Consider the following 220,000-nt stretch of genomic DNA (forward strand, 5'->3'; position numbering starts at 1 on the left):
AAAAAGGTAAGAAAATACATACGGTATATACATAATCACAACACACATAAAAACAAGGGAGAACCCCTTTAAGCAGGAGTATTAAAAATGTTTAATCCAATTTTTCCAAAAATTTACCATTATGAATTCCTTCATTGCAATAAAAAGTTATAAAATAAATAATAAAAAAAGAGAAGAAAAAAAACGTGTGTGTATGTATGTGTCGTTGGAGCGGTTTAAAGGGGTACTCCACTGGAAAACATTTTCTTTTAAATCAACTGGAGCCAGAAAGTTAAACAGATTTGTAAATTGCTTCTATTAAAAAAAAATCTTAATCCTTAATCCAGTACTTATCAGCTGCTGTATAATACAGCAGAAGTTATCTTCTTTTTTCATTTCCTTTGTCTGGCCACAGTGCTCTCTGCTGACACTTCTGTCTATTTTAGGAACTGTCTGAAGCAGGATAGGTTTTCTATGGGAATTTGCTCCTACGCTGGACAGTTCCTAAAATGGACAGAGGTGTCAGCAGAGACTGTGGTCAGACAGAAAAGAAATTCAAAAAGAAAAGAACTTCCTGTGGCGCATACAGCAGCTGATAAGTACTGGAAGGATTAAGATTTTTTTACACCTTAGGACCAGAGCGTTTTTGCACATCTGACCACCGTCACTTTAAACATTAATAACTCTGGAATGCTTTTAGTTATCATTCTGATTCTGAGATTGTTTTTTCGTGACATATTCTACTTTAACATGGTGGTAAATTTTCGGTGTTACTTGCATTCTTTTTTGGTGAAAAATCCCAAAATTTCATGAAAATTTAGCATTTTTCTAACTTTGAAGCTCTCTGCTTGTAAGGAAAATGGATATTCCCAATAAATTTTATTTTTCTTCACAAATACAATATGTCCAACTTTATGTTGGCATCATAAAATGGACATATTTTTGCTTTCTGAAAAAATTGGAGGGCTTCAAAGTAGAGCAGCAATTTTCAAAAATATCATGAAAATTGCTAAATCTGAAGGGACAGATGTTACAGAACTACAACTCCCAGCATGCCTGGGCAGTCTAGGCATGCTGAGAGTTGTAGTTTGGCAACATCTGGAGGGCCACCGTTTGGGCACCACTGTAATAGTGGTCTCCAAACTGTGACCCTCCAGATTTTGCAAAACTACAACTCCCAGCATGCCCAGACAGCCTTTGGCTGTCTGGGCATGCTGGGAGTTGCAGTTTGGCCTTCCTAGTGGTTGCCACAGTAAAGATCGCTTTACTTTCACTTTCCCCCTCCCCCACAGTAGTTTCCCTACCTGACCCAGGATCCAGCAGTCTCCAGCAACGATCGGGGTCTCCAGGCATCTTCTCCTGCAGGTACCGACCTCCATCTTCTTCCCACGACCCCCCCCCCTTGGCATGCGGCAGAGACCGGAGAAACACCAGTACGTTCTGGAACTTACTTGGTCCTTAAAGCCCAGGGTGCGGGGACGTTCCAGAACGTCCTTTAACCTTAAGAGGTTAAAGGGGTACTCCGCCCCTAGACATCTTATCCCATATCTTAAAGATGTTTGATCGGAAGGCTCCTGCCGCTGGGGACCCCCGCGATCTCCCTGCTGCACTGTTCATTTAGAGCGTCAGGAGCAGCGCCGGAGGCTCGTGATGTCACAGTCACGCCCATTCAATGCAAGTCTGGCAGAGGGCGTGACATCAATCACGCCCCCTCCCATAGACTTGCATTGAGGGGCGTGGCCGTGACGTCACAAGCCTCCGCCCCCGCATCGCCAGTCATCCAGCGAAGTTTGCTCCGTGCACCGGATGTCTGGGGTGACGCAGCCGAGATCACGGGGTCCCTAGCAGCGGGATCCCCGCGATCAGACCTCTTATCCCCTATCCTTTGGCGAGGGGATAAGATGTCTAGGGGCGGATTACCCCTTTAAGAAGCAGCCATTGGTTCTGGTCCAGGGTTGGTTGTGCCAAATGCAGGTGGTATTGTTTCTTGGCTGCAAGTTGAGCTTCAAATGACATTTAAAAGGGTTTTTTTGGGATAACTTTGTACAGTACAGACAGGAAGCATAGAGATTTGCTGTTCTTCATGGAGACCACTCTATATTTATCACACTTACGAACCTTCTCTTATCTATTTGCAGGAACATCACTTACAACGCGCTATCTCGGCACAGCAAGTTTTTAGAGAAAAGAAAGAAAGCATGGTCATTCCCGTCCCTGAAGCCGAGAGCAATGTCATCTACTACAGTCGCCTGTACAAAGGAGAATATAAACAGCCCAAGCAGTTGATTCACATTCAGCGTAAGTTCCTCCGTTGGCGTGCCCGCGCCGCCCTCCCTGTCATCCTTCCAGTTCTCACACAGGCTGCATCTGTTGCTTCTGACTCCATCGGCCACCTGCCCGCTCGCACAGGAAGCCCCGTCTCAATGCCCTCTGTATAAGCATGGCGCTATTATTGACTCTTCACATTGAAAATAGACTTGTGTCCCCAGTTTCTGTGTCACATGACATCACTGTGAAAAGCAACGTCCAAACATCACTTGTAAGGCTGGGAGGAAATAAGCAAATGCTGCAAATAAACACGTCCCTTGAGAATACCATAGACCAGTGGTCTCCAAACTGCGGCCCTCCAGAGGTTGCAACTAGAGATGAGCGAACTTACAGTAAATTCGATTCGTCACGAACTTCTCGGCTCGGCAGTTGATGACTTATCCTGCATAAATTAGTTCAGCTTTCAGGTGCTCCGGTGGGCTGGAGACTCTTTCCTAGGACTGTATCCACCTTTTCCAGCCCACCGGAGCACCGGAAAGCTGAACTAATTTATGCAGGAAAAGTCATCAACTGCCGAGCCGAGAAGTTCGTGACTAATCGAATTTACTGTAAGTTCGCTCATCTCTAGTTGCAAAACTACAACTCCCAGCATGCCCGGACAGCCAACGGCTGTCCAGGCATGCTGGGAGTTGTAGTTTTGCAACCTATGGAGGGCCGCAGTTTGGTGACCGCTACCATATACTATATAACATAGGCAATTGTCATCTTAAAGGGGTATTCCAGGAAAAAAACGATATATAGAGAGAGAGAGAGAGAGAGAGAGATAGTTAAAAATATTTGTAAATTACTTCTATTAAAAAAATCTTAATCCTTCCTATAATTATCAGCTGCTGAAGTTGAGTTGTTCTTTCTGTCTGGCAACAGTGCTCTCTGCTGACATCTCTGCTTGTCTCGGGAACTGCACAGAGTAGAAGAGGTTTGCTATGAGGATTTACTTCTACTCTGGACAGTTCCCGAGACACGTGTCATCAGAGAGCACTTAGACAGAAAAGAACAACTCAACTTCAGCAGCTCAAAAGTACTGAAATTAAGATTTTTTTAATAGAAGTAATTTACTAATCTAAAAAAAAAAAAAAGGGGGGGGGGGGGGGGTAGGAGCTCAACGCAAATATAGTAGTAAGAAAGCCTAAACCGAGGGTACTGCGTTGCACCTACCCTTGTGCCAAAAGGATAATTTAGTAAAACAGAAAAAGATGCAATCCTACTAGGTATAGGGGAAAGAGGGAAAAATAGAAGGAATAAGAAGTGTCTGAAACATAAATAAATAAATAAATTTGTATTTATTGAATAATAGTCTCAATGATGTTCTAAAGTCTGGGCAGGGCCCTTGCCACAGACTGAACAAAATATATTAAAAGAATATTAAGACATATATTTTACATAAAATATGCACAGTTGCGGGAAATAGATTGTTAAAAAGTCTAGAGAATAAAATATATTCGGGCTAGTGGGTTAACAAGATCAAATAGCAGTTTTGGGAGCGCTGGAGGCTCCTAAGTAAATGCCCACTGTAACAGTTTGTGCGCGTATTAGCGCTGATGCAAGAAGAACAATAATCCTTTATCTCCGACAGCGCGGAGACCGGGTAAATGAGGAACAAAGTTAGAAGATCAGGAACTTAGTGCCTCTTAACCCCTTAAGGACCGGGGGTTTTTCCGTTTTTGCATTTTCGTTTTTTGCTCCTTGCCTTTAAAAAGTCATAACTCTTTCAATTTTGCACTTAAAAATCCATATTATGGCTTATTATTTGCGCCACGAATTCTACTTTGTAATGACTTCAGTCATTTTGCCCAAAAATCTACGGTGAAACGGGAAAAAAAATCATTGTGCGACAAAATTGAAAAAAAAACGCTGTTTTGTAACTTTTGGGGGCTTCCGTTTCTACGTAGTACATTTTTCGGTAAAAATTACACCTTATCATTATTCTGTAGGTCCATACGATTAAAATGATACCCTACTTATATAGGTTTGATTTTGTCGGACTTCTGGAAAAAATCATAACTACATGCAGGAAAATTAATATGTTTAAAATTGTCATCTTCTGACCCCTATAACTTTTTTATTTTTCCGTGTATGGGGCGGTATGAGGGCTCATTTTTTGCGCCGTGATCTGAAGTTTTTAACGGTACCATTTTTGCATTGATAGGACTTATTGATCGCTTTTTATTCATTTTTAAATGATATAAAAAGTGACCAAAAATGCACTATTTTGGACTTTGGAATTTTTTTGCGCGCACGCCATTGACCGAGCGGTTTAATTAATGATATATTTTTATAATTCGGACATTTCCGCACGCGGTGATACCATATGTTTTTTTTTTTTTTATTGGAAAAGGGGGGTGATTCAAACTTTTAATAGGGGAGGAGTTAAATGATCTTTATTCACTTTTTTTCACTTTTTTTTTGCAGTGTTATAGGTCCCATAGGGACCTATAACACTGCACACACTGATCTTCTATGTTGATCACTGGTTTCTCATAAGAAACCAGTGATCAACGATTCTGCCGCATGACTGCTCAGGCCTGGATCTCAGGCACTGAGCAGTCATTCGGCGATCGGACAGCGAGGAGGCAGGAAGGGGCCCTCCCGCTGTCCTGTCAGCTGTTTGGGATGCCGCGATTAGCCGCGGCTATCCCGAACAGCCCGACTGAGCTAGCCGGGAACTTTCACTTTCACTTTTAGCCGCGTGGCTCAGCTCTGAGCGCGCGGCTAAAGGGTTAATAGCGCGCGGCGCCGCGATCGGCGCTGCGCGCTATTAGAGGCGGGTCCCGGCTTCACTATGACGCAGGGCCCGCCGTGATATGACGCGGGGTTACTGTGTAACCCCGCGTTATATCAGAAGAGCAGGACCAAGGACGTACCGGTACGTCCTTGGTCCTTAAGGGGTTAACGGCTCCTGGCGGAGGACAATTGCCGGCATACGGCAGCGTTTGCAGATGTATTTGTGGTACGTCCCCTTTGACCCGACGGCACGGGAAGATATAAGAGAGACGCACGGAGTCCGGTGGTGGTGATGTCCTGGATGCCTCTCAGTCCCGGTAGCACGGGAGCAGATGAGAGAGGGGTCCGGTGTTGAAGATGAGTTTAACAGCGTGTGGCAGAGCTGTGAAGTGCCTCTCTGCGCCGACGGCACGGGGGTCAGATGTAGAGGTGAGGATAGCCCAAAAGGTGTCCTGATCAAAGTACAGATTATAGCAGTCTAAATCAGACGCGTTTCGGGGAGCTGGGTCCCCTTTTTCAATGGTAACAATGCAAAAGACTGCCCGGGGACTACGGACGGGGGATGTGGGGGCGACTTACAACCTTCATAGCCTTACCATCCCTGTGGGCAGAAACGTCCCCCTGAGATGGTAAGGATGAAGATTTTATACAACACGAAGCCAAGCGTTATTTACGGTAAAAGCTGATGCTTGATTTCCTTTAATACCCACAAGATTTGTATGTAACACTTGTGGATTTCGCAAAGATGTCTCCACATATTCGGCTGCATCAGAAAATAAAAGGTAATTCTGGAGAAAATTCTTTATAGGTTGTGCCCAGGCTTCTGTGAAACTGAAGAAACACACACTCATTTTATCAACCCCTGGAGGTCTGGATATGGAGTCACACTCAAAATCAAAGTGGAAAACCGCACTACAGGCTGATCCAACTTTATGTAATGTCCTTAAAACAAGTCACAATGAGGCTCAGTAGTGTGTGTGGCCTCCACGTGCCCATATGACCTCCCTACAACGCCTGGGCATGATCCTGATGGGCTCCTGGACAGTCTGTGGGGCAACATGGCGTTGGTGGATGGAGCGAGACATGATGTCCCAGATGTGCTCAATCGGATTCAGGTCTGGGGAACAGGCGGGCCAGTCCATAGCATCAATGCCTTCCTCCTGCAGGAACTGCTGACACACTCCAGCCACATGAGGTCTAGCATTGTCTTTCATTAGGAGGAACCCAGGGCCAACTGCACCAGTATATGGTCTCACAAGGGGTCTGAGGATCTCATCTCGGTACCTAATGGCAGTCAGGCTACCTCTGACAAGCACATGGAGGGCTGTGTGGCCCCCCCAAAGAAATGCCACCCCACACCATTACTGACCCACCGCCAAACCGGTCATGCTGGAGGATGTCGCAGGCAGAATGTGCTCAGTGTGAATCTGCTTTCATCTGTGAAGAGCACAGGGCGCCAGTTGCGAATTTGCCAATCTTGGTGTTCTCTGACAAATGGCAAACGTCCTGCACGGTGTTGGGCTGTAAGCACCACCCCCACCTGTGGATGTCGGGCCCTCATACCACCCTCATGGAGTCTGTTTCTGACCGTTTGAGTGGACACATGCACATTTGTGGCCTGCTGGAGGTTATTTTGCAGGGCTCTGGCAGTGCTCCTCCTGCTCCTCCTTGCACAAAGGCAGAGGCAGCGGTCCTGCTGCTGGGTTGTTGCCCTCCTACGGCCTCCTCCACGTCTCCTGATGTACTGGCCTGTCTCCTGGTAGCGCCTCCATGCTCTGGACACTACGCTGACAGACACAGCAAACCTTGCCACAGCTCGCATTGATGTGTCATCCTGGATGAGCTGCACTACCTGAGCCACTTATGTGGGTTGTACACTCCGTCTCATGCTACCACTAGAGTGAAAGCACCGCCAGCATTCAAAAGTGACCAAAACATCAGCCAAGAAGCATAGGAACTGAGAAGTGGTCTGTGGTCACCACCTGCAGAACCACTCCTTTTATAGTGGGGTATCTCGTTAATTTCCTATAATTTCCACCTGTTGTCTGTTCCTATTGCACAACAGCATGTGAAATTGATTGTCAATCAGTGTTGCTTCCTGAGTGGACAGTGTGATTTCACAGAAGTGTCATTGACTTGGAATTACATTGTGTTGTTTTAAGTGTTCCCTTTATTTTTTTGGAGACATTGACGATGGGACATTTTATTTTTTTTATTTTTATTTTTCACTCACCATCCTTTTGTTCCTTCATTCTACTTTGGGCAGACGAGATGGACCAGTCCGCTGGCACCTACTATGTTTCTATGTTACTACTACAAATAAAGCTCCCGACTAACACATACAAACATTGCCAATAAAATAAATCTGATTGATAAACTAAACAAGTTTAGGATAAGAAGAAAGAGGTGGCTTCATGTAACATTCCTATAAGTTATATATGTGAGTTATACTGTGGCTCTAGACATAACGTATATAATGTCTGATGGTGGGAATCAATGTGCTTGAATTACGTTGATCCGCAACATAATTTAAATAACTAATTATTCTATTTTTATAGTAAAGTCTATTCAGGGGGGATTAGACCCTTGGTTTTTGGTTTAGTGTTTTATTAATCCTTTCTAATTCCATTTTACCTTTCGTAGCATTTAATCTGGACAATGAGCAGCCGGATTACGATATGGACTCAGAAGATGAGACGTTGCTTAACCGGCTCAACAGGAAAATGGAGATCAAACCACTGCAGTTCGAAATTATGATTGACAGGCTGGAAAAGGCGAGCTCCAATCAGGTGAGTGCCAGAAGAAAGGTACATGCTTAAAGGGGTATTCACACGTACAGTATCCTGTCCAGATTTGATGTGCAGGATTTTCTGCTGCAGATTTCAATGTAAACTGAACACAGCTTCAAATCTGCACAGAATACTGTACGTGTGAATAGACCCTAAAGGGGATTCATGGGACTCTCAAATTGGTGGCCTGTACTTAGGACAGTGTTTTCCAACCAGGGTGCCTGCAGCTGTTGCAAAACTACAACTCCCAACATGCCCGGACAGCCAAAGGCTGTCCGGGCATGCTGGGAGTTGTAGTTTTGCAACAGCTGGAGGCACCCTTGTTGGAAAACACTGACTTAGGATATGCAATCAGAATATTGAGAGCTTAAAGGGGTACTCCGGTGGAAAACTTCTTTTTATTAATTTATTATTTTTTTTAAATCAACTGAAGGCAGAAAGTTAAACAGATTTGTAAATTACTTCTATAAAAAAAAAAAAAAAAACTTAATTCTTCCAGTACTTATTAGCTGCTGAATTCTACAGACGAAATTCTTTTCTTTTTGGAACACAGAGCTCTCTGCTGACATCATGACCACAGTGCTCTCTGCTGACATCTCTGTCCATTTTAGGAACTGTCCAGAGTAGAAGAAAATCCCCGTAGCAAACATATGCTGCTCTGGACAGTTCCTAAAATGGACAGAGATGTCAGCAGAGAGCACTGTGGTCATGATGTCAGCAGAGAGAACTGTGTTCCAAAAAGAAAATAATTTCCCCTGTAGTATTCAGCAGCTAATAAGTACTGGAAGGATTAAGATTTTTTAATATAAGTAATTTACAGATCTTTTTAACTTTCTGGTGCCAGTTGATAACAAAAAAAAAAAGCTTTCCACTGGAGTACCCCTTTAACCTGTTAAGGACCAAGGGCGTAAACTTACACCCCTAGTACCGCTCCCGTGATATAACGCGGGGTTACACGGTAACCCCGCATCATATCACGGCAGGCCCGGCGTCATAGTGAAGCCGGGAACTGCCGCTAATAGCGTGCGGCACTGATCGCGGTGCCGCGCCCTATTAACCCTTTGAAGGTAAAATGTAAAGTAGTATGTGCCGGTTAGGTCAGGGAGCTGTTCGGGATCGCCGCTGTATAATCGCGGCATCCCGAACAGCTATACTTCAGGAGGAGGTCTCTTGCCTTCCTTCCTGCAGTCCGATCACCGAATGAATGCTTCAAGCCGGAGATCCAGGCTTGAGCATTCAATCGCCGAAAACACTGATTGATGCATTCCTATGGAGATGAATCAATCAGTGGTAAACATCAGTACATGCAATGTTATAGCCCCCCCTGGGGGCTATAATATGGCATAAGAAAAGTGTAAAAAAATCATTAAGCCTTTCAATGATCCCTTCCCCTAATAAAAGTTTGAATCACCCGGCATTTCCAAGAATAAAAAAAACACAGTGTAAATAAAAATATGTGGTATCGCCGCTTGCGGAAATGTCCGAATTATAAAAATATAAATAGAGAAAACTGATGGGCACCACCTCAATAAAGATAGGGTGCAATAGGCTGCAACTGAATATGGACCCACAGGGGTGTGGAAATTTAAAAAAAAAACTACTTGTCCAAGGGACTAAAGCGGAACACAATCTACTTGTCCCTCAAGAAAATCCACTTGTCCTGGTTGATGAAATAATTTCAACCAAAATAGTCTGATCCCCTCCACTAGACCACCAGGGATGGATATAAGATCCTTTAGACACTGCTGACAGTGATGATCTAATGGGTTAATAGGTGATCTCCACATGCCAGGATATAAGCGGGGGGAGAGCTGTAGCTCCTCTTACACCCGAGACAAGCCCAGAAAAGTCTAGATATAACTTTTTGATCACCTTATGAAAAATTTCTGATATGAAGTGACCAAAAATGAGCAATTCTGGACAATTATTTACATTTACACCGTTCACCGTACGGTTTAATTAACATTATATATTAATAGTCTGGACATTTCCACATGCAGCGATACCACTTAGGTTTATTTTTGTACATTATTTTTATTTAAAGAAAATTGGAAACTTTTATTAGGAAAGGGGCTTATTCACATGTATACGCACCTTTTTAAAATATTTTAATCACTATTTTTCAGTCTCAATAGGGACTTATGTGTTACTGGGGGGGGGGGGGGGGGGTTCTGCTTCTCCAGTTTATATGGTGCATTTTGTGTCAAAAAATGCTGGAAGTTGCATTTAGTTACTAGATAACTACAACACCCAGCATGCCCTGTTACAGCCTATGGTTGTGTGGGTGTTGCAGCATGTTGCACTGTATAGTACAGTTAAGGTTATTGTGTAACATGCTGGGAGTTGTAGTTTTGGTTTGTGTCAGCTGCAGACCCATAGGATGTGTCAAGGAATACTGGGAATTACAGTTAGTAACTACAACTCCCAGCATGCCCTGATGCAGCCTATGGCTCTGCAGCTGACCCGAACCAAAACTACAACTCCCAGCATGTTACACTTTATAGTTCTACAGTTTAGGTTATGGTCCAACATGCTGGGAGTTGTAGTTTTGGTTTGGGTGTGTTTGTGTGCATCCGTGGGGCTCTTGGTCGTCAGGTGAGTATGAAGGGGGCAGGATTCTGGGGGTGCAATTTAGTGCGGGTGCCACTAAAAATAAATAAAATTAGATGGCACAACTGCCCTAATGCCCGACGTGACAGTCCGCTCCTATACAAAACATTCATGCATACACATATCATACATACACCAGCCACTGCCCCCATATAGATACACACACCCGCCACTGCCCCCCCCACATCATACATTACATACACACACACTCACACCATACATATGCACACATCATACATACACCCACCGCTGCCCCCCACATCATACATTACATACATACACACATACACTCACACCATACATATACACCATACATATACACATATCATACATACACCAGCCACTGCCCCCATATCATACATACACACACACCCGCCACTGCCCCCCCCACATCATACATTACATACACACATACACTCACACCATACATATACACCATACATATGCACACATCATACATACACCCGCCGCTGCCCACCCCACATCATACATCACATACACACACACATCACACTTAGACATTATACACACATCATACATTACATACACATCACACATAGACAGACATCATACACACATACACTCACACCATACATATCCACCAGTGTTTCCCAACCAGGGTGCCTCCAGCTGTTGCAAAACTACAACTCCCAGCATGCCCAGGGCATGCTGGGAGTTGTAGTTTTGCAACAGCTGGAGGCACCCTGGTTGGGAAACACTGATATACACCATACATATGCACACATCATACATGCACCTGCCGCTGCCCCCCCATCATACATTATACACACATCACACATACACTCACACCCTACATATACAACCACCCTTCCTGTCGCTGCCCGTATTCTCTGTCTCCTCACCTGAGCCGCCATGAGTGGACATCTGAGCTGTAGTCCCGGCCGGTGTGAGGTGAGATTTCCGTCCTCTCTCCCCTCCCCCCTGCTCTGTGTTTTCCCCGTGCAAACAAGCAACCTCCCCGTGGTGGATTAGGTCCTGTCTAGACAGATCAGGGGAGGGGGAGGGGGGAGCTGTGTGCGGGGGATGGAGCTGTGCACGGAGCTGTTTACATCTTTTCTCTCACCCTGCTGTGTCTTCTGAGCTCCGTCCATCCTCCGGGAGGGGAGATAAGGGGACTCTGCAGTCAGCTGGAGGCCGCCGCCCCCTCCATACACTCTGAGCGCTGGTGTGAGGTGTAGACTTCCATCGGCTCCTGCACCTCACACCGACATTAAAGAAAAATAAGGGGGACGTCGGTTTGTCCCTGCCCGATACAGGGCTAAATCTATAAACAATTCACCTGCCCGGCACCCAAAACTACTTGTCCCGGGCGTCGGGCTATAGGATATCCACATCCCTGGACCCAGAAGAAGAGAGAAAGCTAGCAGCCATATATAAATTGCACACCACAAATATTCAATATGTTCCAAAAAATATATATAAATCTTTATTTATCACAAAACAGACCGATGAGTACACATAATTAAAAACACATAATCCAAAAGCGGAGGAATATAATCCTACTACGCCCACCCTGCAGTGGGTACACATAACCCTAAGATGTAAGCCAGTCCCGGACCAATGAAACACAAACCAATCTATGCAGCAAATTCTAAAGATTGTACCAATAAATAGCACCTGGCAAGTATTAATATATTATATAAAACGCCTAGCAGCCTACCAATGTCAGTGTAATGAAAAATATATGTGAATCTCAGTGCATATAATAAGTCTGACCAATATAAAGTGCAATACTACGACCTGAGAAAAGTGCTGTTTGTCCATCAAGTCTGGCTGTCAGGCTCAGTGCTAAAGTGCTGCTACCGGGACTCCTCACATCCAAAGCAGGGAGAAGCTGACCCCACGCGCTCCGCCTCCAGCTACGGAGGCTTCCTCTTAATTAAACCGCTCGGACAATGGCGTGCGCGCAAAAAAATTCATAAGTCCTATCAATGCAAAAATGGTACCGTTAAAAACTTCAGATCACGGCGCAAAAAATGAGCCCTCATACCGCCCCATACACGGAAAAATAAAAAAGTTATAGGGGTCAGAAGATGACAATTTTAAACGTATTAATTTTCCTGCATGTAGTTATGATTTTTTCCAGAAGTGCGACAAAATCAAACCTATATAAGTAGGGTATCATTTTAATCGTATAGACCTACAGAATAAAGATAAGGTGTCATTTTTACCGAAAAATGTACTACATAGAAACGGAAGCCCCCAAAAGTTACAAAACAGAGTTTTTTTTCCAATTTTGTCGCGCAATGATTTTTTTTTTCCGTTTCACCGTAGATTTTTGGGCAAAATGACTGACATCATTACAAAGTAGAATTGGTGGCGCAAAAAATAAGCCCTCATATGGATTTTTAGGTGCAAAATTGAAAGAGTTATGATTTTTTAAAGGCAAGGAGCAAAAAACGAAAATTCAAAAACGGAAAAAACCCCGGTCCTTAAGGGGTTAAGTATTAAAATAAAATAAAACAAACAAATTGGGTATCCTTGTAACCATATGGACCTACAGAGTGAAGATAAGGTATCTTTTTCTTTTTTTTTCCACCGAAAAGTGCACTGCATAGAAACGGGAGTCCCCAAAATTTACAAAATGGTGTTTTTTTTTTTTTTTTGTTAGTTTTTTTTTCTCTCCACACAAATATATATTTTCTTTTTGTTTCGCCGCAGGTTATATTATAAAATAAGTGACGTCATTACAAAGTACAATTGGTGATGCAAAAAACAAGCCCTCATATGGGTATGTAGGTGCAAAATTGAAAGCGTTATGAGAAGGGAGGATGAAAAAACAAAAATGCAAAAACAAAAATTTGTACTTAAGGTGAAAATAGGCTGAGTCCCTAAGGGGTTAAATACCAAATGTAGGGAGAAGTAGAAGACAAGTGGTAGCGAGTTTAACTACATGTTTGCTGTCTCTTACATGAAGACATAAGTCGCTATATCATCTATAAACCTTAACCCCTTAGGGACTCAGCCCATTTTCACCTTAAGGACTCAAAACAATTTACATTTTTGCACTTTCATTTTTCCTCCTCACCTAAAAATCATAATCACGTTCACGAAAATGAAGTATTTCTCACAGAAAAGGATTGCAGTAACACATGTTTTGCTATACACATGTTTATTCCCTTTGTGTGTATTGGAACTAAACCAAAAAAGGGAGGAAAAAAAGCAAATTGGACATAATGTCACCAAACTCTAAAAATGGGCTGGACAAAATTATTGCCACCCTTTCAAAATTGTGGAAAAATAAGGTTTTCAAGCATGTGATGCTCCTTTAAACTCACCTGGGGCAAATAATAGATGTGGGCAATATAAAAATCACACCTGAACGCAGATAAAAAGGAGAGAAGTTCACTTAGTCTTTGCATTGTCTGTCTGTGCGTGCCACACTAAGCATGGACAACAGAAAGAGAAGAGAACTGTCTGAGGACTTGAGAACCAAAATTGTGGAAAAATATCAACAATCTCAAAGTTACAAGTCCATCTCCAGAGATCTAGATTTGCCTTTTTCCACAGTGCGCAACATTATCAAGAAGTTTGCAACCCATGGCACGGTAGATAATCTTCCCGGGCGTGGACGGAAGAGAAAAATTGATGAAAGGTGTCAACGAAGAATAGTCCGGATGGTGGATAAGCAGCCCCAAACAAGTTCCAAAGATATTAATGCTGTCCTGCAGGCTCAGGGAGCATCAGTGTCAGCGCTGACTATCTGTCAACATTTAAATGAAATGAAACGCTATGGCAGGAGACCCAGGAGGACCCCACTGCTGACACAGAGACATAAAAAAGTAATGAACTTGAGTAAGCCAAAATCCTTCTGGGAAAATGTCTTGTGGACAGATGAGACCAAGATAGAGCTTTTTGGTAAAGAACATCATTCTACTATTTACCGAAAATGGAATGAGGCCTACAAAGAAAAGAACACAGAACCTACAGTGAAATATGGTGGAGGTCAATGATGTTTTGGGGTTGTTTTGCTGCCTCTGGCACTGGGAGCCTTGAATGTGTACAAGGCATCATGAAATCTGAGGATTACCAACAGATTTTGGGTCACACTGTACAGCCCAGTGTCAGAAAGCTGGGTTTGTGTCTGAGATCTTGGGTCTTCCAGCAGGACAATGACCCCAAACATACGTCAAAAAGCCCCCAGAAATGGATGACAACAAAGCACTGGAGAGTTCTGAAGTGGCAGCAATGAGTCCAGATCTAAATCCCATTGATCACCTGTGGAGAGATCTTATAATTACTGTTGGGAAAAGGCGCCGTCCAATAAGAGACCGGGAGCAGTTTGTAAAGGAAGAGTGGTCCAACATTCCGGCTGAGAGGCGTAAGAAGCTTATTGATGGTTATAAGAAGCGTCTGATTTCAGTTATTTTTTCCAAAGGGTGTGCAACCAAATATTAAGTTAAGGGTGCCAATAATTTTGTCCAGCCCATTTTTGGAGTTTGGTGACATTATGTCCAATTTGCTTTTTTTCCTCCCTTTTTTGGTTTAGTTCCAATACAGACAAAGGGAATAAACATGTTTATAGCAAAACATGTGTTACTGCAATCCTTTTCTGTGAGAGATACTTCATTTTCTTGAAAAATTTAAGGGGTGCCAACATTTATGCCCATGACTGTATTTTATAACCTAATCTGCGGCAAAACTAAAAAAAATTGTGTGGTGAAATAAGGAAAAAACACTCCGTTTTGCAAATTTTTAGGGCTTCAGTTTCTACGCAGTGCACGTTTCGGTAAAAATGACAGCTTATCTTTATTCTGTAGGTCCTGGATACCCAATTTATGTAGATTGTATTTGTTTTACGAACGTAAAAAAAATTATAACTACTTTCACCAAAATTTGTATGTTTAAAATTGTGCGGGGCGGTCGCGGTGCAGCTCGGCGGGGGTGGTCGCGGTGCGGCGGTGGTGGGAGCGGTGGTGGTGATAGGACTCAGGACCCCCGGACAGGCAGGGGGAGAGTAGCGGGTGGCGGCCTATGGCACCGCAAAAGCCACTGCAGTTCATTGATTTAAAGCGCCCGCTTTAAATCAATGATCTGCAGCGGTGTCGCGGGGGATAAATAGCCGATAACTTATACCGGAATATCGGTATAAGTTATCGGCTATCGGCCCTAACCTCCACAGATTATCTGTATCGGCCCTAAAAAAACGATATCAGTCGATCCCTAATTTTTATTATGTTTACATATGTTTTTTTTATGGAATTTGGGAAAAGGGGGTGATTCAAACTTTTAATATAGAAGGGGTTAATGGGTGTTTTTTTAGTTACCGTATTTATCGGGGTATACTACTCACCGGTCTAGAACACGCACCCTCATTTTTCCAAGGAAATTTGGGTAAAGTGTTTTTTTTTTTTTTTTTTACCCAAAAATCCTTGTTAAAATGAGGGTGCGTGTATTCCTCCATAAACTGTTTCTGGCCCCGCAGAAGCCGCTGCAGTTCAATGATTTAAAGCGGGCACTTTAAGTAATTGAACTGCAGCGGCTTCTGCGGGGCCAGAGTCCCACCACTGCCAGATCCCCTTCCCGTCCCCGATTTTATAGTTCCCTGTAGTGGGGATCGCGCTCCTTCATGTCCGGCGGCATCATGAGCTGTTAATGTGCGCAGCGCCCTGACGAGTGACGTCGTGTTGAGGATGTCACTCATCATTGCACAGCGACAGTGCAGGACGCTGCCGGAGCATGAAGGAGAAAACCAGGGACGGGGAGAGAATCGGGCAGCAGCGGGACTCTGACCCCACCAAAAGCCGCTGCCGTTCAATGATTTAAAGCTCCTGCTTTAAATCATTGAAGTGCAGCAGCTTCTGCAGGCCCAGAAACAGTTTATCGGCGTATAACACAGACTTTAGGCTAAAAATTTGGGCCTAAAAAAAAAGTGTGTAATATGCCGATAAATACGGTAATATTTTATATATTTTTTTTTTTTTTACACTTTATTGGTTCCTTAGGGGACTTTAAGGAGGAATCATTAGATTCCTCATACAGATCAATGTCATTCCATAGGACCACATTGATCTGTGTGCTCTGCGCTCGATTGATAAAGCCTGGTCCTGCCAGGCTTTATCAATCTGAGCCGCATCAGCCACAGAAGCAAAGGTAAACCCTCCAGCTACCTCAGAATTGATTCGCACACACCACCCCCACCCTGCAATCGGGGGTGGTGTGTTCAAATCAATTCTGAGGTAGCTGGAGGGGGGGCGATCCACTCCACTGGACCACCAGGGACTGGTTAAAGGTCCCTTTAGGCACTGCTGTCAGCTTTGCCGCTGTCTGCTATCTAAAGGGTTAACACCGGCCCTCAGCTACAGGAATTTGCTGGGGGCCGGCCGGTATGGAGCCCGCGCCATACTCAGGACTAGCCGGCTCATCCTTAGACAGAAACCGGTTAAAATACTTTGTACACAGTAAATATTTTCTATTTTTCGTTGTTTATCCACTACAGCAATAACATAACATTGGCTGATGGGCGGTGTACTTGTACTAATGTCGCCTCTGCGGGTTCTGTTTTTTTCAGCTTGTTACTCTTCAGGAAGCAAAATTGCTGCTAAACGAGGACGATTACCTTATCAAATCTGTGTATGACTACTGGGTAAGAAAAAGGAAAAACTGCAGGGGGCCTTCCCTCATCCCCCAAATCAAGCAAGAGAAACGTGATGGGTCAACCAACAACGACCCATATGTTGCATTCCGGCGGAGAACTGAGAAGATGCAAACGCGAAAGGTGAGGCCCTGTGCCCAATAACTTGGTGCCGTTATTTCTGGATTCTCCTTATATGTGCCCACGTTTCCAGCGTAGGATTATGTCACTTTTTTAAAGGGGTATTCCAGGAAAAAACATTTTTTTTTATATCAGCTGACTCCAGAAAGTTAAACAGATTTGTAAATTACTTCTATTAAAAAATCTTAATCCTTTCAATAATTATCAGCTGCTGAAGTTGAGTTGTTTTCTATCTGGCAACAGTGCTCTCTGCTGACATCTCTGCTTGTCTCGGGAACTGTACAGAGTAGAAGCGGTTTGCTATGGGGATTTGCTTCTAAACTGGGCGGTTCCCGAGACACGTGTCATCAGAGAGCACTTAGACAGAAAAGAACAACTCAACTTCAGCAGCTCATAAGTACTGAAAGGATTAAAGGGGTATTCCAGACAAAAACTTTTTTTTATATATCAACTGGCTCCGGAAAGTTAAACAGATTTGTAAATTGCTTCTATTAAAAAAATCTTAATCCTTCCAATAGTTATTAGCTTCTGAAGTTGAGTTGCTGTTTTCTGTCTAACTGCTTTCTGATGACTCACGTCCCGGGAGCTGTGCAGCTCCTATGGGGATATTTTCCCATCATGCACAGCTCCCGGGACGTGACATCATCATTGAGCAGTTAGACAGAAAACTTCAGAAGCTAATAACTATTGGAAGAATTAAGATTTTTTAATAGAAGTAATTTACAAATCTGTTTAACTTTCTGGAGCCAGTTGATATCTAAAAAAAAAATAAAAATAAAAAAAATTTTTTTTCTGGATAACCCCTTTAATCCTTTCGATAATTATCAGCTGCTAAAGTTGAGTTGTTGTTTTCTGTCTGACAACAGTGCTCTCTGCTGACATCTCTGCTTGTCTCAGGAACTGCACAGAGCAGAAGAGGTTTGCTATGGGGATTTGCTTCTAAACTGGACAGTTCCCGAGACACGTGTGATCAGAGAGCACTTAGACAGAAAAGAACAACTCAACTTCGGCAGCTCATAAGTACCGAAAGGATTAAGATTTTTTTAATAGAAATCATTTACAAATCTGTTTAACTTTCTGGAGCCAGTTGATATCTAAAAAAAAAAAAAAGTTTCTTTTTTTTCCTGGATAACCCCTTTAACATAAATTATTTCTACAAATCTCTGCAGAATCGGAAGAACGATGAAGCCTCTTACGAGAAGATGTTGAAGCTCAGGCGGGAGTTTAGCCGAGCCATAACCATTCTGGAAATGATCAAAAGAAGAGAGAAGACGAAGCGGGAACTGTTGCATTTGACGTTGGAAGTGGTTGAGAAAAGGTAACATACATTTATTTTCTGGGCACTCAATCAAGGCAGATCAATGGTTGTCACTTCAGCCGCTGCTAATCTTCATCCGGATCAGGGTTTCCCAACCAGGGTGCCTCCAGCTGTTGCAAAACTACAACTCCCAGCATGCCCGGACAGCCGTTGGCTGTCCGGGCATGCTGGGAGTTGTAGTTTTGCAACAGCTGGAGGCACCCTGGTTGGGAAACTCTGATCTAGACCATTATTTCTTACCTGATCTTTACTCTTTTTCTATGACAGGTATAATTTGGGTGACTTTGGAGGTGAAATATTGAATGAAATTAAAATCCCGAAAGTTGAGAAGGAGGTTCATCCTATTCCAATGTCTCTTCACAATGGCAACCATCACAGGGTTCCTGAAAGCAAATCCAAGGTAGGGCACGAGCTAATGCTACTGCCCCCTGCTATAGCTTTCGGCATCCAATCACTCCTTAATCACACGCTTGTGTTTTTAAAGTTGCGTCACTATTTTGTGTAAACTAAGGAAAGAGGACGGGATGCATTTTTAGAGTAGAATTTAGGTGCAGAATATGCGCCAAAATCTGTATGAAAGGGCATCCGTTACAAAATGTTAATAGCTGGATAACCCCTTTTTAAACTATGATCTAGATCAGTGTTTCCCAACCAGGGTGCCTCCAGCTGTTGCAAAACTTCAACCCCCAGTATGTCCGGGCATGCTGGGAGTTGTAGTTTTGCAACAGCTGGAGGCACCCTGGTTGGGAAACACTGATCTAGACATTGTAGTAATGGTTCTGGTTGCTGTTAATCGTGCAAATTTTTTTTTTATTTCTAGACTATTCATCATCCTTCTGTGAAAGAGGATGTAGAAGTAGTCCGGCTAAAGAAGAAATACCCAAAGAAGCCGAAAGCGGAGCCCATCCTGACCCCTCAGCCACAACCAGCCTCAGAGCCATTGCCAGTTCTTAACAAGAGCGACATCAAGCAGTACGACTTCCACAGCTCCGACGATGACGAATTTCCACAGGTGAGTCCGGTTACATAAGATGCAGGCCAGAAAGAGGGAACAGCGCCTCTAATATCTGTTCTCTCTCCAGGTTCCCTCTCCAGCGTCTGAGCAAGAAGAAGAGAACGACCCCGATGGGCCCTTTGCCTTCAGGAGGAGAACTGGATGCCAGTATTATGCCGTAAGATATTTGCCTTCAATTTAGGGTGAAAAAAAAGCTTATTCTGAAATCTTTGGCATCACTTTGTGCAGAAGGATGACGTCCCGGTCATCATCAATGAGCTACTTTATTGTTTGCAAATGTCCTTCAGAGAATCTATACTTATTGCTGTGTGTGTGTGTGTGTGTGTGTGTATATATATATATATATATATATATATATATATATATATATATATATAAGGGATCGACCGATTATCGGTATGGCCGATATTATCGGCCGATAATCACGATTTTGGGCATTATCGGTATCGGCAATTATCTTGCCGATAAGCCGATAATGCCCCGCCCCCCGCACCGCCCCCGCCACCCCCTCGACCCGCCACACCGCACCTCCGACCCACCGCACCGCGTCGCACCCCCCACCGTGATGCTGGGCGGTATACCGGTATGGATTTTTGCCCATACCGCTATACCGGTCAGGCCCCTCCCCCACCCTCCGAGTGAATAAAAAAATTAAACTTACCCGTAATGGGGGTGGTCCAGGCCATCCTTCCTTCATGTAGTGTCCGGGGGCGTTCCGGGTGGAGGGTGGTCCGGTCCGGGCTGTCCTTCTTCTCGCACGGTCTTCTTCTCCACTCCGGGCAGGCTCCGGCCTAGTACGCTGCATAGACGCCGCTACGCCGTGACGTCAGGTGCGTCGCTGCGCACGGGCGTCACTGCGCAGCGACGTCTATGCAGCGTACTAGGCCGGAGCCTGCCCGGAGTGGAGAAGAGGCCCGCCGGAGAAGAAGGACAGCCCGGACCGGTTCACCCTCCACCCGGAACGCCCCCGGACACTACAGGAACGATGGATGGATGGCCCGGAGCACCCTGGCAGGTAGGGGAGAGAAGCAGGTGGTGGCGGCGGCGGCCTATGGCCCCGCAAAAGCCACTGCAGATCATTGATTTAAAGCGCCCGCTTTAAATCAATGATCTGCAGCGGTGTCGCAGGGGGTTAAATAGCCGATAACTTATACCGGAATATCGGTATAATTTATCGGCTATCGGCCCTAACCTCCACCGATTATCGGTATCGGCCCTAAAAAAACGATATCGGTCGATCCCTAATATATATATATATATATATATATATATATATATATATATATATATATATATATTAGTATTAATATTATTGGTATTTTCAGTAGTATTATTAGTAGAGATGAGCGAACTTACAGTAAATTCGATTCGTCACGAACTTCTTGGCTCGGCGGTTGCTGACTTTAGCCTGCATAAATTAGTTCAGCTTTCCGGTGCTCCGGTGGGCTGGAAAAGGTGGATACAGTCCTAGGAAAGAGTCTCCAGCCACCAAAGCACCTGAAAGCTGAACTAATTTATGCAGGCTAAAGTCAGCAACCGCCGAGCCGAGAAGTTTGTGACGAATCGAATTACTGCAAGTTCGCTCATCTCGATTATTTAATATTATTAGTATTATTATTAGTATTATTATTAATAGTATTATTATTAGTATTATTAGTATTGTTAATAGTATTATTAGTATTATTATTATTACAGTGGTCCCTCAACATACGATGGTAATTCGTTCCAAATGAACCATCGTTTTATTGAAACCATCGTATGTTGAGGGATCCGTGCAATGTAAAGTATAGGACAGTGGTCTACAACCTGCGGACCTCCAGATGTTACAAAACTACAACACCCAGCATGCCCGGACAGCCAACGGCTGTCCGGGCATGCTGGGAGTTGTAGTTTTGCAACATCTGGAGGTCCGCAGGTTGAAGACCACTGGTATTGGAAGTTATACTCGCGTGTCCCCGCCGCTCCGGACCGTCACCGCTGCCCTGGATGTCTCCTTCCATCACTGTCGCCGCGTCCCTGGGGTGTCCCCGAGGCTCTGGACGTCTCTGCTTCCCCGGGATCCTCGCTCTCCGTTGCCGCCATCACGTCGCTACGCACGCCGCTCCTATTGGATGACTGGACTGCATGCGCGCGACGTGATGACGACGGAGAGCGCCGGCGATGGAGGGGGATCGTAAAGAGGACGCTCCGGAGCCCCGAGGACAGGTAGGAGACCATCAGCGGAGCTATCCGGAGCAGTCAGCGCTGCCAGATAGCCGTTTATGCGATGGCCCCGACATACAAAAGCATCGTATGTTGATGCTGCCTGTTGTTGCTGCCATGTTGAAATTATCGTATGTCGGGGGGGGGGGGTCACTGTATATATATTAGTATTATTAATATTATTAGTATTAGTATTATTAGTATTAGTAGTAGTATTAGTATTATTTGTTAGTAGTATTAGTATTATTATTATTAGTAGTAGTATTATTAGTATTAATATTATTATTAGTAGTATTAGTATTATTATTAGTATTAGTATTAATATTAGTATTAGTATTATTATTAGTAGTATTATTAGTAGTAGTAGTATTGGTATTATTATTATTAGTAGTAGTAGTGTTATTAGTAGTATTGGTATTATTAATATTACTAGTATTAGTATTGTTATTATTAACAACAATATTATTTATAATTTTTATTTATTTATTGTTATAGCCACAGTTGGACCAAATGGACGATCCTTCAGACTTGTCGGGATTGGCTAGGCTTCGGTATAAGCATTGCTTAACAACTCTTACAGTCCCAAGACGGTGCGTAGGGTTTGCACGAAGACGACTTGGCCGAGGCGGAAGGTAAATAATTCATTATTGACATCTTTTTTACATTTATTTAAGTGTAGTTAAAGGGGTATTCTCTTGATAACAACTGAATGACACATCCATTAACATTTGCCCATCACTTCATATCTGGGACCCCCACTGATCCTGAGAGATACGGAGAAGCAGTGCTTAGGTACTTCTGTCCCTTCTTAGGTTTCTCAGCATAGCTGTATCTTGGAGCCCCGTTTAGGCAGGTGACCCAGGTTCTGCCTTGTAGTGAATGCAGTGATGAACCAGCCTTATGTCACCTTCGTTGTCAAAATCAGAGGAGTTTTTTTTTTTTTTTTTTTTTAGAGATCAGATCCCAAACAATGATTAAGACTGGTATATCCTTGCAATGGGGTGAGATAACGGATCAGCAGTGTGTTTTATGCCGCAGATCCGCCGGTGACCCGACCCATTTTGTGCCTCCAGCAGTTGCCACCCCCGTTCCCTGGCCTCGCTCCGCCCCTGGCCACCCAGGGGGCTTGTGAGTCAGTGAGTGCCCTCTGACATCACGGTGCAGTGTACTCAGACATAGCGGCTGCTCCACCATGTCTGAGTTGAGGCCATGTGCAGTGTATTCAGACATTGCAGCTGCTCCGCGATGTCAGAGTGCACTCGCCAACTCGCAGGCCCTCTATATAGGCGGATTGCCACTGCGAGCAGACCAGGGGCAGAGCGAGGCAGGGGAACAGGGGTGGCAACAGCTGGAGGCAGAAAATAGGTCAGGTCACCGGCGAATCTGCAGCATAAAATACACTGCGGATCCGTTACGTGTGACCCTACCCTAAATGGGTACTCCGCCCCTAGACATCTTATCCCCTATCCAAAGGATACAGGATAAGATGTCTGATTGCGGGGGTCCTGACACTGGGAAGTCCCACGATCTCTCCTGCAGCACCCCTATCATCTGGTGCACAGAGTGAGCTTCGCTCCGTGCCTGATGACTGGCAATGCTGGGGCCGGAGGATCATGATGTCACAGCCCCGCCTCCTCATGTCACGCCCCCTCACATAGACTTACATTAAGGGGGCAGAGCGTGACGTCACGAGGGGGTGGGGCTGTGACTTCACAATCCTCCGGCTTCTGCATCGCCAGTCACATCGCTCTGTGCACCAGATGATAGGGGTGCTGCAGGAGAGATCGCGGGGGTTCCCAGTGTCAGGACCCCCACGATCAGACATCTTATCCCCTATCCTTTGGTTAGGGGATAAGATGTCTAGGGGTGGAATACCCCTTTAAATACTTGAATATTAAAAGTCCAGCCTTTGTGGCTTTAAGTAAAGTATCTTATAACCTACTTTGGAAAGATGTAAAAATGTACTGAGTAAAGTTGTCTTGCTCCTTGCGTTTTAGGGTTATAATGGACCGGGCATCAACGCAGCATGACTCCACCCTAAAGCAGCTTGACCCCGAAATGTTGTCTACTTTTTCAAGCTCTTCCCAAGTTGCACATTCCCCTCCCGACATCTCATGGACCAATGCTTCCGATAACCATTGTGAAAACAGACTGTCCCTATCCGAAATCTTAAGCAATATTAAGTTGTGTCGACTGCAGTGTTTCCAGCCAAGGCGAATACATTTTCAAGACAGTGATAGCGAAGAATGTACCTCGAGGCTTGTAGGACATACCCTGAGCATTAAGCGAGCGTTACAGAACACCAGCAAAAACGGGCTGACAGGTACAATGGTCTTTTCTATTTACTGATGGATGATGCTGGTACCTGGTAATGCTGTAAGGGGTTCCTGTTGTCACTATTAAGACACATATAAGAGATGGTCAGGTTTAGTCTTTTTTAACTTTTTTGTCTTTTATTCCATTAGTGCAGTATGAATGCAAATGTCTTCATTGGTTGTAAAGGTTGTTATATGTTTCACTTGCACTCTAGCAGAATGGGCATTGACTGTTCAATGGGACTACTTTTTTTTTTTTTTTCCCCCTGAGGTTTATTTCTGCATGAAATAAACGCTGGGGGGAAAAAAAGTCCCATTAATGGGGTATTCCGGTGGAAATTATTATTTATTTATTTATGTATTTATTTATTTTATTTTTTTTAAGTCAGCTGGTGCCAGAAAGTTAAACAGAAATTAATTCTATAAAAAAAATCTTAATCCTTCCAGTACTTATTAGCGGCTGTATACTACGGAGGAAATTCTTTTCTTTTTGGATTTCCTTTCGGTCTGACCACAGTGCTCTCTGCTGACTCCCTCTGTCCATTTTAGGAACTGTCCAGAGCAACATATGTTTTCTATGGGGATTTTCTCCTGCTCTGGACAGTTCCTGACATGGACAGAGGTGTCAGCAGGGAGCACTGTGGTCGTGACAGAAAAGAAATCCAAAAAGAAAAGGAATTTCTTCTGTAGTATACGGCCGCTAATAAGTACTGGAAGGATTAAGATTTATTTTTAGTAGAAGTAATTTACAAATCTGTTTTTAACTTTCTGGTATCAGTTGATTTAAAAAATAATAATAATAATAATAATAAGTTTTCCACCGGAGTACCTCTTTAAACAATTGGGGGTTTGCTGCGGAATTCCACTCAAAGAATTTACATGTTCATTCTTTCAAAGGAATTGGGCAGTGTTTCCCAACCAGAGCAAGCATTAGTGCGGGGTTTGCCAACCAGGGCGCCTCCAGCTGTTGCAAAACTACAACTCCCAGAGCAAGCATTAGTGCAGGGTTTGCCAACCAGGGTGCCTCCTGCTGTTGCAAAACTACAGCTCCCAGCATGCCCGGACAGCCTTCGGCTGTCCAGGCATGCTGGGAGTTGTAGTTTTGCACCATCTGGAGGCACCCTGGTTGGGAAATACTGCAATAGGGATTCCGGAATTTCCAAGGGGGAAACTCCAAAGTGTGAACTGTGCAGTGGAATCTTATTGATATGAATGTTAGGCTGCTGGAAGTGGAATTTCTGTACTGTGAATGGGGCTCTAAGATGGATCAGGTGTTTGTGTGTGTGAGGGCTGGGTTCACATCACGTTTTCTCCCATACGGGAGCGCATACGGCAGGGGGAGCTAAAACCTCGCGCTCCCGTATTCCTTTCTGTGCGCTCCCGTATGTAATTCATTTCAATGAGCCGGTCGGAGTGAAATGTTCGGTTTTAGGTCCGGTTGTAAAAGCGCATACAGCGCAAAAATAAGCCGACCGAACGCTTCACACCGGCCGGCTCATTGAAATAAATTACATACGGGAGCGCAAGGTTTTAGCTCCCTCCTGCTGTATGCGCTCCCGTTAGTGCTGGGCGGTATACTGGTATGAACCGGATACCGTTTTTTTTTTTCCCCCCACTGTATGGATTTTTGCCCATACCGCTATACTGGTCGGGCCCCTCCCCCACCCTCCGAGTCAATAAAAAAAAAATTAACTTGCCCGCAATGGGGGTGGTCCGGGCCATCCAGCCTTCCTGTAGTGTCCGGCGGCATTCCGGGTGGAGGGTGAACCGGTCCGGGCTGTCCTTCTTCTCCGGGGGTCCTCTTCTCCACTCCGGGCAGGCTCCGGCCTAGTACGCTGCATAGACGCCGCTACACCGTGACGTCAGGTGCGTCGCTGCGCACGGACGTCACTGCGCAGCGGTGTCTATGCAGCGTTACTAGGCCGGAGCCTGCCCGGAGGGGAGAAGAGGACCCCCGGAGAAGAAGGACAGCCCGGACCGATTCACCCTCCACCCGGAATGCCGCCGGACATTACAGGAAGGATGGATGGCCCGGACCACCCTCCCCGGGCGGTCCCTGCAGCAACTGGGAACGTGAGTCAGGGTTCTGAGATGGACAGGGGTCTGTATAATATACTATACCTACAGGAGGCCCTCCAGCTATTGAGGCCATCCAGCTGTTGCAAATCTACAACTCCCAGCATGCCCGGACAGCCAACGGCTGTCCGGGCATGCTGGGAGTAGTAGTTTTGCAACAGCTTGAGGCACCCCTAGTGGGGAAACACTGACCTATACTATACACTACTATATAGTCCAACATGCTGGGAGTTGTAGTTTTACAACAGCTGTAGGGTTGTTTGTTACATCTATTTAAAAGGGTACTCCACTGCCCCAGTGTTCAGATCATTTAGTTCCAAAGGCCCATTTAGTTCCGCTTCGCCACCTCAATGTTAAAAAAAACAAAATACCGTGAAATACTGTGATACTTTAGAAAAATACCATGATACACATTTTTTGTCATATCGCCCAGCACTAGCTCCCGTATGGGAGAAAACGTGATGTGAACCAGCCCTCACCTGGATACCTGTTAGAGAACGCAGCATGCACATTCACTGATAACCCAGAGAAAGTCGTGACTTTGTCTTATACACAGGTTTCCTCTTCACATGGGGTAATATACTTTGTTTTGCAGTCACAGGGGGCATCACAGAGGAACAGTTCCAGACGCATCAGCAGCAGTTAGTACAGATGCAAAAACAGCAGCTGGCGCAGCTCCAACAGAAGCAGCAATCCCAGCTGTCTGCACAGCAGATAAACCTAAATGCACAGGTACCACATCTACTCGGTTTACTGGATATACACTGTGTGTGAGGGATACACCAGAAAGAAATGTCCCGCGCGGTATATGGAGTAAAATCAGGAACGCCTTGTGGGATCAAATGGATACAACGGATAAAGTAATCATGCCATGATTAAAGGGGTATTCCAGAAAAAAAAATATTATACATTTTTTTTATATCAACTGGATCCAGAAAGTTAAACAGATTTGTAAATTACTTCTATTAAAAAATCTTAAGCCTTCCAAAAATTATCAGCTGCTGAAGTTGAGTTGTTCTTTTCTGTCTGGCAACAGTGCTCTCTGCTGACATCTCTGCTTGTCTCGGGAACCGCACAGAGTAGAAGAGGTTTGCTATGGGGATTTGCTTCTACTCTGGACAGTTCCCGAGACAGGTGTCATCAGAGAGCACTTAGACAGAAAAGAACAACTCAAATTCATCAGCTCATAAGTACTGAAAGGATTAAGATTTTTTAATTGAAGTAATTTACAAATCTGTTGAACTTTCTGGAGAAAGTTGAGATAAATATATATATATATATATATATATTTCATCTAATAATTTTTTTCCCCTGTATAACCCCTTTTAAGGATCCAACCTGATCCGCAACACGGCATTTGCTCCTGATTGTATCCATTTGATCCGACAATAAAGAGTTCCTGATTTTACTCCATATACCGCGCTGGACATTTTTCTGGCGTATCCTTGCTACTTGGTCTGGGAGCGCTTCCGGTCAGTACGAGGGCAGGTGATTGGAGTCAGCAGTGGGGAGCTGTCAGCTATCTTCTTTACTGTATGTGAAGGGGTTAAAAGAAAAGGGATAACATGCTGGGTGTCAGCTCACACAATGCAGTTTGTTTGTCTTTGTTTTCATTATAGAATTTTCTACTTCCCTCATGTACGGCGTTTTAACACCTCTGCCTACAGCCAGGAATACTACTACTCCCATCATGGAATAGACTGATTTCCATGATGGGAGTAGTAATTCCCTGGCTGCGGGAGTCTGCCGGTGGCTAAGGAGGCTACATTAGTGTTTGTACTACTACCCCCATCATGGGGCAGACTCTGTTTCATGATGGGGGTTGTAGTACAAACACTAATGTAGCCTCCCCAGCTGTCTGCAGACTCCTGCAGCCGGGGAATTACTACTCTCATCGTGGAAACAAGTCTGTTCCATGATGGGAGTAGTAGTCCACCCTCAGCACTGCAGGAGTCGGCTGATGTCACCTCTTCTGAGCTCAGAAGTAATAACGGATATTATAAACCAGGTGCAAAGAGACGACATAAAGTCTCATCCGTCAGCCATAGACTTCAATGTAAAAAATAATGGCCGTTAATTTACCCGTTTCTTGTGACGGAAGAAAAATGTTTGCGTTCATGACGGGCTAGAACGGGTCATAACAGATAATAAAAAACCATAGCCTTGAATGGGATTGTGTAATGGACGTTTAACATCCGTTATTAAGGCTTTTCTAATGGATGTTTATAACGGATCTTTTAACGGATTAATTTTATAGTGTGAAAGGGGCCATAATGGATGATTATGTTGAATTATTATGGACGCCAAACCTTACACAACCATATCTTAGTGATACGTAGACCTCTTGTGTACCTAGATTCCCGCAGAAGGGGAGTAGAGCTTGAGGCCCCACAATTCGTGTTTCTTCATAGTCCCCCTTTTTTGGTTTGCCAATATTTCCCTATGAATAAGTGTGCTGACCAGTTTTAACCCTTTCAGGACTGAGCATTTTTCCGTTTTTGCAATTTCGTTTTTTTACCCCCTCCTTTTTACGTTTTAAAAAATCATAACCCTTTCCATTTTGAACCTACAGGCCCATATGGTGGCTTGTTTTTTTACAGTCTCTAAGGACGCTCCCTTCCTTGGCATCCTAGTCCATCTCCATGTTCTCAGTTCCAGGCCTCGGTTGCCTTTTTAGCCCAGGGTTTCGTCCGCGAGTCTTACGGCCGGCTGTGGTTCAGTGTCCGGACTGACCCCTTCCCCTGATGTTCTTCCCACCCTAGCGGACTGCTTTGGGACGTCCCATGGTCTGTGTGTCCCCCAATGAAGAGAGACAGAGAAAAGGAGATTTTTTTTTTGTATTCGCCGTTAAATCTCTTTCTCGTAGCCTTCATTGGGGGACACAGCACCCACCCATGTGTTTATTCTTGCCCGGATAGCCTTTTCCGGTCCTTGGGTATTTCTCGGCTCCCATTCATTTTTGTTTGGCACATCACAACAGATTCGTCCAGGTTTGTTGTTGGTCCTTACAAGGTATCATAAGGCATTGTTATTGGACGTAGCTGTGAGCAATGAATTATCCCAATCTACCGAAGACTGGGTTCACACTACGGTTTGTAATTACGGTTCCCGTATACGGCTGGGAGGAGGGGTGGGTGGGGCTTAATCGCGGTGCCCGCACTCAGCCGTATTTAATGTATGTCTATGAGCCGACCGGAGTGAACCGCAGCCTCCGGTTGGCTGCTTTTTCGACCGTATGTGGTTTCCCGACCGCAAGCAAGAACGTGGTCGACCAAAACGCCACGTACAGATGTTACTGTACTGAAATTCCTGAGACTCTGGGGACATTCATAGTGCTACTGGTAATGGTTCCATGGCCGAAGGGGGGATCATGTTACAAGTGAAATGTTAAAGGGGTACTCCGGTGGAAAACTTTTTTTTTTTTTTTTAATCAGCACGTGCCAGAAATATAAACAGATTTGTAAATTACTTCTATTAAAAAAAATCTTAATCCTTCCAGTACTTATTAGCTGTTGAATACTACAGAGGAAATTCTTTTCTTTTTGGAACACAGAGCTCTCTGCTGACATCAGAGCACAGTGCTCTCTGCTGACATCTCTGTCCATTTTAAGAAATGTCCAGAGTAGGAGAAAATCCCCATAGCAAACATATGCTGCTCTGGACAGTTCCTAAAATGGACAGAGATGTCAGCAGAGAGCACTGTCCACGTGATGTCAGCAGAGAGCTCTGTGTTCCAAAAAGAAAAGAATTTCCTCTGTAGTATTCAGCAGCTAATAAGTACTGGAAGGATTAAGATTTTTTAATAGAAGTAATTTTCAAGTCTATTTAACTTTCTGGCACCAGTTGATTAAAAAGAAAAAAAAAAAGTTTTCCACCCTTTAAGGATGAGTGTCCTGTTAAAGGGAATGTGTCACCAAATTGTGTAAAAAAATTTTTGTAGAGGTTTAATACATTTTTCACATTTTTTAAATATTTTTGCAAATATTTGTAATTTTTTTTATTTATGACAAAATATGAAAAATTAAAAAATAACTTGTCATACTTCCCACTCTTGACCAGCAGAGGGAGCTAACATGAGGGATTGGATGAATAGAAAGGAATTGCTGTAAAATGTGGCCTTGCTTTCCTGCAACTCCCTCTCACTCCCGTCTCCAAGACTTCACTCGTGCTGCACCGGTTCTCTGGAATGCTATCCCTCAATCCCTCAGACTCAACAACAACATCCATAGTTTCAAACGTGGCCTAAAAACACATCTCTTCAGACAGGCCTATAACAGTCTCTAATTGGCCTCAACGCATCCCCAACGCATCCCCAACGCATCCCCAACGCATCCCCAACGCATCCCCAACGCATCCCCCACATATCCCCAACAGTAATTTGTACTCACGTTTTGATACAGTTTAGTCAGGTTTTGATTAATCCGTTTTGTTTTTTCCCCTCAAAAACCTGATTCGGGAACTGTACTGGACGGCTCAAATAAAATAGGGTCTCATTAGCACCACCTACAGGTCATCAGGAGTACTGGGTTTAGAAAGAACAAGGATGAGTTCAATGAAGAATAGAGAATCCTCTTTCTCAACACTGATTTTTTTTAAAAATTAATTTATTTTTATTTTTTAGGGCACTAGAAATGCTGACTTTAAGTCCAAGACGCTGGACTCGGCTAGCGCCCAGTTCGCTGCATCTGCTGTGATCAATTCACCGACACCGGGACGCAGTGAAGTGAACAAGGATCAAAGTTCCGGCCACAACAACTTGAACGGCGTCGTACAACCTCCAGGAGGTTAGTGTGGGCCTGGTTGACTGCAAATAGTGGTCAGCCTTTCCATCTAGAAGCCATCACCTGCTGTTCAATTACATATTTATTGTGTTTTAATGTGTTTTCAAGCATATTGTTTGCCTATTGCAAAATAGAATTATTTTTTTAAATAGGGTTATTGCCATTTGTGCAGTTTTGAGCCTTTTTTATTATATTTTTTTCATTTTTTTTTTTTTTCATTTTTTTTTCTTTCCTGTTTTTTGAATCTGCGACTAAATGTAAACTGAGCCTCAATCCTTATAGGACTCTTCACATACATGCAAAGCACAATATTGTAGAAACAACTGGCACTACTCAAATAAAGTCCTCTCTGCAGAGACCGATATACACTTGTGGGTAGCTGTTAAATGCACAATTGGAGGGGCCGACCTACACATTCCAGTAATGATTCAATGCTTCTAGTAGAAACGAAAAGGTCGCACTCACCAGTCTTCTAAATGTGCTTTATTCCAATCAGAACGGGGGGGGGGGGGGGGGTACATGTTAGCAGGTGGAGTGAAGGATTGAGCGCATCATCTGGCTCATAGCAGTCTTTAGTACAGTGTTTCCCAAGCAGGGTGCCTCCAGCTGTTGCAAAACTACAACTCCCAGCATGCCCGGACAGCCGTTGGCTGTCCGAGCATGCTGGGAGTTGTAGTTTTGCAACAGCTGGAGGCACCCATGTGCTGCGTTTGCTCAGCAAATACATACTAAAGCAGTGTATCCTAACCAGGGTGCCTCCAGCTGTTGCAAAACTACAGCTCCCAGCATGTCCGGACAGCCAAAAACTGTCCGGGCATGCTGGGAGATGTAGTTTTGCAACAGCTGGAGGCACCCTGCTTGGGAAATACTGCTTTAGTATGTATTTGCTGAGCAAAGGCAGCACAATTCAGGTGGTGACATGGCAATCTTTGCTGGGGCAACCTGTATAGAGATGAGCGAACTTACAGTAAATTTGATTTGTCACGAACTTCTCGGCTCGGCAGTTGATGACTTTTCCTGCGTAAATTAGTTCAACTTTCAGGTGTTCCAGTGGGCTGGAAAAGGTGGATACATTCCTAGGAAAGAGTCTCCTAGGACTGTATCCACCTTTTACAACCCACGGGAGCACCTGAAAGCTGAACTAATTCATGCAGGATAAATCATCAACTGCCGAGCCGAGAAGTTCGTGACAAATCTAATTTACTGTAAGTTCGCTCATCTCTAAACCTGTACCAAAGTCACAATTTAGCCCTAGTTGAATGGGCACCCTCATTAAAACAAATTTTTGCTTTTGCACTCCTTATGGTAAATAAAAAATCTTTCTAATGTACTTTGTTTAAAAAAAAAAAATGACTTTTTCTATGTTTTTATTTGTGTTTAAAAAAAGCTGCCACTAGGTGTCTCCCTACTTGTCCAGAGCACATTGCCCCCCATCTCTTGCACAGACGTTAGACTCCTGCTGGCCTGGCAGAAGTCCAAAATCAGGAAATGCAGCCTGGAGTGCTGAGGTGGGGGGGTGGGGTGCAACCTTAGCCAATCATAGCTCATCTCACACTGAACCGCTCTGGGCTGTGTGTAGCAGAGTGAGGGAGGAAGTTCTCCCCTGTATGGCTTCAGATGATGTCACGCCTGCTGGGGAACGCCCCTTCCCAGTCTGTGAATCTGAGACTGAGCAGAAAATACAGAGCAATATCAAGGTAGAAAACTAACAATTAATAAAAATAAAGACCGGGGTGGTTTATCGTGATGGGGGCAGTGAACTGGGAGGATTATAACATTTAAAGGGGTTATCCAGGAAAAAAAACTTTTTTTTAAATATCAACTGGCTCCAGAAAGTTAAACAGATTTGTAAATTATTTCTATAAAAAAATCTTAATCCTTTCAGTACTTATGAGCTGCTGAAGTTGAGTTGTTCTTTTCTGTCTAAGTGCTCTCTGATGACACCTGTCTCGGGAACCGCCCAGTTTAGAAGCAAAGCCCCATAGCAAACCTCTTCTAAACTGGGCGGTTCCTGAGACACGTGTCATCAGAGAGGACTTAGACAGAAAAGAACAACTCAACTTCAGAAGCTCATAAGTACTGAAATGATGAGGATTTTTTTTATAGAAGTAATTTACAAATCTGTTTAACTTTCTGGAGCTAGTTGATATATATAAAAATTAAAAAAAAGTTTTTTCCTGGAGAACCCCTTTGACAAGATCATGGGAGGTATTCTTTGACTTTTTGGAGCTAACCAGATGCCATTCTTTTATTTTCAGCGGCTAACAAAACGTTGTACTCTGCAAACGTGGCTTTATCATCCAGCCCAGGGATCTCTACGGTTCAGCTCGTACGGACAGTTGGACACCCCACCACTAACCACTTAATCCCAACATTGTGCACAAGCAGCCCCCAGACCCTTCCTATGAGTAACTCCTGCCTAACCAACACCGTTCACCTCAACAACCTCAGTGTTGTGTCACCTGTCAATGTGCATATCAATACAAGGACTTCTGCACCATCTCCCACAGCCTTAAAACTCGCCACAGTCGCTGCCAGCATGGATCGAGTGCCAAAGGTTACTCCGAGCAGTGCCATCAGCAGCATAGCCAGGTGGGTGTCTTAACCCCTTAAGGACGCAGCCCATTTTGGCCTTAAGGATGCAGAAAATTTTATTTTTACGTTTTCATTTTTTCCTCCTCGCCTTCAAAAAATCATAACTCTTTTATATTTTCATCCACAGACTAGTATGAGGGCTTGTTTTTTGCGTGACCAGTTGTCTGTTCTAATGCCATCACTCACTTTACCATAAAATGCATGGCGCAACCAAAAAAATACTATTTGTGTGGGGAAATTAAAAAGAAAACCGCAATTTTGCTAATTTTGGAAGGTTTTGTTTTCATGCCGTATAATTTATGGTAAAAATGACATGTGTTCTTTATTCTTTGGGTCAATACGATTAAAATGCTACTCATGGTAACATACTTTTTTATTACTGTTGCGCTTAAAAAAAAAATCGCATACACTTTTTAACCAAATTAGTACGTTTAAGATCCCCCTATTTTGAAGACCTATAACTTTTTCATTTTTCCGTATAAGCGGCGGTATGAGGGCTCATTTTTTGCGCCGTGATCTGTACTTTTTATTGATACCATATTTGCTTATATAAAACTTTGCTGCTTTTTTATAACATTTTATTCCAAAAAAAATGTATAAAAAATTTATTAATTTTGAACTTTTTTTTTTACGTTCACGCCGTTCACCGTACGGTATCATTAACATTTTATTTTAATAGTTGAGATATTTACACATGCGGCGATACCAAATATGTATATAAAATATTTTTTTAACACTTTTTGGGGGTGAAATAGGGAAAATGGGGCAATTTACGTTTTTATTGGGGGAGGGGGTTTTCGCATTTTTTTTACTTTAATTTTTTTAATTTTTTTACTTTTATTTTTACACTTTAATAGTCCCTATATGGGACTATTTATAGCAATCACTCGATTGCTAATACTGTTCAGTGCTATGTATAGGACACAGCACTGATCAGCATTATCGGTCATCTTCTGCTCTGGTCTGCGGGAAGGCAAATCAGAGCAGAAGATCCATGGAAGGCAGCAGAGACAGGTGAGGGGACCTCCGGCTGCCGTGCTGGATGATCGGATCGCTGCCGGCGATCCCTGGCTGCGATCAACAGCCGGGACCTGCCGCGCATGATCCGGGCATCGCTCCGATGCCCGCGGTTATGCTTAGGACGTAAATGTACGTCCTGGTGCGTTAAGTATTACCTCACCAGGACTTACATTTACGTCCTTTGTCGTTAAAGGGGTACTCCACTGGAAACCTCTTTTTATTTATATTTTTTTTATTTATTTTTTTATAAATCAACTAGTGCCAGAAAGTTAAACAGATTTGTAAATGACTTCTATTAAAAAAAAATATTTATCCTTCCAGTACTTATCAGCTGCTGTTATGATCCACAGGAAGTTCTTTTCTTTTTTTATTTTATTTCCTTTTCTGTCTGACCACAGTGCTCTCTGCTGACAGCTCAGTACATTTTAGGAACTGTCTGAAACAGGAGAGATTTTCTATGGGGATTGGCTCCTACTCTGGACAGTTCCTAAAATGGACAGAGGTGTCAGCAGAGAGCACTGTGGTCAGACAGAAAAGATTATTAAAAAAGAAAATAACTTCCTGTGGATCATAACAACAGCTGATAAGTACTGGAAGGATTAAGATTTTTTAATAGAAGTAATTTACAAATCAGTTTAACTTTCTGGCACCAGTTGATTTATTTATTGTGGATTAGTTTTGGTTAATGAAAGTGAACCCGTAATTGAATTTTGTAGTTGTTCAATGGTTTATTTTCCTTTTTTCTTTTTCTTTTTTTTCTTTTGTATAAGAATTGGGTTTTCAACAATCTGTCAATGTATTTAATTATTAAAGTGGTACCACGCTGCTCAGCGTTTGGAACAAACTGTTCCGAACGCTGGAGCCAGAGCCGGGAGCTCGTGATGTCATAGCCCCACCCCCTCACGATGTCACGCCCCCTCCCATAGACTTGCATTGAGGGAGCAGGGCTATGAAGTCTCGAGCTTCCCGGCTCCAGTGTTTGGAACAGGTCAAACAAGTGTACGTTCACACTACGGAATTCTGTGAGCGGAATTACGCTCAGTGACCATTAACATTAGTGTGAATGGGTCTTCCTCGAGACCCGCTGACACTGAGGAATTTCAGCGGCGGACAATTCCGCCACTGAAATTGGTCCTCGCAAAGAAAGAACGTGTTAATTCTTTGTGTGGAAGTCCGTGAGCACTGCATAGCCCTCAATGGTGACTGCGCAGCCGCCAGATGGAATCTCCGCTTGCGGAATTCTGATAGTGGACCCTAAATCTGCAACTGCACTGTGCAAACTGCAGAATACTGCCCAAAACTGCATTGCCATATGGAATGTGCCCGAGATGTTACTGTAGTCGGCAGTGATGCATACAGTACTGTGTGCATTGCTGCTCACTGTAAACGTGCTGTGTCTGGTGCGTGAGCTCCCAGCCTTACAATCTCCTGTACACCTAGCAATGGTAACACATACAGTACTGTGTGCATCGTGGCTCACTACAGTACAGTCACCTGGCATGGTGCAAGAGTACCCGACCCAGCCAATGTAAAGCGTGTGGTGAAGCATACAGTACCGTGTATACAATGTCACACACATACCGTACGAAATGAGACATGGCTTATTACACTATGCTCGCAGGGCTTGGTGCCATATTGCCTGGCATAAGTAAAGTGAGCAGTGATGCATACTGTGCTGTGTACATTGCTGCTCAGTACAAGAGCAGGGAGTCTGTGGAGAAACAGGAGATTCTGTACACAACAAAATCTGTTCAATTTGGTTTGGATTCACTCCTGTAGACTATTCACTGCAGGAAAACCTCTATAGAAAATTACCGCCATGTTTGGCCATAACCTCAGAGAGTTTGTGTCCCTTAGGAGGATGAACGTAAATTGACATAAATCACATCTGAAATGTATGCAAACTCGCAGATGGCAAGGATTTCCATCCAAAACCATATAGAAGACCAAAGAGGCCTCTACTTCTTGAAACGGTCTTGCTTAAAGGGGTATTCCAGGAAAAAAAAAAAAATAATATATATATATATATATATATATAATTATTTTTTTCTTTATATAGTTCAACTCGCTCCAGAAAGTTAAACAGATTTGTAAATGACTTCTATTAAAAAAACAAAAAACTTAATCCTACCAGTACTTATCAGCTGCTGAAGTTGAGTTATTTTCTTTTCTGCCCACAGTGCTCTCTGCTGACACCTCTGTCCATGTCAGGAACTGTCCAGAGTAGGAGCAAATCCCCATAGAAAACCTATCCCCATTAAAAAAAAATCTTAATCCTTCCAATAATTATCAGCTGCTGAAGTTGAGTTGTTCTTTTCTGTCTGGCAACAGTGCTCTCTGCTGACATCTCTGCTTGTCTCGGGAACTGCACAGAGTAGAAGAGGTTTGCTATGGGGATTTGCTTCTACTCTGGACAGTTCCCGAGACAGGTGTCACCAGAGAGCACTTAGACAGAAAAGAACAACTCAACTTCAGCAGCTCATAAGTACTGAAAGGATTCATATTTTTTAATAGAAGTAATTTGCAAATCTATAACTTTCCGGAGCCAGTTGATCTATAAAAAAAAAAAAAAAAAATTTTTTCCTGGATAACCCAGTTCCTCCAGCTGTTGCACAACTACAACTTCCAGCGTTGGCTGTCCAGGCATGTTGGGAGTTGTAGTTTTGCAACAGTTTGAAGGCCACTGTGCTAAGCAATGAGAGGGAAGCTTTGATGTACCTTTCAGGGACAGTGTGGATGCTCTGGAGCAGGCAGACAAGCCTTTGGCTGCCCGGGCATGCTGGGAGTAGTAGTTTTGCAACAGCTGGAGGCACACTGGTTTGGGAAACACTGCCCTAGATCTTTAAAAACTGACAGATTTCTTTTTTCTTTTCCTTTGCAGAGAGAACCATGAACCCGAAAGGTTGGGCTTGAATGGAATCGCAGACACAACAGTAGCAATGGAGGTGACATAACTTCAGACCATGGACTCGACCTGATGGTTTTTCAGGCTTTTTTTTTTCCTTTTTTTTTTTTTTCCTTTCACCGAAAATGCAACCTGCAATGCTCTTTGGACCAGAGCGTGCATACCATGGACCTAAACGGACTTATAAGGTGTATGGGATGTTCTCCCAATATACTATTACGTGTACATTTTGTAAAATTGGAGAAAAAAAAATCACTACCTTGTAAAATAGTTTATTTGTATCATTCATATTATTTCTGTTACTTGAATAGTACATATTCATCATCATGCTTTTGCACTTGAATTTGCAACTGAATGGATATAAAAACAAAAAAAAACAAAAAACAAATCTTTAATGGGATCATGAGCATGAACCGGGGTCCTGCATCACTTGTTTTAACTATTTATTTTGCCATGTTTACATTTTGTATCTTGTACAAATAAATCCAACTTTGTGTCTAAAAAAGAAAAAAAAACCACAAAAAAAACTAAATTTAAAGTGCCCCCCATTTTGCTGGCTGGACCCATTCCCCAGCCCGGATGGTGCCCCCCTCCCCAAAAGAAAAGCCCAGTGGCAATAGGAGGCACCTTCACACGTTTCGGCTCCGATGACCAATTGGCTGCCTCCCCTATGGCTAAGCGATGGGTCCACTTTAAAGATTCATAGGTAGGAAATTTAAAATTCTTGCAATTTTTTATTTTTTTTTTCTAAAGGAAATTGTAAAGTTTTCACTTAGTTCATTTTGGTTCACAATTTGAACATTTTTTTTTTTTCTTTGTAATTGCGGCACTTCACTGTCAGACATGAAATTCAAGGCAAAATAGTATTTTCTATGAATTGCGCAGCGGAGGGATGGACCATACGGTGAAATACAATTCATGTAGAGACTCACTTTTTTCCCATATATTTTGAATGTATATTTCTATTTATAATTCCAGTTTATAAGAGCGATCTACAAAAAGTCTATGAAAGTAGAAAAGACCATGCGTTTGGCACCTGAGCTGGGCAGCCAATTTTTATTTAAATAAAATAAAAAAAATTTAATTTTTTTTAAAATCTGAAATTTGAATATATTATTCAGTTTTAAAGGGGTATTCCATAAAAAAAAAAAATTCATATCAACTGGCTACAGAAAGGTAAACAGATTTGTAAATTACTTCTATTAAAAAATGTTAATCCTACCAGTACTTATCAGCTACTGAAGTTGAGTTTTTTTTTTATTTTTTTCGTATTTATTTTATTTTTTTTTTCTGGTCTGACCACAGTGCTCTCTGCTGACACCTCTGTCTGTCTCAGGAACTGTCCAGAGCAGGATAGGTTTGCTATGGGGATTTGCTCCTACTCTGGACAGTTCCTGACATGGACATAGGTGTCAGCAGAGAGTACTGTGGTCAGACAGAAAATAACTAAACGTCAGCAGCTGATAAGTACTGGAAGGATTAAGATTTTTTTTGTTTTTTTAATCTGTTTACCTTTCTGGAGCCAGTTGATATGAAAAAAAATTTTTTTCACTGGAGTACCCCTTTAACACCTAGTCTAAAATATTTTTGACTATTGCATAAAAGGGGTACTCCGGTGAAAAACTTTTTTTTTTTTTTTTTTTTAAATCAACTCGTGCCAGAAAGTTAAACAGATTTTTAAATTACTTCTATTAAAAAATCTTAATCCTTCCACTACTTATCAGCTGCTGAATACTACAGCGGAAATTCTTTTCTTTTTGAAACACAGAGCTCTCTGCTGACATCACGAGCACAGTGCTCTCTGCTGACATCTCTGTCCATTTTAGGAACTGTCCAGAGCAGCATATGTTTGCTATAGGGATTTCCTTTTACTCTGGACAGTTCCTAAAATGGACAGAGATGTCAGCAGAGAGCTCTGTGTTTCAAACGGAAAATTATTTCCACTGTAGTATTCAGCAGCTAAGTAGTACAGGAAGGATTAAGATTTTTTAATAGAAGTAATTTACAAATCTGTTTAACTTTCTAGCACCAGTTGATTTAAAAAAATACAAAAAAAAGTTTTTCACCGGAGTACCCCTTTAAACCAGTGTACCCCAACCAGTGGTTGGAAAATTATAACTCCCATCATTCCCTGAGGGTAGTTATAGTTTTAAAACAGCTGGAGCCACAGGTTGAGGAAGACTGCATTACATAGAACCGCAATAAGGTTGCCTATTGTGCCATCCTGTGGGGGTTGGGGGACAGGGGGGGGGGGGTCATTGGGGGTTCATGGCAGCAGGTTCCCTGTATTAACAAGGCAAGTAACGGGTCTGAAATTGTCTGATTTAAATTTGCGCAAACTTACAGTAAATTGGCTCGTAGCGAACCACGCAGCTCGGCTGTTGATTACTTTAGTCTGCGTAAATTAGTTCAGCTTTCCAAGGGCTCTGGTTGCCTGGAAAAGTCCGGGATGACAGTCTTAGGTCTCCTAGGTCTGTATCCACCTTTTCCAGGCAATCAGAACCCTTGGAAAGCTGAACTAATTTACGCAGACTAAAGTAATCAACAGCCGAGCTGCGAGGTTCTCTACGAGCCAATTTACTGTAAATTCGCCCAACTCTGGTCTGATTCCTAACTGTTGGATTGTTGGACACTTTGCTAATGTTTAGTGATGATTATCGTTTGTTTTTTCTTTTTTTTTATACATTTTTTATTTTCCTTTTTTGTATTTTTATACCATTTTCCTGTAAATGAGACGTGTAGTGCTCCTCTATCAGAATGTTTGTTCATGCACTAGTTCAGACAGTTTTCCCTGTTACTTGTTCTTGATGAGTGAAAACTGCAGGGAAATAAAAACAAACATGAAAAAAAAAACATGAAGAAAAATCTTTTTATGCCACATACTTCCCGGGGGTCACAATAATAATAAAAAACAAAAATTAAAAAAAAATTACCGTTTGGTGTTCAAAGTTTTTTTTTTTTCTTTTTTTTTTTTTCTTCTTTGTAAATAAAGTATATTCGCTGTATAAAGAGAAGTTCTGAAACTTTTTCCTTAAAGATCTCTGCTTGCTGTCACTGTAGGGCAGTGTTTCCCAACCAGGGTGCCTCCAGCTGTTGCAAAACTACAACTCCCAGCATGCCCGCTCAGCCAAAGGCTTGTCTGCCTGCTCCAGAGCATCCACACTGTCCCTGAAAGGCACATCAAAGCTTCCCTCTCATTGCTTAGCACAGTGGCCTTCAAACGGTTGCAAAACTACAACTCCCAACATGCCCGGACAGCCGTTGGCTGTCCGGGCATGCTGGGAGTTGTAGTTTTGCAACAGCTGGAGCCACGCTGGTTGGGAAACACTGCTGTAGGGATACAATGCGCTGAGTGGAAAACTCCAGGGAAAACATTACATTTTTTTTTTATTTATTTTTTTTTTTAAGATCAACTGGCTCCAGAAAGTTAAACAGATTTGTAAATGACTTCTATTAAAAAAATCTTAATCCTTCCGGTACTTATCAGCTGCTGTATACTATATAGAAAATTCTTTTCTTATTGGATTTCTTTTCGGTCTGACCACAGTGCTCTCTGCTGACACCTCTGTCCATTTCAGTAACTGTCCAAAGCAGGGAAAAAAAAATCCCCATAGCAAACCTCTCCTGCTCTGGACAGTTCCTAAAATGGACAGAGGTGTCAGCAGAGAACACTGTGCTCATGATGTCACCAGAGAGCACTGTGGTCGTAACAGGAAAGAAATCCCCCTCCAAAAAAAACTTCCTCTGTAGTATACAGCAGCTGATAAGTACTGGAAGGATTAATAAATTTTAATAGAAGTAACTTACAAATCTGTTTAACTTTCTGGCACCAGTGGATTAAAAAAAAAAAAAAGAATAATTCCTATGGAGTACCCCTTTGATAAAATTTTCTGCCATACCCTTTTTGGATACAATTTTGAATCGAAAAATATTTAAATTACGATTTCAGGTAATCAGATTTTGTCCGATTTTACTGTCCGTTAATTGGATGGTAAAATCATGACGCGAACGAGGCCTAACAATTTTACTTTTTGGGCTACAATAATGTTGTTTTATAATACAGAGATTTGTGCAATAGTGGTAACATAGCGCCATTTTTGAACACTATTTTGCCAAAATCACACATGACTTGTGGCCTAAACAGGCAGAGTTATCAGCCAGCAGAGCAAAGTCGATCATTGGCTAATCATGACTAGTCAACCACACACCTATCTGTTTAAAGGGGTACTCCGCTGCTCAGCGTTTGGAACAAACAGCCGTCACGCCCCCTCCCGTAGACTTGCATTGAGGGGGCGGGGCGTGATGGCATGAGGGGGGCGAGGCCATGATGTCACGAGCTCCAGCGTTCGGAACAGTTTGTTCCAAACGCTGAGCAGCGGAGTACCCCTTTTAATATTGAACAAGCCGCCGATAAGTGATGGCGATCTAGTGTCCGTGCATACTGGAAGTTGTAGTTTATCAACAGCTGGAGGCCCAATGTTTGGTAAACAGTGGACTAAAACTAGAGCAGGTAGGCAGATGTAACAAAATAATCAGTGGCGCACGCTATGGCGTAGATTTGGCACATCTTGGCATGTTTAGACACTTTCCTTTTATGCCACCATTTGGTTGGCTTGCTTTAGAACTAACAGTTTGCGCCAAAGTTTTGGTGCATTTAAAGGGGTTTTCTAGGGATTTCTTCTTGCGGATAGGGTATTAATATCTTATTGGTGGGGGGTCTGACAGCTGGCGCCCCTGTTGCTCAGTTGTTGATGTATGTGGGCATACTGGTTTTCCGAAACCGCTAGTCAGTGGTAGTGCTGGGTATTGGTACCTACCGACCCGATATGGATGGTCTATCCTGAGGATACTCCAGAAAACCCCTTATAGCCACGTCCCTGCTCCCCTATCTCGTGAGGGGCAAAAAATGTCTAAACCCCATGTCCGTTCTTTTGGCGGAATCCATTCGGCAATGCGTTTCCAGTTATGATGATTGCGCGTTTCTGAGCGATCCTAGTGCTGGCATTCTCTGCCGGTGCTCTCTGCCCCGTTTTCCAGACGGACAGTCCACAAATTTTCCGTCATGTGAACGTGGCCTTAGGCTCGCCTATGGTTTCCATCCAACCTTCCTTGATAATCACGTCCAACAAATACAGCTGTAGCCATTTCTTTTCTAAGCCCTGTATCTTATTCATTGACAGCAAGCAGAGATCTATAAGGAGTTAAAGGGGTACTCCACTGGGAAACATTTTTTTATTATTTTTATTTTTAAACCAACTGGTGCCAGAAAATTTAATCAGATTTGTAAATTACATCTATTAAAAAATCTTAATCCTTCCAGTACTTATCAGCTGCTGTATGCTCCACAGGAAGTTCTTTCCTTTTTCAATTTCCTATCAGTCTGATCACAGTGCTCTCTGCAGACACCTCTGTCTATGTCAGAAACTGTCCAGTGTAGGAGCAAATCCCCATAGCAAACCTCTCCTGCTCTGGACAGTTCCTGACATGGACAGAGGTGTCAGCAGAGAGCACTGTGGTCAGACAGAAAAGAAATTCAAAAAGAAAAAAACTTCCTGTTGATCATAACAGCAGCTGATAAGTACTGGAAGGATTAAGATTTTTTTTCATAGAAGTAATTTACACATCTGTTTAACTTTCTGGCACAAGTTGTTCCCTTTTAACACACAGTATTAGAGATGAGCGAACTTACAGTGAATTCGATTCGTCACGAACTTCTCGGCTCGGCGGTTGCTGACTTTTCCTGTATAAATTAGTTCAGCTTTCCGGTGCTCCGGTGGGCTGGAAAAGGTGTATACAGTCCTAGGAAAGAGTCTCCTTGGACTGTATTCACCTTTTCCAGCCAACGGGAGCATCTGAAAGCTGAACTAATTTATGCAGGAAAAGTCATCAACTGCCGAGCCGAGAAGTTCGTGACGAATCGAATTTACTGTAAGTTCGCTCATCTTTACACAGTATGTTGCAGAATTTTCCTTGTATACAGGGATATAAAGGGGTTGTATGACTATATTGGTTACATAAAAGTCCATTTCTTTTCCAGAAGCAATGCTGCAGTACCGAGCATTGCCTGCGCAGAACAGTGGTGCTGTTTCTGTCAAATAAACCCTTTTACAGAAGATTAGACAAACTTTATTTACATAGAATAAATAATGTTTTCTCCAACCAGTCACCAAACCACAACTCCCATCATGTGGGAAGTTGTAGTTTTGCAACAGGTTAAATCATTATTTCCCAACCTGTTTTGCCTCCAGCTGTTGCAAAGCTACAACTCCCAGCATGCCCGGACAGCCGCTGGCTGTCCGGGCATGCTGGGAGTTGTAGCTTTGCAACAGCTGGAGGTGAACTGGTTGGGATACACTGGCTTAGAGACAACAGATGCATCTTTGACTATGCTCTTGCTTGTATGACCATTAGGGGGCACTGTTTCATTAAAGATATAAAGATCCAAAATAGCTATTCCAGGTATAAAGTAAGCCCCTGGGTCCTCTAATTCCTACACAGAATATATAGTAAAATTATTAGAGACTGAGATGGGGAGAAAAAAAAAAAAGTCCCAAAAGAAGGTCACACCGCTTGTATATTTTCACACTTAATGGCGGGTTAAGAACGATGAACATGAACTTCTTTTTCAGAACTATTTTAATAAAAACAAATCCTGTCTGAATAAAACAGCTGGGAAATGTGTTATTATCCGTGCCGGTCTCTACAGACACCCGACAATTCTCACGTCGGAAAGTATAATTTATGCAGTGACCTCCCTGACTCTACTATAGATATGTTGCGATATTAAGACGTCATTTTTACCATAAAAAAAATAAAATAAAAAATCTGTGGTCAAATAGGCACCAACAAACATATTAAGCAAGTGTAATATATCTTACCAGAGCTATATCTTACCAGAGATTTCATCACTTAGTAAGGTCTTTTTCCAAACCACTCCCTTCTAATAGAATTAACTTCCTTTAAAGGGTAACTCTCTCATTAAAATAAATTTTTGCTATTGCACTCCTTATGGTAAATAAATATTTCTAATATACTTTTGTTTAAAAGAAATAAAGTTTTCTATGTTTTATTTGTGCTTAAAAAAGCTCAAGAGCACATTTCCCCCCTTCTTTTACACAGACTTAGGTCCAAACACAGAAAGTGCAGCCTGGAGTGCTGAGGGGGGTGTTCAGCCTCATCCAATCATAGCGCCTCTCACACTTAACTGTCATATGCTGTTGGTTGGACCGCCCCCCCCCCCACCCTCCCTCAGCACTCCAGGCTGCACTTCCTGTGTTTGGGCTTCGGTCCTAAGTCTGTGTATGAGATGGGGGAAAATGTGCTCTTGAGCTTTTTTTAAGCACAAATAAAACATAGAAAACTTCATTTTTTTTAAACCAAAGTATTAGAGATGAGCGAACTTACAGTAAATTCGATTCGCCACGAACTTCTCGGCTCGGCAGTTGATGACTTTTCCTGCATAAATTAGTTCAGCTTTCAGGTGCTCCCGGGGTTGGAAAAGGTGGATACAGTCCTAGGAGACTCTTTCCTAGGACTATTTTCACCTTTTCCAGCCCACCGGAGCCCCGGAAAGCTGAACTAATTTATGCAGGAAAAGTCATCAACTGCCGAGCCGAGAAGTTCGTGACGAATCAAATTTACTGTAAGTTCGCTCATCTCTAACCACAATAGCAAATTTAGTTTTAATGAGAGCGACCATTTAAAGCAAGTGTATTGCCCAGATTTATTTATTGTACTAGTCTAAGCCAGATAGGAAAATCATGTGTTTTTTATTTTTTTTTTTGTTTTTTTATTGCTTTTTTATTTTAGTACATTGTTATGGAAAGGGGCGCAGCTATGTTGTCTTACTTGCCTTAACTTTCTGGCACCAGTTCATAAAAAAAAAAAAAACGTTTTCCACCGGAGTACTCCTTTAACAGCATTTAGAGATGCTTTACACCATTTCCTATAGACATAATATAGAGGAGGGAACCCTATTTACTTTCATGGGAGCTTTAATTACGCATGCTGTCTAACATGTGCTGAGGTCAGTATACAGGGACGGGGGAGAGAGGCTGAGCTCTGTTGTGAATGGCTTGAGCCTATCTTATCTATATACTGGTGTTACCCTTTTACTCTAATCCTGCCTGCAATATATTTATTTAATATGTAGAAATCATGGCCTATAAAGTAGACCACTAGGGGCCCCCAGAATATAATCCTGTCCGGCTACAGCATCATCTTTGTCCCAGCTGAAGCAGAGGCAGGGATAAAAATCTAGGAAGTGAGGGCGGGGACCAGTGAGGATAAGTATTCAAGTATCCAGTTGCAGCTGCCCATAAAAGTCTATGGAGAGGGGGGGGGAAGTTGCTGGAGTTAGCATGCCTGTTCTAAAAAAAAAAAAAAAAAAAAAAAAAAACTTGACATGTCAAAGGTTCTGAATGGCCATGGTCTTCACTTAAGCGCTTTACATCAAACTACATGCTGCTTCAGGATGACCCCATTATAAGTCTATGGGCCCGTCTAGTGAAGGAAGATGGAGATTTCTACTGCGCACTTCCTGCTTTTTTTTTTTTTTTATTAAATCATTGTAGGGTCTCAGCACTGAGACCCTGACTAATCAAAACTTTTAACATGTCAAAAGTTTTTTAAAATAACAGACACTTTAATAACAGAAGCAGAGAGACCCTATGACCCCTAGTACATTTTATACCTCAAATCAATGAGATTTAAAGGGGTAGTTCAGCTTTTTTTTTCTTTGCATCCCCCTATCAAAAGGATACATTCAAGAGTTTTAAATGGTAACTAGGCTTTCAACAAACAAAATCAATAGTACAAGCAAATAGAAATATCTTTTTAATATATCATATTGGACAAAAATGCTTATCAGGCTCCTTTTCTCCTCTTTTCTAAATACATCATGTGCTCTGAAATGTTTAAAGGTTACTAGACTTTAACCATGAAGACCCAGCTTTGTCTTTGTGCTTTATACACAAAACAGTAGGATTTTGTTTTTATTTATATATATATATATATATATATATATATATATATAGGCACTGTCAGATTCAAAAACTTTTGAAAGTGTGATTTCCTTTTCCTTATGAAAATTTTGGCTTATAAATAAGAACACTAGGGGTCCCCATACTATCCTGAACATAATCCAGCTAGGCTGCAGCATCATCTTTGTCCCAGCAGAAGAAAAAGCATGGACAAAGTCAAAGAAGTGAGGGCGGGACTAGCACTCCTCTACTCACTCCTGTCCTATCAGACTGTAGCATGAAAACAGAGAAGAGGGGGCAACAGAGAAGCCTACACTGATTGGATGAGATGACCCAGCACAGCAGGCTCAGGGAGGAAGATGAGTCATGCAGAGTGAGGACATGTCCCCTTCAGAGCACAGAATGACAAACCAGGTGAGCAACAGAAAAAAAGGTATTTGTGAGCGAAATATAGGTACTAGCAGTGGCGTCTCCAGCTACACTGTGCTGCCAGGATATGAAAGTGTGACACACTACACTGTGCTGCCAGGATATAACAGTGTGACACACTACACTGTGCTGCCAGGATATAACAGTGTGACACACTATACTCTGCTGCCAGGATATAACAGTGTGACACGCTACACTGTGCTGCCAGGATATAACAGTGCGACACACTACACTGTGCTGCCAGAATATAATAGTGTGAGACACTACACTGTGCTGCCAGGATATAACAGTGTGACACACTACACTACACTGCCAGGATATAAAAGTGTGACACACTACACTGTGCTGCCAGGATATAACAGTGTGACACACTACACTGTGCTGCCAGGATATAACAGTGCGACACGCTACACTGTGCTGCCAGGATATAACAGTGTGACACGCTACACTGTGCTGCCAGGATATAATAGTGTGACACACTACACTGTGCTGCCAGGATATAACAGTGTGACACACTACACTGTGCTGCCGGGATATAACAGTGTGACACACTACACTGTGCTGCCAGGATATAACAGTGTGACACGCTACACTGTGCTGCCAGGATATAACAGTGTGACACGCTACACTGTGCTGCCAGGATATAACAGTGTGACACGCTACACTGTGTTGCCAGGATATAATAATGCGACACACTACACTGTACTGCCAGGATATAACAGTGTGACACACTACACTGTGTTGCCAGGATATAATAATGCGACACACTACACTGTACTGCCAGGATATAACAGTGTGACACACTACACTGTGCTGCCAGGATATAACAGTGTGACACACTACACTGTGCTGCCAGGATATAATAGTGCGACACACTACACTGTGCTACCAGGATATAACAGTGCGACACGCTACACTGTGCTGCCAGGATATAACAGTGCGACACACTACACTGTGCTGCCAGGATATAACAGTGTGACACAGTACACTGTGCTGCCAGGATATAACAGTGTGACACACTACACTGTGCTGCCAGGATATAACAGTGTGACACACTACACTGTGCTGCCAGGATATAACAGTGTGACACACTACACTGTGCTGCCAGGATATAACAGTGCGACACGCTACACTGTGCTGCCAGGATATAATAGTGCGACACGCTACACTGTGCTGCCAGGATATAACAGTGCGACACACTACACTGTGCTGCCAGGATATAACAGTGCGACACACTACACTGTGCTGCCAGGATACAACAGGTCCACACACTACACTGTGCTGCCAGGATATAACAGTGTGACACGCTACACTGTGCTGCCAGGATATAACAGTGTGACACAGTACACTGTGCTGCTAGGATATAACAGTGTGACACACTACACTGTGCTGCCAGGATATAACAGTGTGACACACTACACTGTGCTGCCAGGATATAACAGTGTGACACACTACACTGTGCTGCCAGGATATAATAGTGTGACACACTACACTGTGCTGCAAGGATATAATAGTGCGACACACTACAATATGCTGCCAGGATATAACAGTGTGACTCACTACACTGTGCTGCCAGGATATAACAGTGCGACACACTACACTGTGCTGCCAGGATATAACAGTGCGACACACTACACTGTGCTGCCAGGATACAACAGGTCCACACACTGTGCCACCAGGATATAATTGTTCTACATACTGTGCCACCAGGATACAACAGGTCCACACACTGTGCCACCAGGATATAATAGTTCTACATACTCTGCCACCAGCATAAAATATTTCTACATACTGTGCCACCAGGATATAATATTTCTACATACTGTGCCACCAGCATTTAATATTTCTACATACTGTGCCACCAGCATTTAATATTTCTACATACTGTGCCACCAGGATATAATAGTTCTACATACTGTGCCACCAGCATATAATATTTCTACATACTGTGCCACCAGCATATAATATTTCTATATACTGTGCCACCTGGATATAATAGTTCTACATACTGTGCCACCAGGACACAACAGGTCCACACACTGTGTCACCAGGATAAAACAGTGCCACAGATTGAGCCACCAGGATGCAGTAGTGCAACACACTTTACCGCTTGTATGTAAAAGTGTCCTAGGGACTGAATGCTTTCAAAATATGACTGTCCCATGCAGCGCTCCCAATGTACTCCCTATTCTTCAGGGCGCACCATACACAGTAGTGTTTGGACCCTTATGTCCCCAGCCTTTATCCATCCTTATCAATTCCCAGCCTGGTAGGTGACTGCCTCAGGCCTGTCAGTGTGAAATGTGTTCCTGAGTCCAGAACACATTATATACAGTCATAGCAGTAAATGTTGGCACCCCTGAAATTTTTCTAGAAAAATAAGTATTTCTCACAGAAAAGGATTTCAGTTACACATGTTTTGCTATACACAGGTTTATTCCCTTTGTGTGTATTGGAACTAAACCAAAAAAGGGAGGAAAAAAAGCAAATTGGACATAATGTCACCAAACTCCAAAAATGGTCTGGACAAAGTTATTGGCACCCTTTCAAAATTGTGGAAAAATAAGATTGCATCAAGCATGTGATGTTCCTTTAAACTCACCTGGGGCAAGTAACAGGTATGGGCAATATAAAAATCACACCTGAAAGCAGATAAAAAGGAGAGAAGTTCACTTAGTCTTTGCAGTGTGTGTCTGTGTGTGCCACACTAAGCATGGACAACAGAAAGAGGAGAAGAGAACTGTCTGAGGACTTGAGAACCAAAATTGTGGAAAAATATCAACAATCTCAAAGTTACAAGTCCATCTCCAGAAATCTAGATTTGCCTTTGTCCACAGTGCGCAACATTATCAAGAAGTTTGCAACCCATGGTACTGTAGCTAATCTCCCTGGGTGTGAATGGAAGAGAAAAATTGATGAACGATAGTCCAGATGGTGGATAAGCCCCAAACAAGTCCTGCAGGCTCAGGGAGCATCAGTGTCAGCGCGAACTATACGTCAACATTTAAATGAAATGAAACACTATGGCAGGAGACCCAGGAGGACCCCACTGCTGACACAGAGACATAAAAAAAGCAAGACTACAATTTGCCAAAATGAACTTGAGTAAGCCAAAATCCTTCTGGGAAAACGTCTTGTGGACAGATGAGACCAAGATAGAGCTTTTTGGTAAAGCCCATCATTCTACTGTTTACCAAAAACAGAATGAGGCCTACAAAGAAAAGAACACAGAACCTACAGTGATATATGGTGGAGGTCAATGATGTTTTGGGGTTGTTTTGTTGCCTCTGGCACTGGGGGCATTGAATGTGTACAAGACATTATGAAATCTGAGGATTACCAACAGATTTTGGGTCACACCGTACAGCCCAGTGTCAGAAAGCTGGGTTTGTGTCCGAGATCTTGGGTCTTCCAGCAGGACAATGACCCCAAGCATACGTCAAAAAGCCCCCAGAAATGGATGGCAACAAAGTTCTGAAGTGGCAGCAATGAGTCCAGATCTAAATCCCATTGAACACCTGTGGAGAGATCTTAAAATTGCTGTTGGGAAAAGGCGCCTTCCAATAAGAGAGACCTGGAGCAGTTTGTAAAGGAAGAGTGGTCCAACATTCCGGCTGAGAGGTGTAAGAAGCTTATTGATGGTTATAGGAAGCGACCGATTTCAGTTATTTTTTCCAAAGGGTGTGCAACCAAATAGTAAGTTAAGGGTGACAATAATTTTGCCCAGCCAATTTTTGGAGTTTGGTGACATTGAGGGATATTTATCAATGTTTGCTTATGTATTCTTTTGTTTAGTAATTTTTTCCTTACTTTTTTTGTGTGACTTATTTATCAACTGCTTTCAGCCTGTTGATAATTTTCTTTCACGTAAGCAATTTTTCCTTTTTTACTTTGGTAGTAGCTTTTTCTGCTCCATGTTTGAGCTGGAGTAAATTTAGTCAATTTTTAACCCTGTTGCGACTTTTTTTTGCACAGTTGCGACTGTCGCAGTTCCTAAATACCTGACTACCCGTAGTCCATTTTAAAATTATTACTACGTAGTTAATTTTTGGAAAACTTGCTTTTCTCGCATTCCAGTCAAAATGTCGCACGAAAAATCGCGTAGTCGCAGTTGCGACAATTTTGCAACAATTATAGTAAAGAAAACCTGACTAAACCCGTTGATAAATGTCCATAATTATGTCCAATTTGCTTTTTTTTTCCTCCCCTTTTTGGTTTAGTTCCAATACACACAAAGGGAATAAACATGTGTATAGAAAAACAAGTGTTACTGCAATCCTTTTCTGTGAGAAATATTTCATTTTCTAGAAGAATTTCAGGGGTGACAACATTTAAGGTCATGACTGTGTACACTCAGTACATACATGTACACATCACATATTATATATACACTCATTATATACATGTACACATCACACATATATACACTCACTATATACATGTACACATCACACATTATATATACACTCAGTATATATATGTACACATCACACATTATATATACACTCACTATATACATGTACACATCACACTTTATGTATACACTCAGTATATACATGTACACATCACACATTATATATACACTCAGTATATATATGTACACATCACACATTATATATACACTCACTATATACATGTACACATCACACTTTATGTATACACTCATGACTAGGGTATCATCCACCTGCGCTGTGACCCTTCTTCTTACTTACTCCCCCCATAAAAGACACGGACCACATACTTTTGGTATAAAGGCCACAGCGGCCATTTTATTCAAAAACATCATAACTTAATCCTCAAATATTAATTAACCTTTAAATAACATTAAACATACTCATGTAACATTACCTGACCACACATATCCCTATACAAACAAACTAGTGCAAATATCCTTTAACTCGACTCTACCACCTAGCCAGAGAGAGGACTTGGAGGCATCCCAAATTTTCCTCGGGTCTCCTACTTTGCCCTGGGTCGTCCCTTCCCTTAACCCCAGGGCACCGCCTTCAGAGACCCCCGTCCCTTTGGGCCTCTCCCGCAGGGTTTCACCACACGAGGCTGGGTACCGCCCCCAGCCTCACCATCCCATTCAGTGCCAACTCTCTCCAATTGTCTCCAAGTCCCCCTCTAGCTCCTGCCGCTGCGACATCTCAAATATACCCCACCGATGAACACAACATCAGGGCGGGCGGGCGGGCAACTTTCTCCCTCAATGTCTCCTCGGCCAGTGGTCACCGTCCCCACTGCCCCCTTTATTTATAACTTACCCTAACTCTCCGCCCCTTGTCCCCCATCTGCCCTCCCTGAACTTTCCCTGACCCCGGACGCTCCAGAGCTGTCCCCTGTCATGGACCCCCTCCCCTCCCATACTGTCCGGTCCGGGGTTGTCTTGACTAGGGTATCATCCACCTGCGCTGTGACCCTTCTTATTACTTACTCCCCCCATAAAAGACACGGACCACATACTTTTGGTATAAAGGCCACAGCGGCCATTTTATTCAAAAACATCATAACTTAATCCTCAAATATTAATTAACCTTTAAATAACATTAAACATACTCATGTAACATTACCTGACCACACATATCCCTATACAAACAAACTAGTGCAAATATCCTTTAACTCGACTCTACCACCTAGCCAGAGAGAGGACTTGGAGGCATCCCAAATTTTCCTCGGGTCTCCTACTTTGCCCTGGGTCGTCCCTTCCCTTAACCCCAGGGCACCGCCTTCAGAGACCCCCGCCCCTTTGGGCCTCTCCCGCAGGGTTTCACCACACGAGGCTGGGTACCGCCCCCAGCCTCACCATCCCATTCAGTGCCAACTCTCTCCAATTGTCTCCAAGTCCCCCTCTAGCTCCTGCCACCAACGGCCTCTTGTGACTCCTTACAAGCGGCCGCTCCCCCACAACTGAACCGCCCTCTCCAACATGTCTCGTATTTCCCACGCCCAAAGATCCGTCCCAATGGGATTCAAATGGACCCCATCAGGCCCCAAGAACTCGGAAGAGGCAACCTCCAGTTCCCTGTGCCTGACCGCCAGGCCCCCGTTCCTAGCCACAAAACGACCGACCACTCTATTAACTTTCGCCCGCGCCCTATTCAGGCTAGCCACCGACCTTGCCCGCCTCCATTTAAGCCTGGCCACAATGTCCGACCATATGATAAAAATCCCCGGAAATGACGACCAGATTCTCAACAGGTCCAGCTTAATGTCCCTCATCAAGGACCTGGCCGTCCTGCCCCCCAAGTCGTTGCCCCCCACGTGAAGGACTAACACATCAGGGGCCCTATCCAGTTCAACATATTTCTGTAAAAACGGCAGAACTCCCCCCCACAACAACCCACCTTGCCCCAACCACCTCACCTGTGCCTTTTCCCTGGAAAAACCCAATTGCCGCCCATCCGGGCGCACCGCGGCCCTCGCCGCACCCCTCACCACATATGAGTGTCCCAGGATCCAGATTAGGCACGGCGCAGCACCTGAAAAACATAAACAACAAACAAAAACCCCTTACAGCAACAAACCCACCGAAATTACATCAAATGAGGACGCACATATAAACGAAATCTATCAGATTCCCACCGGCCTATCCGCCGTATAGCATCTGGTCCCAGCCCCCACCTTGCAGCCTCTGTAGCAGCCCCAATCCTGAATGAATGGGAACTAAAATCCCCACTACCCCTACCCAGTTTTTTCAATGCCAGCTGGAAAACTCGAATAAACTGAAACCTAGATAAAAATTCACCACCTTCGTGCATCAGCAATGGCCCCCCCATTGCCGGGCGAATAGCCACGTATGCCCTAAAACAAGACACCGGGCACATGCCCGACCCAGCCAACGGCGCCAATCTCACCACAAAACCCCGACCCAACTGATCTGTCTTGGAGCGCCGGACCACACATGTCAAATAACCCCCGTCATCAGTCACATCAGACACCAACAACCCTCCCACCGAGACCTTACTCGGCGCCACCAATTCTGACACCCGAAACGCTCCAAAAAACGCTAATGAAAAAGCAAGCCGAAACAGAACCAGCTCAAAATTCGAAAGACACACCCGGGACAAAACACCACCTAACTCCACTAACAAAGAAAAGGACACCGGCCTCCTGGAGTCCCTAACCTGCAAGCCCCTCCGAAACCCCCTGGCCGCCTTTCTAACCAAAAACGCCTTAGTAGCGTCCTGCATTCCCCGTACCTGAAACCAAAACGCCAAAGCCGACAGCCGCCGGCTAAGTCCGGACCCGGACACCCCGTCCTCATACAACCTCCCCACAAAAAACAAGACTGCCGCCTCCCAATCCCCCACAGACTGCAACACACCCATACCTGCCACCAATTCTTCCCACTCTTTCCAGCACTTACAATAGCCGGCCCAGGTGCTCGCACAGACCGACCGCCTGACAAGCCCAAAAGCCGCCGTTAAACCACTCTCCACAGCTCCTCCGGACATGCGATCCCTTCGACCTCCGCTTCCGGTGCCAACGCCCGAAATCGACCCCACTGGAAACGAGAAAGGGAGTCAGCAATTTCGTTCTGAACCCCAGGAACATGCAAGGCAACAAACTGCGCATCAAGACGCAACCCCCTCAACACCAGCTGCCGCAACAAACGCACAACCGGCGGCGAATTCGCCGTCTGCGCATTAATAGCTTGCACCACCCCCAGATTATCGCACCGAAAGCATACCTTCTTGTCCCGGAGCCTATCCCCCCAAATCTCAACCGCCACTAGAATAGGAAATAATTCCAATAGAGCCAAGTTCCGCACCAGCCCTGCCGACCTCCACTCATCCGGCCATGCACCAACGCACCATTCCCCCTGCCAATATACTCCAAACCCATGGCTCCCCGACGCATCGGTAAACAACTCCAGATCCCAATTAGACACTTGCCCCCCCATGATTACCGACCTACCATTATAGACCTCCAAAAACTCCGCCCACACCGCCAAGTCAGCTCGCAGATCCGCAGTCAGGCGAACATAATGCCGCGGCCTGGTCACCCCCGCGGTCGCAGCCGCCAACCTGCGGCAGAAGACACGCCCCATCGGCATAATGCGACAGGCAAAATTCAGCCTACCCAACAACGACTGCAAGTCCCTAAGTTGCAACTTCCGCATCCCCGCCGCCGACTCCACCGCCTCCTTTAATTCACTCAGTTTATCTTCAGGCAGCCGGCATTCCATGGCCACCGTGTCTATTACCAAGCCCAAAAACTTCAATTGAGTGGACGGCCCCTCCGTCTTGTCGGGCGCCAAGGGCACCCCAAAGCCGGCCGCCACCCTCTCCATAGTCTGCAATAACACCGAACACAACGCCGAACCACCCGGACCCACGAATAAAAAATCGTCGAGGTAATGTAGCACCGAATCAACTTGAGACTCGGCCCGCACTACCCATTCCAGGAACCTGCTAAAACACTCAAACAGTGCGCACGACACCGAGCACCCCATAGGTAAACATTTATCCACAAAATACTCCCCCTCCCAACAACAACCCAAAACTATCCGGGTGCACCGGCAAAAGGCGAAACGCCGCCTCAATGTCTGTCTTAGCCAAGAGAGCCCCCCTCCCATATTTCCGGACCCAAGCCAGCGCCGCATCAAAAGAGGTATGCGTCACTGCGCACACCTCCGGATCAATCCCGTCATTCACCGAACCCCCCACCGGATGTGAAAGGTGGTGAATAAGCCGGAATCTATTCGGTTCCTTCTTCGGAACGAGCCCCAAAGGGGACACCCGCAATTCCGGCAAAGGAATCTCCGGAAATGGGCCCGCCATGCGGCCCAACGCCACCTCCTTCAACAACTTCTCCCTAACCACCTCCGGGTGCCGCAGAGCCGACACCAAATTCCTAACCACCCCTTGCGGTTTAACATTGGCACACGGTATACGAAATCCTAACTCAAACCCCTCCCTCAACAGTCGCGCATCCCCCCTATTTGGGTACCTGTCTAAAAACGGCCCCATCCTTGCCACCCTCACTGGTGTTTCCCCCCTTGTGCTCAATCTCCGATCCCCCTCTCTTCCCCTTTTTAAAACATCTGGACAAACTGTGAGCACCTCCGCAACCGGAGCATTCATGCTTAAAACGGCATCCCTCCCCGAATCGGCATTGCCCCTCATTAAACTGCCAGCAGCACCCTTTACTCGTCCCCGCCAGCCGACCGGACCCAGATCCGGTCGCACCGGCCCCGTCCCGAAAGGACTGGCCCACACCCTTCGGTGCCGCCATCAACCTCATCCAAAGCCCAATGTCTTTATGATCCCAGCGTAAAGAAGGCCTAACCGCCTTCCGCTGCCGGAACTGTTCATCATACCGCAACCAAGCGGTACCCCCATAAACCCTGTACGCCTCCCCCACTGAATCCATGTAACAAAAAAGGCCTGAACAATTCCCAGGCGCTTTCTCCCCAACGACACTGGCTAGGATGGCGAAGGCCTGCAACCAATTGGAAAACGTCCTGGATATCAACCGATACCGCCGACGCTCCTCCTCTTCCTTCTTAGACTCATCCGGCTTCACCCTGTCTAAATTAAATTTTTCCAGAGGCAAGAGAGAAAATATCTCCACATACTCATCCTTCCATATTTTCTCCCTGACCTCCACCTTCAAATGAGCCCCCAGCGGCCCTTCAAAACAGACATAAACCTCCCCCCTAGCCGCATCCGCCAATCTCACCTCATCCCCAGCCTTAGCCGCCGGCGCCGCGGGCGCCCCCACTATCGCACCCCTCCCTATCTCGACCTCAGTACCAACTGCAGCCGTCACCACTGCAGACCCCCCACTCCCCCCAGCTGCCTTGTCTGCCGCCACCAACCCCTGCGGACCCAGTCCTGCCTCCCACACAGCAACCGGAGACCCCCTGCTAGACGCGGCCCTGTCCTGCAAAAGGCTTCTAACATCACGCAGCAAAGACTGTAGCCCCTCCCACAAACCCCCCCCTCCCCCCACATTGGACAATGAAGCAGACTCACCAAGCCTCTCTGGCCCCAGGTGACCAGCGGCTGTAGCTCCCGAATCTCCACCATCACCCGATGCAGCAGCTCCCGTAGATCCAGACGGCACGCGGTGGGCAGACCCCGCTGTTGCAGCTCCACGAACATCCGCTCCATCAGCAGAAACACTGCCTCCAGCTGGTGCAGGCGGCTCCACCACACTCCCAGCCACAGACAGCCTGCGTCTTCCTCCTGCCCCGACTCCTCTTGTCTCCACTCTCCTGACAACAGAGGCAAGTCTCTCTCTTGTAGCACTCAAGGCAGGGGAGTCCCGGCCCCTCCCCTCCCCATCACTGCTCAGTTCAGCTGAGCTCACTTCAGACGTGCCCAGGGCCAGACCATTCCCCGACCTCCCCCGTGTAGTATCTTGGCCTCTCCCGTCGTCATGGTGCCCAGACCTCCGGCCCCCATAGTTCCTGGGGGCCTCAGCGATACCGGAAGCCTCTTCCTGGCTCCCTCCAACAGCCACCCGCGTGGTTCGTGCGCCCCTCCGGGCCACTGGAGAAACACTGCGCCTCCTCCCCGACCTCCGGGCCCCCCTCGCTCTCGGAACATCAGAGCGAGGAACAGCCGTATCCTCCAGGTTCGCGTTGCGGCCTCCTCTCCCAGCAGCCGCGACAGCGCCGCTCGTCTCCGCCACCCGCTGCACGCCCGGTGGATTCCTACCCGCCCCCCTGCCCTCAGGAGTGGGATCGGATGGTGCAGGGGTAGCGGGAGGGTCCCGCAAGGGGCTCGCATGGCGGCGGCGGGTGCGTGGAATTATCTCCGGGCTCAGACGAGAAGGGGGCCTGGATCGGCGGGCACTGGACCTGGGGGCCCCGGATCCCTCTGCAGCGCTCCCGGCCTGAAGACCCTGCAGCTGTGGCACCAGCCAGTCAGCGCCCCTCGCCACTACCTCGTCCCGGACCCTCCGCATCAGATCTTCCAGCGCAGCATCCATGGTAAGCCCAACTTTCTCCCTCGATGTCTCCTCGGCCAGTGGTCACCGTCCCCACTGCCCCCTTTATTTATAACTTACCCTAACTCTCCGCCCCTTGTCCCCCATCTGCCCTCCCTGAACTTTCCCTGACCCCGGACGCTCCAGAGCTGTCCCCTGTCATGGACCCCCTCCCCTCCCATACTGTCCGGTCCGGGGTTGTCTGTATATACATGTACACATCACACATTACATTACAAGCACCAATACACTTACATTCTCACCACATTGAAGTCAGAATCAGGTCTACGTACTCCCGGGAGGAGGTGAAGGGGACATTTTAAGGAAGCACAGCTAGGATCTCCTCTTAAAGTGTACCTGTCATCAACAAAAACTTTTTATATAATGTAGATAATACATTTATATGCATATTTGTAATATACATTGGTTAAAAAAAGGAGATTTTTTAACACTTACCTTAAAATCTCTTTCTCGAAGGATCCATTGGGGGACACAGACTGTGGGTGTATGCTGCTGTCTCTAGGAGATGTGACACTATGGCAACAAAAACAGTTGGCTCCTCCCAGCAGGATATACCCGCCTTCAGGCTCTGAGCCAATCAGTTTAAGTTCCAGAGCAATAGGAGGAGGCTAACAGGTCAAGAAAAACCCAAAACTGTCCGAGAACCAGAAGAAAAAACATAACTGAACACACCCTCGGACAGAGAACCATGGAAAATCCCACTAGGGTGGGAGCTGTGTCCCCCAATGGATCTTTCGAGAAAGAGATTTTAAGGTAAGTGTTAAAAAATCTCCTTTTCTCTGTCGGCTCCATTGGGGGACACAGACCGTGGGACGTACCAAAGCCGTCCCTTGGGTGGGCAGATAAGCAGTCACTGCCGCCTGCAACACTTTACGGCCCAGACTAGCATCAGCCGATGCGAAGGTATGAACTCGCTAGAACCTCAAGAAAGTGACGACCAGGTAGCCGCCTTGCAAATCTGCGAGGCCGAGGCTCTATTCTGGAGAGCCCAGGATGCCCCAACAGAACGGGTAGAATGAGCCACAACCCTGAAAGGAGGAATCTTCCCCTTCCCCTTCCCCTTGGCTGACCGAATCCACCGAGAGATAGTGGCCTTGGAATCAGGTTGTCCCTTGCGACGACCTTCCGTAAGGACGAAAAAGGAATCACACTGACGAAACGAAGAAGTGATGAAGAGATAAGACCGAACAGCCCGAACTACATCCAGCTTGTGTAGTAAGCGCTCCTTAGGATGAGAATGAGCAGGACAAAAAGATGGGAGGACAATGTCCTCATTGAGATGAAAGGCCGAAACCACCTTAGGCAAAAAGGAGGGATCTGGTCGGAAAACAACCTTGTCTTGGTGGATCACCAGAAACGGAGAACGGCAGGAGAGAGCTGTCAATTCAGACACCCTCCGGATGGAGATGATAGCAACATGAAACGCCACTTTTCAAGAAAGGAGGCGGAGAGACACCTCTCTAAGGGGTTCAAAGGGTGCACCCTGGAGGGCACTCAGAACCTAATTCAAGTTCCAAGGGGGAGAGGGTGACCGATAAGGAGGAACAGCGTGCGTCCGGACATGAGAATTAGAAGCCATGGGCCGCTGGAAAAGAACAGTAAGGGCCGAAACCTGACCTTTAAGGGAACTGAGAGACAACCCTAGTTCCAACCCCGACTGCAAAAAGGAGAGAAGACGGGGAACCGAGAAGGTTACCGGGGAGAAGTCTTCAGCTTCACACCAACGAAAATAAGACCGCCAAGTACGGTGGTAAATTCTTGCAGAGGAGGGCTTACGAGCCTTTGTTAGGATTCGGCAGGCTGGAGGTGGATCCTCTGTGTCAGAGAGGGATTGGCGTGGACCGTGTCAATGGACCAGTTCTAAGTTGCTACTGGTTTTCACCAGAGCCCGCCGCAAAGCAGGATGGACTTGTAGCGGCGGTAGCAACCAGGTCGTATCCACTGGCAACGGCTCAACCTCTCTGACTGCTGAGATAGGCGCGGTACAAAGGAGTAGACAAGAACAGAGTCGGACGTAGCAGAAGGTAAGGGCAGGCAGCAAGGATCGTAGTCAGGGGCAACGGCAGGAGGTCTGGAACACAGGCTAGGAACTCACAAGGAAACGCTTTCACTAGGCACTAAGGCAACAAGATCCGGTCAGGAAGTGCAGGGGAAGTGAGGTTATATGGACAGGGGGCAGGCGGAAGCTAATCAGACTGATTGGGCCAGGCACCAATCATTGGTGCACTGGCCCTTTAAATCTTAAAGAGCTGGCGCGGGCGTGCCCTAGGGAGCGGGGCCGCGCACGCCGGGACCGCACAAACGAGGAACGAGTCTGGTAAGCGAGCCGGGATGCGAATCGCGAGCGGATCGTATCACGGCTAGGGACATTATCGCAGCGCTCCCGGTCAGCGGGTCTGACCGGGGCGCTGCGAACAGGAGAACGCTGTGAGCGCTCCGGGGAGGAGCGGGAACCCGGAGCGCTCGGCGTAACAGCCTTGAGCATGGTGTGAATGACTTGGGAAGAGAACCCGCGGGCCCTCAAAACCGTGGTCTCAACCGCCACGCCCTCAAATGCAGCGACTGTAAATTGGGGTGGCAAAGAGGACCCTGAGAGAGCAGGTCCGGACGGAGCGGAAGGCGCAGTGGAGTGTCGTCCAGGAGCCTGACTACGTCGGCGTACCACGACCTTCGGGGCCAATCTGGAGCTACCAGAATGGCGGGGATGTCCTCTGCCTTGAGCTTCCTCAGCACCCTGGGAAGGAGCGGAAGAGGAGGGAACAGATAGGGTAGGGCAAACCCCGCCCAAGGAATCACTAGGGCGTCCAAGGCCAGAGCCTGAGGGTCCCGGGACTTGGATACAACAGGAAGGATCTTCCGATTGTGCCGGGACGCAAAGAGGTCCACGTCCGGAATGCCCCAGAGGTCGCAGAGTTGTGTGAAGACCTCTGGATGTAAAGACCACTCGCCGTGGTCGGGTGAGGACCGACTGAGGAAGTCCGCTTCCCAGTTGAGCACCCCCGGAATGTGAATCGCCGAAATGGCCGGAACCTTGCTCTCCGTCCAGGTGAGAATCTTGGTCACCTCGGCCATGGCTGTCGAGCTGCGAGTGCCGCCCTGTCGATTTATGTACGTCACGGCCGTGGCGTTGTCCAACTGAACGCGGACAGGACGGTACTGAAGACGGGACTCCCAATGAAGACAAAGAAGAATCGCCCGTAATTCTAATATGTTTATCGGAAGAAGGGTCTCCTGGGGAGACCAGAGTCCCTGAACCGTCCAATCCCTGAACACGCCGACCCAGCCCGACAGGCTGGCATCCGTTGTAACAACCTGCCAGTGAAGGGGAAGAAACGACCGCTCTTGGAGAAGAAGGGGGGAGCGGAGCCACCAGAGCAGAGACTGACTGACCCTGCGAGGGGACAATCGAGGGACAGAGGAGACCTGTTCCATCGGGAAAGAATCACCAGTTGAAGGGGGCGGTAATGAAACTGGGCAAAGGGTATGGCCTCCATAGTTGCTACCATCCGACCCAGGACTTCCATACATGTGTGCATGGAGACTGATACCCAGAACCGAAGGGAGCGGACCCCCGAGCGGAGCGCCAGACGTTTCTCCGGCGGAAGACAAATCAGGGCAGAGGCCATGTCGAATTGAAGTCCCAGGAAGGTTAGAGACTGGGTAGGGCGGAGGACTGACTTGTCCCGGTTGACCATCCACCCGAAGCGAGTCAGAGTGTGGAGAGTGACGTCCAGATTCTCCAGAGTCTGGGCTCTGGTTGGAGCCTTGGTGAGAAGGTCGTCCAGATAGGGTATCACCGAGATTCCCCTCGACCGTAACAGGCCCATCACTGGCGCAAGGATCTTTGTAAAGACCCGAGGAGCCGTGGCTAGACCGAAGGGGAGAGCTACAAATTGAAAGTGCCCCTCCGGAACCGCAAAGCGGAGGTACCGATGATGGCCTGGGAATATTGGCACATGGAGGTAGGCATCCTTGATGTCCACTGATGAAAGAAACTCCCCTTGTTCCAGGGACTCCACCACCGAACGGAGAGATTCCATTCGGAAGTGGTGGATGAGAAGGTGATGGTTGAGACGCTTGAGGTCCAAAATTGGACGCAAAGAACCGTCCTTCTTGGGAACCACAAAAAGATTTGAATAGAAACCCCGAAACCGTTCCCCTGGAGGAACAGGAACAATAATCCCCTGAAGAAGTAGAGACTGGAGAGCCGCTCGAAATTGCTTCGCCAGAGGAGGAGACCGGGGGGCCCGGGAGCGAAAAAAGCGATCCCTCGGAAGGGAGGCAAATTCGATCCGGTAACCGTTGGACACCACATCCCTGACCCTAGAGTCCTGAATGTGAGAGGTACAAATGTCTCAAAAAAACAAGAGACGACCTCCCACCCGAGAAGAAACCGCGGGTGGGGGCCTCACTTCATGCAGAAGTGGGCTTGCGGTTGCCTGATTTGGGCTCAAAGCGGCCAGACCGGTTGGAGTCCGACTTCCAAGATGGGCGTGGCTGGAACGAGGGAGCCATGCTGTCTCGCGAGGGCGCCTGCCTGGACCCGTTGCTGGAGCCAGAGGTCCGAAAGGACCGAAAGGAAAACGGCTTCCTTTGGGAAGTAGGGCGAGCCTTATTTTGAGGTAACAAGGAACTCTTACCTCCCGTTGCCTCCGAGATAATTTCATCAAGGCATTTGCCAAAAAGATGGCCGCCCGTAAAGGGAAGCTCAGTGAGAGACCTTTTGGAAGCGGCATCCGCATTCTAAGCTTTAAGCCACAGCTAGGTTACAACGGACTGCCTGCATGGAAGCTGTGCACAGGAAGTCCCCAGCTTTAGAGCATTGGAGAGGCAGAGCAGATAGATCCTCCGGGAGGGATCCCGCTAAGATATCCTGATGGAGCTTTTAGCACCACTCCGCCAGGCCCTTGGACACCCATGTCGAGGTGAAGATGGGAAGAAGAGAAGAGCCAGCTGCTTCAGTGGCAAACTTCGCTAAGGATTCTACCTTCTTATCCGTGGGATCCTTGAAGGCAGCGGCATCTGCCAGAGGCAGAGTAGTCGCCTTAGAGATCCTGGAAATTGGTGGATCCACTAAGGGAGGGGAAACCACCTTAGTGACAAGGTCCTTGTCAAATGGATAACGTTCTTGATTTGTCTTCATTCCCGGAAACCTCTTGTCTGCATGTTTCCATGCGGTTTCCAGAATGTCGTCAAAGTCAGTGTGAGAGCTGAACCTTTGAAGTGCCGGCTTAGCACGATGAAAGAATACTCCTGGATTGACATCCAAAGATCCTGGGTCCTCTAAGTGAAAGGTGTCTCTTAGGGCTGTCACCAAAGAGTTCACCGTTGCAATTGAGTCCGGGCGGTCCTCTGCGTGAGATGCCGGCTCGGAAGCCTCGTCCACCAGTTCACCAGGGGAATGAGAATGAGTAGAGGCAGTCCTGGAGGGGGGCGACCCTGACCGAGTACGCGGCTCTGGCGTGGCAGAGCGGCGACTCCGAGAACGTCCTCTGGAGGAACGACGTTTGTGCCCAGATGACCGGGGGGGGGGGTCATCTGGGCACGCTCACGTCTATCTGAAGACTCAATGGAAGAGTCAGACGAGGCACCCCTAGGACGCTTGTGAGAGCGTGAAGTATGTGGAGACAAGGAATGGGCCCTTCCAGAGGTCCTGCGCAGGGAAGACCCCTTCAAGGCGGACACCACTTCCCGGGAGGCCTCAGCCACCGAACGGGAGATTTTGGTCAAGTCAACCATATACTGGGACAGGGAAGAAACCCAGACTGGTGGAGCGGCTGAACCCACCGGGACCGAAGGGGCATCAGGGGGTCTGGGGAGCAGTGGAGCAGGCAGGGCAAGTGGGCTCAGCAGAGCCAGACATCTTGGTATTACAGTACTTACAGAGATAGTAAGTCACGGAAGTTCCAGGTTTCTGTTTAGAGGAAGGAACAGCTCTGGATACGGACATAATGTAGAAAGAAAAAAGGAGATAGGAACTTTCTCACCCTAGCTTGTGTCCCCTGTCAGCTGCAGTGAGGAGACTCGCTCTGAGCAGCTAGAAAGAGAGTGAACAGGCCAGCCAATAGGAAGAGAGGGGCGTGCCTGAAGCAAGGCACTCACTAACTGACCCCTACCTACTGAAAATCGCGCCCACGGCGCTGATTGGAGGCTGCTTCGCGCCTCTGAGAGCTCCTAGCCCTGTGGGCGGAGCTATAGACGGCCTTAAAGAACTGTCATGGCGCCCGCTTCTTGTCCCGAGTGCACCTGACGGCCGTTTATGTGGCTGGGGGAAGAGAGCGGGCTGACAAAGCGCCGGCAGAGACTGCCGGTGAAAGAGAAAGTAAGCCGGCGCTAAAGCGCCCAGCTCACGGCAGCGCCGCGGCTGTCAGTCGCATATAAGGCGTTGCCGACAAAACGAAAGTAAACCGGTGCTGAGAGCGTCCGGCCCGATACAGCGCCGCGGCTGACAGCCGCATATAAGGCGCTGACATGGTAGCACAAGCACACACGCACACACACACAAATAAGTGTAGTGCCCCATAAAAAATGCCCCCTCAGGTGCCACTGCTCCCCCAGAATAAAGTACAGCCCTTGCATAGGCTAGCCCATAAAGTGTAGGTGGGCCAAAACAGGGGGTCTCCAGAGGTTGCGAGTTCGTACCTATGGAGAAAAAAGGGGGAAAAGTACTTACCTCAGTCAGAAGTACTTACCTAAAGGAGTCTTCAGTGAAGTCTTCAGTCAGCTTTAGTTACCTGCATCACGCCTGGCTGCTATGCGCGAGCAGGTAAATAGGGGGACCCGGACCCATGAGGTACCACCCAAGCGCTGACCGTTGGTGAGGGGGGGGGGGGGTTAACAGCGCATATACGCAATGTCTTTGCCCCCTCACTCGCAATGGGGAAACGGGGAACCGCAGTCCCTGAGTCCCCACCTGAAAACAGAAAAGAAAAGGAATAAAAAACAATCCAGATCATGTCCACCTCCTTCAGACACTAAGCTTAAACTGATTGGCTCAGAGCCTGAAGGCGGGTATATCCTGCTGGGAGGAGCCAACTGTTTTTGTTGCCATAGTGTCACATCTAGAGACAGCAGCATACACCCCACGGTCTGTGTCCCCCAATGGAGCCGATAGAGAAATTGTATGTTTATGGGTGAAAAAGTACTGTCCCTCCAGCTATTGCATGCGTGTCTCTATGAGGAATCCAAATACAGGAAGTGAGGACAGGACAAGCAGGGCTCTGTGCAGGCTCCTGACTTGTCAATCATCCTCATGTGTGAGCCAGTAGCATGTCACAGAGCCTCACTGCACAGAGCCCTGCTTATCCTCAGTGTACAGAGCCCTGCCTGTCCTCAGTATGTGTACAGAGCCCTACTTGCCCTCAGTGTACAGAGCCCTGCTTGTCCTCAGTGTACAGAGCCCTGCTTGTCCTCAGTGTACAGAGCCCTGCTTGTCCTCAGTGTACAGAGCACTGCTTGTCCTCAGTGTACATAGCCCTGCTTATCCTCAGTGTACAGAGCCTTGCTTGTCCTCAGTGTGCAGAGAGCCCTGCTTGTCCTCAGTGTACAGAGCCCTGCTTGTCCTCAGTGTACAGAGCACTGCTTGTCCTCAGTGTACATAGCCCTGCTTATCCTCAGTGTACAGAGCCCTGCTTGTCCTCAGTGTGCAGAGAGCCCTGCTTGTCCTCAGTGTACAGAGCCCTGCTTATCCTCAGTGTACAGAGCCTTGCTTGTCCTCAGTGTACAGATCGCTGCTTGCCCTCAGTGTACAGAGCCCTGCTTGTCCTCAGTGTACAGAGCCCTGCTTATCCTCGGTGTACAGAGCCCTGCTTGTCCTCGGTGTACAGAGCCATGCTTGTCCTCAGTGTACAGAGCCCTGTTTGTCCTCAGTGTACAGAGCCCTGTTTGTCCTCAGTGTACAGAGCCCTGCTTGTCCTCAGTGTACAGAGCCCTGCTTGTCCTCACTGTACAGAGCCCCGCCTGTCCTCAGTGTACAGAGCCCCGCTTGTCCTCGGTGTACAGAGCCCCGCTTGTCCTCGGTGTACAGAGCCCCGCTTGTCCTCGGTGTACAGAGCCCCGCTTGTCCTCGGTGTACAGAGCCCTGCTTGTCCTCAGTGTACAGAGCCCTGCTTGTCCTCAGTGTACAGAGCTCTGCTTGTCCTCAGTGTACAGAGCCCTGCTTGTCCTCAGTGTACAGAGCCCTGCTTGTCCTCAGTGTACAGAGCCCTGCTTGTCCTCAGTGTACAGAGCCCTGCTTGTCCTCAGTGTACAGAGCCCTGCTTGTCCTCAGTGTACAGAACCCTGCTTGTCCTCAGTGTACAGAGCTCTGCTTCTCCTCACTGCACAGAGCCCTGCTTGTCCTCACTACACAGAGCCCCACTTCTCCCCCCCCTCACTTCCTGTTTTTGGACTCCTCATAGAGACACGCATGCAATAGCTGCTGGGACAAAAATATACATATTTCTTTAACCAATGTATATTACAAATATACATGTAATTGTATTATCTACATTATATAAAAAGTTTTTGTTGATGACAAATACACTTTAAGGCCCCCTCTGGCCCCTCCTTAGTGATGCCATTGGGTGCTAGACACATAAAAATGATAAGTACATGATCAGGATTAGGTGCTGAATAATTTTTGTGTAGAATTTGACAGGTATGCTTTAAGGCTATTTCCAAAATCGTCTTTTTTTTTTTTTTTTTTTTTTAAATGCGTTTTAGAGGAAATTGTTGCAAATGTGGATGTAACTTTTTAAAATATTTATCATAGAACTCAGTCTTCAGTAATCCACCCTTTCATGAAGAGATGAGAAAGCCTCTGCACCAGTGTTTCTCAATCAGGGTGGCTCCAGGTGTTGCAAAACTACAACTCCCAGCATGCCCGGACAGCCTTTGGCTGTCCGGGCATGCTGAGCGTTGTAGTTTTGCAACAGCTGGAGACACCCCGGTTGGGAAACACTAATCTAAAGAATTGCTCTGTATTGCCTTAGTGTGATAAAGTATACTGGCTGTGACCAAATGTAGTAGGAGGAAGGACTGTGCCAGTTCCTTGCATCCTAACCCGTGGCAGGGGCACTTCTCTATTCAGCATCAGCTCCATCTATAGTAACTGAGAAGAGTCCTGCTCAATTATATCATAAAAAAGTTAATTGTTGTAATGAAAGTACAAAGATCTGGATTTTGTAACCGCCCGTGCATGTAAAATACCTGGAAGGCTATGTTCACACGGCGGAATTTCTGTGTGAAATTACGCCAGAAATCTCAGCTTGGAAATTCAGCAAAATTTACTATGAATTCAGCAAAATCATTAAAGGGTTACTCCTCTGGAAAACATCTCATCCCCAACCAAAGGATAGGGGATAAGATATCTAATTGCAGGGGTCCCGGCATGCGGCACCCCAGTCATCCGGGACACGGAGCAAACTCCGCTCCACGTGCCGGATGACTGGTGACTACAGCCGTCACGACCCCTCCATTCATGTCTATGGGAGGAGGCGTGACAGCTACGTACACACCCTCCCATAGACATGAATGGAGGGTGTGTGATGTGACGTCACGGACACGAAAACTCCAAGCTTCCGTGTTCCGGACAACACCGCTCCCGGCTGATCGCGGGGGTCCCCCATCCCAATGATCAGCCATCTTATCCCCTGTCCTTAGGGGATAAGATGTTTTTTGGCAGAGTACCCCTTTAAACATGTGTTTACATTTTCCAGAACTCTGGGCAGAATCCCATTGAAGTCAATGGGGCTCTGGTTTTCGTTAGAGTTTTGTAATTTGATCTCGCAGAAATTCTGGCAAAATTCTGCCAAAATTCCCCAGCAAGCTTTGCAGAGCAGAATCACAGAATTTTCGTGGTGTAAACATAGCCTAAAGCTGCACCCGTGCACTGGAACCAGAGAGGAGCCAAAAGTGCGTCTACCAGTAGGGGGAGACAACATCACAAGTGAACCATGAAGGGAGCCAGGAGCTGAGTTGCCCATAGCAACCAATCAGATCGCTTCTTTCATTTTTGAAAAGGCCTCTGCAAAATGAAAGAAGTGATTTAATTGGTTGCTATGGGCAACTCAGCAGCTTTTCCTTTGGACAGGTTTTGATAAATCTCCCCTATATGCTAATATATATATATATATATATATATGTATTTATACACAAACACACACACTAGCCACTATTAGGTACACCTGTTCAGTTTCTTGCTAACACAAATAACTGATCAGCCAATCATATGGCGGCAACTCAATACATTTAGGCATGTTGACGCGGTCAAGACAGCTTGTTGAAGCTCAAACAGAGCATCAGAATGGGGGGAGAAAGGAGATTTAAGGGACTGCTAATGTGGCATTGTTTATTGGTGCCAGAAGGGAATTTGCTGATCTACTGGGTTTTTAATGCACAACCAGAGAATAACGGAGAATGCCTTATTGATGTCCAAGGAGAATAGGCAGACTGGTTTGAGATGACAGGAAGGCAGCAGTAACACAAATAACCACTGGTTACACCCAAGGTCTGCAGAATGCCATCTCTGAACACACTACACATTGTCCAACCTTGAAGCAGATGGGCTACAGCAGCAGGAGACCACACTGGGTTATACTACTGTACTGCTAAGTACAGGAAACTGAGGCTACAATTCACACAGGCACCAAAACTGGATAATGGAAGATGGAAGAACGTTGTCTGGTCTGATGAGTCTCCATTCCAGCTGTGATATTCAGATGACAGGGTCAGAATTTGGTGTAAATAACATGAAAGCATGGATCCCTCCTGCCTTGTATCAGGTTCAGGCTAGTGGGGAATGGTGGGGGGGACATTTTCTTGGCACACTTTGGCCCCCTTAGTACCAATTGATCCTGGTATAAACACCACAGCTTACCTGAGTATTGTTACTGACCATGTCCGTCCCTTGATGACCACATCACCCCCTAGATCAGTGTTTCCCAAACCAGCGTGCCTGCAGCTGTTGCAAAACTGCAGCTCCCAGCATGCCCAGACAGCCATATGCTGGGAGCTGTAGTTTTGCAACAGCTGGAGGCACGCTGGTTTGGGAAACACAGCTTTAACCCATTACATGGTCAAGTCTTCTGGGGTGACAATAAATAAATAAATAAATAAGCAAATAGTTAAAATAAAAGTTTAAAAAAATTAATCATTCCAGCAGTACATTTTCATTTTTTTCCCAAATAAAAAGAAAAAAGAAGAACACATCCCAAAAAATCCCCAAAATAGTTTTTTTTGGTCAAAGTCTATTCCACAATTAAAACCAGGTCAAAATATCCTATATATATATATATATATATATATATATATATATATATATATATATATGAAAAATTTGAGAAACAAATAAAAAAATAAAAGTGGTAAGGCTCATAGAGGATGAGGAGAAATAACATTTACAGTGGGGCAAATAAGTATTTAGTCAGCCACCAATTGTGCAAGTTCTCCCACTTAAAAAGATGAGAGGCTGTAATTGTCATCATAGGTTATAACCTCAACTATGAGAGACATAAGGAGAAAAAAAATCCATAAAATCACATTGTCTGATTTTTAAAGAATTTATTTGCAAATTATGGTGGAAAATAAGTATTTGGTCAATAACAAAAGTTAATCTCAATACTTTGTTTTATACCCTAAGTTGGCAATGACAGAGGTCAAACGTTTTCTGTAAGTCTTCACAAGGTTTTCACACACTGTTGCTGGTATTTTGGCCCATTCCTCCATGCAGATCTCCTCTAGAGCAGTGATGTTTTGGGGCTGTTGCTGGGCAACACGGACTTTCAATTCCCTCCAAAGGTTTTCTATGGGGTTCAGATCTGGAGACTGGCTAGGCCACTCCAGGACCTTGAAATGCTTCTTACACAGCCACTCCTTTGTTGCCCGGGTGGTGTGCTTGGGATCATTGTCATTCTGAAAGATCCAGCCACGTTTCACCTTCAATGCCCATGCTGATGGAAGGAGGTTTTAACTCAAAATCTCACGATACATGGCCCCATTCATTCTTTCCTTTACACGGATCAGTGGTCCTGGTCCCTTAGCAGAAAAACAGCCCCAATGCATGATGTTTCCACCCCCATGCTTCACAGTAGGTATGGTGTTCTTTGGATGCAACTCAGCATTCTTTCTCCTCCAAAAACGAGGAGTTGAGTTTTTACCAAAAAGTTCTACTTTGGTTTCATCTGACCATATGACATTCTCTCAATACTCTTCTGGATCATCCAAATGCTTTCTAGTAAACTTCAGACAGGCCCAGACATGTACTGGCTTAAGCAGGGGGACACGTCTGGCACTGCACGATTTGAGTCCCTGGCGGCATAGTGTGTTACTGATGGTAGCCTTTGTTACTTTGGTCCCAGCTCTCTGCAGGTCATTCACTAGGTCCCCCCAGTGTGGTTCTGGAATTTTTGCTCACCGTTCTTGTGATCTTTTGACACCACGGGGTGAGATCCTGCGTGGAGCCCCAGATCGAGGGAGATTATCAGTGGTCTTGTAGGTTTTCTATTTTCTAATAATTGCTCCCACAGTTGATTTCTTCACACCAAGCTACTTGCCTATTGCAGATTCAGTCTTCCCAGCCTGGTGCAGGTCTACAATTTTGTTTCTGGTGTCCTTCTCCAGCTCTTTGGTCTTGGCCATAGTGGAGTTTGGAGTGTGACTGTTTGAGGTTGTGGACAGGTGTCTTTTATACTGATAACAAGTTTACACAGGGGCCATTAATACAGGTAACGAGTGGAGGACAGAGGAGACTCTTAAAGAAGAAGTTACAGGTCTGTGAGAGACAGAAATCTTGCTTGTTTGTAGGTGACCAAATACTTATGTTCCACCATAATTTGCAAATAAATTCTTTAACCTGATAACGACCATGGACGTTTATGCTCGTCCAATGGCCGTTACCGTGGTATGACGCAGGCTCCCGACTCGAGCCCGCGACATAACGGCCGGCCCCCAGCTAATTCTTGTAGCTGGGGGCCGGCGTTAATGGCCGACATGCGGCGATCGCCGCGGCCAGCTATTAACCCTTTAGATTGCCGCTGTCAAAGTTGACAGCGGCGTCTAAAGGTGCCTGTATCCCGTCCCTGGTGGTCCAGTGGGGGGCGATCCACTACTGAGGTAGCCTGTGGGCTTACCTCTCCTGCTGAGGCGGCTCTGGGGCTCTGAATGATGCAGCCTGGCAGGACCAGGCTTTATCAATCGAGCGCAGAGCACACTGATCATTGTGGTTTTATGAAACCACAATGATCTGTATGAGGAATCTAATGATTCCTCCTAAAAGTCCCCTAAGGAGACTAAAAGTGTAAAAAAAAAAAGTTTAAAAAAAGTTTAAAATACACACATTAACCCCTTCCTTTTTAAAAGTTAAAATCACCCCCCCCCTTTCCCAAATTCCATATTAAAAATATGTAACCATAATAAAAATACAAATATGTGGTATCGCCGCGTGCGTAAATGTCCAAACTATAAAAATATATCATTAATTAAACCGCACGTTCAATGGCGTACATGCAAAAAAATTCAAAAGTCCAAAATAGCGTATTTTTGGTCACTTTTCATACCATAAAAGAAGGAATAAAAAGCGATCAAGAAGTCCGATCAAAATAAAAATGGTACCGATTAAAACTTCAGATCACGGCGCAAAAAATTGGCCCCCAAACAGCCCTGTACGCGGAAAAATAAAAAAGTTATAGGGGTCAGAATAGGACATGTATACATTTTCGTGCATGTAGATATGATTTTTTCCAGAAGAACGACGAAATTAAACCTATATAAGTAGGGGATCATTTGAATCATTTAATCATTTTAAAAATGTACAGCTTAGAAACAGAAGCGCCCAAAATTTACAAAATTGTGTTTTTTCTTCAATTTTGGCGCATAATGATTTTTTTTCCCGTTTCGCCGTAAATGTTTGTGTAAAATGACTGATATCATTACAAAGTAGAATTGGTGGCGCAAAAAATAAGCCATAATATGGATTTTTAGGTGCAAAATTGAAAGGGTTATGATTTTTAAAAGGTAAGGAGAAAAAAACGAAAGTCTAAAAACAGAAAAATGCTTGGTCCTTAACCTCTTAAGGACCCATGACGTATGCATACGTCATGAGTCCCGGTCCTGCGATATAACGCGGGGTCACACGGTGACCCCGCATCATATCGCGGCGGGCCCGGCGTCATAGTGAAGCCGGGACCCGCCTCTAATAGCGCGCGGCACTGATCGCTGTGCCGCGCGCTATTAACCCTTTAGCCGCGCGCTCAAAGCTGAGCCGCGCGGCTAAAAACGAAAGTAAAAGTGCCCGGCTAGCTCAGGGAGCTGTTCGGGATCGCCGCGGTATAATCGCGGCATCCCGAACAGCTGTAGCACAGGAGGAAGGTCTCTTACCTTCTCCTGCGCTGTCCGATCGCCGAATGAATGCTTCAAGCCTGAGATCCAGGCTTGAGCAATCAATCGCCGAAAACACTGATTGATCCATTCCTATGGAGATGGATCAATCAGTGTAAAAGATCAGTACATGCAATGTTATAGCCCCCCCTATAGGAGCTATAATATGGCATAAGAAAAGTGTAAAAAAATCATTAACCCTTTCAATTATCCCTTTCCCTAATAAAAGTTTGAATCACCCGGCATTTCCAAAAATAAAAAAAACATTATGTAAATAATAATAAAAATAAACATATGTGGTATCGCCGCGTGCGGAAATGTCCGATTTATAAAAATATACCGCTTTTTAAACCGCTCGTTCAATGGCGTACGCGCAAAAAAATTCCAAAGTCCAAAATAGCGCATTTTTGATCACTTTTTATACCACAAAAAAGTGAATAAAAAGTGATCAAAAAGTCTGATCAGAACAAAAATGGTACCGCTAAAAACTTCAGATGACGGCGCAAAAAATGAGTCCTCAAACCGCCCTGAACACAAAAAAATAAAAAAGTTATAGGGGTCAAAAGATGACCATTTTAAACGTATAAATTTTCCTGCATGTATTCATGATTTTTTTCGGAAGTGATACAAATTCAAACCTATACAAGTAGGGTATCATTTTAACCGTATGGACCTACAGAATAAAGATAAGGTATCATTTTTGATAAAAAATGTACTGCGTAAAAATAGAAGCCCCCAAAACTTACAAAATAGTGTTTTTTCATCAATTTTGTCGCACATTGATTTTTTTTCCCGTTTCACCGTAGATTTTTGGGTAAAATGACTAATGTCATTACAAAGTAGAATTAGTGACGCAAAAATTAAGCCATTATATATAATTTTAGGTGAAAATTTTTAAGAGTTATGATTTTTTAAAGTTAAGGAGGAAAAATTGAAAATGAAAAAACGGAAAAAGCCCGGGTCCTTAAGGGGTTAAGGGGTTAAAAAAATCAGACAATGTGATTTTATGGATTTTTTCTCCTTATGTCTCTCATAGTTGAGGTTATAACCTATGATGATGATTACAGCCTCTCTCGTCTTATTAAGTGGGAGAACTTGTACAATTGGTGGCTGACTAAATACTTTTTTGCCCCACTGTAGGGGTTAGACCCCAAGGCTCTGTTCACACACGGCGTTTTTACCCTTATTTGCCGAAGTCGCTGTAGAAATAGCGCACTGTTACTGCGATTTCCATTGTGCTATTTTCACCAGCTTTCTGACATTTACAGCGGTACCTAAACGCCATATGTGAACACAGCCCCATAATATCAGGCGCTTTATTGCGATTAGTTTTGTGATCTGAGTCTCTCCAGCTGCAGTCAGACTACAACTCTCAGCATGTCCTGGCAGCTAGGATGGGAGTTGTAGTCTCCATCCTATGAGTGATGTGGTCCCCCCTCACAGACTACAGTTCCCATGATGCGGTTGGTGGTGACGCGGTGTGGGCGGGGCCAGTGATGCGGTTGGTGCTGATGCGGGATGGCTGAGGTGGCGGCCGCACACCGGCTCGGGCTCTGATCACACACGGCGGATCCTGGGGCGGCGGCTGAGCTGGGGGCGATAGCGGGACAGACGCTGCGGTGTGTACAGGGACATATTGATGCGGTAACTGACTCTCCGGGAAGATGGCAGATCCCGCGGAGTGCAGCATCAAGGTGATGTGCCGCTTCCGGCCTCTGAACAGCGCGGAGACCCATCGGGGAGACAAGTTCATCCCGGTCTTCAAGGGGGACGACACCATCGTGGTCGGGGTGAGTGTCACCGGAGGGGGCGCCTGCCGGGGGGATATAGAGGGGAGGGGTATAGTGTATATATGGGAGGGGGTCACCTGTATATAGAGGGATGGATATAGTGTATATATGGGAGGGGGTCACCTGTATATATGGGAGGGATATAGTGTATATATGGGAGGGGTACAGTGTATATATGGGAGGGGGGTCACCTGTATATAGAGGGATGGATATAGTGTATATATGGGAGGGGGTCACCTGTATATATGGGGGGGATATAGTGTATATATGAGAGGGGTTCACCTGTATATATGGGAGGGATATAGTGTATATATGGGAGGGGGTCACCTGTATATATGGGAGGGATATAGTGTATATATGGGAGGGGTACAGTGTATATATGGGAGGGGGGTCACCTGTATATAGAGGGATGGATATAGTGTATATATGGGAGGGGGTCACCTGTATATATGGGGGGAATATAGTGTATATATGAGAGGGGGTCACCTGTATATATGGGAGGGATATAGTGTATATATGGGAAGGGGTCACCTGTATATAGAGGGGAGGGGTACAGTGTATATATGGGAAGGGGTCACCTGTATATATGGGAGGGATATAGTGTATATATGGGAGGGGGTCACCTATATATAGAGGGATGGATATGGTGTATATATGGGAGGGGGTCACCTGTATATAGAGGGGAGGGGTATAGTGTATATATGGGAGGGGGTCACCTGTATATAGAGGAATGGATATAGTGTATATATGGGAGGGGGTCACCTGTATATAGAGGAATGGATATAGTGTATATATGGGAGGGGGTCACCTGTATATAGAGGGATGGATATAGTGTATATATGGGAGGGGGTCACCTGTATATAGAGGGAGGTGTATGGTGTATATATGGGAGGGGGTCACCTGTATATATGGGAGGGATATAGTGTATATATGGGAGGGGTACAGTGTATATATGGGAGGGGGTCACCTGTATATAGAGGGAGGTGTATAGTGTATATATATGGGAGAGGATCACATGTATATAGAGGGAGGGGTATAGTGTATATATGGGAGGGGGTCACCTGTATATAGAGGGAGGTGTATAGTGTATATATGAGAGGGGGTCACCTGTATATAGAGGGAGGTGTATAGTGTATATATGGGAGGGGGTCACCTGTATATAGAGGGGAGGGGTATAGTGTATATATGGGAGGGGGTCATCTGTATATAGAGGGATGGATATAGTGTATATATGGGAGGGGGTCACCTGTATATAGAGGGATGGATATAGTGTATATATGGGATATAATGGGATGGATATAATGTATATATGGGATATAATGGGATGGGTATAATGTATATATGGGATATAATGGGATGGGTATAGTGTATATATGGGATATAATGTATATGGGATATAATGGGATGGGTATAGTGTATATATGGGATATAATGGGATGGATATAGTGTATATATGGGATATAATGGGATGGGTATAGTGTATATATGGGATATAATGTATATGGGATATAATGGGATGGGTATAGTGTATATATGGGATATAATGGGATGGATATAGTGTATATATGGGATATAATGGGATGGGTATAGTGTATATATGGGATATAATGGGATGGGTATAATGTATATATGGGATATAATGGGATGGATATAGTGTATATATGGGATATAATGTATATATGGGATATAATGGGATGGTATAGTGTATATATGGGATATAATGGGATGGATATAGTGTATATATGGGATATAATGTATATATGGGATATAATGGGATGGTATAGTGTATATATGGGATATAATGGGATGGGTATAATGTATATATGGGATATAATGGGATGGTATAGTGTATATATGGGATATAATGGGATGGGTATAGTGTATATATGGGATATAATGTATATATGGGATATAATGGGATGGGTATAGTGTATATATGGGATATAGTGTATATATGGGATATAATGGGATGGGTATAGTGTATATATGGGATATAATGGGATGGATATAGTGTATATATGGGATATAATGTATATATGGGATATAATGGGATGGTATAGTGTATATATGGGATATAATGGGATGGGTATAATGTATATATGGGATATAATGGGATGTATAGTGTATATATGGGATATAATGGGATGGGTATAGTGTATATATGGGATATAATGTATATATGGGATATAATGGGATGGTATAGTGTATATATGGGATATAATGGGATGGGTATAATGTATATATGGGATATAATGGGATGGTATAGTGTATATATGGGATATAATGGGATGGGTATAGTGTATATATGGGATATAATGGGATGGTATAGTGTATATATGGGATATAATGGGATGGTATAGTGTATATATGGGATATAATGGGATGGTTATAGTGTATATATGGGATATAATGGGATGGATATAGTGTATATATGGGATATAATGGGATGGATATAATGTATATATGGGATATAATGGGATGGATATAGTGTATATATGGGATATAATGGGATGGATATAGTGTATATATGGGATATAATGGGATGGATATAGTGTATATATGGGATATAATGAGATGGATATAGTGTATATATGGGATATAATGTATATATGGGATATAATGTATATATGGGATATAATGGGATGGTATAGTGTATATATGGGATATAATGGGATGGTATAGTGTATATATGGGATATAATGGGATGGATATAGTGTATACATGGGATATAATGGGATGGTTATAGTGTATATATGGGATATAATGGGATGGATATAGTGTATATATGGGATATAATGGGATGGATATAATGTATATATGGGATATAATGGGATGGATATAGTGTATATATGGGATATAATGGGATGGATATAATGTATATATGGGATATAATGGGATGGATATAGTGTATATATGGGATATAATGGGATGGGTATAGTGTATATATGGGATATAATGGGATGGATATAGTGTATATATGGGATATAATGGGATGGGTATAATGTATATATGAGATATAATGGGATGGGTATAATGTATATATGAGATATAATGGGATGGGTATAATGTATATATGGGATATAATGGGATGGGTATAGTGTATATATGGGATATAATGGGATGGATATAGTGTATATATGGGATATAATGGGATGGATATAGTGTATATATGGGATATAATGGGATGGATATAGTGTATATATGGGATATAATGGGATGGATATAGTGTATATATGGGATATAATGTATATATGGGATATAATGGGATGGGTATAGTGTATATATGGGATATAATGTATATATGGGATATAATGGGATGGATAAAGTGTATATATGGGATATAATGGGATGGATATAGTGTATATATGGGATATAATGGGATGGATATAGTGTATATATGGGATATAATGGGATGGGTATAATGTATATATGGGATATAATGGGATGGGTATAGTGTATATATGGGATATAATGGGATGGATATAATGTATATATGGGATATAATGGGATGGATATAGTGTATATATGGGATATAATGGGATGGGTATAATGTATATATGGGATATAATGGGATGGGTATAATGTATATATGGGATATAATGGGATGGGTATAATGTATATATGGGATATAATGGGATGGGTATAATGTATATATGGGATATAATGGGATGGATATAGTGTATATATGGGATATAATGGGATGGATATAGTGTATCTATGGGATATAATGGGATGGGTATAATGTATATATGGGATATAATGGGATGGATATAGTGTATATATGGGATATAATGGGATGGGTATAGTGTATATATGGGATATAATGGGATGGGTATAGTGCATATATGGGATATAATGGGATGGGTATAATGTATATATGGGATATAATGGGATGGATATAGTGTATATATGGGATATAATGGGATGGATATAGTGTATATATGGGATATAATGGGATGGATATAGTGTATATATGGGATATAATGGGATGGGTATAATGTATATATGGGATATAATGGGATGGGTATAATGTATATATGGGATATAATGGGATGGATATAGTGTATATATGGGATATAATGGGATGGATATAGTGTATATATGGGATATAATGGGATGGTATAGTGTATATATGGGATATAATGGGATGGATATAGTGTATATATGGGATATAATGGGATGGGTATAATGTATATATGGGATATAATGGGATGGGTATAATGTATATATGGGATATAATGGGATGGATATAGTGTACATATGGGATATAATGGGATGGTATAGTGTATATATGGGATATAATGGGATGGTATAGTGTATATATGGGATATAATGGGATGGATACAGTGTATATATGGGATATAATGGGATGGATATAGTGTATATATGGGATATAATGGGATGGATATAGTGTATATATGGGATATAATGGGATGGATATAGTGTATATATGGGATATAATGAGATGGATATAGTGTATATATGGGATATAATGTATATATGGGATATAATGTATATATGGGATATAATGGGATGGATATAGTGTATATATGGGATATAATGTATATATAGGATATAATGGGATGGATATAATGTATATATGGGATATAATGGGATGGGTATAATGTATATATGGGATATAATGGGATGGAAATAATGTATATATGGGATATAGTGGGATGGGTATAGTGTATATATGGGATATAATGGGATGGATATAATGTATATATGGGATATAATGGGACGGATATAGTGTATATATGGGATATAATGAGATGGATATAGTGTATATATGGGATATAATGTATATATGGGATATAATGGGATGGATATAGTGTATATATGGGATATAGTGTATATGGGATATAATGTATATATATAGGATATAATGGGATGGATATAATGTATATATGGGATATTATGGGATGGGTATAGTGTATATATGGGATATAATGAGATGGATATAGTGTATATATGGGATATAATGTATATATGGGATATAATGGGATGGATATAGTGTATATATGGGATATAATGAGATGGATATAGTGTATATATGGGATATAATGTATATATAGGATATAATGGGATGGATATAGTGTATATATGGGATATAGTGTATATGGGATATAATGTATATATGGGATATAATGGGATGGATATAGTGTATATATGGGATATAATGGGATGGATAAAATGTATATATGGGATATAATGGGATGGATATAGTGTATATATGGGATATAATGGGATGGATAAAATGTATATATGGGATATAATGGGATGGATATAGTGTATATATGGGATATAGTGTATATGGGATATAATGTATATATAGGATATAATGGGATGGATATAATGTATATATGGGATATAATGTATATATGGGATATAATGTATATATGGGTATAGTATATATATATATATATATATATATATATATATATATATATATGGGATATAATGGGATGGATATAATGTATATATGGGATATAATGGGATGGATATAATGTATATATGGGATATAATGGGTACATTGTATAGATTCTTTGTGGCCTTGTACAGTGTAGGGTAGAGACGCAGTCATCAGGCACATAGCATTAATAGTATTATTAGTATTATTAGTATTACTGTGTCATTTTATTGTTTACTAAGCGTTGGACAGTGTGTACACAGGTAGTAATAATATGAGGGATGACCTCTATATAACAGCATCTATGTGTTATCTATCAGGACTGTAGCGGTGGAGGATGCCCCCACTATATGGAGAGCGGAGGGTGTTATATACCTGTCTCCTTTTGTTTACATAACATTCTGTTCTAATGTAAATATTGTATCCTGCAGCTACATCTCTATAGAGGGAGAAGGATAATATAACACAGTGGTTCCCAACCAGGGTGCCTCCAGCTGCGGCAAAACTACAACTCCCAGCATGCCCGGACAGCCGAAGGCTGTCCGGGCATGCTGGGAGTTGTAGTTTTTCAGCAGCTGGAGGCACCCTGGTTGGGAAACCCTGCTCTAACCCCCTCAGACTCATCATCTCTCCCTGTTATATAAGCTTTAGTGGTCTCTGGCTCCTATATATTAGGGTCTGCACAGATTGTATATACCTCGTGCCGGAATATACATGAAGCCCAGGGCGCGTTGTTGTTAGGTCAGGGCTGGGGTGCAGGTTATATTGGAGGAGGGGGCTGTTTTTTTTCCTTCTTTCTTGTATTGATTATACAGGGGGTGGGGTGGATTCTCTGGCTTCTTCAGCCAATCACTGATGGGGGGGGGATAAGCTGTTGGTGGGGGAGGGGGCTACAGGGGTGACTGTGGACATCACTGGGGGGGGGGGATGCAGGGCCTGACCTGCTGACTGGTGCCCATAATTCCTTACAATGAAACAGCTGAATAAATAAAATCCTGCAGCCTTATAAACCCAGGGGCCACACGCACATTGTGGTTGCAGTGCCGGGGCCACGTGCGTGGTCTGTGTTGTGACCTTTGCTGGAAATAACATGGTGCTTCCCTTCATCTGCCCCGTCCCCATCATCCTCGGCTTGTCCTTCAGGGACCACACGGTCAGCCATTGTGTGCAGAGCTGCTCCTCATCCTCGCATTATTCCCTGGCAGCTGGGGACGTTCTGGCTGTTTCTGCTGCATCCTCATGATGAATTCATTGAGTTATGCACATGCTCAGTGCGGCTCCTGCAGAGGACCAGCTGATAGACACCTCGCTGTCGCTTCCTGATTTCGTTATATAAAGATCAGCATTTGCATCATTTGTATACATTGTGTTTGTGTTTATATATATATATATATATATATATATATATATATATAGCTATGGTGCAGTAATGAAATAGTGAGATACCTTGGGTGGGATGGTCAAAGCTATTTGGCCGCCAAATTGCAAGCTAAGTATCTCACTATTTCATTACTTCACCATAGATGAACAGCTTCTCATGTTTTATCTATATACTCATGTTTTATCTATATACTCATGTTTTATCTATATCTTTGTGCTAGCAGTGTGCTGCTGTATTCTCCTGTTGCTGTATATTTAGCCCAGCAGCCTGCACCTGTAAGCCAGGTCCATATAATAGTTTGGAATCAATAGTGCTGGCCAACTTATTCTTTGTTTATATATATATATATATATATATATATATATATATATATATACACACATACACTGCCATATGGAGTCCACAAAAAAAAAAATCTAAAAAAAATATATATTTTTATTATATTTATTATCACAATTAAAACATACAAAAAAAATTAAAACTAACTAATAAAAAAAAATACTCACAGAAACACACTAAGGGTGCGTTCACACGGCCGTCTGTCCCCGTTTTTTTTTTAATCCCCATTTCGGTTCCGTTCTTGCAGGCTGTAATCGGATAAACAACGCTTTAAAAAAAATCCCATTCATGTCAATGGGATTTTTTTTTCCAATCCTTTTACATCCGTTTGCACCTGTCTGCGCTCATTTCCATTTAAATTTTTTTTTTTTACGGGAGAAAAGACGGCAGATGCAGTATTTTTTTCTCCCGTCAAAAAATAAATAAATTTAAAAAAAACAAGAAAAAATGGATACAGTCAATTTAACATTGAAGTCTATGGAAAACAGATGAGCCTTTAATGTCATCCGTTTGCATCCGTTTTTTCAATCTGTCTTTTGATCCAGTTTTACTTCTGAGCATGCTTAGAACAAAGAAAAAACATATTTTTTGGGGGGGTTTATTAACTGAACAATAACGGATCCAAACGGATAGAAATGGATAACATCCATTTGCATCTGTTATTGTCCGTTTTTTTTTTTTTTTTTAAAGTCCGTTTTTTTTTTTTTTTTTGACGGGAGAAGAACGGGACGGGTCTAGATGGCCGTGTCAATGCAGCCTTAGATCCAACAGGACAGGAGAGAGATCTGTGTTGTTGTTGTATTTAGTTCACTGAGGATTGTCTAGACTGGATACAATTGTATCAATTGCTCAGCTACAAGAAGTATTAGTAAACAATTTTACCTCTGGATATAAACAATCATTGTTCCCATTCACTGAAAGCAAGCAGAAATCTACAAATGGGTAGCAGCGTCTTGATCAATGGAAGGACGGTCTGCGACGGCCTCTACCAATTGTGTGTATTTTCTTTTTAAACATTGTTTTCTGAAATTCGTTATCTAATCTAATGTTTTGCAAACTGTTTAACTCCAGCTGTTTCAAAAATACAAATCCCAGCATGTCAGCTTGCTAGGACTTGTTATTTGCAACATCTGGAGGTCCACAGTTTGGAGACCACTGATCTAATCCCTGTTGCCATGTAGACTTTCTTGTAAAAAAAAATCTCAGAGATTCGATCTGCACATGGCTCATATGGACCTTTTTTTAGGGTATGTAAAAGACCTAGACCTCCTATGGATTACTTTTATGGGATCACAATGCTGGCCATACATGTTACATCGGACTGAGATATTACAAGACTTAGGTGGCTGCGGTGGTCCTGGCTTGAGGGACTTTACTAGGCTGCGGTGGTCCTGGCTGGAGGGATGTCACTAAGCTGCGGTGGTCTTTGCTGGAGGGATGTCACTAGGCTGCGGTGGTCCTGGCTGGAGGGATGTCACTAGGCAGTGAAGGTCCTGGCTGGAGGGATGTCACTAGGCAGTGATGGTCCTGGCTGGAGGGATGTCACTAAGCTGCGGTGGTCCTTGCTGGAGGGATGTCACTAGGCTATGGTGGTCCTGGCTGGAGGGATGTCACTAGGCTGCGGTGGTCCTGGCTGGAGGGATGTCACTAGGCTGTGATGGTCCTGGCTGGAGGGATGTCACTAGGCTGTGGTGGTCCTGGCTGGAGGGATGTCACTAGGCTTTGGTGGTCCTGGCTGGAGGGATGTCACTAGGCTATGGTGGTCCTGGCTGGAGGGATGTCACTAGGCTGCGGTGGTCCTGGCTGGAGGGATGTCACTAGGCTGTGGTGGTCCTGGCTGGAGGGATGTCACTAGGCTGTGGTGGTCCTGGCTGGAGGGATGTCACTAGGCTTTGGTGGTCCTGGCTGGAGGGATGTCACTAGGCTTTGGTGGTCCTGGCTGGAGGGATGTCACTAGGCTGGGATGGTCCTGGCTGGAGGGATGTCACTAGGCTGTGATGGTCCTGGCTGGAGGGATGTCACTAGGCTGTGGTGGTCCTTGCTGGAGGGATGTCACTAGGCTGTGATGGTCCTGGCTGGAGGGATGTCACTAGGCTGTGATGGTCTTGGCTGGAGGGATGTCACTAGGCTTTGGTGGTCCTGGCTAGAGGGATGTCACTAGGCTTTGGTGGTCCTGGCTGGAGGGATGTCACTAGGCTATGGTGGTCCTGGCTAGAGGGATGTCACTAGGCTGTGGTGGTCCTGGCTGGAGGGATGTCACTAGGCTGTGGTGGTCCAGGTGGGAGGGATTTCACTAGGCTTTGGTGGTCCTGGCTGGAGGGATGTCACTAGGCTTTGGTGGTCCTGGCTGGAGGGATGTCACTAGGCTGGGATGGTCCTGGCTGGCGGGATGTCACTAGGCAGTGATGGTCCTGGCTGGAGGGATGTCACTAGGCAGTGATGGTCCTGGCTGGAGGGATGTCACTAGGCTGTGATGGTCCTGGCTGGAGGGATGTCACTAGGCTGTGGTGGTCCTGGCTGGAGGGATGTCACTAGGCTGTGATGGTCCTGGCTGGAGGAATGTCACTAGGCTGTGATGGTCCTGGCTGGCGGGATGTCACTAGGCAGTGATGGTCCTGGCTGGAGGAATGTCACTAGGCTGTGATGGTTCTGGCTGGCGGAATGTCACTAGGCTGGGATGGTCCTGGCTGGCAGGATGTCACTAGGCAGTGATGGTCCTGGCTGGAGGGATGTCACTAGGCTGTGATGGTCCTGGCTGGAGGAATGTCACTAGGCTGTGGTGGTCCAGGCGGGAGGGATGTCACTAGGCTTTGGTGGTCCTGGCTGGAGGGATGTCACTAGGCTGTGATGGTCCTGGCTGGAGGGATGTCACTAGGCTTTGGTGGTCCTGGCTGGAGGGATGTCACTAGGCTGGGATGGTCCTGGCTGGCGGGATGTCACTAGGCAGTGATGGTCCTTGCTGGAGGGATGTCACTAGGCTGTGATGGTCCTGGCTGGAGGGATGTCACTAGGCTATGGTGGTCCTGGCTGGAGGGATGTCACTAGGCTATGGTGGTCCTGGCTGGAGGGATGTCACTAGGCTATGGTGGTCCTGGCTGGAGGGATGTCACTAGGCAGTGATGGTCCTGGCTGGAGGGATGTCACAAGGCTGTGATGGTCCTGGCTGGAGGGATGTCACTAGGCTGGGATGGTCCTGGCTGGTGGGATGTCACTAGGCAGTGATGGTCCTGGCTGGAGGGATGTCACTAGGCTTTGGTGGTCCTGGCTGGAGGGATGTCACTAGGCTGGGATGGTCCTGGCTGGAGGGATGTCACTAGGCTTTGGTGGTCCTGGCTGGAGGGATGTCACTAGGCTGTGATGGTCCTGGCTGGAGGAATGTCACTAGGCTGTGATGGTCCTGGCTGGAGGAATGTCACTAGGCTGTGATGGTCCTGGCTGGCGGGATGTCACTAGGCTGTGATGGTCCTGGCTGGCGGGATGTCACTAGGCAGTGATGGTCCTTGCTGGAGGGATGTCACTAGGCAGTGATGGTCCTGGCTGGGGGGATGTCACTAGGCAGTGATGGTCCTGCTGGAGGGATGTGTTGACTTCATGTGTGAATACAGTTGTATTCCGTCAATAGAGCTGAGAACCATAATGTCAGCCCCCTCTTCTCTCCGGTGACAGAACGCCGGCCGAGGTCACGGCCCCAGGGAGAGCAGATGTGAGGAATATGATTTCTGTCTCCCGGCTTTTCTCTACCAGCAGCTTATACAGGATGTAATTACTGTAATAACCTATACAGGGCAGCGCCTATAATCCTGTACTAACTGAGCCTAATGGCGACCGGAATATCACATAGTGTAGATTTTGGAACAGTCGTACAAAAAAAAAAAAGTATAACATTTGTTTTCACCAGTGGTCTCCAAACTGTGGACCTCCAGCTGTTGCAAAACTACAACACCCAGCATGCCCGGACAGCCAACGGCTGTCCGGGCATGCTGGGTGTTGTAGTTTTGCAACAGCTGGAGGTGCGCAGTTTAGAGACCACTGGTCTACATTAGTACCAAAGGAAGTATACAATTGTATCCATTATACATTCATGTATACATACATATCAGATGTGCAGCCCAAACACTGTGTGAACAGAACCCAAGAGGTGTCTTATTGCTGTATCTGCAAATGTTACAAAAACAAAGACAAAAACCACAATATAAGAATCCCAGATAAATTGACATCACAGGCGAGGATGATCAATACATTTCTGCCTTTAGACAGCTGCAGCTGTGTTGTGTGAGCATCACTTTTTTATTTATTTATTTATTTTATTTTTAAACTTTAACCTTTAAAGGGTACCTTTCATCAAAAAAACTTTTGATATATTATAGATTAATGTATGCAGAATAACTTTCCAATAGCATGTTATTAAAAAATATGCTTCTTTCTATTTAATTTTCCACTTTGAAAAAGTGACCACTAGGGGTCTCCCTACCAGTCCTTTTTTTTAATAGATTTCAGACTCATGCAGGAGTCCTAAATCTCAGACTGCATCCGGAACACAGACAAGCGCAACATTGCTCCCTGGCAGTGAGCAGTGGTGAGTTTGTGTGTGTTCCGAATACAGTCTGAGATTTAGGACTCCTGCATGAGTCTGAAATCTATAAAAAAAAAAAGGACTGGTAGGGAGACCCCTAGTGGTCACTTTTTCAAAGTGGAAAATTAAATAGAAAGAAGCATATTTTTTAATAACATGCTATTGGAAAGTTATTTTGCATACATTAATCTATAATATATCAAAAGTTTTTTGGGTGAAAGGTACCCTTTAAAAAAATATGCTGCAAAAAATTTTGAAAAAAAAAGCTGAAAATTCAGCCAATTCTAGCTAAGTGTATGGGGCTCTATATTTGTCAGAACATTTGGAATTTTAGTGCCCAATTCTTTTGTTCTCTCAAGAGACAAGCTGCCGTCATAGGTGTCTGGTTGCGCATTTCTCTCTCGAACCGAGCGTGCCAAGTAAGTCTTCGGCTGACATCCTTTGAAAGTATATGGGCACCTTATGTTCTTATAATTGTATCTTTACCAGAAGAACAAGGAGGAGGTATACATAATGTATACAAATTTTTGGCGCAAATTATAAATCTGTCAGTCCACAGAAAGCTACACCCCGACCCGCTAAACCCCACCCACTTTTCATGTCCTTTTTAAAGAAGCACTCTGGTGTTTTTTTTTTTTTTTTAGCCTATATTAGTACAGCTTAGGGCTATTATTGGAGAATAATATAGAGCTTCTTGTGTATGCAATGTGTTTACTTGTTTTACCTGATGTGGCAGGCATGAATTTGCAGCCATTCTGATTGTAATTCCATCACTGAGATGCATTCCAAATGATCCCTAAATTTCCTATGAATCTTCTCTGCTGAAGGTGTGGAGTTTGATCATTATATAGTGCAGCACAGGCTATTATTAAAGGGGTACTCCACTGAATCAAATAAAAAAAAAACTCAACAATTGTTTAGTCTTGAGAAGAGACGTTTAAGGGGGGATATGATAAACGTATATAAGTATATAAATGGCCCATACAAAAAATATGGAGAAAAACTGTTCCAGGTTAAACCCCCCCCAAAGGACGAGGGGGCACTCCCTCCGTCTGGAGAAGAAAAAGTTTAGTCTAAAGGGGCGACACGCCTTCTTTACCATAAGGACTGTGAATTTATGGAACAGTCTACCTCAGGAACTGGTCACAGCAGGAACAATTAATAGCTTTAAAACAGGATTAGATACATTCCTGGAGCAAAATAACATTAATGCTTATGCAGAATTATAAAACTACATCCCTTCCTCTTATCCCCTTACACCCTTCCCTTCAATCCCCTGGTTGGACTTGATGGACGTATGTCTTTTTTTAACCATACTAACTATGTAACTGGTGCCAGAAAGTTATACAGATTTGTAAATAACTTCTATAAAAAAATCTAGATCCTTCCAGTACTTATCAGCTGCTGTATACCACAGAGGAAGTTCTTTTCTTTTTTATTTCCTTTCTGTCTGACCACAGTGCTCTCTGCTGACACCTCTGTCCATTTTAGAAACTGTCCAGAGTAGGAGCACATCCCCATAGAAAACCTCTCCTGCTTTGGACAGTTCCTGACATGGACAGAGGTGTCAGCAGAGAGCACTGTGGTCAGACAGAAAGGGAATTCAAAAAGAAAAGAACTTCCTGTGGATTATACAGTAGCTGATAAGTACTGGAAGGATTAAGATTTTTTAATAGAAGTAATTTACAAATCTGTTTAACTTTCTGGCACCAGTTGATTTATTTAAAAATAAAATAAAAAAAATGTTTTCCACCGGAGTACCCCTTTAAAGAATCATGTGCGCTACATTTTTGTGTATGCCTTATGCTTACCTGTTTTAGCTGATGTGGCAGGCATGGGTTTTCAACCATACTGATTGCGTTTGTATCACTGAAATTATTTCCGAATTCTGCCTGCATTTCTCAGAAATCCTCTGGCTGAGGGTGTGGAGTTTGATCATTGCACCTGGTCATCTAATCAGGCTGCTGGTGCTGGTGTTCACCTATGTAAACTGATAAGACTCATAAGTGGGTTGAGGTCAGTTCACATTATGTGCAGTTTTAAAGTGCATTTTTGTAGGGAAATATCATGAGGTGAAAGAGATTTGATGTATAATCATGATTAAGATGGCAGCAGTATACAGATAGAGCTGGAAGGAGACGGGCCTGGGAGCTAGCAGGAGTGATCTGATAGGTGATAAGGTCATCTTGTAGTTCTCATGATTTTCTGTGGATCAGACTGGTGATCACATGACCCAGTTAAAGTAATGAAACACACTGACTGCTATAGTATGTAGTACGGTCTGATACATTTTTGTAAAGCCGCAGTGTTTGGTGGGGGTTGGGGGGTCTCGGCTGCGGAGTGCTGTGACCAGCACCCAGTAAAATGTATTTGGATGCTGGTATCGGTTTCTTGGAATGAGCACTTTGCTGACCTCAGCTATTCTCGCTGCATGCTTTTGTTACTGTGTGTGCTGGGGTTAGAAAGATTAGAGGTGCACAATAGGAATGTACTGGTGCCCGGCCGGCCCTTTTTTTGTTTCCTTTTTTATGCTTAATGTATTTTTTTTTCTCTTTTTATTTTAGCAAGGGAAGCCTTATGTCTTCGATAAAGTGTTGAGTCCCAACACAAGCCAGGAGCAAGTGTATAACGCCTGCGCCAAACAGATTGTCAAAGGTAAGAGCGCTACTATATTACAAGCAACGCCCTAAAGCTCAACTTCCCAGACCTGTGAGTACAGTGTGTGGAAGGGGGATAACGCAATTGCCCTAGCACAGTGGTCTTCAAACTGTGTACCTTCAGATGTTGCAAAACTACAACTCCCAGCATGGCCGGACAGCCAATGGCTGTCCGAGAATGCTCGGATTTGTAGTTTTGCAACAGCTGGAGCATCGATCTACAGATCAAGGACGCCAGGGCAACCTGGCGCATAGGTGTTCGTCAGCCCAAGCAACTTTGGCGACATGGTTAAATTCCCCGCCGGGAGCCCTGAATGGTCGCCACCGAGTAGCCATTCAGGGTTCCCGGCGGGGTTTTGAAACTACTAATTTTACCCCCGTGCATATTTATAATAATTCATTGGCCCCAGTGTGTTTATAATAATTAATTGGCCCAACTGTCACCCTCCCTCCTGCTGCACCTCCCGTTCCTGCTTTTATCCTTCCTCTTGCTGCACCTCCTGTCACTACTTTCAGTCTCCCTCCTGCTGCACCTCTTGTCACTGCTGTCACCCTCCCTCCTGCTGCACCTCCCATTCCTACTGTCACCCTCCCTCCTGCTGCACCTCCCGTTCCTGCTGTCATCCTTCCTCTTGCTGCACCTCCTGTCACTACTTTCAGCCTCCCTCCTGCTGCACCTCTTGTCACTGCTGTCATCTTCCCTTATTCATGATCCGTATTAAATTATCACATTCATGATCCCACATGGTAAATGGCGTAAATGCAAAAAAAAAAATCAAACCTCCGAAATTGCTGGTTTCGTCAATACTGCGCAAACGGGGTACGGATAAAAATTACAGCTCACAGCACAAAAACGAAAAAAAAAAATTGCGCTGGTAATTTAAAAAAATAAATAAAATCTTGGCTTCTAACTTTATTTGCCGGCTCAAAGCAAATTTGTCAATCCATGAGCTAGAGGCCTACACGGCCTAATAGGCTAGACAGAAAGTGATTTGCTGTAATTAAGGGGCTTTTCTACATAAAGGAGGTTGCCTAGCAACCCTGGTGTTACCCGTTTCTCTTTCTATTGTGATGAATACTATGAGCGGCGGTAGTCGGGGGGGGGGGGGGGGGGGTGCGTTCACACATACAGGATCCTGCGCAGATTTGATGCGCAGATTTGTAACTGCAGATTAGAAGCTGCGCTCAGTCATTTACTTTACATTGAAATCTGCAGCAGAAAATCCTGCACATCAAATCTGCGTACGTGTGAACGTGCCCTTATACGGGATAATTCTGCAGCAGTAAACCACATAAATACATAATTGTTTGTGGCCAGACGGTTTTATTAGGAAAGTGCTTCCAATGTTGCTGGGCCTGCTGAGAGTGGTAGCTTTGCAACAGCTGGAGGTACACTGTTTGGAAAACACTGCATTACATGGTCAGGCGGCGGTCCTGCTGAAATCACACAAATGATCATACGCACAAATTTTTAGTATAGGAGAGAGGGTTGGCGCATGGAGGAGTCCAGGAGCCGGTGAAGCTGTGACTACCTCACTCCTTTTTTTTGGCAATCTGTCAGGGGCATTAGGGGGCCCCCAAAGCACCGCTATAGTGTTATATAAGATATGTAATTTCCATTATTGTGTATAAAATAATGTTATAGTGTGTGTTGTATGTGAATTACCATTAGAGTCATGGGGGGGGGGGGGGGTGCCACTATCCTGAAAGGGGTTATCCAGGAATAAAAATATTTTTTTCCCCAAAAAATAGCACCACCCCTATCCTCAGGTTGAGTGTGGTATTACAACCTGGCTCCATTCACTTCAATGGAACTGAGCTGCAATACCCCATACAGCCTGAGGACAGGGGTGGGGCTGTTTCTGGAAGAAATCATATATATAAATTCAAAAAACTTTTGACATATTGCCCAGTTTGGCCAATTTTGGCGGTTAAATACCACAAACCTTCATTTGCTGACATAATCCTATTCCTTACTATTTGAAAAATAACTTTTGACATTTCGCCCCCTGAGATCACTAGTTATAAGCTGGGGAAGTTCTTGGCATCGCGCTGGACCTTTTTGCTGCCTAGACTGCTGCACCTCCTCTCGCCCTCCCTCCTGCTGCTCCTCCTGTCACTACTGCCTGTTTATTTCTATAACCATGGCCTGTTGCCATCTAAGGCCCTGTTCATACTACAGAATTTCCTCGTGGAAATTCCGGTCAGATTTCACTGACAACAGCCTCCTCCATACAGGAAGCATCGTCTCATTTAATACAGCAACGCGTCAAGACTTCTCCAGTGGATTCCGCTGCAAAGGGGTACTCCGCCCCTAGACATCTTATCCCCTATTCAAAGAATAGGGGATAATATGTCTGATCGCGGGGGTCCCCAGCGATCTCCCTGCCTTACCCAGCGTTCATTTAGAGCATCGGGTGCAGCGCCGGAGGCTCGTGACGTCACGGTCACGCCCCACTCGTGACGTCACAGCCGCGCCCCCTCAATGCAAGTCTATGGGAGGGGGCGTGACGGCCTCCGTTTCACATGGCCAGTCATCCAGCACGGAGCAAAGTTCGCTCTGTGCACCCGCTGTCTGGGGTGCCGCAGCCGAGATCACGGAGTCCCCAGCGGTGGGACCCCTGCAATCAGACATCTTATCCCTTATCCTTTGAATTGGGGATAAGATGTCTAGGGATGGAGTACCCCTTTAACATGTTCAGTTACCCCCATCAGGAGGTTGCGCTCCAAAACTTCCGTAGTATGAACTTTGCAGCAGAATCCCATAGGGATCAATGGTGGAGTGCTGCAGGCAGGAATCCGTGCAGAACAGCATAGTGTGAACAGGCTCTAAGACTCTTTTCACGCGTACGCTATCGCTAGTCTTTTAACACAAGCTAATGGATCTGTCATTCGATTAAGCAAGGCCCATTGACTTATAATTTAAGAGAGAAGAATGGAGATTTATGTCCAGACTGTCCGTGCTGTCACACATGACAGATTTTTTGGGAACCCCGACTGAATGGCCTCATGTAGGTGTGTAGTCGGAGGCCATGTTCACATGACGGAATTTCTGAGCTCAATCCTGGGGAAAAATTCCGCTTGGAAATTCTATTGCAGCAGAGTCCCATTGTTTTTAATGGGATTCTGCTGCACCGTGCGCTCTGCACAATTTCCACATCTGGCGCACAAATTATTTTGGTGGAACCAGCGCAGAAATGCATTGCATGTTTTTCCGCTTTGTGCTATTTGCAAAATTTCTGTCCGTGTTTCCCTGACTAAGGCTGGGTTCACACCACGTTTTTGCAATACAGTTCCCGTGTCAGGTTTTTTGGATAAAAAAAACCTATTCCTCAAAACCGGATTAAACTGTATCAAAACGTGTGTACAAATATCAATCTGTATGTGGTTTGAAAAATGATGTCCGGTTGCATCCATTTTTTAAGAAAAAAAAAAAAAGTATACGTTTTTAACTTTCCACTCCATTATGAATAAAGTTTCACTTGTTTGTACCAGCTTCTGGGGCACTCCATCTGTCTCCTAAGGGGACCCCCTGCTCTCAACCTGGGCCGGTAGCACCACCGGGGCCGACCCCAGCCCTCCAGTCCTGGGACTTGGCATCTGACTCTGATTTACCCTGCTCGGGCCTGTCTGTGCATTCCTCTGCTCTCCCTGATTTGAGCCAGCTCCTTTCCCAAATTCCTACTAAGGAGGACTTCCGCTCTCTTATTGCTGAGGTTAAGGAAGCCTGCCGAGCGGAGATCTCCTCTATGCGACAGGACCTCCAGCATGTCTCTGACCGAGTGGATGGATTGGAAGATGCTCATGATCACACCAGAGAGTATATTACCCAGCTCCACTCTACCATTGCTTCTCAGAAGGACTTCCTTGGGGATCTCCATGCCCATGTTGAGGATCTGGACAATAGAGGGAGGCGTAACAACATTAGGGTGCGAGGGCTGCCGGAAGCTGCAAGTGAGGAGGACCTTTTTGCCACCTTGGAAACCATTTTTAACCTGATACTTGGCGAACCCCCCTCCCATAGGATCAAACTGGACAGAGCTCACAGGGCGCTTCGTCCTAAATCTGCCTCGGGCGCTCCACGAGATGTTATTTGCTGTGTACATGATTTCCAAGTTAAAGAAGCTATAATGGCTAAGGCTAGGTCCCTGAGACATTTTGACTTCAATGGGGCTCCTCTTCAACTTTTTCAGGACTTGTCCTGGTTAACCCTCAGGAAGCGACGACTGCTCCAACCCCTCCTGGAGGTCCTACGCTCTCATCAGGTGCCGTATAGGTGGAATTTTCCATTTGGGCTCCATGCCCGCAGAGATGGACGCTCCGCTGTTTTACGCTCCTTTTCTGACCTTCAAGCCTTCTGCTCCACCTTGGAATTGCCTGTGCCTCAGTTGGAAGATTGGGACCTGATGTCTCCCCCTCCACCTTTGCCTCCTGTGTGGCAACCAGTCCGAGCTCGCCGGTCTGGTTCTCAGCGGAAGTCTTCACCACCCGCCCTGGGGGCCCCGGCTCGGGCTCCCCCCTGAGTTTCTGACTGGGACGTTGTATTTTTTCCTCAATACTTCTTGCTTGGGGGTTCCTGCTGGACTCTGTCAGTCCCCTGATTGACGGAGATTATCCCCTCCGAGCGGTTGCATTTGTTCTAGAATTATATTATCCCCATCATTATAGTACAGTTGCATTTTTTGGTCACCTGTGGTTCTTATTCATATGTGTTTTTTCTGCGATGGCCTCAGGGTTGGGCACCTACCTTTTTGGTGGTGGTTCTCCAGTTGGCTCCTTCCATTTCCCCTCCTGAGGCCATAGTTATGGATCGCTCATGCTTTGGTTCATGGTCCACATTGATGGTCCTGGCCTCCGCATTGGCTTCCTGGTCAATGGTTTATTTTACTATTATCTGTTGTACTTTATTTGTTTGTTTGTTTCTCTGGTATCTGTTTGGTCTTTCGTCGTTTTGTTTGTCTTTGTGTTTTCTCTTGATTTGGTGTTGTTTTCTGTTGGTCTTCTGTTGTCTTGTTTGTCCCTTTCCCCTTTTTTTCTCCCGCCTTAGATTCCCTTCTCCTGTCCGTACAGTTGCTGGTCCCTGCTCTTTTCCAGTCCCCATTGAGGTTTTGGTGCTGCCCGGTGTATCCTACCAGGTTGTCCTTGTGAGTATGCTTCTTTATGGCTGTTTCTTTCTCTTCACTCACCCGCCATGGTCAGGTGTGTCTCCCTGAATGTTAAGGGGCTTAATTCCCCCACTAAGCGACGCCTACTTCAAAGGGAGTTGGTTGGTTTACATGCTGATATAGTTTTCCTTCAGGAGACGCACTTCGACCATTCTGGGTCTTTCCAATTTCTTCAACACCTATTCCCCCAGTCTTACTCAGCTACCACAAGTAGGAAAACAGCGGGGGTGGCTATTCTGGTCTCTAGGTCCTGCTCGCTTCAAGTTTCTTCCTCTCTCTCTGACCCTATGGGACGATACGTAATCTTGGAGGGTACGCTGGGAGGGGTCCCCCTTTTGCTCTGTAATGTCTATGCGCCTAACACTTCGCAAATCCCTTTCCTGCGTAGGGTTTTTGCTAAACTCCAGAGGTATCCCCCATCTGCATGGTTAGTGGGCGGTGACTTCAACCTCATTTTTTCCCCATCCTTGGACCGCCATTCTGTTACTAGTGCTCCCCCTGCGCCTGCACAGCTGCGCCTGGCTTCGCTTTTTCGACGTCTCATACGTAACTCCTCGCTCTACGATTTGTGGCGGATTGGCCATCCGACGGAGCGCTCTTTTAGTTTTTACTCACATCCCCACAAATTGCATACTCGTATCGATTATTTTTTTGGGAATCTCCCTATGGTGCGCATGCTCTCTGATACTTCTCTAGACCCTATCTCCTGGTCTGACCACTGTCCAGTTCTTCTCTCTTTTTCTTCTACCCCTTCCTCTCTGAGATCCTGTCATTGGAGGATGAACGACTCTCTTCTTAAGACCTTACCTTCCCGTGAATCGATTCAGCAGTGTATTTCCGACTACTTTATCACTAATGATGGCTCTGTATCCTCTCAGGCTATCCTTTGGGAAGCTCACAAATCGGTGATCCGGGGCCATTGCATTGCTCTGGGCGCCGGTCTCAAGCGGAGCGCTCTGAATCGATCTCGGGAACTTCGTATGGAAATTGCTCGACTGGAGGCTCTCTTGTTGTGTTCTCCTTCTGTTTCGACCCTGAGGAGCTTGATGGCGGCTCGGGCACGCTTAAGCGACCTGGCTCTCCATAAAGTTGAGAGGCAATTGCTTTATGCTAGGCAGCGTTTCTATGAGAAGGGTAACAAGGCCCACACTATGCTGGCGAGACGGTTGCGTGACCGGGCTGCTGCTCAATCCCCCTCAGCTTTGAAGGACCCTGCTGGGGTGCTTCATTACCACCCTGCTGATATCTCTCGTCTGTTTGTTGACTATTACACTAATCTTTACTCACTTCCTTCCCAGTTGCCATCCGACCAGGGGGAGAGAGTGGCGGCCCTAGATGCCTATCTTTCTCAATGTGGTTTGCCCTCTCTTTCAGGGACAGACCGGGATGCTCTTAATGCTCCTATTACTGGAGAGGAGATCTCTGAGGTCCTTAAATCTCTCCCCTCTGGTCGCTCCCCTGGGCCGGATGGCTTCCCTTACCTGTACTATAAAACATTTTCATCTTTGTTAGTGCCTAAACTTGTCCCCCTTTTCAATTCCTTTCTAGACGGAGAAACGATCCCGCAGTCTTTCTTGCACTCCCTTATCACCCTCATACCCAAGCCTGGTAAGGATCCTCACGATTGTTCGAGTTACCGGCCCATTGCCCTCCTTAACTCTGACCTTAAGCTTTTTTCCAAGGTTTTGGCAGTTAGACTATGCTCCTTCCTCCCGGCCCTTGTTCATAAGGACCAGGTTGGATTTATCCCTTGTCGCCAGGGTGGAGACAACACTAGGAGGGTAGTGGACCTGATTGATTTGATCAATCGGAGATCTGAGCAGGCATTAATTCTTAGTCTTGATGCTGAGAAAGCTTTTGATAGGCTTGGGTGGCCGTTCCTTTTTGCTACCTTACAGAAATTTGGGATTTCGGGGAAGTTTTTGACTGCACTGCGGGGTCTCTACTCCTCCCCTACAGCTTCACTTAAACTTCCTCACTCGCCATCTCCTACTTTTTCTTTGTTTAATGGGACTCGTCAGGGTTGCCCGTTATCCCCGCTGATCTTTGCACTCTGTATTGAGCCTTTGGCTGCCATGATCAGGGGCGATCCGGACATAACTGGTATTTCCTTGCATGATAGGGAGTTCAAGGTTTGTTTATTTGCTGATGATGTCCTTCTTACGCTTTCTCGACCTCTACTGTCTCTTCCTTCTCTCTATAGGGTCCTGCATGACTATGGGGTGGTTTCTGGCTACAAGGTAAATCTTTCTAAGTCAGAGGCTCTTCCTCTTAACCTTCCCCCTCATCTTTCTACTCTTTTACGCTCTAACTTTTCTTTTCGGTGGTCTCCTTCTGCTATTAAATACCTTGGGGTCTGGATCTCCTCCCACTATTCCTCACTATACTCTACCAACTATCTCCCCCTATTCAGGGATCTCCGTGCCCTTATGGAAAAATGGCGCTCGCAATATATTTCTTTTTTTGGCCGCATTGCTGCGGTGAAAATGACTGTCCTTCCGAAACTCCTCTACTTTTTTGAAACCCTGCCAGTTCGGGTCCCGCTGTCGGCCCTGCGCTCCCTACAGGTGGCTATTTTTCGGTTCATTTGGGACGGTAAAAGGCATCGGCTACCGATGTCCGTGATGTTGGCTGGGCGGGCGTTTGGGGGTCTGGCGGTCCCGGATGTAGTGAAGTATTACTGGGCTGCCCATTTGCGCCATCTCGCGGCGTGGTCCACCTATCATGCCTACAGCCGCTGGATGGAAATAGAGAAGCTGTGGTTAGCGCCTATCCACCCTAACGCTCTCCTCTGGACTCTTCCTGCCTCTGCTCCTACTCTCTCCCCTCTCCTGGGTCCTATGGCATTTTCCAAATATGTGTGGAATTACTGTTCAGTCAAATTTAAATTACTGTCTCCCTCTTCCCCTCTTCAATCTTTCCTTTATCATCCTAGTTTTCCCCCTGGCCGGACCTCTCTTATGGTAAGGGAATGGGGGTCTAGAGGCCTTTTTTGCTGGGCGGATGTAGTTGATCCTTTGATGCGTACCCTCTTGCCCTTCTCTCAGTTACAGTCTCGTTGGGATCTCCCCTCGTCTGAGCGTTTTCATTATTCACAGCTACGACATTTTATGTCCTCCATGCTGGGTGCGCTAGTGGTATCTTCCCCTACGGGGTTTGAACGGCTGTGTCGTGGTGGACCTCAGGCGAGGGGGCTTCTCTCCGATATTTATTCCTTGCTAATCCAACCTCAGGAGGGAGTCCTGGTATCTCATCGCTATATGTCTCGCTGGGAGGAGGCACTTAATACTACTATCACTCTCCCTCAATGGAAGATAATATGGGAGCGGGCCTCTAGGGCATCTATATGTACGGCTTATAAGGAGACTCAATACAAATTACTTATGGGTTGGTACCATACTCCAGAGTTATTGAATAGGCTGAATCCCGATATCCCCCCCCAGTGCTGGCGTTGTGGGGTGGGTTTGGGCTCTCTGTTTCATGTTTTCTGGTCCTGCCCTCTTATCACGGGGTACTGGGAGTTAGTGAGTCGTTTGGTATCAGATGTTCTTGGAGTCTCGGTCCCTCCTGACCCTCAGGTCTACCTCTTGCACCTTTCACACTCTGCTCTGCCCAAGAAACTGTTTAAACTGGCTATGCATATGTTCTTGGCAGCTAAGACACTTGTTGCTAAATGCTGGAAGAGGACTCTTCCTCCCTCTGAATCGGACCTACTCTCCCGAATACGTGATATACGCTCTTTAGAATACCTCACTGCCTCTTTGAATAATACTATCCCTGCCTTCCTTTCAGTTTGGGAACCATGGGACCGTTTCTCTGACAGGCAACCTCCCTGAGGCGGCACTGACATCCTCCTTTCCCCCCCCCCCTCTTTCCCCTCCCTCCTTGTTCCCCCTCCCGCCCCTTTCTGTTTGTTTGTTTGTTGTTGTTTGTTCGAGGTTCTGTTGTCCTTGTCTCCTTTTTGTCTTTGTTTCTGTCTTCTCTCTTTGTCTTCGTGTTGTAGAGTCTTAGTTCTCTCTTTGAGTATTTGGCTATAAACCTATGTTCATTCACTACAGTCTTTATGGGTTATCTGGGATTGGGGCTAGTTGTATTGGACTTCAACTGTTTCTGAATGCTCTGGTCTCTATCTTAGCTTGTCATTTGCCCTGATGTGATCGCTCTGGGCATTGCCCCAGATTATGCTTTGAATGTGTTTTACTAACTTTCTATTTTTTATGTGAAAATCTTTAATAAAAATTACAGTTGAAAAAAAAAAAAAGTTTCACTTGTTTGATTGAAATTCCAAGAAAAAAACTGCAAAGTAAAAAACCGTATGGTGAAAACCGGATGGAACCGTACGCACATACGGTTCTGAACAGTTCCCATTGACTCCCTTGTTAAAAAAAAACGTATACATTTCAATACGGTTTTTCACCCGGACCAAAAACCGTGGTAGGCTATGGTTTTGGGTACGGGGGAAAAAAAACTGACAAAACCGTACAGGATGCAAAATGGACACAACCGGACACATCGTTTAGCTTACAGTTTTCAGTGGAGAGACAATGCGTACGGTTTTCAATATGGTTCCGTACGGTTTTCAAATAGAAAACGTATACGGGAACTGTATACGGGAACGTGGTGTGAACCCAGGAATGTTCAGTAAGCTCTATTATCAGGCTGTGAGGACATGCTAGGACAGTGTTTCGCAACCAGGGTGCCTCCAGCTGTTGCAAAACTACAACTCCCAGCATGCCCAGACAGCCTTCGGCTGTCTGGGCATGCTGGGATTTGTAGTTTTGCAGCAGCTGGAGGCACCCTGGTTAGGAAACACTGTGCTAGGAGTTGCAGCAGCTGTTGAGCTACAGGTTGGGGAATGCTGGGTTAAAGCGATCAGACGGTCGCCATTATCCCTGTACACGACCGGAGGTTATTGAGATGAATGACTGGAGTTTATTACCTTATAACGGAAATAATTTTCCCAGTTCATGTCCTTGCAGGATAATCCGACCGTGTCCGCGCAACATTTTATAAGGACAAACAGCAAAAGGAAGCCAGTGGTAACGATGAAAACTTTATTGGGATCCCAGTAAAACCGCATGAAAAGCGGAAAACAGCCTACAAACAATTCACAATAAGCGGGGACGCGTTTCGGGTAACACCCTTCGTCTAAGCACGCTTTGCTTGTATAATAGTCAGGTATTAGAGATGAAGAGAGAGTCCAGCGTGGCAATTCAAGCAATGCTCGGTACTTTATTCAGCAATCAGCCAACATGGAAGACAGATGACGCATTTCGGCCACAGTGCGTAGCCTTAGTCGTACAATTAACAGACATAGGTGGATGTTATTTATAGAGGAAGGGGATGGAATCACCACGGGGCTTGGCCCAGGTGTTTAACCCCCTCCCTCCCTAACAAACCAAGATAACAATAAAAACGCAACACCCTGCAATGTGAACATGAATATAAACACCTTAAGTATAAAATATAAAAAATATATATATCAAACAACATAGTTTTGTATGTTATCTTCAATACTTGAGAAGTCGATCTGGATGTTGGGTTTAACATTCCCTCTGTTTTCTTCTCTGTCTTTTCCGATATCGCACATGAGCATATGAAGAAAAAGATTAATATAATTTTTTATTTTTTCCTCATGCTGAATTATATCCAGAAAATATTCCAAACGTCCATATCCAGGAGAATCTGGGAATAATATGCCCATGTGCGCTACATATAAGAGAGAAGAACGAAAACCGGGAAAGAAAAAGAGAAATATAAATATAATTATTTGAATGAATATACAAAAAGATATATAAAAATATATACATTCTATCAGTGGAAAATAGATGGAATAAAATAGATGGATAGGAGCACACAAACAAACGGGACTGTTATAGGAAAAAGAAATGTGTGAACATGTATAAATAATACACGTCGACATCGACTTCTCAAGTATTGAAGATAACATACAAAACTATGTTGTTTGATTTATATTTTTTTTAATATTTTATACTTAAGGTGTTTATATTCATGTTCACATTGCAGGGTGTTATTCCCTTGCGTTTTTATTGTTATCTTGGTTTGTTAGGGAGGGAGGGGGTTAAACACCTGGGCCAAGCCCCGTGGTGATTCCATCCCCTTCCTCTATAAATAACATCCACCTATGTCTGTTAATTGTACGACTAAGGCTACGCACTGTGGCCGAAACGCGTCACCTGTCTTCCATGTTGGCTGATTGCTGAATAAAGTACCGAGCATTGCTTGAATTGCCACGCTGGACTCTCTCTTCATTTCTACTACTATTGTTGGACTGGGATCCGGTCCGGTCCTGTCCGTGTCGTGGCGAGGGCACAAGGGTGAGCTGTGTCAACTCTGCTCTAATAGTCAGGTATGTATATATATATATGGGAGTTTGGAAAGGAATGGGTGGAGTCAGGACACAGTCCAAGAATTTTAGCCCCCTCCATTCCGTATCGAAACTTACCCTTACAAATGCAACACATTTTAAACCCGACTACCATAGTAAAAAAATGTTAATGACAACATCATATTACATAAAATAGAGCAAAAGCCTAAAATAAATTTATAGAAAAAATCATGGAAAAATCTTGGAAAAACCGTGTGCGGTTTTCCTAGATTTTTTCTAATGATTTTTTCTAACCAGGGTGCCTCCAGCTGTTGCAAAACTACAATGATTTTTTCCAACCAGGGTGCCTCCAGCTGTTGCAAAACTACAACTCCCAGCATGCCCAGACAGCCTTCGGCTGTCTGGGCATGCTGGGAGTTGTAGTTTTGCAACAGCTGGAGGCACCCTGGTTGGGAAACACTGTCCTGATAATAGAGCTTACTGAACATTCCTGGGTTCACACCACGTTTTTGCAATACAGTTCCCGTATACGTTTTCCATTTGAAAACCGTACGTAACCGTATTGAAAACCGTATGCATTGTCTTTCCACTGAAAACCGTATGCCAAACAATGCGTCCGGTTGTGTCCATTTTGCATCCTGTACGGTTTTGTCAGTTTTTTCCCCCGTACCCAAAACCATACCCTATCACCGTTTTTGGTCCGGGTGAAAAACCGTATTGAACCATATACGTTTTTTTAAAACAAGGGAGTCAATGGGAACTGTACAGAACCGTGCGTACGGTTCCATCCGGTTTTCACCATACGGTTTTTGACTTTGCAGTTTTTTTCTTGGAATTTCAATCAAACAAGTGAAACTTTATTCATAATGGAGTTAAAAGTTAAAAACGTATATTTTTTTTTCTTAAAAAACGGATGCAACCGGACATCATTTTTCAAACCGTATACGGATTAAAATTTGTACACACGTTTTAATACAGTTTAGTCAAGTTTTGAGGAATCCGTTTTTTTAATCCAAAACCTGATACGGGAACTGTATTGCAAAAACGTAGTGTGAACCGAAATGCAACACATTTTAAACACGACTACCATAATAAAAAAAATGTTAATGAGAACATTTAAGCACTCATAGTACGTAAAATAGAGCAAAAGCCTAAAATAAATTTATAGAAAAAAATCATGGAAAAATCTTGGAAAAAACGATTTTTCCATGATTTTTTTCTAATGATTTTTTCTAATGATTTTTATCTATAAATTTATTTTAGGCTTTTGCTCTATTTTATGTACTATGAGTGTTTAAATGTTCTCATTAAAAAATTTTTTATTATGGTAGTCGGGTTTAAAATGTGTTGCAATTCTTGGACTGTGTCGTGACTCCACCCATTCCTTTCTAAACTTCCATATATATATATACCTGACTACAGTGATCCCTCAACTTACAATGGCCTCAACATACAATAGTTTCAACATACAATGGTCTTTTCTGGACCATTGTAACTTGAAACCAGACTCAACATACAATGTACGGACAGTCCAGATCTGTGAAATGTGTCATTACCCGAAAGAACTGACCAATCAGAATGGACATTTTACTGGTAAAACCCCTGTATTACTGAAGTGCATGCACTGACTGGTGTCTGGTAGCGCCCCCTACAGTACAGGGAGGTATTACATGTTCTGTACTCTTTACCTGTACCAGGGTTAGCTGCTCATTTGGACACAGGTGAGGGCGGCTCCATGTTACTTTTTTAGGACATTGTGTATTCTGTACAATCCCCTGAAGAAGCTCCTGTCCTCTACATAGACCAGCATTTCCCAACCAGGGTGCCTCCAGCTGTTGCAAAACTACAACTCCCAGCATGCCTGGACAGCCTTTGGCTGTCCGGGCATGCTGGGAGTTGTAGTTTTGCAACAGCTGGAGACTCCCTGGGTGGGAAACACTGACAGACAGTGATTACAGCTCCCAGCAGATCTTTCTTACTTTTATATGTAAGGATTTGCTTTATCTCTATTAGTTATCTACTTATTTTTTCTTTAATCCTCACTTTTTCCTATTTTTGGATGACATTTTGGGGCTTCAGAACCAATTACCAGGTTTCCATAGAGTTATGGTCTCAACATACAATGGTCTCAACATACAATGGTCGTCCTGGAACCAATTAATATTGTAACTTGAGGGACCACTGTATTATACAAGCAAAGTGTGCTTAGACGAAGGGTGTTACCCGAAATGCGTCCCCGCTTATTGTGAGTTGTCTGTAGGCTGTTTTCCGCTTTTCATGCGGTTTTACTGGGATCCCAATAAAGTTTTCATTGTTACCACTGGTTACCTTTTGCTGTTTGTTGCTGTTGCCCTGGAGTCAATAGCCGTGTTGGGGATCCAGAGAGCTGACCATCCTTGCATTTTATAAGGACGTTTGTCTATATAGGGGAGGGGGAGGGGGGATCTTTGTGTGATCCTAGTTTTCGCTTTCGCTTTTTCTCAGGGGTCGTCTCCTAAATCTGCTGTATAATGCGTTTCTTGGCCAAGTGCTTGCTGGCTAAATGTTAATAATTTACGTGCACGGCCGCACTTCTTACCGCTGACAGATCTGCCGGTGGTTTCCCATCTCCATCATCTCATCCTGTATAAATTTGGCGCTTTTTAAACCGTTTCTTGCGAGATAATAGCTGGTAATCACAGGTGTAAACTGCTATTAGGGGGAAAAAAATTTATGCGCATTTTATGTTAACTGATGCGGCCATTATGGAACGCTATCCGTGTTTATACTTGAGGGAGCGACGACTTTGGATGCGAGACCTCCATGTTAAATGCTGCGTGTGGGGGTGGGGCGCTTCTAGGCTGGTGGATCTGTTAGAAGATTCTCCAGCGAGCGTTGCACTTGGCTGTAAATCAATGATGCAGAAATGTCGTTCTTTGTTCCTTCTTGACATTTTCAGGAGGCGCTGATACCCAAGATGGTGACTGCGGCTTAGAATATACAGAGAGGGTATAGATTTTGGCAGCAGTCATACAATAGCGTGGATTTCATGACGGCGGCCATAAGATTGTCACCTTTTTCTCTGAAATGAGGAATACAACTATTTTTTAGAAGTCGCATTATACAATCCAAACCATGTGGTGTATTTTTCTACAAAGCAAAATTGGCGCTCGCTGCCCAAAGCAATGCCTACTCATGTATTCAGGTCTCATCTCAATGTTTCCCCCACCAGGGTGCCTTCAGCTGTTGAAAAACTACAACTCCCAGCATGTTTTTTGTGTATTATTAGGCTAAGTTTCTACTTGTTTTTTTTTTTGTGGCAAGAAACGAAAGGAAAAAAAAAAAACTGAAAAAACGCCACAGCATTTTCAAGTGTTTGGCGTTTTTTGCCGGATGGTTGCAGCCAATCACAGCTCTCAGTGGGAAATATGAATGAGTGATGTTCTATTCACATCACTGCCGGAGTATAGTGCAGAGATGTGAGCGCTGTATACAGCCGCTCCGCATCTCTGCAATAGAAAGGACGATCGCATCGGGTATCAGGAGTGACACCCACTGTGATCTTTTCTTAACTGCAGGGACTACTACTCCCAACATGGAGCACACTCTGCTGTAGTACCTGAATTAATAGACAGATCGCAGCGAGTGTAACTTCTGACACCTGTTGTGATCTGTCTATTAATGCAGGTACTACAGCAGAGTGTGCACCATGTTGGGAGTAGTAGTACCTGCAGTTAAGGAAAGATCACAGCGGATGTCACTCCTTGGCGTCCTCTATAATGTATAGATGCGGCCGGACGCTTTTCTATGGTCCCCTGCACTGCCGTATATATGTACACCTATTCATATTTCCCACAGAGAGTTGTGATTGGCTGGAACCATCTGGCCAATCACAACTCTCTACGGGAAATATGAATAGGTGTACATATATACGGCAGTGCAGGGGACCATAGAAGAGCGTCCGGCTGCATCTATTCATTATACAGGAGGATCGCAACGGACCCGGGGCGATCTGTCAATTAGTACAGGTATTGCTACTCCCATCATGGAACAGTGTGTTCCATGCTGGGAGTAGTAGTACTACGGAAAAAAAATTAAAAATAAAGAAAAAAAAGGGAAAAACATACACACTTACATTTTTATTATTGTCAGCTACATTTTTAGTGCCCCACCCCAAACATAAATTGATCCCTGTTTAAAAATTAATAAAAATTTTGTTATAAAAAAGATACATTTCGTTAGATACAATTTTTTCCTTCACTACTGTATTTTTTTTCTTCTTTTTTTAATGGTACCCTACGAAATTTTATTAAAAAAGGTATCGCCATCACTTTTTTGGATCGCTAAAGTCCCAAAAACGCCAAAGTTAAAACCCACTTGTCGTTTTTCTTGGCGTTTTTTCACTCCCATAGACTTCTATGGGAGAAAAACGCCATGATTTCCGGGGAAAAAAACGCCATTGGCTCAACATGCTGCGACTTTGCAGAACCACCAAGGTAAAAGAGTGAAAAAACACCAAAAGGATAAAAAAAACGGCAAGTGGAAAACATTTTTTGCGATTTCTCATTGATTTACAGCTAACATCTGGCCGCAGCGTTTTTTGGCCCAAAATAGCGTTTTTTGGCCAAAAAACAAGTAGAAACTTAGCCTTATGGGGACTGCCACCTTGCCTGAGCAGTTTTAACAGCATTTACTGATATGCTTTATGGCAGGACCCATGGGCCATAGACAGCGATATACACAACCGGTCCCATTCAGATGAATAGGGAATTTTCTGTGAGGTCATTCTACATGGAGGGGGAGGCTGATCTCTGCTGTGAATGGCGGTGGATCCAGTGTTATATATATATATATATATATATATATATATATATATATATATATATACTGATGTCAGCTTTTACTGTACTCCGGGGTCAAGCCCTGGGAAGAAAAGTGAGGTAACTCACCCAAGCTGTCCACTAAAGGGCTGGTCCCGCTAATGAGAACGGTGTTCCTGTTGTGGAAAAAGTGCAGGAACTCAGTTCCCACGCGTTCCTGTAGGATTTGAATCCTGACTGTACTCCTGTCTATGTTGATAAGGAGACTACTGGGAAATGATCTGTACAGAACAGGAAGCCTTAGCTTAATTTTAGACCTGGACAGAATGGAAACTGAAAAACTCTATTCTTAATAAGGGTTAACATAAAAACCTGATTTAAACAATAGGTCATTTTCTGATTACTCATTCCCTTTAGGAGCCATAATTCCTTTCTTTTATTTACAGAGCCATATGGGTTGGTTATAGTTTTTCCACCATTCCCTTCATGGTTAAACTGACTTACCAAGCGTTACAAAATTTGTTTAGTTTTAATACAGTAAAAACTTAAGTCTGTCTTTTCATGCACGTTATTGTATTATTTTTTTGGGTAGATTTTTTTTCCTTTGGCTCACTTTTTCTTTCATGACCAAAAATCATAATTTCTGGCAATAAGTGTCTTATTGTTTGTGGTTTTACCACATTGGATAAATAACATTCTATTTTAATTGTTAGGACGTTTCCACACACAGTGATACCAGCTGAATATATATTTTTTATATATATTTTTTATATATACACAGTTCGCAGGAGAGCAGCACAACCACTATAGTTGTCCAAGTGCAGACTGTTGAAGCCTGGGTTAGAGGCCCTCCAGTATGCAAAATAAAAACAAATTATATATATATATGTATATATACACACATAACCAAAAAATCAGCAGCACTCTGTTCCTTCAGATGAATCAGTGCGTAACTTTATTCATCTTGTGTTACAAGCAGCTACATTTTGGCCATCTCACACAGCGGCTTGATAATGAGATGGCCGAAACGTAGCTGCGTGTAACACAAGATGAATAAAGTTACGCACTGATTCATCTGAAGGAACGGAGTGCTGCAGATTTTTTGGTTATGTGTATGTATGTATATATATATATATATATATATATATATATATATAATTTGTTTTTATTTTTTAAAACTTTACCTCCCACTTTACACAATTCATTCTGAAGCCTCTCTGTAGCAGGTTGTGATGGTGGAGGTTAAATGCCTGGAACTGTTGGTAGCATGCGGCACTCCTAACCACGCTTCATACTCTGGGGGCATAGATTGGCTGATATACAGAAGATACCACCAAGGGATTACACATTATGGTAGTGTTGGTGTCTATGATGAGACTTTTCACAGACCTGTACGGAGATTTCTGAGGACAGCTATAGCTCATATACTCTATGTATATCCTTTATATCTGCAGTGAATAGAATGAACGGGTTTTTATACTAATGTTTTTACCTTTTTTTTTCCTTTTCAGATGTTTTGGATGGTTATAATGGAACCATTTTTGCCTATGGTCAGACATCATCTGGAAAAACACACACAATGGAGGTAATGTATGACCTGAGATCTGTGATATTGCTCGCCATGTTAAAGGAGAACTACGGGATTGAAAATGTTATCCCCTATCCTAAGTATAGATAAGTTTCAGATCGCAGGGGGTCCGACTGCTGGGGCCCCCCACGATCTCCCGTACGGGGCTGCGGCTCTCTGCATAGAGAGAGCGTGTCGACCACCGCACGAGGCGGCAGCTGACACGCGCCCTCCATTTACTGCTATGGGAGAGCCGAAGCGCTGCCTTCGGCAATTTCCGGCTCTCCCATAGCAGTGTATGGAGGGGGCGTGTTGGCTGCTGCTTCGTGCGGTGGTCAATACGCCCTCTCTAACCAGAGAGCCGGGGCCCCGTACGGGAGATCGCGGGGGGCCCCAGCAGTCGGACCCCCGCGATCTGAAACGTATCCCCTATCCTTAGGATAGGGGATATATTTTTCAATCCCGTAGTTCTCCTTTAAGATGTGTTATCCTGCTTGGGATAAAATGATATTTGGATGAGATTAAATTAGAGTTAGAAATTAAGCTATATAAAGTGTAGATAAAGCGGTGGGGCTCCTCTGATTCACATAGATATTGCAAAACAAAAAATTCCCAGCATTCCCGAACAGCCGTTGGTGGTCCACAGTTTGGAGATCACTGTCTAATGGGGTGGGACTTGCTGTGGATTCTGCAGGGGAGACCCCATCCTAAATCATACAGATTTGCTTCAATAGATTTTCCTTAACATAACATTACAGTACATTACTTGCACATTTCATTGAGAGTTTTTTGTCCTTGATTAACCCCTTAACGACAATGGACGTAAATGTAAGTCATGGTGACGTGGTACTTAGCGCACCATGACGTACATTTACGCGCCGACATGATCGCGAGCACCGGAGCAGTCAGCAGCCAGGGACCCGCCGGTAATGGCGGGCATCCCTGATCGCGCGGATGTCCGCCATTAACCCCTCCGATGCCATGATCAATACAGATCACGGCATCTGCAGCTGTGCGGTACTTTGCACGGATGATCTGATCGCCCGCAGCGCTGCCGCGGGGATCCGATCATCCAGCATGGCGGCCGGAGGTCCCCTCACCTGGCTCCGGCCATCTCCCGGGGTCTTCTGCTCTGGTCTCACATCGAGCAGACCAGAGCAGAAGATGACCTATAATACTGAGCAGTGCTATGTCCTATACATAGCACTGCACAGTATTATCAATCAACTGATTGCAATGAATAGTCCCCGATGGGGACATAAAAAGTGTAAAAAAAAAAAAAAGTTTAAAAATGTAAAATAAAAAAAGTAAAAAAATGTGAAAAATCCCCTCCCCCAATAAAAAAGTTAAACGTCAGTTTTTCCCATTTTACCCCCAAAAAAGCGTAAAAAAAATTATTAATACACATATTTGGTATCGCCGCGTGCGTAAAAGTCTGAACTATTAAAATATATCATTTTCCCGTACGGTGAACGGCGTAAACGTGAAAAAAATTTAAAAGTCCAAAATTGCTGCTTTTTTGTCACATTTTATTCCAAAAAAATGTATAAAAAATTAATAAAAAGTAAAACCTAAGCAAAAGTGGTACTGATAAAAACTACAGATCATGGCGCAAAAAATGAGCCCTCATATCGCCCCATATACGGAAAAATTAGAAAGTTATAGGTGGTCAAAATAGGGCAATTTCAAACATACTAATTTTGTTAAAATGGTTTGAGATTTTTTTTAAGCGGTACAATTATAGAAAAGCATATAACATGGGTATCATTTTAATCGTATTGACCCACAGAATAACGAAAACATGTCACTTTTACCGGAAAGTGTACAGCGTGAAAACAAAACCTTCCAAAATTTGCAAAATTTCAGTTTTCTTTTCAATTTTCCCACATAAATAATATTTGTTTGGTTGCTCTGTACATTTTATGGTAAAATAAGTGCTGTAATTACAAAGTAAAATTGGTGATGCAAAAAACAAGCCCTCATATGGGTCTGTGGATGGAAATATAAGAGAGTTATGATTTTTAGAAGGCGAGGAGGAAAAAACGAAAATGCTAAAATAAAATTGGTCTGGTCCTTAAGGGGTTAAGCCAATGGGGAAAATCCACAACAAATCTTTCATCCACAGAACCGACGCGCCATGGAGTTAAAAATGTGAAAATCTACTTTAGGGCAGAAAATTTCCCCAGCATGTAAATGTGATTTGTAAAATATCCAATTACCTCCTACTGTATTCTGCTGCAGCATCCACCAATCTGCAGCATTTTCATTCTGTGTGAATTCATGCTTACTGTATAAAGGTGTTAAACCTGTAGGGCAATCCACTATCCAATAAATTAGTTTCTTTAGTAATTCCATTGTATTCTTCTTAACATTTATTTTACATTTAGGCACAAAATATAATGTAAAATCCTGCTCGTCCAAGAGCTAACTATATAATATTCTTTCCTATCTATATGGGTGGCTTACTACCAGCCACCCAAAAAAAAGTGATTGGGCTTTCACATTGTTTAAAGTCCAGTAACAATCTGTCTTCAGTACCTATGCTGATTTGGGCCACACACTGAAAACGTGGACTGACCAGAAGGGGAATGAATGGCCCATAATGGTAGGGTCTGTAGGGATTTCCCACTATCCTGGAATTCATATACCGTATTTTTCGCCATATAAGACACTCCGGTATATAATACGCACCCAATTTTAAAGGAGGAAAATCTAGAAAAAAAAGATTCTGAACCAAATACAATGTAAAGTATAGGACAGTAATCTTCAACCTGCGGATCTCCAGATGTTGCAAAACTACAACTCCCAGCATGCCCGGACAGCCGTTGGCTGTCCGGGCATGCTGGGAGTTGTAGTTTTGCAACATCTGGAGGTCTGCAGGTTGAAGACCACTGGTATAGGAGGTAATACTCACGTGTCCCCACCGCTCTGGACCCGCCACCTCTGCCCTGGATGTCGTCCTCCATAGCTGTCGCCGCGTCCCCGGGGTGTCCCCGTCGCTCCGGAACGTCTCTGCTGCCCGGGATCCTCGCTCTCCGTCGCCGCCATCACGTCGCTACGCACGCCGCTCCTATTGGATGACGGGACGGCGTGCGCGACGACGTGATGACGACGATGGAGAGCGCCAGCCATGCAGGGGATCCCGGCATGGAGCAGTAATTTGCCGATCGGACACCGAGGAGGCAGGTAAGGTCCCTCCCGATGTTCTGTAAGCTGTTCTGGATGCCGCGATTTTACTGCGGCGGTCCCAAACAGCCCGACTGAGCAGCCGGGTTAGTTTCACTTTCCCTTCAGACGTGGCGGTCAGCTTTGATCGCCGCCTCTGAAGGGTTAATACAGGGCATCACCGCGATCGGTGATGTCCTGTACTAGCCGCGGGTCCCGGACGTTGATGGCCGCAGGGACCGCCGCGATAGGACAGGGATTTAATGTGCATTTGCCATATAAGACGCACCTACTTTTCCCCCCCAGTTTTGGGGAAGAAAAAGTGCGTCTTATACGGCGAAAAATACGATATATACATATATATATATATATATATATATATATATATATAAAATCAGAGTTTGGATGAGTGTTATTCTAAGCAAAATGCCCAAGTGCACTAAACACAAATTATGTGAAAATTCCCCAAGGTTATGATCATATTTTATTCCTTATGTACTAAAACCAAAGCATAAGGACACTGTGAGCGCCCCCTAGAGACATGGCCTGTACCCTCCAGGATACACTTATCTTAGCTCGAGAACCTAGGAACATGACTGAAGTCACGGGGCATGTAGGCTTTACCCATATGACTGTTCCTGCTAATGTCCCATTTATTTTCTCCTCAGGGGAAGCTACATGACCATCAGCTCATGGGAATCATCCCAAGGATCGCACGGGACATATTTGATCACATCTATTCAATGGACGAAAACCTAGAATTTCATATAAAGGTAACTGAGTTAATATTCGCTCTCTGGTTTGTGGTGCCCACGTATAGTACGTACAGCTATTAGGTATAAGAGATTGTATTCTAAGTTACGCTTTGCATGGTCTATTAAATAATATGTTCTTTGGGGGCAGTGTCCCCCATCCTTTGGTTCTACAGCTGTGACTACAAATCCTATCATGGCTGTCCCGCATGGTGGGAGTTGTAGTTTTGCAACAGCTGGAGAGCCACAGGTTAGGGAACATCACCTTTTATTTTATTTAAATTTTTTTTACAATCCCAAGAACAAATAAACAAATTGGGAACTGTGTAATGCTTCATTTATCCTGTGGTGGCGCTGCAGGTTAACTGAGCATATTGCTGCAAATTAGAGCTGATACCTAATTTTTTATTTACTAACTTTTAACAAAAAAGGATTTGCAAAAATAATTCCTGTTTATAAATAAAGATTTATAAACAACTTTGTTACATATAGAAGTTTTGTATTAAAAGTTTTACCCAAAAGCCAACATGTTGGTTTTCCTGACTGTGCAGGTTTGTGGCCTTTGTTGATGGGGCTCAGTCAGTTCTGCAGATGCTTCGACATTGCTGCCGCAAACATAGTGTAAACATTATTCTCCTCTGCTTTGCTGATCCTGAGGGTTTTTCTTAAAGGGGTTATTCAGGAATAAAAAAACAGGCTTAATTTCTTTTTAAAGACTACTCCCTGTCTGTCTCCACTTTGGGTGTGGTATTACAACTTGGTACCATTCACTTCAATGGAACTGAGATGCAGAACCACACCCAACCAGGAGACAGACAGGGAGCCATCTTTGAAAGGAATAATCTCTGTTTTTTTTTTATTCCTGGATAACCCCTTTAAAGGGGTACTCCACTGGAAAACATTTTTTTTTTTTTTTAATCAACTGGTGCCAGAAAGTTACAAAGATTTGTAAATGAAAGGGGTATTCCAGGCAAAAACTTTTTTTTATATATCAACTGGCTCCGGAAAGTTAAACAGATTTGTAAATTACTTCTATTAAAAAATCTTAATCCTTCCAATAGTTATTAGCTTCTGAAATTTTCTGTCTAACTGCTCAATGATGATGTAAGGTCACGGGAGCTGTGCATGATGGGAGAATATCCCCATAGGAGCTGCACAGCTCCCGGTACGTGAGTCATCAGAGAGCAGTTAGACAGAAAACAACAACTCAACTTCAGAAGCTAATAACTATTGGAAGGATTAAGATTTTTTTAATAGAAGTAATTTAAAAATCTGTTTAACTTTCCGGAGCCAGTTGATATATAAAAAAAAGTTTTTGCCTGGAATACCCCTTTAAGAAAAATTGGGTATTGTGCAGCTCACAGAAAAAATTAGTTGAGGCTATATGGAGGAGTACTTACAACTAAAAAGTACAAATAATCAATAACTGTAAAAGAAGAGGGAGGTACCATTAGCCTCTAGACTAATACCATAAAATGGTACATGATGAATGCATTTATAAAATAGAATAGAACTGTGCTTCACTTAAATGATGAGAGAAAAATGTATTAAAAAATATTTTTTGCAAGATTAAATATCATTATTATGATATTTAATCTTGCAGATTTGTAAATTACTTCTATTAAAAAATCTTAATCCTTCCAGCACATATCAGCTGCTGTATGCTACAGAGGAAGTTCTTTTCTTTTTGAATTTCTTTTGTGTCTGAACACAGTGCTCTCTGCTGACACCTCTGTCCATGTCAGGAACTGTCCAGAGTAGGAGCAAATCCCCATAGCAAACCTCTCCTGCTCTGGACAGTTCCTGACATGGACAGAGGTGTCAGCAGAGAGCACTGTGGTCAGACAGAAAAGAAATTCAAAAGGAAAAGAACTTCCTCTGTAGAATACAGCAGCTGATAAGTACTGGAAGGGTTAAGATTTTTAAATAGAAGTCATTTACTAATCTGTTTAACTTTCTAGCACCAGTTGATTTAAAAAAAATATATAAAAAAATGTTTTCCAGTGGAGTACCCTTTTAAGATCAGTAATGTTAGAGGAGATATAGCCTTTGTATTATAAGGATCTATTCACACAGCGGAATTCCACCTCAAATAAAAGCCAAACAAGGAAAAATTGTCCAGCGCCTGGTGTGCACTTAAAAGCTTGCTTTGTTGCTTGAATGGAGTCACAATTACAGGTAAAGGAACGTCTGACGCGTTTCGCACTCGCAGGTGCTTAATCGTGAGTTTACGATTAAGCACCTGCAAGTGCGAAACGCGTCAGATGTTCCTTTACCTGTAATTGTGACTCCAGTCAAGCAATAAAGCAAGCTTTTAAGTGCACACCAGGCGCTAGACAATTTTTCCTTGTTGGATTATTGCTGTGAAGCCGGGGTGGGACCGGCAGGTCCGATTGCGCAGTTGGACCTTATTAGTCGTTGGTTTGAAGCGTGCAGCTCTCCTTGTTCAAATAAAAGCCCAGTACACTTTGATGGGATTCCGCACTCCCGTTGACACTTCGGAATTTCCGCGAGCGGAAATTCCGAAGTGTCAACGGGATTGCGGAATCCCATAGAAGTGTATTGGGCTTTTATTTGAGGCGAAATTCCACTGGCAGAAATTCTGCCGTGTGAATAGACCCCAAAGTCTGCACAGATATACATAAAGCAAAGAGACATATGTATCATTGCTATATCCTTGTAACTGCTGGTCCTGACATATACTTACTTTTCTATCACAGGTCTCTTACTTTGAAATCTATTTAGACAAAATCCGGGACTTGCTGGACGGTAAGAAGCTGTGGTGCTATGGACTGTGCAGTGATGGTTGTTCCCATAGGGATCAGAGCTGAGGAGGGAATAGGAATTCCAGAAATTTCAGAAAGTGCTGATAAGAAATGATAACAAAATAGAAATTTCAGATTTTTTTCATATTTTATTTCTGTTTGTGTGCAATCTCTCACAGTGTCTAAAACAAACTTGGCTGTGCACGAAGATAAAAATCGCGTCCCCTATGTGAAGGTATGTACTGTGTACTGTCTGTGTCACTTGCTACAAGTCAATTAGAAAAACTAGAGGAGAAATATCTCTTCCACATTTGTTAGGGCTCCAGGGGCTCAGATCGTATTGACCATTGACCCTATTGCTCATTTACACCCATTTTTATATTTTAAAGGATCACCCTGGAGAAAAGAAAATGTTTTCAAATCAACAAGTTATACATATTTTTAAATTGCTTCTATTTTAAAATCTTAATCCTTCCAGTTCTCATCAGCTGCTGTATGCTCCAGAGGAAGTTGTGTAATTCTTTCCAGTCTGAGCACAGTGCTCTCTGCTGACACCTCTGTCCATGTCAGGAACTGTCCAGAGCAGGATAGGTTTGCTATGGGGATTTGCTCCTGCTCTGAACAGTTCCTGACATGGACAGAGGTGTCAGCAGAGAGCACTGTGGTCAGACTGGAAAGAACTACACAACTTCCTCTGGAGCATACAGCAGCTAATAAGTACTGGAAGGATTAAGATTTTAATATAGAAGTAATTTACGAATCTGTTTGACTTTTTGGCACCAATTGATTTGAATTTTTTTTTTCCTTTCCTTTTTCCTCCGGCACTAAGACATCTTATCCCCTATCCAAAGGATAGGGGATAAGACACCTGATCGCGGGGGTCCCGTGGGGGTCCCCGGCTGTCACGCCCCCTCCCATAGGCTTGCATTGAGGGGGCGGAGCGTGATGTCACACGGGGGCGGAGCCGTGATGTCACAATGCTCTGTCCCCGTGATCGTCAGTAACACGCTCCGGGGACTGATTCTAACGGGGTGCTTTGTGAAAGATCACGGGGGGCCCCAGCGGCAGGACCCCCTGTGATCAGGCATCTAATCCCCTATCCTTTGGATAGGGGATAAGATGTCTTAGCGTAGGAGTACCCCTTTAACAATACTTTGCACAAAAACATACAATGTGTCAGCAGATAAAAACATTTGGCCTATCTAGTCTGCCCAATATTCTGAATTCTATCAAGAGTCCCTGACCCTATGAAGGATATCCTTATGCTGATCCCATGCATGCTTTACATTCTTTACTGTATTTGCAGCGACCACTTCTGCAGGAAGGCTGTTCCATGCATCCACTACTCTCTCAGTAAAGTAATACTTCCTCATATTAAACTTTGGGTGTCAACAGGCGAGACTTTCTCTTAGATCTTCTTTCTATAATGGATATAATGTCATTTACCTATTTTTCTACCAATACAGTCAATTTATTAGAAAAACCACTATGGTGCGGTGAATATTGCATCTATATTTTCTTTTCCTACATTTTCATGTGTAGGGCTGTACAGAGAGGTTTGTGTCCAGTCCAGAGGAAGTAATGGATGTCATAGATGAAGGGAAGGCAAACAGACATGTTGCGGTCACAAGTAAGTTACTGACGATTCATCATTTCCGTATGAAACCTCAGTTAGACTAGATTAAAGGGGATTGTGTCAAATTATCAAATAAATCTGCTTTCCAAAAACAGCCATTCTTTCCCATGCACTAGTATTGCATTGAATGTACAATGTGAGCTGCATTACCACACACAGCCTATGGAAAAGTGTGGCACTGTTTCATACAAACCCTTTGATTGTAGAATGTGATTGTGGAACTAATTACTTTATAGCCAATTTTCCAAACATACAAGAGCATACATAGCATAGAGGCAGGCCATGTGGCTGCTATGGGGACCCCTGGAGGAGAGGGGGCCGTTCCCATTCCTTTCTGTATTGGTAAGAAACTGTGCAGAACTCCTCTCTCCAGGGCAGAGTTTCCCAACCTGGGTGCCTTCAGCTGTTTCAAAGCTACAACTCACAGCATGCCAAAGGTTGTCTGGGCATGATTGGAGTTGTTGTTTTGCAACAGCTGGAGGCACATTGTCACCATATTTATGGAGGGGATATTGACCAATGGATCATGGAAAGCAAAGGGAAATAAACATCAGACCCTCCTGTCCAGGGGGGCAAAATCAGATGCCATAATAGGAGACTATAAAAGAAGACCTTTGCTATGCAGTCCCCCCTTCCTATGTATGCCACTGAATATGTGCAGGTATATATACGTGGTGTCGTCAGGGTGTGATGTGAGGTGTAAGAGCAGATGTTGCCCAGGGGTAGATGGTATAAACCCTTTCGTGTTCGTGACGCCAGGGCGTGATTTAACCTTAATCACCCAAAGGTAGCACCGCTAGTCCTAGGTTAGGCAGGGGCAAATAATAGTCCATGGCCAGGTTAAGGTTAACAATGGCATTTACTGAGGTAGACAAATGGTACAGTCTATACAGTTCGGCCAGGATCCCAGAGAGGGGACCGGTAACACGGGGGACCTCACAGCTTGCTGGGACTTGCAGTGATTTGACAGACTATAGGTGCAGGTCACGCTGACTACAATTGACAACTGAAGATGATGACAGATGATAAAGATCACTTGACTTACTGACTTGTTGCTGTAATTTAGGTTGAGGCCTCCAGATGTGCTGGACACTGACCCTGAGATGTCTGGACTAGAGTGCGGTGTAAGAGCGAGATTGTAGTACCTCCCCCTCTTATAAAGGGGGCTGAGCAAGGAGCACATAGGCCAACTGCAGGTCACCTAGTGCTCTCTGGGTAACAAACATATGACTTAAACATGTGACAAACATTATCATGTGACTAAAAATCATGTGACCAACATCAAAGGTCCTTTGCACTCAATATACAACCTATTCACATTATGGGGAAACACTGCAGGAGAGCACTGAGGACGTACAGGGACTCAACCTGACAGGACTGTAGGAGCATAATCCGGTACTGTGACATCACACACACACATATATATATATATACATACAGTGACCCTACCGCGGCCCCGACATACGATCATTTCAACATATGATCACTCTCAGAGGCCATTGCATGTTGAAGGCAGCATCACCATACGATGCTTTTGTATGTCGGGGCCATCGCATAAACGGCTATCCGGCAGCGCAGACTGCTTCACCGGATAGCCATTTACGGTGCCCCGTGTGGTCCGCTGACGATCATCACTTACCTGTCCTCGGGGCTCCGTAGAGTACTCTCCGGGATCCCCTGCATCGCCGGCGCTCTCCTTCGTCGTCATCACATCGTCGCACACGCCGTCCCGTCATCCAATAAGAGCGGCGTGCGCAGCGACGTGATGGCGGCGACGGAGAGTGATGTTCCCAGGCAGCAGAGACCTTCCCGGAGCATCGGGGACACCTCCAGGACGCGGCAACAGCGATGGAGGGCGACATCCAGGGCAGCGGTGACGGTCTGGAGCGGCGGGGACACGTGAGTATAACCTCCAATACCAGTGGTCTTCAACCTGCAGACCTCCAGATGTTGCAAAACTACCACTCCCAGCATGCCCGGACAGGCTGGGAGTTGTAGTTTTAAAACATCTGGAGGTCCGCAGGTTGGAGAAAACTGTCCTATACTTTACATTGCACGGATCCCTCAACATACGATGGTTTCAACAAACGATGGTTCATTTGGAACAGATTACCATCGTATGTTGAGGGACCACTGTATATAGATATAAATATAAAACACAATACTTGCAGACTGTACCTGGACGTTCCAAGTGATGGTGCTGTGTGTAAGAGCACTCAGGCAATAGAAATGACAAATACTCTATCAACCATAAAGGATAACACTCAATTAAAAAACAACGTCTAATTTGACATTTCCTCCTCCTTTGCAGATATGAATGAGCACAGTTCCAGAAGTCACAGTATTTTCCTGATTAATATAAAGCAAGAAAACATTGAGACCGAGAAGAAGCTTTGCGGGAAACTCTACCTGGTTGATCTAGCGGGAAGTGAAAAGGTGAGGATCGGTCTATGGAGGACGGCATGTCAATAATCTACCTACACTGTTAGAACTATCCTCCTCTATATGGATGGAAGCATCTAGATGGTTCTTCCAGGCGGTTCACTTGAGCTGTTACTGCCATGTCATCCTTTAGGTCAGCAAAACCGGAGCTGAGGGAGCAGTTTTGGATGAAGCTAAAAACATCAATAAATCTTTATCTGCACTTGGCAACGTCATCTCCGCTTTGGCTGAGGGAACGGTGAGTACCAAGTTTGGACTTGGCATTTTTAAGGGGACCACAGTATCACTGAATGACCAGGCGTGCTTGATTTACCGGATATTGTCCCAGAAAGTTGGGTGACAATATGGCAGCTAGTACAGTTTACACTGTGTTGTGTAGGTGTCATGAAAGGGTAACCTGTGTATTTTATAATGTTACTTTAGTCAGGGTTGTGTCGCCATCATCTAGGTGACTGAAAAAGCTGTGTGATGCTTGCCAATACTAGCTTTATCCTTCTTTCCCAAAATCAAAAAGTATTTATTAAGAGGGGGCAAACTTTATTGATGACCTATCCTCAGGATAGGCCACTAAATCTGGTCCCCCACCAGAGGTTCGATTCCCACATACGCATGTGAATGGAGTTAGAATCAGACAGCGCCATACATTGTGTAGTGGCTGTGTGGGGGTACTGCAGCTCAGCTCCAATTGAAGTAAATGGCAATACAGAGCTGGCTCTGTTCAGTGTGTGTGAAGATGTCGCGGCTCTGGCACAGTTTAATAGTAATGCCAGCTGTTGGAACCCTATTGATCTGAAATTAAGGAGTTATCCTGATGATAGGTCAACAATAGGTTTTGCCTGGAAAATCCCTTTAACAACTTGCCCAAGGGAAGACTTGAGATTGTATATTACTTTTCTTTATTAAGTAAATTAGGAGGGGAATGCTCTTTAAGGGTACGTTAAAAAAATATTCAGCAGATCCTGTGAGTGTGAACGTACCCTAAAGGGATATTTTAGGATATGCCATGTCTTTATGGCTGGTGGGAGTGTGACCTCCTCTTTGGCCTCCATTGATCCTGAGAAGGAAAGGAGACACAGCATCTCCCTCTAAGTTTTGCTTTTAGAAGGTACTCCAGCCCCCTCTAGGGATAGGTGCATGATTGTGGGTGATCCAAATGTTGGAATCTCAAAAATGAGGTTCCCAGTCTCCCATTGGATGACCCCATTCCCCTGGCATCGGTTGCACCAAGATAGCAGTAACTACAGCACTGATGGGACCCTACTAAATAAGGGGTCTGACTTGAGCCCTATTGTCCCCAGGGCAAATTTTGGCCTGTTCCTATACATTCACACCAGCCCCCCCCATCAGCATGTCCCCCATACATCCACACCAGCCCCCCCATCAGCATGTCCTCCATACATCCACACCAGCCCCCCCATCAGCATGTCCCCCATACATCCACACCAGCCCCCCCCCATCAGCATGTCCCCCATACATCCACACCAGCCTCCCCCATCAGCATGTCCCCCATACAGCCACACCAGCCCCCCCAAACAGCATGTCCTCCATACATCCACACAAGCCTCCCCCATCAGCATGTCCCCCATACATCCACACCAGCCCCCCCATCAGCATGTCCCCCATACAGCCACACCAGCCCCCCCATCAGCATGTCATCCATACATCCACACCAGCCCCCCCATCAGCATGTTCCCCATACATCCACACCAGCCCCCCCATCAGCATGTCCCCCATACAGCCACACCAGCCCCCCCAACACGTTGTCCTCCATACATCCACACCAGCCTCCCCCATCAGCATGTCCCCCATACATCCACACCAGCCCCCCCATCAGCATGTCCTCCATACATCCACACCATCCCCCCCATCAGCATGTCCCCCATACATCCACACCAGCTCCCCCAACAGCATGTCCTCCATACATCCACACCAGCCCCCCCCATCAGCATGTCCCCCATACATCCACACCAGCCCCCCCATCAGCATGTCCCCCATACATCCACACCAGCCCCCCCAACAGCATGTCCCCCATACATCCACACCAGCCCCCCCATCAGCATGTCCCCCATACATCCACACCAGCCCCCCATCAGCATGTCCTCCATACATCCACACCAGCCCCCCCATCAGCATGTCCTCCATACATCCACACCAGCCCCCCCATCAGCATGTCCTCCATACATCCACACCAGCCCCCTCATCAGCATGTCCCCCATACATCCACACCAGCCCCCCCATCAGCATGTCCCCCATACATCCACACCAGCTCCCCCAACAGCATGTCCTCCATACATCCACACCAGCCCCCCCATCAGCATGTCATCCATACATCCACACCAGCCCCCCCATCAGCATGTCCTCCATACATCCACACCAGCCCCCTCATCAGCATGTCCTCCATACATCCACACCAGCCCCCCCATCAGCATGTTCCCCATACATCCACACCAGCCCCCTCATCAGCATGTCCTCCATACATCCACACCAGCCCCCCCATCAGCATGTCCTCCATACAGCCACACCAGCCCCCCCATCAGCATGTCCTCCATACATCCACACCAGCCCCCTCATCAGCATGTTCTCCATACATCCACACCAGCCCCCCCATCAGCATGTCCTCCATACATCCACACCAGCCCCCCCATCAGCATGTCCCCCATACATCCACTCCAGCCCCCATCAGCATGTCCTCCATACATCCACACCAGCCCCCCCCCATCAGCATGTCCTCCATACATCCACACCAGCCCCCCCAACAGCATGTCCTCCATACATCCACACCAGCCCCCCCATCAGCATGTCCTCCATACATCCACACCAGCCCCCCCCATCAGCATGTCCCCCATACATCCACACCAGCCCCCCCATCAGCATGTCCCCCATACATCCACACCAGCCCCCCCAACAGCATGTCCTCCATACATCCACACCAGCCCCCCCATCAGCATGTCCCCCATACATCCACACCAGCCCCCCATCAGCATGTCCTCCATACATCCACACCAGCCCCCCCATCAGCATGTCCTCCATACATCCACACCAGCCCCCCCATCAGCATGTCATCCATACATCCACACCAGCCCCCCCATCAGCATGTCCTCCATACATCCACACCAGCCCCCTCATCAGCATGTCCTCCATACATCCACACCAGCCCCCCCATCAGCATGTCCTCCATACATCCACACCAGCCCCCCCATCAGCATGTCCTCCATACATCCACACCAGCCCCCTCATCAGCATGTCCCCCATACATCCACACCAGCCCCCCCATCAGCATGTCCCCCATACAGCCACACCAGCCCCCCCATCAGCATGTCCTTCATACATCCACACCAGCCCCCCCATCAGCATGTCCTCCATACATCCACACCAGCCCCCCCATCAGCATGTCCTCCATACATCCACACCAGCCCCCCCATCAGCATGTCCTCCATACATCCACACCAGCCCCCTCATCAGCATGTCCTCCATACATCCACGCCAGCCCCCCCCCATCAGCATGTCCTCCATACAGCCACACCAGCCCCCCAACAGCATGTCCCCCATACATCCACTCCAGCCCCCATCAGCATGTCCTCCATACATCCACACCAGCCCCCCCATCAGCATGTCCTCCATACATCCACACCAGCCCCCTCATCAGCATGTCCTCCATACATCCACACCAGCCCCCCCATCAGCATGTCCTCCATACATCCACACCAGCCCCCCCATCAGCATGTCCTCCATACATCCACACCAGCCCCCCCATCAGCATGTCCTTCATACATCCACACCAGCCCCCCCATCAGCATGTCCTCCATACATCCACACCAGCCCCCTCATCAGCATGTCCTCCATACATCCACGCCAGCCCCCTCATCAGCATGTCCTCCATACAGCCACACCAGCCCCCCAACAGCATGTCCCCCATACATCCACTTCAGCCCCCATCAGCATGTCCTCCATACATCCACACCAGCCCCCCCCCCATCAGCATGTCCTCCATACATCCACACCAGCCCCCCCAACAGCATGTCCTCCATACATCCACACCAGCCCCCCAACAGCATGTCCCCCATACATCCACTCCAGCCCCCATTAGCATGTCCTCCATACATCCACACCAGCCCCCCCATCAGCATGTCCTCCATACATCCACGCCAGCCCCCCCAACAGCATGTCCTCCATACATCCACACCAGCCCCCCAACAGCATGTCCCCCATACATCCACTCCAGCCCCCATCAGCATGTCCTCCATACATCCACACCAGCCCCCCCAACAGCATGTCCCCCATACATCCACTCCAGCCCCCATCAGCATGTCCCCCATACATCCACTCCAGCCCCCATCAGCATGTCCCCCATACATCCACTCCAGCCCCCATCAGCATGTCCCCCATACATCCACTCCAGCCCCCATCAGCATGCCTCCCCATACACTTAATCAGTATCCCAGTGTTTCCCAACCAGGGCTCCTCCAGCTATTTCAAAACTACAACTCCCAGCATGCCCGGAAAGCCAAGGCATGCTGAAAGTTGTAGTTTTGCAATAGCTGGAGGCACCCTGGTTGGGAAACACTGCTCTATCCTGTGTATAGTGGCTAAGTGTTATACCCTTTAATATTCGTTTAAGAAATAATACTATTATATTTTTATCATAGATAGCTTAATATTGCTCAGACTGCTCTCGTTTGCTTCCTAGAAAAGCCATGTTCCATACAGAGACAGTAAGATGACCAGGATACTGCAGGACTCCCTTGGTGGGAACTGCCGGACAACCATCATAATCTGCTGCTCCCCATCCAACTTCAATGAGGCTGAAACTAAATCCACGCTCATGTTCGGCCAGCGGTAAATCCATTTCTGTGCGGCTCCCGCGCCCCTGCACGGCTCCTGTTCGCACCATTAATGAGAGTTTCTCTTGTACCAGGGCCAAGACTATTAAGAACACTGTGTCTGTCAATCTGGAGCTGACTGCCGAGGAGTGGAAGAAGAAGTATGAAAAGGAGAAAGATAAAAACAAGTCACTTAAGAATATCATTCAGCATCTTGAGATGGAATTGAACCGGTGGCGAGGCGGTAAGGAAATTGCTTCGAAAATGGATGATGGATTAAGTACATCAAGTGTTAGGAATATATTACAGAAAATGACAGTATGATATTGTTGTGCGCTCATAAATCCCTGTGTTTTAGAGCAATTGGAGGGGAATCTTTTCCCATACGCATATGCTCGGTCTGGCGGTGTGCTTTTACCTTCCTATACACATTAGATAGTTTTTCAGTGGTTTGCGCCAATTTTAATAGGATCCCTTAACAATCTTATGTGAATGGAGACAGAACAACTACCCCCAACAATCTAGTATTTAGTCCCAGACAGATCCTGTATTCTTCTGGGAGATAAGCTGCATTTTAGGTGCATTTTCCCATTCCCTTTTTGATAGTACAAGCCAGGGCTGTGGAGTCGGTAGATAAATGTTCCAACTCCAACTCCGCAGTTTTTTGTACTTCCGACTCCTCTGTATTAATATGCGAATGTATTTATAAACACTTACAGTTGAATCCAAGAAGCTGTTCCACCAAGTTCTTCTAAGCTCTTGTAGCAGAGAGAAGTAGTTGGGCAGAAGCTGCTGCCTTCTGCTTTTTGTGTGCTGATCTGCTGCTGAAGATAGGGCAGTGGGAGGATCCAGGAAGGGGCATTTATTATAAAACATGATTTCCCTAGTAGAATCCCATAGTCATGTTTAAAGTTTACCAAACGCCTAAACCAGAAAAAGCCATCACTGATAAATGGTAGCACACCCAGTATGATTAGTTCAAAATGTTTATTAATACAAAATACATAAGAAACATGCAATTGCACACAAGAAAAGGGTTTAAAAACAATAAAATCTCTGGCTAACTAAAGCCAGTACACAACTTAGGGGAGGGGCCATGAACCCCCTCTCCTAACCAGACACCCGCCCTCAATAATACAATAGGCGACCTGTGTTTCAGGTCTGCGGATCACATGCAGAGAACAGTAATGCAGAAAGCAATAATATGTATATGCAATACAATACACAATAATCATGTAGCCAACCATGCAATGACTAACTGCGAATATGAGCTATACTAAATTACCACACAGACCAGACATCAAGGGCCAAATGGAAATGATGGAGTAAGGGAGGACTGGGTCAGCAGATCCCCACGCGTTCCGTTGTCACACAAGGACAACTTCCCCCCGCCCCCCTACACACATACAGAGAATAATCTCATCTACCGGTTGGATAGCAGTTTGTATACAGTTAATGGCAAAACGGGAGACGCATAATGATAAGCCCTCTCCAGAAAACTCAGAGAAGTTGTACCTTTGTATATAGACTTTTTTTTTTTTTAAGTGAACCTCCAAGAAATATGACTTTTTAGAAAAGGGACTGAATAGTTGCATTCGGCCCTGACATTTATTTCTATAGAAATGATGCCAGTAGCTAATAGATGCTAACACAGTGACGTTGGCAGCCATGGCAACGGGTGGAATTCCGCTCGTAATTAAAACATGCACTTGGGCGCAGCACCTCTTGGTGCCATGCAGCTGACAGAAAGGATGGCTGATAATTACCATAATGTAATGGGGCGATGTATGCATGCGGCAACATGGTGGTATAAATGGGAAGCCTATTGACATTTCGGGCCCTTTAAATAACCACAAATATCTTTTAACCGCCTTACGTTCAAGCGTTAGGATTCTAGCCGTGTCTCAGGGGTTTCGCTGACTGTATAGCAGTGGATGTGTTTTTTTCTTTCTAATTAGAGCCATCACGTTGTCATGGCGATGCCGGCTGGCGATTGCCGAGGAATATTACTCACAAATGTGCTTACAGGTTCAGAGGAGACGCGGTCACGTTTTCACTCGTTGGATGACAAAGCAGAGTGAATCTTCATGAATTCAGCCATCTGCGGGGGGCAAACAGCGTGTGATCCTTGGACTGTCCTATAGGCCTTCAATCAAATAGGTTAAATAGGTTATTAGCCAAAAAAAAATAAAAATACAATCCATGACAAATTTAATCTCACTACTTTGTTATATACCCTTTGTTGGCAATGACAGAGGTCAAACGTTTTTTGTAAGTCTTCACAATGTTTTCACACACTGTTACTGGTATTTTGGCCCATTCCTCCATGCAGATCTCCTCTAGAGCAGTGATGTGTTGGGGCTGTTGCTGGGCAACATAAACTTTCAACTCCCTCCAAAGGTTTTCTATGGGGTTGAGATCTGGAGACTGGCTAGGCCGCTCCAGGACCTTGAAATGCTTCTTATGAAGCCACTCATTTGTTGCCCGGGCAGTGTTTTTGGGATCATTGTCATGCTGAAAGACCCAGACACGTTTCATCTTCAATGCCCTTGCTGATGGAAGAGGTTTTCACTCAAAATCTCACATGGCCCCATTCATTCTTTCCCTTACAGGGATCAGTCGTCCTGGTCCCTTAGCAGAAAAACAGCCCCAAAGCATGATGTTTCCACCCCCATGCTTCACAGTAGGTATGGTGTTCTTTGGATGCAACTCAGCATTTTTTCTCCTCCAAACACGACAAGTTGAGTTTTTACCAAAAAGTTCTATTTCGGTTTCATCTGACCATATGACATTCTCCCAATACTCTTCTGGATCATCCAAATGCTCTCTAGCAAACTTCAGACCTGCCCAGACATGTACTGGCTTAAGCAGGGGGACACGTCTGGCACTGCATGATTTGAATCCCTGGTGGTGTAGTGTGTTACTGATGGTAGCCTTTGTTACTTTGGTCCCAGCTCTCTGCAGGTCATTCACTAGTTTCCCCTGGCGTAGTTCTGGGATTTTTGCTCACTGTTCTTGTGATCATTTTGACACCACAGGGTGAGATCTTGCGTGGAGCCCCAGATCGAGGGAGATTATCAGTGGTCTTGTATGTCTTCCATTTTCTAATAATTGCTCCCACAGTTGATTTCTTCACACCAAGTTGCTTGCCTATTGCAGATTCAGTCTTCCCAGCCTGGTGCAGGTCTACAATTTTGTTTCTGGTGTCCTGTCGACACCTCTTTGGTCTTGGCCATAGTGGAGTTTGGAGTGTGACTGTTTGAGGTTGTGAACAGGTGTCTTTTATACTGATAATAAGTTCAAACAGGAGCCATTAATACAGGTAATGAGTGGAGGACAGAGGAGACTCTTAAAGAAGAAGTTACAGGTCTGTGAGAGCCAGAAATCTTACTTGTTTGTAGGTGACCAAATACGCTGCTCAAAAAAAATAAAGGGAACACTAAGATAACACATCTTAGATCTGAATGAATGAACTAATTGTATGAAATACTTTCGTCTTTACATAGTTGAATGCGCTGACAACAAAATCTCACAAAAATTATCAATGGAAATCAAATGTATCAACCCCTGGAGGTCTGGATATGGAGTCACACTCAAAATCAATGTAGAAAACCACACTACAGGTTGATCCAACTTTATGTAATGTCCTTAAAACAAGTCAAAATGAGACTCAGTAGTGTGTGTGGCCTCCACGTGCCCGTATAACCTCCCTACAACACCTGGGCATGCTCCTGATGAGGTGGAGGATGGTCTCCTGAGGGCTGTCCTCCCAGACCTGGACTAAAGCATCTGCCAACTCCTGGACAGTCTGTGGATGGAGTGGGATATGATGTCCCAGATGTGCTCAATCGGATACAGGTCTGGGGAACGGGAGGGCCAGTCCATAGCATCAATGCCTTCCTCTTGCAGGAACTTCTGACACACTCCAGCCACATGAGGTCTAGCATTGTCTTGCATTAGGAGGAACCCAGGGCCAACCGCACCAGCATATGGTCTCACAAGGGGTCTGAGGATCTCATCTCGGTACCTAATGGCAGTCAGGTTACCTCTGGTAGAGATGAGCGAACTTACAGTAAATTAGATTCGTCACGAACTTCTCGGCTCAGCAGTTGATGACTTATCCTGCGTAAATGAGTTCAGCTTTCAGGTGCTCCGATGGGCTGGAAAAGGTGGATACATTCCTAGGAAAGAGTCTCCTAGCACTGTATCCACCTTATCCAGCCCATCGGAGCACCTGAAAGCTGAACTAATTCATGCAGGAAAAGTCATCAACTGCCGAGCCAAGAAGTTCGTGACAAATCGAATTTACTGTAAGTTTGCTCATCTCTAACCTCTGGCAAGCACACGGAGGGCTGTGCTGCCCCACACACCATTACTGAACCACCGCCAAACCGGTCATGCTGGAGGATGTTGCAGGCAGCAGAACGTTCTCCACGGCATCTCCAGACTCTGTCACGTCTGTCACATGTGCTCAGTGTGAACCTGCTTTCATCTGTGAAGAGCACAGGGCACCAGTGGTGAATTTGCCAATCTTGGTGTTCTCTAACAAATGCCAAACATCCTGCACAGTGTTGGGCTGTAAGCACAACCCCCACCTGTGGACGTCAGGCCCTCATAGCACCCTCATGGAGTCTGTTTCTGACCGTTTGAGTGGACACATGCACATTTGTGGCCTGCTGGAGGTCATTTTGCAGAGCTCTGGCAGTGCTCCGCCTGCTCCTTCTTGCACAAAGGCAGAGGTAGCGGTCCTGCTGCTGGGTTGTTGCCCTCTTAAGGCCTCCTCCACGTCTCCTGATGTACTGGCCTGTCTCCTGGTAGCGCCTCCATGCTCTGGACACTACGCTGACAGACACAGCAAACCTTCTTGCCACAGCTCGCATTGATGTGCCATCCTGGATGAGCTGCACTACCTGAGCCACTTGTGTGGGTTGTAGACTCCATCTCATGCTACCACTAGAGTGAAAGCACTGCCAGCATTCAAAAGTGACCAAAACATCAGCCAGGAAGCATAGGAACCGAGAAGGGGTCTGTGGTCACCACCTGCAGAACCACTCCTTTTATGGGGGTGTCTTGCTAATAGCCTATAATTTCCACCTGTTGTCTGTTCCATGTGAAATTGATTGTCAATCAGTGTTGCTTCCTGAGTGGACAGTGGGATTTCACAGAAGTGTCATTGACTTGAAGTTACATTGTGTTGTTTAAGTGTTCCCTTAATTTTTTTGAGCAGTGTACTTATTTTCCACCATAATTTGCAAATAAATTCTTTAAAAATCAGACAATGTGATTTTATGGATTATTTTTTTCTCATTCTGTCTCTCATAGTTGAGGTATAACCTATGATGATGATTCCAGCCTCTCATCTTTATAAATGGGAGAACTTGCACAATTGGTGGCTGACTAAATACTTTTTTGCCCCACTGTAACTAAAATAAGTATAGATATCAGTATTGATCACAGTGTCTAAAGGGTTAATGGTGGACATCAGTGTGATCGCTGTTGTCCACCATTAGGGGTGGGTCCCCGGCTGCTGATAGCCACTTATGGTGGGCAACCGACCCGCAGTCTATGAATCAAGCACAGCTCCAACATTAGCTTCATAAACCCGCCGCAATGTATATGTATGACGCTGTGCGCTAATTACCAGGGCAGAGTGACTAACATGTACGTTGCATGTCCTCTAAGGGTTAAATCGGAGTGCAGTTTCAGTGTCAGGTAGGACAACCCTGGCCTCCTGCAATTTTTATTGAAACAACCATGATGACAGATGTGTTGTTACAACCCTAAGAAAAAAATTGTAGTCTAAGTTGGAGCTTAAATTTTTTTAATATTTAACAAAAATATTTATATTTTAAAAATTGAGTAAATAGCACTTTTTTTTCTTTGAAAAAAAAAAGAAACGCAACAAAAAAAAATATTTTTTAGTGATTTTTCACAAGAGTTAGTGTGAAATTTTTTAAAATAGCGGTAAAATCGATAAACTACTACTACTACTAAATAGTGTCTGTTTTCTAATCCAGCTGAACGGTCAGAGAGGCCCACCCTGACCTGCTTCCAGCATAGAGCCCTGTACATCGGTCGTACGGGTGAGGACGGGGAGGAGACATGCTGTTGTGTCTAGGCCCGCCTCTCTGACTCTTCGGGTGGATTAGAAAACAGCCACTATAGAAGTATACAAACTGCAGCCACAGTAAGTAAAGATACCGTCTGTTCCATCTCCCTATACCCTTACCTTTGAGGTGTGCAGCGCTGTCTAATATGGAGGGAACAGATGCACTTAAAGGGGTACTCCGGTGGAAAATAAAATTTCAAATCAACTGGTTCCAGAAAGTCATGCAGATTTGTAAATGACTTCTATAAAAAAAATCTTAATCCTTCCAGGACTTAGCTGCTGTATGCTCCACAGGAAGTTGAGTAGTTCTTTCTAGTCTGAGCACAGTGCTCTCTGCTGACACCTCTGTTCATGTGAGGAACTGTGCAGAGCAGGAGAGGTTCGCTGTGTGGATTTGCTTCTACTCTGGAGAGTTCCTGACACGGACTGAGGTGTCAGCAGAGAGCACTGTGGTCAGACTGAAAAGAACAACTCAACTTCCTCTGGAGCATACAGCAGCTGATAAGTACTGGAAGGATTAAGATTTTTTTTTTTTATAGAAGTAATTTACAAATCTGTTCAACTTTCTGGAACCAGTTGATTTGAAAAAGTACCCCTTTAAAAGGGGTACTCCTCTGCTCAGCGTTTGGAACAAAACACACAGCGCTGGGAGCTCGGGATGTCATAGCACCAACCCCTAATGATGTCACGTCCCTCCCCCTCAATGCAAGTCTATGGGAGGGGGCGTGACGGCTGTCACGCCCCCTCCCATAGACTTGCATTGAGGGGGAGGGACGTGACATCATTAGGGGGGCGTGGCTATAAAGTCACGAGCTCCCAGCGCCGGCTCCAGCTTTCGGAACAGTTTGTTCCAAACGCTAAGCAGCGGAGTACCCCTTTAAGCGGCATAGTTGGAGCTCTGTAACCCAAAAAAATTATACGGAGTTCTGGCGCCTATAAAAATATATTGAAGGAGATACATGTGTCTGTGCACAGTTTTACCCTTAGGGTACGTTCACACGCGCGGGTTTTCTGCTGCGTATTTGAAAGTGGGCGGGCTCTTCTCGGCTGTCCGCAGCAGATTTTCCGCGGCGGAATTTACGCTGCAGAAAATCTGCCACAGTCCCTACTGACTTCAGTGGGGCTTGCGTCGGATTTTCCGCAGTGTACATTCCGCCGCGGAAAATCTGCTGCAGTCAGCCGAGAAGAGCCCGCCCACTTTCAAATACGCAGCGGAAAACCGGATGAAAAATCAGTGCGTGTGAACGTACCCTTAGGATGTTGGCAGCCATGTTTGGTTTCCCTTTTAGCCTTTCTGTTCACAGAGTGAAGGATAACCCACGTCTCATTGTATTTGTCATAGGGGAAGCCGTGCCAGTCGATGAACAGATGAGTTCAAAAGATCAGAAGAGCCTGGAGCCCTGTGACAACACACCCGTCATTGACAACCTGTCCCCGGCCGCCGCCTGCATCTCATCTGAGGAACAGAAGAAATACGACAATGATATCGCCTCCCTATACCGCCAGCTGGATGACAAGGTTGGAACCAAGTAGCGATACAGTTACCTGCTGCTTATTTGAAAGGGGGCGGGCTCTTCTCTGCTATCCGCAGCAGATTTTCTGCTGGGAAATTTCCGCTGCAGAAAATCCACCGCAGACCCTGTTGAGCCCGCCCCCTTTCAAATACGCAGCGGGAAACCCGCAAATCCCTTTGCTGTCAATGAGATTCCACCGCACAGTGCACATAGCGGAATTTCCACGGCAGAGTTTCTGTCACTAAAAATTTCAGAGGCCGAAAGTATGATCTCGGTCATTCTTTCAGCGGAATCTGCCTGGAATACATTGCCGTCAATGGCAGTGTTTCCCAACCAGGGTGCCTCCAGCTGTTGCAAAACTACAACTCCCAGCATGCTGGGAGTTGTAGTTTTGCAACAGCTGGAGGCACCCTGCTTGGGAAACACAGATTATAGATTCCTTACTATTGCAGTAAATATTCTAAGCATTCCTCCAATGTTACACTACATTGACCCTACAGCGGCATGCTGGGAGTTCGGAACAGTTTGTTCCAAACCCAAACCCCCTGTTGACCGTTTCTTTTTACCCTTTTTTTTTTCACTTTGGTTTTCGTGGACATGCACCAAATTTATCATTTGGTGCAAGTTGTTAGTAATTTTGGCTCAAATGTTGAAATCAGCCGTTCACAGCGCCTTTTACACAGAACTTACCGCCACAGAGGACGCGTATTTTACCCTGTAGAGCGGCCATTTCGGAGTCCCTCCTGCAGTATATCAGCAAGCGACATGAGTTATTTTCTTTTGCGGGGTTTATAGCCACCATGTGAAATGGATTTTATTTTCAACTTGGGTAGTTTTTTTTTTTTTTTGGTTGCTTTAGTGCAGTGGTCTTCAACCTGCGGACCTCCAGCTGTTGCAAAACTACAATTCCCAGCATGCCCGGACAGCCAACATCTGGAGGTCCGCAGGTTGGAGACCACTGCTTTAGTGCTTACCTTTCCTTAACCTGCGTGGCCATGTCCAATGCTGGCTTAAAGGGGTACTCCGGTGAAAACCTTTTTTCTTTTAAATCAACTGGTGGCAGAAAGTTAAACATATTTGTAAATTACTTCTATTAAAAAATCTTAATCCTTCCAGTACTTATTAGCTGCTGAATGCTACAGAGGAAATTCCTTTCTTTTTGGAACACTGATGACATCACGAGCACAGTGCTCTCTGCTGACATCTCTGTCCATTTTAGCAACCATGCATAACAGATATATGCAAAGGGCAGCATGGTGGCTCAGTGGTTAGCACTGCTGCCTTGCAGTGCTGGGGTCTTGGGTTCAAATCCCACTAAGGACAACAAAAAATAAAGCATTATTATAATAACGTCAGCAGAGAGAACTGTGCTCGTGATGTCATCAGAGAGCATTCCAAAAAGAAAATTTCCTCTGTACTATTCAGCAGCTAATAAGTACAGGAAGGATTAAGATTGTTTAATAGAAGTAATTTACAAATATGTTTAACTTTCTGCCACCAGTTGATTTAAAAGAAATTTTTTTTTCACCGGAGTACCCCTTTAACGCAGGGTGTAACGGATGGTGAAGGTTCCTCAGAGACAACTATGTCGCAGGATAGTATTGAGCAGCCCTGGAGGCGTCGCTGCTTTCACAAAAAAAATTTTTTAAATGTATTTTGACGCCTTTACATTTTTCTGACATTGGTAAGTGTGTTTTCCGTGTGCAAAATTTCTTGGCGGGGATTTGCACCCAAAAAAACAGGATTTGTGCCAAAATTGCGCCAAAGATCGAGATCTTTGGCGCAAATGATGAATTACTGACTAAAGTTGAAATCACACACAGGACCGTGTGATTTTCAGAAAGTTGTAAAAATGACAGTGGAGAAGATGCACCAAACTTTGGCGCAAAAAAACACTGCGCCAAAGTATTGCGCCAAAATTACGTTAAAAAAGACACATAAATCCTTTGATAAATACCCCCCATTGTGTTTATATGTGTAGTGTTCGCAGTATCACTGCTGGAGATGCTGCGCACTATCTTGGCTCCATGTATTCTCCCCTTTCTTATAATCGGTGATAATAAAGCTCAGCTGCCTCATAATTATATGTTTTTACTGCTTGTTAATTGTTACCATTTGCAGATCCCGTTAGTGAACACAGACACTGTCTCCAGCCTCTCATCACTTGTAAGACTAATTGAGAAAAGTGTTAATTAAAAGGCTGGAGCTAGAACCGATCATCTGTGTTATACTGAAGGCGGGATACCTTCTTATATTCATGCGGAAATCCTCCTGTAGAAGTGCGAGCCATAAAACTTCAGCCATAGAAGTCTTTGCAGTCTTACTGTACCGCTATTTCAGTCTTTTTCTGTTATATTAATCCCGCGCACGAGGGAATATAGCGGAAAAATACCGCTCAGAAATTTAGTTGCAGCAGAGTCCCATTGTTTTCAATAGGATTCTGCTGCACCATGCACACACAGTGGAAACATCTGCCACGGAAATCCTGATTCCGGTCCTTGCAATAAGAATTGACTGAATCCGCTCGGAAATGCATTGCCATCTATGAATGCCATCTAATTTCATGCACACCACGTTTTTGCAATACAGTTCCCGTATCAGGTTTTTGATAAAAAAACGGATTCCTCAAAACCGGACTAAACTGTATCGAAACGTGTGTACAAATTTTAACCCGTATATGGTTAAAGGGGTATTCCAGGCAAAAACTTTTTTTTATGTATCGACTGGCTCCGAAAAGTTAAACAGATTTGTAAATTACTTCTATTAAAAAATCTTAATCCTTCCAATAGTTATTAGCTTCTGAAATTTCTGTCTAACTGCTAAATGATGATGTCACGTCACGGGAGCTGTGCATGATGGGAAAATATCCCCATAGGAGCTGGACAGCTCCCGGGACGTGAGTCATCAGAAAGCAGTTAGACAGAAAACAGCAACTCAACTTCAGAAGCTAATAACTATTGGAAGGATTAAGATTTTTTAATAGAAGTAATTTACAAATCTGTTTAACTTTCCGGAGCCAGTTGATATATAAAAAAGTTTTTGCCTGGAATACCCCTTTAAAGACCAGGGCCGGACTGGGGATAAAAACCAGCCCCACTTGTCAACCGGCACAGCCACAATGTAAATGACAGAAGCCTAGTAAATCAAAAACCAAACTTTTAATCCCTTAGGAATGGACCCATTTTTTACTTAAAGGGGTACTCCGGTGGAAAAAGGATTTTTTTTTTTTTTCAAATCAACTTCCTCCATTTTGTAAATTACTTCTATTAAAAAATCTTAATCCTTCCAGTACTTACCAGGTCTTTCCAGTCTGACCACAGTGCTCTCTGCTGACACCTCTGTCCATGTCAGGAACTGTCCGGAGCAGGAAAAGTTTGCTATGGGAACTACACAACTTCCTCTGTAGCATACAGCAGCTGATAAGTACTGGAAGGATTAAGATTTTTAAATATATATATATATATATATATATATATATATATATATATATTATTTTTTTTTTTTTCAAATATATATACATTTTCCACCAGAGTACCCCTTTAATGACCAGACTCTTTTTATTTTTTTTTTATAATTTGACATGTGTCTCCTAAAATGGTAATAACTTTAGAACACTTTTTCTGAGCAGAGCTTTTTCTGAGATTGTTTTTTTCGTGACATATTGTACTTTATATAAGTGGTGCAGCATTTTTTGTGAAAAACTCCAAAATATTGTGAAAAACTGGATAATTTCTAGCGGTTATTTAATTTTTTTTTTATGGTGTTCACTGTGCAGTAAAAGTGATGTTATATTTATTCTGTGGGTCGGTACGATTATGGCGATATCCATTTCATATTGCTTTTTCCTTTTCAGAGCAAAATTATATTTTTCTCTCTTTTGTGTTATCATTTTCCGACAGCCGTAACTTTTTTACTTTCCGTCCGACGCCATTGAGTGAGGGCTTATTTTTTGCAAGAAAAGCTGTACTTTTTATTGGTATAATTTTTGCGATGCATGCTACCTTTTGATCTTTTTTATTCCGTTATTTGCACCAAAAGTGGGTAATATTTTGCGCTTTTTTTTTTTTTTTTTTTTTACGGCGTTCACTGTGAGTGATAATTACGGTATGCATTATAGCTTTATAAGTCATGTCATTATGGACATGGCAATACCTAGTATGTATATGATGTGTTTTTTTTTTTTATGATAATACAGGGCTTTTATTGGGAAAGGGACATTTATTTTATTTTTCTTACACTTCATTCTTTTAGTAAAGAACCTTTTATTATTTTATTTTTCACTTTTTACAGGTTATACTATGTTGCAATACATTTGTACTGCAGCACAGTATGACCTGAGGAGCTGCAGACACTACAGCCTGTGAGATCCAGCCCCTGGCTGGATCTCACAGGGTTTTGTAGCTGGGTTCGTGCTGCCATAGCAACTAATGGCGACCCACGATCGTATTGCGGCGCCGCCGCTGGTGAACAGGAGGAGCACCCTCCCCCAGTCAACGCCATAGATGCCGTGATCAGGATTGATCACGGCATTTATGGGGTTAATGCTGCTGGGACCGGGGCAGCCCCTGAAGCTGCGGGACCCCGGATGTGATTGACAGTCGAGTCCCACTACTGATCTCCTAAACTGCGCGTGGCAGTGCAGGAGATCAGCAGGACGTATGCATACATCCCAGCGCGCAAACATGTCGGGTGCTGGGACATATGCATACGTCCTGTAGCTGGAAGGGGTTAGGCACTGCAGCCTGTGAGAGAAGCCTGGCATTTCATATACCCATATACACACACATTAAACATACACATATACATCTAGCTTACACACACCTATCATTTATTACATACATAAACAAACATCATACATACACACATTATACATACAATCATCAAACATATACACAAATCATACATTAACAACTGGCCTCTTGACCTACATCCACCCGTGCCACTGCAGCACGGCCCGTGCAGCCCGGGGGGGGAATTGGAGGGTGAAATTGTTATGGGCCCCAGTCACCCGGCCAGCCCCATACTCACTAACTGCTGTACCCCCATGCCGCTCTGTGAGTAAGGGCTGCACGGCGCAGCACACAGTGCCCCAGAAGCCGCACTGCTTGTCATCTGAGGGAGGGGCCTCTGGCCGGCACCAAGAGGTGTGTAAGCGAGCCAGGTCAGCACAATGGATCAAGGCCAGAGGCAGAGCAGCTTTAGCCTCGGCCTCTGGCTCCTACACAGGCCCAATATTCCTTACACAGCCCTGCCATCTGGCCCATGGGGGGAGCGGCATACCGGGAATTTTCCCAGTATCCCGGTAGGCCAGTCCGGCCCTGTTAAAAACCGTATACAGTTTGAAAAATGATGTCTGGTTGCATGCTTTTTTTACATATAAGTTTTTATTTTTTCACTCCATTATGAATAAAGTTTCATTTGTTTGATTGAAATTCCAAGAAAAAAAACTGCAATGTCAAAAAACGTATGGTGAAAAACAGATGGAACCGTACGCACATACAGTTCTCTACGGCTCCCATTGACTCCCATGTTAAAAAAAAAAAAAAACATATACGGTTTAAAATGTTTTTTTTCACCCGGACCAAAAACCGTGGTAGACTACGGTTTTGGGTACAGGAAGAAAAAACGGACAAAACCACACAAAACAGACACAACCGGATGCATCTTTTGTCATATGGTTTTCAATGGAGAGTCAATGCGTACGGTTTTCAATACGGTTCCGTACGGTTTTCACATTGAACACGTATACGGAAACTGTATTGCAAAAACATGGTGTGAATGCAGCCTAACAGTCCGGTTCATAAACAGCAGACTTCTAAGGCTATGTTCAGATGAGGGAAGCAGAGCAAGGCATTCCGTGCGGAATCCGCCTAAAGATAAGAAATGTCTATTCTTTCCGCGGACACCGTAACTTGAATTTCTGCGCCAGAGGTTTCCGGCACGGAAATTCTGCTATCTGAACAGCGCAGCAAAATCCCATTGAAATCAATGGGACTCTGCTGCTGCGGAATCTCCGCTCTGAATTCCAATGCAGAATTGCGCACGGAAAATCAATACATTGGCGTACCGGCAAAACAGTGTGCCAATGTGTACCGTAGCTTCCCCAGGCCGGGTTCACTGATTTAAAGGGGTTCTCTGCTGCCCTGCCTTCCGGAGCTCCGCTCACAGCGTCCGGAAGTTTATTACTCCGAACGCTGTGTGCGGGCTTCCGTGTTCGAGGCCGCCCCCTTGTGACATCACTCCCGCCCCCTCAATGAAAGTCTATGGGAAGGGGGCGTGACAGACGTCACAAGGGGGCGGCCTCGAACACGGAAGCCCTCACACAGCGTTTGGAGTAATAAACTTCCGGACGCTGCGAGCGGAGCTCCGGAAGGCAGGGCAGCGGAGAACCCCTTTAAATAGATCAAATAAAGACTGTGGGGGAGATTTGTCAAAACCTGCAGAGAGAAAAAGTTGCCCATAGCAACCAATCAGCTCGCTTCTTTCATTTTGCAGAGGCCTTGTTAAAAATGAAAGAAGCGAGCTGATTGGTTGCTATGGGCAACTGTTTAACTTTTCCTCTGGACAGGTTTGGATAAATCTCCCCCTATAAGTGACTACGTTCAGTCGATTGGCAAGCATATATAGTTTTTTTGCAATACTACAAAGCGCAGGAGTCCTGCAAAAAATGCTATATATCAGTGGTCTCCAACCTGCGGACCTCCAGATGTTGCGAAACTACAACTCCCAGCATGCCCGGGTATGCTGGGAGTTGTAGTTTTGCAACATCTGGAGGTCTGCAGGTTGGAGACCACTGCTGTATATGCTTAGAAATTGCCCTAACATAGTAGTATTCTAATACCAAAACAGTACTCCAAACAATGCTTCAGTGATACCAGGTATGATGTATTATAACTCTGCTAATGCTGTATATATATATATATATATATATGTATATATATATATATAAATATATATATATATATGTCTCTGAATATCTCCCCTTTATTTATTCATAGGATGATGAGATCAATCATCAGAGTCAGCTTACCGAGAAGCTAAAGGAGCAAATGCTCGAACAAGATGAGGTAAATGTCCCTTTATGAAGACAACCCCTGCCTCTATATCAGTGTTTTTCTACCAGGGTGCCTCCAGCTGTTGAAAAACTACAATTCCCAGAATGCCCGGACAGCCTTTGGCATCTATAGCAGTGTTTTTCAACCAGGTTGCCTCCAGCTGTTGCAAAACTACAACTACCAGCGTGCCCAGACAGCCTTCGGCATCTAGAGCAGTGTTTTTCAACCAGGGGGCCTCCAGCTGTTGCAAAACTACAACTCCCAGTTTGCCCGGACAGCCATCAGCATCTAGAGCAGTGCTTTTCAACCAGGGTGCCTCCAGCTGTTGCAAAACTACAACTCCCAGTGTGCCCGGACAGCCTTCGGCATCTAGAGCAGTGTTTTTCAACCAGGGTACCTCCAGCTGTTGTAAAACTACAACTTCCAGTGTGCCTGGACAGCCTTCGGCATCTATAGCAGTGTTTTTCAACCAGGGGGCCTCCAGCTGTTGCAAAACTACAATTCCCAATTTGCCCGGACAGCCTTCGGCATCTAGAGCAGTGCTTTTCAACCAGGGTGCCTCCAGCTGTTGCAAAACTACAACTCCCAGCATTCGGCTGTCCGGGCATTGTAGTTTTGCAACAGCTGGAGGCACCCTGGTTGAAAAACACTGCTCTATATTATATAGATGCATATGGACATGATGGCATCATAAATTCTGGCTTTGCAGGGGATTTGGACCTTTGTATTTGAAAAAATGTGCTTTTACCTGCATCGGAAAAAAGGGGTTTCTTGATGGAGCAACCTTGTTCATGTCACTGCTACAGTGTAGAGCTTTAAAGGGGTACTCCGGTAGAAAACTTTTTTTATTTTTTAATGTACTTGTGCCAGAAAGTTAAACAGATTTGTAAATTACTTCTATTAAAAAATCTTTATCCTTCCAGTACTTATTAGCAGCTGTATGCTACAGAGGAAATTCTTTTCTTTTTGAATTTCTTTTTTGTCTTGTCCACAGTGCTCTCTGCTGACACCTCTGTCCGTGTCAGGAACTGTCCAGAGCAGCATAGGTTTGCTATGAGGATTTTCTCCTGCTCTTTAAAGTTCCTGATACAGGCATCAGGTGTCAGCAGAGAGCACTGTGGAAAAGACAAAAAAAAAATTCAAAAAGAAAATAAATTTCCTCTGTAGCACACAGCTGCTAAAAAGTACTGGAAGGGTAAAGATTTTTTAATAGAAGTAATTTACAAATCTGTTTAACTTTCTGGCACCAGTTGATTTAAAAAAAATGTTTTCCACCGGAGTACCCCTTTAATATGTTTCTCTCTTAACCCCCTTTATCTTCACTGTCATATATTACATTCCCTAATAATCTCCCCAAGGGCCCTGTTCACACCCGTGCTGTATTTTTACATAAGACCATAAGTAAAAGTAGAGTAAAACTTAAAGGGTTATTCCGACATAAAGGTAAAACACATCAAAATACTGCAAAAGCATGAAGCATTGCATTACCTGTGTGCTCCAGTTCTGAGAACACCAAAAATCTTAATCCAGTATGTTTCTGGTTGAGCAGTTGCTCAGCACTACAAGTCCCAGAATGCATTGCTGTCCCTCAGCTCTTCATCACAGTCCACCCACCCTACCTACTCCCCTCCAGCAGCAATTCTGCCAGTTCCCAACCAAGAGCTGCTACAGAACATTTTGTTTGGGGAGGTTGCAGCACCTGCTGAAATCATTCCCTGTCTGCTCCTTTGCCGGCGGCATTGTTGAGCACAAGGCAGCATGCTGTAATCACACCTCTAAATGCCCCAATAAATACATATATATATATATATATATATAAATAAATATAAAATATATCATTTATATGGTGATGTAGGTTGGAGGGGGCTGATCAGAAGCGAATACATCACTCAGGGGGTGGAGCTAGAGCTCAGACACAAGATCCAGCCACACCTACTGAAAGAGCAGAATACAATTCATCTGAGAGGGAGGAGCCAGAGGCTGTTAAGAGAACAAGACGCTTACAGTAAGAGGACTACACAACTTCCTGTCAGGGCTGAATTATGCATAAAGACGCTGAATCCAGTACAATTTGTGATAGCACTATATTAGTGGGTAATAGTCTTTTTTTTAAACAATTTTCTTGTACCGGAATACCCCTTTAATATGTTAAAGGGGTATTCCAGTAAAAAACTTTTTTTTATATCAACTGGCTCCAGAAAGTTAAACAGATTTGTAAATTACTTCTATAATTTTTTTTAATCCTTCCAGTACTTATCAGCTGCTGAAGTTGAGTTATTTCTGTCTGACAACATGGCTCTCTGCTGACACCTCTGTCTGTCTCAGGAACTGTCCAAAGCAGGAGAGGTTTGCTATGGGGATTTGCTCTTACTCTGGACAGTTCCTGAGACAGAGAGTGGTGTCAGCAGAGAGCACTGTTGTCAGACACAAAAGAAAAACTCAACTTCAGCAGCTGATAAGTACTGGAAGGATTAAGATTTTTTAATAGAAGTAATTTGCTAATCTTGGTACACTTGATAGAAGAACGAAAAAGTCGGCACTCACCAGTATTCCAATTCAGCAATATTTATTGCACATATTCACAGCCTAGTACAAATGCACGGGAGGACAGCAGATGGTACCGGGGGGGGGGGTATCACAGAGAGGCCGGTGATCCCCCCCCCCCCCGGTACCATCTGCTGTCCTCCCGTGCATTTGTACTAGGCTGTGAATATGTGCAATAAATATTGCTGAATTGGAATACTGGTGAGTGCCAACTTTTTCATTCTTCTATCAAGTGTACCAAGGTTATTTTCTTACATGTGTCCGAGCACCATCATATCCATCACCGCTATAGCGACAGTGCCGAACATCTTGAATATAATTTGCAAATCTGTTTAACTTTCTGGAGCCAGTTGATATAAAAAAATGTTTTTCACTGGAATACCCCTTTAAATCTATGCTCGGGTACAGAGTGTTACAAAAGCTTTCCATTCCCTGGCTGATACATAACCATCTGCAACACTTATAATAGATCTATTTTGCAATAACATCCATGAGTGATATTAAAGGGGTACTCCACTGGAAAATATATATATTTTTTTAAATCAGCTGGTGCCAGAAAGTTTAATTTACAGATTTACAGATTTGTAAATTACTTCTATTAAAACATCTTAATGCTTCCAGTACTTATTAGCTACTGTATTATCCACAGGAAATTCTTTTCTTTTTGAATTTCTTTTCAGTCTCACCACAGTGCTCTCTGCTGACACCTCTGTCCATGTCAGGAACTGTCCATGGCAGGATATGTTTTCTATGGGGATTTGCTCCTACTCTGGACAGTTCCTAAAATGGACAGAGGTGTCAGCAGAGAGCACTGTGGTCAGACAGAAAATAAATTAAAAAAGAAAAGAACTTCCTGTGGATCATACAGCAGATGATAAGTACTGAAAGGATTAAAGGGGTACTCCGGTGAAAAACTTTTTTTTATTATTTTTTTTTAAATCAACTGGTGCCAGAAAGTTAAACAGATTTGTAAATTACTTCTATTAAAAAATCTTAATCCTTCCTGTACTTATTAGCTGCTGAATACTACAGCAGAAATTCTTTTCTTTTTGAAACACAGAGCTCTCTGCTGACATCATGAGCACAGTGCTCTCTGCTGACATCTCTGTCCATAATAAAAGGAAATCCCCATAGCAAACATATGCTGCTCTGGACAGTTCCTAAAATGGACAGAGATGTCAGCAGAGAGCACTGTGCTCATGATGTCAGCAGAGAGCTCTGTGTTTCAAAAAGAAAAGAATTTCCTCTGTAGTATTCAGCAGCTAATAAGTACAGGAAGGATTAAGATTTTTTAATAGAAGTAATTTGCAAATCTGTTTAACTTTCTGGCACCAGTTGATTAAAAAAATTATAATGTTCCCAGTAGAGTACCCCTTTAACCCCACAATTTTTCCTGGATAAAAAAGACAGTGGGTGTTGTGTTTTCTTTTAGTTTCTACCCATATGTCTGATACTATTTTATTTTTTCTCGCTTTGGCAGCTTCTGGCATCGACCCGTAGAGATTATGAGAAAATCCAAGAGGAGCTGACCCGGCTTCAGATTGAGAATGACGCTGCCAAGGATGAAGTCAAGGAAGTTCTCCAGGCCCTTGAGGAGCTGGCTGTAAACTATGACCAGAAGTCTCAGGAGGTGGAGGACAAGACCAAAGCCTATGAGCAGCTGACGGATGAACTGGCACAGAAAACGGTACAGGCCCCATCCGGTCGTGACTTCATGCTGTTTTTGTCTTTGTATTGCAGAGGATTTTTGGGTCATCTGATATATTAGTATTTTCTTTTATTTTAGGTTTCTTGCTCATCATCATGTCAATAAGGGATATATATTTACACGCAGTAAATAGTTGCATTAAAGGGGTACTCCGGCATTCTGAAAATTTTATTCGGAGCCAGAGGCCGTGATCGTGACATCACGGCCACGCCCCATTGTGATGTCACACCACGCCCCCTCCATTCATATCTATGGGAGGGGGCGTGTCGACCGACACGCCCCCTCCCATAGATATGAATGGAGGGGGTGTGGCGTGATGTCATGACCACTGCCGCAGGAACCCGGCATTTGTTTAGAACACTGGGCCCTGCGGGAGATTGCGGGGGCCCCAGGAGTGAGACCCTCGCGATCAGACATCTTATCCCCTATACTATGGATAGGGGATAAGATGCCTAGCAACGGAGTACCCCTATAAAGGGGTACTCCGGTGGAAAACTTTTTTTATTCTTAAATCAACTGGTGGCAGAAAGTTAAACAGATTTGTAAATTACTTCTATTAAAAAATCTTAATCCTTCCAGAACGTATTAGCTAATGAATACTACAGAGGAAATTATTTTCTTTTTGGAACACGGTGCTCTCTGCTGACATCACGAGCACAGTGCTCTCTGCTGACATCTCTGTCCATTTTAGGAACTGTCCAGAGCAGCATATGTTTGCTATGGGGATTTTAAGCTACTCTGGACAGTTCTTAAAATGGACAGAGATGTCAGCAGAGAGCACTGTGCTCATGATGTCAGCAGAGAGCTCTGTGTTCCAAAAAGAAAATAATTTCCTCTGTAGTATTCAGCAGCTAATAAGTACTGGAAGGATTAAGATTTTTTAATAGAAGTAATTTGCAAATTTGTTTAACTTTCTCGCACCAGTTGATTTAAAAAAATAAAAAATAAAAAGTTTTCCACCGGAGTACCCCTTTAATCTCTGCGTTTGAAAATCACTTCCATTCATCTGAGTGGGGTTGTTCTGATAGCAAGCGTGGATTTCTGAAGTACCATGCTGATGAATGGGAGAAATAGAAATAAGTCACAAAAATATCTACATCAAACCTGCCGCGTGCGAATATAACTTAATTAAAAATGGACAATACAAGATGAGGAGGGGAGGATCTGCTTTGTTTTTCCCAAACTGCACCATTAGTATTGATGACATTTATTTGCTGTTGCAGCATAATGCTTTTTGTATACCTGGGGTTGAGCTGCGCTGTTTTGAATTCACAAGGGGTCTTACTATCTTGAACATTTATCTGGGACTCTCACCTATTAGGAGAATGGGGGAGGGGGGGGTGTCTCCTGATCCCACCCCCTTAATTGGCTGACAGTGGTCGTTCTCTTTTTAGAACACCCGTAGACTTCAATGCAGAGAGCTGCGCATTTTCATGTATAACTTTTATACATTAAATAGAGGAATACAAATGTTATTGCTGTTTTTTTTTTTTTTTTCGGGTTCTCTGACTTCGATGACCATGTTTGAATGTTGTCAGACCCCCCCCCCCCCCCCTCGTTATCTGTGTTCAGTGATTGGTTCCACAAAGATGTAGTTGGGGAGAAATAGTAAATGCCATCACACAAATAATTTAGGGGGCTCTGACTACATTAAAGAGGTACTCCGGTGGAAAACATTTTATTTTTTTTTTTAATTAACTGGTGCCAGAAAGTTAAACAGATTTGTAAATTACTTCTATTAAAAAAAATCTTAATCCTTCCAGTACTTATTAGCTGCTGAATACTACAGAGGAAATTATTTTCTTTTTGGAACTCAGTGCTCTCTGCTGACATCACGACCACAGTGCTCTCTGCTGACATGTCCATTTTAGGAACTGTCCAGAGCAGCATATGTTTTCTATTAGGATTTTTTCCTACTCTGGACAGAGATGGATTGTCCAGAGTAGTAGCAAATCCCCATAGCAAACCTCTCCTGCTCTGGACAGTTCCTGACATGGACAGAGGTGTCAGCAGAAAGCACTGTGGTCATGATATCAGCAGAGAGCACTGTGATCAGACAGAAAGGAAATTCAAGAAAATAATTTCCTCTGTAGTATACAGCAGCTGCTAAGTACTGAAAGGGTTAAAAAAAATAAACTAGAAGTAATTTACAAATCTGTATAACTTTCTGGCACCATTTGATAAAAAAAAAAAAAAAAATAAATAAAGTTTTCCACTGGAGGACCCCTTTAACTTTTTTCAAAAATATTTTCTTAGACATCTCTGTATGATCTAAAGTTGTCTCACGGTTGAAGCGACAATGTGAAAATAGTTATTCAGAACTTGCAATGAAGTGGCATTTAGATTTCGGGAGTAATTTATCTGCTACAAATTGTGTATTTGTCATGTTTTTATTTTGCACAATTAAAGGAAAACACGTATACCTTTAAGGTTGCTTAAAAACAAATGCTGCTGTATGCCGTTCATTTCCCATTGACTTACATTATAAAAAAAAAAAGCAAAAAAAAAATAAGCATAGTTGACTACGTTTTTGTATACAGCATTACAGGTACTGTAACAGAAGCGGTGAAACTAGGACCAAAACGCAGTGTGAACGCACCCTTATTCATCTTTGTGAAAACAAACAAAACAAAGAGCTGCTCCCCTGTGTGAATACCTCCAAACAAGTCAAATTATGCAGTAGTAATAGTAACTACTCGCAAAGTGTAGTAGTGCATCTGCAGGCACAACACACATGAAGGCAAAATAGAATGAGTCCTTTCCCGGCTGCTGCTCCTCCCAAAGCGTAGACAAGAGCCAACAGTTAACCACTTCACCTCCCGACCATGGGAATAATGGGTGCTGCCGGGCTCCAATGGAATATTGATATAAAATGATTTAGATAAAATAAATTAGTACAACGTGTTTCTGAGCTGCACCGCCTTCTTCCTCAGGCTCCTGAGGAAGGAGCCGGTGTGGCACAGAAACACGTTGTGAGTGTTAATTTTATCTAATCCATTTTTTAATCTTATTTCATTGGAGCCTGGCAGCGCCCATTATTCCCATGGTTGGGAGGTGAGGTGGTTGATCGCTGGAACTTATTCTGCTATATATATATATATATATATATATATATATATATATATATAAATGCTATTCAGTTTTCCTGCTTTGGCATCTTGTTATTAGAGCCTTGTCCCGGAGCGGAGCGATGAGATGTTCAGCAATGAAGCTTTTTATGAGGAGGTTTTGTTCAGTAGCTTCTGCTCATCTGTTGGATGTATTTCTCACATCGTTTCGATGCCCCTGACCCTGGGTCTACATTTAATTGGACGCGGCTCGAGCTTCGTTCTCGCTGCGCAGTGTATGATGTTACCAGAGCAACCGGGCGAGCCGCTCTTGTTTTAGTTGTCTGTGAAGATGACATGAGCGTCTTTATCCGAGAGTCTTGGTGGCCGCGTATTTGATGTCTTGAATTGCTTATTGCAGTAAGACAGAGGCCCAAGTGTTTTCTATAACCGTGTTTCCAAACAGTGTGCCTCCAGCTATTGCAAGACTACAACTCCCAGCATGCCTGGACAGCCAACGGCTGTCCAGGCATGCTGGGAGTTGTAGTTTTGCAATAGCTGGAGGCACACCGTGTGGAAAACACTGACAATGTCAAAAGGGGTACTCCTATAGACAATGTTAAAGGGGTACTCCTATAGACAATGTTAAAGGGGTACTCCTGTAGAAAACTTTTTTTTTTTTTTTTAAATCAATTCTGGTGCCAGAAAGTTAAACCGATTTCTAAATTACTTCTATTAAAAAAATCTTTATCCTTCCAGTACTTATTAGCAGCTGTATGCTACAGAGGAAATTATTTTCTTTTTGAATTTCTTTTTTTGTCTTGTCCACAGTGCTCTCTGCTGACATCTCTGTCAGTGTCAAGAACTGTCCAGAGCAGCACAGGTTTGATATGGGGATTTTCTCCTTCTCTGGACAGTTCCTGATACGGGCATCAGGTGTCAGCAGAGAGCACTGTGGACAAGACAAAAAAGAAATTCAAAAAGCAAAGAATTTCCTCTGTTGAATACAGCTGCTAAAAAGTACTGGAAGGATTAAGATTTTTTAATAGAAGTCATTTACAAATCTGTTTAACTTTCTGGCACCAGTTGATTAAAAAAAAAAAAAAATTGTTTTCACGGAGTACCCCTTTAATACCAAGTGGAAAGAAATAAGATGCACCACAATTGTTAAACTATAATGAATTTGACAGGAAAAATGTTTATTTATTTATTTATTTTTTCAAAAAATATATACACACACATTTTTCCATTCTTCTTTTTCTCCTCGGCTTCAAAAGGCCTTACTGGGATACTCCGGCGGAAAATTTTGTTTTTCAAATCAACTGGTGCCAAAAAAGTTAAACAGATTTGTAAATTACTTCTATTAAAAAAATCTTAATCCTTCCAGTACTTAGCAGCTGCTATATACTACAGAGGAAATTCTTTTATTTTTGAATTTCTTTCCAGTCTGACCACAGTGCTCTCTGCTGACACCTCTGTCCATATCAGGAACTGTCCAGCGCAGGATGGGTTTGCTATGGGGATTTGCTCCTGCTCTGGACAGTTCCTGACATGGACAGAGTTGGCAGCAGAGAGCACTGGGGTCAGACAGAAAAGAAATACACAACTTCCTGTGGAGCATACAGCAGCTGATAAGTACTGGAAGGTTAAGATTTTTTAATAGAAGTAATTTACAAATCTGTACAACTTTCTGGCACCAGTTGATTTATATATATAAAAAAAAAATTCTCCAGAGTACCCCTTTAACTCTTTAATCAAATGTGTTGTTCTTCTCTGTTTACAGACCAGTCTGATCACAACACAACGTGAACTTCATCAGCTGCAAGAACTCAGCAGCCACCAGAAGAAGAGGGCGACCGAGATCCTAAATCTGCTGCTGAAGGACTTGGGCGAGATCGGGGGAATTATTGGCACGAATGATGTCAAAACGGTAACGTTTGCTTTAAAAACATAATTTTCCTCTAGATTAATCTTTCGTACAGCAGGACTTCAGTAATTCATCCTCATAGACATAAAAGGGAATTCCAGAATTAGAATGTATAGCAGCTCTGCCCTATTCACTTCAGTGGAGCTGAGCTGCAGTACCGGCCAGAACCTAGGTATGGCGCCATTTGTAAAAGACTCACTATTAGTTGTACCTTATCTATTATATTTAACCCTTTGTTTGTAGCTGGCCGACGTGAATGGTGTCATCGAAGAGGAGTTCACTATGGCTCGTCTGTACATTAGCAAAATGAAGTCGGAGGTCAAGTCTCTGGTAAACCGCAGCAAACAACTAGAGACGGCGCAGATCGAGGCAAACCGCAAAATAAACGCCACCGAAAAGGAACTTGCAGCATGTCAGCTCCTCAGCTCCCAGGTAGGTAGCTCCATAGAGATTCTAGATCAGTGCCCATCAACTGGTAGCTCTCCGAGGGATAAAAAACCGCAACGTCAAGCATGCCCTAATAGCCTGGGGCAGCCAGGGCATGCTGGGAGTTGTAGTTGTACAACCTCTATACCTGTGTTTCCCAGCCACGGTGCCTCCAGCTGTTGCAAAATGACAACTCCCAGCATGCCCTGACAGCCAACGGCTGTCCGGGCATGCTGGAAGTTGTCGTTTTGCAACAGCTGGAGGCACCCTGGTTGGGAAACACTGCACTATACTGTCATATGGCGGCCATTTTTAATTTTTTTTTTAAACTGATTAGAGATACTGAAACTTTTTTCTTTTCTGATTTCTTTGTACATTGTGTTAGCGGCCATCTTGAGTGAGCTGTGTTTAACAGCATATAGTGATGTGTTTTACAGCAAACTAATATGAGTTCAGTAGAAGGTTTTTTTCAGCGCATATAACTTGCTTTTTGCATAGCCGGTAACATGAAGTGCGTTTTTGATCTCCCTGCCAAATATTTTAAAGCATTATTTATTTTGGAGTTATATATATATATATATTTTTTTATTTTATTTTATTTTATTTATTTATTTTTTTTTCTATATGGCTTGGCATAAATCCCGATTAGCTTTTCATATTCCTTAACAGGAGCTAAACTGATACCAGGGAACACTACCTGAATAAGGTGGTGTAATGAGCTGCTTTGCATATTCCTCTACCCAGAATCCCAGAGGAGTGCAAAATGGCCTTATGAAGCTCCGTCATACCAGGAGTGGTAATCTCTCCCGGAGATAAATACTCATCCCCTTTAGCTGCTCTCAGGCCTCTTACCTCAGCCAAGCCAGATCACCCTGCTCTGTACTGACGAGTGGCAAAAAACACGAAACAGCTGTCTGCAGATGGGTAGAAACTTTCCTTTTGGGGAGTAGTCTGGCTTGGCATAAATCCCGATCAGCTTTTTATATTCTTTAACAGGAGCTAAACTGATACAGGGAACATTACCTGAATAAGGTGGTGTAATGAGCTGCTTTGCATATTCCCATATATATATATATATATATATATATATATATATAATATATAATATATATATATATATATATATATATTTCTTTTTTTTCTTTCTGCCAGCATGAAGCAAAAATCAAATCCCTGACCGATTACATGCAAAACATGGAGCAGAGGCGTCGACAGCTTGAGGAGACCCAGGATTCTCTTACAGAGGAGCTGGCCAAACTCCATGCACAAGGTAATCCATTGTCTCAGATTGTCTCTCATCAACTCAGCAAATTATTTTATTAGATGTTTTTTATTATGCCTGACCTCTATACTTTACATGCACTTTTCCCCTGGTGAGCACTTTATGATATTGCCAGCTCTTACACGAGGAGAACTACATATGTTAGCATTATTTTCTTCATTGCTAGAGAGGACATTTTATGGCACCAGTTGGGAATTAGTTGTTAGTGTTATTTTCACCTTGAAAAAATTGTGGGAAGAAATTGCACATGAATGGTGCTGTTTGGAGATCCGCAGGGATACAGCAGGCACCACGACCTCTTCATTGGTTTAGGATCTTAAGAGATTAGGCCCTGAAAGATCACACATTGAGCGCCTATGCTATGAAGAAATATTACCTTAACCTCTTCTCTCCCTGTGCTGTATGCAGCCTTGTCTGTTTGTATCATTATAGGCCACCAATATGGATTCTGTTTCTGTATTTTTATTCCCTCAGTCTATCCCCTGAAGATCCCAGCACCATCTGGGTAAAACACGTTGGGACTGTGATGTTTTTCTCTGATTTATTTTAACTGGTACTATCCTTAGGTCCCGATTTGTGTAACTGGGTGGTTTGTTTGTTAATTTATTTATTCATTCATTCATTCATTCAATTTATTTATTTATTTACTTATTAATTAATTAATAATTTATTTATTTTATTTATTTCTTTATTCTTATTCATTCATTCACTCATTTTTTATTTATTTTATTTATTTATGAGACCTGAGCATTAAACAATACTTTTATTGTTGTGAGTACTTTGGACTCAGCATATGTGGATACTCGTCACAGGACCTTAGATGCACTTGAACCTGTCCTTAAAGGGGTACTCCGGTGGAAAACCTTTTTTTTTTTTTTTTTATTTAAATCAACTGGTGCCAGTTATACAGATTTGTAACTGACTTCTATTAAAAAATCTTTACCCTTCCATTACTTTTTAGCAGCTGTATGCTACAGAGGAAATTCTTTTCTTTTTGAATTTTTTTGTCTTGTCCACAGTGCTCTCTACTGACACCTCTGTCCGTGTCAGGAACTGACCGGAGCAGGATAGGTTTGCTATGGGGATTTTCTCCTGCTCTGGACAGTTCCTGATACGGACATCAGGTGTCAGAAGAGAGCACTGTGGACAAGACAAAATAGAAATTAAAAAATAAAAGAATTTCCTCTGTAGCATATGTGGTGAGCTTGGGGGGGTGTAGGGTGAACAGGGGTAATGCAGAGTAGTGTTGCAGGGTGTAGCATTAACCCTTGAATGTTGTGATCCCCGGGGTCCCCAGCAGCGGGACCCCGGCGATGTGACATCTTATCCCCTATCCTTTGGATAGGGGATAAGATGTCTAGGGGCGGAGTACCCCTTTAAGTGGATTCAGCGCCCTTATATACAGAAAGGGTAGGATCAAAGCTTATTGGTCCCCAAACCTGTCCGTCCTAAACCAAGGCATTATGGTTACATCACATGACCCATCACATGACCTAAAGGTCCTTGAACCTTAGCATAACACAATTATTAATGATTACATGACCTAAGGTCCTGTACATGTATTTACACTATAGCAAAATATATTAAATATATACATTTCTTAATAGAACTATGAGGCGACTAGGGGTTAACCCACCAGGAAAGCCCTGACTGTGGGGACTTACGACAAAGGTACGGGACGAAGTCCAGTACCGGGACACCACACATACAGCTGCTAAAAAGTACTGGAAGAGTAAAGATTTTTTTAATAAAAGCCATTTACAAATCTGTTTAACTTTCTGGCACCAGTTGATTTAAAAAAAAAAATTTTCCCCACCGGAGTACCCCTTTAAATTTGTGGAATGTTATTTATTCACTCTCAGTTATATAATTACATTTTTTATAAATATATTTTTAGTTCATTTTAAAAGTTATGTTTTAGCTTTGGTGCTACAGTGAATTCTTTACAGTAATAATACATCGCCTTGCAGCAGTGTTGTAGAGGATTGTGTAAGTGATCAAGAGATCCAGGTCAAGTCACCCAGTAGGACAAAAAAAACTTGAGGCCTCAATGTATTATGTGCAGATTGAAAATACAGTATCCATCGAAATATAAAAAACTTAAAACATCTTAATACTATAACAAACTATTACAACATTCAAAAATATACCAAAAATCGTGTGAAGAGAAGTACAAATGAGTAAAATCTAATATCTGATTTATCTTCTATAGAAAAAATGCATGAAGTCACCTTCCAGGATAAGGAGAAAGAGCACTTGACACGTCTCCAGGACGCCGAGGAAATGAAGGTAGGTCGGGACATATATTACCGTATTTTTCGTCCTATAGGACGCACCGGCATATAAGACGCACCCTATTTTAAAGGTGCAAAATCTAGAATAAAAAGATTCTGCACCCAACGGTGGTCTTCAACCTGCGGACCTCCAGATGTTGCAAAATTACAACTCCCAGCATGCCCGGACAGCCGTTGGCTGTCCGGGCATGCTGGGAGTTGTAGTTTTGCAACATCTGGAGGTCCACAGGTTGAAGACCACTGGATAGGAGGTAGTACTCACGTGTCCCCGCCGCTTCGGACCCGTCACCGCTGCCCTGGATGTCGCTCCATCGCTGTCGCCGCGTCCCTGTGGTGTCCCCGACGCTCCGGACGTCTTCTTCCCCGGGATCCACACTCTCTGTCGCTGTCCTCACGTCGCTACGCACGCCGCTCCTAATGGATGACGGGACGGCGTGCACGACGACGTGATGACGTCGAAGGAGAGCGCCGGCCATGCAGGGGATCCCGGCACGGAGCAGACACCGAGGAGGCAGGTAAGGTCCCTCCCGGGGTCCTGTAAGCTGTTCGGGACGCCTCCTGACGAAGTGGGTTAGCCCACGAAACGACGTCCGTTGAGGGTGCCCGATGTCCCTACATGGCTGCTGGTAATATGCCTGGCGCAGATAATGAAAACTATTGGACATTGGTCCTTACTTGTTTTCTCGTTGTACCACTAATTGCTTTAAAGGGGTACTCCGCTGCCCTGTGTCGGAAGCTCCGCTCCCCAGCGTCCGGAAGTTTATTGTTCCGAACACTGTGTGCGGGCTTCCGTGTTCAGGGCTGCCCCCTTCGTGACGTCACGCCCGCCCCCTTCGTGACGTGACGCCCGCCCCCTCAGCGAAAGTCTATGGGAAGGGGACGCGATGGACGTCACGAAGGTGGCGGGCGTGACGTCACGAGGGGCAGCCCTGAACACAGAAGCCCGCACACAGCGTCCGGAACAATAAACTTCCGGACGCTGGGGAGCAGAGCTTCCGACACAGGGCAGCAGAGTACCCCTTTAAAGGAGATATCCAGTCCTGAAAAACTTATCCCCTATCCTAAGGATAGGGGATAAGTTTCAGATGGCGAGGGGTCCGACCGCTGGGACCCCCACAATCTCCCGTATGGGGCCCTGGCAGCCCGCGGGAAGGGGTGTGTTGACCACCGCACAAAGCGGCGGCTGACACGCTCCCTCAATACAACTCTATGGCAGAGCCGGAGATTGCCGAAGGCAATCTCCGGCTCTGCCATAGAGTTGTATTTAGGGGGCGTGTCAGCCGCCGCTTTGTGCGGTGGTCAACACACCCCTTCCCGCGGGCTGCCAGGGCCCCATACGGGAGATTGCGGGGGTCCCAGCGGTCGGACCTCCAGCGATCTGAAACTTATCCTCTATCCTTAGGATAGGGGATAAGTTTTTCAGGACTGGACTACTCCTTTAATGGGGGTTTATGAGTTTGTTTATCTGGCACATTAATCTTAGTGGCTGGGGGACATCTGCGCAGTACTTGGGGTGCATGTTTTTATGGGATTGGGGATTCATTTCTGTGTTGTCATTTTAGATTTTTTATAATATTTTGTGTATATAATTTTTGGTGTATAATAAAGGAACTTTAGATTGAACTAATCGTGTCTATACATTTTTATGGTGACAAGTTGTAGGTACATATATTGAATTGGTTTTTGTGACCAGTTGATGATATATATTCCCAGGAAGAGTATAGGTTACATAAATTGTTATGACGTATCCTTTATTTTCCCTGAATAAGGCCGGGTTCACATGGCAGAATTTCTGCGCTGAATTTTGCATGAATTTATAGCCAATTCACTTCAATGAAATTGCTACAGCAGAAATTCTTCAGCAGAAATTCTGCTGTGTGAATGGGACAGTGGAATCCCATTAAAGGGGTACTCCAGTGGAAAAAGTTAATATTTTTTTATTTATTTTTAAAATCAACTGGTGCCAGAAAGTTAAACAGATTTGTAAAGTACTTCTATTAAAAAATCTTAATGCTTCTAGTACTTATTAGCTGCTGAATACTACAGAGGAAATTATTTTATTTTTGGAACACAGAGCTCTTTTAGGAACTGTCCAGAGCAGCATGTTTTTCCTATGGGGATTTTCTCCTACTCTGGACAGTTCTTAAATCAACTGAGATGTCAGCAGAGAGCACTGTGGTCGTGATTCAGCAGAGAGCTCTGTTTTCAAAAAATAAAAGAATTTTCTCTGTAGTATTCAGTATTTTTAATAGAAGTTATTTACAAATCTGTTTAACTTTCTGGCACCAGATGATTTAAAGGGGTATTCCAGGAAAAAAACTTTTTTTTCATATATCAACTGGCTGCAGAAAGTTAAACAGATTTGTAAATTACTTCTATAAAAAAATCTTAATCCTTTCAGTACTTATGAGCTTCTGAAGTTAAGGTTGTTCTTTTCTGTCTAACTCCTCTCTGATGACACCTGTCTCGGGAAACGCCCAGTTTAGAAGCAAATCCCCATAGCAAACCTCTTCTAAACTGGGCGTTTCCCGAGACAGGTGTCATCAGAGAGGATTTAGACAGAAAAGAACAACCTTAACTTCAGAAGCTCATAAGTACTGAAAGGATTAAGATTTTTTAATAGAAGTAATTTACAAATCTGTTTAACTTTCTGGAGCCAGTTGATATATATAAAAAAGTTTTTTCCTGGATAACCCCTTTAATAAAACAAAAAGTTTGCCACCAGAGTACCCGTTTAAAGTGTACTGGCTATAAATTTGTGCAGAATTTTCATGCAGAAATTCTGCAGTGTGAACTCGGCATAAGAGGTGGAGAAGGTGTCTGGCAACCAATCCTTCATCATACCCACCTATCACTAGGGAAATACTATGGACACGAAGGCTATGTGCACACAGTACTTTGGTCAGTATTTTTACCAAAACACAGGTCAATTTCCCATTATAGTTTTGCTCCTGGTTTTGGTAGAAATACTGATCAGATACTGTGTGTGCACATAGTCTTGTAGGTGGCATTATGGGTTATGTAGGTATCCATAGATGTGAAGTGATGTCATAGCACAATAAAAAAAATAATAATAATTTGGAATAATGCACCCTGCCTCTTTTGTGACCTCTACAATAGGACGGTGATAACCTTTATAATATTCTTGTCACCAGAAAACACTGGAGCAACAGATGGAAGGACACAGAGAAGCGCACCAGAAACAGCTGTCACGTCTACGGGATGAGATAGAAGAGAAGCAGAAAATGATCGATGACCTCAAAGAGTAAGTATAAAATCAGTTGACGGTGAATTGGAAGACGCTGCCCCCCTTTGCATCCAAATTTGTTACATTTTTTTTTGTCCAGTGCTTTTGAATTACAACCCTTTGTAGTCTGATCCTGCAGTCATGTTTTTTTCTACCTGTCCCCTGTTTCTTCTTAAAGGGGTTATCCAGGAAAAAACTTTTTTTTATATCTCAACTAGCTCCAGAAAGTTAAACAGATGTGTAAATTACTTCTATTAAAAAAATCTTAATCCTTTCAGTACTTATGAGCTTCTGAAGTTAAGGTTGTTCTTTTCTGTCTAAGTGCTCTCTGATGACACGTGTCTCGGGAACCGCCCAGTTTAGAAGCAAATCCCCATAGCAAACCTCTTTTACTCTGTGCAGTTCCTGAGACGAGCAGAGATGTCAGCAGAGAGCACTGTTGCCAGACAGAAAACAACAACTCAACTTCAGCAGCTGATAATTATTGAAAGGATTAAGATTTTTTAATAGAAGTAATTTACAATTCTGTTTAACTTTCTGGAGCCAGTTGATTCGTGGGTGCAGACCTCAAGTTAAATGTAGAAGTGCAAATAGTGAACGTAAGAGAAAATGAATGAAGTCGCACTCTCCCTAATACATCTTCAGCATCTCAGAGATTTTAAAGGGGTACTCCGGTGGAAAACTTATTTTTTTTTAAATCAACTGGTGCCAGAAAGTTAAACAGATTAATAAAAGACTTTGATTAAAAAATCTTAATCCTTCCAGTACTTATTAGCTGCTGAATACTACCGAGGAAATTATTTTCTTTTTGGAACACAGTCCTCTCTGCTGACATCATGACCACAGTGCTCTCTGCTGACATCTCTGTCCATTTTAGGAACTGTCCAGAGAGCACTGGGGTCATAATGTCAGCAGAGGGCTCTGTGTTCCAAAAAGAAAAGAATTTCCTCTGTAGTATATAGCCGCTAATAAGTACTGGAAGGATCAAGATTTTTTAAATAAAAGTAATTTACAAATCGGTTTAACTTTCTGGCACCAGTTGATTTAAAAAACAAATCCACCGGAGTACCCCTTTAAAAAATCTGCCACTAAGTGTCTCCCTACTTGTCCAGAGCACATTCCCCCCCCCCCCCCCCATCTCTTGCACATACCTTGGACTCCTGCCGGCCTGGCAGAAGTCCAGAATCAGGAAATGGAGTCTGGAGTGCTGAGGGTGTGTGTGCAGCCTTAACCAATCATAGCTCATCTCACACTGAACTGCTCTGGGCTGTGTGTAGCAGAGTGAGGGAGGAAGTTTTCCCCTGTATGGCTTCAGATGATGTCACAGCCTGCTGGGGAACGCCCCTTCCCAGTCTGTGAATCTGAGCAGAAAATCTGAGCAGAAAATACAGAGAAAAATCAAGTTAGAAAAATAACAAATAATAAAAATAACAAACCTCCTCCTCATGTCATCTCCTTACTATTGGGTTTTCACACTGTAAAAATCCTCCTCCTCATGTAATCTCCTTACTACTGGGGTGACACACTGTAACAAACCTCCTCCACATGTAATCTCCTTACTACTGGGGTGACACACTGTAACAAACCTCCTCCTCATGTAATCTCCTTACTACTGTGGTGACACACTGTAACAAACCTCCTCCTCACTTAATTACCTTACTACTGGGGTGACACACTGTAACAAACCTCCTCCTCATGTAATCTCCTTACTACTGGGTTGACACACTGTAACAAACCTCATCCTCATGTAATCTCCTTACTACTGGGGTGACACACTGTAACAAACCTCCTCCTCACTTAATTACCTTACTACTGGGGTGACACACTGTAACAAACCCCCTCCTCATGTAATCTCCTTACTACTGGCGTGACACACTGTAACAAACCCCCTCCTCATGTAATCACCTTACTACTGGGGTGACACACTGTAACAAACCCCCTCCTCGTGTAATCTCCTTACTACTGGGGTGACACACTGTAACAAACCTCCTCCTCATGTAATCTTATACTGGGGTGACACATTGTAACAAACCTCCTCATGTAATCACCTTACTACTGGGGTGACACACTATAACAAACCTCCTCCTCATGTAATCTCCTTACTACTGGGGTGACACACTGTAACAAACCTCCTCCTCATGTAATCTCCTTACTACTGGGGTGACACACTGTAACAAACCTCCTCCTCATGTAATCCCCTTACTACTGGGGTGACACACTGTAACAAACCTCCTCCTCATGTAATCTTATACTGGGGTGACACATTGTAACAAACCTCCTCCCCATGTATTCACCTTACTACTGTGGTGACACACTGTAACAAACCTCCTCCTCATGTAATCTTATACTGGGGTGACACATTGTAACAAACCTCCTCCTCATGTAATCTCCTTACTACTGGGGTGACACACTGTAACAAACCTCCTCCTCATGTAATCTCCTTACTACTGGGATGACACACTGTAACAAACCTCCTCCTCATGTAATCTCCTTACTACTGTGGTGACACACTGTAACAAACCCCCTCCCTATGTAATCAGCTTACTACTGGGGTGACACACTGTAACAAACCCCCCCTCATGTAATCTCCTTACTACTGGGGTGACACACTGTAACAAACCTCTTCCTCATTTAATCTCCTTACTAGGGTGACTTGGTGGTGCTGGCTAGGCGGGTACTTCGGGTGAGCGAGGGCTTCAGATTCTAGCTTGCAGAGCAGTGCCCCCATCAAGAAGGCGCTCTAGGTGGCTGCCTATTTTGCCTATAGGCAGAACCGGTCCTGCATATGCATCTATCTTATAGTACAGTGTTTTCCAAACAGTGTGTCTCCATCCATAGCAAAACTACAACTTCTGTCTGGGCATGCTGGGAGTTGTAGTTTTGCAACAGGTGAAAAACACTGCTATTATAGTAACTAAGTAGCTGTCTAACCTTAATGAATACATTGTTGTGCAGGACTTTTTAAAATTTAATTATTAGTCTTCAGTCTCCTTATTCAATTTATTTTTATTTTTTTTGCATCACTTTTAAAGCCTCAACCAGAAGCTGCAGCTCCAGAAAGACAAACTGACCTCTGACTACGAGAAGCTGAAGGCTGATGACGAACAGAGAGAGATGGCACTGGAGAAAATTCTGTAAGCCCCTTCTGAGCATTGGATCAACACATATAGACTGATCTCTGTATGGTAGTGTTCCCCTTCTGGTGGGTCACCAGCTGTTGCAAAACTACAACTCCCAGCGTACTCTAATAGCCAAAGGCTGTCATGGCATGATGGGAATTGTGGTTTTGCAAAAGCTAAACAAATCTCCAATATAGACATTAAAAGTCCAATATAGACATTTCTGGTGCCAGAAAGTTATACAGATTTGTAAATTACTTCTATTAAAAAATCTTAATCCTTCCAGTACTTATCAGCTGCTGTATACTACAGAGTAAGTTCTTTACTTTTTTAATTTCTTTTCTGTCCGACCACAGTGCTCTCTGCTGACACCTCTGTCTATTTCAGGAACTGTCCAGAGCAGGAGGAGCAAATCCCCATAGTAAACCTCTCCTGCTCTGGACAGTTCCTAAAATGGACAGAGTTGTCAACAGAGAGCACTGTGGCCAGACAGAAAATAAATTAAAAAAGAAAAGAACTTCCTGTGGATCATACAGCAGCTGATAAGTACTGGAAGGAATAAGATTTTTGAATAGAAGTAATTGACAAATCTGTTTAACTTTTTTTGCACCAGTTGATAAAAAAAAAACATGTTTGCCAGGGGAATACCCCTTTAATCCCTTAACGACCATGGACGTAAATGTACGTCCTGGTTTGGCAGTACTTCCTGCACCAGGACGTACATTTACTTCCTGTGTTTGACCGCGAGCATCGGAACTGATCAGTGCTATATCCTATGCATAGCCCTGAACAGTATTAGCAATCAAATGATTGCTATAGATATAGATATAATGTTAATGATCCCGTACGGTGAATGGCATAGACGTAAAAAATAAAAAAGTCCAAAAATGCTGCTTTTTTTGTCACATTTTATTTAAAAAAATTTATAAAAAATGATCTAAAAGTTTTATATGTGCAAATGTGGTATTGATAAAAAGTACAGATGACGGCGCAAAAAATGAGCCCTCATACCGCCCTATATACGGAAAAATAGATTTAGATTACTGTAAGCGGTATAAAAGTATCTAGCCATGGGTATCATTTTAATCGTATTGACCCACATAATAAAGAGCACATGTCATTTTAACCGTAAATTGTACAGTGTGAAAACAAAACCCTCCAAAATGTGCAAAATTGTAGTCTTCATTTAAATTTCCTCCCTAAAAAAAATTTTTGGGGGGGTTCGCCGTACATTTTATGGTAAAATGATAGGTTTCATTACAAAGTACAATTGGTCACGTAAAAAACAAGCCCTTATATGGGTCTGTACATGGAAATATAAAGGAGTTATGGATTTTAGAAGGCGAGGCGGAAAAATCGAAAACGCAAAAATAAAATTGGCCTGGTCCTTAAGGTGAAAATGGGTCCTTAAAGGGGTACTCCGCCCCTGGCATGGGGATAAGATGTCAGATCGCCGCAGTCCCGCTGCTGGGGAGCCTCGGGATCCCCTCTGCGGCACCACGCTATCATTACAGCACAGAGCGAGTTCGCTCTGTGCGTAATGACGGGCGATACAGGGGACGGAGCAGCGTGACGTGACATCACAGCCCCTCGTGACATCACAGCCCGTCCCCTTAATGCAAGTCTATGGCAGGGGGCATGACGACCGCCACGCCCCCTCCCATAGACTTGTATTGAAAGGGGCGGGCCGTGACGTCACGAGGGGCGTCACGCTGCTCCGGCCCCTGTATTGCTCGTCATTACGCACAGAGCGAACTCGCTCTGTGCTGTAATGATAGCGGGGTGCCACAGCGGCGATCCTGGGGCTCCCCAGCAGCGGGACCGCGGTGATCTGACATCTTATCCCCTATCCTTTGGATAGGGGATAAGATGTCTAGCAAAACTACTTAGGTAAACTATTAGGTACTCTAAATGAAAAAAAAGTTTTCAAATCAACTGGTGCCGGAAAGTTATACAGATTGGTAAATTACTTCTATATAAAAATCTTAAAGGAGAACTCCAGCTAAAGGTAACTTATCCCCTATACACAGGATAGGGAATAAGTAGCTGATTGTGGGGAGTCCGACCGCTGGGACCCCTACGATCTCCAGAATGGGACCCCGACTCTCTCAGTGAGGAGCATGCACGGCACACGCCCTATTAATTTCTAGGGGAGCGCTGATGATGTAGTGTGGGATGGGAGTGCTGTACTCAGGTCTCTTCTGTGCTCCCATAGAAATTAATGGAGCATGTGACGTCTGCAGCACACTCTCCTTAAAGGGGCACTCAGGTAGAAAACATTTTTTTTTTTAAATCAACTGGTGCGAGAAAGTTAAACTGATTTGTAAATTACTTCTATTAAAACATCTTTACCCTTCCAGTACTTTTTAGCAGCTGTATGCTACAGAGGAAATTCTTTTCTTTTTTAATTTCTTTTTTGTCTTGTCCACAGTGCTCTCTGCTGACACCTGATGCCCTTATCAGGAACTGTCCAGAGCAGGAGAAAATCCCCATTGCAAACCTATGCTGCTCTGGACAGTTCCTGACACGGACAGAGGTGTCAGCAGAGAGCACTGTGGACAAGACAAAAAAGAAATTCAAAAATAGTAGAATTTCCTCTGTAGCATACAGCTGCTAAAAAGTACTGAAAGGAGTAAGATTTTTAAATAGAAGTCATTTAAATCTGTTTAACTTTCTGGCACCAGTTCATTAAAAAAAAAAAAAGTTTTCCACCGGAGTACCCCTTTAAAGCCTTCCAGTACTTATCAGCTTCTGTATACTCCAGAGGAAGTGGTGTATTTTTTTCCAGTCTGACCACAGTGCTCTCTGCTGACACCTCTGTCCGTGTCAGGAACTGTCCAGAGCAGGAGAGCTTTGCTCTGGAATGTTCGTGACACGGACAGAGATGGCAGCAGAGAGCACTGTGATCAGTCTGGAAAGATCTACACAACTTCCTGCAGCTGATAAGTACTGGAAGGATTAAAAATTTTATATAGAAGTAATTTTCAAACCTGCATAACTTTCTTGGACACTTTCCCTCCGGTGTACCCCTTTAAGGTTAAATCCTTAAATTCAGGCTGACTATAGTGACCACTAGGGCTGACTACATACTGCCTGACAGTCTGGCCTTCTCCATATTTCCAAACCGAAAGAGATTTTCAAGGCAGATATCGGCAAGTACCAAAGCTGTCTCTAAATTGCTGGCACAAGTTTTCTTAGCGCTTCCTATTTTTGTGGGTTACTGCAGACGGTGTCATTACTGAGTTCAGTATATAAATAGTACATGGAATTAATGTTTGTGTCTTATATTCACAGGCTGCTTAATGAGAAGAGGGAACAATCACGGGAGGATCTCAAAGGCCTTGAGGAGACTGTGGTATGGAATCTACAAGAGATATGAAGTCATTATCATCTAGCTTTATCAAGGTTACAACCTCTGCACAGTATAGGTGTCTGATCAGTGGGGGTCCAAATGCTAAAACCGACATTAATCACTTGTACAGGGTCTCCATTGCCCCTGTTTGAATGTAACGGTGGGTGAGTATGCACATTGCCGCTCCATTTAATTCCAAGGGGAAAAAGACTGTTTTCAAATCAACTGGTGCTAGAAAGTTGTACAGATTAGTAAATAACTTCTATATAAAAATCTTAATCCTTCCAGTACTTATCAGCTGCTGTATGCTCCAGAGGAAGTTGTGTAGCTCTTTCCAGTCTGACCACAGAGCTCACTTCTACCCCCTCTGTCTGTGTCAGTAACTGTTCAAAGGCCCATAGCGAATCTCTCCTGCTCTGGACAGTTCCTGACACGTGCAGAGGTGTCAGCAGAGAGAGCACGGTGGTCAGACTGGAAAGAACTACACAACTTCTTCTGGAGCATACAGCAGCTGCTAAGTACTGAAAGGATTAAAGGAGTACTCCGCTGTAAACATTTTATGTCCAAAAGATAGGGGATAAGATGTTTGATCGCTTGGGTCCTGCCGCTGGGGACCCATGCGATCTCCGCTGCAGCACCCCTGTCATTTGGTGCACGGAGCAAACTCCGCTTCGTGCCCGATGACTGGCGATGCGGACCGTCACTCCCCCTCCATTCACGTCTGTGGGAGGAGGCGTGACGGCTATGTACTAGATGTCACGCCCCCACCTATAGACATGAATGGAGGGGCGTGGAGTGACGTCACAAACCCAGAAGCTGCAAGCGTTTGTGTTCCGGTCACCACCTTTGGATAGGGGATGAGATGTTTACAGCGAAGTACCCCTTTAAGACTTTTAAATAGAAGTAATTTACAAATCTGTATAACTTTCTGCCACCAGTTGATTTGAAACATTTTTCCTCCGGAGTACCCCTTGAAAGCCTAGAGGATTGCCAAACAAACATAGTACAGCGCTTGGCTATTTTTCCTGTTCTCATAGAGTTGGATTGGTAGAAGTCTGAGCACTCTGCTGCTGCTCCATTCAAACAGAGAGAACTCCGGACCTCCTCTTATGAATCAGGAAATTGTAAAGAGAAAAAAAAGGACAGGAGAGGACAGTGCCTCGCGTAATTCCATAGGATTAGCCCAAAATATAATCCCCAGTGTTAGTTGCACTCACCTGGGGGTATATCTTGCTTTAGGTGTATCACCTGTAACCTGCTGTGGTGCTGCCTTTTGGAGATCGTGATAAAAGTCCAGACAAATTCAGTAAGATCTCATCTATTAGTACAAAAAAATTAGGTGACAGACATACAAAACGCGTTTCAGGGGTAAGTTCCCCATTTCTCAATTGCAGAGATATTGGCCCTGATTTACTAATAGTGTTGTGTAGGTTTCTTTGTGGGTTTTAATTCCCTACAATTTATTTTCCACTTTCCCTACATTTTGATCTTTTTACACCTGCTCTGATCTGTCGGGTTTTCCTCAGCTCTAATCCACATTTTATGTGGAAACCTTAGTAAATATGTTGGGTTTTTGTGAAAATGTTGGGAACACGCTCCTTTTCGGAGACCACGCCCCCTTTTCTCGCCAGCCACGCCCATTTTTCGGGTTTTCTTGGCAAAATGGGGAGTTAGTCCGGGTTTTTTCAATTCTGGCGCAAAATCTGGCGCAGACAGAACTTCTGGGGCAATGCAACAATACATGTCGGGTTTGCAATAGTAAATGAGGGCCATTGTCTCTGAATTGTCTCACAATATCTCTGCAATTGAGAAAGGGGGAACTTACCCCCGAAACGCATCTTGCATGTCTGTCACCTGATTTTTATTGTACTAATAAATGAGATTCTACTGAATTTGTCTGGACTTTTATCACGATCTCCGAAAGGCAGCGCCACAGCAGATTACATTTTTCCTGCACCCTCTACTCTTGTGAATGTTTTCCACACATTGGGGGGAGATATTCAAAAACTACTGTCATTTCTATTCCAGAGATATTAATTAATTAACACTTTTTTTTTCTCCTAACATCTTCAAAGGGCTTAGAAAATATGTGAGAGTTCATTTTCATTGCACTTTAGTTTTTTCGCATCAATATAGCTTAGTTTGGTGCCAAAATTTTCACTTTTGGTGCCAAAATTGCAAATTTTGCTGCCAAATTTTACATCCTGGAAAATTCTGGGGGAAGCATCTCTTGTAATATTCCATGATTACTAGTGCCCAGACAAGGGATAACTGTATAAATAAAACATTTCTAGGGCTTAAATGGGTACTCTCATTATAATATATGTTATCATGTTTTATGTTTTTTTTTACATTTGTAAACCTGGCCACTAGGTGTCACCTATATGGCTCAGGATTACTTTCCCCCCCCTGACGTTGATTACGTTCGGACCAACGCTGGCCGGGCAGCGTGGCACAGCGTGGTCTGAAATGCGCGTTCACATGAATGAGGAGAGGGAGATGCAGGGGGGTGGGAATATTTAAATTTCACGCGCCACACAAACGCTATGCTCGCTCTCTGCCTGTTTCCTATACAGAAAGAGAGCGAGCATGGGCGCGGAATTTAAATATCCCCACCCCCCTGCATCTCCCTCTCCTCATTCATTGCAGCGCGCAAGCTGCAGAAGAGAGAAAGGAGACAGGCGGAAGAGAGCCTCGGCCAGGCTTCAGATGACGTCGCGCCTGCCGGGGTGCCCACTTCCTGCCCTCACCAGAGGGCTCATTTCTGAGCTCCTGCAGCAGTTCAACATAAGGTATTTTTATGGGGATTTGGGTAAAAATAAAGACAGGGATAGATGTAGTTAGTGTCAGGGACAGATGGGGAGGGGGAATAGGGAAATTTAATTTAGTGATACTTTTTAAAGGAAATCTGTCACCAGTGTCACCTACACTAAACTGTCGGTACCGATAGTGCAGGTGACACTGATGACAACAGTACTTACCTTGTTCTATTCCGGTAATCTTCTCCGTTAGCTCCAGCTCCGTGCTTTGTGCATGGGGGGAGCTTAGTGATGTCACCGCTGCTGTTCCCAGGACCCGGGACCCAGCAGAGAGCAGCAGCGGTCATGTCACTAAGCTCCACCCATGCCCCAAGCCACTGCTGCTCCCTGCTGAGTCCCGCTGCTAGAGAACAGCAGCGGTGACATCACTAAGCTCCGCCCATGCCCAAAGCCGGAGCTGGAGCTAACGGAGAAGATTACCGGAGATCCCCTGCACGAAACGGGACAAGGGGAGTAACGTTGTCATCAGTGTCACCTGCACTGTCTGTACCGACAGGTTAGTGCAGGTGACACTGGTAACAGATTTCCTTTAAATGTGAGTTCAGGTGAAGGGACCATGAAAAAAAATATATATTTTTTTTATAACATTTTCCAATAATAATTATTTGTTTTTCAATAATTGATCATTGATTAAATAACACCTTTTCCCCAAAAAACTAAAGAAAAAAACAAAAAAACATTTCTGTGATTTCTACCCTAGGAAAAAGGTGTGACATTTTTTTTATGTAAAATGGACTCTCACCCGCTTGAAAATATCATGTAAAACATGGAATTTACATAGCCACGCCCATATGAAATTTACATAAACACGACCACATGAAATTTACATAGCCACGCCCACATGGACTTTACATAGCTACGCGCCCACTGTTGTGACTAGTGTAAACCTTGGACAGTTCTCATGTAAAACACTGATGTGAACTTTTTTGTGCCAAAATTTTGCCACGAAACGTGAAATTTTTGATGTGAAGAGTTTTGAATATGACCCCCAGTGTGTGTGTCTCCAGCTGTTGCTAAACTACAACTCCCAGCATACCCGTACAGCCTTCGGCTGTCCGTGTATGCTGGGAGTTGTAGTTTACCAACAGCTGGAGGCACACAGTTTGAAAAACACAGTGATAGATAAAGGGGGGGAGATTTATCAAAATGTGTCCAGAGGAAAATTTGCCCAGTTGCCCGTAGTAACCAATCAGATTGCTTCTTTCATTTTTAACAAGGCCTCTGCAAAATGAAAGAAGCCATCTGATTGGTTGCTATGGGCAACTGGGCAAATTTTCCTTTGCATATGTTTTGATAAATCTCCCCCATAATGTATATTTCTAGTATCTAATGATTCTATAATGTCTTAATGTCTTTTCTGAGTAGGCCCGGGAACTACAGACTTTACACAACCTGCGCAGACTCTTTGTACAGGATCTCACCACCAGAGTTAAGAAGGTTTGTGTTTTCCTTGATACTCTCCAGGCAACACAATATTTTAGTAGAAAATGTCCACAAAAACTAAAATGTGGCCTCTACAATTTGTGCCTAAATGAGGCACTGTCGCTTTAAAAAAACTTTTGACATGTTGTAGAGATGCGTCCAAAGTTTAGATCGGTCGAGGTCTGAGTGTTCAGATCCTGACCGGTTCCTAGAACGAAGAAGAAGAGGGCACTAAGCGAGACAAATTTATAATGTAAGTCTATGGTATTGTCTCGGTCAGCCGCACTTCTCTCCTTGCTCGTTCTAGCAATTGGTCGGGGTCTAAACACTCAGACCCTGACCAATCAAAACTTTTTTTATATTTAAAGTGACAGGTACATCTTAAAAGGGTACTCCGCTGCTCAGCATTTGGAACAAACTGTTCTGAATGTTGGAGCCGGGAGCTTGTGACGTAATAGCCCCACCCCCTCATGACGTCACACCCCGCCCTCTCAATGCAAGTCTATGAGAGGGGGAGTGACAGCCGTCACACCCCCTCCCATAGACTTGCATTGAGGGGGTGGGGTGTGACACCACGAGCTCCTGGCGCCGGCTCCAGCATTCAGGACAGTTTGTTCCAAACGTTGAGCAGCGGAGTACCCCTTTAAAGCTTAGACCTAAAATTGGGTAAAATTGGGTGTATTTGATATGTGACGCCCCAGATGCGCTGCCGGGATACACAGAGTTAAGGTAGAGCGAGCTCCCTGCTGCTGATGCTGCCGTAGCTCTCTGAGTCTGCTCATATCTGCGGATTTCCCGTTGGAAGTCACAAGAGGACACACAGAGCTACTGCAGCAGCAGCAGGGGGTTCTGTGTGCCTTAAAGGGGTACTCACGTGGAAAACTTTTTTTTTTTTTGATCAACTGGTGTCAGAAAGTTTAACAGATTTGTAAATTACTTCTATAAAAAAAACAACTTAATCCTTCCAGTACTTCTTAGGGGCTGTATACTACAGAGGAAATGCTTTACTTTTTAGATTTCTCTGATGTCATGACCACAGTGCTCTCTGCTGACCTCTGCTGTCCGTTTTAGGAACTGTCCAGAGCAGGAGAAATCCCCATAGCAAACATATGCTGCTCTGGACAGTTCCTAAAATGGACACCAGAGGTCAGCAGAGAGCACTGTGGTCATGACTTTAAAGAAATTTAAAAAAAATAAAGCATTTTCTCTGTAGTATATAGCCCCTAAAAAGTACTTGAAGGATTAAGATTTTTTTTTAATAGAAGTAATATACAAATCTGTTTAACTTTCTGGCACCAGTTGATTTAAAAAAAAAAGTTTTCCACGGGAGTACCGCCTTAACTCTGTGTATACCGGCAACGCATCTGCAGCGTCAAATACGCTGTGGATGTGCTCTCGTGTGCACGTACCCAATGATAAATTCTCCCCCAAGGACTTTGCTGCACCGCCAATAGCAGTGTTTCTTAACCAGGGTGCCTTCAGCTGTTGCAAAACTACATTTTCCAGCCTTTGGCTGTCTGGGCATGCTGGGAGTTGTAGTTTTGGAGGCACTCTGGTTGGGAAACATTGGCCTATAGTATAAGGTTTAATATTGCAAAACTGAAGCAGGAGCTGTCTTACATGACCAATGCTATGAGTGTTTGTTTTCTTGTCCTTTATTATGGTGGATTAAGATCTTTCTGTGTTTGCAGAGCGTGGAGTTGGACAGCGATGACGCCGGGGGAAGCGCGGCACAGAAACAGAAGATCTCCTTCTTGGAGAACAATCTGGAGCAGCTGACAAAGGTTCACAAGCAGGTGAGACCTGAACCCCGCTGACTGACAAGCTATCAGATGCACTGATCCGTAGCTGATCACAACTAGATGTATATCTGCAATATGTCCACTAGGTGTCAGTGGTGGACAGGTCAATCTGGCTGCAGATGCCTTAACCCAGTGTTTCCCAACCAGTTTGCCTCAAGCTGATGAAAAACTACAACTCTTAGCATGCTGGGAGTTGTAGTTTTGCCACACCTGGAGGCACACTGGTTGGGAAACACTACCTTAACCTAAAGTCTGTTTTACATGCTGGTCTTAATACATTTTTGATCTATCTTACTACGGTTAATGTTGCTTTATTTGCTCTCTCGTGCTTAGCACAGTCATTTCCTGGCTCATTTTAACTATCATTCGGAGTCTAAACACTCAGACCCCGATGGATCAAAACTTAAAAAAAAAAATTTGCGGGCAGCGGAGGGTCGCCACGACACAGCCATGTCCCTTGTGATGTCAGACCACTCCCCCTCCACCACGACCACACCACTCCCCCTCAATGCAAGTCCCTCCTATAGACTTGCATTAAGGGGGCGTGGCTGTGATGTCACGACCCCAGCCGCCCGCACCCGGCTTTCAAAATGAACACCGGGTGCTGCATAAAGATCACGGGGGTCCCAGTGGCGGGACCCCCACGATCAGACATCTTATCCCCTATCCTTTGGACAGGGGATAAGATGTCTAGAAGCGGAGTACCCCTTTAAAGGTGTAGAAAAATTGTCCACATACACTACCCTTGATAAACTCCCTTGCATCTTAGGCTGTCTGTGCGCATTTGGACTGAAATCAGCTATGGCTGTGTTTACATGGCGGAATTTCCACTGGAATATTCTGCTCGGAAATTCCGCTGAAGCAGAGTCCCATTTATTTGAATAGGATTCTGTTGCACTGTGCACACGGCGGAATTTCAGCCATTGGCAGAAAGAATAGACATGTCTGTTCTTTCTGCGGATTCTGCTCGAAAGCGCATTGCCGTCTACGAGACTGCGCATTTACATTCGGTCCTAGCTCCTGCCAGAACATTCGAATGTGTGGAATGTCCACCCATGTTTTCCGGGCGGACATTGCACACAATTTCAGCCGTGTGAACATGACCTATGTCTCCCTAACTGAATTGATTTCAGATATATAAACAAGCACATTTGGGTCATAAAAAGTATAAGCTTAGAATACAGCTAGTATATGTATAGGATATGAGGAGACGTCTGTAGGTCATAAATGGCCGACGCAGTGCATGTAACTGCTGGCATGGGGAACTAGAGCTGATTCTCATGGGTTTTCTCGCAGCTTGTCCGTGATAATGCAGATCTGCGCTGTGAGCTCCCTAAATTGGAGAAGCGTCTTCGGGCTACAGCTGAGAGGGTGAAGGCTTTGGAAGGGGCTCTCAAGGAAGCCAAAGAGAACGCCATGAGGGACCGCAAGCGGTATCAGCAGGAGGTCGACCGCATCAAGGAAGCTGTGAGGGCAAAGAACATGGCGCGGAGGGTGCACACTGCCCAGATTGGTGAGTATACTTGCTACAAACTGGTTGTAAGACATTTAAAGAAAAGAGTTAGAAATAGCGCCAATTTGGTTTCATGGTTGTGTCTGATATGGCAGCTGATCTCCATGTACTTAAAAAGGTCTGACTTGCAATACCAGTCACAGCCTGTGAGTAAAGTGGCCATATCAGCAGCTTCTTCTGCCCACCCATTATCCTATACTTCACTGTACGTGTCAGCCTACAACCCGCTATAGCAGTGTTTCCTAACAAATGGGCCTCCAGCTGTTGGAAAACTACAACTCCCAGCATGCCCGGAGAGCCTTCGGCTGTCCGGGCATGCTGAGAGTTGTAGTTTTCCAACAGCTGGAGGCCTACTTGTTGGGAAACACTCCACTGTAGTACTATAGCAATCGCATGCTTCTTTCTCATGTCATAGGGAGAATGTAATAATAAAGCAACTTATTACTATAATGTTACTATCCAGAGATTGGATATCGGCTCTGCTCTCTCTTGTAAGCTGTAACATCATGTCACAGGCTTTGAAAGCAGTATACTCCGTCACTCCTCCACTTCTATCAGTTCAGGACTAGACCAGTAATGTAAAGCAGGGGAGATGGTATTACTGCCTATTAGATTGATGACTAATTAGATAAGGCAGCAGTGAGCCTGAGCTTCCTGTTGCCTTATCTAATGAGTCATAAATCTACTTAGCAGTAATACCCCACCCCCTCCCCTTTACATCCCTGGTCTCATCTCATGTTGACAGGTAGACTGTAGACAAGTAGACTATTTTTAGAGCAGTGTTTCTCAAGTGTGGTCCTCAAGTCCCCCTCCTTAGTCTTTCACAGGTGATATAATTATGATCAGTGCATCCGGCATCACCACAGTTATATCACCTGTGAAAGACTAAGGAAATCCAAAAAACATGACCTGTTGGGGGTACTTGAGGACCGCGCTTGACAAACATTGTTTTAGAGCCTGTGACATGACGTCACAGCTTACAAGGTAGAAAAAGCAGAGCTCATATGGAGAGATCTATGCACTATGACTAATACCATTAAATTAGTAAGTTGCTTTTGCTATTGTGTTTTTTGACACAAAACAAAGGTTGTTTCTTTCGCCGGACAGCCCCTTTAAGGCCATGTGACTGCAGCAGCCAGCTGCTGTTTTTGCACTTCGCAAGTATTGGCAATTTCTTTTATACCAGCCTATGGCAATTTTCTGGGTTGTTACGTAAGAAAATGATCTTTTTAATAGTTATATCAGTGTCTTCTGTTTTAATCTAGCAAAACCAATTCGCCCCGGACATTACCCAGCATCCTCTCCTACAGCTGTACACGTTATCCGAGGAGGTGGATCTGTGCATTCATCTTATTACCACCACTCCAAATAATGAACAAGTAAGTGTATGTTGTCACTGAACTTTAGGCACATTTGTTAGACTCCGCTATGTAGGAATATTGTACTTTCTATTTCTCATCCTGTTATTACAGACCAGAGCAGCATTCACAATTCAGCAGCTTCTGAGCTGGAATCTCGCAGCTTTCACTGCATTCTGTTGTGTATGATGACCTGAAGAATGATGAGGAGAAAACCTTAGCTTAATTAATATTCCAGACATTGCCACTAGGAGGCAGAGTTGCTTGAGTAATTTTTATGTGTTAAAGGGGTACTCCGCTGCTCAACGTTTGGAACAAACTTTTCCGAACGCTGGAGCCGGCGCCGGGAGCTTGTGACGTCATAGCTGCGCTGCCTCATGATGTCACGCCCCGCCCCTCAATGCAAGTCTATGGGAGGGGGCGTGACGGCCGTCACGCCCCCTCCCATAGACTTGCATTGAGGGGGCGGGGCGTGACATCATGAGAGGGCGGGGCCATGACGTCACTAGCTCCTGGCTCCAGCGTTCGGAACAGTTTGTTTCAAACACTGAGCAGCGGAGTACCCCTTTAAATGTCTCTAGATCGGTGCTGCTGCTCATCTGTAAATCAGGTTTTTCCCCGTTTATGATTTGCAAATTTGCTCTTCATAAGGACTAAAACCTCATTTTACCAGCCAGACCATAGTCACTGTCAGCTGTCGATGGCTGTTTTGGGGGGTTTGCACCTCCCTCTTCATGGAGCAATGCCTTAAATTAAAGAAGCACTTGTTTATTTTTGGCCATATCGTGCTCACTCACTTTCCTCAAGTCCTACAGCACCATCTGTTTTATACCAGCACAGCTGCATCCATGTGTTTCATGTGATCCCCAGCCTGACCCACAGAAAATCACAGTGTTTAAAGGGGTACTCCACTGGCCAGCATTTGGAACATTTAGTTCCGAACGCAGTGTGCTTGCTGCGGGGCGTCGGCCACGCCCCCTCGTGACAGCATGCCACGCCCCCTCAATGTAAGTCTATGGGAGGGTGGGGTGTGACGTCATGTGGGGGCGTGGCTGACTAAATGTCTTCCGAACGCTGGCCAGTGGAGTACCCCTTTAATGTGTCAGAGGAAGTGGTCAGTCCTGGGTCAGCTGACTTCCTGTGAACTACAGGATGACATCATCACCTATCAGAAGCTTCTGCTAGCTCCCAGACTCCTCTTCTCCTCTTGCTATTTATGGGGTTGTTTATCCTATTATTGCCCAGTTCTGGGGATAGTGGTAAAAAAAAAAAAAAAAAAAAACTAAGACACTTCCCTATGTAATCATGACCTTGTCTTGTCCAGCGCTGCTGCTCTGGTCTTCCCTGTCAGCTTTGTTTATATGGCTATAGTGATGCACCCACCCATATACCCATGTCACCTACTAGAATGCCCCCCCCCAAAAGGAAAACAAAAATTATATATATATATATGTATATATATATATATATATGTTTTTTTTTTTTTTTCATTCTCTTTCGCCATAGCGGATGCACACGTCTGTGTTTGCGGTGTGCGCTATAGACCTTGTCTATCACATGCAGATTCTGCATTGGTATATGGGGGGATCTGTATTATGCCTCAGTGGGTTGATGTATTTGGATTAGTCATTGCACATCCTGGACTAGGAAATTGAGCGGCTCGGTGGAATTTCTGATAGTTTCCCTGGTTAATATTTAGTTGTAATAGCCAGAGACACAGACTCTTTGTCTACAGGGAATGTTAGGACTGGGACCAGGGAAACTTTTATATTGTTACTATAAGCAGATCGTATAGATCAGCCGTCTCCAACCTGCGGACTTCCAGATGTTGCAAAACTACAACTCCCAGCATGCCTGGACAGCCAACGGCTGTCCAGGCATGCTGGGAGTTGTAGTTTTGCAACATCTGGAAGTCCGCAGGTTGGAGACCACTGGTATAGATGATATAAATGAACAGTGGGGGGATGCAGAGACCCCAAAACTTCTGATTCAAAGGGGTACTCCGGTGGAGAAAATCAACTGGTACCAGAAAGTTAAACAGATTTGTAAATTACTTCTATTAAAAAATCTTAATCCTTCTAGTACTTATTAGCTGCTGAATACTACAGAGAAAATTATTTTCTTTTTTGAACACAGAGCTCTTTGCTGACATCATGACCACAGTGCTCTCTGCTGACATCTCTGTCCATTTTATGAACTCTCCAGAGCAGCATATGTTTTCTATGGGGATTTTCTTCTACTCTGGACAGTTCCTAAAATGGACAGAGATGTCAGCAGAGAGCACTGTGCTCGTGATGTCAGCAGAGAGCTCTGTGTTCCAAAAAGAAAAGAATTTCCCCTGTATACAGCAGCTGATAAGTACTAGAAGGATTAAGATTTTGTAATAGAAATAATTTACAAATCTGTTTAAAGGGGTACTCCGGTGAAAAACCTATTATTTTTTTTAAATCAACTGGTGCCAGAAAGTTAAACAGATTTGTAAATTACTTCTATTAAAAAATCTTAATCCATCCTGTACTTATTAGCTGCTGAATGCTAGAGTGGAAATTCTTTTCCGTTTGAAACACAGAGCTCTCTGCTGACATCATGAGCACAGTGCTCTCTGCTGACATCTCTGTCCATTTTATGAACTGTCCAGAACAGCATATGTTTGCTATGGGGATTTACTTTTACCCTGGACAGTTCCTAAAATGGACAGTGATGTCAGCAGAGAGCTGAAGATTTTTTAACAGAAGTAATTTACAAATCTGTTTAACTTTCTGGCACCAGTTGATTTAAAAAAAAAAAAAAAAGGTTTCCACCAGAGTACCCCTTTAAGACAGTGTGTAAGTGTGTAAGGCAAACTGTGGTCATCTATATGTTGCAAAACTACAACTCCTATGCTGGGAGTTGTAGTTTTGCTTCATCTGGAGGACCACAGTTTGAAGACCACTGCCTTAAATCATATAGACAGAAGTTTTGGGGTCTCTCCATCCCCCCACTGTTCATTTACATCATCTGAATATCTCCTAAATATTCATGAAGGGATCCCAATTTTTGAAGCTCGTATTGATAAGGGGTACTCCTTAGGGAAAAAAAAAATTCAAATTAGCTGGTGCCAGAAAATTATATAGATTTGTAAATTACATCTATATAAAAATCTTAATCCTTCCAGTACTTATCAGCTGCTGTATGCTCCAGAGGAAGTTGTGTAGTTCTTTTCTTTCTGACCACAGGGCTCTCTGCTGACACCTCTGTCCATGTCAGGAACTGTCCAGAGCAGGAGAGGTTTGCTATGGGGATTTGCTCCTGCTCTGGACAGTTCCTGACATGAACAGAGGTGTCAGCGTAGAGCAATTTGGTCAGACTGGAAAGAACTACACAACTTCCTCTGGAGCATACAGCAGCTGATAAGTACTGGAAGGCTTAATATTTTTATATAGAAGTCATTTACAATTCTGTAATACTTTCGGGCACCAGTTGATTTGAAAACACTTTTTTCCCTCCGGAGTACCCCTTTAAGCATTTTAAAAAAAAAATGTTTTGTTAATTTGTTATGTAACACTGCTGCTAAGAAGAGTTCGACAAGTCCATCATGTCCATCTGATGCCGCGTCAGATGGGGGTGGTGGTGGGGCAGGGGGTGACACAGAAAATTCCATACTTGGTGTAACAGTCCCATATTTAGTCACACCCTTCTATATGTAATACATTTAAAGGGGTACTTCGGTGGAAAACTTTATTTATTTATTTATTTATTTATTTATTTTTTAATCAACTGGTGCCAGAAAGTTAAACAGAGTTGTAAATTACTTCTATTTAAAAATCTTAATCCATCCAGTACTTATCAGCTGCTGTATGTTCCACAGGAATTTCTTTTCTTTTTGAATTTCTTTTCTGTCTGACCACAGTGCTCTCTGCTGACACCTCTGTCCATTTTAGGAAGCAAATCCCCATAGCAAACCTCTCCTGCTCTGGACAGTTCCTGACATGGACAGAGGTGTCAGCAGAGAGCACTGTAGACAGAGAGAAAATAAATTCAAAAAGAAAATAACTTCCTGTGGAGCATACAGCAGCTGATAAGTACTGGAAGGATTAAGAAGTTTAAATATAAATAATGTACAAATCTGTTTAACTTTCTGGCACCAGTTGATTAAAAAAAAAAATTGTTTTCCATCGGAGTACCCTTTTAAGCCTACTATAGATTTAGTTGAATAAAATCAGTGGTCTCAAACTGTGGCCCTCCAGAGGTTGCAAATCTTCAACTCCCAGCATGCCCGGACAGCCGTTGGCTGTCCGGGCATGCTGGGAGTTGAAGTTTTGCAACCTCTGGAGGGCCACAATTTGAGACCACTGACTAATATCCTCTGACTGTTCGGCGACTAAAACTAAAACAATTGCTGTCAAAATTAAACCTCTGTCTCTTTCTCTCTCTGGCAGATAAAAAAAATCATCGCTAAGCATGTGGCGCCACCAACTTCACGCTCGCCAGTCGTACACATGTCGTCGCACCTTTTCTGAGCTCTTTACAATCATGAAAACCAGCCCTGACTCTCACATCTTATCCAGCTTCAAAAAAACTAAAACCCATCAGTGTACAGAGTTATCTAATGTAATGTATGGAACATATTGATTTAGCCAACTGTGCCGCTACGACTTAAAATGGCCGGCTGTAGCACCATTTTGGTGCTGTCGTTTTGTTACATACTTGGGGGTTTGTTGTCCAATCCAGCTGTTGCAGAACTACAACTCCTAGCATACTAGGAGTTGTATTTTTTTGGAGCGGCTGGGGAACGTCGGCCTAAAGATTGGATCATCGCCCTGTTATATGTGATACCCTTCCTCTCCTGGCGTTCTTACAGCGGTTACAAGATGGCTCTCTCGGATACTTTCTATACTCGCCCATCTTGCGTGGCATGGATTATAGAGCAGCAGTCTAGTGGTGACGCTCTATTCTATTCACACCTATAGACACTTGTGAACATAGTATAGATTAGGGAGACATAGGGGGACATTTATCATTGCATTTAAAGCTGTTTATTTGTCTATGTTTGGCGCCTTTTTTTTTTTGCTACTTTTCAAATAAACATTCTTCACCATGTTGACTTGCGCAAACATTTCCAAAAAGATGCAAAAAATACACCTGCCCAGACCTGTCTTAAAGGGGTACTCCACCCCTTGCATCTTATCCCCTATCCAAAGGATAAGATGTTAGATCGCCGCGGTCCCGCTGCTGGGGACCCCGGGGAACGCCGCTGCAGCACCCCGCTATCATTACTGCACAGAGCGAGTTCGCTCTGTGCGTAATGACGGGCGATACAGGGGCCGGAGCAGCGTGACGTCATGGCTCCGCCCCTCATGATGTCACGGCCCGTCCCCTTAATGCAAGTGTATGGCAGGGGGCGTGACGACCGCCACGTCCCCTCCCATAGACTTGTATTGACGGGGGCGGGCCATGACGTCACGAGGGGCGGAGCCGTGACGTAACGATGCTCCGGCCCCTGTATTGCCTGTCATTACGTGCAGAGCGATCTCGCTCTGCGCAGTAATGATAGCGGGGTGCTGCAGCAGTGATCCCCGGGGTCCCCAGCAGCGGGACCCCGGCGATCTGACATCTTATCCCCTATCCTTTGGATAGGGGATAAGATGTCTAGGGGCGGAGTACCCCTTTAAAGGAAAACTGTCAGCTAGTTTGATCCTTACCGTGCCCGGATCCGCCGCGCCGTTCGGACGTAATCTTCTGTTTTCGCTATATGCAAATGAGGTGCTAACTGGCACTCTTATGTCAGTGCCGCAGCGCCGCCCAGCTCATCAATATTCCTCCCCTTCTCCCTCTTCTCCCTGCTCTGTAATGAAGAGAGAGGGGAGGAATATTAATGAACTGGGCGGCGCTGCGGCAGGCAGCACTGACATCATAATGTCAGTTAGCCGGGCCGCTGCAAGATAGCACCTCATTTGCATATAGCGAAAATAGAAGCTTACGGCCGAATGGCGCGGTAAGGATCAAACTGATCAGCGTCCCCCGCACTACCAGGCAGTGCGGGGGAAGAAAGCTGACGGTTTTCCTTTAACTTTTTTTAGTGTATGTGTAGAAAATTCGCATTTTTTTGCGCAACAGGATAAATGATGCAAAATTTTGCACAGCGAAGAAACATTCCAGGAAATTCCAGGAAATGTATATTATCTGCACAACATTTATCAATATAATACATTTGCTGCACCTACACATTACCAGCACACAAAAAAAAGGTGTAAAAAAAAATGCTTCACCTACAATGATAAATGTCCCCCACAAATCGCTGTAAGTGAAAATAGTGGAGAACCCACCATAAGCCATATCATTAACCTAAATTTGCGGCCTTATAAAGAGGAGGCGTAGTTTTAGTCTCTGCCCTATAAGCAACTATTTCTGCCTAGAGCTGAAAATCTGAGTAATGAAATCCTGACTGGTTGATGGTGACATCCTACAGACCGCACTGTAAAGACTGGTTGTTAGGCAGCATCTCCCTAGCAACCATACTGTCGCACATGACAACAGATCGGTTCAAAACTGCTTCTATCCGGAGCTGAAGACCCGAGCGGTCAAATCTTGACTGGTTGCTAGGGACATCCTACATGACTGCATTGTAAAGACTGTGGTTGTTAGGCAACCTCTCCCTAGCAACCAAACTGTAAGATCAAAACTGGATAGGCACTATGGGGGAGATTTATCAAAACCTGTCCAGAGGAAAAGTTGCTGAGTTGCCCATAGCAACCAACCAATCAGATTGCTTCTTTCATTTTTGAAAAGACCTCTGAAAAATGAAAGAAGCGATCTGATTGGTTGCTATGGGCAACTGGACAACTTTTCCTCTGGGCAGGTTTTGATAAATCTCCCCCTTTATGGAAAGCAAACACTTAAATGTCATGCCGTGTTGTACCAAATCTTAGGCTATGAAAGGAATCGGATTTTGCTAAAAATGTAGGTGGCGAGCATTATTTTGTATGACAACAGGCACAGCGTATACATCCACCTTAGCACTATGGAGGATTAACAATGGACAACAATGCATTAGTCTCTTGATCTTCTAGGTTAAAGGGGTACTCCGTTGCCCCAGCATTCAGATAATTTTGTTCCTAACACTTGGAGTGGGGGCGGCAGGGGCCATGACCTCATTGCCGCGCAACTGTGCTTCTTATGCATACTGAGCATTATATGGTTAAGGCCCACTACTTAAAATGAGCAATATGGCACTTCCTAAGAGAGGATAATATTGTAACCAATGTAAGAATTGCAGGAGTGTAAAAATGGAAGTTAGCGGATGCTTTTAAAGGCAAATCGCAAGATCGGTCCTTAAAAGGGTACTCCACTGATAACATCTTGTCCCGTATCCAAAGGATAGGGGATAAGATATCTGATCAGGGGGGTCCCGCCACTGGGAATCTCTGGATCGGCAGCAGCGGCGTCTGGAACACAGAAGCTTAGAGCTTCTGCTTTTGTGATGCCACGCCCCCTCCATTCATGTCTATGGGAGGGAACGTGACGGCGAGTACGTAGTCACGCCTCCTCCCATGAATCGAGGGGGTGTGGCGGCATTGTTCGCCAGTCATCGGGCACAAAGCGGAGTTTGCTCTGTGCACCGAATGACAGGGGTGCCGCAGCAGCGATGGCAGGAGACCCCCGCAATTAGAAATCTTATCCCCTATCCAAAGATGTTTTCAGCAGAGTACCCCTTTAACATCATGGTCGGTTACAGAGAAGAGGGAAGGGTCTAACATCTCAGCGTTGTCTGGTTACTATGGAACCTTTGGAAATACTCCTCTCATCAGTCATGTTTTCCAAAAAAGGTTCCCGGTCACAGCGGATACGTTTTTTTTTACATTATTTATTTATTTATTTATTTATTTCTAAGCTCATTGCAAAAGGTTTTGAATGTATTCAACAAGCCCTTTACTACGGCAACCAATATGGCCGCACCCGGGGTAAGCTTTGACACCATCTACATTTGCAAAGATGAATTTTATGCCTTCTTTATAACCCTTATGTGCCAGTTAAAAAAAAAAAAGAAAGAAAAAAATAATAATAATAATAAAAAGAAAAGAAAAAAATATATAAGAAAAAAAAAGTTTCCTCAAGGAGTTACTGTAGTCTTAGAGTATGTGTATCTTTCTTTACAGATCTTAAGACTTCTAATAGACTATTTGCAGTGAAGGAAATGGAAACTGGTGGAAAGGGCCTTTCCTGTACAATATGCTAATATTTACTTATTTGGTTTAAGTATTTTTTTTCCCCTTAATTTATTGATTTTATTATTTTTTAATTAATTATTATTATTTTTTTTTTTGTGTGAGTTGTTTTATGTTGCTTTTAAATGTTAATTTATAATGTAAATGAAGCTAATATGAAATATAATACAGGAACATGTTTACCCCATAACATGTGATGGAGGGAGGAAAGAGGGGGAATGTAAAAAACTGGGGTTTGGGGAGATGTCGGAATAAAATAAGACCTGAAATTCCTTTTTTAAATAGGTTTTTCTGTGCTACACTATTGCTTGTTTATTGGCTGGGCTATTCGTATCAGATCGGTGGGGGTCCGACCCCTGGGGATCGGAGGGGCTTATTGAACTCGCTGCGGTTGGTATTATAGCTTAGTCCTGTTCTTGCAATACCAAGATCAACCACTATAGAATTTATGGCACTGTGCCACGAGGCTCGCAGGAATGCCACTCGGGGTCATCAAGACCCTGATACCCACCGATCTGATATTTATAGTCTATTTTCAGGGCGTACCGTCAGTTTTGTAGTGCTGGAGAATCACTTAAAGCAGGGTCTCCAAACTGCGGCCCTCCAGATATTGCAAAACTACAACCCCCAGCATGGCTGTCCGGGCATGCTGGGAGTTGTAGTTTTGAAATATCTAGATATTGAGCTAGGGGCTACTGACTTTGAAGGAACAAGTTTATTATGTACAAACCTTTTATTATAAATCCAGTATTTTTACGGAGTAATTTCAATTTGTACTGCAGAAAAAACAAATTCTATGAATATTTTTATTCTTAAATTTTTATTTTTTATTTTAATAACATTTGAAATTTTGCTGCCCTAACAAATATTGGCAAAAAGTTGGTTTAGCAGGTTTAACCCTGTCTAAATACCAGCAACACCCACTTACCATGTATGTCCTCTTTGCCATCCGATAAAGTGGTTTAAATCCTGCTTTGTATGTAAATTTGCCCTAACTAGTCAATGGGGCAGCTCTCGGAACTAGTCACCGTGCCTTAGGCTGTAATCACGCCTATGCATCCTCTTTTCACGCCTACTCGGGTACGGCCAACGTCACGCCTACTTGGGTACGGCCAACGACACGCCTACTTGGGTACGGCCAACGACACGCCTACTTGGATACGGCCAACGTCACGCCTACTCGGGTACTGCCAATTTCACACCTACTTGGGTACGGCCAACGTCATGCCTACTCAGGTACGGCCAACATCACGCCTACTCGGGTACGGACAACATCACGCCTACTCGGGTACGGACAACATCACGCCTACTCGGGTACGGACAACATCACGCCTACTCGGGTACGGACAACATCACGCCTACTCGGGTACGGACAACATCACGCCTACTCGGGTATGGCCAACATCACGCCTACTCGGGTACGGACAACATCACGCCTACTCGGGTACGGACAACATCACGCCTACTCGGGTATGGCCAACATCACGCCTACTCGGGTACGGACAACATCACGCCTACTCGGGTATCCATTGTCACCACTCTTTTTGCTGGATTCCTACGCAGGCCCAGAGCATGCGACATACTGCAGTGCACATGCGCATAGATTGTCCTGTGCGGGAATTCAGCAAGAAGAGTGGTGACGTTGGCCATGCCCCGGCTGTCAATCTCCCCTGAATGGGTGGGATTACAGCCTGGGGCCTGGTGAATATTTTCGAAAGCTGTCTGCCCTGATGACTAGTTAGGGCTAATTTACATATGACGCAGGACATTTTTTAAAGTTGTTTTAAGGGGTTTATCAACATAGCTAGTTTCTTTAAAAAAATACAGTGCCACCCCTGTCCACAGGTTGTGTTTGGAATTGCAGCTTGGCTCCATTGAAGTAAATAGAGCGAAGTTGTAATTACCACACACAACCAGGTGTGGTGCTGTTTTTGGATAAAATCAGCTCTGTCTTTCTAATCCTGGATAACTACTTTAAAGGGGTACTCCACTGGAAAACATTATTATTATTATTTTTTTTTAAATCAACCTGTGCCAGAAAGTTAAACAGATTTGTAAATTAGTTTATAAAGAAAAAAGGGGGTACCAAAAGCCTCTAGACTAATACCATAAATGTTACATGATGATAAAAAATTTTTATCATCATGTACCATTTATGGTATTAGTCTAGAGGCTTTTGGTACCCCATTTTTTCTTTATAAACTACTTTATATTTGTATTTTTTGGTGTAAATACTTTCCATATAGCCTCGACTTATTTATATTGTGATCTACACATACCCCAATTTTTTCTATTTTGATACAAGATTTGTAAATTACTTCTATTAAAAATCTTAATCCTTCCAGTACTTATCAGCTGCTGTATGCTCCACAGGAAGGTCTTTTCTTTTTGAATTTTCTTTCTGCCTGATCGCTGTGCTCCATGTTAGGAACTGTCCAGAGTAGGAGCAAATCCCCATAGAAAACCTATCCTGCTCTGGACAGTTCCTGACATGAACAGAGGTGTCAACAGAGAGCACTGTGGTCAGGCAGATAGGAAATTCAAAAAGAATAGAACTTCCTGTGGAGCATATAGCAGCTGATAAGTACCGGAAGGATTAAGATTTTTAAATAGAAGTAATTTACAAACCTGTTTAACTTTCTGGCATCAGTTGATTTAAAAAAAAAATGTTTTCCAGCGGAGTACCCCTTCAAAAACTTGGTAAAAGACCTGATCTTCAGATGTATAAGGTGTTGCTGGTACTTAAGTATCTCTCAGTGGCAAAACAACTCATAAAACGTAACTTTTAATAAATTACTATACACCATACTGATAGAATTAACAATAATTTGACCTGAAGCCTCGATACCAACATAACAAATCAACTCCAGAAACACAAATCATATTGCGAACCTCTGATACAAATAGAGGAGCCAATAGTTAGGTGCCCTGGTCCCAACGCGTTTTACCCACACTGTGCTATGCGGGATCCTCAGGGGACATAGATCCGAGGATAGGAACAATAGTTAATTCACAAAATGGATACTAAGTTGCTTTAAATGCTTGCTAGCTGCACATCTCCTTCCACATCACGGGGCGCAGTGAGTGGCCCTATTATGGGCCGTGGTTTCTTTTTATCTGCTTTTGTGTGACCTTATACTAATATTCACTTAGCCTTCAGTATACGGCATTATAGCCTGATTGTGGATATTTTTAGTGGTGGATACTTGTTATACTGATAGTTTGGTCTCCACTAGTGATATTGATTTATTTTCACAGTGGGGCTATGGATACATATCTTTTGTATATCTGTTTTATCTATTCATTTAAAGCAACTTAGTATCCATTTTGTGAATGAAGTATTGTTCCTATCCCCGATCTATGTCCCCTGAAGATCCTGCATAGCACAGTGCGGGTGAAACGCGTTGAACCCAGGGTACCTAACTATTGGCTCCTCTATTTTTATCAGAGGTTCACAATATGATTTGTGTTTCTGGGGTTGATTTGTGATGTTGGTATCGAGGCTTCAGGTCACATTATTGTTATTTCTATGAATATAGTGTTTTATAAGTAATTTATTAAAGGGTTACTCCGGTGGAAAACTTTTATATTTTTTTAAATCAACTGGTGGCAGAAAGCACAGAGCTGTCTAGTGACATCACGAGCACAGTGCTCTCTGCTGACATCTCTGTCCATTTTAAAAACTGTCCAGAGTAGGAGAAAATCCCCATAGCAAACATATGCTGCTCTGGACAGTTCCTAAAATGGACAGAGATGTCAGCAGAGAGCACTGTGCTCGTGATGTCACTAGACAGCTCTGTGTTCCAAAAAGAAAAGAATTTCCCCTGTAGTATTCAGCAGCTAATAAGTACTGGAAGGATTAAGATTTTTTAAAAGAAGTAATTTACAAATCTGTTTAACTATCTGGCACCAGTTGATTTAAAAAAAAAAAGTTTTCCACCGAAGTACCCCTTTAAAAGTTACATTTTATTAGTTCTTTTGCCACTATGAGATCTGAGCACAGTGTGAAACTGTTGCTGGTATTTAAGCCAGATGACAGGTTCCTTTTAGGTAATATGGCCGCCTATTAGCCTTTATATTAGATTCACAGTCCCCTAGATCCATACTTGCCATCAGTCCCGATTTTGGCGGCACAATCCCACAAACCAGACTACATGAGAGGGTGTGGTTTATACAAACCCCGCCCAGTGGGCACTTTGAGGAGCATTCCATTGTGGCCAGCGTGCCCAGACGTGGTCATTCTACAAGTCTTAGCTACCCATATGGTTCTTTGGAAACTCAATTTTCATTTTTTAGAACCATAGGGGAAGGTCTGGGTGTTGCGGCCATCTGAAACTGGCCTAGTTATGTGGTTTGTGGCCTGCGGAGAGGGTAGCTCTGTAGATTATTTTTTTTTCTCGATTGATGCTAGTATCTGATCAGCCAGTCAGATTTTCTGGCACATTGTGAAATATTTAAATACAGAGTTGGCAAAGAAAGGGTTTATATGGGAATAGAAAAACATGGCCGCCACACCTGGTCACCTGTGATGGATCTCAGATCGGCCATAATAGAGATGAGCTCCAATACCAGACACAACCCATTGGCAGAATGTTAATGCTGGTAAAATGTTACAAAATATCAAATTAAATTAATTAGATTAAATTAATTTGAATTAAATAAATTAATTAAATTTATCTTTTTTATTATCCTCACCTTCGCCTAATATAACAAATTACTGCAAACTATTAGACTGTGTTCACACATTGCGTGTGGGATCGCAGCCTCAGACCCTCGTGACGTCACTGCACACCCCCTCAATGCAAGTCTATGTGAGGGGGCGTGGCTGCTGCCACGCCCCCTCACATAGACTTGCTTTGAGGGGGCGTGGTGTGACATCACGAGGGGCGTGGCCGTGACATCATGACCCCCACAGCCGGAAACCAGCTTTCGGAACAAAATGTTCCGAACGCTGGGGCAGTGGAGTACCCCTTTAAATGGAAGGTTCCTTCATTTCTAATAAATATTTTGTGGCTTTTTTTTTGTTTTCCTTTTTTTATTACTTTATTTATGAAATAATTTAATATAAATTTAATATATTTCAGAAGACTTTCTCTATCCACTCACAGCTGTAATTACAAATCTCTGGTTAAAAAAATATCAATTATTTCTATTTTTTTCTGTATTTAATTTTGTAAATGTATATATCTTTTGTTTTCCTAGAAAAAAAATAATTCTCCAATATTCATTGTTGGAATTGAGGAAGAAGCTTTTTGTAGCGCTGTACATGTTCACTTGTGATTGCGTCACGTGTTTACGTATTGTAGCCTTCATTTTATGGAATAAATAACGGAAAAGTCATTTTCAGATTGAAGATCTAAAAGGTAGGAAAAAAAAAAAAACATCAGAAATTTGGTCTGTGAAGAACTTTTTTTGCTTTTTGCCGACAGATTTATCTGTAACATATTACAAACTGTTCGGGGTGTTGCAGGAATCCCCCCCCCCAGGACACGTCTCCAGCTCTTATTATGACAGATGTATGATACACTGGCAGATTGCATGGTATTTTATCTGAAAATGTCAAACTAAAAAAAAAAAAAGGAATAAAATTGAATTACAGTTTACATCCTGTGTCAGTTCCTTCTTCTAATAAATTATGGGTTGAAATCACGAAAGGGAAATTTATCATTCATGCAAATGTTCCTGGTGACATGTTTCTACATAGTCTGTAATGTATTTTAATGGGATGAATGACAAAACCAGAAAAGTCCCCGGCCCTCATAATCACATCTTTATCTCATATATCCATTTTGTACAATTTTTATCTAGTGTCATTAGGGCCAAATTTTTTTAATTCTATTTCTTTTTATTGTTCATATAGTTCATACAGTTCCTTTGGAAAGTGATAGTTTCTAAACGAATACAGACCCTAGACCAGACTCCCTAAACAAGATACAACCCCTACACCACACTCTCTAAACTAATACAGACCTGCAGACTAAAGTCCCTAAACAAAATACAACCCCTACACCACACTCTCTAAACTAATACAGACCTGCAGACCAGACTCCATAAACTAATACAAACCTGCAGACCAGACTCCCTAAACGAATACAGACCCTAGATCAGACTCCCTAAACAAAATACAACCCCTACACCACACTCTCTAAACTAATACAGACCTGCAGACTAAAGTCCCTAAACAAAATACAACCCCTACACCACACTCTCTAAACTAATACAGACCTGCAGACCAGACTCCATAAACTAATGCATACCCCAGATCAGACTCCCTAAACTAATACAGACCTGCAGACCAGACTCCCTAAACTAATACAGGCCTGCAGACCAGACTCCATAAACTAATGCATACCCCCAAGACCAGACTCCCTAAACTAATACAGACCAGCAGACCAGACTCCATAAACTAATGCAAACCCCAAGACCAGACTCCCTAAACTAATACAGACCAGCAGACCAGACTCCATAAACTAATACAAATCTGCAGACTCCATAAACTATTGCATACCCCAGATAAGACTCCCTAAACTAATACAAATCTGCAGACCAGACTCCATAAACTAATACAAACCTGCAGATCAGACTCCCTAAACTAATACAGACCTGCAGATCAGACTCCCTAAACTAATACAAACCTGCAGATCAGACTCCCTAAACTAATACAAACCTGCAGATCAGACTCCCTAAACTAATACAGACCTGCAGATCAGACTCCCTAAACTAATACAAACCTGCAGACCAGACTCCCTAAACTAATACAGGCCTGCAGACCAGACTCCATAAACTAATGCAAACCCCAAGACCAGACTCCCTAAACTAATACAGACCTGCAGATCAGACTCCCTAAACTAATACAGACCTGCAGATCAGACTCCCTAAACTAATACAAACCTGCAGACCAGACTCCCTAAACTAATACAAACCTGCAGATCAGACTCCCTAAACTAATACAAACCTGCAGATCAGACTCCCTAAACTAATACAGACCTGCAGATCAGACTCCCTAAACTAATACAGACCTGCAGATCAGACTCCCTAAACTAATACAAACCTGCAGATCAGACTCCCTAAACTAATACAGGCCTGCAGACCAGACTCCATAAACTAATGCATACCCCAAGACCAGACTCCCTAAACTAATACAGACATGCAGACCAGACTCCCTAAACTAATACAGACATGCAGACCAGACTCCATAAACTAATGCATACCCCCAGATAAGACTCCATAAACTAATGCATACCCCCAGATAAGACTCCATAAACTAATTCAGACCTGCAGACCAGAATCCCTAAAATAATACAGATCTGCAGACCAGACCACACTCTCTAAAGTAATATAGCCCCCAGAACACACTCCTTAAACTAATACAGACCACCAGACCAGACTCTCTAAACATATGGGACAACATTTATCATTGACTTCAGACAGTTTTTTGTGTCTAGAAAAGGCGCAAGAAAGGCACAAGGGTTTATTTGAGCCGTTTGGTTTACACATTTCTGCAGATTTTGAGTTGCAATCCACTTATTTTGGCAATACACATGATATGGAAGGGTTTTATGAACTGCGCCTTTTTGTGAAAAGGCACAAAAAAGGTGCAAAATCCACTGAAAAGTCTCTGAAACTACAACAGCCCAGATTTAGCTTAGCTTTTTGGTGTATGTAAAGAGAGAATTTTCTGAAAATGTGACCTGCACAAAATTTATCAAATGCCCTGTGACCATTTAATATATTTGGTGCTCCTACACATTACCAGCACACAAAAAAAGGTGTAGAAAATGCTTCACTTACACCTACAATGATAAATGCTTCACTTACACCTACTATGATAAATGCTTCACTTACACCTACAATGATAAATGCTTCACTTACACCTACAATGATAAATGCTTCACTTACACCTACAATTATAAATGCTTCACTTACACCTACAATGATAATTGCTTCACTTACACCTACAATTATAAATGCTTCACTTACACCTACAATGATAAATGCTTCACTTACACCTACAATTATAAATGCCGGCCATGAAGTCCAGCATTTAGGATAAATCCCATGTGGATGAAATCTAGCACTCCGGAGTAGTAAAAGTCAACATCATTATTGTAGCTCCATAGAGATAAAGTATTGTACAAAAAAGCAGTAGATGATTAAAAACACTGACGCGTTTCGTTAATACTTTATCAAGGTACCTTGATAATGGATTAACGAAACGCGTCAGTGTTTTTAATTATCTACTGCTTTTTTGTACAATACTTTATCTCTATGGAGCTACAATAACGATGTTGACTTTTACCACTCCGGAGTGCTAGATTTCATCCACATGGGATTTATCCTAAGTGCTGGACCCCTATTGTTTCTACTACCGTATTACGGCTACGTGTTTCCCGTGCACCTGGAGCTGCAGTCTGAGGAGAGAGACCATTATAGGAGACGGTGCGCTGTATCACATATTTTTCTTTTTTCTTTCTCTAAACATATACAGACCCTAGACCTCACTTACTAAACTAATATAGACTCCCTAAACTAATATTGACTCCCAGATCAGACTCTCCAAACTAAACAGATCCCAGACCAGACTATTTAAAGGGGTACTCCAGTGGAAAACTTTTTTTTTTTTTTAAATCAACTGGTGCCAGAAAGTTAAACATATTTGTAAATTACATCCATTAAAAAAATCTTAATCCTTCCAGTACTTATTAGCTGCTGAATACTACAGAGGAAATTATTTTTCTTTTGGAACACAGAGCTCTCTACTGAATCACGAGCACAGTGCTCTCTGCTGACATCTCTGTCCATTTTTAGAACTGTCCAGAGTTGGAGAAAATCCCCATAGAAAACATATACTACTCTGGACTGTTCCTAAAATGGACAGAGATGTCAGCAGAGAGCACTGTGCTCGTGATGTCAGCAGAGAGCTCTTGTGTTCCAAAAAGAAAATAATTTCCTCTGTAGTATTCAGCAGCCAATAAGTACTGGAAGGATTAAGATTTTTTTTAATAGAATTCATTTACAAATCTGTTTAACTTTCTGGCACCAGTTGATTAAAAAAAAAAAGTTTTCCACTGGAGTACCCCTTTAAAGGGGTTATCCAACATAAAGTGACTTTAGTTATTAAAGGTGTACTCCGCTGCTCAGCGTTTGGGAGGGGCGTGATGTCATGAGGGGTCGGGGCTATGACGCCATGAGCTCTCGGCTTCAGCGTTCGGAACAGTTTGTTCCAAACGCTGAGCAGCGGAGTACCCCTTTAAGTGCAGCCAAGCCCCCTTCCAGCACCTGATTTATATATTGTCTTGGGCCGCACAGCAAGCTGGGAAAGGTCCGAGACAACACAAATTTTTTAGGCTTCAGAAAATGAACTGGGGAAAATAAAGACAAAGAATTTCCATACCAGTCACCAAACACAGGTAAGTGAAGTATATTAGTAACATAACTAACTTTACTGCCCATGTCTTACATTCAAAAAACTAAAAACAGAGAAATCCTTTAAAGCAGTGTTTCCCATCAGTGCTGGAAGTTGTAGTTTTGCAACAGCTGGAGGCACACTGGTTGGAAAACACTGCATTAAATTGAGACCCCAAGACCAGATTTTCAAAATTTATACAGACCCCCAGACCAGACTCCCTATACTTGGACAGACCCCAGACTAGACACTCTAAGGCGCTATTACAGACTCTATACACGTCAGTAGTGTAATTAGGGTGACCTTAACAGGGCTGATTTCTCCTCTACCTGGGGCGGCTATCAGTGGTAGGCAGGGCACACATGACTGCTATGGGGCCTGTAGTGGGAGGGTGCATGGCACTGAATTATTTCCACTGCCTGGTTGACACTGTCATAGCATTTCGGTCTGATTTCAGACTTTACTGATGGTACTTTAAAGGGGTACTCCGCCCCTAGACATCTTATCCCCTATCCAAAGGATAAGGGATAAGATGTCTGATCGTAGGGGTCCCGTCGCTGGGATCGCTTACAACGCTGGGCACGAGTGTCGGGGTTTGTGATGTTACACCACGCCCCCTCAATGAAAGTCTATGGGAGGGGGCGTGGCAACTGCCACGCCCCCTCCCATAGACTTGCATTGAGGGGTGTAGCCGTGACATCACGAGGGGGCATGGTCGTGACGTCACGAGCCTCGGTGCCCGCAGCCAGTGTTCGGTAAAAAATGTTCCGAGCGCTGAAGCAGCGGAGTGCCCCCTTTAATCTTTGCATGCATTACTTATGGCAGTCTAATAATATAGAATAGTGATTTGCAACCTGTTGCTCTCTAGCTGTTGCAAAACTGCAGCTCTTAGCATGCCAGCACTGCCAATGGCTGTCCTGCTGCCAGGGATGCCTGGGGTAGGCAAGGGAAAGAAGATTTATTGCCGGCTAACGGTGCTTTCACACCACGTTTTGTACTTACGGTTCCCGAATATGGCTGGGAGGAGGGGGCGGGGCTTAATCGCGGCGCCCGCACTCAGCCGTATTCGGCAACCGTATTTAATGCATGTCTATGAGCCGACCGGAGTGAATCGCAGCCTCCGGTCGGCTTCGTTTTCGGCCGTATGCGGTTTCCCGACCGTAAGCAAAAACGCGGTCGACCATGTTTTTGCCTGCGATTGGGAAACCGCATACGGCCGAAAACGAGGCTGCGGTTCACTACGGTCGGCTCATAGACATGCATTAAATACGGTTGCCGAATACGGCTGAGTGCGGGCGCCGCGATTAAGACCCGCCCCCTCCTCCCAGCCGTATACGGGAACCGTATTTAACAAAAAGTGGTGTGAACCCTAAGAGAAAAGTGAGAGGGGGAGAGAAGGCAACAGTGCAGAGGGAGGGAAAACCTATGAAAGCTCTGCTGCTGCGATGAGTGCAGGGGGGATGAGCAGTCTATCACTGCTGGGGCTTCAGGAGACTGGCAAAGCTGGGTGGCACACAGTATGCGTGCCACCCAACTTTCCAAGTCTCCTGAAGAGCTCCAATATGGCTGCTTTACTAGACAGATATTTTCTTCAGGAGACTGGGAAAGCTAAGTGGCAGGCAGTAGACAGGTAGGACAACCAGGCAAAGTCGAGTACTCAGCTAATAGATTTATATAGAGACATTATGTATTATATATTTTTTTTTATATTGTATTAGTAGAGGCGTATGGTTCATCTATTGCTTTTCCTGACCATCTTAGGCTGCATTCACACTACGATTTGAAGATACAGGAACCGGATCTGGCTGGGGGGAGTGAAAACCGGGCTCTCCCGTATCCCAGCCAGACCTGGCCTGCACAGTGGTCCCTCAAGTTACAATATTAATTGGTTCCAGGACGACCATTGTATGTTGAAACCATTGTATGTTGAGACCATAACTCTATGGAAACCTGGTAATTGGTTCTGAAGCCACCAAAATGTCATCCAAAAATAGGAAAAAGGGAGGATTAAAGAAAAATAAGTAGATACCTAGTACAGATAAAGCAAATCCTTACATATAAAAGTAATAAAGATCTGCTGGAAGCTGTAATCACTGTCTATGTCAGTGTTTTCCAACCAGGGTGCCTCCAGCTGTTGCAAAACTACAACTCCCAGCATGCCCGGACAGCCAACGGCTGTCCGGGCATGCTGGGAGTTGTAGTTTTGCAGCAGCTGCAGGCACCCTGGTTGGGAAACAATGGTTTGTGTAGAGGACACCCTTACTTGGTGTCAAGGAGAAGCTAACCCTGGCACAGGTAAGGAGTAGTACAGAACTTGTAGTTCCTCCCTGTACTGTAGGGGGCGCTATCAGACACCAGTCACTGCATACACTTCAGTAATAGAGGTGATTTACCAGTAAAATGCCCATTCTGATTGGTCAGTTCCTCCAATTGTGACATGTCTCACGGATCTGGACTGTCTGTACATTGTATGTTGAGTCTGGTTTCAAGTTACAATGGTCCAGAAAAAAAACATTGCATGTTGAAACTATTGTAATTTGAGGGATCACTGTATCTCATTCATTTCAATGAGCCGACCGGAATCATATAGGGGGAGATTTATCAAAACCTGTGCAGAGGAAAACTTGCCCAGTTGCCCATAGCAACCAATCAGATCGCTTCTTTCATTTTCATGAAGGCCTGTGAAAAATGAAAGAAGCGATCTGATTGGTTGCTATGGGCAACTGGACAACTTTTCCTCTGCACAGGTTTTGATAAATCTCCCCCATAGTGACTCCGTTCGGCTCATTTTTGCCCCGTGTCCGGTTTTCTGACTGGACCTAAAACCGTGGTATGCCGCAGTTTTAGGTCCGGTCACCAAACCAGGTACAGGGCAAAAATGAGCCGAACGGAGTCACTGTTTGACACCTGTGGGCTCATTGAAATGAATGAGAAGGGGCCGGTTCCGGCTGGGGTACGGGAGAGCCCGGTTTTCCTGTCCCCAGCCGGATCTGGCAGCCGTAGATGTGAATGTACCCTTACAACGGACTCTGTATTGACAAGTTCCTGATATATGCTGGTCCCTACCCTCTTACGGGTTTCACCTACCATTAACCACTTCTCTTATCTCTGACCTGTCACTTTGATGGATGAGGCGAGGCGCCACTTCATTTCCCTTTTCCAAGTCCGTTTGAAACTGGTAAAACATTCGATATTTCCAACCAGCCTCATTTCCTGATGGCGCAAATCTCTGGCTTCCGAACAATTGCCTTCTTTCCGTAAGCGCCGAATATGGATTTCACTTACAATTACTGGACAGCCGATCCCTTTGGGCCTGTGGCTTTGTCTATGACTTTGTGGCTGGATATTTTATAATTCTGGAAGGTAGGCCTCACGTCATTGCTTGGCTGTAAGCCCGGCTCTGGTTACTTCTCATCGGTGTCTCAGGTTTCCGGCACAATGTTTTATCTGTGTGACTCGTCCACAGTCCCTTAGAAATCAAGAGGACTGAAATGATACATATGTTATGGAATCATCAGGTGGATTAGTAAGGCCTTATTCACATCATGTTTACATCTGTCTATCATATACGTTTGTGTTGCCATAAGTGCAATACAAATGTATAGCCCAACGTATCTTCAGACTTCTACTGTAGATACATACTGCATTTGTGTTTGCATTTAACCCCTTAACCCCTTAAGGACTCAGGGTTTTTCCGTTTTTGCACTTTCGTTTTTTCCTCCTTACCTTTTAAAAATCATAACCCTTTCAATTTTCCACCTAAAAATCCATATTATGACTTATTTTTTGCGTCGCCAATTCTACTTTGCAGTGACATTAGTCATTTTACCCAAAAATGCACGGCGAAACGGAAAAAAAAATCATTGTGCGACAAAATCGAAAAAAAACGCCCTTTTGTAACTTTTGGGGGCTTCCGTTTCTACGCAGTGCATATTTCGGTAAAAATTGCACCTTTTCATTATTCTGTAGGTCCATACGGTTAAAATGATCCCCTACTTATATAGGTTTGCTTTTGTCGCACTTCTGGAAAAAATCATAACTACATGCAGGAAAATGTATACGTTTAAAAATGTCATCTTCTGACCCCTATAACTTTTTTATTTTTCCACGTACAGGGCGGTATGAGGACTCTTTTTTTGCGCCGTGATCTGAAGTTTTTATCTGTATGATATTTGTTTTGATCTGACTTTTTGATCACTTTTTATTCATTTTTTTAATGGTATAAAAAGTGACCAAAATACGCTTTTTTGGACTTTGGAATTTTTTTGCGCGTACGCCATTGACCGTGCGGTTTAAATAATGATATATTTTTATAGTTCGGACATTTACGCACGCGGCGATACCACATATGTTTATTTTTTTTTTTTTACACTGTTTTATTTTTTTTTATGGGAAAAGGGGGGTGATTCAAACTTTTATTAGGGAAGGGGTTAAATGACCTTTATTAACACTTTTTTTTTACATTTTTTTTGCAGTGTTATAGGTCCCATAGGGACCTATAACACTGCACACACTGATCTCCTATGCTGATCACTGGCGTGTATTAACACGCCTGTGATCAGCATTATCGGCGCTTGACTGCTCCTGCCTGGATCTCAGCCACGGAGCAGTCATTCGTCGATCGGACACCGAGGAGGCAGGTAAGAGCCCTCCCGGTGTCCGATCAGCTGTTCGGGACGCCGCAATTTCACCGCGGCGGTCCCGAACAGCCCGACTGAGCAGCCGGGTCACTTTCAGTTTCACTTTAGAAGCGGCGGTCAGCCGTTGATGAGCACCGGGACCGACGCGATATGATGCAGGATCGCGGTGCGATCCCGCTTCATATCGCGGGAGCCGGCGCAGGACGTAAATATACTTCCTGCGTCGTTAAGGGGTTAAGGACCCGGGCTTTTTCCATTTTTTCATTTTCAATTTTTCCTCCTTAACTTTAAAAAATCATAACTCTTTAAAATTTTCACCTAAAATTCTATATGATGGCTTATTTTTTGCGTCACTAATTTACCCAAAAATCTACGGTGAAACGGGAAAAAAAATCAATGTGCGACAAAATTGATGAAAAAACACTATTTTGTAAGTTTTGGGGGCTTCCGTTTTGACGCAGTAAATTTTTCGAGGGTCCATACGGTTAAAATGATCCCCTACTTGTATAGGTTTGATTTTGTATCACTTCAGAAAAAAATCATGAATACATGCAGGAAAATTTATACGTTTAAAATGGTCATGTTCTGACCCCTATAACTTTTTTATTTTTCTGTGTTCAGGGGGCTATGAGGGCTCATTTTTTGCGCCGTGATCTGAAGTTTTTAGCGGTACTATTTTTGTTCTGATCAAACTTTTTGATCACTTTTTATTCATTATTTATTAAAAATGCGCTATTTTGGACTTTGGAATTTTTTTGCGCATACGCCATTGAACGTGCGGTTTAAAAAGCGGTATATTTTTATAATTCGGACATTTCCGCATGTGGCGAACCACATATGTTTATTTTTATTTACACTGTGTTTTTTTTATTCTTGGAAATGCCGGGTGATTCAAACTTTTATTAGGGGAAGGGATAATTGAAAGGGTTAATGATTTTTTTACACTTTTCTTATGCCATATTATAGCTCCTATAGGGGGGGCTATAACATTGCATGTACTGATCTTTTACACTGATTGATCCATCTCCATAGGAATGGATCAATCAGTGTTTTCGGCGATTGATTGCTCAAGCCTGGATCTCAGGCTTGAAGCATTCATTCGGCGATCGGACAGCGCAGGAGAAGGTAAGAAGACCTCCTCCTGTGCTACAGCTGTTCGGGATGGGCGATTATACCGCGGCGATCCCGAACAGCTCCCTGAGCTAACCGGCACATTTACTTTCACTTTTAGCCGCGTGGCTCAGCTTTGAGCGCGCGGCTAAAGGGTTAATAGCGCGCAGCACCACGATCAGTGCCGCGCGCTATTAGAGGCGGGTCCCGGCTTCACTATGACGCCGGGCCCGCTGCGATATGATGCGGGGTCACCGTGTGACCCCGCGTTATATTGCAGGACCGGGACCCAGGACGTACTCATACGTCCTGGGTCCTTAAGAGGTTAAAGGGGTACTCCGCTGGAATTTAAAAAAAAAAAATTAATCAACTGGTGCCAGAAAGTTATACAGATTTGTAAATTCCTTCTATTTAAAAATCTTAATCCTTCCAGCACTTATTAGCTGCTGTATGCTCCACAGGAAGCATTTTTCTTTTTTAATTTCTTTCCAGTCTGACCACAGTGCTCTCTGCTGACACCTCTGTCCATGTCAGGAACTGTCCAGAGCAGGAGAGGTTTGCTATGGGGATTTGCTCCTACTCTGGACAGTTCCTCACATGCTGAAATTAGGCGCCGTCCTATTTACTATAGCGCAGTCCATGGACTTGTCAAATTCCGCCAGAAGATTGAACATGTTCAATCCAATCCAATGTCTGGCCCCTCTAGCATCCAATACCGACAGTGCGGCTGGGAACCTAACCAGAAGAGCCCACCTCCTGGACACTTACCCCGGCAGTGGCCAGGAGACTACACAATGTCATGCTAGTTGCATGTCCAAAACACCATCATTGCACTCCTCTCCCTCTGTATAGGGCTGTTGGCAGTTTTTATGAATCAATGGGCATGCTGGTGTGGTGTCCCGGTACAGGACTTGGTCCTGTCCCTTTGTCTGGAGTCCCCTCAGCCAGAGTCCCTCCATGCTAATGGGCTCTCCTGAAGGGCTAACCCCTAGTCGCCTCTTAATATGGTAATATTTAATGTATATATTTATATATGTAATTAATCTAGGATTCCCCTGTTTAGGACCTTAGAGGTCACGTGCCTTTGATTTATGTTATGCTGTGGTTTAAGGACCTTTGGGTCATGTGATATACCCAGAGTTCCAGGGGTCAGGACTGACAGGTTTGGCTATCCAATGAGCTTTGTCTCTCCCCCTTAATATATAAGGGGCTGCTGCCACTTAATTTGCTCTCTTGGCTCCTACCTCTCTTTAGTTCCGGATTATCAGAGAAAGCACATCTCATATTTCATCATCAATCCAAGCTAGGCCTGAAGCCTTATCTTCCGCAGCCACTAAACCGTGAGTTATCCAGCTCAAAACTACTAAAATCCTGTGTGACTACTGCAACTCAATTATCATAAATTCAGTAGCACAGTGGCTAGCAAACCAAAGCTTATTGTACTTAGAAGTCCCAGCAAACCTGTGAGGAACCTGAACTACGGTCCTCTATATAAAGACTGTTCTGTTACCTGCAGTTGCATAAAATATGCGGTAAAGTTTATTCCGGTTTTCATCAACATCTGCTGTGGACATTCCTTTATTTTTCCCTACCGTTTGTGGGACGGTTGGCGGTAGGACCATTACCCTAAGGAAACCGCAACCTGGCGTCACGAAAACAAAGGGTTAATACCAACATACTCTACGCTACCACCTGCACCACCCAGTCACCACACTGGGAGTTGTAATTTTGTAACACCCAGAAAGCCACAGGTTGGAGAGCACTGCTGGCTTCAAGCTACTGCACTAGGCACAGCCTACCTTGAAGTCAGTGTTTCCCAAATATTGGGCCTCCAGCTGTTGCAAAAAAACAAACAAATCCACTGTCTAGATCAGTGTTTTCCAAACCAGTGCGCCTCCAGCTGTTGCAAAACTGCAACTTCCAGCATGTCCGAACAGCCAACGGCTGTCCGGGCATGCTGGAAGTTGTAGTTTTGCAACAGTTTGAAGGCCACTGTGCTAAGCGATGAGAGGGAAGCTTTGATTTACCTTTCAGGGACAGTGTGGATCCTCTGGAGAAGGCAGACAAGCCTTTGGCTGTCTGGGCATGCTGAGAGTTGTAGTTTAGCAACAGTTTGAAGGCCACTGTGCTAAGCGATGAGAGGGAAGCTTTGATTTACCTTTTAGGGACAGTCTGGATCCTCTGGAGAAGGCAGACAAGCCTTTGGCTGTCTGGGCATGCTGAGAGTTGTAGTTTAGCAACAGTTTGAAGGCCACTGTGCTAAGCGATGAGAGGGAAGCTTTGATTTACCTTTCAGGGACAGTCTGGATCCTTTGGTGAAGGCAGACAAGCCTTTGGCTGTCTGGGCATGCTGGGAGTTGTAGTTTTGCAACAGTTTGAAGGCCACTGTGCTAAGCGATGAGAGGGAAGCTTTGATTTACCTTTCAGGGACAGTGTGGATCCTCTGGAGAAGGCAGACAAGCCTTTGGCTATCTGAGCATGCTGGAAGTTGTAGTTTTGCAACAGTTTGAAGGCCACTGTGCTAAGCAATGAGAGGGAAGCTTTGATTTACCTTTCAGGGACAGTGTGGATCCTCTGGAGAAGGCAGACAAGCCTTTGGCTGTCTGGGCATGCTGAGAGTTGTAGTTTAGCAACAGTTTGAAGGCCACTGTGCTAAGCGATGAGAGGGAAGCTTTGATTTACCTTTTAGGGACAGTCTGGATCCTCTGGAGAAGGCAGACAAGCCTTTGGCTGTCTGGGCATGCTGAGAGTTGTAGTTTAGCAACAGTTTGAAGGCCACTGTGCTAAGCGATGAGAGGGAAGCTTTGATTTACCTTTCAGGGACAGTCTGGATCCTTTGGTGAAGGCAGACAAGCCTTTGGCTGTCTGGGCATGCTGGGAGTTGTAGTTTTGCAACAGTTTGAAGGCCACTGTGCTAAGCGATGAGAGGGAAGCTTTGATTTACCTTTCAGGGACAGTGTGGATCCTCTGGAGAAGGCAGACAAGCCTTTGGCTATCTGAGCATGCTGGAAGTTGTAGTTTTGCAACAGTTTGAAGGCCACTGTGCTAAGCAATGAGAGGGAAGCTTTGATTTACCTTTCAGGGACAGTGTGGATCCTCTGGAGAAGGCAGACAAGCCTTTGGCTGTCTGGGCATGCTGAGAGTTGTAGTTTAGCAACAGTTTGAAGGCCACTGTGCTAAGCGATGAGAGGGAAGCTTTGATTTACCTTTCAGGGACAGTCTGGATCCTTTGAAGGCAGACAAGCCTTTGGCTGTCTGGGCATGCTGGGAGTTGTAGTTTTGCAACAGTTTGAAGGCCACTGTGCTAAGCGATGAGAGGGAAGCTTTGATTTACCTTTCAGGGACAGTGTGGATCCTCTGGAGAAGGCAGACAAGCCTTTAGCTATCTGGGCATGCTGGAAGTTGTGGTTTTGCAATAGCTTGAGGCGCTCTGGCTGGGAAACTGCACTAAGCAATGGCCATTGTTTATATGCACTATAGATACACATATATGTGTGTAGATATAGAACATTTCTTTTTTCAGAGGCCCTTGTACAAATGGAAGAAGCGATCTGATTGGTTGCTATGGGCAACTGCACCCCTCTCCCTCTACACAGGTTTTGATAAATCTCCCCCATTGTCTGATTTGCCCCTAGCAACCAATCACAGCACAGCTTTCATTTCTGACCGGTTGCTATGGGGAAATAAGACCGTTTTCATCTGATAGATCTGGTCCTCTGTGCGTATGAGGGGTCACATTCAACAAACCTGTAATATTGGTCTTAAATTACTTTATGTCCTTGGTGGGGGCTGCAGGAACAATGGACGTTGTTTTTCCTAATCAATGGAGAGTTAATTGTGCGTATCCCTTGTCGGTAACTAGAACTACTTCCCCCATTATGGTTTGACCTGCTCTGAATGACATGTTCGCCTGCGGTGATAGTGCATCAACACGACACATGATTCTTTTCCTTATAAAAAGTAGGAAAAAAAGTATTGGATTGAAAACCGCCACGTGTGAACATATCTGTGCATGCTGGGAGTTGTAGTTTTGAAACAGCTGTTGGCAGACTATACCGGCGCTAGGACCGCACGGGAATACACATCTCATAGACGGCTATGCATTCCGTGCAGAGTCCGCAGAAAGGATGGACAAGTTCATTATTTCTGTGGTAACGGAAATCATCTGGCGCAGAAATTCCCTCGTGTTCACAGCACAGCAGAATCCTATTGAACACAATGGGACTCTGCTGCTGCGGAATTCTGCATGGAAATTGTGAAATTCTGACGTGTGAACATGGCCTTAGACTCTGGGCTCTAATACACTGTAACAGTCTCTGCAGCTGAGGGTGTTTACAGACAATATCAGGACCAGAGGGGTGATCCAGGAATAAAAAAAAACTGAATTGCTTATTGTATTTAGACTTTTATATTTTTTTTCTCTAAATTTTTTGTGACCTTTAGGCTAGGTTCACACTACGGAATTTCCACCTGCAATTCTGCTTGCTAAAATGTATTATGCTAGCGAATGAGTTTTCCGTACACAACTCTCTAGTAGTATAGCAGTGTATCTCCTGTATCTCAGCTCTCTCTCTATAGTAGTATAGCAGTGTATCTCCTGTATCTCAGCTCTCTCTCTCTCTAGTAGTATAGCAGTGTATCTCCTGTATCTCAGCTCTCTCTCTCTAGTAGTATAGCAGTGTATCTCCTGTATCTCAGCTCTCTCTCTCTAGTAGTATAGCAGTGTATATCCTGTATCTCAGCTCTCTCTCTCTAGTAGTATAGCAGTGTATATCCTGTATCTCAGCCCTCTCTCTAGTAGCATAGCAGTGTATCTCAGCTCTCTCTCTCTCGTAGTATAGCAGTGTATCCCCTGTATCTCAGCTCTCTCTCTAGTAGTATAGCAGTGTATCCCCTGTATCTCAGCTCTCTCTATCTAGTAGTATAGCAGTGTATTCCCTGTATCTCAGCTCTCTCTATCTAGTAGTATAGCAGTGTATCCCCTGTATCTCAGCTCTCTCTCTAGTAGTATAGCAGTGTATCCCCCCTGTATCTCAGCTCTCTCTCTAGTAGTATAGCAGTGTATCTCCTGTATCTCAGCTCTCTCTCTCTAGTAGTATAGCAGTGTATCTCCTGTATCTCAGCTCTCTCTCTCTAGTAGTATAGCAGTGTTTCTCCTGTACCTCAGCTCTCTCTCTAGTAGTATAGCAGTGTATCCCCTGTATCTCATCTCTCTCTTTTAGTATAGCAGTGTATCCCCCCTGTATCTCAGCTCTCTCTCTCTAGTAGTATAGCAGTGTATCCTCTGTATCTCAGCTCTCTCTCTAGTAGTATAGCAGTGTATCCCCTGTATCTCAGCTCTCTCTCTAGTAGTATAGCAGTGTATCCCCAGTATCTCAGCTCTCTATAGTAGTATAGCAGTGTATCCCCTGTATCTCAGCTCTCTCTAGTAGTATAGCAGTGTATCCCCTGTATCTCAGCTCTCTCTAGTAGTATAGCAGTGTATCCCCCCTGTATCTCAGCGCTCTCTCTAGTAGTATAGCAGTGTATCCCCCCTGTATCTCAGCTCTCTCTCTAGTAGTATAGCAGTGTATCCCCCTGTATCTCAGCTCTCTCTCTAGTAGTATAGCAGTGTATCCCCCCTGTATCTCAGCTCTCTCTCTCTCGTAGTATAGCAGTGTATCCCCCCTGTATCTCAGCTCTCTCTCTAGTAGTATAGCAGTGTATCCCCTGTATCTCAGCTCTCTCTCTAGTAGTATAGCAGTGTATCCCCCCTGTATCTCAGCTCTCTCTCTAGTAGTATAGCAGTGTATCCCCCTGTATCTCAGCTCTCTCTCTAGTAGTATAGCAGTGTATCCCCCTGTATCTCAGCTCTCTCTAGTAGTATTGCAGTGTATCCCCTGTATCTCAGCTCTCTCTCTAGTAGTATAGCAGTGTATCCCCTGTATCTCAGCTCTCTCTCTCTAGTAGTATAGCAGTGTATCCCCAGTATCTCAGCTCTCTCTAGTAGTATAGCAGTGTATCCCCCCTGTATCTCAGCTCTCTCTCTAGTAGTATAGCAGTGTATCCCCTGTATCTCAGCTCTCTCTAGTAATATAGCAGTGTATCCCCCCTGTATCTCAGCTCTCTCTCTAGTAGTATAGCAGTGTATCCCCCTGTATCTCAGCTCTCTCTCTAGTAGTATAGCAGTGTATCCCCTGTATCTCAGCTCTCTCTCTAGTACTATAGCAGTGTATCCCCCTGTATCTCAGCTCTCTCTAGTAGTATAGCAGTGTATCCCCCTGTATCTCAGCTCTCTCTCTAGTAGTATAGCAGTGTATCCCCTGTATCTCAGCTCTCTAGTAGTATAGCAGTGTATCCCCCTGTATCTCAGCTCTCTCTAGTAGTATAGCAGTGTATCCCCTGTACCTCAGCTCTCTCTCTAGTAGTATAGCAGTGTATCCCCCCTGTATCTCAGCTCTCTCTCTAGTAGTATAGCAGTGTATCCCCCTGTATCTCAGCTCTCTCTCTAGTAGTATAGCAGTGTATCCCCCCTGTATCTCAGCTCTCTCTCTAGTAGTATAGCAGTGTATCCCCCTGTATCTCAGCTCTCTCTCTAGTAGTATAGCAGTGTATCCCCCTGTATCTCAGCTCTCTCTCCAGTAGTATAGCAATGTATCCCCCCCTGTATCTCAGCTCTCTCTAGTAGTATAGCAGTGTATCCCCCCTGTATCTCAGCTCTCTCTAGTAGTATAGCAGTGTATCCCCCCTGTATCTCAGCTCTCTCTCTAGTAGTATAGCAGTGTATCCCCCCTGTATCTCAGCTCTCTCTCTAGTAGTATAGCAGTGTATCCCCTGTATCTCAGCTCTCTCTAGTAGTATAGCAGTGTACCCCCCTGTATCTCAGCTCTCTCTAGTAGTATAGCAGTGTATCCCCCCCTGTATCTCAGCTCTCTCTCTCTCTAGTAGTATAGCAGTGTATCCCCCCTGTATCTCATCTCTCTCTCTCTCTAGTAGTATAGCAGTGTACCCCCTGTATCTCAGCTCGCTCTCTCTAGTAGTATAGCAGTGTATCCCCCTGTATCTCAGCTCTCTCTCTAGTAGTATAGCAGTGTACCCCCTGTATCTCAGCTCTCTCTCTCTAGTAGTATAGCAGTGTACCCCCTGTATCTCAGCTCTCTAGTAGTATAGCAGTGTATCCCCCTGTATCTCAGCTCTCTCTCTAGTAGTATAGCAGTGTATCCCCCCTGTATCTCAGCTCTCTAGTAGTATAGCAGTGTATCCCCCTGTATCTCAGCTCTCTCTAGTAGTATAGCAGTGTATCCCCCCTGTATCTCAGCTCTCTCTCTAGTAGTATAGCAGTGTACCCCCTGTATCTCAGCTCTCTCTCTAGTAGTATAGCAGTGTACCCCCTGTATCTCAGCTCTCTCTCTAGTAGTATAGCAGTGTATCCCCCCTGTATCTCAGCTCTCTAGTAGTATAGCAGTGTATCCCCTCCTGTATCTCAGCTCTCTCCAGTATCCGGATCCCCCATGAGTCAGCCTGATAGGTATCCCCGCCCACTGAGGGGTGTGTCCTCCCGGCCGCCCCGCCCCCCGTCTGATCCTGTGGATCGCAGTGTACTCGCAGCGCAGGATCCTGCAGGAGGTGATCGGGGTCGTTACTGCACCGTGATCGGGGGTAAGTGCTCCCCCCGGGGGTCCGCAGAGCTCTGTCCGGGGTCCTGGTGTAGGGGACTGGGAGGGACAATGCCTTGTAAGGGGATCGTTCTATTTTTGGTCACTTTTGGGTGGCAGGTGCATTTTACACTGTACAAGACCAGAGATCAGAGGGGGCGGGGGGTTCTGGGGGGGCCCCCTGTAGGAGCAAAATTTGGGGCCCCTGGGGGGCATTTGGGGCCCCTGCATTATGTTTTGGCTGTGTACTGTCACTTCATCATCATATAGGACTATTTCTAAATTGTAATTACAGTAGGACAACAAGTCACAGCATGTCCTGTCTGCGTGTTTCCCAAGCAGAGTGCCTCCAGCTGTTGCAAAACTACAACTCCCAGCATGCCCGGACAGCCGAAGGCTGTCCGGGCATGCTGGGAGTTGTAGTTTTGCAACAGCTGGAGGCACTCTGCTTGGGAAGCTCCCTTTTAGATTGTAGACATGTGCATTTTTTGGTTTAGCTTTTCATTACTTTTTTGTCACTTTTGTGGCAGATTTCAGAGTCAAAAAATTCACTTTTTTTATTTAATTTATTTTTTTATGCACTTTTATGTTTTTTGATGTAATATTTGAGACTGTTGTAAATTAATATATAAATACCTGAAAAAATAAAATTAGATTTTTCCCAACCTGTAGTTCTCTGCTGTTATGAATCTATGAATCCTATGGTGTCCTGACAGCCTACGGCTAGACAGCTACTGGCTGGAGATCTGTCAGGACATGATGGGAGTCGTAGTTGTGTGACAGCTGAAGAGTTCCTGGTTGGAGATGGTTGGAGATGGCTGGAGCCGTCAGGACGTGATGGGAATTGTAGTTTTGCATTCAAGCCATCAGGGCATTATGGGAGATGTAGTTCGGCAATAGCTGGCGAGCCGCTGTTTGGACATCACTCCTGTCTGGGTCTGATGAGAGTTATAGTTTTGCGATAGCTGGAGAGACACTGGTTGCTGTCCCACAAGCATGATGGGAGTCTTAGTTGTGCTGCTTGGGAGTCATAGTCGTTGAAGCAGTCAGGGCATGATGGGAGTTGTAACTTTATGACAGCTAGAGAACCACTGGTTGGAGATCAGTGCGACTGTCAGGGCATGATGGGAGTTGTAGTCTTGCGATGCTAGAGATTGACTGGTTAGAGATCATTGCAGTAGTAAGGATGTGATGGAAGTTGTAACTTTATGACAGCTAGAGAGCCACAGATTGGCGATCACTGCGGCGGTCATAGCATGATGGGAGTTGTAGTCTTGCAACATTGGAGAGCTGCTGGTTGGACATTATTGCAGCAGTCGGGACATGATGGGAGTTGTAGATTTGTGACAGCTGGAGAGCTACTTGTTGGAGATCACTGCGGCTTTTGGGGGCATGATGGGAGTTGTAGTCTTGCGAAGCTAGAGATTGACTGGTTAGAGATCATTGCAGTAGCAAGGATGTGATGGGAGTTGTAACTTTATGACAGCTAGAGAGCCACTGATTGGAGATCACTGCGGCTGTCACAGCATGATGGGAGTTGTAGTTGTGTCACAGCTGGAGAGCTGCTCGTTGGAGGACACTGCGGCTGTCACAACACAATGGGAGTTGTAGTGTCACAGCTGGAGAGCTACTTGTCGGAGATCACTGCGGTTGTCGCAGGACAATGGGAGTTGTAGTTGTGTCACAGCTGGAGAGCTACTCGTTGGAGGTCATTGTGGCTGTCACAGTATGATGGGAGTTGTAGTTGTGTCACAGCTGAAGGGCTACTCGTGGAAATCATTGCGTCTGTTGGGTGTTATAGTTGTGGGACAGCTAAAATGCTACTGGCTGGAGATCATTGTGGCTGTCAGGGCATGATGGGAGCTGTAGTTTTGCGACTACTGTAGAGCTGCTGGTTGAAAATTACTGTGGCTGTCACAGCATGACGGGAGTTGTAGTTGTGCGACAGCTAGAGGGCTGTTGTTTGGAGATCACTGAATTATTGTCAAATAAAAGCTGAAGTTAATGATGTAGAAACTAGATACAACTAAAACTTTCTAATATAACTCTATGACTGTGTAAAAACTGTATAAAGTTAGGTGAATGGATATTCCAGGAATAGAGATGCACTTGTTTCCATTGTCTTCTCTTTGCATTGTGTAATTACACTTTCCGCCTGTAGGTGGCAGTGATTTGTTTCCTAGGATCTCCCCTCTGTATAGGTTACATGTGATTGTCCTGGGAATCCATTCTTGGAGCGGGATTCTTGAGTTAGTGACCTGCACGACTGTGCACTGTGTTTAGGTTTTATGGGATTTATTGCTTGCGCCTGGTTACAGTGCAGGCTGGTGCGGTTGTATGGGGGTTGGGCTGGATTTACAGTAAGTTGTCACTTGGTTGGAAGCAGTATATAGATCAGTGTTTCCCCAACCAGGGGGCCTTCAGCTGTTGCAAAACTACAACTCCCAGCATGCCCGGACAGCCAAAGGCTGTCCGGGCATGCTGGAAGTTGTAGTTTTGCAACAGCTGAAGGCACCCTGGTTGGGGAAACACTGAGCTAAAGGCTGTCTGGGCATTCTGGGAGTTGTAGTTTTGCAACAGCTGGAGGCACCCTGGTTAGGAAACACTGATAGAACCTCTCCTGTGTGATCAAGAAGATCCAGAGAGATCCGCATTCACAGATCCACGCATATTTTGCACCATAGGTTCAAGAGACCTTTTTTAATGCTTTTCCTTCCATTTTTTTTTTCAAAAAGTTTTGAAGATTATAGTTTCGCAAAAATGTGGCCATAAATGTTCAAAAATGCACAAAATAGGTGAGATCCACGAATACTTGAACTCAAGGAGCTTCTCCAACCAGTGGCCGTCTAGCTGTCGTAAAACTGTAACACGATGGGAGTAGTAGTTGTACAACAGCAGGAGAGTGAGCGACTAGTGATCAGTGCGACAGACCAGGCTTTGCGTTGCGGTTTCCCAGATGCAAATGTGAACATAGCCTAAAAAATTATTATTTTTTTGCTTCTTATGTGGCATCGTGAAAACAAGTGCGGACATTCCGCACATTTGACTAACCAGCGGGCGCTAGGACCACTCGGAAATTCTCAGTTTCATAGACGGCAATGCATTTCTTTACGGTATATACCGGAATCTGGATTTCCGCACCAGAAACATCTGGTGCTTAAATTCTGCAGTGTGCACGGGGCAGTAGAATCCCATCCTGTGCGGACATTCAGCCGTGTGAACATATCCTTAGGGCTCGTCCACACGAGCGGATTTACTTGCATGTTTCCCACTGCGAGTTTGAATGGAGGCGGGCTCTCTTCGGCTGTCTAAGGCCTTGTTCACTTTGCCGTCGCACTCCGCTATTCGGAGTCCTGCCGGTGTGAGGTGAGATTTCCGAACCCATGCAAAAATCGAACTGTTCCTCCCCGAGATCGCACGTCTGCAGGAGATAAATAAGCCACACCCCTTAGGTTCGGAAATATCACCTCACACCGGCAATCCGGCCAGAAGAACGGGAGTTTAGTGGAGAAAAAAATAGTGCAAGCACTATTTTTTATCTTCGCTAAATTCCTGTAAATTTACCGGATCACCAACGGACCCCATGCAAGTGAATGAGGTCCGTCGGGACCCGTTAGTAGCTGTTTGCATCTGACCCGTTTTAGGCTCCGATCGGCATTTATTTATTTTCTAGAACCGATCGGACCTAAAACGGGTCAGATGCAAACAGCTAATAACGGGTCCCGACAGACCTCATTCACTTGCATGGGGTCCGTAGGTGATCCGGTAACTTTACAGGAATTTAGCGAAGATAAAAAATAGTGCTTGCAAGTGAATGAGGTCCGTCGGGACCCGTTAGTAGCTGTTTGCATCTGACCCGTTTTAGGGTCCGATCGGCATTTATTTATTTTCTAGAACCGATCGGACCCTAAAACGGGTCAGATGCAAACAGCTAATAACGGGTCCCGACAGACCTCATTCACTTGCATGGGGTCCGTAGGTGATCCGGTAACTTTACAGGAATTTAGCGAAGATAAAAAATAGTGCTTGCAAGTGAATGAGGTCCGTCGGGACCCGTTAGTAGCTGTTTGCATCTGACCCGGTTTTAGGGTCCGATCGGTTCTAGAAAAAAAAAAAAAAGCTGATCGGACCCTTAAAGGGTCGGATGCGAATGGCAATGTGAACGAGGCCTAAGCTGCATAATTTCTGCTGCGGAATGCCCGCCGTAGACCCTATTGACTTCACTGGGGTCTGTGGGGGATTTTCCTCAGTGGAAATTCCGCAGTGGAAAATCAGCCGCCACCATTCAAACTGGCAGCAAGTAAATCCGCTTGTGTGAACGAGCCCTTTCTTGGAACACTGACCAAATATTATGTAACGTCCGTAAACCTGAACGTGCCCTCGAAGGTGTCCACCCAGAATAATAAAGCACATTGATCTGTAGTAATGATGAGCAGCAGGGGCCATATTCGAATTCAAGATATTTCGTCCCATGTTTGTGAAAGTTGCATATTCGCTGTGTTTGTTCACTTTTTTTTCTTTTCACATGCAGATTTTTTATGCAAATTTTCGCATGTGAAAAAAAACACTAAAAAACCCCGAATATTCGTCTTTACGAATATATAGCTCTATATTCTAAATATTCGTGAACTCGCGAAGTGACGATAGTCTCTAGCTGATCCCGCAGGTTGGAGACCACTGATTTAGCGACACGTTGTATTGCAGTGGACTGTGTGACATCTCCTGTTCCACCAGGAATCGGAGTCAGCTATGGTTGCAGCGGAAGGGTTAATTGTCATTTTTTACGAGCGCACACAAGGCGATGAAGCCTCTTTGTGCCGGACCCTCCCTGTTACTAAACATTAACGGGCAGCTTTGTGCTGCGGAGAGAATGGTTGTTTGTTTTTTCCCTATTTATTAGACTTTTTTTTTTTTGGCAGTTTAGTACATATTTAACCTTTTTCCTTTCATGCTGGCGCCAGAGGCTTTACGGGAGAATAATATCACAACAGTACACACGTTCTCCTTGACCAAACTCAAAAAAACACAACCGTACAACTAATGTTTCATTTCCAGACCGCACTAGGTCCTCATGTACAAAAAGTGAAAGTGAAACATGGAGCTGTTGCCCATAGCAACCGTTTCATTTCCAGACCGCACTAGGCCTCATGTACAGAAAGTGAAACATGGAGCTGTTGCCCATAGCAACAGTTTCATTTCCAGACCGCACTAGACCTCATGTACAAAAAGGGAAAGTGAAACATGGAGCTGTTGCCCATAGCAACAGTTTCATTTCCAGACCGCACTAGGCCTCATGTACAGAAAGTGAAACATGGAGCTGTTGCCCATAGCAACCTGCCAGATCTCCTCTTTTATAACCTACAGCTGACTGGTTGCTATGGACAACATCTCCAGCTTATATGTCGCCATTGGTTTTCATACATGAAGGAAGTTTTAAAAATACTTTCAGGCGTAAGGCTGTATTCACATTTTTTAAGGCCTAAAACCATAGGTCAGTGTTTTCTGGGCTGTCCGGGCATGCTGGGTGTTGCAGTTGTGCAACAGCTGGACACTGTTTGGAAAACGCTGCCATAGGCCATATACACCTCAAAAAAAAAATAAATAAATAAATAAATAATAATATATTTTTTGTGTCTGGAATTTCCACTTTTTGCGAATTTCAATTTTCCTCAAAAAGGGATATATGGAAACAAGCTGCGTTGTTTACGTAACTCTCGAGTTACGAGAATGGCGCAGCTGGTGATGCTACACTGTATATTCAGCTCCCATTTACTTCTATAAGGGGTTAGAAGTCACCACAACCAAGTCAGACAGCATAGCAGCCATAATAGCTTTGTGACATGTCAGAAGTTTGTAAAAAAAATACAAATAAAAAATGACAGGCCGCCATTTGTCACAACAGAGCACCTTACGGCCATTTTACAATAGGGTGTTGGTTGTTGTGTAACCTCAGCCATGATGGCAGACAGCCTATTGGGTGCCGTGGTGACCGGTTCTGACCTACACAGACCTTCCTGTTACCGCCGCCACAGTCAACAAACAGGCGATGACAAGTGTCATGTATCTGATCAATGTGCTGACTAGGAGTGCTGGAAGGCCTCAGGCATACGTGGGTTATTAAGGGTTAATCCTGCCACCCTTAGGCCATCTTCAACCTTTTTTTTATATTGTGTTAGTTTTGTGGCGTTTTTGTGACACCTCTCCCAAGTTTTGTGTTTCAGTACTTGTATTTATCAGTGGTGTTTTTCACATGATCCGTTCATCCTATGATTCAAGGAATTCTAATGATAAATGAGGGGGGGGGGGGGAAACGCACGGAAAAAAATACCAACAAAAACACTCATATAGGCTGATGTCACACATGACATTTTTAAGAAAATAAAATAAAAAAAACAAGGCAGAAAAAGTGCTGCAGCCAGATGTTAGCTGGAAGTCAGTAAGGCATTTTTTGGCCATAGTCACACGGCGAAAATTCCGAGCAGTATCCGACGGAAAAATTCCGCTCGGAGATTCCGTTGCAACAGAGTCATATTGTTTTCAGTGGGATACTGCTGCAACATGCGCACGGCGGAAACATCTGTCGCCGACATGTCAATTCTTTCTCCGGACTCCGCACGGAAATATATTGCTGATTTTAATTTTATTTAAAAAATGCATCATGTTGTAGGTGTGGCTTTTTATACCCAGTTTGCAGCGTTTTTTATTTCCCCACTTACAAAAAAAAAAAAAAAAAAACACGTGTACATTTTTTACATTCTTCATGATATCTTCTTGACATCATCATCATGGAGTTATGTGTTTTGTAATAAGCAAAAAATAAATAATAATAAAAAAAAAAAACGCAACAAAAATAACCCCACATGTAGTAAAGCACATTTTTTGGTAAAAAAAAAAAAAATTGTAATCAAAAACTTAAAAAATAAATAAATCATGAAGCACCCGGTGACAGGTGGACTTTCTTGGTCCTTACTGGTATCAGTCGGATAATACTCTAATTTGCTCCTTGTGTCTTAATTACCCAGACTGTGCTAATTACGCCATTTACCGCGCAGCATTTTCCCACTTACTGTCCTCATGAAGCCCATTTAGCGACGTGCAGGATTTACCGCAGACACGAACAATCCAGACAACGCCTGATGTCAAAAGCTAGTGTGAGATTAGGCAGCCATTACAATCGGCGTATATTCACTGTCACACTTGTGATTACGCCCATTGTGGACGCATTATGTATGCTCATTTCTGCCCTGATCTCGGGAGTGACTGGAATAAGAAAAGGCCGCTTATTGTAGATTGTTCTATGTACTTTGCGGAGCTGTAATTGGCCGTTCTGTGGAAAATTCACTGTAGCTGGTTAAAGCCATACTTCTTCTAGATACAGTTTTTCCCATGCATTTACGGGGGTCTCCGGAGTCTCCTAGGTGTTGACGTTATCATAGCTGAGAACTGAGGCCGGCGACGCTACGTGATATAACTTAATGTGTGATCCCAGTAATTTAGGTCACTTTTTGTTTGGTTGGTCAGGACCCGCATTAGTATGCTGAGTATTATGGTTGCTCAACATACGAAAATCTGAAAATGCGTTGAAACCCTTAACTTAGGCATGTGGAGGCCATTACCACAGATTTTTTTTTTATCTCCATTTTTTTTTTTCTATTCACCCTTAGCTCTTGAGAATGAGCCACAAGTGCCCTTAAAGTATTGTCTGCCTGCCATTGATCCCTACATGACAGCTGGTGCTTGTCGTAGATGTCCCCCATAAGAGTGTGTGTGCTTGTTGCAGATGCCCCCATGTCGATATGTGTCTGATACAGATGCCTGCAACAAAATGTTCCTGTCGCAGGTGCCCCCCATAACAGTGTGTGCCTGCAGATGCCCCATAACAGTGTGTGCCTGCAGATGCCCCCGTGATGGTATGTGCCTGTCGCAGATGCCACCATAATGGTATGTGCCGGGCACAGATGTCTCCATGATGGTACATTCCTGCTGCAGATGCCTCCATGACGTGTGCTTGGGGCAAATGCCCCAGTAACAATGTGTTCTTGCTGCAGTTACCCCCATGATGGTATGTGCCTGTTGCAAATAAACTCCACAAGGATATTAACCTGTCTTGGATACCCCCATGATTTTACGTGCTTGTTGTAGATGCCCCATGACGGTGTGTGGCTGCCCCAAATGTCCTGATATGTGTATTTCGGCCCAGATGCCCCCATAACAGTGTGTAGCAACCACACTTACTTCTGAAGCTGACTGAATTTAGGATATTGTATTTTTAAAGCCCAGACACTGTCATGTTGCCAGCATAAAAAAAACATAAAAACAATACTACCCAATTTTGGAGGTAAGGACCAAAAATAGAACAGCTGGAAGGGGCTTTAATGGGGGGGAAGCCCCATAACGAAATAAAAATGGAGACCCTTTGCTTTGGTAATCCTGACCATAGGGCCCACCTTGTGTGCTTGTTGGGAATGATGTTCTGGAACAAATTTCAGCTGAGAATGGTGGGACTCCAGGTAAAACTTTTGGGGCCTTTAATCTGGTACCAACATGGGCATTTTACTCTGAATCTGTGGTGTGAATATGACCTTATTACTCATAAATATACCTATATTTTGTTTAGAAAAATGATTTACTGCAGCCCGTAGGGAGAAGCCGACACCTGAGCACCTAAAGCTACGCCAAAAATGTGATCTGCTCATCAATCAATCCATCGCGTGTTGCTGGGGCGGCGTCCTGTGGCTTCCTTTAAATCTCAGGCCGGTATTAGACAAGCATATTACATTTTAGTCCCGTACATTTGATTTTAGTCATACATTTAGTCTACCGTATTTTTCGCTGTATAAGACCCACTTTTTCTTCCCAAAAACTGGGGGGGGAAAGTTGGTGCATCTTATATGGCGAATACACCCCTATCGAGTCAGTCCCTGCGGCCATCAACGGCCGGGACCCCCAGCTAATACAGGACATCACCGATCGCGGTGATGCCCTGTATTAACCCTTCAGACGCGGCGATCAAAGCTGACCGCCGCGTCTGAAGCGAAAGTGACACTAACCCAGCTGCTCAGTCGGGCTCTTCGGGAACGCCGTGGTGAAATCGCGGCATCCCGAACAGCTTACAGAACACCGGAAGGGACCTTACCTGCCTCCTCGGTGTCTGCTGTGTCGGGATCCCCTGCATGGCCGGCGCTTTCCTTCGTCGTCATCACGTCGTCGTCCACGCCATCCCGTCATCCAATAGGAGCAATGTGCGTAGCAACGTGATGGCGGCGACGGAGAGCGAGGATACCGGGCAGCAGAGACGTTCCGGTGCGACGGGGACGCAGCGACAGCGATGGGGGGGGCGACATCCAGGGCTGCGGTGACGGTCTGGAGCGGCGGGGACACGTGAGTACAACCTCCTATACCCATGGTCTTCATCCTTCGTACCTCCAGATGTTGCAAAACTACAACTCCCGGCATGCCCGGACAGCCAACGGCTGTCCGGGCATGCTGGGAGTTGTAGTTTTGCCACATCTGGAGGCCCGCAGGTTGAAGATTACTGTCCTATACTTTACATTGTATTTGGTTCAGAATATTTTTTTTTCTAGATTTTCCTCCTTTAAAATTGGGTGCGTCTTATATGTCGGAGCGTCTTATATGGCGAAAAATACGGTACATCTTAGTCCCTTACATTAGATTTTAGTCATACATTTAGTCTACATTTTAGTACTGTTTGACTGCAGGCCTAATAAAAGCATCTAAAACCTTCCTGGGTGACATGCTGTAGAGGTTATCGGTAGAGATGAGCGAACTTACAGTAAATTCGATTTGTCACGAACTTCTCAGCTTGGCAGTTGATGACTTATCCTGCATAAATTAGTTCAGCTTTCAGCTGCTCCCGTGGGCTGGAAAAGGTGGATACAGTCCTAGGAGACTCTTTCTGCCGAGCCGAGAAGTTCGTGACGAATCGAATTTACTGTAAGTTCGCTCATCTCTAGTTATCGTATTTTCTAAACTATTGGACATCAAATTAAAAGTTGATATTTGCACCTCCTCACTTTTCTTGCTCCAGAATAAGTTTCTGTGATAAAGAAATAACAATATGATAATGACACGTGATGCTCTGATTCCGGTTACCGCTGTTGACTTCTCTGAGCGATTAAGGAATTTTAAAAGTCAGAATGAACAATTTTGTAATAATTGTTGAAATTCAAACAGCGATGTTAAGTAATCTGTACACAGGTGTTTTTCGTGCCTTTGCATCTGGGACAAAGACGCACAATGCGCAGTGACAGTTCTTAAAGCTCCCTCTTAGATCGGCTTGCAGTTTCATGTGCTGTGTTTGCTCTCCGTCCTGAAGATGTTTGCCTTTCTCTGCCTTCTTGAAGGCGATCAGACGGTTAACAAGTGGAGCGTTAAAGGGGTACTCCAGTGAAAAACTTTTTTTTTAATCAACTGGTGCCAGAAAGTTAAATAGGTTTGTAAATTACTTCTATTAAAAAAATCTTAATCCTTCCTGTACTAATTAGCTGCTGAATACTACAGAAGAAATTCTGTTCCGTTTGAAACACAGAGCTGTCTGCTGACATCATGAGCACAGTGCTCACTGCTGACATCTCATTTTAGGAACTGTCCAGGGTAAAAGGAAATCCTCATAGCAAACATGGACAGTTAATAAAATGGACAGATGTCAGCAGAGAGCACTGTGCTCATGATGTCAGCAGAGAGCTCTGTGTTTCAAACGGAAAAGAATTTCCGCTGTAGTATTCAGCAACTAATAAGTACAGGAAAGATTACGATTTTTTAATAGAAGTAATTTACAAATCTGTTTAACTTTCTGGAACTAGTTGATTTCTGGCACCAGTTGGTACCGGAGTACCCCTTTAAAGAGACAGCGCAGTCCTGGGTGATCTGATGGAGGGAGGGTAAGAAGGGAAAGCGCAGGTATATAGATAGATAGATATATGTACGCTAGGGATCGACCGATATCGTTTTTTTAGGGCCGATACCGATAATCGGTGGAGGTTAGGCCCGATAGCCAATAACTTATACCGATATTCCGGTATAAGTTATCGGCTATTTATCCCCCCTTGACACCGCTGCAGGTCATTGATTTAAAGCACTGCAGTGGCTTTTGCGGTGCCATAGGCCGCCGCCGCCACCACCCGCTTCTCTCCCCTACCTGTCAGGGTGGTCCGGGCCATCCATCCTTCCTTCTTGTAGTGTCCGGCGGCATTCCGGGTGGAGGGTGAACCGGTACGTGCTGTCCTTCTTCTCCGGGGGTCATCTTCTCCACTCCGGGCAGGCTCCGGCCTAGTAACGCTGCATAGACGCCGCTGCGCGGTGACGCCCGTGCGCAGTGACACACCTGACGTCTCGGCGTAGCGGCGTCTATGCAGCGTACTAGGCCGGAGCCTGCCCGGAGTGGAGAAGAGGACCCCCGGAGAAGGACAGCCCGTACCGGTTCACCCTCCACCCGGAATGGCGCCGAACACTACAGGAAGGAAGGATGGATAGCCCGGACCACCCCCATTACGGGTAAGTTTATTAATTTTTTTATTGACTCGGAGGATGGGGGAGGGGCCCGACCGGTATAGCGGTATGGGCAAAAATCCATACCGGTATACCGCCCAGCACTACGGTGGGGGGTGCGGTGCGGTGTGGCGGGTTGGGGGCGGTCGCGGTGGGGGCGGTGCGGGGGGCGGGGCATTATCGGCTTATCGGCAAGGTAATTGCCGATACCGATAATGCCCAAAATCGTGATTATCGGCCATACCGATAATCGGTTGATCCCTAATGCATCCCATTGCCCTGCTACCATAGGAATACTGTTACCTATAGAAGCATTCTCTATAGGATGGATTAAAGATATTTCACTGTAAATTGACTTATGAAAAGCCTTTGGTTCATTTTTTTATAACTATAATTCGATGGTAATACAACCCCTATGTGCCCCTCACTGTGGAGGACTCAGCCCAGCCATGTGTTACATTTGTTTTAATGAATGTTATGCAGTACTCGATCTTCCCTGTAGTGGCCGCTGTAGGGGATCTGTGTCTAGTTGGCGGTGAGAAGCCATCACTGATCAGGGTTTGTTTTATCCCAGATCTATTCGGTTTCCTCACAATTAGTGGTAGCTGCACTGCTTTGGGTTTGGGTGGTTATAATAAAAATAAGCCCTATCCTGGTTTGTTACTGCAGTCATTTTATCTGCTTGATGGAGATTCGGCTTTGCTCCTTGTTTCTGTAAATACACACGTGTCATTTTATGGGCGCTCTCAGTCCTGTGTTACCATTCATTGCTTCCTGGAATCTATTCAGATACAGTCACAGAGCTATACATTCCTCCAAGATGTGTCAGCAGTCCACTCAGCAAATATAAAGGCTGAACGTTCCCATGATCCCCTGCTGTGACACATCTCCATGCCGTTTCCTTTTACTTTTGGCCTTTTGTTTAGAGATGAGCGAACTTACAGTAAATTTGATTCATCACAAACTTCTCGGCTCGGCAGTTGATGACTTATCCTGCATAAATTAGTTCAGCTTTCCGGTGCTCCGGTGGGCTGGAAAAGGTGGATACAGTCCTAGGAAAGAGTCTCCAGCCCACCGGAGCACCTGAAAGCTGGACTAATTTATGCAGGATAAGTCATCAACTGCCGAGCCGAGAAATTTGTGACGAATCGAATTTACTGTAAGTTCGCTCATCTTTACTTTTGTTAGTCAGCTCAGCTATACCTTTGTATTTAAAAAAACTCCTGCCCTCAATCCTGTCATGTTTTTGTTTTAGTAAAAATATTCCCATAAAATAACAATTCTGCAGCGTCTTCACTGGATTGTGTCTTATCTCAGCTTTTCCTCCTGAAACGGTAGGACTACATTGACAACTGGGTGTTTCATTTCTTATAGTCATAGGGGCGTGTCTCTGTAGAGTGGCGGTGACCGGTCAGGGCTGACAGTATGGGGATGTACTGGGACACACCCCTTTAACAAGGTGAAAGGTAACGCCCAGTTGTCAATACGTCCATACAAATCTAGAGGATTGGCACAATGCAAACTTTTAAGAAAAGCTGCTTCATAATTATGTCAAGTATTTTCTAAGCAGACATGTCAGGAGAGCCAACAAGTCCACTTTTAAAGAAGAATTCTCTCCAAGAATATTGTGATAGAAGGGTGATGAGGATGGTTTGATGGAATTTAACCCTTTTAAAACCAAGGCCTTCACATGCCTGGATGAGACGTTCTATAGGGTATGTTCCGTCTGATCATGGGAGTCACAGAGCTTATAGATAGATCAATATGTCAGAAAAAAATGCACCGTGCAAGAAGAAGTATCAGCTACATTAACACATAACTTATAATAAATATCATAACAATGAGCCTCCCAAAAGTGACAATGGGGGATCTTTATCAAAGGACTAGCTGAGTACCCGGCGTTGCCCGGTTTTTCCTTCCTAATCCTTGTTGGGGAGGAAAATAAACAAAGGAGGAAGCTTTTGACTTCATATCCCATCCTCATATATTGTTGTCATATCCCGACCTCCTATCTCGTCATCATATCTCAACCTCCACATCCCGTCCTCATATCCCAACATCATCCCGACCCGTAATATGTGTACCAGGTATTGAAATATCTTCAGCCGTATGGAAGTTATGTGGGAACATACATTTCCCATTGATTTGCATGGGACTTTAAACAAAAACCCAGACCCTCACAAATGGGGGTAGTTAAGGGTTAAATTACCTATCCTATATTTTAAGTGGACATATAAGTAACATGTGACCAAGTATTATCGAAATATCTCCAGCCGTTTGGAAGTTCTGCAGTAACATATATATTTCCCATTGACTTGTATGGGACTTTAAACATAAACCCCGCCCCTGGCAAATGGGGGTGAGTAAGGGTTAAATCACCTATCCTATGTTTGTTGACATGTAAGTAACATGTGTGCCAAGTTTCATGTTAATATCTTTAGCCATTTGGACATGATGCTGGAACGTACACACATACATTGAGTTATATATATAGATTTAGACAGTTTTTAAATTTGTCGCACTGAAAGTCGATCTAAATATGTGCGACTTTTTCGCGACTTTTGCTTTAGAGGATTTTTAGAACATGATGCATTCTAGTCTATTTTAGACAGAAAAATGCATTGGTGCTGAATTTATCAATAGCGACTTTTCTACGAAAAGTCGCATTGGCCGAAAATACGCTGGAATGTCGGACCATACAGAAGCAGGTTTAAATATATTCTAAACCATAGATCCCGAATTCTGTGCGCAGAATTTATCAAGAGCCGTGCGACTTTTGATAAATTAAGCGCACAATAGATCGGCCTAACGCTCTGTAGGTTGGTCTATATTGATGCGGGAAATAGACAACTATGATATGTCTCCCCCACTGAGATTCAAATGACGTAAATCTAAAATCCTGGACAAGTCAAAAAACCTGTATATGTCCAATATATGTCTTAAATAAAAGGAGTGAAATAATAACAAGACAATGATGTTTGATCTCAATATACAGGTTTAGGGGATTTGGGGTTTTTCTTTTTTCCCCCCCCTTTTCCCTCTCCAGACATAACGGCACGGAGTATAGTAAGTTGCATCTATCACGGTTCTATAATGGCCTTACACTTTGTACCCATGGGCCATAATTTCATTTGTTTGTGACTGTTTTTAATTTTGTATAGAAATACTGAAGAGAAGGGCAAGCGTCCTGCACTCACCGCATAGGCTCTGGTCATTCGGCTCCCATCTCGGGCTGTTCCTCCGGACCGGCTGACAAGGTAGCGTTGGGCTCTCAAAGGCGACTGCCGGTGGTTTCACGCATAGCAATGCGCTTCTTCCGGCCTCTAGGAGGCCGGAAGAAGCGCATTGCTATGCGTGAAACCGTTGGCAGTCGCCTTTGTATAACCCTCTCACTCTCTTATGTATATCGGCAGCAAATATTATGGGGGGAGATTTATCAAAACCTGTGTAGAGGAAAAGTTGACCAGTTACCTATAGTAACCAATCAGATGGCTTCTTTCATTTTAAAGGACCTCTGAAAAATGAAAGCAGCGATCTGATAGGTTGCTATGGTCAACTGGTCAACTTTTCTCTACACAGGTTTTAATAAATTTCCCCCATACAGTGGGGATCAAAAGTTTGGGCACCCCAGGTAAAAATTTGTATTAATGTGCATAAAGAAGCCAAGGAAAGATGGAAAAATCTCCAAAAGGGCATCAAGTGACAAATTAGACATTCTTATATTATGTCAACAAAAGTTAGATTTTATTTCTATCATTTACACTTTCAAAATAACAGAAAACAAAAAAATGGCGTCTGCAAAAGTTTGGGCACCCTGCAGAATTTATAGCATGCACTGCCCCCTTTGCAAAGCTGAGACCTGCCAGTGTCATGGATTGTTCTCAATCATCATCTGGGAAGACCAGGTGATGTCAATCTCAAAGGTTTTTAAATGCCCAGACTCATCTGACCTTGCCCCAACAATCAGCACCATGGGTTCTTCTAAGCAGTTGTCTAGAAATCTGAAACTGAAAATAGTTGATGCTCACAAAGCTGGAGAAGGCTATAAGAAGATAGCAAAACGTTTTCAGATGTCAATATCCTCTGTTCGGAATGTAATTAAGAAATGGCAGTCATCAGGAACAGTGGAAGTTAAAGCAAGATCTGCAAGACCAAGAAAAACATCAGACAGAACAGCTCGCAGGATTGTGAGAAAAACTATTCAAAACCCACGTTTGACTGCACAATCCCTCCAGAAAGATCTGTCAGACACTGGAGTTGTGGTACACTATTCCACTATAAAGAGATACTTGTACAAATATGGTCTTCATGGAAGAGTCATCAGAAGAAAACATCTTCTACGTCCTCACCACAAAAATCAGCGTTTGAACTTTGCCAATGAACATATAGACAGTTCTGTGGACCGATGAGGTTAACATTGAACTTTTTGGCCGGAATGAGCAAAGGTACATTTGGAGAAAAAGGGGAACAGAATTTAATGAAAAGAACCTCTGTCCAACTGTTAAGCATGGGGTTGGATCAATCATGCTTTGGTGTTGTATTGCAGCCAGTGGCACAGGGAACATCTCACAAGTAGAAGGAAAAATGGATTCACTAAAATGTCAGCAAATTTTGGATGCTAACTTGATGCCATCTGTGAAAAAGCTGAAGTTAAAGAGAGGATGGCTTCTACAAATGGATAATGATCCTAAACACACCTCAAAATCCACGGGGGATTACATCAAGAGGCGTAAACTGAAGGTTTTGCCATGGCCTTCACAATCTCCTGACCTCAACATAATTGAAAATCTATGGATAGACCTTAAAAGAGCAGTGCGTGACAGACAGCCCAGAAATCTCAAAGAACTGGAAGACTTTTGTAAGGAAGAATGGGCAAAGATACCTCAAACAAGAATTGAAAGACTTTTGGCTGGCTACAAAAAGCCTTTACAAGCTGTGATACTTGCCAAAGGGGGCAGTACAAGATATTAATTCTGCAGGGTGCTCAAACTTTTGCAGACGCCATTTTTTTGTTTTCTGTTATTTTGAAAGTGGAAACGATGGAAATAAAATCTAACTTTTGTTGACATATTATAAGAATGTCTAATCTGTAATTTGATGCCTTTTGGAGATTTTTCCATCTTTCCTTGGCTTCTTTATGCACATTAATACAAGTTTTACCTGGGGTGCCCAAACTTTTGATCACCCCTGGGGTATATACTTTGCTCGGCATGTATTCTTACTATACTGTCTAGAACATTTCAGGTCCCTTTCACCACAGGAGTCAGCACTTTCCTTCTGTCATTACACAGTATAACAAAACCTGCCATGAAATGTAAAATAGATTTACGTCCTTGTTGCCCGGGGCGTTGGCTTTTAGGATGCATACCTGTATACACTGACTGTAGGCAAGAAACAGTAAAAGAAAAGAGAAGCTTGTAAGCCCATTGTATGAGAAGGATTTCATGTTGTGTTTTTTTTTTTTTTTTGGACGACTCTTGCTTTCTTCCAAATTCTTGGCACAAAAAAATGTCTTGTATATTTTAGTTATTTAGTGATATGTTCTTCAAAAAAATGTTGTAGTAGGTGTGTACAGGCGGCCCCCGCCATGATATTGCGCAGCTGCTGAATGCACATGGATTGAATGAAAGCGATTGAAGTAAAAGCGACAACTGTAGAGAGTGTATTTTATCCTGAGGTAATGAAGCCCACTTGTCACCAGGCATCTGTTCTATCCTGAACACAATAGGATGTTCTATGATTGCCGGGATCTTCGCCTTAGCTATTGCTTGCTGTTATCAGCCATGAGGTATATATTACCGTATTTATCAGCATATAACACACATTTTTTGAGCAAAAATTTTTTGCTTAAAGTCTATTAAACGCCGATAAACTCTTTATGGCCCTTTAAAAAGCCAATGCGGTTCAATGATTTAAAGTGGACGCTTTAAATCATGTAACTGCAGCGGCTTCCACGGGGCCAGAGTCCCGCCGCCCGATTCTCTCCCCATCCCCGGCTTTCATATTTACCTGTCCTAGGGTCCGCTCCTGCAGGCTCTGGCGGCGTCCTGCGCTGTCGCTGTGTACTGACAAGTGACATCCTCAATGCGACGTCAATCATCATTGCACAGCGACTGCGCAGGACGCCGCCGGAACCTGCAGGAGACGGCGCCGACAGGTAAATATGAAAGCCCGGGATGGGGAGGGAATCGGGCGGCGGGACTCTGGCCCCGTGGAAGCCGCTGCAGTTACATGATTTAAAGTGGCTGCTTTAAATCATTGAACCGCATTGGCTTTTTAAAGGGTAGCTCCCACCATCCTATTTTTTTTTTTTTGCTAGCCCGTTCCCACCCCGCTACGGCACTAGCCCGTTCCCTCCTCCCCCCCCCCCCCCCCCCCGCCCTGCATACCCCGTTCCCTCATTACACTTGCAGTTACTGCAGAGTCCGGCAGCGGGCGTGCAGGGACAGCGGCAGCAACGAGGCGGCGGCGGCGATGTGCGGGAGGAGTGGCCTCTCAGCCAGTGGCCGGGGAGCCAATGCACTCGCTACCGCCTGTCTGATTGACAGGCAGGGAGCGAGTGCAGCCTAACTGAAAAAGGACTGATTGCCACTCCAAAATCAGTCCTTTTTCAGTAGCCGTTTTTTAAATGTAAATTAAACCTTTTTAATGAAAAAAATAATAATAAAAGTATATTAGAGATATGTTGTAGTACATAAGTACTACAACATATCAAAAAATAAAGTTGGTGAGAGTGCCCATTTAAGGGACAGAAAGAGTTTATCGACGTTTAATAGACTTTAAGCTAAAAATGTATATCTGGGGATGGGGAGGGACATGGGAATCAGGCAGCGGCGGGACTCTGGCCCCACAGAAGCTGCTGCAGGTACATGATTTAAAGCAGCCGCTTTAAATCCTTGAACCGCAGCGGCTTTTGTGGGGCCAGAGTAAATCAGGGTATACACACACTTACACACACCCTCATTTTAACACAGGTTGTCCGGGCATGCTGGGAGTTGTAGTTTTGTAACAGTTGGAGACACACTGGTTGGGCAACACTGCCTTAGACATTGACATTGTCTGAGCTTGTAGATTTCTTGCACTCTCCCTCCCATAGGGAAACACTAGTGACAATAACCTGCATTACTGTGGGGCAGTCCTATAGCTTGATAATTGTATCACAATCGTATTATCTTGAAATCAATCAATTGATTTAACACATAGATATAGTTATGGAAAGAAAGATAGCTGATCCTCGGTCCTACAGTGTATCCTAAACCAACACGTGGAACAGCTGAGGAATCCCATTTGGTGGGATTTATAAGCTACAAGTCAATGAATTTTTAACATTCCCCGAGTGTGGTAGAAGAATGAACGCATACTTTGCAGAGGTTGGGCGGTACAGTATGTGAAAGAATGGCTTCCTGTAAAGAAACTCTAGACAATGCTGACGTCGCAGGTTCCATACATTGCGATGCCTTAGCGATACGGATAGCGATGACAAATTTTCATACTTTAGGGCTACTCCGGTGGAAATTTAGTAAATTACTTTTATTTATAAATCTTAATCCTTCCAGTACTTATCAGCTTCTCTAGGCTCCACAGGAAGTTGTATTTCTTTCTGGAATTAATTTCAGTCTGACCACAGTGCTCTCTGCTGACACCTCTGTCCATGTCAGGAACTCTCCAGAGCAGGAGCATATCCCCATAGCAAACCTCTCCTGCTCTGGACAGTTCCTGATACGGACAGAGGTGTCAGCAGAGAGCACTGTGGTCAGACTGGGAAAAAAAAACTCCAGAAAGAAATACAACTTCCTGTGAAGCATACAGCAGCTAATAAATACTGGAAGGATTAAGATTTTTAAACAGAAGTAATTTTACAAATCTGTTTAACTTTGTGGCACCAGTTTATTTAAAAAAAAAAATAGTTTTCCACCGGAGTAGCCCTTTAAAGGGGTACTCCGGTGAAAACCTTTTTTCTTTTAAATCAACTGGCTCCGGAAAGTTAAACAGATTTGTAAAATTACTTCTATTAAAAAATCTTAATCCTTTCTGTACTTATTAGCTGCTTAATACTACAGAGGAAATTCTTTTCTTTTTGGAATGTTCTCTGATGACATCACGAGCACAGGACTCTGCTGACGTTATAATAATAATAATAATAATAATAATGTCTTTATTTATTGTTGTCCTTAGTGGGATTTGAACCCAAGGCCCCAGCACTGCAAGGCAGCAGTGCTAATCACTAAGCCTCCATGCTGCCCTTAGCATACATCAGCTATGCACAGTTGCTAAAATGTACAGAGATGTCAGCAGAGAGCACTGTGTTCATGATGTCAGCAGAGAGCTCTGTGTTCCAAAAAGAAAGGAATTTCCTCTGTAGCATTCAGCAGCTAATAAGTTCTGGAAGGATTAAGATTTTTTAATAGAAGTAATTTACAAATATTAGAAAGATTCACTAGCGCTGAATGGATTTGGATGTGATCCGTGGCTGGACTGCTGCTTAGCCAATAGATGTGCTCTCCTGATAATGCACACCGATATATAATGGATATGACAAAACAAATTTTTGAATTGGCAAGCGCTGTATCAGACACAAATCTATTATGGCTATTATGGCTAGGTGGTGGGGACTAACCTGATGCTGCTGTAGGAGGAGGGAAGAATCCTGATGGTATGGAAAAGACTGTGGATGGTGTGAGGAAGTGCTCACCTGGTGATCGAAAAAAATGGGAATGCAATGACTGGATTACATAAAGATATGCATATTAATTTGAATGAACTCTATCTGTAAAACATGGTCTACCTTTAAATGATCGGTCGCGCTGGTGCGAGCGATGGTGGTTGGAATGGCTGATGTGGTAAGCTGAAGGAGTGATATTCCTACGAATTAAACAATCTAGTTATGGTGAAAAGTATGATGAATACTTTCAGCAGAGTCGTTCTTATTAATACCTGTTCATGAGCTGTATTTCTGATTCTGTATGGGTATTGTAGAGGCAGATGCTTGATGCTGTGGGCTCTCCCTAAGGGTACTCCAGAGGTTTAAAAGAAATGCAAATGAAGCCACCTAATTCACCTAATAGCGAGCGTGCAGGTAGGTTGAGACGCCACCGGCCGGGGCGCACTCCCACTGCCGCCAAACGCTCCCTTGAACTAACCGGATTACAACCAACGTTTTCCCGGACCGAACTTCAACTCCACACTTGTTTACTAATCCAGGAAAACTTTCATTGAGGGCCCGCAACAGT

At 44.2% G+C, this 220,000-nt stretch overlaps 4 protein-coding genes across 7 annotated transcripts in view; 3 read left to right on the top strand and 1 right to left on the bottom strand.

Annotated features, from left to right (window-relative positions):
- Positions 1–38,923, top strand: part of EPC2 (enhancer of polycomb homolog 2) — an 85,574-nt gene extending 46,651 nt beyond the window's left edge. Inside the window, exons 2-14 of the mRNA XM_056536126.1 lie at positions 2,118–2,277; positions 7,672–7,817; positions 16,960–17,166; positions 18,333–18,481; positions 18,749–18,881; positions 19,302–19,493; positions 19,564–19,653; positions 22,194–22,330; positions 23,696–24,021; positions 26,685–26,821; positions 30,711–30,873; positions 33,129–33,462; positions 37,367–38,923. Coding sequence (XP_056392101.1) covers positions 2,118–2,277; positions 7,672–7,817; positions 16,960–17,166; positions 18,333–18,481; positions 18,749–18,881; positions 19,302–19,493; positions 19,564–19,653; positions 22,194–22,330; positions 23,696–24,021; positions 26,685–26,821; positions 30,711–30,873; positions 33,129–33,462; positions 37,367–37,439 — 2,247 coding nt within the window. The 3' untranslated portion in view covers positions 37,440–38,923. The remainder of the gene's footprint in view (positions 1–2,117; positions 2,278–7,671; positions 7,818–16,959; positions 17,167–18,332; positions 18,482–18,748; positions 18,882–19,301; positions 19,494–19,563; positions 19,654–22,193; positions 22,331–23,695; positions 24,022–26,684; positions 26,822–30,710; positions 30,874–33,128; positions 33,463–37,366) is intronic.
- A 13,763-nt stretch (positions 38,924–52,686) lies between these two features.
- LOC130285272 (uncharacterized) lies at positions 52,687–57,849 on the bottom strand. Its single transcript, XM_056536624.1, has 2 exons — positions 56,784–57,849; positions 52,687–53,282 (listed from the first exon to the last, which is right to left on the bottom strand). The coding sequence occupies exons 1-2, from the start codon at positions 57,742–57,744 to the stop codon at positions 52,687–52,689; spliced, it is 1,557 nt and encodes a 518-aa protein (XP_056392599.1). The 5' UTR covers positions 57,745–57,849.
- Positions 57,850–73,616: 15,767 nt separating this feature from the next.
- On the top strand, positions 73,617–172,858 carry KIF5C (kinesin family member 5C). The gene is made up of 26 exons (XM_056537082.1): positions 73,617–73,907; positions 88,178–88,268; positions 106,095–106,168; positions 109,984–110,088; positions 112,788–112,836; positions 113,012–113,067; positions 114,375–114,462; positions 116,780–116,904; positions 117,044–117,148; positions 121,598–121,746; positions 121,826–121,974; positions 129,182–129,357; positions 136,352–136,420; positions 140,433–140,639; positions 145,491–145,637; positions 145,878–146,066; positions 147,213–147,330; positions 149,555–149,631; positions 152,792–152,901; positions 155,916–156,017; positions 159,297–159,357; positions 163,539–163,610; positions 165,287–165,391; positions 166,694–166,910; positions 168,176–168,289; positions 172,687–172,858. Exons 1-25 carry the CDS (start codon positions 73,782–73,784, stop codon positions 168,280–168,282), a joined length of 2,874 nt encoding a protein of 957 aa, XP_056393057.1. The 5' UTR covers positions 73,617–73,781; the 3' UTR covers positions 168,283–168,289; positions 172,687–172,858.
- A 15,924-nt stretch (positions 172,859–188,782) lies between these two features.
- The window catches only part of LYPD6B (LY6/PLAUR domain containing 6B), an 86,594-nt gene continuing 55,376 nt past the window's right edge, over positions 188,783–220,000 (top strand). The window contains exon 1 of one of the 4 annotated variants that reach the window (XM_056534416.1): positions 188,783–189,241. The gene's annotated coding sequence lies outside the window, so the exon portion shown is untranslated. Of the gene's footprint in view, positions 189,242–195,329; positions 195,483–199,185; positions 199,267–220,000 lie in introns of those variants that run through there. The other 3 variants (XM_056534413.1, XM_056534415.1, XM_056534412.1) reach the window with 3 other exon arrangements.

Source organism: Hyla sarda, chromosome 8 (genome assembly GCF_029499605.1).
Source record: "Hyla sarda isolate aHylSar1 chromosome 8, aHylSar1.hap1, whole genome shotgun sequence".
Classification (NCBI taxonomy): Eukaryota; Metazoa; Chordata; class Amphibia; order Anura; family Hylidae; genus Hyla; species Hyla sarda.

Bases quoted from the DNA above. Each gene is read 5' to 3' on its own strand.
- LOC130285272 (XM_056536624.1), bottom strand. From the start codon at position 57,744: ATGGATGCTGCGCTGGAAGATCTGATGCGGAGGGTCCGGGACGAGGTA. The intron at 53,283-56,783 runs GTGAGTCTGCTT...TATGTTTTTCAG, and splicing joins CCTGGGGCCAGAGAGGCTTG to GTGCTGCGCCGTGCCTAATC.
- KIF5C (XM_056537082.1), top strand. From the start codon at position 73,782: ATGGCAGATCCCGCGGAGTGCAGCATCAAGGTGATGTGCCGCTTCCGG. The intron at 106,169-109,983 runs GTAATGTATGAC...TTTTCTCCTCAG, and splicing joins GAAAAACACACACAATGGAG to GGGAAGCTACATGACCATCA. The intron at 166,911-168,175 runs GTGAGTATACTT...GTTTTAATCTAG, and splicing joins GGTGCACACTGCCCAGATTG to CAAAACCAATTCGCCCCGGA.